The following is a 216153-nucleotide window of genomic DNA, read 5'->3' as shown; positions in this document are numbered from 1 at the left end:
GAGAGTATTAACAGGAAAAACTATTAACTAGAGAATTATCCCCACTTTGGACAAAGCTCAACAGCTTTTATTTCCCTCTCTGAGCTGTAACTTACAGTGGCAGGGGTAAAATATACACATTGCCAGCTATTTCTGATGTGCCACCTTATAATCTCTCCCTGTGAAAAATACAGTCTGACACCCTGGCTTTTGTGATTCCGCTTACAGTAAATGAGGCCTTATCACCTGTAATTACAAGCAAGCTGCCCCACCCACATCAGTTGAGTGGATCAGGGATATGATGCAGTTGCTTAAACTGGAGAAAATTGGATACAAGGCTGGTAAAAAGCAACTAAAATACTTGTCAAAAACCCCAAGTACTGCATGTCAGTTTGGGCAGAAATAGTCTTTACCTGCAGTGCTTTCAGGTATTCTTTTTTTTTCTGGAGCTCAGCAGAAGATCAGATAATGTGTTTCACATGTCACCAGTCCATATGAATGATCATCCCTGTGGCTTACAAGGCGTTCCATGGTTTGTAAAGCTATAAAACAGCATTAACCTTTCCTCCTGGGCTCCACAGAGACATCTGAAACGTTTTCCAAGTTAAGGGTATTTTAGAAATGTTAGGTCATGAGTAATGACAGTCAACATTTTAACACTTTTCTTAAAAGATTTAACCTGTCTTAAATTAGCTGAGCAGGGACTGAATAATGAGATATACTGTATAAAAAGAAGACAAATGATCTGAAGATGGCACAAACTGTGATTCTTGCAATAAATTATGAAATTACAAGATGGTACCAAAGTATGCACAGAAATGTAAAATTAATTAAAACCATTTTTAAAGAAAAGTTGATGTCTCATTTACTGTACAGTACATGAACATTTTGGAAACCTTTGTAGCATGTAATCCTGTCTGAGTTGCAGCTGATTTTCACCAGGTCTTTTTTTTTCATTCAGTTTTATTGAAAAAAAATCACCATAAACTCAATTATTTCTAAAAAGCAGGAATTAGTTGGAGTTGGATCCAAGCAGCTGGACTCCATACAACTGGTCCATTCACAACAATTGCAACATTTTGACCCTTGGAGACATTCTGGCCAGCATTCAGTCGATGAGATCTGGAGTAACCACCAAATGCCCTGTCAATCTCCAGAGCTCCTCTCTCAAATGTAGATAACAGCAATGTGTGAAGCACAACTTTCCACACCAGATGTAATAAAAAGACCAAATGATGCCAACATAAAATGTTAATTAAATATTAATACACACTCAGGAATATGAACACGGCTAAGACTACATAAGCCATCAATATTACATAAATAAATGTTAAAAAGGATATTTTGTGCTCATATTTCTCAGCTTTCTACTAAACTTTTCTTATCGAAAGTTCAGCAAAGTGTAAAGGTTCAATTTTGCCAATTTGACCATAGTGGTTTACGCAGGTTTATTTATGGCAGGTGTCTCCTTTTTATACTGTGCTTTGTTTTGCTTCCTGACAAGTTCATCTCATAGTGTTTTCATTTATTCTTTTTTCACTCTAAAGCAAATGGGTCGTAATCTGGCTGTGCGTTAAAGCTCATCATTAATGATGAAAAATAATCCATAACTACAAGTTTCCCCTGTGGTATTACCTGAATGCGGAATCACCAGAATGTGTTTTATATGCGTTAAATACCTGACTGGATAACATGTTTAATTTATTTATGCTCACAAAACTTCGGAAGAAAGAAACAAGTGTCACTTGCCACAATTCATTGATACAGTAGTAATAACAATAGTAGCAGTATTAAAATAGAAATAATCAGAATGAATGGTAAGCTCTTTCATACTGCCATTCCTAAACCGCTTGATGTAACAAGCGTTACCTGTTACAATATTGGAACAATTATTCTAAAGTTGTCAAGGTACAGATGCAGATGCATTAACAAACACTACTTTGTCAAGGCTTGCCACCATGTAACAGCTGCACTGCTAGAAGCAAAATTCCCTCACCATTCAGTATGAAATGAGATACAAGATCTGTGTTTTATTTTCAAAAAGACAAACCAAAATATTCGTTTTGTGAACAGATACTAGACAGAGTGCTGCTATAAAAGCTGATTTTTTTCCCAACATTTACATTTGCTTTACTTTCTGAAGATTTTATGAATGTACCCTACTTTAGCTAATGACCTGCGTTTTTTTAAATAAAATTCTTTCCAAAAAAATATCCTCACCAGGTGCTTTGCCAAAGGGTGATGAATGAATTTTATAATATTCTCAACACTTTTAGTTTTGAGCCTTCACTCCCCGGCTCTTGAAAGAGTGCAAAATGACAAATTCAGAATCGTAACTAGACAGCATCTCCTAACTATGACGAGACTCTCTTCTTTTTGGGAGGAAAAGTACTGAGTTTCCTGTGGACACCACAAAAGTAGAGTTTACTTCAGAATCCTCTCTAGAAGGTGATGTGCAGCCGTGCAACTTTCAGAATTCACACTCCCTGTTAGAAAATAATGTCTATGCACTTCTGACTAAATATTTTAAATGTCACCTAAATTTAACAAAAGAAAATATTTATAGTCGTGTGGGATAAGTATTTGGGAACAAAGGTCCAGAATATTTTTTCCCGTGGGACCACGGAATGTGTGATAGAGCAGACGGGGAATAGCAAGAGGACATGTTGAACACACAGGATCTTCAGAGACACGGGAGGCACTTCTCTACACAAAGGGTTGTGGGTGTATGGAACAAGCTACCCCAGGCAGGCAGGTGAAGGTGATACAGTGGCTTTTTTTCAAAAGCAACACAATTAAGTTCTCAAATGAATTAGCTACTAGCAACCTAATGAGATACATTGGCCTGGATCGTCTCTTTGATTTTAATCTTTTGTAGGGTTTATGCCAGCAACTTAAGTATCTTTATGTGCCTTGCCAGGATCGAGCTATTCCAAAATCAGAGAACTCTCGGAAACACTTAATTGCTACCACAGACACTTGGCTTTTGCTATTTTCCACCTCCTACTCCAAGACAGATCTGACAAATTGAAAAACTTTAACTTCCCACAAGAACAAATGACTAAAACTAGAATTTCGTACTAGGAAGCCCTTTTGTGCTTTGATATCTGTTATGCTCATACATCATGAACCCTCCCACCAGAAAAGCTGAAGTTAAAGAAAAAATAGATATAATTTGAAAAATTTCCAGAAGCCCTTTGAGAATTATCTTTCCAGATCTGAAAAAAACCCAGGATTTTTATAATGATGTTTTTATGTTGATTTCTAATATACATTACTTAAACATGTTTATCTGGATGTGCGTTAAAGGTCATTATTAATGTTGAAGAATATTCTGTAAGTAACAAAAATGCATCCCTCAAGAAAAGACCCCTGAATGGCATAAACAATAGAAAGGGAACATGAGAGGTTAAAATTGCTCTGAAAAAAGAAGTTGTGATGTCTATTTCTGATGAAAACATGACTTGTGTTCAGCGTTGTGTTTTTTTTCTATTTCAGCGTGGAGTTTACTTTCCCTTGTTCCTTCGCTTCTCCGAGCTCTAAGCTCCAAGCAACAGAAACATGCTTATTTTAAAACGAGACAAGGCACTGCGTCTGCATATCTTTCTACACGTCAAAAACAAGTATCCCATTGTAAACATGCGCCTAGATTCTTGTCTCTTGCATATCGTTAACTGAAATCACCCATGAAGAGGAGGATTGTCATAATTCTCTTAAAAACTGTGACGGGAGAACATTTTTGCTGGGGGAGTAATTCGAATCTAATAAAACAAGCCTTTAACACTTGGTGATGAGACACCCACTCCTACAAGTACACACTAGCTATTGCCAGCTCCCAGGAATTTGTGACACGTGATTATTCAAGTGTACACAGTACATGCTGCTTTTGCACAAATTACAGAGTCTAATGATACAGATCATTCAAAAATCTCTTACTACCGGAACAGTTTAACGGGAGGGTTTACTACAGTTGTGCTTTCAAGTGGAAATCACGTGTGTGTATTTTTCAATGAATCAAGTTTCCTATATCTATTATCATTACGCCAAATACGGGCTAAAGGAAGGATGTGACACAAACCTAAACTCTGGAATATGATTATAAAATAGACTAAAGATAAAAAAAAACTCTGTTTCAATATCTTCAGATTTTGATATGGCCAGCAGCCATATCACCCTGCAACTCACATCTGGCAACCCACTGAAGCTCAGCAGGTGTGATGCAGGATGGGAGGTAGGTAGGTCCCTTTTCGGGCCATAAAGGCCCATGGGGGGCAAGGGCTACCATTTTTCTCAAACATCTGACACTGGAGGTGGCAGCATCACACTCCAGCTGGCCTTTTACCCCCAGAAGGATTAACCCCCTGGTACTCATTTGGAAAGCAGGCTGAGTGGACCTGGGAACCATCTGGAAGGAATTAGAGCAAGCAAAATCACTTGCCCCTACCTGGGGTTGAACCCGAGACCTTCCAGTCAAGAACTAGACACCCTTGCTGCCTGAGCTACCACAGCTCACCGGGATGGGAGACCTCCAGGGAAAAACTCAGATTGCTGCTAGAAGAGGTATTAGAGAGTCCAGCAGGCGGCGCTCATCCCCGCGGTCTTCTTGAGTCCTAGTTGTGCCCTGAGTGACGGGGACACTATACTGTAAAAAGGCGCCGTCCTTCGGGTGAGACGTAAAACTGAGGTCCTGACTCTCCGTGGTCATTAAAAACACAGCGTGTGTCTTGGAAAGAGTGGAGGTGTCCCCCCGTGTCCCGGCCGAATTTGCCCCTGGCCTTTACCAGTCATGCCCTCCTAGTAATCCCCATCTCTGAACTGGCTTCATCACTCTGCTCTTCTCTCCACTGAGAGCTGGTGTGTGGGGAGAGGACTGGTGCATCATCCAGGTGGGGCTGCACACTGGTGGTGGTGGAGGGGATCCCCATTACCTGTAAAGCACTTTGAGTGGAGTATCCAGGAAAAACACTATAAGTTATAGCACAATATAATCATAATAATTAATATTACTCTCTCTTCTCTTTTCAACATGGATACTTGTTCCTTATTATTTTGATTATTAAAATTCGCCGACTTGTACAGTATTCCTTATAAGACACATCATGTGTAGAAGAATGCTAAACTACATATATTATTAACATTTTACGCTATTTGGTACTTCTTTTTCTTAGATTCACATAATGGGCGTACATTCAAGCGCGATGCGGTAAGCGGCGCTGTATAATTTAACTCGAGTCCTGCGCAAGAACTGCCTGCCACGTAACTTGTTTCCCGGGGAATCATTTTGGTGTAGGACTGTTTTGGTGCCCGATGCTACTTTAATGTAAGAAACAAAAACATCGTGAGTTGCAACTGTTACTTTGTGCGTTTCGCATTTTGTCGCGGTGGCTTATCGTTATGGTGCGCATATAGTTTTGTTAATGGAGAAAGGATTTGCTTTAATTGTGTATTAGCTTGAGCTGCCAGTAGCGTGTTTCAGAAGTTTGCAGATCATTTTGTGTTCACGTGAGAGGTTATGATTCTAGATAGAAACTTGGGTCATAACATGGTTTGATTCAGGTATTTCCTCCCTGCTTCGGTTTGTTCGGATTTCTTAAGAGTTAATATTTCGTGCACGATTCTTTGCAAGCGCGGTACATAGTAGCTGCCGTCCTTTGGTCACGTTCCCTTAATCCAGTCATAAAATATTAATAAAAGTTGGGAAAACACGTTACTTTTCCTAATTTTAGTTGTTGTATTTGTTTCCCCCAAGTGATCCAGTGATGCCTGGATCTTGAGCTCACTGGAGTAGCGGTGATTGTTACTCGCCCAGGAAGATGAGTGCCTCGAAGCCCGATATCCTGTGGTCTCCCCATCACGTTGATCGCTATGTCATCTGTGACTCGGAGCTCAGCTTGTATCGCATCGCGTCGCTGGGGAGCGCGGAGACCAAAGCCGGAGTTCTCCAGCTCTCGGGAGAGACGGCAGCGACGCTGCTGGCCATCAATTCGGACACCCCGTACATGAAATGTGTAGCCTGGTACCCCAGGCCTGAGCCCGAATGCCTGCTTGCGGTGGGGCAAGCGAACGGACGCGTTGTGCTGACCAGTCTTGGGCAGAGCCACAACACCAAGTGCAAGGAATTAATGGGCAAAGAGTTCGTCCCGAAGCACGCCAGGCAGTGCAACACTTTGGCTTGGAACCCTGTGGACAGCAACTGGCTGGCCGCCGGACTTGACAAGCACCGGGCCGACTTCTCTGTATTGATCTGGGACATCAGCAGCAAATTTGCCCCCGAAGCCTCTGTCCCCACCGAGAAACTGCGTCTCTCGGCCGGCGACACCGACGCGGGCCTCGTGGTGACAAAGCCCCTCTACGAGCTGGGTCAAAATGACGCTTGCCTGTCCCTCTGCTGGCTCCCCCGGGACCAGAAGCTGCTTCTGGCCGGCATGCACCGCAACCTGGCCATTTTCGACCTGCGAAACACGAGCCAGAAGATGTTTGTCAACACTAAGGCCATCCAGGGGGTCACTGTTGACCCCCACTTCCATGACCGAGTCGCTTCCTTTTTTGAAGGCCAGGTGGCCATTTGGGATCTCCGGAAATTCGAAAAGCCGGTGTTGACCTTAACCGAGCAGCCGAAACCACTGACCAAAGTGGCTTGGTGTCCCACCCGCACCGGACTTCTGGCCACCCTGACCAGAGACAGCAACGTCATCCGTCTGTACGACATGCAGCACACCCCGACCCCCCTCGGCGATGAGACGGAGCCCACCATCATCGAGAGGAGCGTGCAGCCGTGCGAGAACGTCATCGGCTCCTTTGCGTGGCACCCATCCAGCCAGAACCGCATGGTGGTGGTGTCGCCCAACCGCTGCATGACGGATTTCACGGTGTTCGAGCGCATCTCCCTGGCCTGGAGCTCCAGCACCTCCCTCATGTGGGCGTGTGGCAGGCACCTGTACGACTGCACGGAGGAGGCAGAGGCCGGCTCCCTCGAAATGGACATTGCCACTAAAATGAGGCAGCGAGCGCAGTCCAGATATGGCCATGACACTGAGCAGATCTGGAGGAACCACCTTTTAGCCGGTGGGGATGATCCTCAACTGAAATCTCTCTGGTACACTCTGTATTATATCCTTTATAGTAAAAAGGGTGATCTGTGACACGCCCGGTGATTCTGTCTGCATCTGAGTCCACATTGCTGTGAGCATCGCTCTGCACTTGAGCATCGCTTGCTTGTCCCTTCCTCTCTGTGTCACGGTTTTTAATGAAACAGCCAACATTCCCCAGATCACTGTCGAGAGACTGATTGATTGGCTGGAGCTCAGTAATATACCAACTCCCCCCTGCCAGAACCATCATAGTCTCCGATGTGTGGTTTTTCTGTAATATATCCTCTTAAATCCAAATTACAGAGACTGTAAAACAAAGCATAAAAAGTTATATATATATGTATAATGTGTTACTTTTCTTTTTGAATTGTATTTCTAGGTTCTATTTAATTGTATTTAAAGGTTCAGAGCACTTTTTATTTCAGTGTTAATTTCCTATGCATAAACCACTTATGAAACAGTACACTGAAGACCTGGAACAAAAGAACTTGGGGAACAGATTGCCTCTTGTCTATTCAGGCATAAAAAACATAGTGAAGTCAAGCTCAGGTAAGACATTTTTAACACACTTTTTCACTTCACACCGAATTGGCAGTGTCTTATGATTGAGTTGGTCTCCTCTTCCTTTCGATCTTTTTCTCTAATAGTGATTGCAATAGAACATACGGTTTCTTAGAAGTGCCCAAAAGCCCAATTTAAGTCATTGGCGTTTCATTAAAAGGTCCAGCAGTGTTTTAAAGACGTTACCACAGTGCAGAAACAGAAAAAAACGAAAGCAGTATGAACCTGTGCAGTGAAGTAGCTTAGCTGCCTGTAGATAAGCGTTAGGACCAGATTCTATGGGCAGCAAGTACAATATGATCAGTGTAAGTGTTGAGGAGCTACAATTAAAAAGGTGCATTTTATGTATTGCGTGTGAGATAGTGCTGTCCACATGAATGTTTTCTTTTTTAATTAATTTTATAATTTTTTGTAATCTCTTTCCCCATTATGCTCCGTGCACAGGAAATAGGCCTAGTCTTGCTCTCGGGAGGCTTTGGGGTGTCATAGCTGCTCATACTCTTCTTTAACACTTCTTTGAAACTCTTGGCAGACATTTGAGCTTCAGTCCCATCACACTGCTTTCTATCAAATTGTTGACCAGTGCTAACTGACAGATTCTGGTATCCGAAAGAAAGCTTGCAGGTTCTAGGTTAGAGTAACTGGACTTTTGAATGGTGTTAGTGTGTCTGAGCTAAAGATGTTTTTAATGAGCTTAGGTTCAGTAGCTGCGCGTCGGGTTGCCAGAAGTGTCCCGGCGCCGGCAGTGACGGGCGTCCTCTCCCACTGGGCCCGCAGGCACGCTGGAGAGCTGCCGCTGCTGGAACGGGTCTGACCGGCCGGCCGACGTCACCCAGTACCGCAGCGAGGAGAGGAGCCTGGCACTGCGGCTGTGCGGCTGGATTAAGAGGGGCCCGGAGATCGACGTGGAGCCCTTCCTCAAGTCGCTGGAGCAGGAGGGGGAATGGGAGCGAGCGGCTGCTGTTGCCCTCTTCAACCTGGACATCCGCAGGGCCATCCAGATACTCAACACAGGAGCTTCCTCCGGGAAAGGTGGGGGTCCGCTTGCTAACAGATTTAAACGACGTACATGCATTGGGTACTTGATAATTGGTGCTGATGTTAGGAACTGTGTCTGTTAGGAAGCATCTTTATTCAGAGTTGCTGTAATACACTTTTTTTTTTTTCCCCATAGAACCACGATTCGTATTTTTTTTAATTGTATATTTTCAAGCAGGAATTTTGAAAACCCTTCTTAAGCGTTATAAGCATTAAGTCTGCTTTAAAGTTGTCAGGGCTTGTCTGGCGCTGGGAAGGTGCCCTTTGTTTTGAAAAAGGCGCATTATTAACCTGTAAGAAAAAGTAAAGATTTTTCTTTCCCGTCCCAGGTGCAGTTTGGGTCATTCTCCTCCTCGGTTTGTTAACTGTAACACCGAGTCACAAAGCAGAGCTACAGTAGCCATGAAACAAGCTGGTGCAGTTGTGGTTTGAGGTGTCGTGTTATAGACATACCTCAGATAGAGCAGCAGATGGTCATTCCTTCTGATACCCTTTTGTGGTCTTTTGATGAATCTGTGTTTGATGAGCAAGAGCTGTCTGACAGCAGTCTGCTCTAACAGTAATGATATGGAAGTTGGCTAAGCACTCCTACAAGTATACTGATTAAGGATCCCAGGCCTGGTAACCCCAGTGTGTCTGCTGGTTTGCAATAATTGGATACTTAATTGAACTGATACTTGAGCAAATCATTTAATTATGCCGTTTTCATTGTTTTATGCTTACATCCCCAGGTATTTATGAACATTTTAGGTAAATTAAAATCTCTGGCAGTTCTAGAAATGGAGAACACCTCAGATATTAGGTCTGATTAGGAAATAATTTGTTTAAACAATCAAGAGCTCCTATGGAGCAAAAAAACAACAAAACGTCCTGTCATAAGCTTGTCGTAACTGTTTCCACTAATAACACTGTAGACAATGTGTATTGATAGTACAACTTAAAATGTGCTTAAAATTTTGTTACTTTCAGTAATGGAGGGCAAATGCCAGCTTGGTTTAGATCTTATGTCAGTGGTTTTATGGTATCTGAGAATATGAAGAATGAACGTGTAACTGAGGAGCATGTGATCAGAAAACGCTGGCCAGCCTAAAAGGGTGACTAGACGGTTGTTTTGATAGATGTGCTGGAGATTAAGATGTGTGTTTTTGTATTGCAGGGGATTTGAATCTCAATGTTGTAGCGATGGCCCTGTCTGGGTACACTGATGAGAAGAATTCGCTGTGGAGAGAGATGTGCAGTACGCTCAGGCTGCAGCTGAGCAACCCCTATCTCTGTGTGATGTTTGCCTTCCTAACCAGTGAACCAGGGGCGTATGATGGAGTGCTGGTATGTTGATATAACATAAATACACTTGTTGATGTCTGAGGCAAGACTGATCTTAACTTATCTTTTCTCTTCCTACCTGCAGTATGAGAGCAGAGTGGCTGTCCGAGACCGCGTGGCTTTTGCCTGTATGTTTTTAAGCGATGGGCAGGTGAGGTGTTTTGTATTCAAAAGTATATATGCTGACCTGATAAATTTCAACTCTTATTGTCTAAAGTTAAAAAGGACAGAGGTTAATTACACAATTCTGAGGAAATAAGAATTGGGTCTGTAATAAGAGTGATTTGCGGCTGTACTTTGATGTTCCTTTTACTGGGGCGTAAGCATTAAACTGAAGTGGACATTTGATGTTTAAGTAGTGTTCGGTATTTACTGTTGTGGTCGTCTTTGAGGATGGAATTTAATTGAATGAGTGTTTTCTTGCTGATGGCACTAATTGGGCTCTTGTGTTTTTTCAGCTGCCCCGATTCATTGAGAAGCTGACTAATGAGATGAAGGAGGCTGGGAATCTTGAAGGGATCCTCCTCACCGGCCTGACAAAGGATGGTGTGGATCTGATGGAAAGTTATGTTGACAGAACTGGGGATGTCCAGACAGCTAGCTTCTGCATGCTGAAGGTACTGTGGGTACTTTCTCAGGCCCAAGAGGAACACGAGAGTGCTGGCCAACAGGAGGGGGCCTTAAGGCCCATCTTCCTTGTTTGGTGACTGAGCAGCTAAGTGGCTGGTATAATTATGCCGCATCGTCTCTTAAAAAGTTCCTTTACTACTTAACTTCAACTCTTTGTGTAAAGAAGTCTTTTCCTAATCTCCGCCCTAAATGAATTTCCTTTTGGTTTTCATTGGTGTCTTTATTTCATTACCAGATATGAAATAGACATATCTGTATCCGTTAGGATTTTATATACTTGGATCAAATCTCCTTTTTTACAGACTGAGCAAGTTTCACTTCTTTAACCTGTATATGACAATCCTACAATACTAGGGGGAGTCATTCTTGTTGCTTTCCTCTGAGCTCTCAGTATCTGCAAAATGAGTGTAATATCTTTTTATGGTATGGTGACCGAAATGTAACACAGTGCTCTAAATTATGCCTTGCTAGCAAGTATTCCCATTACACCCACTAGTTGGTCGGTCTTTTAGAATTTCAGTAAGCTTAATCCATTGTGAAAAACCTGTTTATTAATGTTGAGCGCTGAGGCAGCCTAAGGGTTGTCCTAAAAGCACAGGGTTCAAGTCTGGACTACACCCTGGATGGGATGCCAGTCACATAGCATATTCCTTCATACAGTAGCTGATGTTCTAAATCAAAGGCTTAGCTGTGTGATGCATTGTGTACATTTTGCAGTTTTTCTTTTCCCGCAAAGGGTTCTCCTGAAGAAGTGGTCAAGGACAGGAGAGTCCAGTGCTGGATTGAGAGCTATCGCAACTTGTTGGACGCTTGGAGGTTCTGGCACAAAAGAGCAGAGTTTGATATTCATCGGAGCAAACTGGACCCTAGCTCTAAGCCCCTGGCACAGGTGAGGCGGGCTTCTGAATTCATGACCAGCCTTTAGACATATGCTGTCCACTGAATAGACAGTGCTGCAAAAAAATTCAAATGACAGAATCCATTAATTCACCCACCAACATCAAACAGCTTGTTTAATTAAGTTTTTTGGCTTTCTGCACAGTGAGATTGCAATATTAAATGCTCTTTTTAATGCATCACATCTTCAGTATAATGAAATGATTTGTGGAACTGCTTACTTATTTGATTTAGGGTATCGGTCTGTACTTGTTCTGTATGTAACTGAAAAGCTGTTTGTATAGACCGATGGTAGTATATTTCCTCTCAACCAGAGATATCTCCCTTATGGTTTTTAACAGAAAAAAAGGTGTGGCCCAGGTGTAAGCAGACATTAACATTCATCAACTAAAATATGACAAAAAGGTGATGACTTCAGTGCTGTTGTTGACTTTGTTGTAATCAAACCTGTGCCAGAAGGAACAAGGAACTTCAGTGTTATGTTTGACTCTGTTGTCATTCAAAGGTCATGTTACAAATATTACAAAGAATCTCAGTTGTTCACCTGCGTGTCATTGCTATGTTAAAACCATTTCTCAAATATCTGATACTGAAGTACTGATATATGGTTTTATTTAATCAAGATTAGATTACTGTAATACGTATTAAGGTACAAGATAAGCTTCATAATTTTGCAGTTCATGTACTAAAACTGCTCTGCATATGCATATAGATCCCTGCCTATGTAAGTTGCTCTGGCTCTCTGTGCAATTTAGAGATAGAAATATGTGTACCTTTGATGTTCTTCTGTTCACATGTTAAGCACAGAATAGTCTATCTCTAAATTATCTTAAGGATGTATGATTATACATGGTTATGCTCCAGTCTGAGACCTGCTGTTCAGACAGTCTTACTTCTGTGAAGACCAGGCTCCACACAGTGGGCAGTAGAGATGTCCATGGAGCTCTGTGATTGTGCATGCTTTTAAAGTGTATTTAAACACCTGTCATTTCAGTCTTTGTCAGGCCAATCTTTTAATGTGGAATTTAGTTTTAGTCTTACTTGGCAAAAGTGTTGTGTTTTATTTCCTTTCTCTTTACTTCTGCTGTCTATCTACTATTGCACAACTTGAGGTTTTTGAAAGTCCACTCCTAAATGAAATGTGTTATGTACTGTGATATGATAAAGAAAGCTTACTTCATCAGGTTTGTGGGTCAGGTGCCGCATGTCTTTTAAAAATCTGATGAAAAAATGTAATGTATTGCAAAGGTGGTTTGTGGAAGACATTTCAGTCATTTATATGCATAGATCTATGGATTTCTATTTTAACGTGATAGGTTTATGATTTCACCACATGATGGTGCTGTTAGCATAGCACTTTATATGGATGATTCAGAGAGCTACACAGTCTGTAGTATGTTCTTTAATTTAAAAAAAAAACATTTTCATATGAATTACTCTAAAACAATTTGCTGTTACCCGTTATATGTGAAAAGATCTGGTATTTTGGGAGCCATTTGGGATTCTCGTGTTTCCCAGGTATGAGTGAAAAGGGTGCAACAGCTCGGCATTTTGGGGTGTCATGTATACACAAGGGTGCCAGACTGGCAGCAGGGTGAGGAGAAGAGGTACAGTCTGCAGCGCACCTTAACGTGCTTCCTCCCTGTCCCCACAACGGCCGCACAGGTGTTTGTGAGCTGCAACTTCTGCGGGAAGTCCATCTCCTACAGCTGCTCGGCCATGCCTCACCAGGGCCGGGGCTTCAACCAGTACGGAGTGAGCAGCTCTCCCACCAAGTCGAAGGTGACCAGCTGTCCGGGCTGTCGCAAGCCCCTGCCCCGCTGTGCCCTGTGCCTCATGAACATGGGCACCCCAGTATCCAGCTGTCCAGGTACCTGGGGGGGTAGTTTTAGGGCATAGCGACACCTTTAGGAGGACGAATCCCTGTGCGCATAGTCTTAAGTAGGTTTTCGGACAAGCTTTTGACAGCTTGGAACTTTAGTGACAAACCATAAAAACTACCAAACAAACGACATTATTGGTCTCATGAAGGGATGGAGGCAGAAAGGGACAACACTGGTTGTTGAGATTATAATTAGTTCAAGTCAAAACTGCCAAACAGAGGACATTATCTGTTCAAGTAGGGAGCTGCGTCAGCATGCGCAGGCTGCAAAGGAACAAGTGCAGGTTTATCCCATGCTGAAAACAGAAGAAAAACACTTCTTTCGATTGTGGAGCCTTCGTCACACCCATTCACACCCGGAGAAGGCTCCACAACTGATACGTTATGTTTCTTTTCTTCTCTTTTCAGCGTGGAATAAACCTGTACCTGTTCCTTGACATCATCTTTTATCAGTCTTGTGTAGGGATGGAGGCAGAAAGACATGGCGCCCTGCTGGCTGCCAAGATGACCATGTTGTGGGCACGTTCTGATTTTTCCCCATCTGTGCTAGGAACCGGGAAGTCGGATGAAAAGGTAGACCTCAGTAAGGACAAGAAGCTGGCCCAGTTCAATAACTGGTTCACCTGGTGTCACAACTGTCGGCACGGAGGCCACGCGGGACACATGCTGAGCTGGTTCAGGTGAGACGGGGGGCCGTGGGGCCGGCTGCACTCTCCTCTGCCTCCAGCCCGCTGCCATGTCCGACCGTGCATATGAAATAGACACCTCGACTGCATTTCCACTTTCATCAAGGATTTAAGGGAATGAGCATTTGACAGTTTATAGAAGTTTAAGTAGGGGAGCTGCGTCGGCTTGCGTAGGCTGCAAAGGGACAAGTAAAGGTGTATTCCAGGCTGAAAAGAGAAGAAAAGAAACACAATGTTTCGGCTGTGGAGCCTTCTTTAGGTGTCTTCAGATGTCCACACCTGAAGAAGGCTCCACAGCCGAAACGTTGTTTCTTCTCTTCTCTACTTGTTCTTTTAAGGTTTATTATCTGAACTAGACTAATGCACATTGTAACATAACACCACAAATGCGTATAAAAGTGATTTTATTTCAGGCCTGAAAAGCAAATTAGAGTTCCACACTGCTTTGATTATATCCTCATGGAGTTTTTGGATTTTTAGGTTGCGTAATAATAAGCTTATTTCTCCTACGATGCTGAATGAAAACGAATTAAGTTTAGAGCATCTTGCTCAAAAGGAAACAAATGCAGTTGGAGGTGCTGAAACTGTGTACTTTCCTTCTGCAGGGATCACCATGAGTGCCCTGTCTCTGCTTGCACCTGTAAGTGCATGCAGCTGGATACTACGGGAAATTTAGCCCCGTCAGACACTGCCTAAACATGAAGGATGACACTCAACGCTTTGCTTCCTGCAAAGTGTCTTTCAGACGCCTTCGTATATACCTCTTTGACGAGAAGCACTCAAGGCTCTGGAGTAAAGCACAGAAGAAAATTTCCATCATCCATCCAAGCAGTTTGATGTGTGAAAGGTTCTGATGGGTTGACAGGCATGTGCTCCTGAAACCAGCCTGTCAAGAGTGTCAACTATGTCTTGTTCAGCAGATCGGGGCCATTCACTGTCATAGACCCCCTCCAGGATCTGAACTGATCTGTAGTTTCAGTTCTGAGCACCCTTCAGGGAAATTCCCCCGCTGACACTGAATAGTCCTTGAACCTATCATGTGAGACAAACCCAGAATTAAGTACTGGCACTGTCTGAAACGTGAGGCTGAAATAATGACATGCCTTTGAACAACAGACAGCTGAGTCGAACTGGCCATTAGTTGCTTTATTTAAACTGCCCATGCTAAAAAAAAGGAAAAAATAACCTTTTAATCCACAGAAGTCCGTAAAATCATAGTTATGTTTAAAAAATCTTAAATTATTAAAAAAACGTAGTACAAAATGACCATTATAAAAGAAGATGTAGATTATTGCTTGTTTGTGTTTTAAACATTTTGGGCTGATGTGTGTTTGGGAAAATGCAAGGGCTTACACTTTTGTGTTCCTGATTATATTGCTAATGAGTTAAATAGTATACTTGAATATTTGATTATGCATATTTTACATTTTGATAAAAACAAATGTTCTGTATAATCTTGTATATTTACATTTATTCCTTATAAAGGATTTCTATACACATGGAAGGGACAACAAAATAAATTTATGTTTGTATTTTCAGATCCTAAAGAATGTTTTCTAAAATTCAGTTTTTCTTTTTAAGTTTCTGCAACTGCATTTTCAGATCCTAAAGGATGTTTTCTAAAATTCAGTTTTTCTTTTTACGTTTCTGCAACTTAGTATGTCAAAAGCTCTGGGGCGGAGAATACAACTACATTTTTTGTGTTGAAGCTCGTAAATAAATTGAGATGACTGAAGTACAGTATTTCACAATGTGACCATTTGTGTACTTAAATTTTATTACTGATGTTCTTCCTTCTGGGCTTAGTATTAGCATTCCTAATTTAAAAACCTCAAGGCATATCTCAGCATGTTGTAGCCTGAGAATCCAGTAGAACTCCAGAGTACGAGTATTGTATGAAACTAATGCAGAACATAGATCAGGGAACTGTTTGAGTAATTTTGTTCTTCCTTTTCTTACTTTTCAGTTTGGAATTAAGTTGTTCTTGTTCAGATGCAGAGTATGTTGCTTTCATGAAATATTGAAATTTCATGCATAGCTTCAGGTGCCAAAACTCCACATGCTTGCACAAAACGAAAGGCAGCTCAATCTGGGACGCATTTGTGCTCCGTCTTGATTGAGTACTAAGTTTAATTTTAAAGTTAATTAAGCAGTTGTGCTGTCTGTCCTGCCTTGCTCCCTCCGGTTCTGGAACTGGTTTGGCACACCAGGAAAAGGGGCTCTCTGATGGTGGATGAATGATTTTGCCAGTTAACATATAACAAGATAGTCTTTAATACAAGGCAGAGTTCACTTATACTGTATAGATTTTGCAAGGAACAAGTCCAATTTTAAAATCCTCCCCCCTTAAAAGTACAAATCAAATCAAGTGTTGATGGTTTTTAGTATCAGTATTTTCATATTAATATGGGGTGGCATGGTGGTACAGCAGTTTGCATTGCTGCCTTGTAGCACTGGGATCCTGGGTTTGAATCTTGCTGTGCTATCTGTGTGGACTTTGTATGTTCTCCCTGTGCTTGTGTGGAGTTCCCTCAGGTGCCCCCGTTTCCTCCCACTAAGGACATCCTGGTACGATAATTGGCTTCTAGGAAAATTGGCCTCTGGGAAAATTGGCCCTGGACTGAGTGTGTGGGTGTTTGTGGGTGTCTATCCTGCGATGGACTGGAGTCCAATAGTATTATTATACTCCCTTGCATGGAATATGAAGGCATAATATATTAACTTTTTCAGAGGCGTCATGGAGAAAAAAAACCAAATCAGTTGGCATTACAGTGGCTTATGCTGCACTTGGAGGCTAACTGCAGTACAAAACAGCGGGCCCTTTTCTGATATCATTTGATTTGTGAAATGACTCCATGGTATTTAAAAAGAATAACTTCATATCTGTCCTTTTGTTTTTTGATGTCACAAACTTCTCGAATTCCTTAGATATAATGCATTTTAATTTTTTTCACTTCACATTAAGGAACGTCACACCAGGAAAATGAAATAGAACACTGGAAAGCTGAATTTAAAAATAAATCATAAAGAAAAAAAAAAGCTTTGGACTTCTAGACTGTATGACAGTAGTTTTAGGTATGAATTTCAGAATGAACATTTGTTGCCTTGTAGTGTCCAACTTTTATTGCCAAATCTGACTTCTCGGAGGTCATACTACTGTGTCCTTATCTGCTGCACAGAAAGAACAGGTATTTAAAATAAAAGAACCATTAACATTCTACTTGTTATTTAAATGAGTTACATAATGTACTTGAAACTTTAATGAAAATAAATAAACTTAATGCTGTTTTGATGTTTGTTTTGAAAACCCTTGTCTTGAAGAAAAAGAGAGGTCAACAAATAAATCTCAGATCCAATAAGTTTGTGAACTCATCTCTGAAAGTGCATACTTCTGTAAATTAAAAAAGGAACTGTTTGTCATTCTCATATTATGTCATTTGATAATGATGGGTCTAATTGTTGTACTGTATGTGAATGATCATATTCTGTTGGAATACAACTGAGAAACTTAGCCTCTAGAATTTTTTCTAAACCCAAGGACAGGACTAGACAAATGTAAAAAATATAATTCCTTATTTTACTGCACAACTGCTATGAAGCCCTCTTGTACATCCAACTAGACCGCTGACAGTAAATGTCACAAAAATCAAAAACAGTGCTCGATACTTCAACTGCAGCTGACATTTTAACTGCATACAGACTTTTTTATTTGATTTTGCTGTGCCAATAAAATTGCTTACATAGACAGTTTGAAGTTAAAATATATTTCAGGCGAGTATTCCCCTTTATGTAAAGGGCCCTTTTTTCTTAGAAAAAAAAATGGATGTAATGCCCTTTGGAAAGAAACTGTTCCATAAATATAGTGAGCTGTTTGTTTTGAGATTTGCATATTATATGCACCAAATGCAACCAAACATTTGTCATGGATGAAAAAGAGTGACTAAATTCCTTGAAATGTGCATGCGAAATGTAAACCCAGTTTAACTACAAAAATGTATAAGATCTGTGTAATATTTAACAAGACATGTCTTAAGGTCTTGTTCCCTACATGGTGATGCCACGATAAACTAGATGTTGAGTGTAACCAAGCATGGAGTGTGCTAAACTTGAATATCAAAGTCTGCTGTTACCAACTATTTTAGATGTCACACTCCATCAGTGCACACTACAATGATGAGCATAATATCCACGTCTGTATGCTGTGCACAAACGAGTTCTGGACAGGCTTGGTGGCAGTTCTGTTATGTTTTGGGGGAGGTGTCACCCATTCAGGAGATCACAGCCAGGGAGTGTGATGGCAGCCTAACACAGTATAGATTCAACATTGTCAGCTCGCTACTGACTGGTCAGGGTCTTGAACTTCGACGTGAAGTGAAATGGGTGCCAGTACCTCCCACCCCATGGTAAACCACTAAGAGAAGATGAACAAAAAGAATAAGTTATTCATGAGGATCAACCCATTCTTGTTTAGAATAACTGCTTACACTAATAAAGTGCTTTACAGGTAATGGGGATCCCCTCCACCACCACCAATGTGCAGCACCACCTTGCTGATACAATGGCAGCCATAGTGCGCCAGAACGCTCCCCACACCAGCTCTCAGTGGGGAGAACAGAGTGATGAAGCCAGTTCAGAGATGGGGATTATTAAAAGTCTATGATTGGTAAAGGCCAGGACGCCAGGATAACACCCCTACTCTTCAAGAAACGCCCTGGGGTTTTTAACAACCACAGTCAGGACCTCGTTTTTACGTCTCATCCGAAGGATGGCACCTTTTTTACAGTATAGTGTCTCCGTCACTATACTGGGGTCATTAGGACCCACACAGACTGCAGGGTGAGCGCCCCCTACTGACCTCACTAACACCTCTTCCAGAAATAACCTTAGTTTTTCCCAGGAGGTCTCTCATCCAGGTACTGGCCAGGCTCACACCTGCGGAGCTTCAGTGGGCTGTCAGTTGTGAGCTGCAGGGTGAGATGGCTGCTGGCCATCCTCTAAATAAGATGAGCAGCAGTTCTACATTTCAATCACTCAGTTGAACTTTTTGTCATTTTGACTTGACTAGACAAGTGCATGTCTAAAGTTCTCAAGCTTAAGGCTGTAAATGCTGAAGACATTGTTTGCAGGCAGCACTCCCATGTAATGATTACTAATTAATCTGACAGCTGTGTTCTTTTTTACACTGTATATAAAATTGTCAAAGATAATTAATGCAAGTTTGTAAGATCGAAGGAGGAATGTTTTCTTTCCATTTGTGCGTGTGAGGGGGGTTACAGATATACTTACGTGAACTGTAATACATCGGTTTGGAACATCACTTTTTGGGTCCTTTATTAGCGTCAGAATGACGCTTTGGGAATAAGTTTATGATTATGTGGACCCTAGACTTCGAGGGACTGCGAAAAATGCTTCTTTCAGAGTTTTCAGAACTGGAACTCGCAGTCAAAGATTGTGGGTACCCTTCAGGTGACTGGCATGTATATATACAGACAAAGGAACAAGTAATACTGTAGGTTTATTCCATGCTGAAAAGAGAAGAAAGAAAACACAACGTTTCAGCCATGGAGCCTTCTTCAGGCGTCACCTTGACCACCTCTGTGGTTGTCACCTTGACACCTGAAGAAGGCTCCATGGCTGAAATGTTGTGTTTTCTTTCTTCTCTTTTCAGCATGGAATAAACGTATTACTTGTTCCTTTGCAGCCTACGCATGCTGACGCAGCTCCCCACCTGAACTACATACAATTTGTTTCAAATAAACATTACAGAACCACAACTGTAAACTTAATCTATTAATAATACATAGATGCAGTAAGTCTTTACACCAATTATATTTTAATGATATGCTTGCTTTACATAGTATATTCTTTCACCAGAATAGTTTTAATAAACTGAAGCCCAACTTCAGAGGAAAAAAAAAAAAGTTGGACCGGGTCTTGACAGAAGGTGATAAACGTCTAAGAATGACCATGCCTGCCAAACACAGGGCTTATAGGAGTGTTGCAGGGTTATAAACCTGTCAAGAACTTTTCCATTTTTAAAAACCATGGAAAGAACATTAACCCATTATGAAAAATACTGCAGTTTTGTATTATATATTTCTAGTGGCACAATTGTTAAAGTAAAGAAGAATGAGTGCAATACTATTCAAATAGTTCATGTCTGAAAGTAAAATGGTAAAACTTATGGACTACAAAATAACACTGTGCTGGTGAAAAACTGAATTTCAATATTCCATAGTACTGAATACAATTAAGCTGCTGAAATACATGTTGCCCCCAAAAAACATTTCCATTAGTTTCAAACACCATAAAACTATGTCTAAAAACATAATCAGATCCAAACATTTATTGTATAATCCAATATCCTATAATTTCAAAGAAATGGTTTCAAACATTTTTTGCAAAAGAAGACAAACACTAAGAAAAATTCAAAACAATCTGCAGGTCATATAATTCAGTATCTTAAAATCAATTATCACAAAAACAGAACAATGCAAGAGCTCTAGTGATTAAAAAGCTTCACAGTCAGTCAATGGGTTAATGACATCTCATTTCTTACGGCAAGGGTCTCAAAACTAGAAGACATCAGGCCCTCTGGAAACTGAGCAGAACTATGTTCTGTTTTACAGAGCTTTTGACAGTTTGCTTCGACAGCCAAGAGCATCACTCAGTTGCTGAAATTTCAAAAGGATAATACTGGGGAAAATCATGAATTATTTTCAGGGCTTCATTATATAGCCCCATATCTGCAATAGAATCAGAAAAAAAAAGATATTAAACTTTCATTAAAAAACAGCTTTCTCCAAACAAATCACACATGAATTGTTCTTGGTTCTGTGAAGCACAGTAAGTAGAGCTCATACTGTCAAAATGAACGGCATGTTTCTTTATCTGGATACGAGGGCTGGGAAGAGACAATAAGAGAAGGGAAGTTTGTCTGCAGCAGTGAGGCAACCTGCTAAGTTTTTCATTGTGCCTCGTTGCTCATTTCAATGCACAAAACGTCTCGCGGACTGTGTGCTGAAGTTACTATTACTATTGGTACAATCTGGAATGGCTCTTCAACGTGCCCATTCCCAAGAACAACGTCGGTTCGTCCTGCAACACCTGGGCGGGAGCCCGGGCGCAACAGGGAACCAGCCGAGTGAGCTAAAGGAGACCCCCCCCAGCCCAGGCGGCTGAGGTCCCTGCTACACGCAGGGAGGGCGACGCCGTCACCGTGTCTGAACGAGCTCCGCTGCCAACGCGCCACAAGATCCGAGGCGGACTCTGGCAGAATGTGGCGAAGCAGACGTGCTTCTCACTCACCGAAGCTGTTCTTGTCCTCCCGGAGCGAGGTGTACGCGTTGGCCATTATGGTAGCTTTAGGTGTAACCCGGCCTATGACCTCTGCGACCCCGCTCAGCTCCTCTTCTAGCTAAGAGGAACAAGCAAGAAGCCGGAGTTTAGCCAATACAGATGATGTGTCCAGCGGTCCATCATAACAAAGCTCTTCATTCCTGGCGAGAGGTGCGACCACCTGCAAGCACTGGTGCATGGAAGAACGCCAGTCTTATGTCAGAAGTCACAATAACCTCAAATAACCTCTGCAATTCATACAGAACAAACATGTTTGTGAAATACACTAAACGAACGCCTTTGAGTCTACTTAATAAAGCAATAAAAGTACAAGGCATTACTTCCATACTGACCCTCTGGAGTACAGTCTGAACTGGCCCTATCTAACAAATCCAGCACAATCTTACAGTCTTAAAGGGCACCTCTCAAACACAAGGAACGAGCAGACATTTTTTTTGATGAGATTGATATCGGAGCGGTTTTAGAAACCTACGGGTTCGTGGAGCTCCACTGACACGGCCTTGCCTTCTCCGTCAGAAAGGGAAAAAGATTTCCCAGAGGGGTGAACCTGGGAAAGCAGAGATCGGATGAGACACGCGTGGCTGCAGGGGCTCTGTCCTGCTCTCAGCCACGACAGCGACAAGAGTCGCAGAGTCGCGGCACCTCGTGTTCGTCCACAAAGCAGGCACGGGCCGAGAGGTTACAATTCAAGGGTTAATTCGGGAAGAAAAAAAACATCTGTTCAGGGATTAACAGTCAAATAATACAATAGCTGAAATCACTGCGACGAGACTGATCGGAGCTCTCTTGATGCTTGATGTTTTGCTTCTATGGCCGATGACTAGTTTTTCTGCACCCAGGCGTCACACATCTCTCTCTCAGGTGCAACTAAGCCATTTTGTTTTCAAAACAAACTGACATCTGCACCCATTTATAGAGCGGTGTATTTTACTGGGGGGTAACTTTAAATGAAGAACCTAATTGGACCACAGCAGTGTCTCACCTCGGATTTGAGCTCACAACTTTCTGGTTATGTGTCCATAGCGCCAAACCAACGCCAGCATTAGACGTAAATGACATTACAAAGCCCGTCTAGATCGCTTGTAAAAAAAAAAAGAAGAAGTTGTAGAACACACTGCATCCTAGAAAAATATTTTCACATTTTTCATTTCAGCATAAACATGAGCTCACAGTTTTGTTTTCCCGACACAACCTCAACAACCCGATTTCAGCCCTAAGGCCTGAGGTTATGTCTTTCGCTGACAGGGTAATTAACAATAATTACGTGATACACAGTTTCTGAACAGACCCTTGCATTGTTAGAGAGATTACAAATCCACCCCGAGAACGGAGGGGGTAAATTTAACACTGTTCTACCAACTCCACATGCCTGATAATATTATTGAACAAGCAACACTTGTTCCTACTTTCCTACCTAGCCAAGAAACATACAAACCAATCACGCACCTTTTCGACGCGTCCCACGAAACACACCGGCTTATTTACATACTGAGATAGCATACTGGCATTAATGCGAACTTTAGGACCTGCAAATATATCTGCCATGATCACAATTTAACAGCGGCAACAGCCAGCGCGGGAAATCTCTCATTTCCGCCAAGGAGACGATTCCCCGCCTGCGTCATTTTTCCCTACCCGATTTCGTGAGGACGACACGCCCTACTCAACCACGGAAGGAGGGTGTGTGTGTGTGTGTGGGCGTGGCTTCGGTGAAAGTCTGCTTGTGATTGGATACAATCCAATAGTAACCCGCGAGCCTGCGCGCCATTGGTTACGCCCCCTCCCATAGCGAGAGAGACCTGGAAGCCTTACCTAGCTGTGGCGATAGAGATAGACGAATTTAAACTAGTTCCAAATCACAGCCCTTGGTAAACTGAAACTGAATGAAAAAAAAACCCTAGACCTTCAGGGAGAGTGATGCCTCCTGCGGTTTACGGGCCGTGTCGCTACACGAATTCGGGTATTGATGGTCCCCGCTTTGAGCCTGCGCAGCAGCGAATCCTAGAAAGCGCACATGTGCGGTGCTCTCCTGTTTACAAAGGACTAAGTGCGCATGTATTTGTATGGTGATCTCACTGGTTAGCTGGGATCTGGGGTGTTTTTTGAAAATGTATTTTAATTAGAGTTAACACAGATATGCGTTTGGCGCTCAGATTTTAACCTGTCTTACTCAGAAATGGTGTTTCAAAATAGTGAACAGCAGACAAGGGAAACTGGTATCTTGTTCCAAAGTTACAGTAGCTTAACAGATTTTTGTAAATAATATATTTTTTACACAGCACCCTGCCGGGGATATTATAATTGTGTTATGCAATTTCCCCCGCAAATTTACCAAGCAGATGTCCGTTTTATGTGGAGTAGATTTAATTGTGCACCAAGAAAGTTTATCAATTAGAAAACCGCAAGCTGGTGTTGAAGGCTTTGAAGCAAGCTCCCTAGCAGTTTAACAGGGCGAATAAACTACGAGGAAACGAGACGAGTGCTTAAATATTTCAAAAGTTGGTCTATGCCCATTGTGTGTGAGGTGTGTTGAATATGTACTTTAGCCGCTCCTAAAACAGCAGATATCTTACGTCTGAGAGCAGGATAGCGGCGAGACAGCCAATGTGATTTATGTACGAACCCATTTTTCCAGATAACTTTATTGGCACTAGGATGATGCCCATCATGTCTGGTGCTCATTGATCCGTCCTAGAACAGCAGTGTGCGTGAGAGCAGTTGATCACCCAGTGTCGGTGGGAAGATGACCTAAAAGCATTTGAAGCACAAACAGAAAGTAGCTTTGGTTCTGGAGTTCTGCTATTTTTCAATTCAGTCATATGGGCTTCATGGTAGGCTGCGCAGTTTCAGTGTAGTACTGCCACCTACTGTAGCGGAGTAGAAAGTGCACAGAGTAAACACCTGGTTTATCTTGATTTAATAAGCCGTTCACTCGTGTTCTCACGTTCATTCCAGCCTGGACTCTTAATTGGAAGAGTGACTGGAATCACGTATTCACTACCTGTCTTTACTCCTTAAAAACCTGGTAGATTACCCTCCAGGAAGACCAGGGGTGAATATTGCTGTATAAATTCTACAAAAACCAACACATTTCTTAGACACTTTGAGTAAAAAATGTCTTTATAAGAAAAACAAAATATCTGTTAAGACTTGCTACATCTTTCTGATATAAGTGAACTTGCATGAAACATTTCTTTTCTGTGGGATTTCTCCACTGAAATGAAGTCTACAGATTCCGATTCCTGATCCACTCTGACTAAAAAGTATTCATTCCCTTCTAATGATGTCCCACTTTGCTGAATTGGAAATGATGTTTATAGAACTTTATAAAAGCATGTGTTAATGGGCTGCTTCTCTGCTCAAACACTGGTTAGCTTGTCAAGAGGAAATCCTGGTTCAGTTTGTTCGAGACCTAACACTGGGATGAAAATTCACCTTTCAGAAGAACAATGATTCAAAGGACAGGCTTAAGCTACACTGGTGTGTCTCAGTAAGAAGAGAGCAATTGCCCTTAAGTGGTTCAATCCTGACTTGAATCTGGTATAAAAACTGTGAGAAGACTTGAAAATAGCTGCTCATCAGTGATTCCCCTACCAACGTGTCAGTTTGAGCACGTTTGCAAAGAAGATCTGGCAAAAAATGCGCCATCCCACTTTGAAAAGGTAGTAAAGAGTTATGTTCAGCCTAGAAATTGTCCTGTGCATCCTTCTCCTAGCGCGGTTTAAATGAGCGCTGCTCGTTCAAGCTGGAAATTTGCTGATCTCCCCTAGAAGGGGGGCGCATTACTGTGACGTCACAAGAGGAAGCTGACAGCTGACTGTAAACAGCACGCACGTACGTAGCTTCAGTAACGGTTTAAAGTATAATATTTTAAACTAAAAAAAAAACAATTACTATAACCCGAAACTGGCATTTATTTCTAACGTTAGATTAATCCCTTTTATTTTGGCTCTGTCGGCGTTAACCCGTAAACAACAGCGCTGTAAGTACCATTGGTGTGGACATGAACGGCGCGTCAGCTGTACTTGTCCCTGTGTTTCAGGGACCCGAGTTCGGCACCGATCTCCTCCCAGTGTAGAGCGATACCATGCCCGATAATAAGGGTCTGAGCTAAGGAAACTCGTTAAAACAAAGGATTATGAACTGTTTGCGATGGTATTTGCGAGGCATTTTATTCTTGACGTTTCCGTCAGAACAGTACAGCTCCAAATGTTTTTTGTTACACTTGGTGTGTCGAGTGTCTTAATTGCGTCTAAACTGTGTGCGTTAGGCAATGGTATTGTATGTAATATGTTATGCCAGTGGTGCACTTTTGCAAAATACGTTTTTCTCCCATGCATATCATTTTGATTGTCCCTGAATGGAGAGGAATGGACAGATGATCTGAATGAGCTGATGTGGAGTACCTTAGCAGTAGGTTTGAACGGAAGAGTGATGCTCTGTTAATGTTAATGTCAAAAACTGCAAAGATGATGGGACTTGGCTGTCCAGGGAAAGGCTAGGCAGCTCTTCCAGTGTGAAAAGATTGTCTTAGTTTGTGATATTGGGTTCCAGCCCTTGTTTTGAGGAAGTATAAGTCTCAGCAGCCACTTGCCAAAGTGTATGCATACTGTTTTTTTCCACACTGACTCTTTTACTATGGCCAAGAACTGCAGGACAGTTCTTTTTCTTAGTACATAAAACCTAGCTTACATTAACTACATGGACATACTGATCAGGACTGGTAACCCATTGCAATTGTATCACCGCTATGAATAGTTTGTTTAACAGATGCCCTAACTGAGGCGACATCACATTTGTACAAAGTTCACATTCCATGTGATGCGATAGATGTGGTAACATCAATGAAATAAAAATAATGAAAGGACATGCAACACAGCAGCTGTGCAAAGCTAAAACTAAGCCACAATGACGCCAAGTGTATACAGATTGAATAACTAAAAGGCAGTAATGGAACAACCCTTTTGGTACAGTATATGCTATGCTTCTGATGAATAAGGGGAATGTGGAGGGGACATTATCTGTTAGAATATTAAGAACCCATGTAATACTGTGTAAGAGTTGAAGGGTGTATTTGAGAGGTCATCGATGACAGGTGCTATTTTAACAGTGAGTCTTGAGCAGGAGATGAAAGTCTGGGGGGGGTTTCTGCTGGCCAGAATGGAGTTACAGAAAGTGGCAGAAGAGGAGGAGTACAGAGCAGGAGAGGCTTACGGAGAGACAAGGGATGGAAGATGGGGTGGGAGAAGCGGTTTTATATTGGAGATGTCATGAGAGAATTTTGTGATTGATTTCATGGCATTTAAACAACAAGAAACAGGTGCATGTTTTCAAGTTTTTTTTCCCTTGTATTCCTTTTGTAGAATCAACAAAAAAATTCAATATCTCATTTGTGGGAGGCTTGAGCTCGGTAGCTCAGTGACCTTGAGTGGCTTTTTCCACTCATCACTCAAAAGAAGGGTTCCCTCCGTAACAAAAACTATTCAGGACTGTCTGCCTTATCATGCACAGGGGATTCATGTTATGTTGAAATGAAGATTTCTTTCCTGGAATATAAAGATGAGTTTACGAAAAAGAAATTGTGTAACTTTACTTTATTTGACAGAGACTCAAATTTTCAGATCTTAGTGGTCACAGGCACCTAAATGTGTTGTCTGTGTACTTATAAAGTCCTGCAGTGTGGATCTTCTGTTCTGTTAAGATGGAGGGGCCCAATATTGGCTGCACTTTAATCAATAAGCAGTGGCTCTTACATTCAGATGCCAGGACCCAGCTGTTATACTATAGTATGTTGTCTTACACTGGTGAAGAATGTTGTCTTTAGATGAGGTAGTCTTCTTAAATCAAAGTTGTCAGGATGTAGAAAATATTTTTAATGAAAACATTTGAAAAGTTTCCGCTAGATTTGTGGTGTAGGCAAGTTGTGTCCCAATGAACTATACATGTGATGCTATCACATCTTTTCTTTATATATTTTACTTGGTCACTAATAGTGTGCATTTTCCTTTTGAGAAGTGCTCATTGTATTTTTTCAGTGGCGTTGGCGCAATAATTGTTTTTTTAATCTGTTATAAATATTTATCATAAAGCCATACGATTTTCGCATTATTTCGATGTGGTTTGTTTTACAGGCGTTAGGAATACACCAGAAGCAGAAATGTTGGGTTTTTTTGGAATCCGTAAAGAATCATCGAAGAAGCCAGTGTCTGAGAAGGAGTCCGATGGGTTTGTAATTGTAGGTAAGAGAATCTCTGTTGATAACGAGTCTTGCTCTGAATCCAGATAAATGAGGGCTCACACCATGTGCTATTAATAAATCATGGAACACATAACATGTCTTTCTGTTCATATGGTGTGCATATACATGAAATCAGAATATTAATTAAAGCATACAAATGAATTATTAGGTCTTCATATATTGCTGAGATATCCTAAAGGGAGGTTGTTCACTTATATCCTTTGTGCAGGACGTCATGATTTTTGGACAGTGATGATTTATTCTATTTTGGACAATAAGGAATTCATAACTTACATATGTTAAGATAGTTTTCAGATAGTTTATATTTGTCTGTTTTTTCTTTGATCACGTTTCTTGTAATGTATTTTTATTGTTTTTTTAGCATTTAAAATTTCTAGGCATAATATCTGGTAATGGCATAGCATAGGGTATCTATAATTTTTAAAAATATTTATTCAGTTTTGGGCCGTGATGTCTTTTTCAGATAAAACCATTTTCAGCGTTAGAGCTTGTCATGCCCTTTATATGTTGAATCTGTCCAGACCAGGCTCAACATTACAGGTTAAAGTAGTACTAAGAATAATTCTTGAGAACAGTGAATACGTTGTACAGCTGTGTGTGCAGTGTGCGGTGATCTGTGAAGTCTGTCATAAGCTGCAGAAAACAAGCCTGACGGTTTTGTCCTGCTTTTATGTTGCAGTGTGTTTGTAGGGGGACATTCTGAGAATCATTGATGGCTGTCTTTGCTGCATTTGTGTGAGTTGTTTGTCACAAATCAGTGAGAAGAAAAAAACATATTTTATGATTGTCTTACATATCAACACAGTTTGGAAGCTGTTGAGCAACAACCTGTTAAGTAGTCTTGTCACCATGTAACATTTACTGAAGCAAAACATATTTTTGTATAAGGAAGTGGAAAAAGGAATGTGGATTGTGTGGAAGAAACAATGTACTGAAGTATAATATATATGAAGATTTACAAAGAAAACGCAGCTCTACTGGGTAAACAACCGCTACATATGTAGAATCCAACCAAAAATGTGATTTTAAGATTTTCCTGTTGTACTGTTAATGAAATCATCTGACAATTGATCCCTCTCTAAAACGAGAATAAAAAGCTGTTGGAGGACAATATACGCAAATTCTTTTAAATGTCTTAAAAGGGTTCTAAAAAGCACAAATCAGAATGGGAAAGTCATTACCAGCACGAGGGTCCATCCATTTAAGACTTGCATCTACTATAAGTGATTTTAGCCAAGAATGCAACTTGATAAGTGGAAGGACAGATGGTCAGATATGGTTACTTGAGCAAATGCATTCAATTGAGAGGTGATCCTCTTACTGATCCATTAGAATTTCCTTGCTTCCAAGGTTAGGGCTGTGTAGTCTTGAAGGGAAACATAACATTCAACATTTAAAATAAATATAGTATCATGGAAATGCAGGACCCTATATCTGATGATAATGTACATTGCTCTTCCTGATATCTCCCTGCCTTGAGGGTAATTCTATTTTTGTATTTCTGAACCTTGTTTGTTAAAATAAGAGAAACGAAGGTTTGTGAATAATCCAATGAAAGTCAGTGGAGTGGAAATGCAATTGGCTGGCTGTTGTGTGCACATATTAAGGTCTTCTGTTCCACATTTGGTAATCCAGTCAGTGTAATCCCCTTGGGTAGTGTTTCTGAAGAAAAACAATCTGCAGATATCGGGATGAACACTAGATGGAGGGTTGGCTCTTGTATTTAGGCAGCCAACTGAGTCTTCTGATTTATATTGACTTGTGAAATGCTCTTGAATTTTCATGTATTTTACTTACTTGTGCATTTATTCATTCATTAAAGTGTTTTAGTTTAGATTTGATTTATATTCTTTTTAAAATTAATTCAGTATTTCCAGTTATCTTTTGTTATACCCACCAGATCTGGAATAGCCGGTGGTGTGTGATTTTTATATCTCAGTTCGCAGCGATTAAACCATGTGACTGTACACGGGAGATTGCGGAGGGGCACGCAGACTCCTCCATCTCGCCCACAACTGAGCCACTAGCCTTTTAACACGTCACAGGCTGCACAGCTCTGTATGGAGGGCTCAGCGGTGATTGGAGGAGAGCCCCTCACTGCGTGCAGGAGGCTGCAGTGGTCACTGCGTCTCAGAGATCTGAGAGAATCCTGTCTGACTAATCCCAGCCTGACCTCGAAGGCGCTCGGCTGATTGTGCAGCACCACTTGAGAATCTCAGTTACAGTCAGCTAGTGACACGACTGAGACTCGAACCCGTGAGCGTAGAACACAGCCTGCATTTACATTTCAAGCCACCCTGAAGGCCCTGACTTCATATTTCTTGTCCAAGGAAGCTTAGAGGACAGACAAGAAGAAATTGATGTGCAGGATGTGGTCTTCCATCAATCCGTTTTTTAAACCACTTCAGGGTCTCAGGGGAGCTGGAGACTATCCTGGCAAGCAGTGGGTGCAGGGCAGGGTACAACCAGAACAGGACGACAGTCCATGGCAGGGCAAACACAGACACAAATAGACACACACTCACACCAGGGCCAGTTTTCCCGGAAGCTAATTACCTTGCCAGTCCTTGGACTGGGGGAGGAAACCAAAGCTTTACTTGTTCTTTAAAAATTGTATTTCCTCCTTACTGTTCAAAGTCGTCTTTTAAAACAGTCATTAAGAGCCATTACCATTGAACCTTTGTACAGAACTGAATACCTTACCATGTAATAGAGTTAGCATTTATTTCATGCTAAAACTTACTTTCCTCAGGATGGTCTGTTGGCGTTTTGTAAATTTTGTATGTTTCAGATGAGACGTTGAGTCAACATCTGGACTCATGGGTCATTAAAGATCTCATGGCACTGTTTGTATGAGCAGGTCTGTAAACCCCAGTGTCCTGGCTAAATTCCCCTGGGTTTGCATTGTCTGCTCTGCTGACAGTTCCCCCCTAATTCGATCGGTGAGGTCATTTCTGCCATCCCCACCTGACCTGCTGTGTTGTGGATTGCCGTCACAGGTATCTGCCCGGTGCTATCCTTGTGGAAGTACTAGATACTATCATGTACTGTAAGTATTCTGAACACCTTGTTAACATGGTGTGGAATGCTATTGAGAATAGCATGTGTTCCAAATCCGAATCACAACATCAAAATATACTGAAGGAGGCCAGAACAGTTGCCTTAACTAATTCTCAAATGCACATGAAATTGATACTGTATACAGTAAGTTGTGATCTTTGTTTTGTGTTAATATATTGTCAGCTGGTAAGATTAAGTACAAACCGTACTGTTCTGTTGGATCTGTGCTAATCATCCTACTGGTAGTAGGTGGTGACAAGATTTACATGTTTCCAATGCAAATAAAAAAAATTATAGTTGCGGAATAATAAAATATCAGAAATGCTACAATATGCCCATCACGAGAACAAGGCAAGATGTATAACATTTGACTTGAATTTCAAATTGAGGCCTCTAGTGTCACAATTTAAATGTGTATGTCTTTGCTGAATCCACTGTGCCCAAAATGATCCAAATTAAAAATGAGAGTCATTGCATATTAACAGTAATATGCAAATGCAATGCAAAACATTGCAACCAAAAGAGATTACCATTCAGATTAAAAGCAGCTGTCCATGACATCACCATCTTGTTTTGATAGGAATCTCTTTTAGAAAATGTCAGCTGCAGATTTCTATCCCAAACCGTTGTACGTTTTCTGTTTATTTCATTCGAAATACAGTACCTTGAAGAATTAAGTTAAAATGTATCAGGCTATGATATTACATTGTTAAAGAGGAAAGGCAAATTGCATACACATTTTATTTACCTTGGGGTAACATGCACTTCAAAAATTGCCTCCACAGTAAGGATTTTTCTGATCATGCAGTATTTTCAATTTCAGAATTAGAGTATCAAAAAATGTTGAGAAAACCAAAAAAAGAGAGTCACAAACATTAAAATGGTGGATTGACATGAAAAGAGGAATTTCATAAGGTGATATATAAATGACTTGTTAGTCAGCATTTCAGTAATGATTATTGGAGAACTCAACAATGCAGGAAAAAGTTACTTTACATAGTTACAAATTCCGCTGTACTGAAGTAGAAGCAATTGTAGCTATAGACTGTTGGTATATGAAGTATAAATAAAAAAAAAAAATACAGCAGTGAGCCCATGTTCGCGAGATACAGTGAAACCCTTAACAAGCCAGGTTTATGTTAAATGTCATGGAAACCTGGGGACTCTTTAAACTGCTGCGCTTGAGGGACAGCAGGCTGGCCGTGTGGACGAGTTGTGGTGGTGAGGTGGTTAGCAGCCCTTGCTTGGTTCCAGCTCAGGTGGCCTGTCTGTGTGGAGCTGCCCTTCCGGTGGCGCTGGCAGGGTTTCGTTGGGGTTTCACAACTGCGTCTTGCTCCCAGCGTCGACGGTCCTGGTTAAGGGACAGAAATGATGGAATGGAGGATCGGAGGTGGAGTTGGTGAAGGGGCCCATGAGCAAAGCAGCAACCCTGAAGTCCGGTGCTGGTGCTGTAGTGTGCAGGTGATTGCCAGGAGTTATTGGACTGCTGTTGTTTGGGCTATTTTCTGTCTCCTTAATTTTCTGTGTGAACTCCGTGATGTGAAAAATAGCTTTTCTGTTCTTCTACTATTATTTCAAATGCTCAGATCTTCTTTCTTTCAAAGAGCAGTGTCTGTGTTTTTTGTGTGTGAATTAACTGTTTTTCCTTCTTTATTTTATACAGACAATACCACCAAACATGATAAACAGTTCTATTTTGGTATTTTGCGTCATTCAAAGTAGTTTTAAAAAATGGGTTTTCAGTTCTACATGTAGAGTTAACTGACAAGTAATCTAGTCAGTTGAACTCAATAAAAAGTGTAGTATTTCATCATATATTTTCCATTGTACCATCTTCTTGATAAAATTATAATTAGCTAAAGGTTAAATGTATGAGCTCTTTAATATCTTCCAAAGAGAGAATGGCATGAGAAAGTGAATTATTTTCTCCCTATGCTTGAGCAACATTTATGTTGTTTATATATTTGTTTAGCTATTTAACAAAGACAAGCTGTGGAGAACGAAGTGATATGTTCAGTGGTATCTTGGCAGAACCAGCAGCAACACAAACAATGCAATGAAACAGAAAGCATGTGCCACTGGCCTTAATTAGCTCTGGTCCTCGGAGTACTCTTGCTCTTTAAGGCCTTTCAGTTCTGTCTTCAGCACACATGCTCATGGATATGCAATTTAGCAGGGATGAGTGCTGTAAGCACTCCCTTACAGGTGAGTGCAGTTTTAATCATCCACAGAGGCAAACTTTTCCCCCCCTTAAATGTTAAATCCACTTCAGCAGCTGTTCAAATATTTTTAAACCAGCCCTTGTCTTAGTCATTGAACACTTTTGTGTATCAGATGCGGTTTCTATGGAGAGTAGCCTAGCCAGCCCTTTTGTGTGTGCAATACTAAGAGTTATTACACAAACACAAACCTGTGGTCAGAGTTCACCAAGGATGAATGCTCTGATACCACGGTTTGGATTATCTCCTGGTGTATGTATTGTATGCCCCAGTTCTATGATAGGTCATCCAGTTTAAATCAAGACCAAGCTCACATTTTCTTTCCATTTTCCCTTCTTTTTAAAAGGATAGATGCAGCTCTGCAGTGAGCTTCAAATAACTGCTGCTGTTTTTAAGAAGCAGTTGTGTTGCACTTATGGTTAGTGACCACAGCAGATGGTCCAGGTCCCAGATTGTATTTCAACCATGTACCTTGAATTTGTCAAACATATACACACAAGTGAAATGTAATTAATAATAGTCTTTTAGATGTAAAAAGGTAGGTTAGGCAAATTCATCTTAAATCTAATTTATTTCTGATGAGCGCGCTGGGAGAGATTGTTTTCTCCAGTCCTTCATTCTGTAGTAACCTGTGAATGTTAGTAATGTCTTGCAATTATCGGATACAGTATGCTTATGCTGGAGTCAATATTATTATGACCAGTATCTAGTAAAATTTCATTTTCTATCAGCTTTATGAAAAGTTACAGTTATGAAGAGACTGATTGTCTTATCTAACACTTCAGGTTGTGAGTCATTTGATTATTCAGGAGCTTCATCAAGACATTTTTGAGCACACACCCACTGATTCGGCATATTTAAGAAATATCTTAACTCTTTGGAAGTCTACAGATTAAAACCTACAGTGCATTTAGAACATTCATGCCTTTTTTCCCCACATCCCAAATCTGGAGTCCTTAATCTGACCCTGTGCATCGTGCTCTCTAGCAACAAACATTTCTCATCTGTAGCCATTGGCACACAAGTGCTGTTTCCATTCCATCTGAATGTCTTGAAATAAAAGCTACAAATGCCGGGGTCAAAATGTTATGCATGATGAAGATAAGCAGTGAGAGTTTTTTGCTTCTGATATGGGGTTGGATCAGCTGCACTAACCTGGCTGACTTCTATTCGCTGTTTGCAGCTGAAGAAGCTTTGGCAATTTCAAATGGTTATCACAGGGTACTTCTGCTTTAGAGCCAGCAGGACATGTTTTTCCAGTTCATAGTGTGTACCCCCTTGCGCCTCAGGTGTACACACACACAAGAAGTATAATGAAGTTAAGAAACCCGGGATTTCTTATGGAAGCTTAACCTGATTGTATGAACCTTGTAAAAATCTTTTTGAATAACTCTCAGTTTTCTTGTTGGAAGTTTTCCATAGTAGAAGGTGGACAGTTTCCATCTTAATGATTAATTCAGAACTGGCAGTTACGTTGGACACCCGGTCCTCAGTATATTTAGGATTGAGAAGTTCTTGGTAATCCTTTCAACGCGCTTTTATACATCCAGCATAATGTATTATACCTGTTACAACTTTTAGGATCAGTAATCCTAAACTTTGCATATAGGACTTGTCAGCCAGTGTGTTTGGACACAAGGGCAGCTGAAAGTTTCACGACATCTTTATTTTCACATGGCTCAGAATTAGTGACATGGCTAATGTTCTGTGGCCTGTATCCACTTACACTAATCAGGATTATACAGGAGCCACCTGAGCTTTTGTACGTGAGACCTGCAGAGAAGTCAGTTCAACATTGCCTGAATTTGTTTTTCTGGACTAGGTGCAGGCTTCACTCTGATTTTAAATCACTCTGTGCCATATTAAGACTCATTGTGTATCACTGTCACTTTTCCTTTTTACGTTTTGTTATATTTCAGATCATTGATTATTTTAGGTTCTATATAATCAGTCTAATTCAGGTCCAAAGCTTTTTAAATAGGTTAAAAAAATGTGCAATATGTAGGATAGAAAATTTGTAATTACAGATCCTGCTCCAGTGGGTCCCCTAAAAGCATCACAATCAGGGACACTCCAGTGCTGGTTTTGTGTTATTAAAAGTAGTGTTTATGCTGCTTAGGTTTCTGAGATGGTAGAAATTCTTTCTGGTTAAACTGATTAAAATACAGCCCCAATTAGAGTAGCCCCAGCCTTTAGTAGCCAGGTGAGTATTTGGGGAATTCAGAATTCAGAATGGTGAGCACAGTTTTCTTTTTTACTTTACAATGAGGAGGCTTGATACTGTTTGACTTATATTATTTTTGCTCCACACAAAATACCATAATAAAACATTGACATTGAAAGGGGGTTACTTTGTTTTAGCAGTTGTTGATGCCTGCTTATTGCTTTCACATTTTTTCAAGGGGTAGAGGATCTTCTCCATTTGAAGTGATGGCTGTAGATTGTCTTCTGGGCGTGCACCTGTGTAAATTAATTGCATAATTCAATTGCGTGAATTAGTGTTGAATCTCTAAATTTAACCACAGTGAGAAAGATGCTTTTTGAAAGCAAGATGAAAGTTAAGGCATGTTCACATTTTTAGAAGTAAGGACTTAACTAGCAAGCCTCAATACTTATAAAGCTGTTTTAATAGTTTTGAAAGGTGAAGATCAGTTTAAATTGCTTCCCCCTTGTAAATTGTATGTTAAATCTAATGCAAATCCATAAATTAAAAGTAGCAGGCTATTGGAATATATAGTATCTCTGTCCTGGTACTAGCACTACTAGGTTCTTAGTTGACTGTATTTTAAAATAAGTCTGCAAAACAACATTGTAAATGCTACCATGTCAGACTTGTAGTTTATAAATAATATTTTAACAGTTCTGAATAAAAATCCAAACAAATCATTATTGAGTCAGAATGTTGACTAAACAATTTTTGGAAAGAATGACTTCCATGTTGTCTTTAAATGATAACAGATGGAAACACAGGAGTTGTTACAGTTGTTCTCTATGATAGTTTTGTGTGTGCACTCATTATGAATGTGTATTTTGATTCTTTGTTACCTTGATAGCCCTACAGTGCTTGCATTAAATACAGGATAGCAAATAACTGGTTTAGGCAAAGTCTTGGTGGTGCCATATGCCTTCCACTTCTTAATAATGCTCTTGACTGTGTTCCAAGGGATATTCAAAACCTTTGAATATTTATATCCATCTCCTGCTCTGTGCTTTTATCCTGGAGGCCTTTTCATTGCTCCTTGTTGCCGATAGTTGACTCTTTATTTAGAGATGATCTACCCAGCAGAGGAGACCTACAGGGACAGCTGGTTTTAACACCTCATTAAAATGCATTACTTTGGCAAGGGTGTGTTGTAGATTTTCTATAGGTGTACAAATGTGTGTGCTATTAAGTTCCTATTCTCTTAATGCTTTTAGATCACTGAATCCTGAAATGAAGTGCAATTATGTAGAATGAGGATACATACATAGAGCCCTTACAGACAGAAAGGTTATATATATATAATAATGCCCACCTTGCACCATGGTGGTGCTGACTACTGCCTTGAGAAACTCAAATATGTAGTATGGTACAAAAAGAAAACTGGTGTACACATTACAGAAAGCTGCATCATTTTAAATCTAGCTAATATCATGGTGAACCGTGGTGAAAGGTGCTAACGTGCGATGACTGAACGGAGCTTTCAGCTGTCTTTCAGCAGACATTCACGGAATGTCTCAGAAACCAAAGTGCTTATGCTGGTCTAAATGGCTCATGTGAAGGAACCGAGGGAAATTGTTTTTGCTGTTTGGAGAGGGCCAACCTCATGGGCTGAGTGATGTCACTCCCCCAAAAATAACGCCTTGTATTTTGGAAGCGAAAGCGGCTCAAACGCTGTATTTTACGATGCAAACACAGCACAGGCGAATGAATTTGGAGACATGCTTGTGCTGTTTGCAGGGGGGCCATCTTCCCGGAGCTGATAAAGCCAACATTCTGTGATAGAAACGATTGAATTAACACATATTAGCGACCACCAAGTAATATGAAAATATTCTGTCATTGTGGAAGGTAACATTTGGTTGGCCTTAGGAGAATTACTCACCTTTCTTGGCCAAAACAATCTTCCAAACCCAATCCTATTGAGAACAGTAGGACCAGTGCATTGTGGGATTCAATCCCAAGCACCTGTCCTCGTGTGAACCTCAGCTGAAGGTGAGGTAATCCTGTTCAGACTGTCCTTGCTGCTCACAGAGGCCCGGCAGGTACTCAGTGAAGTGTCCTAATGTGTTGACAAGTGAGTGTTGTTGGGTTTGTAACTGGACTGAAAACATTACAGTCTCAGTTTGTCTACAAAATGTGAGCCTTTGTATGTTAAATCTGCAAACTGTTTTAAAGGGGGTTATCAGATATTATTATAAATGTAATATTAGATATTGAAGCATCTGTTAAAAAAATGCAGTAATAAAGTAAGCATTTAAAACATTTAATGATGCCACTAAGGACACATTTAGTGCAGAATTCATTGTTGCACATTAGGTTGTTGTTTTGTATTGTTCATCATTGCTACACTTGCAAGAATCTCATTAGGTTTTTGAGTTAATGTTATAATATGTTTTTGAGTTAGTAAATTTCAATTATCAAAGTTATTCTTCATTTAGATTGGATCAGGGCAAGTTTTAAAACTAGTCATTTATTACCAGATGTTTGAATTATGTTAGAGAGAAAGCTCTTTCAGCCTCTGATCATGGAACAAGCTGACAGCTATTTTGCAAAGGTTTTTGATTCAGGGACTGGTGGGGAGCATTTTTAAAGGTTTCTTCCACAGAACCTCATTCACACTGTAGAAAGATCTGAATCTTTGTTTGTGTTTTCTAAATGCTTTCCATTTTTTGCAGGCAAGTTTACATGTTTATATGTGATAGACATATAGCTAGAAATAACGGACTAGTAAAAACCAATATTTTAAACATATAATTTCAAAATGTAGGAAACATGTTATTATTGGTATAGGTGCAACCTTATAGCTGCTTTTAATTTCAATTTACTTAGTGTTATGCATGGTTTCACCCAGGGCTGTGCCTTTTTCATTCTGCTCAACATATGGAATTGCTAAATTTGTTTATTTTGATACATTTGTTTAATTTAAATTATCTTTCAGACTTCAAGCATGTTTTTTTTTATTCTGACTTTTCACTGACTTGCATTGTTAAATACGTCCAACTCAACATATGACAGGAAACACTAATGTATAGAAAAGGCTTAACTTTTTTTCTGGACTGTTTCTCTGTGTGCTGTAGAAACGTGATCTTCTGAAAGTCCTATCCATATATGGCATCTGCTTTTTATGTAGTAGTCTCACTGGCGATACTAGATAGAAACCACTTGGTGTTATATAGACATACAGTATAATAATATATAATTAGTACCTTTCATTTCTGTCCTAAAACTAACATGCCTAACACTCTTCAATTCATAATCTTCATTGAGTTTGTAATACAGAGGCTTCAAGCATAATTAGAGGCCATTACTAACACGAGAGGCCTGTTGTTATTTGATATGTTGTTTGTAACATATCAGCATGTACACGTTGCATAACATGTACACGACATAACAACGTGTTGTTATTTGAGTTCACACGTGCAAAAGAAATCTCATGGGGCTTCTTCACATCTATGTTGTTCCCTCCTGAATATCTGTGATTAAGTCGACGCTTCTTGATTCTTTAAGGTCTCCACCTTATGGCATTAGGATTTAAATCCATCAGCTCTTGAAGCACATGTAGGTATTATGAAAAGTGTTCAAAGATGATCAATATCCATAACTGGCCATGCCTCTCTTAAGAATGAGGAAAACGTGTAATTATTTTTAATTGAAGCTGAAACACAACACAGTGCTGTGTCGACATCTTCTCCTGTTTCCTTATATTAATATAAAACTACCATTTGTTGACATATTTATTCCCAGTACATTCAATATAATGCATCTATATTGGTTCCTGAATTCTTTCAACAAAGGAAAAGAAAAACTGAATTGTGAACAGGTGATGTGGCACGTGGCTTTGTAATATTTTTTAGTTTTTTCTTAACTTTCACAGGCACATTTTTTATGGTTTTTTTTTATTGCCCGTGCAAGAAATTAAATTAATTAGAACCACCAATTCACATGAAGAATGAACATATCTCTTTTATTTGCAGTCAGTTGGTGGCGAACGTGCTTGGTGAGATATCTAGGCCGATTTACAGTCAGTGCTTTCCTTTCATGGGTGAATGGCAGGCTGCATGGGCACTGAAAGCAACAGCTGTTCTGCTTTCAGGCCCTCGAAATTGTCCCCAATAATAAAGAAGTTCAGCTGCCTGCATACTATAGATCCTGAAAGTGAAAGGCCTTCTGTTTTCTTCCTCTGCCAAGTGTACTGGAGATTTAACAGACATATACAGTATTTCTGAACAGTATGTTTGTGCCAGACTGTAATTCTAAAGGTTGCAGTGTTGGTTTGGGGGGGATATTATTTGAGTTCTAAGTCTATCTCGTCCTTTAAGATTATTTTATAGGAAACTCCTCTACAATTCAAATTAGCTGCACCACAGTGGGCCATCCTGATACAAACTCAATAAGATATGTCATGGGTCATTCAGAAAAGCTTTTTTAAGGGAGCTGTTGTATGCTGGCTGTAGAAATACAATTTTCAATGTCATGTTTTGTGGTTTGGATTTGAATGTCCCATAAGATGCCAATAATATTGTGTGTTTTGTGCTGGTATTTGAGACTTTTGTGGTTGAATACCAGAAAGTTTATTAGCTTATATTTTTCAAAGTAAGGTTTAATGCAACTGTGATCTTCCAGTGACAGGCATTGCTGACACATCTCTATTGGCATTATAACATGTGTGCTTAGGTTTCTGAGAAAAGTCATGTTTTTACTGAAACAGTTGAGTCAAAAGCAGTACATATTATTTTGATTTATTTTTACTTAAGATGATTAATGGGTTGCATTTCAGAAGATGATTCCTTAAATGTTGGATGAACAAACTTCTCCATAAATAACAAAAGGCTGTGGGAGAAACATGTGGATTGTTGTTTTTGTTTGCTGTTTTACTGGTAATTCTGGGAATACTTATGGCTAAAAATCCCATGAATTAAAATCCCATGCTGGGGTGTCCAGACTGGCATACAGATTTGTGCTTTGCAGCACATGTTTCTACAAACAGTGCATCATCTGGTTTGAGCTTTTGTGTTTTATGTCACCTTATGTAATGCATGGATTAGTCTTTCACTATAACTGTGCTGCTCAACGTTTCTAGAGCTTAAGTTTTTTTTTTACAAAGATGTATTTAAATACTTTTTTTTCTGAATGGTTGATTGTATCAGTGCATATAAACAATGTCTGCAACGTCTTTAATTATTCTGACATTTCCAACAAAAAGATGACCCAGGAAGAGGTGTAGTGAATGGTCTGCTGTTACCCTCTAAGACTTGTCCTAAGAGCGCTTAGTAGGGATCAGTTCAGGAGATCCTGCTGGAATGCTGTCCTTCCGATGGCTTCTTGTCTAAGGGGCAGTTGTGATCACTGCAGATTATACTGTAAATGGGCTGAGTGCAGCATCAGACAGTCTCACAGCTGGATGACAGGCGTGATTTCTGTTATGAACATCCAGAGCCCCAGAGTTGAACCCACACCTGAACCCCCAAATCACGGAGCTTAGCCTGAGCCCAGGTACAGTACATGCCTTTACTGGTTACTAGGCTAGGTTTAATGTTAATTCCAACCACCTGGCAGTCTCTAACCCAAACCTTATAGTTTTTCTAAATTTAGGGTATTAGTCAAAATGTTATTCCATTTAATTTTAACAGCAACCAGGCATGGCTTTGGGATGAACTTGATCATCATTCCTGACTGCAGCCCAGTTGTAACTCTCTACATACAGTAGCTTCCCCCTCTGAATCTGACCTTTTTAGTGATACAGCAGTTCCAGCCTCATGGAGGCAAGAATGCCCTGTCTGGTGAATTCGTGATCCTTCATTCCCAGGCGGTATGTGATTCTAAAGCTATATTGTGGCTGATCCTCCTTAATGTCCACCGAGTTCTACTGGGTGTGTATCAGAAGTCACACTCACTAAAGCGTCTCCAGACATTAGCTTTCCTGTCTGTAAAATCGAGCTGGGGGTTGGATTTGTCATTTGCCTTTCATTCAGTGCTGCTTCATGTGTCCAACTCTGCATGTCAAATGTACATGAATCATGTCCCTTCTGGACAGTGCGACAGAGACACCTGTGAACCGTCTTTGCAGATATTGTCACCCTTCATTATGACATTTCTAAAGTTATTTCCTAACTGGCAAGTATTCACAAAAGGTAGCTGACGTGACTTGCCTAAATATGGCAATCTTCCAGAGGGGTTGTGACTGTTGTGTGCCCCTCTGTTGTGCTGTGGAGAGAGATAGCAGCCCATCCTGAGGCAGCAGGACTCTTCAGGGTGTCCTTATCCATGAAGAAGCTCAGCTCTTGCAACAGCATGCTGTGTCTGATTAGTGGGTATTACAGGCGTTGTCCAAATGTCATTGTTGTCATGTGGCAGATGTGTGATAGTGATCCAGAGAAATGGACTTGCTCATGACTTTGAATTTTCAAAAGGTTTTTTTTTGGAGTGGGGGTCTTTCTTTCAATATTAGTGTCTACAGTAATGAACAATTCACAACAATTTGTCTTAATGTGTTGTGTGTGATTTCACACAGGTTAAACTGCGTATGAGTGTGGCTGACATTGAGTATAAGAAATATAGTACAGTATAAAACCCAGATATATTTTTAAGATCAAGGAATGGCATGAATTGGGAAGACTGAAGTCCAGAAAATAAAAAAAGGTGAAATAAATCTCAGAGAAAAAAATGTTTATCACAGCAGCATCTGCCCTTAATTAGGTAACCTAAAACATTCCCTGGTCAAGCACATATGGTGAGTTGATATACTGTGTACAGGAAAGAAATATTAATGTTTTGTATTCTGTCTAGCAACTGCTAGGGTTGTGTTACAATGTTCCTGAGAGGCCTAATACTGTCTAATCCACTAATGTTATCAGAAAACCGCACATTAATCACAGTTAATCCACATTATTGACTCGTGGGCCCTAAAAAATGATTTAGTGCTTAAGCTTGTTGTGAACTTGTGGTAACTCTGGTAAAATATAAAAAGAGAGAGGACTGCAATTCGATGATCAGGAGATTAGCTGTTCTTTCTGGGTTTCCGAATTCAGGTTATTGAAAAACATTTTTTTTTAAAAACTAGGCTTGGCAATTTTTTTTGTTACACCCACCCAATTTTGGGAATCGCCAAACTGACCGTTTTTTTCAAGTATCAGCTACAATACCTGAGTCCATCATGGGGGGGAGGGTACGAGGACAGCTGAGAAACCCCTGATAGACTTATTCCCACCCTGCCCTGCTTTGAAATTCCAGTTTAAGGTTAGGGTGTGCACAGGCAGGCAACTTTACTGGATGTGCCGCTCAGAGGCCTCCATTTCTTAAGATTCCAGGTTCTTAAGCTCTTCTAAATCAAGTTTTTATTGTTTTTTTTTCTTGTAACATTTCATATGATGAATATAAGTCAGCTGTCAGTTTTCACACTTGTCTGTGCACCGCGGTTATGCACTGTGATAGGGACGATAAGGTTGTTATAACTTAAAACAGATCGTCCAGTATTGTTTTGAAACATTTCAGTCTTGCAAATAAAAATGTAAACAGATGTAAATGTTTATAAAGTGAGAAAATGCGATGCAATTCAACGTATGCCCTGTAATTGTCATGAATAACTACATTGCATTTCTATTTATGTGTTAAAGTTTGTTTTCAATTTGCCTGATTGTTTTTTGCTTTGTAGGGGAGACTGTGGAAGAACAGAAGCAGAAAACCCAAAGCAAGAATACTGTTCCAGAAGGAGTAAAAGTTTTTGTAGAGCCTTCATGGGTATGATTTGTCTTTAATTAATGCCTCCTATTAGCTGTATAATAGGAATATGATATTCAACAAAAAAGATAAACTGAATTTTAAATACAGAATGACAAAATACAGTTATTTTTTAGGTTGAATAGGAAGTACCTGCATTTGCATGCTGAGTTTGACTTCTTTTTAGTGCTGATAATCATTTAAGTGCATGAGCTTAAATAGGTGAGAAGCCTATGGATGAGACACTTGAAGTGATGAATTGTATTAATGATAAAGATTTAAGGGTAGCACGGTGGCACAGTGTGTAGCATTGAGCCTCGTGGTGTTGGGGAGCTGGGATCAATTTCAGACTCTCTAGATGAGAGTCAGAATAGTCAAATACTGAACCTTCTTGTTCATTCTTCTACTGTTATGCCCCAAGCTCTGGAACTCTCTGCCTAAGGATATCAGAGAGTCACCTTCTCTAAACTTGCCTTTACTTTACTGGTTCCATTCTTCACCCCTCTGCTTTTCCTCGTACCACCATCCATGGTCTCCTCTCTATATTGTAATTGTGTTTTATCTTGTGTTTTCTTTTTATTGTTGTTCTCATACTGTAAAGCGCTTTGAGAAGCCACCTTTAAAGGTGCTATATAAAATAAAGTTTATTATTATTATTATTCCAGAACAGGACCTTCAAACAGCCATCTGCTCAACTATACAACTGAATTAGCAATTAAGCAAACAGATAGGTGGGAGCAGCCAATGGAACATATTGATAGGGTGTAGCTGACGCAAGCAGTAGAGAAAGGAATTCGGAGGAGACGGTATCTCTGTGCTTGCAGAACTGACTGACATGCGTCTCAGTGCACAGGTATCACCGACTATATCCTCTGCATCACCACTCCTGGTGATGACCCTCTGTTCACTTTAAGGAGGGTATTCTGCCCATTTACGTCATGTGGTTTTTATTAGTTTATTGAGCCAAAGGTCTCGTCCAACTTCATCTTGAAAGCAGCCAGGATATCACGCATTGTGTGACTATTTTCTTATAAAAAAAATAGAAAAATTTTAAATGTGTTTACTTCATGTTGTCCAAATAACTAGACTGAAAGATGTCCGAATCAAAATTCTGGCACATTTTATTTTTCGAATTACAGTTATAATGAAAATGCAGACTGGGTCAGGTTTTTGTCAAGAAACTTGTCTGAGTAGGTATTTGATCTAGTCTAAACCCAAAACTCAAGTTCGAAGCATGAGGAGTGAATTTAAAGGTGGGTCACATTGTACTGCTTTTCTGTTTCAGAAAACGAATGCTAAAATGTTTGCTTCTCCTTGGAAGAAACTGTAGACTCACTAGAGTTTCACATCTACCCATTTCCTAACTTTTATTGAATGCAGGGTCGCATAGGAGCCAGAGCCTGTCCCAGCAAGCAATGGGCACAAGGCCGGATACACCAGTCCATCGCAGGGCACACACAGACACAGAAACACACACTCCAGGATCAGTTCTCCCAAAAGCCCATTAACCTAGCAGTATGTCTTTGGAATGTAGGAGGAAACACACGTGAACAAAGGGAGAACATACAAACTTCACACCGGTAACATACAGATAGATTATTTATGGTTTTGCATTGTGCCCTTTTTTCAGTATGATTTTAAAGTGTTTTGAGTAAGGGGACCAAATTCATTAATATATTAATATAAAACATTTTTTCATATTAGCTATTTTTATAGTTTTAATTAAAAAAGTGACATAGAAATTCTTATTTTATGGATCAGAATGAATACTTGTTGAGAATGGTCTACTTGCTGTTTTCTTTTGTGCGATATTGACGGAATCCATCCGATTTTTCTTTTATTAAATCATGTGGTTAGAACAGGAATGTCCAGAATCAAATGGCTTTTAAATTGTAAAATATTGCCGTGGCAGTTGTACGTTTTTCCATTAAAATGTTTGAAATTATTCTTCGAGCAATATGGTGCTGCAAGGCAGTCCTGTTTTCAATCTAATAATACATTTGTTCAGATGAAATTTAGTATCGCTCTTTCGCTTACGAATTCCAGGGGTAAAATAAAAAACAAGGGTTCTGCAACTATCCAGTCTTTGCATTCACAAGCACAGTGTCAGGAGCTATAATATAACAGGTTGAAAAACAATACTATTAATTCCTATTAAGTGAAGTAAAGGTGAATAAGCACTGGATTACACTGCTGATTATAATAATCCAGCAGAGATTTTAGAAAGGCTATGCTTTAATTAAGGTTTCATATCCCTTTCCATAAGGTTAACTTAATATTATCCTGAGTGGGGCCAAACAAGCACATAAAAATCAGAAATGAGAAATGTACATTTGTTCTTACAGATCTTGCAGATGAGATTCTTATGTGTTTTTATTTCAGTCCTTAAGTGTTTAGAGACATGATTACTGATTCATTCTCCTGTTTTGTGTGATGCAGTGTTTGCTGTTCAAAAATAATCTGAAGACGCAATATGAGGAATTCAGATGGTGGTGAAAAGCTTGGCTCTGACTTCAGACGGTCTTACTGATGAGTCTCAGGTTGACTTATACTTATGAATCTGTGGCACTGCCATGTATTATAAACAGTACTACTCCATACATTACTCCAGAGGATATATTTTCTGGAATAAAAAAAACACCCTTTTCACCAAGTGTTTAAAATAAGTAAAGCAGTAGAAAGACCAGCCCCTTTACCAATTTACCAATTACCATTTTTAATTAATATAAAGATTTGATTGTATCCGCTAATGGTTTCTGACAAAAGTTGACCTGCTTGGGATGTTTGTCTTTTTCCTCTGTGTATTTTCTGTGATTTTCTATCCTTCTGAAAAAGGGATACCGAACACAGATACCTTAGTGGCATTTTTGATTGGAATTTTAAGAAAGGTGAGAAAACAGTTTCCAGTTAAAAAGCCGGTTCCTGAATATTTTACAAATTAATCCTGTAAGCAAAATGTTTGTGTTTCTGTTGTGAATTGGCTTCATTTCTATATGTAGCATTATGCAATACACTTTTGATGCGTCTTGCACTGTTAAACATGTGGTTCTTGACACGCAATGCTGCACAGGTGTTCAAAACAGAAGCAAACGGTCACAACTGTAACAAAATAGTTGACTTTAAGTGCAGAAATTCACCTTGTGTTTGAATGTGCTGTCTCTGAAAATACAGTAAAAGTACTTTTAGGGGTGTGTTCCCAATAACTCAAAATATATATTTTTATTTGTGGAAAATCTTAAAATGTAAACGTGATGTTTTACAAATTAATATCTCACTCGTGAAAATGGCAAGAGTTTGTCAACTGCAGCAAATTAAATGCCATTCACAATATAATTTATCCTCTTTTTCAAAAAACGAATGTAAAAAATAACTAGACATTGGAAGTGTTAAAGATACTTGGTAATACCAGCTGAATGTATTTTGGTTACTTACGTTCCTTATTCTGAAAGGATAAGATTGATAGTTTTAGGTTTTAACTTTACAAAAAAATTATTGAATAATTTTAAACTTTATCTTGGGCTTATTTTATTAATAGCCGGATCCTAGAACATAGTCTATAATTGCATAAAAACTGACATGCCACTGAAGAGAAAAACAAGTAATTGAGAATCTAAAATAGCATATAATCCAAAAGCTTATAATTAAAATGACATCTCCCTACGTAAACTATTGTGTATTACCCATGGCAACATGTAGGGAAGGTTTAGAATAATGATTTTCTTGCAGTTGTTGAAAACATATCATTTTAATGCTTTATGTACATTATGTATACAACTACATAAATTTTAAAAGGCCCAAAGTAGTTTAATGTAAGACCTTTATCTGTGTTGGTGCACCCTTCCAGTTAAATCCCATAAATAAATCATCTGTAGGAGCCATTGATTTGTTGTGTGTGTATAATATAAGGAGGGCTCTGTACATCCCTGAGATGTGCTCATTAGGTATAAATAATGCAGGGCTAAACTTGATAGCTTTGGAGGTCATTTCACAGTTGCCTCCTGACCTTTGTTTAATAGCTGTTTTTGGAAATCACAACTAATTCACAGTCAACCCTACTGTAGGGAGCCCAGTTGTAACAGTAGAAAAGAGCAAATAAGGGTTATTTTATTTGTGCTTTCAAGTATAAGTGGTACCCTGGAAAGGTCAGGTGTTAATAACTGGTTGTCTCAAGATGCCATTTTTTAAAGAAATGGAGTGTGTATTATTGTAAGGCTTGTTTTTGTTTCTTGGCTCTCTTCCATGCTGTATTGCACCTGTCTTAAAGGGCCAGCAACAGTATTTATTATGAGTACAGAAATGAGTGTAGTATCTGTTTTGGTGCTGATGTTTACCCCCACATGCCTTATAGTCTTTTTTTAAAACAATGGCATTTGTTGTGTACATCCCCAGACACTATAGAGATGAAGGCTAAGGGAATTGTGACTCTACCTTTCTTCTTGTTCTCTTGTTGCACGTGACAAGTGAAATGTGAGTTGGGCCAGTGAAATAACACACTGTGTTTTCTGCCTTACCCAAGCAATCATATCTAGAGAAAGCCTGTACCCTGTTCAATATTTGTGCAGTTAGGCACAGGATTTTTTCAGTATTAAGAAAAAGCTTTATAAGGTGTAACTGCATGTCTGAAAATGACTAAATAAATTTTCCAATGAAAAGCGAATATTTAATCTGAAATTTTCATTATTTGTATAATGAAATTTCATATGGCATCAATACAATGGATGGAAGTGTTTTTCTGCACACATTGAAGAGGTTTATAAACAAGAATGACATATAACTATCATTTCTAATAAGAGAATTGCGGTTCTAGAGCAATAGTGTTAGATTTTGCAAATCTTTTGCAAATACTTAGAGTAAGTTCTATTTATGAGAATGAGATGCTTAAAAAAATGACAATATTTAAATTGTTTTTAAAAACGAATATTGAGTTAAGGAGATTGATTTTTTTTTTCAGAAACAAGCAATTGTACATTATTGCAGACAGTAGAGTTTTCCTTAGGATTTGTCTCACATAGTGCTGGTAGACCAGTAAGCGGTGCTATTCCCTGTAGACCTCAATTTCTAAACCAATACTGCTGTACAGTGACATGGGACATTGTGCTATAAGAGGTACTGTCCTTCGGATTAGACATTAAACCAGAATGTTTCATAAATCATGATCTACTGACCATGAAGCCCTGGCAAGTCAGCACTTCAAAAATAAGGCCTTATCAGGTGCACAAGCTAATGGAAGTTTCAAGGCAAGATTGCACAACTGGAAAAGAACATGCATTCATCAAGTTCATCAACAAGAAAGGGGGAGGGGGGTAACAGTTTTAAAATGAATTCCTTTTTATTTCATGACAGCCATATACTAATTACTACTACTTCTAATTTATTTGACTCATGCTTTCGTTTAAAACAACGTACATTTGCACCCCGTAAACTGTCCAGCTAGGTCTTTTAACAGGGGGGTTATTCTGGGCAAACTGCCACACTCACAGGTCAGGCAGCAGTGTCTCATCTTTGATTTGAACCCACAACCAGCTAAGGGTCCAGACATCCCAACCACTGCTCCACGCTACCGTCAACAGCAGATGAAATACCATCCAGCTAACCTGTGTCTGCAGATATGGTCACTTAGAAGTTGTTGCACGCAAAATTCTGTTGATTTATGTATTCTGTTAGTGAAAGCTCCGATAGCCCCATACACTGTGGCTTCGTAATAAATGGCCTGAGATGTTTGTGTTATGAATTTTATTTTTGTGTTTCAGCCAAGGCTGTTACACGGATGCTGTACTACCGCACATATGGTGTGAGTGCTGGAACTCACTGGGGTGTGCAGATTGATGAGGGGCTCTGCCGGTGTAAGGAGAGGGTGGGGAAGAGACGTTTTGTCAGAATATATCACAGTGCGTAGAAACAGTCATGCTACACTGAGGAATAAAGCTGACAGTCGCAGTGCAGCTGTTCAATAACTCAATCATTAGCCTTGATGACTCCTGGCTATTTCAGATAACGAGTAATTAGTTATATATTTTCCAATTGGTGATTTCATGCATCAATGACCGAGCGTTACTACGCACAACTATATTTTTAAACAATTTGCAATTAAATCAGGTATTTCTAGCATGTTGTACTGAAAAATCTTTGTAATACTTACCTTTTGTATTTTAGGCAATACGTGTGTGTGGAGTGGTATAATTGTATTTCATGTAACTTCAGTACAAATTTGTGTAACAGAGACTATGCAAACATATTTGTAGATTTCCTAATTTTCATAAATAGAAGTAAAATCAAAAAGTTGTCTGGTTTGTGTTTCATAGTACATTCAGAAGAGGTCATTGGGCTTTGAGAGTTTTAGAGTTCTTTTTAATAATTCAAGTCCAAAGCCTTTTTAAGTTTGTACTGATTTCTACAGATGGCAATTCTACTGGAACGACGGAAGTGAAGTGCCTTACTCAAGATACATCACTGCTCAAGCTCAGATTTGGTTTCCAACACTCCGGGTCTTATTGCATTTACAAGAAGTAAGAGAATACTCACGGATTAAAAAGTCCATGGAGCTGTGCTTTCACAAGTGCCCACTTCAGAATGGCTGGAAATGAGAGGCTGCCATACGGCCCATCCTGGTGCTTAGTAGTTTAGCGTCTAAGGGAATCTAATGTTAGAGTAGGACGGTGCTGCAGCATTTAGCATTGCTGCCTTGCAGTGCTGGGGCCTATGGTTCAATTCCGGACCTGGGGCGCTATCTGAGTTGACATGTTCTCCCTGCTTTCACCAGGTACTCTGGTTTCCTCCTATAGTCCAAAGGCAGACTAGTAGATTCACTGGGCTCTGCGAAAACTGGCCCTGGTGCGAGTGTGTGTGCGAGTGTGTGCGTGTTGTGTGTGCCCTGTGATGTACTGATGTCCCATCCAGAGTGTATTGCACCTTGCCCCTGGTTCTTGCTGGGCTGCTCCCCCGTGACCCTGTGTTGCTTAAAGCAGGTAGAAAATAGATGGAATCTAAAGTATCATCCATATGCTTTTTTGAAGGATCCCAGATATTTGGCCTCAACCACCTGGGTGTTACATCTACCCTCTCCTTGTATAAAGAAGTGTTTCCTATTTTCAGTCCTAAATGAATTTCTTTCTAGTTTCCATTTGTGTCCCTATGTCCTTGTTTCACTACTGAGCGTGAAACAGTTCCCTGGTTTGACCCTAGCGATGCCTCTTAGGATTTTAAACACTTGAATCAAATCTCCGCTCACTCTCATTTGTTCAGCTCTGAAAGACGATTTATCTCTTCTAACCCGCCTATATGTGAGAGAACTGAGACCAGGAATAATTTTTGTTGCTCCTCTTTGAACGTATTCAGGCTGTGACAGAACAAGTAGGCCTACAGGTTAATTACTTGCAAAACAGTAGAAAGGTGAGGTGAAACACAATGCTTCTGCTTTGAACCTCCTTCAGGTGGGTGAGGAAGGGGGGAGAGAACAGGAATATGAGGTTAAGAGAAGAAAAAGAAGAAGAATGAGAGAATTGATGGAGGTGAGCAAGTCAGTCCGGAGATACGGAAATCTGGGAGATGAACTACAGGAAAGGTGTGGAAGAGTAAAAGTCCAAAAATGAATGGAGAGCTTTAGAAAGACATAAACAGACCGTTGAACACTGGGAGAAGGTATGTCCCGTTTTAAGGATAATTTGTTTTCGGTTTTTCTGGAGTAGGAGTTTTTGAATCCCTGTGAAGGGACAAACAGAAGGGCCAGTGTAATCATGGCCAGAAGAGACGCAACAGTGATATATTGGCTTGGAGAGACTTTTGGTTCCCGCCACTGTGATATCTTCCTTGTAATGGTCAGCCAGCGTTTAATCACAGGGCACCCTGTGCAAAACGTAGAATAAATGAGATGGCTAGACTAACATGATACCCTTCAGGTGATCTCAAAATGTGTATGTGGGGCCCCTGAATATACAGTATACTGTATTTACAGATGGTGCAGTTTCTGCTGTGAGACAAATTGCGTGGTGTAGATGGGGACTGTGGGTAGTTAAGGGGGCTGTGGACATCTGTGTGGATTAGGTGATGGAAGTGGCAAGAGAAGATTGGTGGCTCTGAAAACAAGGTTCCAGATGAGTGGCCCTCCTGTAAAATGGAGGGTTTGTTTGACCTTGGGAATATAAAGGGCGTTGTGGTGGAAAAGAAGGACAAGTGAGATGTGGTTTTCCGTGTGGGAATTCCTCATGGCGTTGATTGCCTTGGGTTGTCCGCGTTCCACACTCCCCTCCCACATTTCCCCTGGATTTGGTCTCCCAACAAGTTCAGATCTTTGCCCCCTCTTTTTACCCCTCCATGTTTAGTCTTATGGGGACAGCGTAGTGTGTAGTGGCTTAGTCTCCGGATTCACAACCGGCTGGTTGTGGGGTTTGAGTCCTCGTTGCAGACAGTGCTGCTGTACCTTGAGTGAGGTACATAAACCCCAGTTGCTCCAGTCCAGCCAGCTGGATGAATGGGGACTAGAGTTTGCTGGGTGCAGGTTCTGCTGTGGACTGGAGTCTCGTCTGGAGAGGAGGTGGAAACCAGGAAAATCTCTAGACCGATGAGCCATTGTGTGTGGCTCCAATGGAAATACTGTACCTCTCCCTGTATCCATTCTCACATGATCTTTTTTTACCTTCATAGTTTCATCTTCTCTTATTTCACTTATTTCTCCTCAACTTCTGAAGAGGTTCCAGTGCTGAAATGTTTTTTTTTTTAATTCTACTTTTCAGCATGGAATTAAGTTTTGCTTGTCCTCTGTAGCTTGCACGTTAACACCCCCCTGTAATAGGGATTAGATATCAGCATTTGCTTTACAGCTCTGCATAATGGATATTGAAATTTGTGTTTTAAACACTCAGTTCACGTATTTATATGCCTGTTGTATCTACACACCTTATATTTCACCTCAGTTGTAAGTAATGGGACCACATCAGCTTACTCTTCATCAATGTGTGTGTGTCGGATATTTAAGAGTTACAGTATGGGGGTGAATTCCACGTGCTGTTATTTTAACTCGGAATTGCATTTTTTTTTGCTCAGAATTACATGGCGTTCTTTTTTTCTGTCGTCTTTATAGAAATCCTCCACAGCTCCAGCCCCGCCTGTCGACAGTGCTCAGCTCGCGCCGGTGACGAATCAAAGTGTGGAGAGTGCCCCGATGATGCCAGAGCTCCTGGGAGACGTGCCTTTCACCTTGGCTCCCCATATTCTTGCCCTGCAGACGGGCTTCGCTGATCTTCCAGATGCGCTCTTGTCTCGGGACTTCAATGATAATTTGGCCAGCTTCCGATACGACTTCACTCTGGAAAACTCTGTGCTGTGCGACTCCTAATAATTCAGCAGAACGCAGTTACTTGTCATCTTGTCACTTTTAAATGTTTTTGTTGCAAGTGGCTTAATATTTTTAATTTCTGTGATTAACTGGAAGTTGTATTGACTCGTTTGCAACAATTACAAGCTCTTAGAATGTTTCTTTGAACATAAAAAGTATCAAATTTTAGCTGGTGCAGAGAAAATCCGCGTCTACCACCAGCCACTGGTGAAATTGTTTACACAGTGTCACAGCTACATGTTAAGAGAAGTGTTGCATTCTTTCAAAAACTGTTCTAAATTTGTTTCTAAAGGAGAATATTGTTTCACTCCTTCTGCTCATCTGATTAGACTGAATGGCATCCTCTTGTTTTTAGCCTGTTTACAGACAGTTAATATAGAACATGGTCCTTTCTATTTAATTGAACTGTGTTTGATAACAAATACTGTACCTTGCAAAGAACATCTGCAGGGGGGGCAACATTTGACTTGATCACACCGAGTTCTCCCTTCAGTTTTCTTTACATTAACGAAAACATCATGAAAAGGGTTCTAGAGAGCATCAGGTTCTCATTCTTGTAAAACTATAAGTAAAGTAAAAAAAAAAACATAAAAATCTGCCAGCAGTAAGCAATAAGACAGTGAGGCACTGTCTAAAAACCTTTCACCTTGATAAATGTATCACATCCCTCAAGAGTTTTGAGATTTGCATTCCGTCTACTCTCTAAATACAGGGCTTATCCATGACCAAATGCAACTTTTGGGATATTAAAGGAATTATTTATCTTTAATTACCTATGAAATACTGTAGTGTTTCCTGAGGACTATAACTGTAACTGCTTGCATAGACCTTTTTCTGATTTATAGACACTTGAAGGCTGCGAGGACTGGCCAGCTCCTAACGTGCTTTAGAATACACAAAATAGCTGCTGCTAGCTAATACAAAAATGAGGAGTTAATTAAAACTTAATTTTTAAAAGGTTTGCGATGGATGGATGCACCTTGAACGCACCTTTCTCTGATTTAATGGTCTCATCTCTTTCCAAAAGGGTTTGGTGAATTGACCCCTAATTGTAGCTTGAGTGAGAAAGGGAAATTGCAGGATGATTTAAGGAGCCTGGCTGGGCTGAGCTCTGTTATCCTTACACAGCCTTGAGCGGGATCATTTTAGGAGCTGTATAGAGTAAAAAGAAGTCGAAGATGATGATGATGATAGTGATGATGGAATGACACCTGTTAATATTTCTTCATCTTTTGTGATTTGCAGCACAGGGGGGTGTTTCTCATGTATCCTAAATTGGAGAATGTACAATTAAGGGAAGAAATAAATGAAGGATTCTGCTTAAAATGATCATCATTAAAACATGAAAAGAAGGTACTGTATATCGAGGACACAGGCACATACAAACCTATCTACAAATCAAATGTTTTAACAAAGGCTGCAAATTGTCCACATTCAGAGCTTCACAAGTTTTTAATATGTATTATCTATCATGAAAATATGCAGTAAAAATTTGCACAATGAGGATGTATAATACATTTTCTCTTTTTTTTCTGTAGAGTCCAAGCCTTGCATGATTTATAGCTATACACTACATCTGTGGTCTATATTCTGAGTGCAAACATACAGCATGTTAAGTGGAAATATCTATATACATGTTACAATGTCAATGTGTGTTTCTTTTTGCAGTATTGTAGGTGCAAAAATACTTAACGTGGAATTGTAACTGTACCACATGTCTGTGTTAATTTGAAGTAGACTTTGACACCAGGGATAATGGCACAGAAAACTCTCAAAAGCTTTTTTGGGATGGCTCTCTCAGGAATCATTTACACATTCAAGACAACGAAAAGAAATTAAGACTATGTCTTAGCATGAGTTACAACTTTTTTTGAAAAACATTCAGTAGTGCCACCTTTCTTACCATGATCTAGTTTTGAATTAATATTATACATTACTAATATTGCCTTATTATATAAACTGATATTTCCTATCAGTTTATATAATAAGCATTTCTGAGGACAGAAATACAGTATTAATGTTTTGGGAAACATGGTTGTTTTTATTTTTAAAAACATTATGCTGTCCTTGTCTTGTGTATAGACAACCTAAACTGTGTGAATCGTGTTCACATAGTCCTGTGCCTTGTTTGATTAATGATAATATTAAACATGATGTATGAAATTTCTATAAATCTAAAACCGTTACATGTTGCTGTTACAAAAGTTAGAGTTTGTAGACAGACTGGCCTCTGTGGTTTTTTTGCTGCTCAAATTATTTTCCATTTCTGCTTTCCAAGAACTTGTTTTTCTTGCTACTTGAGATTTCATATTGTATCCTTGTTGGAAAGAATCACAGATTTACTAAATGATAAAGCAAACAAGATCCTTACCACCTTTTGCATGTGCTGCACAAATTGTTGTAGAAATGATTAATATTTTTATGTGTCAATAAAGAACTGTTGAAAAACTCCCTTCTTGCTGTTTTCTTGGTGGTTGTGGTATTAACAGAGGTCACTCGACTTTCTTTCATCAAAATCAGTTGGTTTGAAAAGGAATATCCATAATCGAACTGCTTTCAAATGGTAAATGGTAAGGTTGCTGAGTTAACATTAAAAAGTCTGAACTGATATGGTAAAACAAGACCGTAGTGTATATAGTGTAATTTAATCATAAAAATATTAAACGGCATATTTTAAGTTTCACAACCCTGCTTCTTGCACATTCCATGGAGAAACTAAAGTACATGATTTTCTGCAGCTCTTGTTGCAGGAACAAAAAGCTGGCCTGGCCGCAAGCAGGAATAAGTAGAGATTAATTCTGTGCTGAAAAGTAAAAAGAAGAAACTCAATCTTTTGACCACGGAGCCTTCTTTGGGAGTGAAATCTCCAATTGTCCTTGTTTAGCTGAGCAGATGTGCAAAACTCAAATTAGAGTTTCCTTAAATTTGCTGCCCTACTGTTGTACAGCCTGTATTCAGAGCATGTGAATTCGCATCAATGGCTCTCTGTGGTTCCACGATATTCAGGCGAATTTAATGTACCACGGGTGCAACTTTAACACGGTTTGGGAAAAGTATCATGCAAAACCCAGACAAAGAAAAAAAAACATTTTTAAGGCTTTCCTCTGAACAACTACACTTACCAAATAAATCCTAGCTCCACCCTTTTCTGAGGTACAGTCCTCTATAACGTTAAATATCACGAACAGTGAAGCTAAATACAGGATAAGGCGGTAAAGTAGCAAAGTGTCACATAAGGTAAAACATAGCTCAGGTTTGTAATGTTATCATTATCCTGTTTAGAATGAAACTCGAGCTACTGTACATTCAATTTCCAGTCTCCAACAACTAAGACACAGTATTGAACGTAATTTCGAGACACGAAGTCGCATCACGAATGAAAATAAGGCCGTGTGACATCATTAATACTATTTACTACGCAGATCTGTAACCGGGCTGGTCGGGGTTGGGTTCCGAGCACAACCTGTCATCCTCGATCCGCTGTTACGCGTTATTATTGTGAACACGCCTAGTTGTAATCGCCTATTGATCCGTATTACAAATCTCATTTATGTCGCAGGTCCGACTTTAATTAAATGCCCAAAGCAATAAACGTGGACTAATCCCATCCCACTCAACCTCTTAATCCCCGGCAGCATTACCGATTTTTTTTTTTTACGCACGCCGTACTATGGTGCAGCCTGCTTTACAAACGGGATCTGTCAATTTGTATCCCCCCCCCCCCCCCCCAGCCAATTGGCGTCTTAAGCATCGTCTGTGTTCCTCCTCGCCGAGACCTCAATGAACTTATTGGTTATGTGCAGCGTCAGTGCGGTTCTGCAGACCTATGGTTGCGCGCACGCCGCGCCGTGCGCCGCAAATCAGGCGGCCGGAGCCGGCGGGTGTAACCCGCCCCCGTGTGGCTGGGGCTCCCGGGGCCGTCCGCCGCTGTCAGTCGGAGTCAAGACCGGGGAAGGTGCGGGTCTGCGCGGACAGGCGGCCGGCTAAGAGGCACACTGCCCCTCCAGTTTCGGCCGGGGCTGGTATCCATTTCGACTGCTCTCCCCCCCCCGCCCCCTGCCCCCCGTCTCTTAAATGACCGCAAGCGGGCGAGCCCCCTGAAAGCAAGGAAAAGAAAATACAAACAAAAAAGGAGATGTTAGAGCCACTTCGGTCTGTGCGAGGGCCATCCGAACATTTCTGAATGTAGGTACGGTACATATAAAAAAAAAAAGGTGGTGGTGGTGGTGGGGGGCGGCTCTCTTTCAACTGTTATTTATCACTGCACGGTTTCCAAAAGAAGTTAGATGCCAGTCGCAAGCCATCGGGGTTTTTGTTTTCTCTTTTATTTCCAGGGCTGTGAGACCGATGCCTGCCAGTTAGCCGGACTGCGATAGCGAGAGTGTCTTGCACGGTCAGCGGGCATGTCCGCGTCAGCTACAAACCCGTCTCACCAGCAGCAGCAGCAGCAGCAGCAGAGAATGAGACGCGGCAATGCGGCGTCCCCCACCTCCGCCAACAACAGCAGCAACGGCAGCACCCGGCTGCAGCCCATCCGCGCCACCGTGCCCTACCAGCTGCTGCGGGCGAACCAGCAGAGCCCGACCCGCTCCCCCTCCTCCTTTTCGGTGGGCAGCAACACGGGACCGGCGTCCTCCCGCTGCCCCAGCCCGCCCAGCCCGACGCCACTGCTCTCCAACCCGGGGGCCGGCGGCTCCGCGGAGGGCAGGCTGATCGGGAGGCACCGGCGGTCCCCCGACAGCAAGAGCTCGCCCGAGAGGAGCCCGAACTCGCCCGTCTACAGAGGTAAAAAAAAACAACAAAACAACAAAATAAATAAAAATAAACTGGCGTGCCATCTCCTCCTCCTCCTCCCCCCCTCCTTCTTCGCCATCATTTATCAGAATTAAAGCCAATCCCGTGACGGAGGCGGATTGTATCGATGCTTGCCGAATTGAAATTTGTTTTTCGGTTTTTAGCGAGTCTAACGAATGCAAGAAAAAAAAAACGACGACGACAACAACAACACAAGAGTATTGCCGGGGATTTATGTGGTGGCTAATGCGGCTCTCGTCGGCTCACTGTGTCACCTGCACACAGCTGTGTGTTTGCTAGTGTCCTCCGTGGGCTGGCGTGGCCGGTGCCCGAGGAGACGGCGCCGGCGACCTTGGCATTGGGTATTGATCCTTCCGGAGGATGACTTGAGCTTTCTTGTGCTCCGGCGCTGGTGAGGCAGCTCACGCCGTGGTTTTAGAAAACAGAAACTCTCTCACGGATGTTTTTTTTTATCTCTCCCTCTCCCCCGACTCGTACGCTAGGGTCGGTGCTACAGTAGTACGGCCACGCCAGAAAACGTCGCTTTTGCATTTTCGTGGGTAAGCGCAGGTATTGGGGAGGGGGGGCCTTATTCGGGGTCCGCCGTAATCACGGGGTACTGGGCGCTGCACCGATGTCGGCAGGTTGAGCAGACGAAAGCGTTGCATTGTTCACCTGGGGCCTATCTGTGACATCTGTGAAGCCTAGAGGAGGCATGGTTATTTTCCCGTAAAAAAACAACAAGCAGTGTAACTTAGCCACTGAATATATAGAGATACATGCAGCCATTTAGCTTTCGCCTGTATGCATACGGCATATCTGTGGGTAATGATTTATAATGGATTACGTAGTGTGATATTTCACGAATGTAGAAATACGTATACAGTATCGGGATTGCTATGTAGAATGTCCTGAAGCTGCTGGATGTTGGAAATCTATGTCCGGGAGATATTGACTAGATATTGAAAGGCGTTCTGAAATCTGTCGTGAGGAAAGCTGTAGCCATCTAAATACTGCAGGCAAGGTTCACCCCTGAACGTCAGTGTAGGAGGTCCAGGAGAATCCCAGGATTTGGAAGGTGTTCCACAACCGGATTCTGAGTGAGAAATCCCCCACAGCATGAAGTATGTTACACTGTGGTATTCACTGTGTCAACTCAAACCTGCACCAGGACAGGCTGAATGTGTTGCTATCGGTAGCTCAACTATTGATGAGCTGTTGGGTATAGTTCCCTGGTACTCCTGGTTTAATGGGTGGTTGATATATTTAATGGTGCAGGAAGAGCAAAAAGTGGGATTTGAAGCTTGTAAACATCTGATAACACAAAAGTTGATTATCCGCTGTGGTGTTTTCCAGTTTGGTTTTGGATCCACACTGTGGCATTGAAGTGATCTGTACAAGAAGGATGTCTGTGAAGGCAGTGGTGGGGTTTGTCGGCACTGTATGCCCTCTCCGCATTGCTGCAGATTCGGTCTGTGGGTCCCGGGTCGCACTGCGGCATTCTTGACGTCAGAGATCCGCCCGTATCGAAAAAATATTTAATGGTGGCGCTGGCGGTTACCTTCTCCATACTAGGCAACGCCAATGTCCGTGTGCTGCAGGAATCTCAGATCCACGATTTTGTGGGGTGACAATAAGATGCCTAACATTCTTTGGCTGGCCCATGACCTCTACCCTATTGAAGCATTTCTGGATGTGTCCGGGTCCTGACTGCCTGCTACATACGAACAATCCTGATGTCCAGCAGGGGTAGAGGACCCCAGATGTGTCACAGGGGAAGCCCACTCCAAAGACATTTATCAAAAATACATTTAAGCCCCTAATTCATCTCTTGGTCCTCGAAAATTTGTTTAGGAAGTGTATGCTCATTATGATTCTATGTTGTCTGAGAAATAAAAAAAAAAAAACTTTTTAAAAGATAGTTGCAAAGCTTATTTAAACACCTGCTTTTTTATTGCTCAGTGTGAGGAATTTTGATGTTATTTTAGCCCTGTAACAAGACTAGCTGAAGGCACTGTGCCTTCATGAGCACACGTTGGGGGTAACAGAGCTCTTTCCTTGCACCCTGACCTTAGGATCCTGCCAAACCGGCATCTTCACAAAGGGTTCTGAGCTTTTATTAAATTTAATTTGATTTATTTCATTACCCTCTCCCTCCCTAGGAATAAAAACACATGGGGAAAAATAGTTAACCATCACAAGTTTGATTTGATCATCATAAAGTACTTTGTGATGAATTTCCTTGTTGTGCCGATACTGGTAGTAGACAAAAAAAACACAGGTAAATGGATACCAAAATATTGAAAACAAGGGCTTCTGCTTGGGTGTGACTGATTCATTAAGTAAGCAAATAACATTCCAGCGTGCTTAGGGCCATGTATATACATTCTGGACAGGCCTTATGCAAGAGGGGACTTTGTAAGACTCTGTAGCTTTGAAAGAGGGGTGATTGTTGGGGTGCATTTAGCAAGAGCTTTGCTGATGTTTCAGGATCGTGATGCGTTCATTCCAAGTGTGAGGCAAAACAAGCGAGGAAGTACAGATCAATGGACTGCAAATATCAAATATCTGGGGCGCTGGCGTCGGGTTTCACCAGAGATGGTCCAGTGAGAACTCCACACAGCAGGCTTCAGGAGTCGGACTGCATTGTACAAACTGCTCATCACAGGTGGCCGTTCACATGTGCGTGGTGCAAAGAGCACAGGGAATAGACTACTGAGCAGTGGAGAAATGTGATCTGGTCAGGTTAGATCCTCAGCAGACAGATGAGTACACGTGTGACAGTACCTTGAACAACTCCACAGCTTCCAGTGAAGGTTTCTGGAATGTTGTGGGCTGCATTGTCCTGGTGTACTTTGAGTGCACTCATGTCCTTAGTTGCCAGTCGCAACTTAAAGGAACCAGTCATCTTGACTCCATGTTGCAGTGTTTCCTACCTGCCGAGTGGATCACAAAGCGTCCATCCACAGAGCATGTGTGGTCGCACAGTAGTTTGACGATTGTGGTGCTAATGTCATCCATGTGCTAGTGCCTTCTTGGTAACAAGATCTGAACCCAACTGAGTGTTTACGGGGTGTTCTGGAACCATTCTGGATGGTATTTTCCATCTCCATCCATCTGATGTGAGCTGATTGACTTTCTTGTGGGTGAAAGGTGCCTGTTTTCTCCTCCAGCTGCAGAATTGCAGACGTTGGTAGACTCCATGCCACTGCACATACAGGCTGTAGTGGCTGTGCCTGGTAGCCCAGTGCTCTGACAAGTGACATGACTTGGTGTTTCTATTTTTGTCCACTATCCATCGATCAAGGGCATAAAGATGATGAAATTTGTGATTTATATATATGCTGTTCATAGTACAGGACATCGTAAAAAGAAAATATAGAATATATGCCAAATACTAAAAACAAAATAAATCTCTCCAATTTTATATGCAGCAGTTACATATAGACCTTAAGTCATAAAGACCATACTCATTTAGCAGCCCAGTGAGTAGTGTGGACTGAGTGGTCTCCTTTTGTTTGTAAGTTTTCTTATGTTTTGTTTTTGAAGTGATTTAACTGTTAAATGCGTATCCATGTTTAATTTAAGTTGTAATGAGGAACTAATGGGATTTCATTTAGCACCGAGGTCAGGAAGCACGTCTTTACACAAAGAGTTGTGGGTGTTGGGGCTGAAAGGTGCAGACCCAAACTTGATGAGAGCAGCCAGCTCACTGAGCTGCTCCCAGACAAAGCCTGAAGGATGAAATGTTCTCCGCTCATTTGCAGATTTTCTGATGTTATGTTCCTACAGTAAAGGAAATACATACAGTATTTATAGTTTTTGTAAGTGGGAATCCTGTAATGTATCAGCTTCCTTTTATAAATAGATGTAGATGCTAACTTGTGCCTATTATTGTATGTACTTTTAGCTGTAATAGTGCTAATTGTATTTTTAGCACATTGTGCTGATGCAGTACAGTGTAAAGGGTAGCTCAGTACTTGTGAATGTACAGTTTTATTTAGCTTGGAGTGTTGTCCTTGTTGGGTTTTCACCAGTCTTATGCTTTGCCATTATAGGAATCAAAGTTAATGACTTACTACCTTTCTGATGTTTAAAAATTGAGCCTTCTGGTCCTGAAGAAAGTTGCATCTCAAAGCTTTGGGAAAATCTTTAAAAAGTGCAGCACACAATGCAAGACCTACTTATTGTTAGGGCAGAGTAAACGTAGAAAAGTTTTAAAAAAATGCAAACACTAAGCCAGTAGAATGGCTTAAAAAGTTTACAGCTAAGCAACCAAATTCTCTTCCTGCTCAATTGAGGCATCCAATGTCTCATGTAGAACGCTTATAAATCTGGATTGTGCAATAGTGAATATGAGAATGTTTTGACACTTAAACCCAGCACCAGCTCCACAGTATTAGGCATGAATTTATTATCCTAATCATATTAGTAATGCTTATTGGAATTTTTGATTATCAGTTCTGCTGGTTTCCTAGTCGCTTCATTAAATTTAATGGCCACCTTGAGATAAGACGTGCCTTCAGCACGGTTTGCAAAGCACCGTACCTTTCATCTGGAGTTATTTTATTAAGATCACACAGTCCTTGCAAAGAAGGGAGCTCAGTAGGTTCACCCAGAAATGAAGTAATTTAACATTAATGACAGCTGTAATTACAGCTGTGTTCCACCTCCATTTCCTCACGTCTATTTTTGTATTTTTGCTTTTGTGTTCAGCTTATGCATGCAGTAATGTGTAAAAATTCATCTTTTCATATACAGTACATAGATTGGTTACATTTTGCTCTGCGGTTTATGTACTGTATAAATATTCATTTATAGCCGTAACTTTACGGCTATGTTCAAGTGTGAAATCTGTGTATACTACTATGAAGTCAGCATCTTACACATTTTTAAGAATTTCTGAGACTGTGTGAAGGAGTAGGGTGGATCACCATGTGGTGGGGAGGTCTTGGAAGGATGATCTTACTGTATACAGCAAAGTTACTACCTTGCGCCAAGGTCTTGTCAGATCTCAGAAGCTGAGCATCTTGGGTGTGGTTGCTAATGGGAAAGCAGGCCTCTTAGGAAACCCAGGTAGCTTCATTAAGTGGTGTTGGTGGACAAACCTCTTCCCTTGTAGGGTATCCAAGGGAACTCTGCTATAGGTGGTACCGTTCTTTGGGTGAAACTTTGAACCAAAGTCCTGACTACTTGGTCATTAAAGTTCCCACAGCAGTATCTACAGGAACAGGGGTGTTAACCCTTGGTGTCCTAATTCAGTTTCACTCGGGGCTTGAGCAGTCTGGCCTCCCTCAAAATTCCCCCTTAATTCAGCAGGTGAGGCCTCACTTCTCTGCCTGGTCTGTTGCCTAGTGGGCACTGGACTGCTGGTGCAGTATGGCTGCTGTGTGACACCCCAGAATGAAGCTGGTCCTTGCTTGCAGTTCGGCGAAACAGTATTTGCCCCCTTTGAGATTTTTTTTTTTCATATTTTCTGAATGTTATCAGATGAGGTTCCTGTGGGTCCTTGGGATAAATGAAGGAAGCCTGAGTGAACGAACGTCACCAAAGTCTGGTGCTTGTTTAATTTAATCTGATGTGCCCGTGTGAAACAGTAAATGTGTCCCCACCCCCTAGTTGAAGAGAAAAATAAAAAAATAAGAGAAACAAGGACCGAACTCTGGTGATATTTGTTAATTTAGACTCCCTTTTATAAATCGCCAGCGCTCATATGCAGCTTTAATATGAGGTGAAAATGCACCAAAATTCCAATAATCTGAAAGAGGACCTGTATTTGTAAAGGGCTTTGCATTTGCAAATGCAAATGAAATTAATTAAGAATTAATAGTGTATTGCAAAAGGAAGCATAATACTAGTCACTTTATAATTTGGACAAATCTACAGGTAAATGAGCACTGCAAGCACATGCGGGATACAGTGGTTAATGTACTGATGTTCTGGAGTGGTTTAAAAGAAAAGTACAGCCTGCAACTTTTATTGTTGTTATATGGTGTACTGTAAGCACACTTAAGTAAACCCTTAACTGTAGTTAGTTTCTGTATATTACTGATTTTAAATAAAGATAATTGTTTTTAGGTTTTCGTAGTTTCTATTTTTACTTTTTGTGATCTTAAAAGGTTAAAGGTTGTTCTTCCCAGAGGTGATCTAGTTTTGAATAGAAGCTCTGAATCTTTCAAAGTGAATTTCAAGTACTGGACCAGCGATCAAATGAAAACATTATTTTTTGTAAGGTTTAGAATTCTCTGGGATTTTCTTTTTATGCCAACCAGATTTGAGCTTGTTAATCGTTAATTAATTGTTTGCAAGTCTGAACATTGTTACACTGAGGACTGTGGAAGTGTAACTTCCAAAGGAAAGAACAAACATCTTGTACAGTGAAATCAGGAACATTTGTGTCTAGTCAGAAGGGGTGGTCATGGGAGATTTTGATTTTCCTTGCAAAGATTGGGAAGAGGGGTATGGTAGGAAAAATTCAGAGTTTTGCTGAATTGAGTCCTATGGTACACTAAGAAGGACAAAACAAATGATGTTCAGGAACGGACTGAACATGATATCTCAGCAAAACAAGGGGCAGTGTGCTTGTCTTTATTTATGCAAAAGGACTGTTATTTTCATGGATTTATTTGACTGACATTTTTGCCCAAAACATCTTATAATTACAGCAGCTGTGCCCCTTAAAGAGCTTGAGCTCATAGCCTTCTAGTTATAAGATCAAAACCCCAACACCTGCTCCACACTTTTGTGTCTTATTTTTGTCCGTACAAAAAGTAGTCTAGGACAAAGTACAAATGTTGGAGCAGTTCAAGGTAAAAGGTAAAACTCATTCCACTATTTGGAGGGAGAAAAGGGTTTTGTGCAGTGATACATAAGGATGGAGAAAACAAGGGTAGAAGAAGAAACAGCTTTATTGTCTGCATGTTCAGGAGCTGGCTGGTGTATGTTATGACCATGATTAAATGTTCAAGTAGTGGTTGGGAAAAGTTTGGTTTAAAAAATAATTTTTGGCCAATAGTGTTTTAGTAGTGCAGTATAGAAATGTATCTTGTCTTTCTCTGATGTTTGGTTGCAGAGTATCTTGGGAGTGACCTGCAAGCAGGTAGAAGAAGCTTGTACCTTCTGGAATTACGATTATAGACCTGAATGAATGAGGAACATGCATATGTGAAAGCCTAAAAACTTAAATGGATAAAGTAGTTATGAGAATTGCTGCAATCTGATATAATCTTATCTGTTATGCAGTCAAACCAACAATCTGGTACATTGCCTTTAATCTCTCCTCTTGTCAAGTTAAGAGAGAACAGGGCACTGTTATGTCAATTATGGGCTGACTTGTTGGAGGATTTTTGTGTTTGTGCCACAGAATTCTTCACCTGTTTCTGTACTGGAAGCAGCATTCTTCCATTGTTCAGAACACTGTATTTGCATTGTTCTGTACTTTGTCATGCTTAAAACAGTCTGTTGTAGCTTCCACTTAAGTGAAAGTTCACCAAGAGACTTGACCTTGGGCTCTGCCCAGAATGCTTTATCTCGTATTTATTTCCTCCATTGTTTCAGGGCTATTTATGGCAATCCTGGTTGGACATACTATAACCTGTATAATTGGGAGAAAAGCTGATAAAAATATCTAAAACCATTCATTAGTGTTGAACTTTCACTGTTCAGCTAAGAACTACAGCAGGTTTGACTATTTTTTATTTGTTAAAACTGTTAGTTTGACCTTGTTTGGTGTGCATATGCCATTGTCTTGAAAAACCCATTCAGGATGAATGAAATGTGCTATTTTTACACCAGTGTGTTTAGAGGGCGGGTGTACTGTTTTGTGTGTTTATCTAGAGGTTGATAATGTGTGACCATGAGAAAGAACTGGATGTTTGGCCCACCTAGCCTGTCTGGCAGCTAGTGGTTAATTTTTTCCAGTTCCTTCACCCTGTCAGTACAGGCCATTCCCTGCAACCCCCGAATTTGTCTGGTTTCTCTTTTCTGCAGTGGTTCCAGAGCAGAAACATCTTTACTGTAAGACAATGACCAAAATTGTAAACGATATTCTAACCAAGGCCTTACAAATGCATTATACAATTCTAGTATAGCATCCTTTTGGTTTAAAGTACTGTATGTGCATTTAACACAGTGCTCTTTAACACACATGTGTTCTAGATTTTGTTTGCCTTTAGATAGTCATATCCCTCAGGTATGAAATCAGGTTAAGATGTGAAAGCACCATTTCCACTCGCACAAGTGAGCCACAGTGGACTGTCCTAAGTCATCCATTTAGAAGAAATACATTGAAATAAATTTGAAATGCAGGATGCCGTTTTGGAATGTATCGCCTGAAACAAGTTGCCAAGTGTGTGGTATCTTGCTGTGGTACCTGAACCTCGGTTAATAGTTTCAGGTAGCCTGCTCCGAGGTTTTTTACATCTGGTTAAGAGTTAACATCCCAGAGGGGAGAGAAATGGTGCAGGAGAGAAAAAGAAGTGTGAAAAAAGAGGGCAGAACTGTCCTAGAGAAGTCTCAGATAAGAAAGCAATAAGAATGTGGAGATATAGGAAAACGGAAGACTGGTGGAACAGGAAGGGTGTTTAGAGAAATAAGACTATGTTGAATTGTGAAAGGGTGTTACTTTTTACGCAACAAAAGCAAATAAATTACATAAGCTTCCAAAAGCAAGTGTACACTTAAGTTGTAAAAATCTGGAATGCAGCAACTGTGCCATGCGGTTGATGTGCTTTTGAATTGAAGGAATTAGACATGCTTTAAAAAAAAAATCACTTTTGGTGAGCCAGAAAACGCAAGTTCAAGTCCTTACTTTCTCACAAATTTAAAAAAAAAACACATGAAGAGAATGAAATGATTAAAAGCATCTTGGACAGTGAGTTGACATTTTTGGTCGCTTCTCAAAGCTTATGTTATTACAATATAACATGCAGACATTCTAACATGGTTCTTAATACCTGACCAATTTGAAATAGGTACTGTTGTTCATTTCCAGTGTTCTGAGACTTGCCTATAGGAGGTTTGTAACATAAAAGATTGTGGGAGCATTTTCCCTTCTGCTGTTTGATAGTTTTACAACATCTTATTTGTCCCAGGTATTGTGGTTTAGTGAAATCTGTGCTTGTGGATGTGGTGTTGGGTTTTGAATTTTATTTAAAGGCTGTCCTATTTGTGGCATATGTTGGCAGTGTGTAGGAACTGACGCACCTGTCAGTACACGCACACAGACTGCTGGTGGGTATTAATTGTTTTTTTAGGGTGATGCAGGGTTGAAACAGAGGAAGACAAGTGGAGAAAAAAAGAACAGAAACGGATGCTGACCATTCAGTGTGAAAGCCGACAGTAAACAGCAGGAAGGCGGAATGACTTCAGATCATGGGTCTGAATTCACTTCTCTCTTTTAGCAGCTGTATGCAAAGATGCCAGTCTTTCATCAGCTCATTTCTCAAGAAAATTACTCGTTGGGGCATTCAGCTCTGAATCTAGCTGCAAGGTGTGGAGTGCGTGTTCACATTTTCTTAAAATCCAATTGATTCATCTAATTTCAATGGTCTGCTTTCAGGGTAGTCCTTGTATTTCAGGATTTCATTAATTATTCCTCATGTCTTGTCTATATACTGTCTATAACCATTTAATTTATTTTCAATTCCAGATGACATCACGGTAAAGTCACATTTCTCGTTACCTTTGGTGTAGTCCTGGAGCATTGCTGACTGGTCCTTGCTGTAACCTTATGTTCCATTACTGATAAAACGGTGTTCTTGCTATTAGCTGCTTTTTCAGCCTTAAAAAGGGTAAAGGACCTTAGGGAGCTGGACCCTGGTAGAAAGGAAACACTGAATTAAAGGTCATTTCATCTGTTCCATGTGCTCTTTGGTGGTGTCTTTTACTACACCATAAATTGGAAGGCATGTTTCAGCGTGGGCAAGAGCCCTGTGCTCAATGGAGCGAATGGCCTCCTCTCATTATGTGTGGCTGTTATGATGCTCTGAATAGTTGGCTTCTCTTGTTGTGTAGTTAATAAGTGCTTGGTTTCAAACCAATTGCCCATACAGCCACACAGGATTCCTTGGAAAACACTATTTGGAGGAGAAGGCCAAAGTTCAGCTTATTTTCTTCCTGCCATTCTGCGTGATCCTATACTGTTACAGAAGCTGACTAAATGGGACTGAAGACAGCCGTGCAGATATTAATGTGTGTTTTATAAAGTTGTATACCAGTAGCAAAGCAAATACAGTTTCAGAGGCTTGTATTCATGATTGTTGGTTTTCTCGGTAATCGTAGAATATTAATTTTGAGCTAAGAGTTAAGTTACTGTGTCCTGGTATTTAACTGATCGTAAAACCTATTGTCTAAACCAGGTCTAGATCATTTGGTGATGTCCAGCGCACACAAACTCCCATGTATAAGCAATGTCAGGTCATCTGAGGTTATGTTTTCACCTGAATGCAGCCTTGATTTTCCTCGAAAAAGAAATGCCAACATTAAAATAAGAAAACTGGACGGGTGACCAGTGGAGTGGAGGTGTGGGTTAGCACTGTCACTTGCAGTCTGGGGCTTGTGTTCTCCTCATGTGTGTGTGGCAGTTTTCTCTGGGGTCTTCGTTTCCTCTCGGTTTCCAAAGATAGGCTTGTGGTGCGCTGGTGTCTCTGTGTACTTCTGTGTATAAGTCTGACCTGCAGTGGACTTCCTGCCTTGGGCTTAGGTGGGGATGATTAGGAGGCCACGATTGGTAAAGGCCAGTGGGACGTTTGGCCATGGACACTGGGGTAACATCCCTACCCCACCCCTTTCTAGACATGAGGCTTTCTGATCTGGATAGCTTCATTGGTGAGAACACGGTGGTTTCTGCTGACCCAGGCCAGTAGCTAGGTCTTGAGCCGGGCTCTTCACTCGGATCGCTCCAGCAAGTGCTCGGCCGTGTGGACAGGGGCTCTCTCGGGTTGTCTCGTCTGATTCAGTAAAGGATTAAAAAAGGAGGTGAGGTCTTGTTGTTCTTTAGCCATCGAATTTGAAGGCCGGTCACCTGAGATGTCTGCGCTAAAGCAACACCACATGCCTGACGATAATTTGCGAAAGGAAGCTCACCCCCTTGCAGCTGTTAAAAAGGAACCGGCGTGCTACAGAATAAAATTCCGTTTTGAAAAACGAATATAACATTTTGTATCACTTTGCCTTTTCCCAAGGAAATAATGCCATAGTACGTATTATTGTCCCAGAAAAGACTTTTTCTCTGATTATGCTTTGTTGTGTTAAAATACTTGATTTTGTAGCGGAGCCCACAATCAAGTCCATAGAGATGGATTGGGTCTTACAGTACAGGAGTGTTAGTGTGCACCCAGCCTCCCACTAACACAGAGTGTGTAAATGCAGTTTTGGTGTTTGCAGCTCTTTGTTTTTGGGTCTAATGTGCAGCTGACTGATGTTTTTCGGGCTTTAGCAACTGCTATTATTATTCTTCGGCATGCCCAGTGCCTGATGACCAGCTTGCCTAATCCTGCCTTGCTCCCTGCTCAGCACAGAGACTCACCCTCATTAAATTTACACAAAGCTGCATGAGGAGAAGATGTAAATAAAAGGAGGAGGAAGGTATACTGTACTATTTTTTTTCCACAAAATAGAGCAGTGATGCTATAATATTTGAAGAGTCACTATTAATTGATTAAATGAAAGAGTTATGTGACAGGGTAGGACTACAACTGCAAATAGAAATGCTTTGTCATAGCATATATGTTTTTTCTTTTTTATTCAAATTTCTCATCCTCATTAATCTTACTGGGTACCTAGAGCACAAGAAAAGCTGCAAGCTCACAGAGGCCATTTGACCCATCATGCTCATTTGCTCCTCCAGTCTTTTGATAGATCTAAGAAAACGGCTTTGGTTTAGCTGGGTGGAAACCCATCCACCTTTTGTGTAAAAACGTTCCTGCTGCACTCATTCCTAAATACACTGCATTATTTCCATGTAATTCCGGTCCTTCCTTGCTGAGTATGTAGGAATCCATTAGGTTCCCTTTTTTATTTTCAGGATCTGTTTCCGGGCTTTTGAATCCTTTCCTCAAGTTCCATCGTCATTCCATCTGTGCTTGACTGAAAAGATTCTGTGCCTTTCCTAGACAGTAATGTCCTTTTCGGTCCTTGTCCAGTGCCCTACAGTATTTCCAATTCGCTAATTTGATGAAGTACAGCTCCATGCGCATCTTGGTGTCCTGAGAACCACATCACCCTAGAACACATGAGATCCTCATACTAATAGGTTGACTGCTCCTTCCAAAGGCTTTGGACATTTTCATAGTTCAAGTATGAACAAGTTCAAGTATATAGTTCAAGTAACTCTTTGCTTTATTAATTCGTTAACATTTTGGTCTAATTCTGAGTGAAGGCGAATAAAGGCTTCTTTGAAATTTCAGAACTGGAACTGGCGGTCTAAGCTTTTGAATGTTCCTGCCGAACGGCATTTTCGCTTCACCTGGAATACAAATTTAGGATGTCTTCCGCCATTTTGTATTTCTGCTGTCTAGCTCAACATCTCTTGCTGATGGTTATTTGCATTTTAAACAATTCACAGCTTACAAAAGGTTCTGCTGCATTTCTCTTGGTAATCTGCAAGTGAATGAAACAGACTGCTGTAGATAAATGGATTTGTTTTCATTGAAAGGTGTGTAGATGTATTTTGAATACGATTAGAGACACAACTGCCATCATTTTGAACAAGCCTGAATGTGTTTTCTAGGAAAATAAAATGTATGGTGTTTATAAGTAGTGTATCTTTTTTATGTGCAGTATATGCAACATGTTTTCTGTAGACAATTATTATTTCTTGCTCTTTTGTTGCTGAGATGCCTGTAAAAACCGCTGTCTATTCACGATAACATTTTTTTCGTTGGAAATCCAATTCAAATACCACGAGTGAATGTTAAGTTGAATACAGCACTTTTCTCGTCATATTCCAAATGTAGAGTGGCAGGTGTTTATTTCTTATAATGACTTGTGTCTTCTTATCACATGCTCTGTATTTTGCAAGTTTCCTGCAGTATCATGCACTGTATAGGGCTTTTCTCAGATAGCTCCACGACAAAAGAAAATATCTGATTTTCAAAGGGTCCTACAGGCCTTTTGTGTTCCCGTGTGAGTGTGCAGTAGCGATTGCACAAAGAATGATTTAAAAAATAAACGCTGTCGGGTATTTCCCTCGCAGTCACGAGAGCGCTAGTCATTATCGGTGAGTTTTCTCCATAGAATTGCCATTTTTAAGAATATTGCTGTATCATGTTCATTAAAGCTTTCTAGCCTGTAATCTCCCCTCTGTGCTCCTCGACTGTGCGCACTGTACAGCACAGCGCCGCAGAGCAGGCTCCACTAAACAGAAACACAGCTGTGAAAACCCCTTCCCTCTCTTCCTTCTGATCATTTATTGCTCTAAATGGTTTTTTTTTTGTGGTCATGTATTCCAGTCCTTTTGATTTTTGATATTTCTGTCTACTAATGGGTTCGCATGTCGGAGCCTCGAGAAGGGTAGTGTGCGATTCCGGCACGCCTTTCTGAGCGCTCGTTTCTTTGCGGTTGCAGCGAGGGAAGTAAGGCGCCCAGGCTGTTCAGTTTGATTGGTTCCTGCCTGTGTTCTCATCCTTTCGGGTGCTTGGAATGGACCTGCGTTTCCGAATCCTTTCGGGAACGGGGGAGTAGAGTGTTTGTTCCCTAGTCTGAATCTGGGGACACCGGACAGCACAGCAGTTCGCAGGGGCACTGGAATGAGCCAGCACTCTGCGGTTGTGCCGTGGTGGGGTCCCGTAGCACGACAGCCTGTAGGACGCCAGCCAGAAATGGTGTAGTTGGTGTCGACTCCGTTGTGTAGCCTCAGTGAAGGACTCCATTCAAGGTTCACTTTAGGCAAGCTGAATGCATGGCTAACAGATGGAGCAGTGGAATTGTAGGCTGGCCAGGGGTGTGTGTCAGAGCTGGTAGGACTGTAGGACAAGCGCTACCTGGGGAGAGCCTGTGCATTTTGGCGCGCTCAACAATTCTGCTTAAGTCTCCACCCCATCCATGCAAAGGAGACAGGATTTAGGAGAGGGGCACTTGAATTCAGAGAGCCCAGTTTCTCCTTTTGTTTAAATTTCACGGACAGAGGAAGTGATGTGCAAGAGAACTCCTTGTCCGTTACGTAAAGATTTTCCGGGACAGGTTTGTGGCTATCTGTGATGGTCGTCCAAAAGTGGCAGTATGTCCGTCTCCATTGCTCTCATTTTACTTCCTCACTTGCCTCACGAGGCTCTCCATACTATGGTGTGCTTCTGAATGAGCTGTGCTGTGCTGTGATGTGATTTTGTGCCTTTTAAGTGTGGAAATATATTATAGATGACTGAAGATCTTGTATTGCAGCTCTGACTGCAAGCGAGTACTTACTGTAAATATTCCTGTAAATCTGTCGAACTGTGGGTGGACAAAGTGTAGCGGGGCATGCAAAAAGTTCCACTATACTTTTTCACATGTTCAGTCCTTTTCAGAACTTGGCTTGTGTTACAAATGTCTCGTCAAGAATATAAATGAATAGAAATATCAATGGGAAGTGATCAGCAGGCGTCAGGGTGGGGCGGTGGTTGACATGATTGCCTGACATGAGTCCAGCTCCTGCCGTTTGTCTGATGTCCTCGTGTTTGCGGGGGTTTCCTCCCACCGTCCTTGAACAGCCACAAGTATGGAATCGCTCTGCCCGCAGTCTGCGAACCCCACTCCCTCACACGGGGACGAGCGCGGTGGCGGCGGCCGAGTCCTCAGACCTGCAGGGGACTTGCACGCCTGCGGGCGGCGGTCCGGTGCCTCTGGGGCTCAGGATCCGCGCCTGTGCCCGGAAGGTGGCCGGTCTGTATCCCGCGGCCGGCAGAGGAATCCTACTCCGTTTGGCCCCTGAGCCAAGGCCATTAATGCCAGCTGCTCCAGGGGCACCGTATAAATGTCTGACCCTGTGCTCTGACCCCAAGCTTCTCTCCCCGTCTGTGTGTCTCATGGAGAGCAAGCTGGGGTATGCGAAAAAGACAAATTCCTAATATACAAGAAATTGTATATGGCCAATAAAGTGATCTTATCTTATCTTACACAGGGGGCTGTAGGGGGCGCTGTTTTTCCTGAGAGCTAAAATGGGCCCCGGCCAATTAATCCCACCCCACTCAGCCAGTCACTGGAGATATCCCAGCTCACAGCTGGCTGGGAATCCAGGCTCGAACCCCTGACAGTCTAGATAAATAGATGTAACCTGAAGGGATTTTGGTATGAATTTGTATGTCTTGTGTATGTAGAACCATATAATGCATATTATGCACACCATCTGAAATAATAATATACAGTAAAATAGGTCCAATTTTTGTTTTCTGCTGTGGTGATATGCAAATTCCAGAAATCCGTTCTGACTCGTTACAAAAATTTGCAAGTGCTCACCCATTAAATAATAAATTACAGCTCTTGCAGCAGTATCAAGGATAATAAAAACACTTTTGTTTTTCTGTTACTTTGTTGTTTGTGGACGTTCTTACTCACGGACATGTTAAATTGTTCATTTGGTGAAATGCATAACTCCTCGGTAAATGCAGAAAAAACAAGCTACCAAAACTGTTGAGATTAGCTCAAAACCACAAGTTGTTTTTTTACTGATCTTAAGTGCAGAGAAAAGGACATTGCAAATCTGCATGAAAAATACCCCATTCTCCTGTGTAAACAGTATGGAACACAAGATCCATTATTGTCATCTCCTGCAGAAATGTGCCCTACTGTAAGTGCTATTATCATGTACTGGAGAGTGTTTTTAATTGCTGTTATGTTTTATTTCAGGATCAGGGATTAAAACTTTCTGTTTCTGTTCTGTGAAAGCTGTGATAGACTCAAGTTCTTATTTGAATTCTGTTCAGTTTCGAATTACTTCACTGTTTCCTTTTTAAATGACATGCTATTTTTTAATAAATACAACATTATAAATACAGCTTATTGAAAATATGCATTTCTTCTAATTGTCTTTCTAACTTGCAAACAAAAGTGGATTAAAATGTAGGCAATAAGGTCCTAACTGTACAGCATGTCTGCTGTTTCCTCTTCAGACTGATTATTCTTTTGACATGTACAGTAGGCTAAATAGCCAAGCTCGCCTTCAAAGTATAACTAGTAAATGCACATTTTTACTAACGTTTTACTTTTTTATCTGACCGGACAGCTTTCCTTCTCGGAATAAGTGTTTTAAACCGTGTGCTGAGCTGCAGTGAGTCATACGTGATCGCTGTCTCATGGCCCATCGGTCAGGCCTGGAATACTGAGAGTGCTTTTAGGCTTGAGTACACAATAATTCCCTGCGATGTGGAAACTGTTATTGTGTTGATGTCAGGCGCAACTGTTTGCTGTGAAAATTGTTTCTCAGCCACAGTGGGGGGGGGGGGGGGGCAGGTCAGAACGGCTGCCCGTGTCAGTGAATTTCCCTGAGTCGCATATTTGCTACTGTAGTCATCACATGCTTACCGGGGCTTGCTGAAAGTTCTCCTTTACAGTAACAGAAATACAGAAATGAAAAGAGTGATTTGGATTTCACTCTTGGCTTGTTGAAAGTTTTTGGCAACCTGTTACAATCGTCTGCTGTACCAGTGAGCTTTCGACTCCGTTATTTGGCATCAGGGCTTTGTGGATGCAGACCAACTGTTTCCATCTGTGCTGATACAGGCAAATTTGAAAAACAAAAAGAGAGCTGTGGTACCAAACGCCAAATGCTGCACTTATGAGGTGCCCAAAATCTGTTGAACATTTGGTTTCCTTCTGTTTTGTTATAAATATTCTATCTCAACCATAGTTAATGAGAAACAATCTTCACAGTGTTAAGGTTCATATGCCTTCAATTCTGTTTTTGCCATAACAAGGCAAAGAAACCGCCAAACCGTATTGTTTTAATATAGCCCAGCATTCTCAGCCAAAAGCCTAAAAAAACTATATGGTTCAACACCACTGGCTGATGAGTTAGCTTGTGTTGCACTTTGGGCCGGTCTAGCGTAAATTTGAAACGAAATACTACGTAAACACAGCACAGAACTTGATTAAAAGCCTTTGATATGGCCACTTCCAGATGTCACATGAACGAATCTCTTCCACCTTGAGGGAGTGCCTCTGCATTTGTCTCCCGGCAGAAGGCAGTTTAGATCCAGAAGGTTTCGGATTTGCAGTGAACCAGTGCAGTAGCGTCCGAGCGGGTCCTGAAGGGTCAGCAGCTCTCGGAGAATATAGACAGAAGCAGGCACAGGGCTTTTTTATTAAAGTGCTTGCGAACGGCACTTGTGTGATCTTTAGCACAGATAAAGAAGTTCAAAACAAAGACGATGCAAAGAAATTGAATGACGTTCAAATATTTAAGTGCTGGTTAAATTCACTTAAAAAAAATAGTGTTTTGTTGAAACTGGGTACATTTGTTTGTGAGCACTCAGACATGGTGTGTAGCACAGTGCAGTACTAAGGATCTGGCTCTTACGCGTCTTTTAATCACCCTCATGTTCTGGTTCTGCAGTCGGAAGAGGGTGGGAGGCACCAAGATGGTTTTGGACTATTTGTTTACAGTTGTCTTGGGGAAGCGTGCACAGGCCTTAAAGGAGAAGCTGTGGCATTGAATTATTAATGAGCATGGGGGTTACAGACTGTAGTGGGATCCACCCTGATGGTACAGCGGGCTGGCTTGGCCCGAAGAAGGAATGCAGCAAAGCAGCCAAGCCAGAAGGAAATGTATCTGGATTTTTGATGTTTTTTTTTGAATGTATTATGGGGGCTTTTATGAAATGTCTCTTCTCAGATGCTAATGAAATATCCAGTTCTTGTCTGTGGTCACAGCTCCCTCATTACTGCAGCTTAGAAAGGAAGTAACTGGGTTTGTTTCACAGTGCCTGTCCTATAGTCTTTTTCCATTATTTTTAAACACCTTATGTTAGATTTGTCTAAAACTTTACAATATGGAATATGGAATACGCTCATGCACTGAAGAACTGTAACCTTAGTCATCTTACTGCACTATACCGTATGCCTCTGAGAGACTGGTTTAGCATGTCATTCTGGGGCACAGTAGTATTCTATTCCCTTTTTGTTAGCGCTGCACCCATAATTATTTTTGCTTAATTTTCGTCCTTGAGTAGGAAGACCTCGAGTGCTGCTTCCATTGCGGTTTGCTCTGCTGTTTTTAGTGGCATTGTCATTTCCCAGGCTCGGTGCCAGCCAGGTCTTCAAAAAAGCTCTGTGGTTTGGGGCATTCGCAGTATTTGTCAGAGCATGTCGTCGGAGATACGGCGGACGAGATTATTTTACAGGGCGTCCGGTCCAGATCTGTCCCAGACATCTTCTAAAACTGTGGAAAAACTGTCCGTTTACAGATTCCACCTGTTTGATAGAATTGCAACATTTTACCATTGGGTGAACTGTGAAAATAAGATAAGATCACTTTATTGGCCATATACAGTTTCTTGTATTAGGAATTTGTCTCTTCGCATACCCCAACTTGCTCTCCATCAGACACACAGACAGGGAGAGAAGCTTGGTGTCGGAGCACAGGGTCAGCCAACTGCCTCTGGAGCAGTTGGGGTGAAGGGCCTTGCTCAGGGGCCCAACAGAGGAGGATTCCTCTGCCGGCCGCGGGATACAAACCGGCAACCTTCCGGCCACAGCCGCAGATCCTCAGCCACAGAGTTACCGCACCGAGATCTTGAATATCTTACGGTTTTCTTCAGTAATGACTAAATGGCTGCTTCCACAGCTACTAAGATACTGTGTATATACTGGATTTTAGAGCATCAAATTATTAATAGGTGTAATGCTGACTTCAACTAAGACCTAATGACAGTTCTCCCTGAGTAAAGAGAAGGATATGTTATACATACTTTCTGCTGAACGTGTTTTATTACTTTCTGTTTGCATGGAAACATTTTTGGCTTTCACATTCAAATTTAATTGGATGTTACCATTCATGTTTACTTGAGTGCCAAGTTAGTAGGGGCAGTTTCATGCATAAAAAGCTGGGTGTGTAAAACAAAATGAGATTGAAATGTGAACGCAGATGCAGAGTATGTTCAGAGAATTTTGCAAGGCTAATGCTGCTTAGGATCAGCCCATGGATTAGAGCAGACGCACAGTTTACAGAAAGCTTTTGTTAGTGTTGTTGTGGCGCAGTCTCTTTACGAGGCCAGAGGCTTGCTAATTACTGTGCGCTTTGTTTTCTTGTGTTGCTCTCTGTTCACGTTAACATGGCTACCTCAGCAGGAGTTGAACAGATCTGTTGCCATAAAGTGGCACATATTTAATCTGTGCTTTAGGATTTATTTCCAGCAGTTTGCCAGTAATATTAAACAGAGACATGGACTCGAGTATTAAGAGGGCTGAAAACTGCCACAGACATCATCTGCAGACTCAGTGTTATTATAATATATTGTAATTCAGGCAGCTACACTTGGGGATTCATGGGGGGGGGTTCAGCTCAGCACTGATATTCTTTGTTGTACTGTACATGCTGTATACTGTGAAACTGTGCTCAGGACAGATGTATGGGATTCCAAAGCAAGTCATGTTTCTTATTGTTTTCTAAGCAAGAGTATGTTTGTGTTTCTCTCTTGAATAATAAAACTTATTGAGGGATCCACAATCGGGGATACTTTCTGATCATTTTCAGTTGACTTTGCTGAATGTTATTGTTTTAAACTCTACAGTGTTACAGTAGATACATAGTTGAAAGGGCACTGTAGTACTGATAACTTTTTTTCTGCCATTTCTTTGAATATCTTTCTGTATTAACAAAAAATCTCTCTCGAGTTCCGTCTTGTTTGAACTTGCTTTATTGACAAGTAAAGGGATGGGAACCAAATGCACACAGTGTGACTGCTTTCAGTCTTTTTTTGCAATCTCACCTCCTGTGTTTACTGTACTGTTCGTAGAAACTCATCCTGTTTTCTCAACTCAGCCAGGCAACTGTATCTGAAGGGGCAGTTCTATTGGCCCTTTTAAACAAGGCAGTGCCAGGTTTTCACTTCGTCTTCACTTTAGAAAAAATAAAACAGTACTTTCCGTGGATAGCTTTGAAAAAATAAAATCGGAGTCAAAGCTCAAATGCATTACAGAGGAGAGCTGGGTTATATATGCAGCTTATATGAAGAACACGTATGTGTAAGAAGCGTATTATTTTAGTGATGGTACTGTGTCACTGTAACAATCCATGGATATTTTATAATGAATATTTCTGGTTCAGTGAATATTGAGGTCCTGATTTCTTAACTTAAGCTTTGTTACAGCAAAATCCTGTAAAGAATATGGCAAGTAGGGCACTCCTTTTAACACATATGGCTGTTTTACTGTCTGTTATGCATTTACTGCACTTACCCTTTGTACCTCTTAATTAAAAATGTAATATAAAATAATTAAAGGTGTCCCAAGTCCTTTGGGGTGACAAGTGCATTGTGTAAGAGAGCTGCAGAGCTGAAGAAAACTGTGATACCATGGTTACGCTTAAGAAATGTTTATTTTAGCTGGTTTGTAGGTTATCAGAGACTCACCTTGGCACCTGAAAATGAAGGTTGGCAGGGTTGGCTCAAAAAATGGTGTGGCTAAATTGGTTTGATGGGTCTGCTGTGTTTCACAGCTGTGTTTTCAGACTGGGCATAAGATTGTTGTGTGTTTTAACCGACATGCAAGCTTTTTTGGAAACAAAAAAAAAAAGTCAGGTTGAGTAGGCTTTCACTCGCATGTTAAAACATATTTGTGTACCTCCTTGTACATGTAATGAAGTAGTTGTATTGTGTTTCGGCTCTGAAGGGTAGGGAGAGCAGACTATGGCTTGTGCGGTGAGGGATCTGTGGAGTTGAGGAGCAGTACTGGCTAAGCTCAAGAGAGGCACAGACGTTCCAGAGAAACTGCAGTCCAGGCAGAGCCTCAGTGAAGAACCAGGCACATCTGAAGCTGCTGTTATTTGCAAGCTCTTCTGCACTCTAGCCTTTTTTCCACAGCAATTATTTTCATACTCATGGGTGTTGTAATTTTCCTTCTTGTGCTAGTTAAGAAAGGGAAATGAAACCTATTACACGGGATAAATGTGCTAATTCACAATGCACAATAGCAATTCAATTGCAGTCGTTTTCAAACCCGCCCCTGTTACTGCAGCGTGCCTACCTGAAAGGGCCAAAGGTTCTCTGTCTGTTTGGAGGCTCTGTGTGAGCAACAGCACAGGGTTAATCTGGCCCTGCTTAAGCCTGGGAAATAAATAAGAGGCTGTCGCTGATATGAAGTAGTAAGGACGTTGTTTCCTGTGGCTATTTTTAGCATGTGACATGATAAAAAAAAAACCCTCTGTTCCTGTTCTGATAAAGAACATGTGGTTAATTAAACATGGACGCTTTGGCAGGATTATTCCCTGCATCACACGTTTGTGATGTTCTTGTGCAACCTATGACCTAAATGAGAATTGTGATTTACGCACGTGCGTGTCGCACGTTCTCTCGTGTAATGCTGTGCATTTCTCTTTCTGATTTTTCTCTTTTTCGTTTTTGCAGTTGAGAGAGCAAAATCGCAGCAGATCAGAAGCTCCAGCTCCATCAGGCGGACTTCCTCTCTGGACACAATAACAGGACCTTACCTCACAGGACAGTGGCCTCGTGACCCCCATGTGCACTATCCTTCATGCATGAAAGACAAAGCCACACAGGTAAAATCAGATCTTCTCCGTGTCGACACTGCACTGGAGTCAGTTTTCAACCTGCTAATACAATATAAATTAAAGTGTGCTGTGTGACCCACATTCATCCAAGTTTTTAACTGATTAATCGCTGACAACCACCAGAGAATTAATACTGCTTGCTTATAGTTTTAACAGTGGTTCATACATCCCTCATTATTTGTAAAATGTACGTCAATTACGTTTGACTGTATTTAAAGAAAATATATGTTTCCCCCCCAAAAAAGTTTGGACCCCAGTAAAAAAAAGCATTGATCCCCGACACCTACATTACTATTTGTTTACATCTTATCTTTATCGCCTTCAGCTGTGATATGTCCTTCTCTAAATTGTGGCTCAGGACAGGTTCAGGACTTAGTCTTGCAAATAACAATCTGCAGATGCACTAGAAAAAGACAATTCTGTTCATCCGTTAAAGTTTAATATTCAATAATTGAAAAGTGTAAATTAAAGATAAAGCTGATTGCTCTTATCCAGTAGTAAAACCATAGAATTGATAAGTCCTCCTATTCCATTATACAGTATTTTTTTTTAATATTGACCTTTCACATTCCAGTTGCTGGATTCCAAGGTTTTGCCTTTCATACTGGGGATTTAGCCATTCTGTTCTCTCCTGCAGTTTAAATGCCAATATACCTCAGCAGGAGGTAGATATGGGTGGAATCTATTTTAAATTCGATGGCTTACGTTTATGTCACTAATATTCAAAAATAAATGTATTAAACTGGTCTCCCATTTTAATGAATGCAGCTGTTTGGCATATATAAACTGGGTTTGTTATTATTTTCTTTCACTCATTACTAAAAAGTGCCCATGACAGATACTTTACAATGGAATTGCAATCTTGTGAGAGTCATGACTGAACTGTTTTTTTTAACTGCTGCTCTGGTGGTTAACACACTTTTATACTTTATACCACAAAGGATAATGCAGGGTTGTGAATACCTTGACTTAAAATAATTTGCTTTTAAAAGTAAATTGCTTCAGAGAGCTGCCAGAATAAATTCTAGCATTAAGAGCAGAGCAAGACCAAAGGCAGTTTTTTCTTATAACTAGACCGTTCTATACAAAAGTGTTCACAGATATCGTGAGTCATAACAAAAGTCTTCAAACAATGGTTGAGTCTGGTGACGCAATTTATAAGCTGAAAATGAACACCATATCACTGTTTCATGTCTGTACCGTTGAGTCTCCTCCACAAAGAGGTTCAGAACGGTAGTGTTGAGCTAGGACCAGAGCAGCTGCCCACAGAATTATGAAGCAGGATGAGCCCCATGACTGGATTACCAGGGATAAACTGAGACCTTTTTTATGGTTTACAGTGGAGGAAGTCTTTTCTTGTGCAGGAAAGGTTACATAACCTTTGCAAAAAAACTTTACTGATTCTCGTAAAGTCATGCAGGGCTCTGGTTATCTGCAAACATCAACGAGCAGGTCACCAAAGTGAGCACCACCAACTGGAAATAGTTTTCAAAACATAGACTAACCCTCTCCCATTGGTAGCGTGTGAAATGAACTTCCCTCAAGCGCAGAGCTGCCTCAGAAAGCTGTAGATAAGAAAAGGCCCTGAGGGGAAAACCAGTGCAAGGATGCAGAGGGGGAAGACACTGAAACACCTGATGTCTCACAGGAAACTTCACAACAGAACGCGCGCCCGATAGAAATTGCAGAGCTTCGGAAATATTGGACAACATTAGCCAGAGTGAAACCAAAGTTTCCCTGGGGGCACACCGCTCAACCCGCCCACACAGACACGATGTTCCAGCTTGACTATCAAGTCTGCTTCTCCGCCTGGCCCTTGTTTGTTGTTTTTCTATTAGAAGAAGAGCTGCCGGTAGGCAAATACCATGTCTATGCAAAACAACTGATAGGACCCGCCCTTGTCGGTCAGCTCCGTGCAGCAATGTGTAAGTGCATACCAGTTGGCTGGGAATGAGGTTTGAATCCTGGAAGGCAACTTTAATAATAATATTTCCTTACACTTGTATGGCACTTTTCTGGACACTCCACTCAAAGTGCTGTACTGGTAATGGTACTGGTAAGCCCCACCTGGGTGATGCGCCATAGTACAGTGGATATGAAAAGTCTGCACACCCTTATTGAAACTGCAGGGTTTTGTGATGTAAAGCCAGAAATCAAGGTAAGCCGTGACCTTGCAACCAATAAAATTAAAGAGAAAAATAAATAGATAATTAGGAAAAATAATTTAAATTAAAAAAACCTACAACACCCTGGTTGCACATGTGTACACACCCCTCCCCCCAACTAACACTTTGTGGAAGCACTTTTTGCATTTAATACATCATTAGGTCTTTGTGAATAAGTCACGATCAACTTTGCACACTTGGGCTCTGCAAATTTATCCCACTCTTCCTTGCAAAAAAGTTCAAGCTCCTTCAAACTGCCAGGGGATTATTAAGAGGCCAGTGATTGTTCCCCTATCTCATAGAGCTTAAAAAAAAGCTAAGTTAAATAAGGCACCTCTGTTGTTGTGCATATATTGTATTCATGTATGTCTGTACTAAACTGCCCTTAGTGATGGGGCTGGAAAGAGTCTTCTATAATTTGAGTGCATTCACCAAAAAAATGCAAAAATGGGGTGTGCAGATTAAGTGAGCAGTGATGCAGTGCAGTGCTGAATGTCAGACAATATAGCAATACTCATACTATACTTTAGTACAATATGTATATATTCCAATATAATAACACTACATTAACTACAAAAACCTAGTTAGAAACTAAGAAACCTTTTCCGTGTTACACTGGAACATTTCTTAATCACGTTTATATCTGAGTAAGAAGTCTTTGTTCTTCCTTTAACACGTTTTCCATCTGGAGCTAATACAGACCCATTAGGAAGTTTATAAACTACCATCGATTATTCTTGTGTTGATGATACTAGGAAATCTTTCTTTGGTGGAGCAAAGGTTATTTGTCTGTAGAAACGGATCTCCTATATGCAGAATTCAGAAGCTTTTTGTAATTTTTTTTTAGAGTTGATCACTGCCTGACTGCATTTCATGGTATATAGTTGCAAGTCCGCATTTCTCCTCGGTGACTAGTGAATCCACGAAAGCTGTCAGAAAACCAGGGCTGTGCCAGTTTTAAGTCACTTGAGAAAATACTTGCTAGGACGACCTATGAACCTGTAGTTAGACCACTTAAAGAGTGGCATGTCTTAAAATTGCTGTTTGGAAAGTTACATTAAATGACACATGCATGTTGCTTGTAATCTGCTGATCTGTGTTATAAGCCAAACTAGCCTGTGTTAAACACACTCGTTATTGTGCAGTTCAAGGATCAGTGCTGTTGAAAACATAGGCCTCTTGTGGATCAACAGCCCATCCTTATGTCATCAGAGATTGCAGCTTGTAGCTTTACAGCTCGACAGCCACTGCATTAGTTGCCTAGGTTGCCTTTATAGAAGGTACTCCCTTACCTTGATGCAAAGGGCTCAGCTAATCTTGGACAGCAGTGCTGCTGTCCTTGATCACGTTTACAGTGTTATCCACAGTTGAACACTCGAGAAAGGGGCTTACAGTACTTGGTTGTCCCAGTATTTTAGAAGTCTTAAAACCTAAAAAGATTTGTCTTAGATTTTTAAAAAATCTGTTATTCTATTAGTTTTGTTGGCAGTGTTGGTTTGCATGGGCAAAAGGATTGTATCCGTAAGAGCTCAGTGAGCAGATGAGCCTGGACAGTATTGCTCTCGGCCTTGCTGTATTGAGTTTAATAGAGTGGTAAAGAGATCTAATAATGTTCAGCAGCTTGTAAAGTTTGACAGCGGCAGCTTTTTCCTTCTTTATTTAACTGAGTTGTCATTGTTATCAGTTCCGGTTGTGTGTTGGCAATAGCGAGGACTGGGGTCAGATGAAGGTCTATAGTTTAACCACCCATGGCATTTAGCAAAAATACTGCTTGCAGTGCCTTCATCCTGTGCATACATCGTTCTTACAATAGTTAAGTCTGTTTTTCTCTCTCTCAAAATAGCATGCACATACTGCTTCAATAACGCAGCTTGCTGAGGCCGAACACAAGATTTGAAGAGCTGAGCGTACAATTGGTATTCTGTAAAAGCCTGGGCGTTTTCCCCTCCAGAAAAACAAGAGCTGATTGATCATTTCATGAGCATGTTGGTTAATCCTTAAATAGTATCTTACTGTAACTGAGGCAACCAAAGAGGCAGATGTGCTATTTATTGAAATACTCGAGGTTTAGACATTTCTCTTCCGTCAGAAGCAGTTCTGCTTTAAATTTCTTTATCTCGATTAGAGTTTCTGTAAGAGCACTATTGATGGTCTTAATTAAACCCATCAGATCCTTTATTCCAGTGGTGCATGCTGGTTTTGTGTTAGCCCATTTTAACTTAAATCCTAAAATATGTGTTGTGTAATAATACAAGAAGACAAGCTATCCGTTTTTTAAAGGTGCAGTTAATTTGACCAAACCACTCTTCATTACTTGGGAAATTAATCATAGGCCAACATTGCAGGATATGCTTTTGGGAATTCTGATTGGCTTATTGAAAAATGTGTTTTTGCAACTTTGCTGTAGACTAAAAATAGAGGTTATACTTTTGACAGTACTTTCGGGACATCTTTACAAAGGACCAAGGAATACTTATGGATGGCTATATAGCCATTTTTGTTCTTTCAAGAGGATGTCCTGTTATCGAGACACTTAGTTTTGAAAAAAACATTTTTTTGTTTGATCATTTGAAAGGTTGGTATCCAGGAACATGTTTTCACCAAGTTACATTATTCACCCCTCCATGCATCTGTCCATGCTTCTATTATCAGAAAGTCGCCAATTCTTGGTGTGGGTTGTGGCAGTCTGGATGCTGTTCCGGAGGTGCATGGGAGCAAGGCAGGACACACACAGCCCCACACACCCAGCAGTTAGCACTGCCTGCATGGCACAGGAGGAGAACCAAGAGCTGCGAGGTGTCATACTGTACAACCGTTTCATTCTAGGGGTTGCTTCATTGCTTTTAGTTTTAAATGCTCTTTAATGCAAAACAAAGCCCCGGGTATATCGAAAGCTCTTGTCTACTACGACTCGAGGGGAAACAGTCAGATTGCATTTTTGAATATGCCAGTATCGGCGTATTTTTTTTCTTCTCTTGAACTTTGGGCTTCGGTGCTGCCAATTAAGGCTCATTAACTCTGGTAACAATATCTGTCAGAAATGACATAAGACATTATTGAGCCGACCACAAACATCCTGTTTTCAGTGTGAGCTCTACACCAGTCTCCTTCATTTCTAAATTTGTACTCTAGAAGTTACAGTACAATCACTTCTCTTTACTTTGAACAAGGTCTATCAGCAGTTTTGTTCTGAACACCAGTGGACAAGTACAAAATGAAAATAGTTTAACAAGGCTATGGAGCTTAACACATATCGATAGATATAACATATATGAGATTGTATCTCATTGAGTAATGGGGAGGGGGGGGTCCTGATGTGCATATACTGTATTCATACACATTCCAAACTTTAGATTTTAATAACTACTTCTGGATACACATATTGTCCCCAATTACTGATACTGTTCAGTAATTTTGTTTCTGCAGTTCAGGATTCTAACATTATTCATGTAAAGCATAGCATTTTCACCTGAGCCTCGTATAGGATTCATACACTGGCCTAAATCTTTACTGTGGTTTTCGATCTTTATTCTCCAGCCATGAAGTAAAATGCAGTAAAACCCCTTGTTTCAGACTTGGTTTCTCAAAAAGCATGAAATAAGAGGATTGCACAGCCACTGTTCTGAAGTTCTGGCTGTTGTGCAGGGGGTGTGGTAGAGCTGTGCATTGCGTTTTTTTTAATAGATGTCTGTTTGCCCAGGTTAAAAAGAGCCAGCTCAAATGAGTTAAGAATAATAGCTGGGGGTGAATGCTCAGTGGAGATACTTAAGGACTAGAGTGACACTTTCCAGTACCAGACGGCTGTTTTCTGTTTGTCTTTTTCTGGTTTGCAGCTGTTAAGCCTTTGAAATCTGAAAAAAAATATATATATATTTTATGACGGTTCAGAAATCCCATCAATTTCTGTGCAAAGCTGCATGTCCTCAGTAGCTCTGGTTTATTTTGAATAACAACTGCCAAAGTCAAGTTACCCATGGGCTCAGTAGATATTGACAGTGGTTATTATCTGTATTGTTCTTTTATCTTACCATTTGTATTTTCCTGCTGAGTCTCATGTCTTGTTTTTTGAAAAGGGGAAACATGGGATTTCAACCTATAATAGTAAACTAAACAAATGTCATGATAGAAAGCATCATTCTTCTGAAAGATGTGTAGTGCACTTGCCTGTCATTAAGGGAGAGAAATGGCCAGGGGCAGTAATTATTTTTACTTATCACGCTCATAATTCAGTTTAGTTTAACTTAAAATAATTTCTTCAGTGTTTGATGATCTTGTCACGCCAATACAATCCCTGCCTGTGTTCCTAAGGGCTGATCTTCATACTTTGCTCAGATAAAGTCCTGTTTTGCTGTCTATCTTGCTCAAGTGGAAAGGATGTGGCATGTGGCCCAGGGGAACAGAGAAGTCACATGACTCTGAAACAAGGGGGAATGTGATCTTCAAGAGTTGAGACAATTAAATAACCAACAATATATGGATTTTAAAAAATGTCATTGGGATTGCCTTGTAAGCTACATATTACTACCATGGGGGTATGGACATTTTGTGTTTTTAAAATGATATTGTGCTTTTTAAGAGAACCGAGGATCAGTCAATTTGCTCTCATCTTAAAACTGAACCCAGATCTTAGCCTGGGTCCCACTTAAAAGAGCATTTAACAGTATATGCATGAGGTGCACAAAGGTGATCTGTTTGAATTGCAGTGTTGCCTGAGATTCTGGCCATGCTTTCAGGAAGAGGCATGGCTGTAGACCCTTTTGTCCTGAAGCCCAGATAAGGGAAGTTGAGTGTTTTCAGTGGCTAACAATATTGGTTCATAAGGATAACATTACAATAAATATGAAAAAAACAATCAAATAGTTTGTATGTCAACTTGATCGTTTGAATGTAGAGGGGTGTGCTTACAGTACATGGTAACTGGTATCCTGTCTCGTAGATACGTAGACCGCAAACAGTGACCTGCACACTGGTGGAAAGTTTGAAAAGCTAGAGACTTGCTGCTGTTGTGCAGAGCTTTGTTTTAAGGCTCTAACAGTGAATATGTTTTAGTGTGAAATGAGTACTAATTTTGCAGTTACAGAAGAAATAGTACCACAGTGCAAAATAAGTTATTTTTCAGTCTGACTGGTACTTCTTTCATTGGTTTAGCTTCTTCCACAAGCTAATTTGTAGATCGTGACCATTTTAAATCTAATGTTGTTCCACTTACACAAGGTGTTCCACAGGGTTCTGTGTTGGGACCTTTACTGTTTGGTATGTGTTACCTTTTGGTTAGCTCATCATGGACTTGGGTTTCCTTACTGTGCTGCTGAAGCTCGGCTTTACTTGCAGACAAAATCAAACAGTAATGCTTTGGTTTCTGCACTTTTCAGGTGTCTGTCTGAAATTAAGATAGGGAAGCAAAGAATAACTCTTTGAATAAGCTAAAATAGAAAACTGACTCTGTGAAGCTGATGTTCAGAGCCTGTGACATACGGTGTTGACAGTCTTGAAATAAAAACATTTGATATACCCTGGAAAACTATCTGTTGACCCTATGTTGTGATTTGAAGCTCATGTTGGGAACACATGTGTGTCTTCCACCTGTATAGCCATTCTTGGATATGACCCTTGCTCTGTCATTTCTGTTGCTGAAATAGATACATGCCTTTATTTGCTCAATATTAGACTGCTGTACTGGGGTTTCTTATAAGGTACTAAACGGACTCCAGTATGTGTAGGATACTGTGGCGTGTATGCTAACTAACACTACTTTGCATCATTCCTAGTGAAATATAGAGTTTAAGGTTCCTCCGTTTACAATTCAGGAACAGGATGGTCTAACTCTAGCTGTGTTAAGTACTTATTGACTCAGTATTGTCCACCTCAGCTATTAATCTGAGATTTTATCATTCTGGCCTTCTGTGCAACTCACTGCCTAAGTCCATTGCTCTGCAACCTTCAAAACTCACTTAAAAACCTTTTTCTTTTTGAATTGCTTTGTTCTTTTCATTTCAGGTATGTATATTATGCCTGTGGTATTGTACATTACTTTGAGTTTCTTAAAGTCTACATTAATAAGGTATTATCATTATCAAAATTATTAATTATTTTGATTAGCATCATGCTAATATGCAGACTTGATTTTTTTTTGCTAAAGGAGCTTTTCAATCTGACAATTGGACAGCAAACACAAATGTAAACCAGTTTTTTTGGCATTTCGAAACGTTCTGGCTACTTTATACTGTGTGTACAGCTCTGTTTTTTAACCACTTTTTTCCAGTAATGATGATAAAATCTTTGGTTTCAGCTGTTTTTAAAGTTCTTTTAAGTGATGGAGATGTACAGTATGACTGAAGTTCTTTTTGTTTTTGTAAATGGTTGTGTGCTGTTAGATTTCTTCTTTTCATATTGTTACAACTGTATTATTACAGTTACAGTAGATGACTGGTCATCAGCTCACAGCCTTGATGGTGACCTTTGTACAGAACATGCCAGTAATCCTGGCTGCTGTTCACCTTCACAGAAGAACTTGTTTTCCTTTCTTGTTAAAATAGAAAGTGCACTTCCAATAACAGTTCAAAATGAGTTCAAAATCATTTTTTGTAAGAAAATATACATATAACAGTAGACAGTTTTTTATTCCAATGTTTGGGTGGCTCACATTAAAAATAATTTTACAATATTAGATGTTATTACAGATATCCGATGTTATCAAAATAGCTGCACATTGTAACATAGTATTGTTTGTGCAACATTATGGGTAAACCAAAATGAAACCTTTCTGGCAAAATGTGCATTATTCAATAGTTATTTTTCTTGTTAGAAAAGTTTTGCCGTTTAAGACATTTCCTGTTTGCTAACAGAAGACAATCATTTTTCCAGTAATATTAGTATAGCAGCCACAAGCCTCTCTCCTCTGTGGTCGTTACCATACAGATGCTATGTTGTTTCTGATGTTTTTTTTTCCTTTTATCAAAATTGTGTTTGGGCTTTCTCTTGTGGAAGTGGCAGGCCTTTTGCCACTCAGACACTCAGATTAAAAATGAAGAAACCTAACATGTGGTCCCTGCAGTGAAATGTGTATATTTCTAGAAAAATGAGACTTTTATTTTTTTAATAGAACAAAATAGGAGGTTATGTGCGTAAGATAACTGTAATCAGAAACTCTTATTTGCATATTGCAAATGTTTTGCCATGAACTTGTACTGGAATTGCAGTACAGTTCAACATACATTAGCATTAGTGCCACAGTCGGCTCCTACATATTGGAGTTTTTTAATTTAACTTTTCATTAATGAGCTGCACAGAAAAAACAAAAAGTATGTTGCGCTCTCTCATGGAAGTTAAATGTTGGCCCAGATGTGTACACATTTACGTTTTGAGATCTGTAATATTGCTGTCATATTGATCTTAATCACGATAATGTAATGAGTACATAATGTACAGTTCAGACTGATTTTTTTAACCTCTGTATCTTAAGAAAATCTTAAGAGCCTATTTACTGTGAGCTTACATCGGTTGTTTTCACTATTCAGTGTTAATTTCACACAGATTTATATTGAATACTTTGCACCCTGCCTTTAATTTAACACCAAACATAGCGATGATACTGTAGTCTGTCAGCATATTTCAGGAGAGAGATATTCAGAGATGCTGCTTGCAGATTTGCTGTTTACTGATAATGTGAATTGGTTAATGTACTGTAGTCTTTAATCTCTCACATCTTTCTTAATGACTTTAATGATGCACCGGATGACTCAAATTCAGAAAAGCAGCAGCAAGAATACAAGGTTGGTGTTAAGGATGTTGTGAGAGCAACTGCAATCAATAATACCTGAAAAAAAGTGTTAATAAACCATTTTTCCTAAAAATTGCATCTGTTGTTCTCAGTGGAGGTTGGTAGAAACAGGGTGTGCTATCTTTTAATAAGAAGTAAAGTACATAAGAACCTAGGAAAGCTTACAAATGAGAGACGGTCTTGCAGCCCATATTGCTCATTAGGGAGTTGGTAACCCAAGGATCTCATTGAGCTGTTTTTGGGGAAAGAAAGCCACGATAAAAGAAATTGTTTAGAAATTGTACACAGTACGGTTTAAATTCTTTAATCTAACGTTTTTTGCAATTTTTATTGCTTCCTTGCCTCTGTCTAAGAGTTGTAAGTGACGTGTCAATATAAACACGTATGTCTTTTTTTGTAAACAGCCTCAGACTGTCACGCTCTGTATTTAAAATTCAGGACTTTTTTTTTTTTAGTGCTCCGCACTTGTCTGCATTGAATGTCATCCACCAGGTGTTTGCCCAGGTGTTTTATCTTCACGTGTTTTGGTGCCGTCTACAAACATTTTTAGATTACTAACCATACCAGAATCTAGATCACTGATAGAAACCAGGAAGCAGAGTGGTCCTTGTCCGGATCCCTGTAGTACTCTTCCAATTACTGCTCATCGCAAAAATATTCAGCACCGCTTTTCATAGATACCGGTAGTTCTTGGTTTACATCCCTTCTGAAAGATGGCACAGAACTTAAAATGTGTCGATTAAAAGCTATTTCCCCATTAGAATGGAAGTCAATAGGGGGGATGCATTCTGGGTCCATTCTCAACCAGAGTGTTAGACACCCCGGTAAGAACAGTTCCACATGTTCATTCAAGACTGGCGATAAGCTCAAAGGTGGGGACGGCTGACCTTTGCCCATTTCCATTCTCGGTGAAGGCTGAGCAGGTGGTGGCTAGGTACAGTAGGTCCCTCAGGACCACGCTTGTACCCCGACCAGCGGTTTCTGAACTTAACCACCTGAAAGACAGCTGGTAGCCTTCTATCAGGGGACCTTGAAGACTGATGTCACCGGGCTCTCTTTGTGTATATCTTTCCATGCCTGTTGGTCTCTCTCCAGAGCTATTCAGGAGACCCACTAATGACTGCCAGCAGCAGCAGCAGAAGGATGGTGCTGCTCCTGACTGTGAATGCCTGCACTTCGCCTGCGAGCACACACTTGCACCGATCTTTTTAAAACCGTTTTGCCACCACCGTTAAACCACCACCGTTAAACCTTAATATTGCTTTCCTGGTGCACAGACCGACCTAAGCTCCCCCTCCAGCAGCAGCTGCCCTGCTCCACCAGCCAGGTTGAAAAAGCAGCGCATGGGCACAGTGAGCTCCTCTTGCAGAACCAGTCCTCTCCGGCACCCCGCCAGCTCCACGGGGGCCTACAGGAGAGCGCCGGGCCCTGCTGGAGGAGTGGCACATCTCTCGCCCATGTCACGGCCTGCCTGCGGGCGGCCAGAAAGGCTCAGGAGTTGCTGCACTAGGAAGCTGAGAAGAACCTGGCCCGCCCTGCCCCTGTGTCGCTGCCGGTCAGCACAGCGATGAATCAGGCTTGAGCTGGGCGAGATGAGGCCACAGGGCTCCACCTGGGCGCTGAACAGGCACTTCTTCTGCTTGAACTACTTAGGAATCTATTTATGCATGAAATTAATTAAATTATGTCTAATTACATTTGGACCCTTTTTATTGATTTTTTTTTCTTGTGCAGAAATTAAAAATGATCAGAAACCAGAATGTCTCTCTTTTCAGCCCCTTTCCTCGACAAGGCATACAAAATGAGTCGAGCAGAGAAGAATACATCCCCTACAAAAGAGGCCCCCCCCCCCCCCCAAACTTTAAACTGGAAGGCTGCGGATCTGCTCAAAACGTCCAATTCTAACTCTTTAGACTAGGCAATAAATGGCGGGTTAAATCGAGCTGAAATTTGAAAACCTGGATTTGATCCCAGTTTTTAATGAAACATCTCCCAGGGTTTTCATTAAAGGATACGATGATGTATTGAATTGACTGGAATTATTTGTCATGGAACGGACAGCCCCATTAAAATGACACCAGAGAAGATATGCGCGTGGCCTGGCAGCAGGCATGGCTGGAGTGGTTGCAGGCACTGTGGTGTCCGTCAGGGTTTTTCCAGGGTCAGGTGTGGATTCTGATGCAGGACGGAGTGTGTTTTTCCCAGGGTGTGGTAAAAATCGAATTCCCTTATCTGCTTGCACTTGCCCAGAACGCTAGTGCCTGCTCCCGGGATTTTCCCCCAGTATCTCCATGGCAGATGTGGCGGGAGTTGTTTAAGAAAATTGTCTGGCTCGAATCTGTCATGCCTCAAATCAACAACGCCCAAGCCTTGACTGCAGGCTTAGTGTGGCCTGCCCAAAACCCTAAACCACTTTGAGCTAATGTCTATCTGACCTAATTTCAACAGACGAAGAATCTGTGGCCTTTCTGCAAAGATTGTGCTTCTCTCTTTCCTGTATTATATACGACCATTTTTTTTTTAAGACCTGCATTTTTTGGTATTTTTATTGAAAGCTCCGAGCTCTGTATATCACTGGCTATTTGTTCTTGTGAATAGAAAAAAAATAAAATAGTTGATCTAATAAGTATTTGGGTTTTCTCGTTTCAGCAGAGCTCTGCAGTTACACCGATGGTGTCAGGTGCCTCACTGCACTAATAATTCCATCGCATGAAGCCGTGCCACTCAGGAAACCTTTTATTTGTTGCAGAACCTTTTTTTTTTCACTTTAATGCCATGGTGCAGCATCAGGCCTGGTTTCCTGTGCTTTTCTTTTCATGTTCCTATTTCACTCGTGAAGTGTAGAGACAACATGAGTGATATGCCACAGCATAACAAGTCATGAAGCGAAAGGCATCTTTGGATTTTCTGACTTCAAGGCAAACTGAAAATGAAGGCTGTAGAATTTCCCTGTGGGTAATCTTCACAAGATATTGCCTGCCCGTTCTGCTGACCTTCGCAATATAGAGAGACACGATTTACAATGTCAGATGTTCTGTAAATCTGGCAGTGAACAGTGTCATCCACGTTGTTTCTGAAGCATCGCATTGCCTGTTTAAAACAGTTATCATTAGAAAAACAAAAAAAATGGTTTTAAATGGTTTCAGCATGCAGTCTATCTGAAAATCTGCTCTGATGCTGAAGAAGGCAGAAGATTTAGTACATGTCAGAAGTATAGTTTTTTAGGGTATTGCAATTTTTGAAGTTACAGTAGTGTAAAATCTGCCACTGTCTTTCACTTAAAACTAGGATAATGGGATTTTTAACCTCAAATAAATTTGAGCTTGATTCCAGATAAAGCTTGCGTTTTCACATGGGGAGAAAACAATGAAGGGAATGAATACATGAATGACTATTCAGTTAAAAACTGGCTTGGTGAGAATGTTAGGCAAATGTAAACCTGTAAAATTCCTGAATGACCTTGTCTAGGTTGCATTTTCTAGTTTGAGAAACTTGTGCTTTGCTTAAAAACAGTATCACACATGGAATCTGCTTTGCTTCGTTTTGATTGTAATTATCAAACTGTTTCACTGTCCACATGTCATTATACTGACTTAAAAATGTTCCATTCGTTAATATTGCGGGAGAATTTTTCTCTGCCTCAAAAAAAAATCCTCTTCAAAGTCTGCGGAAATTTCACGGTACATAGAAGGTTTGCTTACAAAAAGACCCTTTAATTTCATATGCTTTATGCTGCCTGAATAGGGGATTTCAGCATTTAAGTTAAGCTGTTGGCAGTGTTGTTACTTCTATTTCTACAGTTGCCTCTAAAGATAGCTTTATGCTATAGTAATGGCATTACCCTTTTCCAAAGTACAATAATTTCTTTATTAGACTGATCTTTTTAGCCCCAGCCCTCTCCAAAACATCTGTACCTTTAAATTAAATTATTCAGTGCCGTTTCAGATTCAGATCTTTCCAGGAGGTCAGCCAGAGGTTAGTTAAAGGTTGCTAGTGTGATTTTCCTTCCTTGTGTGTGCTGTAACCATCTACCACACAGAGGAATCCTGTCCGCTTGCTTGTTCGGCATGCTCAACACGGTGGCACTTGATTCTGTGAAATCTGGGCAAGACCCCTTCTGATGGGATGTGAGATCAGTACATACATTGAAGTCAGTCTTGCGGATCTTTTGTCTCTGCCCTTCCGCAGGCATATCAGTACTGAACTTGAAAACAAATCCACTTTCTGTAAGAAAAACCCATTCACGTAGGCCAATGTGTTGCAAACATGATGATAACAATGATAATAATTTTCTTAAGTCTCAAATGATTTGGCTTTGCTTAATGTGTTTAGCACAGTGATGCGGAGGGCCAGTAATTCTGGCGTCCTCCCAGGACCATTTCACTGGAAAGATGCATTTTTGCAATCGATTCCAAAGGATCCAGTATGCTGTAGCACAGGAAGATGCTGCAGAAACTTCAGTATTACAGCCTACAGTGAGCTAGTTAAATAAAAAAGGAATCCACTATCATCTGCCTGTTTGACAAGCAAGCTTGACATCAGTTAAGCAGTGCATTTGCTGCAGTCAGATTCATGTGGCCAGTGTGCTATTCTGTGATAAATCAGCGACGGGCTCCTGGATGCCATTGATCATTAGGGTTAATGACAACCCCAAAGCAGAGCTTCAGTGGGATCGGAGTAAGGGATGCTGTTCCCCAAAACCAGACTTGGACCTTGATTCTGACAGTGATGAATTAACATACCTGGTATTGGCATTTTCAGTTGACTTTTGACTAAGCATAAGAAATATTACACATAGGAAGCCATCTGGCTAATTCAGCCCTTTTGGGTCATTAGGAGCTAATTAATCTAATAATTAATTAAGCTGGCCGGAGCGGAGCGGAGCCACAAGATCCTTGTGGCTAAGGATCTGCGCCTGTGGCTGGAAGGTTGCCAGTTCAAATCCCGTGGCGGGTAGAGGAATCCTGCTCCAGGGGTGCTGTATAAATGTCTGACCCTGCGCTCTGACCCCAAGCTTCTCTCCCTGTCTGCGTGTCTGTGTCTCATGGACAGCAATCTGGGGTCTGTGAAAAGACAAATTCCTAATGCAAGAAATTGTACATGGCTAATAAAGTGATCTGATCTTATCCAATCCAAGGATCTCATACAGCATCTCTTGAAGGTATCGGCTTTAACAGCGTGTCTGAGTAGCTTGTTCCATATTTCCACAACCCTTTTCATAAAGAAATGCCTTCCAGTCTATCTGCACTTCCATGTTGTTTCCAGACATTGGGTTGACTTTGTCAGTGTCTTTGAGGGTCTTGGATACTTGGACCAGGTGTGTGGGACATTCCCTTAAGCCCAAGAGTATAGCTGGTTGATCGTCTCATAACTGATTCCAGTGCAGGAATATGTTTTTGTAATATGGTGACCAATCTTTTGCACAATATTAATAATCAATAATGGTACACAGTATTCTAAAGGATGACTTATTAAATTTTAACATTCCTTGCTTTACATTCTACACTTTTATTTATCTTGACATTTTATTTTACTGCTTTTCCCACGTTGCCTATAAGATGTACAGTAAATGATGTGTTAACATAAAAAGCTTAGCCTTTTTCAGATGTAGCTTCATCAAGCTCTGTGTTAATATTTTTTATGGATTTTTTTTTTACTACCTGTATGCAAAACTCTTTTCACTATTTCATTTTAAATTTAATAACTTAATTGGAATTCATTGGGTGCTTCTGCAATGTTTGCTAGTCCTCCTATTTTGATATTTACTGCAAACCTGACTAGTTTACTTAACTATACGAAAATCCAGATCATTAATGTAAGGTAAGAAGAGAATTTATTCGGGAACACATCCTTGTGGTTCTCCCACTAATTAGATCACCCCATTCTGAGCATCCATTTGAATGGATGAAATTTGAAAATTTTCTTTAACAAATTTATTTTTTTGTTAAATGTTTATACATTCAGTTACTGACGTCCTTTGAGAAGAAAAGCAATTTAATATATTGCATTTTGCATGATCTTTCTAGCACAATAATACAATGCTTCTACACCAAAGGTTATGCTTATGTTTGCTTTTAGAATTCTTGTTTTCCCTATGCATTTAGCATAAGAAAGGCTTACATTTTTAGACCCTTTTTTATACTAAAGGCCTTCCAACTGCTTAGCACATACTGCCTGCATTTTTTAAGGTCTTATCGTGTTGCAACCTGTGTGCTGTGATACGGTTTGCATTCACCTTTAAGCAGCATGTTTTGTGCCTAATTAAATCCACAACTGGTATATTTTTGTTTCTATAGAAACAATTTTGTACAAAATCTGTTTTGACATCCGAGCGATTCAACAGACCTTTTTGCATGTACTGTATCTTGGATGTATATTTTCACATCAATATTAATTTTAAATTATGCTACCATAAGTATAATTCATATATGAGATTTTTGTACGTTTTTGTTTTAATCTGTAGCAAAGTCTAAGAGAGAGGTGAAGTGTGGCTTTGTTAGGACTGTCCTGGTACCATAGTACTAGGAGAAAATAAAACAGTTATTGCTTTTACAAGCCAAAGAATACTGCTCCTCTCACAGAAAAAGTCTGATTAAGAAAAAGAAAAAAAAATCAGTCTTAATTCCTGCAGGGCTGTACATACAGTAAATGCCTTGTCTTTGTTTTTTTTTGCCACTCGGCAAAATTGGCTTCACTGTGTGTGATGACGGTTTGTTGCTGACTTAAGAAACTGAAGACTTCTGCTGCCGATTGTACTGTAGTAGTAAGTATGGCTGTTCCTTCGATTTAATCGAGTTTGCTTACTGCATATCAAAGATCCGGAAAGAGAACTAATGAGACAATATGAGGTTTGGTGTGCTGTAGTTATTGAAATTGAAAGATGAAGCAGACACTGCTCTTGGTCTCGTTTGTGGCCCCTCTAGAAATGAATAACTGGTATATTGTGCGCACGCAACCATAACACCTGTTAACATTGCAGTTCAGTCATAAACTGAGCAATGCCTTTTCTAATTTGTGCCATTTGCATGATAGTCATGTGTATACAAGTTTTGTGTCTTTCAGCTAATGAATAATTATAATTTGTAATTTGTATTGGACTTAATGCTGACTTTTTAATATTTAGTTAGCATTGAATATTACTTTAATGTAATCATTGACATTGCAAAACAGACAATGGCAAATGGAATTTAGGTAATCTTTTAAAATCTGAAGTCCGAGTTACTAACTCCAATTACAGACAAAGATATGATCTTCACACTGTCATCAAAGAATCAATGACAAGCATCTAGCTTCCTCTTTTCATCAGCAACCACTAACAGAGAGAGCAGAATGTAAGAGCAAGTTGAATAACAGCTCCTCTTGCTAGGAGCCTCTAGTGGTTTCACACCAACACAGACTGTAGACTATAGAGTCAAAGAGCGAACCAAGGGAAAGAAATCTGAGTGAAGTGAGAATAAGATCTCAACTTTTTTGCAGATAACATTCCTGGTGTGCTCAGATAGTAGAAGGGTGCAAGAACCTCTGTTGCCTGTCATGCTTTTTGTTTGGTTTCCCCTCTGGTCTATTTCTGTGTGGGTGGTTCGTATAAGATGGCTGGGAAGCAGAAAAAGGCCGATCCTCTGCCTGTTCTTTCTCCAGTTAAGATGAAGCTAAAAGAATGTGAAGATCTTTAAGAGGCTAGGGTGGCCCACTCGGCTTGAACAGACAATGGATCTACAGGAGCTGCTTGTAATGTCTGAAATGGTGGCAGTGAGCTCATTTCAGCTGTATCGGCTTCAGACTTAAATGCTCAGATGTCCGTGTAGTTGCTCAGCAAATGATCTCAAAACTGGACTTGATAGTGGAAGAACAAAGGGAATCAATAGAAATGCTGGATGATTATGCAGAGAACCTGAGGAGTCCGGAACTCAAGGTGGTAGAGCTGGAGGGCGTTTTTTAGAAGGAAATCAGCATATCGGTCCAGTTGGATTCCCGATGAAGGCAATCCCTGTATAGTTTCCAGAATTGATTGGCACAGACTGGGTCCAGAGAGAGGACACGTGGAATTTGTGAAGAAACCGCTCTTCTGGTGGCTGCGACAAGCCCCAAGTGTCAGACTTTCCTTCTCAAAGAACACCCAGTCTTTCCTGCTGTATCCTGCTGTCCACGCCTGTTTGTTTTGGCTCAGAAGAGTTTTTCAAATCTGAAGGTTTATTGGATTGGATGGAGTGATACATTTGCTCAAACTTGCTTATATTCATTGTGACATTTCATTTATTGTGTCTGTGTATTCAATAAGTAAGCATCTTGCCCTTTTTGTGTAATGCATCCCTCTAAAACTGATTTGTAGGTATGCAGAGTTGTATTATTGAAGTATTTTCATTCTTTAGTCATTCTCATTCTCATTGGGAACTGAAATCTCTGTGATTTAAACATTTGTTTGCTTATTTTGTTTATCATAGTGACACTTAATCCTCTTGTTTTTGTTCCAATGGTTTTTGGGTCTAGCCATGTTCTAGTAGATTGGGAAAAAATGGAATTAAAACATAGAAGAAGATAGAACAAAAGAAGGGTCACAGACCTTTTCAGACCTTTTTATTTTTCATTATCATTTTGTTTCTATCTGGGTTATTTCCTATGCCCCCTGTTCCATATATCTGTTAACACTCCTTGCTCACTTCAGGTTTTTCCTCTAGAAAACAGAAAAGAACATCTCACTAGTGGCTATCTGACCTGCTCCACATTGTGTGATACTTGGCGTACTGTCAATAAAAGAGACAGGAGGATGAGGGTTCTACCTTGTGTGCTTGGTTCTTGCCAGCTACGTGTTTGTAACCTGAAATGCCCCTTCTAAAGAAATTGGAGAAGGGCTTAAGGTCTTAACTTGGTGCACCTTTTGCTGTCAGCTCCACCCCTAATGTTGATTGTACACTGTTTTTATTTTATTGCCATGCGTATTAAAGAGAAAAATACTAAAAGCCTGGTTTCAGGTGATGATTCCCCAGCCGTCTGCATTGTGATTAACACTTGAGAAAGACGTTCCCCCCTGTGGATGGGATGATTCTTGTATCATGTGCCTGCAGCCTTTTTAATGGGCTGAAGGGACAACATTTTTTGTATCTTTTAAGCTGCCTTTCAGCACAGGGTTAATGTTGAAAAGTAGCACGTTGTGTGCTATGTGTTCGGCCTGTCAGACGATGGGTTTGTCAACTCACACTGGTCTTGAGGGCCTGGTCCTGAGACTGCTGCGAATTCTGGATCCTTCTATTAGAAAAATCCCCTGGTTTCCCCCATTTTAAATTCCACTAAGACTTGTTCAAAAACTTGTTTTTTTTAATCTTTTAACATTGCTAGAAAAGTCAAGTGCATTAAAGAGGTTTATTAAATTAACTTAAATGACCTCTTTCTTAAGATTGGGAATACTTCTAAGTAAATTCTTGCATTACACAAGTGTTTTACTTAATTAGGACAAAATGTTCTTGTGAGCAGAGTTCAGACTTGTGTTCCAAATACTGTAATCTGTCAGTTACACGATTTAACCAGTCATCTGCCTAATTAACCCTGCCCTTTGTGACCAGGGATGGAGACCCCTACATTAACCACTACATACTCTTTTCTTCCCCGTGCTGTGTGCTTTTGCGGAGCTTATGCAAGCCACAGAATGGTACAGTAGGTCACCGATTGGGTTACTGGCATTCAGTTGTTCTGACCTCTCCCTTTGTGCTGTAACAATTTAGTAATTTAGTTTGCGCATGTTGTTTTTTTTTCCCCTGTAACGCCACTGTTCGGTTACTTTGTTTTTTTTTGTTTTGTTCTCCGTGCGAAAATGTTAAGAACGAATGGGTAATGCAGTCTTGGTTCATTACTGATGAAGGCAGCTATTGAACCACATGACACTAGGGATTCACTGGCTTATTAAAGCCATACTTGAAGTGTTGGGATGGGTTATGTAATCTTATTCAGCCTTTCAGATAATAATTGCACACTGAAATGCTGCCGTGTTGAAGGTGGGGGGTGGGGGTCAAAATGTATTTTTGCTTGACATGTAATGTGGAGGAGTTCTTGTGAAGCAATCAAAATAAAAACTTGCTTAAATGCCACTGTTCATGGGCATCTTTTATGGCGCTTGACTTGCCTTTTCTTTCATTTATAACATTGTTTGCTCTTTAGCAATAAACATTCCTCAGTCAGGTAACCCCCTGATCAAATAATTTCTTATTTCTCTATCTGCACCTGTGTTTGTTTGAGTCAGCTGCACAATTTTTGAAATAGGCAAACACTATATGAAGGCTCTGTTCTCTCACTGGATGCTGTTGTGAAACATTATGGAATGCATCTTTTTTTTAAAGAAAAATATTTTTCAGAATATTAATCACCCTTTAATCTGGATTAGAAAGGGCAAGAACTACCAATGTAAGGGGAAAAATAGCACCTTAACTGTTTTGTTTTCTTATTTTAGACTCCCAGTTGCTGGGCTGAAGAAGGAGCTGAAAAGAAGGGCACACATCAGCGGTCAGCATCGTGGGGAAGTGCTGACCAGTTGAAAGAGGTAAATAAATTCGAAAGAAAATCGGTTCTTTAGAAGACTGTTGAGTGGTCCATGACGAACTGTATGAGTTTTGGTGCTTATTTTATCCCGAGCAGAAGATTATCTTCTACTATATGTGACAAAAACTTGCGAACTGCAGATTGTACAGTATGATACAGGATATGCATGTGTTTTCAGAATTATGGCATTTTTCTCACTAGTTGTTATGGCAATACAGGAAATGTGAAAGATAAAATAAAAGAGGGGAGTGGTTTTGCCAGCACAGAAAATAGTTTTCTGCTGTTTTAACAGGACTGAAAACACCCCTAGAAATTATGCAGGACGGGCAGATTTTATATTTGGTTTGTGCTCTCATTGAAATAATACTGAAGGCCTTCATCTCTGCTTTGTCTTTGATCTGTGTTGACTGTGTCCTAGTAGATTATCTGAATGGGTCTTTATTTTTGCTGAATGCAACAATGTCAGCAGCCATATTGCCCTGCAACTCACAACTGGCAACCCACAGAAGCTAAACAGGTGTGAGCCTGGTCAGTACCTGGATGGGAGACTCCTGGGAAAAACTCCTTGGTCTCTGCTGGAAGAGGTGTTAGTGGGGCCAGCAGGGGGCACTCACCCTACGGTCCATGTGGGTCCTAATGCCCCAGTATAGTGACGGGGACACTAGACTGTAAACAGGCGCCGTCCTTCGGATGAGATGGAAAACCGAGGTCCTGACTCTCTGTGGTCATTAAAAATCCCAGGGTGTTTCTCGAAAAGAGTAGGGGTGGACAAATTTCCCCCTTGCCCTTACCAATCATGGCCTCCTAATAATCCCCCTCTATGAATTGGCTTCATTACTCTGCTCTCCTCCCCACTGAGAGCTGATGTGTGGTGAGCGTTCTGACGCACTATGGCTGCCGTCGCATCATCCAGGTGGATGCTGCACATTGGTAGTGGTGGAGGGGAGTCCCCATTACCTTACAAAGCGCTTTGAGTGGACTGTCCAGAAAAGCGCTATATAAGTGTAAGCAATTATTATTATTAGATAGTAATCAAATTATAATGCTTAAATACAAGGTGTACTATTATTTTAAATCGGGGAGGGGTGTTCCTTGGCTATTCATGGGAAGAAAAACGCAGATGACTGTATTGAACTTGTATTTGTATTTGAACTCTATTGCTCTGTATTTCTGAAAAGCTGAAAGACACAACAACCTTCCTTGTAATACAGCTAATTTAAAGTTGTGATCAACTTTTTTAAAACATGCAGGCAGTTACATGAATTATCAATAGACAAACTGGAAACTTTGGTAAAAAACCCTAAAATGAGACCCCCCAGTGTTTGCTACAGAAATGACACCTCATCTCTGGAGGTGAAGTTTAAATTGGCTAAGAATAGTATCACAATCAATTTAGCATATTGCTAAATTTAGATCCTGACTTTTGTAGCCTGAAGTTTCTGTTGTTAAAAACTGTGTGCAGGCAGCTTTCGACTACATTGCACTTGCAGTTTTGAAGTACCTGAAACAATTTCTATATTTGACTTCCTGTGTGACCTCGAATTTCTTTGTGAGCCAGTGTTTTGTATCAGCAGCAGAGCAGGACATGCCCACCGTGAAAAGTTTGCTTATCTGCTTCTGCTTTCTTCAGTTCTGTAGCAGCAGCAGCAACAGGGTACACTGAATATACCACATTATCTCCTTTGACACTGCACTTCATCTTAGATTAACATCAAAAACCTGATCAATCATCCCCCCTTTTCAGTTCAGTTTAAAAAAAAGATAGGTGCACATTTCATGCACAAAGTGTGCTGTCTTATGTTATCTGTGTGATGAGGTATACAGTCAAGTCCATTGCCGAAGTTCTCATGGGGAAAATGAACTTTTCAGTAAATAAATTGTACTGGGTGTGTTTTGACATCTTCCCAGTATTCACAGCACTGAAAGTGTGAGATTCCTCTCCTGTTCTGAAAGGGTTTTTCAGTAAAATGTATTTTTGGCAGCTTGTATAACTGACAGGCTTGTTTTATGTTGAATATTAGTTAACATATGCAGCAAAGATGTCTCAGTACTGTATGGAAGGGGCCTCAGCACAGATGCTTTGCAGTCATACTGCAGCTCTTCATTTAAAGATGCTAGAAAGTAGATATGAAAAGTGAGGTGTTATAGCAGAACTTTCATTGTTAGTTCCACCCCATTACCTCATTATATATATATAGTATATTCTTTTATTAGTATTGGGGAATTGTTTCCTCCTCTTAAGAGTTAGATGTGTACTAAGCTTCAAAATTACATGTGCTGTTGAAAGGGATTAAATACGAAGGTAATGCAATACATTCAATTGTTTTTTTTTTTCGAAATAATAAGTTACATTTAAGTTAAAGCTACACATGACAAAATTCATTGTAAAAGGTTTATTGTTATTTTAAGTCGGGGAGGGGTGTTCGTTGGCTGTTTATGGGGAGAGAAACGCAGCAGACTGTCTTGAACTTTCTGTATATTTGAAAAATAGAAAAAGACACAACAACACTCCTTGTAATCCAGCTAAGAATATAAAGTCGTGCACAACCATTAGAGGATTTTCAGTGTCTTCAATTAAAATATGTAGTGAATATGATTAAAACTGAACATTATGCATTAGAAAAACATGCAATTAGTTATACAAGTAAGATAATGATATATTTAGTACTTCTTAGTTTTTTTGTCTTTTGACATCACAGTCTTGGATCTTGATTTGTACCTGTCTTTCATTTTCTAAATCTGTTTTCAGTTGCAGTCTATCAAGAGTATGATGTGCAGATACTCCTGTATTTGTCCACAGTAATGCAGATACCATTTACATTTTGCATTACTCTGATCTGATAATTGAGAAGAGTACATTTTTGTCCTTAGTGCAGATCCCCCAAGTAGCATTTGTACACCATACAGCAATCTAATTGTGTGAATGTCCCTTGGCCCTTTTTTCTTCAAAACCAGTTACATTTGTCTAGGGATCCTGTTATATACTTTTTCTATTAACTGTGGAGGAATTGTTTTTCATACTCCTTAGAAGATCTTCCGAGTTTCTAGGACTCTTTCTGCTTGTCCATGTCCACATAGTCTCGTACAGCATCAGTGTCACTGGGGTCTGGGATCTGAGGGGGGGGCCGTCTGGTTTAATTGTTCCAGTTGGAGTGTTTGGGATATTTATCTTGCTGTACAATAAGGAGCTAAATCACCTGATAATTTAAGATACACATTAGTTATAATTCAGATACAAGTTATAGTTATAAGGATGGAAGTCAGAAGCTTCAGGGTCGGGGAGGGAATATAGGGCAGGGTTATAGAGGAAGTCTACTTGGGACCTGGAGTCTTTTTGTTTGGAAAGACCTGCAAGACTGTTAGTTTTGTTGTTCTGTTTTTTTCCTGGGTTTTTGGAAGAGTTCATATAGTAGTACTAGGAATTTATAGTGCTCTTAAGGTTTGCACGCATAGTTTAAGGAGATAGGTTTTATATTGTTTTGGTTAACCTAAATTTTTTTTTGATGGCCTTACACTGTGGCTGTGGCGTTAAGCTTCTGTCTGGTTGTGACCTGGCAATCCTTAAAACGTCACACTAGTAAAATTATTTTTTTACTGTTGACACTTTTCATGGTCCTTGAAAGAAATGCCAAAAAAACCTGCCAGAGTGCTAGGTCTTGAAAAAGAAGCACTTTCATAACATTTCAAAGACAAAGCAGAGCTGTTTAGCTTTAGTAAAGCGTGTTTCTCTTTACTACCTTCACTGCAAACTGCTCAACACTAATTATGGCCAACAGAATTGACAATGGTGCAAAATGTAAGTTTTATTATTATAGAAAAGCAGTATAGAACCAGGCTTATGATTTTCTGTTGATGCCGTTTTTCTGTGTTAAAATTCAATTGATCCCCTCAATGAGTGACTCATGATTCATGTTATATTACTTAGTCATTTAGAAAGCATTTAAAATGTGCATATTGTACAGCTATAGAAAGATAATGTTAAATAGACAAATATTATGAAATTAAAGGCCCTGTAATAACAGTGGTATTGCTTTGATTGTGCTTTGAACATGTCGTACAAATACAGTGTGTAGCGCACAAGTCCATATATACAAAGCAGTAGTTTCATTGCTGTGCATTAGAGCGCTTTACATATGCACATATATCAGGAATCCTTAAAATGTTGCCTAAAATGAGCATTGCTCTGTGGTGGTGTGTGCTAATTACTTGGATTTCAAAGGTTGTTCACAGTGTATCTAGATGAGGACACTCTGGTCATCAGTGTTAGTACCAGCCAATCTGAATTAGGGAGGGTGAGTATTGAGGATACTATCACTACTCCAGAAGGTCTTGTGAGTTGATGGTAATTTTTGTGCGGGATTATCCATTATGGTCCTAGGATTCCCATCTGGGACTTTCAGCAAAGCAGAATCCCAAAATGGAGTATTTCTAAACATAAGCACTCTCTTCTTCACTAAATTGAGTCATTGTTTCTGTGAAACCTAAGCTTCTGTGCATTGTAAAAATGCTGTTATTGTGTATTCTATTTTTGGACTGTCAGTATCTTTAGAGATCTCTTTTATCTACAATACTTAAGATGGGAAATCAGATTATTAATTAAACATTAAAAATTATTAATTAATTATTAAACATTTTAAAAATTGGGCATACAGCATTAATGACCGTTTTTGTCACAGATGAAATTGTCTGAACTTTTAATGAATTTCCTCTAAATAGATATATGCTAATTTTCAGTTCAGCACCTGGTGTGTGTATTCATTTGTTTTCAGTGGAAATACATGTGCATAAAAGTAGAGAGGCTTCATTTATCTCTGCTTTTGATCTCAATTGATTACGTTGTTTAAGATCATGATGAGCCTCAAATTGCAAACATTTTCACAGAAGAAGACTTTTTTAAAAACAAATCATCTGTACCCTTGCCTCTGTGACTCGAAAGATGTTGGAGCCCTCTGAATGTACCTGTGTGCAGTTACTCTGTTCGTCCTTTTCTCACTGTAGTACCGTATGTTATTTAAGTCTTGTATATCACAGGGTTATGCAAGTTTCCACTTCAAGTGCTGCCATCTCTCAAGCCCATACTTTTTAAGTAAGCACATGCTTCGTGTTAAAATCTTTTGTATCGGAGTCTTCTTTTTATCAGGAATTTGCACTAAAGGCTTTTCTTTGCCTGGCAAGGTGAGGATTGCAGTCTGTTACTGGAGTTGTAGAATTTGTAACAAAATCACAGCAGACTACAAGGATTTAGCAAGCATATGGGCCAAATGGCAATCCCTCCTGTTTAATCTTACAGGCATATTTTTATAAAACGTTATTTAAAATAACCGATTTTCAGAGGCATGTTTTATTTGCATTTTTGGGCATATTATTCATTACCATGGTACAAAGAGTCAGGCTGATTACTGATTCTTTTTCTTCTTGCTCCTCAGAATGTCCATTTAAAGCTTGCCTGGGCATGTCTTTGTTGATCTGAAAAAGCACCGAAAGCCTGCTGCACAGTCTGAGCAGACCATACTGTAGTATACCACTGTTTGTGGCAGTAATGCAAGACAGATAAGACGTTGCCTTAACAATATCTCTTTGTTTCGAACGTGCAGAATTACATCTGTGTTACCTGCGGGAGGCCAGAGTTACACTGGAATGTAAATCTGCAGGTTAGAGGGCTTTTTAACTGAACTACATAAAGGATGTTATTCAATTGCCATTATTCCAAAAGCACATTATAAAAGTGTCTATGCTTTTGTTATCTCAGAGGTTTATCCAAGATCGTCATGTGGAAGGTCCGATTCAGAAGCTTGTTGTTTTTTCCCTGCAAACCCATCTGTCTGTTTTCTGTAACCACTTAGTCCCAAGAGGTGTGGGGTGAGAGGCGATGCCTAGCCCGACACGCACAAGGTGTGAGCAGAGACTGCTCCCTGGTGGGACACCTGTCTGCTGCGGACACTTGCACACTGCTGCAAAGTGGAGAAGCCACTTAGCCTGGCTGGGATGTTTTTGTGACTGTGGGTGGACTCAAGAGTCCTGCTGCATTAACACAGGCAGAACACTCTCCACAGAAGATTCCCCGACCCAGAGTTGCACCCATAACAGCTAATCCTAAAGCCTGGGGTCACTGTGCCCCCCTATAAATGAGCAAACTTTATAAAAGTGGAGCTTTATGCATCAGATAATAGGAAACAAATCTTGACTCCTTCATCTTGTCACCTCCCATATCATGATGGCAACCTAGACAACTTAGGCAAGACGTAGACAAGATCTTGTGAAGCAAGATGACCTTCTGGTGCACTTTTACAAGAAAATCTGAATTTAATCTTAACTGTGTTTTTGTTATGCTTCACAGATTTCAATTACTGCACCTGCTTTCACTCCATTGCTGTTTATATTGTTAATTCATCACTCATAGCGTTGTGTGCTTCATCTTTGACTCTTTTTGCATCACTTTTATGTATTGAGCTTTTTTCTAGGGAAAAAAATAAGTTTATATGCGTTTACGTACTCCATGTGTGTAAAAAGCAAAATAATTGGTCAAGAGACAAATTAATTTGGGCCACTAAGCCCGATAGATTTTATACAAAAACACCCTGTGAAATAGTGATGGCTTTTTAAGTTTGTCCTTCAGGGGATGTTTAAGATTAACATTTGCACTCTAGCTAAATTATAAAATAATAATTTAATATAATTAATAAATTATAAAAGACATTGTGAGTCATCTCCTCCTCAAGATCTTTGGCTTCATCAAATCAAATATTTGAAAACCGAGAAAATGCAGTAAAATGACATTCATGCAGAGAGGGGAAGGTGTGAATGACATGGCAGAAAAGTTATTTTCACCATTGAGAGCACGCCTTTTGTTTCATCTCTGTCGATGTCAAGCATTTATTTCTGTTACAGCTCCCGATGGTGACTCATAATGATTAACTGTTCTTTAGTTAGTGGGCCATTATTGTAACCGTTGTGCTTGTGTAAAATGTTAATTACAACTTAAAGGCATCATTTGGTTGCATAATGTAAAAGGTTTGGCTGGACAAAAAATTCAGACTTTTTAAAAAATAAAGCTAAGTTGAACTGTAATGAAGTAAATAGCTGCCATCTGTTGTACGTAACCTAAGTTGTATCATTGTTTACTTCATGATTAATGTGAGATACAAAAGTGCTGGCCATAGGGGCTTTTATTGTGGTCATTTTAGTATCCTGTATGCTTTATAGGTCTTCAAAACCCTCTGATTCAGAACATTGCTTGGGGATTTTGATAATAGTCCTGCATTGTTTCAGTTAAGACCTGCAAAAAGAAGGACATGCACCGATAACACAGTATTATTTGTTTCTAGGGATATACAGTACTGAAGCTAAATATTATCACATGAAAATATTTTCTCACCTGCATTCACTACCTCCCAATGTTATAAAATATAGAGCTCTAGAATACAACATTCATGATGCCCTTTCAGATAAAAAAGTGACCTTGTTGTCCCACTGCATTTTAAATTAAGCATTTGGTACGAGAATATTTTTAGAGCTTTCTCTTTAAAATGTTTTTTTTTCACCCCCTACTCTCGCTTTGTCAGAAGGTTACCATTCCCCGTTTAGTAGACGAGATGACACCTTATTTCCTTGCGGGTAGTAGCATTACAAGTTCTGTCTGTACTCAAAGAGATGCTTTGCAGAGATCATAGCACCCCCTGGTGGCGAAAAGCAGCACTGTAAAAAGGGGTGTGTGATCCCTGTGTTAGACAGGGACAGGTGACCATCTAAGGCAAGACTGTGCGATCCACAGTCCTGGAGGGCCAGTGTGTCTGCAAGCTTTCACTCTAGGTCAGTTCTCAATGACTTCAACTCATTATTGCCCCAGTTGCGCCCCCCATTAACATCTTTAAAGAAACCATGGAAACCTACAGACACACCAGCTCTCCGGGACCGGGACCAGGACAGGACAGCCCTGCTGTGCGGAAAGTGACATTTCTAGCCCTCGGAGCTGCGGGCTGTCGCCCGGAGTTTCGCTCAGCGGGCCCCCTTTGCCTCTCTTTCCAGCAGATCGCGAAGCTGCGGCACCAGCTGCACCGCAGCAAGCAGAGCGGGCGTCACGGCAAGGAGAAGGACCGCCACTCCCCGCTCCCCGGCAACCACGCGGCCGCCAGCCAGACTCAGGTGGGTCCCCGCTCCCCGGCAACCTAGGAACAGAGGGGGTTCACCCCCAGCGTTCCTCTCCTTCGCCGGAGCGGCTCGGACGCGAGCAGTGCCCACAGGGCAGCGCCGGGTCTGTGTGCTTCTGAACGCTAAGCCACGCCGAGAGATTTCACTGGAGTCTGGCAAAGCAGGTGGTCAGGAAAGGGCCTATGCAGAGCGTCCCAAAAACAAGCCTTGTGTCCTGCAGGCCCATGATTCAGTGTCACTGCGGTCCTCAGACTGTTTTCTAGTCTTGTTGACGTCTTTTTTAACAGTAATGCAAATATATCGTACATCACATAAAGGTACATGGTGTGACTGTGGGATCCAAGAGCACAAAGTTATCACATTTGTTTGTGTTAAAGTGAGCTAGAGTGGACTTTGTATTTATATTGAATAAAATATATTTATATTTTTTTGAAAATATATTTAGTTATATATCTTATGTTAAGCTCACTGGGCTTTATTGAACATTTAAATTTCATTGCACCTGCTGCTCTCTCTGCTATGAACAACACCTACGCTGTTACTCAGATGCAGAAAGCTATTTGTTATTCTCCTGTTGGTGTGCTTTCTGAATGAACTTCTCTTTTGGAAAACACAGTGTAAACCAATTAAAGGCCATTTCTAGCAGGTAACTCTCTCACATTGGTGACATTGCACTTTAATTACATGTTGCCTTCCATTGTATCACAGCAGTTAGCCAAAAGCCTCAACATAATGCAATAATTAATTGTATCTTTGTCAGTTATTATTTGTATAGGAGTGTCTGAGCACTGTGTCGCATATTTCTTACTAGCAGTCTATTCCATGTGATTATTTTGAAAGCTAAAAGATGATTTTTTGCTTGCAAAGGAAAAAAAAACACCCTTGATAAAAACACTTTAATACATTAGTCTATTGGCTATCTAGTTTATTGTTTTGATGGTGCTGTTCATGTGCCTGTTAACTTGTGTCTTGTGTCATGAGAAAATAAGTGGTTACAATTGAGAGGTGACCCTTAGGCATATCTTGCACATGTGGTTCCTAGTAGTTAAGTGGTTGGAGTATTTCAGCTTCTTGTTAGGGGTACTTGGGGAATCTGCTTTTTGACAGACTGATGTACTGTATTGGAGTACTTTGTTCTAGACCCCCACATCCCTTTGAGTAAAAACATGCCTTTATTAATGCATTACTTTCCTCTGTTTAGCTAATATCACTATTTTCGTCATTTACTGTACAGTATACTGCACATGTGATATTGAGTGTGTTAGCATCTTTCACAAAAAGATGGTTTCTGGGGGGAAAAAGCATGTCTGCACATGCCCTGAGTCTTTTAACAAAATCTCATTCGAATTTTTACACTTTGTTAAAAAGAGTCAGAGGTCAATAGTACACAGAGGAAACGTCTGGGGAAAAATTGGGAGCAGCACTTTTCACTGACTAATTCTATTTTAAGGTACTTCAGATTAAATAATGTCCATAGTTACTGCTTGAATAAATGAATCACTCAACAAGTAATTAAGTGAAACTTCTTGTACATTTTCTGTATCCACAAATAGAGCAGCTTATAGAAAATGTATCTTATGGATGCTTATTACGTGTGTGTGAGCTGTGAATCTTCTTTAGAAAATATGAAGAGAAATCTTCTTTTTCTGCATTGTTTCTGTTGATATAGCACTTAGCATTTCCTATAGGTCACTACATTTACTGGAACATTAAATAAATGATTTATCAGCACAGACTGATTTTACTCACATCATTATAGCTTGTGCATGTATACATTTGCTTTAAAAGGACAGAGGTGAGTTGCTTCTGCTCATCTTTTCAATGGTCCTTCATGTTAAGCACCTCTGAAAAGACAGTTTATTTATTCTGGGAGACTTTTAATATGTGCTTTCTGAAAATCGGCTTGGAACATCTCGTTATCTGCTTTATTCTAACATAATTATGTTGAAATGGTTTATAATATTAGTATTAAAGGTTTTCATTTTTTCATTACAAGATAAAATATCCTTTACTTGCTCCCCAGTTCTGTGGGATAATCTCTAAAACCTTATTTCTATTCATCATCACTTATGCTTTCTAATTGCAGTTTGCAAACATCATGCAGTGCACTTAAATATTTGATTAATGAGAATCTAGACAGAATGAATCCGTTACTTCATTTCTTAATACATGTTGACGTACTGTAGGCCTTTTGCTAATCTGAATACAGGCTGTTCCCTGGAACATTTTGTACATTCTGTGCCTTACCTATTGTAAATGGACGAGCTAGATGACGTTTATCATCCTAGTGTACAATAAATCACTTAAAGTAAAATGTGTCCTGGGTTAAAAAAAATCATTTTAGGAAGAGCTTCTCTGCACGAAAAACGGTCTAATAAAACGCTCCAACGCCTTTTAATCACAAAGTGGTATTTATATATTCATGTTTAAATTTAAACTCCAGCTCATATCCAGCTTTATAATTTTTATACAAGATCTACACTGTTTTAAGTAAACAAGCAGGATAGAGCAGCACACTGCAGTGCAGAACTTGCATTCAGTGTAAAAGCTGTTGTGAAGGACTGTTCTGGCTTCATCAAGGCTTGGAGAAAGTCATGTGGTTTCAGGCCTGTCGGTCCAGGTCTTATTCTTGTGTGTTTGCTGAGCTTGGCTGTGGACCTGCATGAGCACTGCAGTGGCCCTTATGTTCCAATAGTTGAGGAACAAACCCTATTGACCAGATGGCCAGTGAGACCTGGCGCAGAGAGTGGGAATTGAGCTCTGCCTCTGACATGTAGATCCCTAACTGTTCAGTGTCCTTGCACACAAAATAGAATTATTCAAGATCTCCTTGGGGCTGAACACAATGTCTTCATTTGCAGTTAGTGTTTGAAGCTAGGTAACACTCAAAATTGCAGTCGATCAAGCCCATTGAATGTTACCCTTGCACACTGTATTTTATTTGTTGGGTCCAGTTTGATTGAATCAATACCCAGATGGTCAAATGTTTTTGTTTTTTAATACTGACCTGCATGCAGTTCCAAAAGAGGACAATCACCAAGATGTTCATGTGTTTACGCATAGTTTGAGAATTAAAAGTGTTAATTTGAGAAAATTTTAACCATACTCTGCATTATGTATACTTCTGTAGGCAGCTGTGCCCAGGTCTGTCCCGATGCCATTGTCAAACATTCCAGTGCCAAAGTCAGCCATTTCCAGGGTCCCGAGCAGCATGGAGGGCATAAATCATGAGCTGGAGAAGGTCTTCATCAGAGACAGTGGAGAGAAGGAGGTGGGTATAAAGGTATGTTTGCAGGACAGGTTATCAGAACAGTTCATCACGTCAGAGAAACCGAGGGCTGTCTTTTTACAAATGTCAAGAGCTGATAAAATGCACAAATGCTCTTTGTGAAAACTCTCAAAAGCTAACATGGAAAATGCTTTCGAACCCAGAAATGGTCTTGATCTTCTGTGGCACCAAAGAACAGGGGCAAATCAGCCCAGTTCCTTTTTTAGTTACCTGTAGTTTCTCATTAATCACCTTCTTCAAAACTGCCACTGCAGTGTTACAGATGAAGATCCTGTGTGAGGAGTGCTGGCCAGATGCCGTCCTTGGACATGAAAGATTAGTTAGAAAAGATCTAACTGATGGATGTGATGGAGAAAGTCACCTGCTAATGCAATATCTTATTTTATATCGCTGTCTACAGTCTCTATTATGGAATACACTCACTTGCAAAAGTACTCCGAACCTTGCACAGTTCTCACATTTTGTCATTGTAAAGTTGGTAGTCATAACACTTTGAAGTAGCTATTAATATTTCTTATGTATGATTTTGCAAACCATTCTTTTGCATGGCACTATATATGTAATGTGCTGGTTTGCATTTCGGATTGGATGCTGTGCAAATTACATCACTGGGTGGTTTTCAGTACTGGCTGAAATGGTTAAACTGGTCCAGAGGAATTTAAACAGCCGTTTTCAGGGGTGATTTAAGTCAAGTGGCAGAGCAGTACAAAGACGGCTATGTAATACTCCTACCGCTGTAAAATATGGTGTTGGCAGTTCCCTATCACGGAGGTGCATGGGTGCCTGAGGCCTTGCCAGTCTGTAATGACATTGTGGACAGAGAATTTATTGTAAAATACTTGGTGGGAGGGAGTGCTTCATGCCAAGTGCACTGAAATTGATTTCCGGGACATCCGATTTGTGGTTGAGATATGAAGACAATAACGCATGTAACAAATCTAGTGACTTCCTTTCGGGAGAACAAGACGGGCTCATCCCAGCCAGTCTAGGTGATAGTGCTGCTAACCATCCCAGTGGGTGCTGTGAAGCAGCAATTGCAGCGTCTGGTGCATTCATGAGCAAAGTGGGAGAATTTCAGATTTTATCAAGAAGGAGAAAAAACCAACGGAGTTAGCCTATGAGATCAATATACTGAACGGTTTGGGTTTTTTTTCTGAACATCTCAATGAGATCTGTGTATGAGCAGGGATTCTGACACTAAAGTGTGGTGTGTTTCATTGAATTGAAACATGACTGAAAGAGATGGATTATTTACTTTTAAAGAATAAGGGCTCTTTTTATATATAGTTCAATAAATTGTATCAAAATTTAGAAACGCACAGCAATCAAAGAAGCTGAGGAGTCCACAACAGTAATTGTCTACAGAGGAAACTAGCAATCTTGAAAATACGCAGGCTACAATGAGAACTGTGTCCCATTTATAGTCTGCGTATTTTCCTGGAAAAATGTACGTACTTTGCATTATTGTAAAATCTTGTTAAAATGATATCCCAAAGATGAGATGCATTGTATGCAATATTCAAATTACACCATATAAGTATTGCTGCATTATTTTTACTTGAGGTAATGTTTTGTCATTATTAGAAATCCAGTTTTCTAATGTAAATTTAAATCTGGATGTTAGTTTTCTTTGCCTGGTTTTTAGGAACAGATTTTTAATTAAAAACATGCAGTATATATTGTAAAATATACTGTATGAGTGTGGTAGTGTGGGGAATTGAGCTTATTTGCAGGAAGTAATTGTTCAAAAACACACATGAAACATTACCTTCTTTCCAGCTTAGCTGTTAGTTATCTCTTAAACAATTGAGAAATGAGATTTATAAACTTATCAATGTTCAGTCACTGTGCTGATCTTTCAGAGGGAATTTTTACATTTAACATCAGTCACTTTGTCTGGAATATCAGTATCGCTGCCGTCATTTCCTGTCAATGAAAGATGGAGGTGCTCCAATGAACTTGTTGCAGAGTTGCTCTTAAACTTGACAGGATGATGAAAAGCATAATATGGTTCAACAAATAGCTTTTTTTGTGGGCCAACACTTGGGTCATTTTCAAATTATTCATAGGCTTTGTGAGCTCCAAATGAGAAAATCGGTTTTGTACCATTATTATTCAGAACATGTCAGTTCTTTGCCTTGTGGTAACTAAATCTTTTCTTGTGCCTTTTCCAATCAGCCCAAAGCTACAGTGCCTCTCTGTTGCTTCAGAATAAGTTGCATCTACATTAATAATATTTAGCTAATCTTCATTACCTTTATGACGATTGCTCTTTAGAAAACTCTACCACAAATCTAAATCTTCTTGTCAAAAAAGTAGAATATCTAACTGTGTACTATAGGTGTAATGTTTATATGTGCACAAGAGAAGGTAACACATTATGCACAGTGGCAGTATTTAGGCTTTACAGCTCAGTAGTTAATAATCTACGACACATTCACTACACTGCTGAGGAATTATGAATATAGAACTCCCATCACACCAGCTGATTGAGGTTGAGGTTATTCAACTTATAAAATATCGATGGTTTTACATTTGTTGTTTATCTGGCTTCTTGTTGTAGTACTAAGACACAGAGAGGAAAATATTCTGTGAAAGTGTCTTTATGTTCATTTTTGGTTTGTAATAGACATTATCTCTTTAGTTGCTTGAAGTCCTTTTCTGTTGACCTAGTGATGTATAATGCTATACATGTGTAAAATACAATATTGTTTTATATATGAAATCCTGTTATCAGTTTTCGTAAGAAATCAAACTGTCGACGTACTACAAAAGCCATAAATCCAGGATAATGATTTGGATTCAGCAGGAATGCATTTTGAACTGCAGTACAGCCCTCTGGACTTTCTTTGGATAAACAGCCTCCCCATTGTGACATACAACCCACTTTAGAATCCAGGACAGATTCCACAGGCTTTTTATCTTCGCCTTTCCTTTGCACAAAGGTCAAAGCAAGAACAAGGAGTATTTCTGATTCCCTTGTGCATTGATAAAACACCTTTTAAATGCTCATCATATGTCCTGCTTAATACTAGGTTTAGTTTCTTTGTAAGGAACCTAAATGTTTTATATTCGTTTTCTTAATTGAAATGAGCGGTACTGTATACCGAGTGAATATTTTTAAATATCACAGGGCTGCTCACACATACATGACAAAAGCTAAAATGTTGCTTCTTACCAAGTCTGAAAAGGGCAGTTCATTTTGAGGAGTCTTAATCATAGGTGAGTGTTTTCTGTACTGATCTAGCTGGTCAGTTTCAGAATCGGCATTTCCCAGCCACTGAGTCGGCGTGAGAGGCCTGAACAGGCAGTGCTCTGGTGGCTGGAGCAGTACCAGAACCTGAAGCCTAAAGCCTGGTCAGGCCTGTACCTCAGGTGTTTCCAGGACAACGGGGCAACAGCCCTACTCTTTCGAAAATCACCAAGTAGTCGGGTCATTGCTTTAATCATCTCGCCTGCAACACAGAGTCCCCAGTCCCCTTTCCGGGTCATTGGAGTGTGCCACCTACCGGCTCACCCAGACCAGTTGGAGGTCCGTGGTGCTGGTACTGACCCGTCCCAGGTTTAATCACACTACTGTCGAATGGGATCTCTCTACAAACCAGGATGCCCGCCATGTGGTTCAAGTTGTCAGCTTTCATCATGCACTGCTGACTGCTCCTGTACAAGAACCGTCCGACAGCTGACTCCCAATGCAAAATCATTTCTGTATCCCACAAAAACAACACATAGATGCATTCACTCTCACAGATCTCTCAATATAAATATCGTTGTATTTTTCGTCATGTGCCAAAGAAGAAAGGTATTGCGATGCGGGGTTTCTCTACTCATCAAGACTGCAGTTTCACCGCCATTTTTGTCTTTCTGGAAACTCAAACTGTCTTGGGTATGGCTGTGCCACTTGAGTTAAAACATGGGAGCCTGCTTCAGATTTGTTCCTTATGTGTTGCAGCAATACTTGTGCTCAAGTGTATCACCCAACTGGCAAAATATGTCCCATAACACAAACTGGTCCCACAAGCTCTATCACCATCTAGATTGGATTTTACCTCAAGCATTATGTTGCGTGGCTGGGGACTTTATTGGACTCCTATCAAACTGCAGTCTGTTTTTTTTCCTTTTGAAGACATTAAAACTAATTATGAAAGGGATTCAAAACCACAGCCTCTCTGCCAGCAAGTACCAAATGCGTAACTGATTACGACCTTCATTACAGACTTGAGAACGTGTAATCTTATGAAATAAACGGATAAGAGCACCGTTTTAGCTTCAAGTGGTATTACGTACGGTAGATGGCCAAAGAGTGGTTTTTCAATATTGCTCGAGTCATTAACCGGCTTAAAAAGTCTGCTCGTCGTGAGTATTATGCACTCTTTGTCCACCACAAAGCTGTGATGTCAGAACCGAGATTTTATTTCAGTGGATTTGCAATCAAGTATAAGATTTTCCAGCTCTGGAAGAGATGATGGTTTTGTCAGATGCATCGAGATCTTCCTTCTACCGGTAGCTAAATGTCTCCAGAGGAGTTTGTTTTTTCAGGTCCGATTCTTGGTATTTATGCTGTTATTTCTGGTTGGCAACCTGGTGCTCCGGCGGTACTGAAGCTTCAAGTTCAAGTTTATTGTCATTTAACTCGTATACAGGTATATGGTAGAATGAAATGCTATTTAGCTAGCTCTCAGACGGTAAGAAGTACAAGAAAAACAACAACGATACAATTGTATAAGAAAAGAAAGACAGAGACAACAGGCAATGTGCAAAACAACAACAGGTAACAGGTAATGTGCAAAACATCAGATGTGCAAAATCATACATCAACAGAATGAAATAAAGGATGGAAAATGATGGGGAGTGAGCTTCTTGACATGTGAGGTGGAGGTCGATTTCAGTGTGTGTTTCAGTTTTGGTAAGAGAGAAGGTACTGGGAGGTTCAGATCGTAGGCGAGAGAGGCTGGGAGTTTAATAGTTTGATAGTGTGGGGGTAAAACCTGTCTCGGCGTCTGGTAGTCCGGGCCCGCATGCTCCGGTACCGTTTTCCAGCTCGCGGGCGCTGTCCAAAGCCACGGGCCCTGGCCGTGGGGAGGGGTAGTCGCGCACATTGCAAAGCGGCGAGCGTCCCCCGAGGACGGGAGTGACTGGAGTGTCCCCCTCTCGCCCCTCCCGCCGCAGCCCCTGGACGTGCCCGACGGCCGGCGGGCGCCGTTCCCGCCCCAGTGCCGCAGCAGCAGCAGCAGCACCCGCAGCGTGGACACGCAGACGCCCTCCGTGCAGGAGCGCAGCAGCAGCAGCCGCAGCAGCAGCCACTCGCCCTGCTGCCCGCCGGGGTCCCAGGACGGAAGCCCGTGCTCGGCGGAGGACCTCCTGTACGACCGGGACAAAGGTGAGGCCCGGCGGACGCGGGGCGGCCCTTGCGGTCCTGCTCGCAGCCCCCTGCAGACGGAGCCCTGTCGGGGCCCTCTCCGCGTACACGTGGCTCACAGAAGAAGCCTAAGCCGTTATACCAGTTCTTTTTGCACAGAATCGACTTGTGCAGCTGGGCGTAGACATTTTAGCTCGTGTCTCGAACCTTGCTGGGTGAGTCCAAGGTGTCGCCGAAGTAAAACCTTGCCGGATGCCGGATGCATTTCCTGTAGTTTGGGGTGGAGTATTGTGAGGAGAAGAAGAATCATAATTCGTTACACTTATATACTGTAGGGCTTTTCTGGGCACTCCACTCAAAGCGCCTTACAAGTCATGGGCATCCCCTCCACCACCAGTGTGCATCATCCAGGTGGGGCTGCAGCAGCAGCCATAGTGTGCCAGAACACTCCCCACACACCAGCTCTCAGAGGGGAGGAGAGCAGAGGGATGAAGCCAGTTCACAGATGGGGATTATTAGGAGGCCATTATTTTAGTAAAGACCAGGGGGAAATTTGAGGGTAAGCCAAACCAGCAAATGAAAACCTCTTCCTTGTTCTATCCAGGACTAGGGAGAGGAAAGGGAGAAAGAACACTGCCGCATCTGTGCTGTTTTCCAGCTCTTGTATAACTGTGCTCGGAAAGCAGGTCATTGTGGTGGTGTCACAGACTAAAGAGCTTTTAGAGGTTGGGTGTTGCTGTGTTTTCAGACTCGAGAAAAGAACACATCCAGACTGGCATGTGGAGAAGCAAAGTGTAGGTCTGGAGAATATCTGAGGAGTAAAGCTAGCCTGAATTTGTTCAGCTCTAAATTAAACCATATATATAAATAATGTAATGTCTTGTAATACATTAAGTAAGGTGTTATACAGTAAGTAGGTGTATTATTGTTTTGCTTTTTGGTATTTAAAATATTTTAGTTAAACTAGATAGGCTACTTAGCGAACGTCTTTTTCTTTTACAGAAAAGTTTATTTTGCATTGTATTGCATCAGTGATATGAACAGAATTTATTTAGGCATTCCTGATGTGTCAACATGACCACTATCCCAGTCAAATTAATTGTGAGTTTAAACTTAATACAGAAAGTAATTTGTTTCATACCATAAAAATCTTTTAACCTCCTAGCAGGATTAGGAATGTTTTTTATATATTCTACTAACTTTTTTCCCTAAATATGACTTTAATGAAGAATTGTACTATTTCACATCTGTAAATGTAAGTACATTTTTAGTAGCCTTAAGGTTGTTGGTGTGGACTTTCTTGAGACACTACACATTTTCTTAATGTAGTTCTGAAGTGTGTTCTTTAACCTTATCGCATAAAACCTGATTTAACAAGACAAAAATTATTTCACTCCTCCTCCTCTGTTTGTGTCTCTCTGTTTTATGAAGCACTGAAGACAAGATATCCAAATTTAAGACAGTCTTCAGCACTTCTAGAAAAGTATGCTCCTTTCTTTGCACTGTAAAAGTGTTGTGGACTATTCTGTTCAATGGGAATGGTGATTTTAATATGAGGCAGATAGACAAAGAAAAACTGTAGTTATATTTACATTTAATTTTTAAATGCACCAGCTGGTATTTCTATTCCCCTTTATTTAGCTAAATAAAGGTCAATTGTATTTGCAGAAGTTGAGGTCTGAAGCATTTCCTTATATATTCTGTGTGTTATATGTAGAAGAAACGCCACATCCTTCTTCATTAAGTGTGTACGAGTCTTTAAATTACTGTAATCAGGGATTACAAAATGGATGTGTAGATGGTGCATTTTCATTCAAGAACTGCATCTTCAAGTGCCTCAGTGCGGTAAATAAGTGCTGAAAAGAAAAAAACACTTTGACAAGTGTCATACTTGATTTACTTACAAAATAAGTATTCTGATCTGTTCCTATTATAGTACTTACTGTGTTTGAGGTTGTTATCCTCTCAGATAAAAGCAATTAAAGCAAATGTGATGTGTAATCTTTTTATAGATTATACAAATCAGTGCCTCTGCAATTAAAATAGTTGGATCCATAGGAGCTTAAAAATCAAATTTTTAGAAAATTTGACAATAGCATTGTTTACCGTCACCACCTACAAAATAATTTAAAGTACAGTAGTACTTAAAATGATTCTGAAGTAAATTAGAAAAAACTACATACTTACATTTATCTGTTCAATTTAAGGCATTCATTAAAACTGCTTTACATTAGATATGCAGATACAAAGATATGAAGAGGAATGTGTCCTGAACAATGACTTTTGGCTGGAAAGAGTCCAATTTCCTGGAGCAAATAAAATGATTGATGTTTTACTGCTTGTCCTGCAACAGGGTTCAAGAGGCTGTGATCACGGTGATTAAAATATTTTTTTTGCAGTTATGTGGCAGTACTCAGTGCTGTGCTTTAGGGATCATTCCCACCAAAGCCAGTTTGCTCTCTGTAAGAGGTGCACTGCTGGCAAATTGATAACGCAAAGAAAAGAATTTAGCTGAACTGGAATCCTTGCTCACCTGCGCTGGGTGTTTCACCACAGTGGAAAAGGGGCTTTTACCTTTTCTGACGTGGTCTTCAAGACCCCTCTCTGTGGCCATTTTGTTCTGTAAATGACAGTTTACACTTGAAAATCAATATCTAGCATTTTCTAACCACAGTAGAGAATAAGTGAACATCGAGTGGGTTGTAATTATGTTTTTTGCTTTTCTGTCATCAGATGTTTGGCCCATCAAGTTCATCTGGTAGATTTTTATTAAAATCATATGACAAATACTAAGGACAAACCCCCCTAATGTGTGATCATGAACAAGCCCAACCTGCCAAACACATGCAGACATCACACACTGGCATTCCAGCCTGTGATCGAACCCGGCACCCTAGGACTGTGAGGTAGAAGCGCTAGCCACCTCACCTCACTTGCGCCAGTCGTGTTACTGCACTGATCAAAGTTGTGGATTTTTTTAAAAATAATTTATGATTCTTTGCAAATAAGTATTTCAGTTCTGTTTTCTTTGTCATGAAATAAGCATCTTAGGTTAATTTTGAATGAAAGTATTCCTTTAAATCAAACATCTGTGCTGGGAGGAACTGTGTGCAAGCAAATAACACTCTAGACTTAAACACGCCAACTAAAAGAGCTGGACTTTATCAGGGATGCAGTTAGACAAAAGCACGTTCTTTTGCCAGTTGAGAAGAATTGGAAAACCTTTAAGCTTTTGGACAGCTGTTATTCCCATTTTTGCTCTTTATTTAGTGCAAATGGAAGACACTGAAAGCATAATCTTCCACAGTTTTTGAGTATAAATGTGCCTTGAGGTAGGTTTGTGTCCGAATAAAATTGTAAATTGATTTCTTTTTTATAGATGATAGGAAATAAAAGCAACAAGCAAAAGCATGTCAACTTTTTCTTTCAATAGAGCTCAATAGGTCTAAATTTCCAATAGATCTAAACTCTTACATAACAAAAAGCTGAAATTAAGTCAAGTGCTTCCAGATGTAATATCCCTTAGATAAACATTCATTTTCAGGTCAGTCAGGGGTTTGTTTTAATAGACTAGTCTTAAACAACATTACAGACTGTCAAATTCCGGTGTCATTTTTATCTGTCTCTTTTTTGCGTGATCCTTATTGATCTTTGAAATCATTGTCTCATTTGTGTCCATTTTGTTGTTTCCTTAATAAAGATGCTGTCTTTTCAGCAGCTTTGAAACGATTCCAAGTACTTAGGTAGAAAAGATTCAGCAGTGTATCTCTTCTTAACTGAATGTACTGTGTGATCAGATATCTTAATGTAACAATCAGAAGTGTGTATTCTAACAAACTGCTGATTGTGTATTAGCATGATGACATAGTTATTGACATCCAGGTCTTACCAGTTAATATGATAAATCTGATACTTCCTGGAAAACACCAGGAAGCATTAATTTTGTGTTAATTGTAAAAGGTGTCACATTAAGTTATTGCATTTTTTTAACACTTGAGGGCTTTATATTGCTTTTTAAGTTAATTTCATTTTAGCCTACAGTAGGTTGTTGATATGCTACAATCCCATGTGTAAAACACAATTATAGTTAAAAACGTGACATTTGTTCATCCCTTTCAAAAAGTTTATAAAGAATACTGTATATAAATGGCTGTTTTCCAACAGTAACTTACATGGTTTACAGCATATAGCTTATGTTTGGATTGTACAAGCAGACATGGTTAAGTTAGAAAGATTGTACTCTGTTCCGCAAATAATCCAACTCTGAAGATATATTTACAGTATGGACAGCTTTTGGGGGATCATGTTAAGGCATACTGGTTTTAGTGGTTTATGTGAAAAATACCTGGGGAGATTACCGATTGCTTGGTTTTGTCTGATTGTTTTTTTTTGCTTTCCAATTTATATGATTTCCTTTTACAGATCAACCATTTAATCCCAAGAAACAACCCAAGCATTTATATAAGATTCATGTGTACTAGATTTGTTCTTTTTCTTAATGAACTCCATGTTTTGGTTAGAAACATTTGCTGTGTGTTTCTATCCTTGTACAGCTTGTCACTATTTGATTTTTAAGAAGGGTTATGTTCACAGTGAATTATTATCAGACAAGTGTATTTTAATGACATCCTCTTTCAGTCTCATTAAAGTTGTATATGTATAATATAGTCATCTGTAAACGTTTGCTGTAGTTATACTTCATTACGTATTCCTGAGGCCTTATTTTATGTAATATATATACAGGTATATATAGAGAGAGTATATGTATAATGATGTTTTCATAATTTCATTGGTGATTTACAAATTGTTGATTTTGGAAAGGCAGCTGGAATATAACGTTTAGAAAGGTCTGTTCATCTTAAGCTTTTCGCATAAAGCAATGCAATACTTGGAAATCTATTCTAATAATACAGTATGTACTGTATATGAAAACCTCTGTATCTGAAGGAGCACTACTAAAACATGACAAAATACTGAGAAGTAAACAAAGTTTAAAAATACAGAGAAAAGGTTAGAAACGAGAGGAGGTCATTTGGCCTATTTGGTAGTTCGTAGTTACAGTAATTAATGTGAGGATCTCATCCAGACGTTTCTTGAAAGAAGCCAGGGTATCGGCTTCAGCAGCTTGTTCCACACTCCCAAGACCCTCTGGATAGAGAAGTGCCTCCTATTTTCAGTTTTAAATGCACTTCCATGTAGTTTCCACTTGTGCCCCCTGCTTCATGTATATATTATATTGGACGTATTGAAAATGTGTATTGGAAAGTTCAGTCTGGGGTTTGAATCTGCAGAGCAGTTGATGGTCATAAGACTGTCCTGTATTTTGCAGAGCTGCAAAGCATAATGGCTCTCCCACTGAAATGTGCTCCTTTCCATTTTCAGACAGTGGGAGTATTTCACCCCTGCCTAAGTTTGCCTCCTCTCCTAAACCAAACAACAGCTACATGTTCAAACGAGAACCCCCAGAGGGATGTGAGAGAGTCAAGGTCTTTGAGGAAATGGCGTAAGTAATACTTTTTATGTCAGCTGATTTGTGCAAACGATAAATGCTAACGTCTTTTATCAAGGGCAGGAAGTAGCTATTTTGAAATGCCTCTCTTCTGTTGGCAAGTACATTTGCTCTGAAGAGAGAGAAAAAGAAAAAGTAAAAATCATGCTTATTTTGTTGCTGGCACAAATTTTCCCTTAAATACTTGCGATTCTTTTCCATCTAAGCAGAATGCTTAATGATATACAGGGGGGTCTTGAAGGGTTCTTTTAGAACTACCATTACCAAAACACAGACATGGTGTTTGATGTACAGTACAAAGTGTATTCGTTTGATCCTTTCAGGAGCTGACTGATAAATCATGCTTTTGTTTACAGTACTGTTAGCGGCAAAGTAGTTTAAATTTTAAATGGTAAGGATTTAATATTAATTTTAAATGGTGACGAACCTAAAGCTGTTTTTGTTGGACTGATTTATATTGCTTGCAGCAGTTCACTTGTTGCTTGTAGTCTCCAGGGAGTTTAGTTTTATTTTGTTTTTGTTTTTTTGCACTGACTAGATGCCCACTGTGGCTAATAACAGACATAGATATTGGTCTTTTCTGTAACAATCAAAACACTTTTGCCTGGTTATTGTAGCTTTTCCTCTTATCCTATATCTTATCTTATAGGAAATGCAAAGATAAAGGTGTTATCAGCATGCACAAACTATATACAGTACAAAAAAATAATTCCTTACACTTACCGTACAAAGCGCTTATCTGGACACTCCACTCAAAGCACTTTACAGGTAATGGGGATCCCCTCCACCACCACCAATGATGTGACAACAGACATTGTGCACCATTACGCTCACCACACACCAGCTCTCAGTGAGGAGGAGAACAGAGTGATAAGTAGAGAACAGATAAGCAGTGATAAAGCCAATTCACTGATAGGGATTATTAGGAGGCCGTGATTGGTATTATGATTATTAGGAGGCCATGATTGGAGGCCATTAGGAGGGCCAATGGGAAATTTGGCCAGGACGCTGGGGCTGACACCCCTGCTCTTTTTGAGACACACACTGGGATTTTTAATGACCACAGAGAGTCAGGACCTTGGTTTTACATCTCATCTGAAGGAAGGCGCATTTTTACAGTATAGTGTCCCTGTCACTGTACTGGGGCATTAGGACCCAAACAATACTGTATGTTGTGCAAAACAAAGACATTAGTGCAGTATTATTAATTTATTGAACTCAGCGAAGCATAGTAATCATATTGTATAAGAAGCTATCTTCTGCAGCCAGAAATAATGTTAGTTTGAGCAACTGATAAAAAAAAACACAGATTTAATAGAGATTCGAGGAGCTACTATCTCAGGATATGAAGCAAGATGATTTGTTTTCACCCTTTGAAAATGTGACTTTAAAAAAAGTTTTGACCAGGGTTTGGGGATTCAAGAGGTTCATTAGTGATCACCTGGTCTGACTTAAAATGATTTTGACCCCATTTGTTTCAAATTTGGAAAAGACTAGTGATTGGCAGTGCACAGGTAAGAGAGAGCAGACTGTCTCTTTGTTAATTGTGCATCAAATCTGAGGCCCAAATTCAAGTATTCATTATCAAGTCACAATCAGCAAATTCTTAAGTTGTCACTGAGTTAGTTTTAAATTCATTATTTGCTTTGGCTAAATGGTTGACAAGTTATGGATTTTGAAATCAATTTATAATTATAAATGTAATTACTTTAATTATAATTTTTAAATATAGTTCTCTTTGTAACTAACCTCGTACTACACATTGTGATGTAGTTCATAATTATGTTCCTTGAAAGAAGGTCAAATTACACTCGTCGTTGTCAGAATAGTTTCTGACAAAAAAAGCGTTTGCTTGATGTCAAGTGTTTTCAGACTGCTACCTGAGAAGGTCATGATTTTGAACCCCAAAACATACAAATTTGTCTTCCTTTAAATTTATTATATGGTTATGGCCTCTTTTTAATTATTTTTTATTTTTTAAGAGACTTAATGTCTTTAGTTTTTCATGGGTTTTGCATTCAATAACTGCAAAGCTGCTCCCCTCTCATGAGACATGATGTATGCGAGAAATGCATCAATGTTCTTGTTAAAGCCATTCTCAATTACATGTCCTTTTGGAACTGATCATTGTATTAAACAATTAAATAAGAATGTTTGCCATCCTTTTCATTAAAATATTGATATATTTATATATTGTAAAAAGTGCAGTATATAAGAAAATTAATTGCATACGAATAGCACTTTTCATCCCAAAGAATCCTGACTCCATTTACATATTGGAGGGAGCCCAACACATCGATACACGCAAGTAGGCTGAATGTTAACTTAGCTTCTGAGATCTGACAAGATTAAGCTGGAAGATAGTTATGCTTCTGTCCTCCATGATATGAACACTGTTCATAACCAGCGTGTTTATCTCTTACATGTGTTTTAACCTGCAGGTGTTCAGGAAGCTTAGTACTGTTAAGGTCCTGGCACGATGTTTATGGTGACTTGGCAATACTCTCAATACACTCGTACTTCCTTGTTTTCCACAGGACATTTCTGGGCACGGTTCTCTGGAGTTTGTGTGACTGCACATTTTTTCTGCACCAATTAGTTTTAATCAGCTGTGTTATTTAGAAAACAACAGTCCTGTGATTGCAATGTAATGCTTTGAAATTTTAGCTTGCACAGAGTTTGTAGGTATGGGTATATAATATACAAGCAACACATTAATATATGCAAGTCAGGTGTAAACCAGTGGCATTTAAAACTAACCGCCAAAATTACATTATCTTACTGTAGGTCAGAAATTTGTTTAATTTCTCAAGTTGGCTTTGTGAAGGATTCATTGTTGTTTAAAATGTTTAAGAGTTGTATATATTAGCAAATAATACCATTTTTAAATCTTTTATACATAGGGTATATATATATACTGTATTTGGTGCAATTGCAAATGCCAAAATTCATTTTCATAATGAATGAAAGACCATTCCATCGATTGAGATGCCAATCAGAGTATGAAAAAACGTGTTGGAAATCTGTTTTTACTGCTTACTAATAATTAGAAGCACAACACTGTTTATACAGTCCAAATCTGAAGTGAAGAAACATCTTCAAGGAAACAATCAATTACAGCTTTTTTACGTATTAGATTTGGGTAGTTTAGGTGAAGTGCTTCCATGTCATTCTCTATTATAAACACTTCACAAATGGGCACTGGTCATTGTAAAAATCTTACATTAAGCATGAAAATGGGTGTAGTGGCTTTGTTACGAAAAGATCCAGTAGATATATACATAGTAGTAGAGTATCCGTAGCAGAACGTATAGAAAAGAAAATATTGACATTTGGGGTTGCCGAATACTTTTATAGATTCATTATAACCTGTAATAGATTAACATGAATCGATGGTTAATTACTTAATAGTAGTAGCTAATGATTACTAACAAAACTCAGATTGTTCTCATACTGTATATGAATGTTTTATTAATTGGCAGTTTAGTGTGCAAGTGTGATTTGCAACCTCTGAACTAAAGTGGGTAACACTATTTTAGAAAGCCATGTGTTTGCTGTATAAATAGCATGCTAGCACTTAAATAGGAATGCATTAATCATTTACTAGCACACAAAAAGCTGTTAATACAACAGTTATATCTGCTTTAAAGTTGATGTTTCCCTAAAAAAAAGTACTGAAAAACTACGAAACAGGGTAATTTATGAACCATATGGAATTACTATAGCAGATCTGACAAGTAGACTATTCATCTGTTGGTAAAAAAAGCCAAGCCTGCTAAATCTACTTCTCCTAATTTACAGATATTGTCGGCTACAATTATAATGTTAATTCTCCATTTTTGTTTTTGTAGCTTTTAATTGCCAGTTTTCCACATATCAAGCCATAAATAAGGTCTTAACTTATTCTGAGTCTTGGAAACCTTGCATTCTTTGATTTAACAAGAATGTTTCAGCCGGTTTATTTTAAATAGCTGGTCTTTTGTGTTTTTCCTTCTTGGAAATCGTTCCTTTTAGATTAGCTGGGCAGTAAATCAGCCTTTAGCATGAGAACACATTATTTTGTGTATGGGAGTAGCTGAAGTAGAGAGTACTGCATGCAGAGTTTCTTCAGTCAAAACAGCTGAATTTATTTTTTTGTTCTGTTCCCCCCCCCCACAGGTCTCGTCCATCGAGCTCAGTCCCACTGTTTTCATGTCCCGACAAAAACAAGGTAAACTTCATCCCCACGGGCTCGGCGTTCTGTCCCGTGAGACTGCCCGGCTCCTCGCTCCTCGTGACCCCTCCTGGCCCCGCGTTCACGGGGCCCCCCGGCCCGGCCCCCACGCCCGGCGCCGGCCATAGCGCAGCCCCGAGCACTGTGACTGTCGGGCAGGTCTCCTCTCAGGTCTCGGTCCACACCAGCACGGCGGACTCCCCCGAAGGCCTCGCCCAGCCTCCGGCGCGACGGCTCTCCCCGGCACTTCAGGAGTCGACGCCAGACGAGCTCTCGGCCTCTCAGAGCTACGCGGCCCTTTAGTCCCCGGCAGAGCGGGGCCTCTGCCTCCTCTGAGGCCGTCTTGCTAAATTTAACATCTGCATGGAGTAGCGACAATGTCCAGAACAAAACCTTTTAGTGTTCTTAGCATATCGGTAAACACTGTTCTTGGCAGGGATAGAATTCATCTCCTTTAACTCTGTAATAAGCAGTAACGCTTGCATAAAACAAGAAACAAAGACATGCTACATGCTTCATTAAATGTTTTAATTGGAATTGGAGGGAGGGGGGGAGGGTTGTTGGGGGTGAGTAATGCATCTCATATCAGTAGTACGTTTTAATATATAAGTTCTGTGTCCTGTGTTCTGTTTCCACATCCACAGTCTGAATAAGCTCTATATCAAAAAAAAAAAAATGCCTGTCTAAATTGAAACTGTGTATTGCTGTGTCAGTTATGTAATGGGGGGAAAAAAAATGCTGTACTTTTCAGGATTATGTTTACACTCAATCCAGGTTATGTTTCTAAACTTCTCTAGACATACAATGCAAAAAAAAGAAAACGAAAAAAGAAAAAAAATGGCCACAACCGTTGCACAGTGCCCTCTTCAGGCTTAGCTTCAGGTATTTCTTTCGAAGTCTTAACTCAGGTAATTTGGAATGTATCTGTGTAGAGATGTATTGAATCTGTGGCTTTCAAAGCTTAAGGAGTTAACAATAAGCATCACTCTCTTGCCTTTCCTTTTTGTACATCGGTCTTTTCTCATGACATTCCATGTTCTTGGAATAAGTGCTTTCTGATCTAAGGGCCAATTCTTGGGTTGGGCAACGCTACCATAACCAGCAGAAACTGTGATGTCTGACATCACAAATTACACGTTGAACGCTTTTTGAAAAACAAAAATGTGGCATTTCGGAATATTCAGGTGTTTCTCATTCTATGACTGTTAAGATGTTGCAAGCGCGTGTTCAGTGCTCCAGGATGTACATAGTAAACATTCCATGTGTGTTCATCAAATCAGTGAAACTGAAGAGAGAAGGACATCAAAAAAATCTGGGGGACAGGAGAGGCTCAGTCTGCTTCCTTGACAGCTTAAGATGTTAAAATTATATTTTTCTTGAACAGGATTATCACTTAGTTTATTCCTTGGCCTTTAACCCAACTCGCTTCTCAGTCTGTGAGGGAGAGGAGATAGGAGGAGGTCCTATATTTCATTAACTAGAAAATTTAGTCGTTCTTTTTTGGCCATACTTTTTAATAATTGATTTTCAGCTAATGAGATGGCACCAGAACTCTTGCACAATTATATGATGTTTAACACACTTTATTACCTTAAATTCTTCCCAGGCACAGTAAAGCTGAACAAACTGACAGTCGTTCATTTTTATTTGTATGTGGCTTTACTGTTGTTTCCAAGCTCTTCTCCTCCCTTTGCCAGGTTAGACATGGCTTTAAAACGGCTCAAGCTGATGTTAATTTATCAAGCACCTTTCTGTTTGTGATTTAGTGTGGTGTTCCGGTAGCAAACATTCACATTATTTTTTTGATGAGCTAGATAAGTGTGCAATAAAGGTTATGTTCATCTACATTTTGAAAGTAACTTTAAATGTTACTGTAAATTGAGAAAAGATTACAGTCTACTGGATTGACGAAACCTGAGAGACCTAATTATTGGTTTTATTACACCCTTTCATGCTTTTTCAAGTCTACCATCACTTTTTCCTCACATCTGTGGTTATACCCTTTTAATTATACATAGTAAGCTATTCATTTTCCTAACACTGGGGGACTGATACATATCATACCTCTGTAACTGTACTATATATTAGCTATAGAAACATTTTCGCTTGGTATATAGTATAGTATATTCCTAGGCCTCTTAGATTCAGTAAAACAGGAGAGACTGCTTAACAAGACCGACTGCTGGTACACAATGAACAATTTTATTCACAGTGATATGTTCCTAATACAGGGATCTCCAACCCTGGTCCCTGTTCAGTCTTGCAGGTCACCTATTTACCAATTATGGAAGTTATATGTTCAGCTAAGGGAACTAAGGACTTTGATGATATTCTGATTTTGGTTCCAAATGATCTCTAATTGAATTAACGTACCAAAAAAGTAATTTTTCATTAAAAGGCTTAAGTACTCCAAGCCTTTAGAAATTGATGATTAAAACGGGGGTCTCAAGTTCAGTTCCCGGAATTGTCTTCTCGTTTTTGGTCAAATCACATTCTCAGTTACAGAAGTGGGCTAATTATTAATTGGCTGTAGGAATGTAACTTCTTACCTGGCTCTGAGGTGTTTTGGGGTAACAGTACCTTTAAAGAAGTGAATGTCTTTGTGCAATCAACGTTAAAGGGCCTTAAGAGCACACCTAAAAGTCTAATTAAGAAAATATTTGGGTTAATTGTTTAATTGATAACTTGGGTTGAAACAAAAAAAACAGAAGAGCCAAGATCCTCAAGGATCTGAGTTTGAGACTACTGATTGGTTACCTATAAAACCTGCCAGCTAGGGTCAAGAACAGACACTCAAGGACCAGGGTCAGAGTGACCTGCAGGCCCAGGAAATACCCATGTACTGTAAATGCCTTTTTTCAGTTGTTTGATACCAAATCAAATTATGTTCAGATAATAGGAACATGTAAACATAAAGCTGCAATATGGTATAGACACATTCCTTCAATGCTTACAGTGCTCTTTAAAGTCCTCTTGCTGTCCGGAAATTCTGCGCACAATGGCAATAACAATCCCCACGTTTTCCCCAGACAAAGGGGATATGCACTTTCCCCACTTGCACAAAAAAAGGGTGAAATAAAACAGATGAATCTCTGTTTGCGAGGGTTGTGCTAACAAGATTTCAAAACGAAATTCCTTAATGAATGTGGTAGAAGCCTTGTAGAATACAACACAGTTCCCGTATCTTCTGCCAGTCAGGGTGAGAAATGTTCCCGTCCTCCAAACCAGTGTGTTTATGGGGATTAAAATCACTATTGCAAAATCAGTATATTACTATTGTCAAAAAATCCAGGTTAAGGTTTCCCCGTCCCTACTAGTATGTCCTGTTATTAGCTATTTTCCAGTGTCTCCTACACCCACGGTATAGGAATTTAAAATTGTTTAAAAGCTTGTTTGAAGTTTGTATATAGTTCCACTGTAGTATCAAGCCACTGTGCTAAACAGTATTTATGAGCTGCCACACCACACTTTAATTTATGCAGTGTGTGGCTTTTGTTTTGTATTTTTCAATATAGAGCTCTTGTGTCTTATTTAAATAAAGTTATTAGCAGAACCAAAACAACACTATTGGTAATTGAATTAATATTACACCTTCTTATATTTGTTTTTTTTACTTTGATTTTGGGTTTAACAGCATAGGAGGAGCAGGCTCAGTGACATTTACAACAGATAACCCTTGGGTACACCTGAGAATATCCATCCTGGTCTTTATATAAAGTAGAATTGTGAATTATGCTGAGGCAATGTGTCATTTTGGGAACATCATGCTTCAGACTCCAATGTACATGGAATTCTGGTCTCGGTAATTGAGCTGTAAGATGTAATCTGATCATGACAAATGCCATCAGAAGAAAGCTCTGATCTAACATGAATTATAAGATAGACTACTAAACGTGAAATATGAAAAGCGCCACAAAGCTGCTTTGACACAAACTTGCATTGCTTTTGCTTTTAAGCAGTACATTCGAGGTGCAGGAACCTCAAATTTTGAACACATTTTGCTTTGCGATACTGTAGGTCACTGTAGATCACACAATGAAATGCTTAAAATGGAGCTATAAGTGCCGAACATTTTAATGTAACATTAAAACACTGTGTAAACGTATTCAACATTCAAATTCAAACATTTCATTTTTTTTGCTCCCTTATTGAATGCTTACAAAAAAGGTAAATGAAAACATTACATTCTACCTGTTTCTCAGAAGCACCCTGTCCTCTGCTTTCAATTCCATACAAGTGTTCATTTGCTTAATTGAGCCCTTGTAATTTGCGTAATTACTACCTGATGACTTTAAGCTCCTTAAGCAATTACAACTGTTTTGACAATTGCTAAATGACAGTTTTCAGCTCCTGAAATGTCGCAGATTTCAAGGTAACAGATGACGGATGTTGCAGGAATCTCCAGCTGTAGCCCGGAGTCGGGAGACACCATGGGAAAAGCTGTTTTTATTGCAGAATGGAAAGGGATCCCTCATGGTACAAACTGGAACCGCAAAGTGTGCGGATTAGGAAGAGCCGTCGCACCACCATGTGTCATTCTGCAATGTACAGAATGTACCACCCTGCTGTAGTGGGTTTCCAACTTTTATAAGCGTTTATGCTCTTCACAGAGCTAAACTTAGTGCCAGCCCAATTCGAAAACCTGTCGAAGTGCAATACCAAAGCATTTTTTTTAAATAATGAATAGCTGACAATGACTGCTTAAATTCTGCATTGGAGAATTCTGCATTAGTTGTATTCGCTACACTGGCAGACAAATACTGATGGATATGATCTACGACTTGATGCATAAAAAAAAAACAGGTTACATTTTGCCACCTGTAGTTAACAAAAATAGTTTGGTTTATTTACTGGTATAGGATTAGTGTTAGGGTAACATTTGAAACGGGATAGTCAGAGTTGGAGATAGGGCTAGGGTCTGCTTAGGGTTAAGGATGGATCTAGGATTAGAGTTAGGCCACACTGTCACGTTTAGGATTAGGTAGGGTTAGGGCTGTGGCTAGTGTTGGATTTATAGGCCTATAGTTCAAGCTTCAGTTCTGGTTGAGCGTAGGTTTAGGACAAACACAGGGTTTAGGTGGAAGTTAGGGTTGGTCTTCATTTAAGTTTAAGACCAGGGGAGCTCTTAGTGTTTCTAGCTGTCCGTCCCGAGGGCGGGGACCTCAGTTTTCTTCATCTCTGTGTGTTTTTATCTGCTAAAAGCTCCGGAATTTCAGGTCGAGTGTTTGGCCAAAGGTTAGGAAAAGAAGCGCTATCCCCGGCAATGTGATACAGTATTTCTCCAGTTCCTAAATCCTTCACTTAAGAGATTTCTCTTGCTCTCAAATGAGGTTGTAAAGATCTGTCGCACCCGTGACGTTACTGCTCCACAGCGACCGCTGACATTTACAACCAGTTCCCCACAGGTGCCGCTGAAATCCTGGACCGTAAGAGATGCTCATTGCCACTGCTCTCGCCTCTGAATGGCGCGCCGGCCCTGGCGGTCTCACCTGGCCTTGTCACTCTACATTCGTCACAATAAACAAATCTGGTTAACGCAGTTCACTGGAAGATATTTATTGACGTAAGGTATTATTTTACTCTGCAGTATTCTAATAACATTTCAATATGCACGTTACAAAGTGCATTTAAAAAAAGAAATTAAAAGTTTAGTTACAGGCCAATTCTATTCAAGTGTATTACAGCGGTTTTAAAAAAGGCAACTGAAAATATACAAGGTAAGTACAATGCATTTTCTGGTGTTGTTTACATGATTAAAAACTTTGAAATATCTTGCGGCTCATTAAAATTAAATGTAATATTCTTTCATGAATAGAGACTTAAAATGCATGTGTGTGATTAAGTCAGAAACCCTTAATAATCACAATTACTGGCAATCAGAGCAATACAGACAACGTTAATAGCAACTTAATTTGTCATTAACATACGGGCAACATCAGACATTCATTTTTCTCAGGAAAATACAACTTTTCAGAAATGTAAGTGGTCTAAAAATCCTAATTAGCAACAGATGCTACTATGCTGATTTTTAGCACTGTACATGTTGAGATTATACATGCCTATAGGCATACAGCCCAGTTCTGTATGGCCCATGTCAAGGACAGTCAAATTCAAGCAGGCTTTCAGGTTTAAAATAATCCATATTCATTTTCTTCATGAATCATATGGTAGTCATATGGTATTCTTTAATTCAATATTTTTAAACTACAGGATCCTGATAATAATCCACATATCATCTATGAAATTTCCTTTGCTATAATCTTTACTGCTTTACTGCTAGAAGCTCAGCAAATAACCTTTAACAGAAACATTCAGTCATGAGTTTTCATAATCACAGCAATACAACCTACAACTACAAAATAAATATTTTACAATTGATAAAAGGCCCCTTATGCCCTGCAAATTTAAAGAATACATTTTTTTAAATTATTATAACAATTTTTAAAACTGAAAAAAATGAAAACTGAAAAAACTTTGAAAGTGAAAGTATTAATTAACGGCACTTAGTTGTACGGTTTTTCAGTACAGAAACATTCCAATTAAATTAATATCATTTATTAAAAAATACCCACATTTTCATAATATACATCCAGAATACAAACAATACCTTGACAAGAAAGACCCAATAGCATACCTGCCTAATTCATCCTAAAAGGGAGATTTAAATATGTTAAAGCTTTGAGCTCACTTATACATTTATTTATATAGGGATAAGAACATACATTATTCTAGCCAGGATATTTTTATGATGGTACAATCTTGGAAACAATATTTAGAAAAGTTTCAATGGTCAGAAGCTTTGAGAGATTATGTGTCATGAGCTAACACATAGGTAAAAATGTTAAACCCAGGAATGCTTGAGTTTATCGGTCTTTAGAAGCAGCAGAACGGAGAAGGATAGTAATGGTGACTGCTCATTTTCCTTCACTCTGGATTACCTTGAAGAGAACAGTGTCATCATTCAAAATATATAAAAGATTGACAAAAAGTTCTCAAGTACAGTGTCGGTGCTCTGAAAAGGTCATATTTTATTGATTTTTTTGGGTGAGGTTGTGTCTTTAAAATGACCATACTGTAGAACAATTTGAGCATCAAGTATTACAGTTTTTTTAAGAGCACCTTGCAAAAGTATTAATCCTTGCTAATAATGTCCCAATTAGTTGGATTACAAACCTTTTACACTTTTTTAATCAAAACTTGAATTCTCAAACTGAATACGTATACAGTATGGGCGAACGTTAAATGACATCAAGAAATGAAAAGATAAATCCAAAATGAAAATGTTGCCCATGTATTCACCCCATTTGCTAAAGCGTACCTAAATTCACAGAATTACTTTGAGAAAACACTTTTATTACTTGGATGGCCTTCATCTCTGACTCATGTTATTTCATAATTATTATACCAGGTCCCACAAATTAGGTAATGACTTGCAAAGATTCAATCCCAAAAAAAAAGCTTGGGGTTAAAAGTCGCAGAAAGGCACAGATCAGGAGAAGTGTATACACATTTTCAAAGACAATGAATGTGCCTTCGGACATGGTAGTGTCAATCATTAATACATAGTAACTTGGTGGTAAGATGTGTCATCAACTTTAGTCAGGCTGTCCCTCCAAACTGAACAGCTGGGTAAACAGGAAGCTGGTTGCACTACAGAGTTTGGTGGGACAAAATGTGCACGAGTCAATAACATCACATGGCTAGACTCCATCTCAAATCCCATGTGCGGTTTGCAATAAAGCATTTAGGTAACACTGCTATTACGTGATAAAGGTTTTTATGATCAGTAAAGGTGAAATTGGTCTTACATCCACACCAGACTCAGTATAGCACATCAATACTGTCCTTACTGTCAAACATACTGGCGGCAGCATTATGTTATGGGACTACCTCTTATTTGCAGGGCTTGGGAATTTTGTCAAGACTAAAGGGAATAAAGATGGAACATCTTAGAGTAAAACCTGCTTAAGTGTGCTAATGGAAAGAAAGTTAATTTTGCAGCTGGACAATTACACAAAGCTATATTAGAATGGTTAACAGGAAAAAAGTGAATGTCACTGAGTGTCACAGTCACAATCCGGACTTGAGTTCAATAGAAAATTTATATCTAGGCTTGAAAACCACTGTTTATCAATGACCCTCAAGTCTGCAAAGAAGAATGGGTGAAAACTGCACCATCCCTGTGTGCAAAATTGGCAGACATACTGTATCCAAAAGGATTTGCAGCTGTTATTGCTGCCAAAGGTGCTTCCACAAATATTAACCAATGGGAGAAATACTTATTCATTCAAAATATTATAGTTTTTGATTTTTCTTTGCATTTTTCTGTTAACATTTAACTTCTTTCACCTAATTATTCAGTTTGAGTTTTGATTAAAAATATTCACTTTAATGATGTGAGTACATCATCTGTAACTGAACAAAACAGACTTCCACATGGACACTGCAAATGTGTATTATAAAATTCTGAAAGCTTCTAATTATAATCATTCTCATCACTGTATATATTCTGATATTATGCGAATACAATGAATGAAATAAGCCAGTTTATTTTCCATGTGAACTATTCATGCAGTGATGGATTGTCAAAGATAGCACACTCAGTTTTGCAACACTAGTACAAATGTGCATGTGGCAGGAAACAACGTTTAGAGACACTGCAGAGAAGATTCATACAGTAACACCCAGTCATTCTGGAATGGTGATTAAAATATTTTGAGACTGGGGTACTGTAAAACATTTTTGAGAAGGGAAGATCATTTAAAATGTTCAGAGGAGTCAGTTCACTCTTCAGGAACAACAATGGATATGGATACTGAAGTGAATAAAAATTGGCAATCATTCATTTCTTCCAGGATGTTTGTCCCAGAGTGTGACATTTACAGTACAAACATTCTGGATACGTTTGCTTATACTTTACATTCTTTTATTTTAAACCTAATACTACAGAAATTAAAATGGTCTAATTATCTGAGGTAGGCAACTATTCATTGACATATTTCAACCAATTTCTATCAAGCAAGATTTGTTAAGATGCAATATTATGAAATCAACACAGGGAAATGATCACCTCTGGGTAACTTTGAAATGTAATGTTAGGGTGTTAAATTGATGTTTACAATAAGAAGCATTATTCTTGATCAGAAAAAAGGCCATATTTCCCATTTAGCAAGTAAATATTCTTAAATGGAGCGTACAAATCTGCCCTTTTGTTCTCAAAATATTTACAGTTTATATAACAAGTTGAACAAATAATGTGAACAAAAGATACAGTAACACACGTTTTAGCTATAGCAGTATTTTTAGTGGCAAGGCAAAAATGGAGACTCTCACCATCTACTTGTCGCATGTGGGGAAAAAAGACTGAAACAGCAAGTGAAATAATTGCAGGGTCAAGCATTGAGCAGTTCATGCTCTTTATCCGTTTTTCCAACGGCGTCTGGGTTGGATAACGGATCCAAATCAGCAAACAAGTTGAACCAAGCTGACAGGTCCTTAGCTGGCTGTGGGGTGTCTATAAACAGAGAAGGAAGGAAAGGGTGGTTTTTACATTACAGTACATCGATTACAGAACCTACAGCTGTTAATTCCAGGATGAAAATACTCAGAAGGTGCCATAGTGAAGTAGACAGGCAGTGCAGCAGTGCCCCCCTGAAGGACTCAGGTACAGTTCTGGTGTTCATACTTGTCCATACAAGGAGAGGAGCCGAAAGCAGGCCCATAAGTTCTTGGGCTAAGAGAAATGATCTCAGGACAGCCTTTGATCGTGTAGAGATGTAATACTCCTCGAGATTGTTGCAATGTCAAACAATGGATGATACAAAAATAAAAAAAATGATATAGTCTATAAAGAGTGTTAGGTGACTCACCTTGATGTACCATTCTGCAGAGGAATTTAACAATTATCAAAAAAAACGTCTTCTATTAAGTAAATTTAGTAAGTTGGTTTTATGAAATGGAAATACAATTCAGGCTTGTGTTAATCTAGCTGTTCAAAGTTAGTGTACAATTTTTTTATATAGTTTTCAGGTTTGTATGCACGTGCAGTCAAGTTAGTAAGCGGTGGCTGTTTCTTTAATTTATTTAGATGAAAGATGAAAATAAATTCAGCACTCTTACACAATAGAAGGATTGTGTTTATTCAATTGTTTGATTTTTTTTTATCAGAACGCAAAGTTCACAAGCGAGAGGAGGCCTCTCTGTCCACCTAGCCCACTTGGTGATGAGCAGCTGATTGATTCAGTGATCTAGCTGCTTCTTGAAAGAAGCCAGGGTACCACCTTCAACCACAACGCTGACAGCCTGTTCCAGACTCCCACAGCCCCCTTTTATTGCACCTTTATTGCACTTTCCCTTTAAATCTATGATATGCCACCCATTTAACAGTGGTTCAGCCACTCACGACAGAGCACATGGATATTGAAATTTAAACTGCTACGTTGCTAAACACTCCTTCAAGTATCATACGACATGTTCCCAATCAGATCAAGTCTGGAGAAGTGTTCAGACTGAAAGTACATAACTGGAGTACCTTTCACCGAGGGCCTGCTAATGTTCTGGTCAGATCCAGACTGTTCCAATGCTTGGGTTGCCGGCTGGCGGTTACTCATGGCCCAATCTGAAACCAAGTTAAAAATGTACTTCCATAATGCTAAAATATACATTTCTGCTACAGCAAGGTCAAGGATACTGTTAAATGACTTAGATGTTAAATGTATTCTACTTTTTGTGCTTGGATAATATGAAATGCTTGAAATGCTCCTAAATAGGATGTTAATATTTTATTACTTTATCATGTTAATACAGTGGAATCTGGTTTTCAAATGACTTTTAACTAATTGAAAATTTTTTTAACAAAGATTTTGCAACATAGTCAAAAGATTACTTCACACCGTCTTCACTGTACGCCCCGGGCGAACAGTTTCAGAATGTCGGGAAAATAAACTCTGAAAGAGTTTTCTAGAGGAGAAATTGGAACCGGAGAGCGATACGGCATCCTCAGATTCCTCGTCAACCTACCAGCAAAGGAAGACTGGAGATTGTTCAGATTCTGGTCCAGGAGCTGAGAAGGAAGGAAGCCCGATGAAGACGCCTCCTGCACTGGCTCTCCAGCGGCTGGCTGAGCACCACTGTTCGCAAGGGTCTCCTCTCCAAAGGCCGCCTGCCACTCCTGGCTGAAACCCCCCTCTTCCAGAGAAGTGCTGTTCAGGATCTCGCTCAGTAAGGCCATTTCGTCCTTCTCACTTCCCTCCTGCTCGGGAAGGCTTGAGAGCAGATCGTGCTGGGCTGAAACGACAATACGGACTGCTTTAAACACACAGCACTTTTTGAAGGCTGTTTGGCCGGACATGTCTGACTAGCAGAAATAAAATACAGGCCAATTTGTGCGTACTTCACTCGATATACAGTATATACTGTAACCCCTTTAGCACAGCACAGTCCATAAAGATGATCCCTATCACTGAGAGATACTCATGTCTGCTGGAGGACCTTAGGACGTAAGCAAAAAAACACCTCAGGGAAACACCTCAAACCGTCAAACCAATCCATATAAATGACAAGGTACTACTATGTTACTCCGCATATTCTGGAGATTCACATATAACTTGGCACATACTGTAGCACAGAAAGCTGTGATCTACAAGGATATACTGTATAGGGACACAACACTAAGAGTCAATGGAGTTCTTCCCAGATTCACAGAAAGAGAATCCGTTTGCCTTGATTTCACAAATCAATGGGTTGGCAAAAAGGAACAAAACACAAAACAGAACAAAAATAAAAGGGTGCTTTGTCCTGTTTATTAAATCTATCCAGTTTAATTTCACACAGTAAAGTACATTTTATAGGGGACCTACTTACCTAAGCTACGTAAGCAAGTGAGCAGACTCTGTCAATGCATTCATATTAACCAAGACATTCTAACCTAGCTAAAGAAGGATTGGAGTGGTCACGTGCCATTATAATCAAGTTGAAAGGAATTATTCAGGGAGTGAATTATCATGTATATTGTCTTACAATTACATTCCACATAAAAGCTGTAAAAACCTGAGAATGTCTTTAATTATTTAACAATCCACAGATCAGATAACAAGGTTGTATGACCTACCTAATTCATGTTGCAGCCTCCACATTGCGTTTTTATGTGGGAAGTACTGTATGTGGCAGGGAATTCCTTATAATCTCTTATAGATACCTCACTAACTGCACTTTAAAGACTCCCAGGAAACAGGAGGTGTATGCTGAAATAAATCGGACTGAATTGCTATTTACAGATATATCGTTAATTTAGCAAATAGCATTATGTGTTGTTGTGGGGCTCTTTTTGAAGCTTAATACAATACATGTTTCAAAAGGAATGTCTTATTGAAAACTACGCACCCCACAATATCTACTGCTACTGCGACTTGCTACTGCAGATCTTTATAATAAAGAAAAGTGTTCACTCACCTGTATTTTGGTTTCCACTTAAATTCACCTCTTCAAAGCCTGGTGAGAAGCCTTCCCCACTGTGGTGTAGAGATGCAGAATGTACTGTAATGTAAAAAGAGCACAAACAAATACTCCACCACCCAATAGCAGCTCTATCGAGTAGAAATAAAAAATTACAAATGAGCAATGAAAATCGTTAGATCTGGCAATATTGTTAGTATTGGCTTTCATTGGAATTTATACGAAACAAAATGTCTCTTTGTGAAGACGTGCAGTGATTTGGTTTGGGGAACATTACTCTGTGGTAAGATAAAGATTCTAGTCTGGATCACATTTCCCAGAATGCTGTGGAATGAGCTGGTGCCCTCAGTCACCTGACCAGTTGCTGCAAGATAATTGATCAGGTGACATTTAAAAAAGCAGGAAGCTCAGGCTTCCACCTGTTGGTCAGTCTGCCATCTGGGAACAGAGGACAGATTCTCGGTAGTGCAATCCGCCACAGGGAAGGGAGAAGGTAGTGACCAATTGTGGGGCCCGGACAACATTTGAAACAGAGAGGCTGTGAGTTGTTTGAAAGAGTTTTGTGGAGGAAATCCAGGGAGAGACTGGATTTCGAGAGATGTTTGTTTTGAGATTGGTAAACCATTAAGCTCCCTAGCTGTGATAGGGCTCTTGTCAATCTTGCCTTTGTCTGTTTTACTCTGACCCCACCTATCACACATCCTATTTTATGATACCCTGCACCAAGGTGCTTCACAAACTCAGAGAATTTCAGCCTTGAAACCCCAAAAACATTTGATGTTAAAAAACAGTTAACAAACACGCATATTTTTTTATTTTACTTAAAGGGGAAACAGTGTTTTAATAAGTGGAATTACCTGTATGGCTTGATTCCTCTTTGTGCTTTTCACTGTCTAATGAAATGAGCCTGAAGAAACAATAAAATAGTTATATAAACATCATTCAAAAACGATTATGGAAAAAGGAGATAAATATGCAATATAATGTGAATGACATATTGTACTAATAAAACGGTTTCTGCAAAATTGTAATGTTTCCTAACATACAGGCTCCGAGTATACTTTAAGCTCAGCAAGGAAATGCTACAATATCACAGAGTGTCTGATAACCAGATAAGATCCACAGTTGCTCCAGGCCTATATGACAGCATTTCACACAGTGCTGCATGCCAGACTCTAAGGGGAGGAGGGTTTGTTTACTACCTACAACACTACTTACAGCAGCACCCTGGTCTTCCGAGAAGGTCTGCCATTCCAGTACTGTCTAGGCCCATGTTTCTATATTTCAAGTACTGTAATGAAGACAAGTACTTTTTTTGTTTTAATGTTCAAAATATACAAAGAGAATACTGTAAAAGCCATAAACCATCCCAAGTGGGTGAAAAGGTATTAAAATACCTACAGTAGTTCTGGGACAGGAGAGTATGAACGAAAACCTCCAGGATTTACTTGAGATTGAAAACTGAAAATGAAGCACCTTCACCACGCTGGGACATTTTTTGTCTTTGGCCGTGGTTGTTGCCAACTAAGCTGCTAAAGTCGAACCAGAGTTTCTCTTAAGCAGAGACTGTGTAAGTCTTAGCTCACAGGGGGGATACAAGCACCAGTAAAACAGCAAGTGAAAGAAAAAAACCCTCAGACACAGGGGTGATTTCATATCAGTAGTTGTACTCTTAAAAAAGCAACACATTTTAATGTTTGTCCTCAATGGTCAGTTTCAGTAGGCCTAACACTGGAAGTGTAATGGGTGTAAAATGAATCATTTTTTAACATACAAAATACTGTACACGGTGCTCATATTTTGTTAATTGTGGTGTAAAACCTGACAGTAATGACTGGCTTCTTTATCCAGGTACTTCATGAGAAGCCAATGCAATATTCATGTCAGACACACGCTTAGAAGGGAAGAGCAGCCCTGCTGGACTCACTGCTCATCCACGTCAGGTGACCTCTCCCTGCTGTCCTTCTTCCCCTTGATCCTCCTCCTGCTCTTCTTCTTCGCCCCCTGATCCGTCAGTTTGTTCGCGGGGTCTTGCAGGCTCTTACAGTCATAAAGGCAGAAAAGGATGAGTCACACGGAATGCATTTCCACTTCGCCTCTTTTATTTTACCCATTAAAAGGCGCAAAGGTCACACTTTGGTCAGACGGTTTCCAGAGAGAGCCAGCTGCTTCCCTTCCCTGTTCAGCAGCATTCTGTCCAAATTGAATGCGAAAATTGTCACCCTCCCAATAGCAACTATGACAATTCTTTCAAAACACACTTGTGCTTTGTTTTTCACTTTAGTGAGTCTTTAGTGGTGATGGATGGCCTCAGGAACACAATACAATAATACATCGATTAAGTACAAAAATATAAACTGTTTTGGGGATCCGGAGCCGTATTATCTATGATCTAGATAATATGGCTTCAAGCCTACACCATGTCAATAGCTGTCTGTATCCTCCAGGCTGCACATACATTATCTTCCAATTTGTGCTGAACCTCCTCTATGTCACTGCTAAGCTTACATAACAAAGATGAGTGTGTTAGCAATAATAACTGCATAATTTTACAATACCTAAATGCATATTATAATTTTACTATACCTAAATGTATAATTATAGTACAATGTAAGAGTTGCACCAATAAAAGAATAATAAATAGGTAGACAGAAGGTAAACATTTACTGTATGTACAATATAAGTGAATTATTTTAACTTATTTAGGATATTTTTAAAGATTTTTTCAAATATCTTTAGCCTTACAGGTATAATGGTTGTATTTGTTAAGGACGTTTACTAAATACAATTTCCTGTCATTGTTATATTAAATATCTAAAATACATTAGGTCATACACACATCCATCAGTTGGTTAGACCTCTTCATCTTGGTAACATACAGTACATAAAGCTTCATTCTACATTTAATGCAGTTTCCTTTCCTCCAAATGCCCTCCCTTTGAGCTCACTGAATGCATCTGGCACAGAGTCCAGGTACTGTACCTAAAACCTGGTTTGTGAAACTCGGGTTAATATCTTTCAGGATTCTCCCTCTGTCAAATCCCAGAGGAGGATAACCGAAAAACATTCAATGCTTGAGGTCATGCATATTTTATATCCCCGGTTTACCACAGCAACAGATGCCCATTATTTCAAAGTACTTCAGCCCTTTGGCATGGCTTTTTAACACAATGCAACGATTCATGTGATGGGCGGGGGGAGTATTCCGTTGTGTGGTTTTTTATTTCAAGCTTCTTTCTCATCCTCATCTCAGAGCAACAGAATATTCCGCACAGGAGGAAGCAGAAAAACTGCCAACATCCTGTGTGCAGCACAGACCTGATTTCAGGAATGGGTGCAACACACAGGCTGTGTACTGTATATTACTCTGGAGAAAGCGCTGCAGTCTATGAGTCAAAACAAGAGCTCCCGCTGAGTCACAGTATTCATCATGAGCTCACAAGTGCCTTGCAATATTCATGGCTCCTGTGTGGAAGCTAGTTGCAGTTATACAATAGATGAAAGCTTTTACAGTGTGGAGGCAGATACAAACAAAACACATTTTTTTATTTGGTGCTAAACAGGTTTCTTTTAGAAACAACTGATTGCCTGATTTAATTTTCCTGGCCATCTTAATACATTAAATCTCTTCTTTCAACGGCGAAAGCATATCGCATCACCTTTAACACATAAAAATGTGGTTAAATGACTATTCATAATAACGCTTTATTCTTCCCATTTGTGTCTTCACACAAGTGACAATGAAATACTGCCTAATGTATACTTTATTTTTTAACATATCAGACAAATGTCAAATTGCACAGGAGTTCAATAATTAATTGTGTGATTTGGTGGAACCGAGACCAGAAGGTGTGCTGGTTCCCTGGAGCAGGATCCTCTAAGGTAGACTTAATTTTCATTTAATCACCTTCTCCAGTGATAGTGGAACTGCACAGAGAGAGGCTGAGCGTTTGGAACAAGTGCAGTATACATTCACTGAACATTGCAAGACTTTTAGTTTGTAATTCTTCAATAACATTAGAATGATTTCAGTCAGTCAGCTTCACTAATAAAGATTCATTTCTAATCAAGAGTTTTATTTATATATTCCTGTCAGAAAAATATTAAAATGCCGATTATAAATTTGAAATAAATTTCTTCTTTAAGTTGGACAAAAACCGTCTGCATGCGTAGGCTGCAAAGGAACAAGTAATAGGTTTATTCCATGCTGAAAAGAGAAGAAAACACAACGTTTTGGCTGTGGAGCCTTCTTCGGGTCAGCTGAAACGTTGTGTTTTCTTTCTTCTCTTTTCAGCATGAAGTAAACCTATGACTTGTTTCATTAATTAATGTCCAGATGTGATAAATGCAGCTCTGCCTGTGCCTACTAGGATTCAGTCCCAGGTGTTTATGGGCTCTGAGCACAGCACTGATCCCCAGACAACAGATCAGGTCACCACTTGAAAAGACTGGGTCCCCACCTATGACAGAGATTTACAGTACACTGTCTAGATTTCATAGGAGGGTAACATCACTTTTGTCACTGGTGCAGTGCACTTAATGCACTGTTACAGATCATTCTGTGATGATAGACATGACAAAACCAGTCTATGTTTGGAAAATGTTTCTTCATCTATTGAAAAAATCCAAAGCAAACTATTAGGTTATTCAATACCTGATACAGTATTTACAGCAGCCAAACAATCAATGCAGTGATATACTCATCGATGCAGCTATTTACTTCCTTCAGGTTTTTAAAGACATTTCTTCTTTGCAGTTCTTCATGAAACTTGATGTTTAAACGGAAGATACAATTACGTACTGTTGGTTGTCATGCTTCTGCCTCACCTGGTGCTCTGTAACTGATTTCCGATGCATCCGCTGTGCTTGTACACAAACCAGGTAGCTAACAGAAGTTAGTGTAATTACACTAACACAGTATGCCGTAATCTCATTTTGTGACTGTTTGCAATCATTACACAAACCATGCTTGACGGACTACCACACTTTAATATGGTTTATTTTTATATTAACTACCAACAAAGAGTTCTCACTGCGTTCCATATCCTTGCTTAATCAAGGAAACAGATTTTCTCAGCATGGGAGTTATGCACAGCAAATAATGACAACCATTGCTTTCAGCATATGGGGTATGGTTACCATGTTTAATCGAGACTTTTCCCAGGTCAAAGAGGCATGCATTGGAATCTGCTCAAACAGAATCAGCCAAATTTTACTTCTAAAATACCAGGATATATTTATGGCTTATAAGAACAATATTAACCGATTTAGAAAAGTCCACAAACTGACAGTCACCTACATAGTCTCTTTAAATGCTATTGTGTTTGGCAGCCAGTGCATCTCACTAAAACCTGCCTTATGCCTTATTGGAGAACTCAGGAAGCGCAAACTCTCTAAATGTGCTTCCAAAATTTGTATCCTGTCATAGGTAAAAAGGTTATATCAATAAACTGTAATGATAAAAATGTTTTCCCTTTCACAATGGGCATCAATAATGTTTGGAAATCTTTAACTTGAGAAATCCATTCATTAATTATTTTATTGGATGGGACGTATTAAATGTTATAAAAGCTAATAAAAATGCACTCTGAAAATATTACAGAGGTTTTCATATTGCCAATTTAAATTACTTTATACAGTACATAAATTAAAAATAAGGTAAAAGACAAATGAGTTTTTGTGTACAGAATGTAGGGCAAGAGACTGCTGCCACATATTAACACTAAAACATATGGTCACATACGAGTTTCAAGCCTTAGGCTACATCTCTCAGATACTGTGGACACTCCTTCCCCCATTAGTTCACTGAAATGTAGAAGTAAAATAACCACATTACAACTTAGATATATATTTGCAAGGGCTATAAAGAGTAAATAAATGCCTAGAATTTCTAAAATGAATTCTGTTCCTTAATCAACTACTATAATGCAATAATGTGACAATGAATTCAACAAATGGTAAAAAAATAAAATGAACAAAGCTCATGTCTTGTCAAAAGAGCGCACAAGGACAGGGGACCTGGAAACTCTAAAGACTTAAAAGTGGAAGGTTTAAGTCACAGACTAAGCCTGTTGAAAACAGGAAGAAATAGTTACACTGAAAATTCAATAGACTAGTCTCTCACAGGCACACAGACCACTTCGACATACCTGTTCAGTTCTTACTAAATAGAAGCTTACCTTCAGCGTTGAGAATTCATAAGGCTGATAGCCCTTGAAACTTTCATGGATGGCTGCCATGGTGTGGGACGTTTTCTCCCAGAAGTGAAGAAGTGTGGTCTGCAAAAGGGGGGAAAAAAATTCAAAATGGATACAAATGTTATTTTAAAGATTTAAAATGCAAGATTTACATTAACTAGAAGCAACATGGAAGAATGGAATCTATAAAGCATAATTTTTATATAACAGCAACAATTGAAAAACACGCCGATACCTCTGCCAATACTGGGGTTGCAATCCAGTGAAGCAGAGTATTCTAAGAAATGTTGTACAGGTACAGTAGGTCTCAAATCGGTCATTGTATTCTGTATGACTGACATACTGTACTGTATGAGGGCATCTTTTGATTACTGGCAAGATTGATCCTTTTTACACAAAAATCATTTTAAATCGTTATGTAAAGAAAAAGAGAATGGCTGCAATCGACATCAAGCAGGCACTCACTGGTCTCACACCACCTTATAATCTACATTATAATATCCATAGGCTTCTTTGCCTTGACATTTTGTCACTTTTAATCACAGCTCTCCAGGACATTTTAATCTGACTAAAGACTTAATTTTTTTTATTTTTACAGTTTTTTAGTTTTGTTTCTTTCCTTCTTAAAAAATATAAAGTATTCTAAGAGCCTGTATGCCTGTACTTTGATTCTACTAACACGGAACAGTAGGGACAAAAGTCTCTCATGATCCACTGTCATGATGAAATCACAGTGTAAAGGCTGTCAGACATGATGACTATAAACCTTGTCAGAGATGAGGACACTCTTGAACTGCTATGACAAAGCAATAGACATTTATACTTTATTAGTAGCAATTAAATACTATAGCAGGTTGTAGATATGAATATTACATTTTTCAATATTGAGGTCTTCTTTTATGGTTTGAATGCAATTTAAGAAGTTATTTCATTTGTTCGTGGAGGTATCCGTAGGGACAAAAATGAAAGCAATGTCTTAAGATTTTCTCTTGTGTACCTGATACATTGTTAGCACGTGAGAAAGGAGGTTACAGCGACTTGCACCCAGGAGATCCACCTTCTGGCACACATCATTCTTTAACTTGTCAAAGCTTGTTTTAGAGAGTCGGACCTGAGCTTGAACCTTAAAGACAAAAATAACTGATGTTACAGAAACATATGTAAAATAGAATCGATAGATTAAATGTGTGAGCAAAGCGACAAGAACAACGAACTTTCATTTGTAAGAACATAAAAAGGTGTCAAATGACGGGAGGCCATTTTTGCTGTAACTCATTTAGTCAGTAGATCTGTGGTTTAGATCCAGGTATCACTTTTATGTGAATTCTTGAAGGATCCTTGTTCAAGATGCACCCAATCCTTTGTACGAATAAGTGGTTGCTCTTTTCATTCTTCAATGAACATTCTCTGTCGAATTCCTCTTCTGTTCTTATTTCGTTATTGGTCTGAAGTTAGTCCACAGGGTGGACTTCATCAATACCTTTCAGGATTTAAAATATTTGTATCCTCTAAAAATTGAAAGTACTATTTATTTATACAATCTCCACAGAGGCCAGCTCTTAAGGTATGAAATATTCTGAAGAGTCATAAAAACTGCCTGTTTCGCACATCCATGACACCTCCAGTTGTTCCACAGTCTGGAAACAGAAATGCTTGAATCAGTGCTGAAATGGTCTTATTCAAAGAAAGGTTAAAATGCCATGAAGAATTCAACTCTGTCCAGAGTTACATGTATTTAAAACACATTGCATGAAAGTGGTTTCTTATACGTATCCTTCTACAATTAGCTCCAGGAGAATTATATACTGTACATGCCACTTACACTTGTTAAGCTAAATCAGAGAATTTAAGTGCTTGAATTAAAGACAATGCATTAGTTACAAATAGCATAAGTAAAGCTTCTCACTAATGTAACCATTCCATAAACGTGTTATGATTAATAATAACTATTAGTCATATTTTTAATGTGCCATGTTTAACTGAAACAATTCTGAGTGAGACTAAATTGTGCCTATTTCCTTTCTTCTCTGAAATAGCAAGGAATACACCAGAATCTCCTCCCAAAAACATCTGGAATACAGGACTGGCTGTGGTTCAATGCAGCTGAAAACTGTTAGAAGTGTATCCAGAGCTCTCTCCTACATATATTCTAAAATGCCTAAATCTCTTAAAACAGTGCATCAGGCATCCCATAACCTAATAAACAATTGTCTCATACACATAAAGATAGACCGGGCCATCACAACGTGAACAATGTGCTCATCTCCACAACAGCCATCTCATTACGTGGCCTTTCAACGGTAATATTCTAAACTGATGATGATGAATAGAAATCAGCTGGTTCTTACACAACCATATACGACACTCTGTGCTTATGGATCTATTAAAAATAAAAAGCAAAGAAAAGACCTGTTTAAACATCAAGGTCTCATTCAGATGAAGCTTAGAGCCTCATGCATATTTAATAAATAATAACCTTTATTGTAGGACAATGAATGCAATCCTTGGAATGAAAGGTTACCGTGTACATTATGTTAGGATTGATGGGGGGGCCCTTATTCTCCAATAGCACAGTCTGATAGTGAATCTCTCACACATTAAAATGATAATTTCATTTGTCTGATGTACAGCTTGCACCCTCTTGTGGGAAGAAGAAACAACAGCAACACATCACTGGTAGAGTGAATGCTTGTAGTATAGAGACCGTACCTCTCAGTTTTTCCCAGAATCAATAATACCAAGACGCGACGGACCTCTGATGATGTAGGGAACAGACTTTGCATGGACACAATCACCAAGAAAGGGTATGGAACGGACGGCAAACTTTTTAACCACCCACATAACATACAGTGTGCATACCTTGCGGAACTTTTCCATCTGCTTGAATGTATCTGGATCGAGCTCCTGGGAAACATCTTTCATCCAAAGCAGAGCCCCACGGTACTCTGTCCTCGATTGCTCCATCCTGTTCACGGTCAGCCAAGTGTCAGAGATGGCTCTGTACCTGAATGTCTCCACTTCCTGGTACAGTCGGCACAAGGGGGTACGCAAAGCCAGCCTTTAGGGGACATATATAAAGAATACAAATATAATTGGACACGCGCTGCCGTGGCTGACATGTTCAGGAAACTACTTTGATAATTCAAGCGGGTAACAGCGACAGCAAAATATAAAGCATGTCTCAGCAAGTCAAGAGGGCTATGTGCACTCTGGGATGTTCAGGGAGAGCTCTCCAACAGAGGAGCGGGACAATGACGGACCTTCATGAATAACTATTCTGTAACTATTTCCAACACAGTTTGAGTGCCACTTAAAACCTTCCTGAAAACGGCATCAGAATTTGAATTATTAATTGCCCACATTTGCAACCTTAAGGTCTGAACAGTTACCACCAATGAAAACAATGAGCCTGTTGGACACTCCTGATTAGTTCCCGAGTAAAGGCAGAAACCCCAAACATTCCTGAGTCTTAATTAATAATAATAATAATAATTAATAATTGCTTACACTTATATAGTGTAAGCAATATATAAGTGGACATACATTCTGGACACTCCAGTCAAAGCGCTTTAAAGGTAATGGGGATCCCCTCCACCACCACCAATGTGCAGCCCCACCTGGATGATGCGACAGCAGCCATAGTGCACCAGAACGCTCACCACACACCAGCTATCAGTGGAATTCTCAGAGCATTTCAGAGATGGGGATTATTAGGAGGCCATGATTGGTAAGGGCCAATGGGAAATTTTTCCAGGATACCGGGGTTATACCCTTACTCTTTTCGAGAAACGCCCTGAGATTTTTAATGACCACAGAGAGTCAGGACCTCGGTTTTACGTCTCATCTGAAGGATGGCGCCTGTTTACAGTATAGTGTCCCCGTCACTATACTGGGGCTTTAGGACCCACATGGACCGCAGGGTGAGCGCCCCCTGCTGGCCCCACTAACACCTCTTCCAGTAGCAACCTTAGTTTTTCCCAGCAGGTCTCCCATCCAGGTACTGACCAGGCTCACACCTGCTGAGCTTCAGTGGGCTGCCAGCTGTGAGTTGCAGAGTGAGAGGGCTGCTGGTCTTATGGTGAGAAGGTAGAACACTAAAACTGCAGTTATGCTTGGTTATCTTCTTAACATAATTAAAAGACATGTCAGCATTACATTTTTTTATTTAAGGCAGTCATAATGATATAAGAAACATACTATACTTTATATTGTTTTTTAAGTTTTTTTAACAAAGACTATTCAGAATAAATAGACAGGTCTGCACTTGAAACCAGGAACTCACCTCTGCTGAGAGGAGAAACAGAGTGCCTTTCCAGTAGCCTGCATGATTTTACCTGCTCGGGTTTTGTCTTGTGAACCCTGTGATCTAAGAAAACGTCCCAGTTCATTCTCTTCCTGAGATAAAACTGGCAAAAAAAATACGAGATGGTCAGTCTTCATTTTCATTGCACTTAAAAATCAAACAAGCAAGTGCACATCACTTATAGTCTTAACTAGCAACTTGAAAAATGTACAGATTTTTTTTTTCCAACAGCTGTAAAGAATAAACAGATTTTGCAATCTTTGCTGTTGCTTGGAAATACCAAATACACTGAAGCTGGTGTACTGTGACAAAAATGTGAGTGTCTTTTTTCAATTCTAACTGCAAAATAGACACCACTGAAATTCATTCTGTATTTCCAGACAATGGCTGCACAGTGGTGCAGTAGTTAGTTCCGGACCCTGGGTTAGTCTCTGTGTGGAGTGTGTAGCATGGGTTTCCTCCCACAGTCCAAAAATATACTGGTAGGTTAACTGGCTTCTGGGAAAATTGGTCCTGGTGTGAGTGAGTGTGTCTGCCCTGTGATGGACTGACATCCCATCCAGGGTGTGTCCTGCCTTGGGCCCGTTGCTTGCTGGGATAGGCTCCAGCTCTCCCGTGACCCTGAATGTGAAGAAGCGGTCAGAAAATGGATGGGTGGATCAAAACCTTCAAGTTGTTGCGAAGCGAAAAGCTGATATTACTCAGGCTCCTGGGTATGAATGCTCATTACTCCCAGAAACAGCTGCTTTCGCTGATCTGTTTGCCAAAAATGGCACCTTCCGTGATTCTGAGCAACAAGTAAAAATATTCAGAGTAAGGACAGCTAAATATTTCATTCAAGGTGTGATCAATCAAACACCTCTATACCTTTCCTGTAACATATTCTTTCACTTTCACTGACGTTGGTAGCCTCAGAGGATTGTGTTGAGCTAGAGCCCTGCCTGGCAGGCAAGGACACATGGCAGAGGGCAGAACTGCACCCTGGATGGAATGCCAGTCTATCACGGGGCACACACAATGGCCTGAGTACTGTAGGTGGCAATGCAGATACACCAGTTAACCTGGACAGCATGTCATTGGCTCCTGGGAGGAACCTGAAACAGCAGAAGAAACCCATGTGCAAATGGGGAGAAACCGCCCACTCACACAGGAGCTGCTCCAGGACACAGGAGCTGTGAGGCACATCTGTCACATGTCCATGAAAACTGGCTGATCAAAAGGTTTCATGCGTTCATGAAAACGTTTCAATCTTACGCCTTCCTGGAGCCAAAATGGGAAGCACCTGTAAAATACTTACAGCAAATTCTCCTCTGATATTGCTCTATGACTTTCAATAATTCCATACACGTTCTTTGGATTGAGTGAAACACCTATCAAAAAATACAAAACCCTTTAGCTCTTATATACCTGCACAAGGACTCAAGCCAGATATCATACTGAGGGAGGAACCAAGACCTTAATGCTTGGTGCTTCTTTTGTATCGATAACCAAGATTTGACTGGCTTTAAAAGCCTTACAGCAGAACATTGGAAAGTCAGGAAGTTCAGCTGCATGTGAATGGATAAAAAACACCATATGAACTCCTGCTGAACCAGCAGCAAAACATGAAACAGTGGTCAAGAGGAATGTGTGGAGGTGAATTTAAAAGCCTCATACAGGACTTTTCGAATGCCCTCCCCTCATGTTCTTATGGATTGTATCATGTTTATTAGTACAAGAACTATTTTAACAAAGAAACTGAAATAGATCTTGATGGTAAATAAATCAAAACATTTTAATGTTGTTCAGTTACATATAAAACTATTTTGTTCTGAAAATTTTGAAGGGGACCTCTGTGAACCATTATTTCAATTTGACTACCTACTCAAACACAGGCCATCTACTTTGACGGTAAAAGATGAACAAAAAAAATATAACAAACATATTAAGAACATTAAGTATCACATAGCTAATTGTCCTGTGCAGCAATTACTGTTTTGTTTTCTGAACATTCTCTTTTTCCCTATTATGAATTTATTACATTTAAATTATATTTTAGTATATCTTTTCAATTACATTTTAAAATTGACAGTGTTTATGGGGTTTTTCTACATAGCTTGTATTAAAAATCTGTGAATGAATAGTTCAATATCACAAGCAAAACAAGTGAAGAACATTTAATCTCAAATTATTCCGTGGGAGAACAGGCTCCTGCTGCGGACTCACCTCCAGTTTAGCATCAAGGTCTGCATCAGAGGCAACAACATGTTCGTCTTCCTTTTTCCCCGTCACTTTAATCAGCGTCTGCTTAGTCCTCCAGTATTTCTGCTGGAACTTGTTCACAACGGAGCTATCTTGGCTTTGTATGAACCGGTCGTACTGCTCACGGGAATACCCACTACAATGGCGCAGGTGAAAAGATATCAGTAACACGCTGGATCAATTCCAGTTCAGCGGAATTTGAAAAAATAAAACTTTTTATTTTATTTATTGGATTTATTTTCCAAACCCTCTCTTCTCATTTTACAGGAGAAATACAACATCTTTCATCAAATGTTTTTTTAACGTTCGTTCAAACAACATTTTAAAGCGAATCCGTTGATCAGTTTCACTTAACAACATGATGCATTTTACACTGCTGAAAACGGCAACGAATGTGTTCAAATACAAATAGAAAATGATTGTGAAATTAGTACCTCTTTAGGGACTGCATACATGTAGAGCACATTGTAAAAATACAATACAATTAAGAAATATAAATGTAAATATGACATGGGGGCACATTAACTGCACCAATACCTCATACCCAAGTGATCTGAATACACTGGAGCTTTCCTAACCCAGACTGTAATTTTGAAAAGCTTTTTTTTGTCTTTTGAATTTTCCATTTTATTCTCCTCTCAAACTTTTTAAATTGGTCTTCACTAAGACTTCAGCGAGCATACTTACTAATTTCGGCCATCCATATTTTCAAAACTTCACTTCCAACCTGCAATTAAAATTGGTAAAAATCACTTTTTTAAAACATATAAGTATACAAGGCTATAAAATAAAGAAAAGAGAAAAACTTAAATAATGAAACTATTACTATTTTTTTGTGATAAGGAATCACGGTTTGCAAACAATTTCAGTCAGAACTTAGTAGCCTGCCTGAAGGCCAATTTACCCTAGTTGCCTAGACATGCAGTTTAACCATTATAAATTAGGTTAAGAGAATTGGCTGGTATTTGTCAGTGGGAAACAGAACCATTGCTGTGATGAACTACACTTCCCATAAGCCCACTGAGCTACTTCCTGTGTTCCTTCTACCCTTGGAATGGCTAACATGCTTGGCAGCTTGGCAGTTACATCAATCAAATCAAACCTGGGGTTTTATGGGATGGAGAGACACTAGTCATGCAGGATTGCAGACAATTTCTTTCTGCAAATAAAACACAATGAGAGGGTTTCCCAGTGTGGTCTTCTCTCACAGTGGCTCAGCACACGCAGACAGCCACTCCCTTCAGCGTAATCTACGAGCCCATGCGAGAACGCCTCTCACCCTGCTGGAATAACCCATCCTGTGAAATGATTCTGGTGTTGAAAATTCACATAAAAATGAGATGCTGAAGACATGTCATAATATTCATAATAGTAAGAAATAAACATGAAGCAAAATGTTATGTTGGATGACATCATGCACAAAATCTGGCAGATGTGATAAATCACACCACAGATTGCCAAGGGTAAATGGAGCAGCGTCAGTCTCTTAACTCCTCCACTAATAGAGACGTGCAAACAGTGTTAAAGTAGTTCATCTAAGCAAATGGTTATTTCTAATTACATTTATAGACACAGGCAGAGTTAAAACACGAAAAACCTTGACCCTTCAGGGCCAGGACTGTATATCCAAGAATTAGATCAGCAGTTTCCAGCTCTTCTCCTGGGAAGCCCTGATCCAGAAGGTTTTATACAGTAGGTATACTTTAAAATCGGTGTCTCAGATGACTTGGAAAAATGTAAGCAACCATTCTGATTTAAGTGATCAATTAAGAATGGATTTTTTTAGATCAAGTAATGTAAAGATAACCTGGTAAAAAAATCCTTCAATTCTCATTGACCACGGTTTCTTTTCGTATTTGATGTCTTTCAGATCTTTTAAGTCACAGATCTCCAAACCTGGTCTGGGAGGTTTTCACCCTTGATCCTGGACAGGGTTTGGAGACCTGCAGCTTAGAGTAAAAAAAAACATCTCCACATTGTCTAGAGTGTAAAGAACAGGAGATGAAGCAGACCTAGGAATACAGCACAGAAGTGCAACCTGCAGCAGCCTCTCCCTTCAGATTCACGTTATGATTAAAAATGTATCACAGTAAACCAGCACAGAAGCCCATTGGACACACAGAGCGGTCACAGTTGACACTCATGTGGTCATCACAATACTGTAAGAAGACATTTTGGCCAAAATGGTCAATTACATCATCTGATCTCGCCTACTAAGCCTTCCTGTGAGATACAATGCCTTTTTAGGAAGCATTCATTTTTAATAAAGACAAACTAGTAATAAGTTAAAGTTTAACTAAGTTAAAGTTAATATCTGGATGCAGAGCAAATATTTTTGGAATTTTCTATGTCAATGTTAAACTCCCCCCCAACACTTAAACCTCATGATCTGTAGAACAGTAGTTTTCCAAACCTCCTGTGATCCCCACTGTGTTTTCCACTAGGGCATTAACAAAAATTAAAATACTCCTACAGTAGGTAAGATGTTTTTAAAATATTTCAACCCTTTTTAGACCACATATAAACATTAATGTTCTATTTTAGTATTTGTGCAGGTCTTCTGATCCCCAAAGCCATTTTGTTCTGAAGTGTTACTACAGTATATGTAAACAAAACATAAAATGGTATCCTGTGTAATTGTACAACCTTCAGTATTAACAGGTTTGCAGGATTTCAGCTGTTTAATTAGAGAAGGTTGGATCTGTAGCAGACACAGTAAAGGGCTAATGGATTCTTACCAGGCTAGTATTATCAATAATACTGGGAAATATGGATAAATTCATCTTGAAAAGTAGGAAAAGACAGATGATGAAAAAGAAGTTGGGTTTAAGAATACTCCCTCCCCTTCTAAAAACAAACACACTCAGGAAAAAAAGAAATTTTCACAAAAAATTACCTTGACTATTTCAATGAAACACTGGTAGACAAGGCTTTGATCTCAAATTCAATTTGAAGAAAATCCACAAATTCAGTGAAACAGACAACTTCAGAAAATTGATTCACAGCACAAGTAGTAAAGAAACTGTACAGATGGCAAGAAAACAAGAAAACCTGAGTACTGGTCTAGTAAATAAGCAAGTATTTCGAACGTAAAGTAAATGATAAATATTTCCAAATACATGAGCATACTGAACAATAAGAAGCAAAAACAACTGATCTCCTCTGGTCTCTGATTGTGTTCCTTACCTGGTCATTTTCTGGTCTCTCAAAAGGAAAAGGTTTGACTCACTTTCAATAGCAATCAATTCCAACTAACAGAGCAGTGTTCCCCATCTTGCTTTGAGCAAAAGGACTTCACAGGACTATCTTTATCCTGTCCCCTGGTTCTGTGACTGAAACCCATTGAAGCAATCCAACAGGCTTACTTTCCTATTTAGAATGAGTCCTATTCTTTCTAAATACTATTCATCGGCCTGTATCTTTGGCATATTGCACTTTCCTTGACCTGCTTCCAGATTTCACTAAGAACTGGTGGCCACCGAGCTACAGTACCTCCAGGATCCACAGGTGGGTCTCTGCACTTCACATCTGACCCCCTGAAGGGCTGCTGTGGTGACAGTACAAGAAGACTGATCTCAAAAGAGATCTGACACAACCTACGGCACTGGTCCAGGAATTTCCAAACGTGTTATATCATAATATGTGACATTCAGAGAGTTAGGCCTTTTTTTCAGAGTATACACCCTAAAGCTCGAGTGACCTACAGAAAAGGCATGATAAGATAACTTGGGGACAAAACCAGAACTGAAGAATACACAGTGAGTCTCCCAACCTTGATATCCATTATTCACCTTAGAATAATGTGTCGTAACATACACAGCAACATACCTGACTATAACCACAACTGTTGGCAAAAACAGCCAAGGTCTGAATCACAGACCAACAAAATACAGATGGGGCATCAGTCCAATGGACAAAGACAGACAAAGAGATGTGCTGAACTAAAATAGTAAAAAATGAAGGATAATTTGGCTTCCTTTCATTTAAAAATCCCAACACAGCAGAAAAGCACGTTAAAGAATAAAAACATGTTCTATACATTTACGGTAGTTCCAGTGCTAGACCTGCCTTTATTCAAACCATTTTCACTGGAGGTAATGGATACAGGTACAGAGCAAGCATGGAAAATTTGAATTCATCTAGGGAGAACAAAGACCTTAGTTATGCTCTGTCCTCTATAACAAATACATTATTAAGCAGTTCATTACATAGAAATGCACCCAGAGCACTGATCACCGCTGTTGTGAATGACCAAATTATAAAAATGACATTTTGCAGAATACGTCACAGTGGGAAATAAAAACTGAAAGCACTTCCTCGCCAAGCGCAGTAACCCTGTTCCAGCTGTGGAGAGCACAGTCCTGCCCTACAGTCACTTCCCCTGCACTGCAGCTGGGAACCTCAACAGAGGAGCTCCAGGGCCAGCACGTGCCTCATCCCGAAATCCTTCACAGCCAGCTTTCCAACTGAGATTAACTTAAACACATAAGAAAAGTTCTTGCTTGTTCAATCCTGAAGGTGAAATACTTCCCTGGGTTCACTTATCTGCACACCTTAGGATCTTATAATTCAACCCATTTGGTAGTTTATATACAACTATATATACTATATACAAATCATACATCAGTTCTCCTGTCAATCTCTTCTGTTCTCCATTTAAGATATTTATGTCCTTTAGTCTGTCCATATACTGGGATGACAGTCCTCTGAAACGGTAAAAACTAAATTTCCTTCTGAAATTATTCTTGTTGGCACTCTTTGAACTCTTTCTAAAGCTTCAATATACTTTTACGGTATGATAACAATATCTGAACATAATATTCTCTTTGTATAGTTTTGATTCAAATTCCACACTTTTTATACCCATATGCAGTAATCTTTTTTATTTCCCTGTCAGTATTGTCTTAATAGAAAGACACAGGACACAAAGCCCAGATCTCTTTCATGCACAGCTACCTGAAGCTCAGAATCAACCATTTATGGTGTGTTCTACTTCCTGCACGAATCATTTTGCACTCATCAGCATTACATTTTTAATTTGAAAAATGTTGACAGAAGACAAGCCTTTGTCCAGACCTTTTTGGATCACTCCTCTAATTCTTGTATTATCTGCATTTTTGGTTGGTATCCCAAACATGAACAAGGTCCAGATACTGTACATAAAGCCACAGAGCCACAGTTTAGGAAGAGGGAAAGACCTCGGACACATCCCTGGTGAACTCCACTGCTTACGTCTGTCCAGTTAAAGCTTATGCCCTTTACGATGACATGATTTGACATTTTCTTGAAAATATCCTCAGATCCTAGCAGTTTATTAGTTTCAAGCTGACCTAGGCTAAGTGGCAACTCAGTGGAAATTATAACCACCCAATACAGATGATGAAGTACATTTTAAACATGCAAGAAAACGTCAGCCACTGTCACTTTTATATTGACCTTGATAAGTTTAACTGTTTATCACAATCAAAATAAGGAATGTTCAGTAAACTGGAATGATTTATTCACATTCCTGCATGAGATTATATATATATATAAAGTACATGATTGTGCAATTCCTGTCTTCTGTTACTTAGTCTAATCAACCAGAAAATAATAACCTGTAAAACAGTATCCATTTAATGTACCATTAATAATACCACTATCACCAAAATACATGGGTTTTACAGAGGTTTCAAATTAGTAGGTACATACAGCAATCATCAGTACTACAGTATTAATGTACAGTACAATACTGTACATACTGTATACCAATACGAAAACTGCCTAAAATAGTACTATAATTTAACATACCATTTTTATATATTCATATTAGCGGCACGATTCACAGCACCGTGCATTTGATAGCTCGTACACATTCTTGAAACCTTTGATATTTTTATTATATATATTTGACCAAATCTAAAGCAAGGCCCCCGGAAGATGAGCTAGTCAAAGCCTAGCAGGTACCCCAGTTAAAGCCCTCGTCCTGCTGCTTAAGCGCGCAAGCAGCCAAGGCCGGGCGCAGCAGCAGCAAGAGAAGCAGACCTGCGAGGCTGTTTTTCATTTCGGCCGCACCAAAATCAACAGAACCTGCTCCTCTGTTAACACGTTAACACGTCCGCTGAAGAGAGGCTGAAACAGGCTGCGGCTGCAGTTGCTTTCATACAGTAAAAAAAAAAAAAAGCACCAGCATACAGCAGCTGCCTCTCCGCGTAACGAGATGATACAGTTACCAAAGCCTTTCTCATGTTCATAAAACATGAAAACCAAGCTTACCAAATAATGGTTATATCCCGAGAACGCCTTCGAAACGCTGCTTATCGTTTTTCCTCCATTTTTACATCAGCCTCCCCCAGGTGGCTCAGTGCCTCTCCGGCTAAGGCATCAGCTGCTGACGTCATCCCCTGGACTCCTGTCAGACCAGGTCTCCCTGCGAGGGTGTCGCCGCACCTGCGCTCATACTGTACAAACACTGCGGGTACCTGATACCCGGCTGACAAAACAAATACAGTACGAAGTAGGGAGGTGCAGAAGAAGTCATTTGTAGACTGTTGTTTTCACAGTGTACGGAGACACCTGTTTTAAGTGTGGGTGACTAAAAATGATATATCCTTTTTGCTCTGAATTTAATATCTACAACGCGGAATCAACCGATGTTTTTTTTTTCTACCGTGGAATAGCTATCCTGAACTTTCAGGATCCTTCAAACGCTTTGAATCTATATATTACTGAATTATTATTACATCAACTTCATAATTACATCGACAACCTTTATTGTCTAAAAGACACCCGATTCGCAGCTTAGTTTCTTAGGAAAATCCTTACTTCCTAAACAAAATGCAAGGATATAGAGTTAAAAGTATATTATCAGGGCCTTTTCAGCTGTCTGTTCTTTTCTGCTTTTCTGCTTGATGTTAACACAACCTCATCCTGTTACAGTATGTCATGCCAAGTTGTATTACACATTGACTGTTCTTATATTTCTTAGCCTTGTTTTCTGTGCAATAAAAGTGTAGGCTTCTTGGTCAGGTCATCTTTGTAAGTGGTTCTAGGGCAAGTTATCTGGTTAAATAAAGGATTATTGATGTTAAACACGTCAGTAGAAAAAATATCTACACCTCCCACTGCATACACACACTTGCTTAAAGGGAAGATAACATTAGCTCCAGGGGCTTTTCAATGATAACCACAGTTTACTTGAAATATTAACCTTTTTAGTCTTGAACAGCAGAGGCTACCACCAGATGTAACTCAACTACTCAAAATCCTTAAAGCCAAAGATAAGCTGATGGGCTTGTTTCAAATTTTTAATTTTAGTCCATCTTTAGCCTATTAGTTCAGGACATTTTGTTTTAGCTCCTGAGTGTTTCTGGTTGCTTTTCTCTGGCCTGATTCCAGAGCAACAATATGTTTTTCATAACCTGGTAACCACAATTGTACATATCAATCTATTAGTCACTACTACAGTGTTCAACTACCAATCTTTCTAGTATATTGTACTAGATTATATACTGTAGTTATGCAAGAGAAAATGCATCATTTTGAATAACTTTCATTGTCACTTTGGGAAACATTACATTACTGACAACATGAAATTGGTTCAACCGATACTGAAAATGAGTTACATTCCTGGGCTTGAAGAAATGGGCTTGATAGGACCTTCAGATCAACTGGGCATCCAGACCGCAGCAGTAACACACTTACAGTGACTGTGTAAATGGGTACAGATGCAAGTATTTTGAATAAAGTTAGAAAATAAATAAATCAAGAAAATAATTAGACCGTAACACAAAATGGACTGAATGGTCTATTCCTATTTACGGCCAATTTTAAGATCATTAATGGTACTCCTCAAGGTTCATATACTGCACTAGCTTTTGACAAGCTTCAAAAACTATATTTGATTCCAGACCTACTGAAACACAAACTGAACCATATGAAATGAGAATAATACAGTTCTTAGCATCATAGATGATAGCCTATTATTTTATAATGGTCACCATCTACACAACGAAAACCCTGCTGTAGCAGACTAAACTTATAGCCTGTCAGTGTGGATTTCAGCCCCCGATCGCAGCTGGGCGATCACCCACTCCCCGCCTTTCATTTAACCTGCCAGAAAGAAAAAAGAGTTTCGATCTCCTCCGAAAGAACACAACTTGCAATACAGTGCATCTGAACTTCTCTGGGCATTGGATTCTGACATGTTCCCCAAACCACAAAGTACGAGTGGCAAAGAATCACAACCATTGATCTAACCCATGGAAGTGAATGAGATTCAATAATGCTTGGTTAAAACTTTAGATCCGACCGACTCAGTTTTGGGATGCAATTGCTGCGCCTTGCACCGCGACATCCAGGTCCCTGAGAGCTTCAAAAAAAAAATTCAGATAGGAGGTAAAAACTAATTGTTCTAAACCCGACTTGGGACCCAAAATCCAGCCCTGAGATTAAAAAATGTCTAAGTAACGTGTGAATGCTAACCCTAACCCTACCTGGGGTGTCAACTGAGCATTTCCGCAGTATACATCAGAACTTCTCTGGGCATAGGATTTTGACATGTTCCCCAAACCAAAAGAATGAATGGGAAACAAAGAAGACCACTGATAGAAGCACTTGCATTTGAATGACATTCAGTAATGCTAGGTTACAACTTTTGATCCGACTTTTGATTCAGTTTTCGGTTAAAATTGCTGTGCGTTGCACCGGGACATCCAGGCCCCTGGGAGTTTCTGAAAAAAAAAATTCAGATAGGAGGTAAAAATCACTCGTCCTTAACCTGACGTGGGTCCCAATATCCAGCGCTGTGTTTAGAAATTGTCTAATTAGAGTGTGAATCCTAAACCCAAGCCTTCCTGGGGTGTCCAGTGAGCATTTCCGCGATCTATATCTGAACTTCTCTGGGCGTAGGATTTTGACATGTTCCCCAAACCAAAATATATGAGTGGGAAACAATCAAGACCACTGATTAAAGCTCTTGCAAGTGCATGAGATTCAATGATGCTTGGTTACGGCTTTTGATCCGACCTGCACAGTTTCGGGATACAATTACTGCGCGTTGCACCACGCCACCAGGCCCCAGAAAAAAATTCACAATAGGGGCATAGAAACACTTGTTCTACACAGCCAGCAGCCATATCACCTTGCAACTCACAACTGGCAACCCACTGAAGCTAAGCAGGTGTGAGCCTGGTCAGTACCTGGATGGGAGACCTCCTGGGAAAAACTAAGGTTGCTGCTGGAAGAGGTGTTAGTGGGGCCAGCAGGGGGCGCTCACCCTGTGGTCCATGTGGGTCCTAATGCCCCAGTATAGTGATGGGGACACTATACTGTAAACAGGCGCCGTCCTTCGGATGAGATGTAAAACCGAGGTCCTGACTCTCTGTGGTCACTAAAAATCCCAGGGCTCTTCTCGAAAAGAGTAGGGGTGTACCCCGGTGTCCTGGCCAAATTTCCAATTGGCCCTTACCAATCATGGCCTCCTAATAATCCCCCTCTATGAATTGGCTACATTACTCTGCTCTCCTCCCCACTGATAGCTGATGTGTGGTGAGCGTTCTGGCGCACTATGGCTGCCGTCGCATCATCCAGGTGGATGCTGCACATTAGTGGTGGTGGAGGGGAGTTCCCATTACCTGTAAAGCGCTTTGAGTGGAGTGTCCAGAAAAGCGCTATATAAGTGTAAGCAATTATTATTATTATTACACCTGACGTTTGCCCCAAAAACCAGCGCTGATCTTAAAAATGGTCTAAGTAGTGTGTGAATGCTAAACCTAATCCTACCTGGGGTGTCAACTGAGCTTTTCCGCGATCTACAGTAGTTTCCATAAAGGCTGAAAAACTGAATTTTTGTTAAACTCACGATGGAAACGCAGCTTATTGAAAAAACTCATGAGTGGCAGCATAGGCTTCTATGGGGAACCAGGGCTGTGTTCTGGCCATGGAAGGAGTGGCCTATTAGCCTGAGCTTGAGCAGACCAGCCAGGGGTGGAGCTTGACGTGACAGGGAACATTGTCCTAGGTAGAGCGATTGTTTGGTTGAGTGCAAGAAAATCGGCTCTGCTACGGCCTCAGTCATGTATTCCTTTGTGATGAACTGGTAATCAGCTGTTATTCTGCCCTTTTCATGAGCCACCTTTACAGACACATCCAGCCTTGGGTACAGGACAGCTGCTAGAAGGATCTACAGAAGAACAGAGCTGTGGCGCAGACACCAAGGGAGGCCTTTGCTGAAAACAGACCAGCTCAGATTGTTGGGTATACTGACAAACGCAAAAATCTCAGTTAACTGGGGTGTCTCTCTGAACTTGCTTTTATAAAACAAGCATGACGGCAAATCTTAATTATGCGTCAAGGCATTCAAAGTCCTTTAAATATCCATACCTCTTGGAGAAATATACATATGCATATGCACTTATAAACCTTAAGTATAATATTTCCCAAAATACACATGACAATATTAACACTATTTACAGTATTCGCCCTTTATTTTATGCTACTAATGCTACTAATACTGTACAACTAAGCCTTAGTCTTCATTGTCTACTTCCCTCTGCGGCCCAGAATTCCACACCTTTGTTACAATGTTCTGCGTTGATAAATGCCTGTCCATTGTTTTTCTTCAAATGAAAGCTGTTAAACAAACTATAAGTCATAAATTTCATATTGTGATTTGTAAACTCGTTTATTGTATATATTGTGCAATGAATATTGCTTGTAAATGTTTAAACGCTGTATTGTGGATATTTCTTTCGACAGTATACCTCCTATAGATTTGTGCACAGCTGCAGACACAAATATTGACACTGTGTGTCTAAAAAGGGTTAATTCAAGAGGTGTCTTAATTACAGCTTTCTATTAATACTGTTTCATAGGTTTATCGAGTAAATAATCAGAAAAAAATACAGGTTTTTAATATTTAGCGGCTACCTTGCATTACAGATGTGAATGCCGATTATCTTAAAATCCACTAGGTGGAGCTAAAAGACAGCACTTTCTTTTTTTCCGGGTACAATACCAGATATTGCTGATTTTGTAACCATATTCTTTTATAAGGAAGGGAAAAAAAACATTGTAACCAGTAAGAGTAAAAGAAAATTATTTTATAGCACGGTGACATCCATGTAAAATGTCTGCTTAAGTATAAAGCAATACCAAAACCCCTTAATATTCCACATCAGAAAATGCTATTGGAAAAGCTGTAGAACAAGAGCAGTACAGTAGTTAATATGTCCACAATACCACCAAATAGTCATCCAGCTCTAGTATCCTCTATGCATATATTTACAACATATGCTGTATTTCATATTTAAGCTTTCACGTGTGACATTTATATATATTTGTTTATTTATTTTTATTTAAGCTATAATATACACAAGGAAGCACACGAGACCCAGTCCACAAAGGAATAATGTGATGAATGTTCAGGCCCGACAGACACGTTTTAATGGTCAAAGCTCAAGTCCGAGTAGACACGAGCCCATGAAGCAAACTGAGATATTTGGCGCCAGCTTCAGCGGTTTCGATGAGTAAAGCAGAAAGAGCAAAGAGTAATAGATGTGGAAATCTGCAGTCCTCTCGGACTGAGGTCAGGTTAGAGGGGAGAGGCTGCAGGAGGCTGTCAGTTATATAATACTGTACATCAAAACTTTTCTGTCTGCTCATCACAGCCAGTACTTTTTATAACAGCATCTGGAACGACTACTGCACTGACAGTCAAAAAAACATTATTGGTGTTTTGATTGCCCACATCAACTTTAACCAGTAGAGGCTAAACGACTTGTGATGCTCAATAACTGCATAGAAAAACATCCAGTGAGTGGCAGCGAGATATTTGAATATGTGCTGTTTTCTCATGGGGAATGTATACTAAACTTACAGATTCACAGGGTTTGCAAGCCATCACTGGGATGTAACTCAGTATCAGAATGCAAAACACTTTGAGAAATATTAGGATCATGTCATTCAACTGTATGATATTACACGCACAATTTCTTGTAACCATTTAATGAACATCATTAATACAGCATATTAAACTACCATATTATTACTTTTCATGTTTACACATTAGCCACCCTATACTCCAGTTTCAAGACTGATGTCTTGAAAGCCCTCAAGAAGAACCCCTCACAAAAAAACGTATTGTGAATATATTATATAAAATCCATCCATCCATTTTCACTCTGCTTTTCCTGTTGATGGTCATGGTTGTAGCAGGCATATTATATATAATATATTATATAATAATAACTGGTGAATGTATAATACCAGCACTGCTGGCTCTGATTTCCAATGAGGTGAAAAGTTTTTTTTAGTAATACTTATTTTAATACTGTACATATAATATATATTTTTATCAGTGAAAACATAATCAATTGATGTTAATTTATCTGGTCAGTAATCTGCATGTACTCAGATGGCTCAATCTTGCATAAAAAGAAAAAATAATAGATTCTTAGTACCCATCTACAGTAAGTAAGAATAGCACAAGTTATTTTTAAAAATGTAACAAAAAAGTTATGTCATTCTGCAGCATCAATTTCACTGTGAACTTCCACACATACAGTGCCACAATGTAATGTCATGTGCATGGAATAGCAGAACTGTTATTTCTGTGTTTTACAATTGCTTTGTCTGCCCATTTCTTGTACTGCAAATAACCAATATTATTACTAGTCTTGTCAACCATAATCTAAGATGAGAACCTGATATAGTATTATTTACAGTAGCTACAGTAAATACAGTTTATGTGTCTGCCAGAAACTCTCAAGCTATATCAGTAATAAAAATAAGGAATTTAAAACATCTAAAGTAAAGAAGACTTGCTGTAGACTTGTGTACTGCAATCATATTGTACTGTACACTTCTAAAACCAACGCTGTTACTATTCTACATCTACAGTATGTGTCTCTGAACAGGTGAAGTAGTTTTGAAATTATGTTGAGGTACTGTAAGTGTAAAGCCATTTAACTACAATGTCGTCTAACCAGCTGCATAATGCTTGCTGAATACTGGAGGGATTCCACTATTCATTACTATTAATAATTCAGTATGATTATTACTAGTAAAAAGCTGTTAAAAATTCACCCATGTACAGACATGCTAAGGAACCTACAGGTAAATTACCTGTGGAGAACCCATTCCCTTTTTCAGTATGACACCTTGCCACGTTCTCCTGTGGACACCTGCAGTACAGCATATGTGTTTTAACTGTGTAATAAATCTAGTGTTATACTGAGAATATAATGGTTCAAATAAGGCTGCAGGATTGATTACATTACATCTTTCACTACCTTTCATTGGAGCCTTTCTATGTTTTGTCTGCAAAATACGGCAAGTTCATTAAAAACAATATCACAATGCCTTAGAGCAGCACGTTTGTTTTAAAATAAAGGGAGCTATTATTTGTCTTTTTAAACCATGGCTTTTCACTCCAGCCATCCATTTTCTAAGGCTTTATCCAGTACAGGGTTGCAGGGGAGCCGGAGCCTATCCCAGCAAGCGACTGGCACAAGGCAGGGTACACCCTGGATGGGATGCCAGTCCATCGCAGGACACATGCACAGACACAGCCACGCACCTCCTGTACTTAATTAATTAATAATCAAATTAATGTTAACTTATCTGTGCCGTATCTAAGGTAAAAAGGTATAGTTCATACCGGGGCCCTGGCAGCTCATGAGGCCAGAACTCATCCTGGTTTCTGTAGTGTTAAGCAGACTAGAGAAATTGTACAAATAAAACCTACTGTATACAGGTTCATTTTTGCTGAGGAAGAAAGGTGGTCCAGTCTCCTTCACAGAATAAAGCACAGGAAGGTTCTTTGTTGTCAAGAATGTGATGAGGACTTGTGAAAAAGTGAAGTCTACTTAATGAATGCGCATTACATCTTCCCTTCTTAACCATTAATAACGTAATATGTCAGTTACTGGGCGAACACGAGCTGTGCCCAGAGCCACCTGTCGAAGCAGAGGCTGGATTTACATCTTTGTATCTCACAGCCGAAAGATTTAATGGCTTGAAATCCAAACAGAGGTCCTTTGGCATAACCTGTAAGGGTCTTAGTGTCTTCAATCAACAAGCATTACAATTCTACACATGAGGGGTGTTTAGATGCTTCTTTATTCAAGAAAAGCTTTATTAGACACAATACGTTAGAGAAAAGGCTTAATAAGCCTCTTAGAAGACTACTGAAACACCATAAGAGGACTCATTTTAACACATTAGAACATTATGGCTTGTGCTACAGAATTACATACAGTGCTGTACATATTCACACCAAGGTCCTGAATTAGAAGTTATTTTAATATGGCCAAACAATATAATCTGTAGAAACCTTAAATAAACATAGCATGTAACTAGTGCACAATCTTAAATACTGTAAAAAACCTGTCGACACCGAACTTTTATCTTACAGCAGACATAACCAAACTTCAACAAATGAAAGGCTACAAACCTGATGATTATTAATAGGTTGGAAATATAATATTCCCGGGCTAGACCCATTTCTTGGACATCTTGACGTCTTGACAGAATTGCTGAAAAGAAACCCCCTCCAGATGAACGGAGCACTGAAATGATAAAAAGATTTAACACCTAGGGAGCTGTGCCACCCACAATCACTTAAGGGCACTAAGTGTTCCCGGTGAGTCTCAGCTCCATGGGTTATCAGACAGCAGGTGCACTTGGAACACGATTGAATCATCATCAGGTGCCAGGGAGCCACATGCTTTTCGAGCTTTTCAATTTTTTGAAAAATTGAGTAGCCATTTGGAGCCGAGACCCATCAGACTCCTATCTGAATGATGGCTTTGCAGACTGCTGCGGCGCTGAGAGTGAATTTATTGAGCAGTACTGGTAGCGCTGCCTGTTTTCACTGTTCTCTTCCTGGATAATCCGGCGGAGTGAGGCTACAAGAGAATGAGGTAAAAACAGATGATCTACGAAACACACTGAGGGGCATGGAATCGTTCCTAAGAGAGGTCTTGCTCCAAAGTCTCTTTATCATCACTACAATTATTCAATTCATCTGTGTGCTGTGAGACACTTTGACAGATGTTTTTGTTTGAATCCGCTCATTAGATACCGAACACTGTTCGCACCTGGACACTCACTAATACATCTCAGGTGCTGCTCCTGGGAAGATTTGGATTTATAGTGATAATCAATATAATCAATATATTTTATGCACATACTGTGCAGGTTCATCCAAATTTGGTAAAATAAGGAGAAAAAGAAGAAAAGACACACAGCTCCTCAATCAGAGTGTCTCAAACCCATCCTTGGAAAGAAAGAACAGTTAAAAACAAACCAGGGGACACAACTGGATTTAGGTGGAAATGTATTAAAATCTGAAACAGGATGTACTTCTTACCCAGAAGGTTGTAGGAGCAATCTACCCAGGCATGTGGTTGAAGCCAATATTTTCCTTCAGGAAACGGCTGGATGAGATCCTTGGATCAATTATCTACTAACCACCACACTAGGGCTCGATGACCTCCTCCATACGAACCTTTCCTATGTTCTTTAGCTTCAGCTCATCGGTTCAGTGACACACTGTATGTATAGTACCAATGCCACACTCTTCTTTCTTCACTTGCCCCACATTGTTGTACTGCACACATGATCATAGATTTTACTCCTAAAAATATTTTAAACACTATAACTTAATCTTACAGAAACACTGAAAGAGATTCAATATTAAGCTGTAGAATTCCTGAATCTACCTTATTTAATGGGGTCTAACAAACATTTAAACAAAACATAGCATAACAAAACATTTCAAATTCATTTAGGGGAAATATAATACATTAACTGTAAGATACAGTTGCATTTATTCATTTGTGAACAATATGTGTAAACAATCTTATAAAAGATTATGCAGGGCATCCTAGACATATCACCATACTTAGAAATTCAGTGACATTTTATCCCGGTTTTTATCCATCCTTTATCTTATTTAATCAAGTCTTATTATTGCAAGATTGAACACATCCTTTCAGGGAAATGTGTTGAAAAACAGATACAACGGAATTACAATAACTCATTTTAATAAGACAGATGTACTGTACATAAGCATTATTTAAAAGTATTTTGATCTTAATTGTACCAACATTTATTTAAGTGATTTCACAGTCAGTTCAGGGGTTTGTAATCTACTGCAATCAATGAAGAGTAATAATACAACAACCTTCATTTCGCGAGTATTTTACCATTATTTGGTAACTAAAGCTTCAGCAGTTTTGCCAAAGTCATTCAAAGTCGTTCTGGCAGTAATCCCTTGAAGTCTTTTCGAGCAATTTTGTTTTCGTACGATTGCTAGTTTTTCAGTTACAATAGATTGTAAGACACCGAGTGACGGCTTGACTTATCGGTACTTGATCACTAAAAAATCAACATTTTGGTCGTTTGCATAATAAATAGAGCGATTTAGCAAAATATTGTATATTTTTTTAACGAGATAAATGTGATACAACAATAACTGGAGTTGACCCCTCTCGGCTCAGTACATCATTCATTTATCGGTGTTAGCAGGAACATTGTACTTTCAGATACACGAAGCTTGTCTTCACGCATTAATGTACCTTGCAGGTCTCCTTCGGTCTCTGATCTCTGCGTCTTGAACAAGTCTCATCCTGTTCCTTAATCCTCTCTCTCTTTCTGTCTCTCCCTCCCTCCCTCTTTCTCTGCCCCTCTCGCTCTCTCTGTAATGCCGCGGTTTATCAGGATGTGTTGTAGCAGTGTGTTTGAGAGAGTCTGATATAAAACACTAAGGCAGTGGTAGCATTCAGTGCCACTAAAGCTTTGTCCCTCTGAAAGGACTGCACCTCGAACTCTGCACGCAACAGCAAGAGATTAGGACTGATCGCAAATGATCCTTCTGAACTGAATCTGAGCAGTCACTGAATTATGAGATTGCTTCACTCTTTGTCTGGATTAATTCGTGTTTAATCGTAGTTTGCTTTTCCTTCCTTTTCCTTTGTCTTCAAATATAAGCTTGCTCTCTGGTCATGGGGTCTATAATTTCATTTTTGCATAGGCTGGTGAGGGGTTTCCCTGTATTGTAAAGCGGATGCCAGGTGGATCTATGGTCTCAAACGACAAAATACCAAGCGAAGGGAAAACAGTGGAACTTTAAGATCAAGGAGAATGCAGGCTACGTGTTGGTGCGCTGTCCTTCTCCTTATACCTGCCATCTACCTGGTAAGTTTATATACATGTGCAACTTTTTTATTTTAATCTAAACACACTTACTGTATACTGTACGTTACATTTTCACCTCCTGCTAGGGTTAGCTAAAATTCAGTTATGATAAAAAAAAGTGATACGTCTTTTGGGATGTAAATGCTAAAGTTAAAAACATGCATGCACAAACGTACGCACTTAACACTTGATAGCAAGAATTTTTCTCAAAACGGACCGACATTTACTGTAGAAGCGTTAGAACTCAGTAGCGACACTTATTCAAACGCCAGATGCTAGAAACTTCATTAGTTGGTACCTACAGTAACGCACTACAGTGGTGAGGCAAAACGTTGTGGCAACTTAGGTAATATAGTCACAAACATGTGGTATAACACTCACAGGACCACATCAACAATACCGAGCGCATTTCGTATCAGGCAGTAGCTGGTATATACTGTAGAGTAGGGTTCCTTCCCGGCCTGGGCGACAGTGCATCAGACTACAGACGGCTACCTGTTCGGTCATTAAAGGTACCGATGCTGAAAAGAGTGTTAGTCCGCTTCGACTAGTGTTAAACACATTCATTTCTTATTATTTGGCATTTTTTTTGGAGAATACATAGCAAACTAAACAACAACAACAACAACAACAACAACAACAACAACAACAACAACAACAACAACAACAACAACAAAACTATCTTTCAAACAAATAGCGCCTTTAGGTATTGCAAAACGGTAAAGGTTACTCAATGTAATAAATGCTGCCTAATTGCTTCGTGTTGATCAACGAGCTGTGCTAACACAGCTAACGTACATTTCAAATACTTTTGCATTTTAAATGACCTTTCCGTAATTAATATTACTAAAACAGCCTTGCACTACACATATGAAGTTATGCTCTATCGGTTTATGTGACAGGTCATTTGGTGCGTGAGGAAACCCAGCGGCTGGTACCAGTTGCAGTGAAAAAATATTTCCTCTAGAGGGCATCCACGATTGCTTTTTTTGTGAACAAAAGACGCGAATGTTGCGTCTTTGTTGGATAGCACAGCTATAGGGCACCATTAAGTACTTTCTTTCATACGTTTATGGGAAAAAATTTCAAAGCAACACTCCTTTCCAACTTTCTTTTCCAAAAAACCAAACCTATTTTACCACGGAAGAGAATAAAACAGCTATTCCTCTAGCACTAATAACTCACCATGTACTAAGTCTACGTCTTTAACAGGAACGGGGTGGGAAATACGAACTGCAGAATTCTGCGTTTTAGGCTGAATTACTGTTATTTTGGAAGCAAAGGAAAACACGGGGATACTCGTTCTTCTTTAATAGCAATTCAAATGCAGATAATTAATTTGTTTTAAAATAAAGCAGTGACAACATATAATTAAAATTTAAAAACCCTTCGAGAACTTTTAAATGTTAAATTCACGCTTGCTCAGTATAATGCCAAGTTAAGCGTGCTAACCCAATATACAGTAGTTTGAAATTCGATTTCAGCATTTGCGTTGGAACTCATCAATTAAAACAAGGCTTAACGAGATTTTCATCTTCTGTTATGTTGATATAGAAGCAGTTGCATACAGGTTAGAAGACCCAACTGAAAATGAATATTGTTTGAAATCTTCCCTTATTCTCAGATCATGAAACCTAGGAGATAAAACAGTACACAATTCGCGGTATTTTAAAGGTGACTGGATTTCAACATTTAAGGTAAACTTAGAAGTACTGCGTATGACATAGAAACGTATAAGGTTATAAAAATGGTACTTATTTGGGGGGTTCAGTTTATTCTACGCGGAGGTGAATAATGCAGTCGTTTATTGGGATGTTTAAATATTGGATACCGTAAATCTAAATAAAATGCTATCATAACAGTACACCATTTTCACTAACAGAAAATTACATTCTTAGCGTAAAGAGTATCGCTATTTGCTTGGGCCTTTGAATGCAAAATAATTAAATACACCACAAGTATTTTATGCTGTATCTCTCCCATATATGTCAGGCGTTGGCAGAGGTGGAACAAAACGTTTATGTGTTTTTACATAAACATGTAACGCGGAGACTCCGTCTTAACTAAGCGGCCCCATCCTGCAGAAGACAACATTCATCTCCTTAAAACTGCTCTCGTCTACTTGCGGACTACTTGCGCGTTGAACACGGTCTTTAAAAAAGTAAGAGAGCAAACCTTTTAAGTAAACAACCATTGGATTAAACTTAATGTTCTCCAGAAAGTAAAAAAAGCTTAGTGTGGAGTCTCTCGGTTACATTTTTAGTTTTTTAAAGCAACATAAAATATAAATTTAGCTGGTAACAATTAATGTAGGTACCACTATTGTGAAGTTCACACAGGAAAGGAAAAGCAAACCAGTTCATATCCATAAAAACAGCGTGACATTTCACTTATCGTTAACAAATTAGTACCTCGATATAATAATGTCAAAGATTAATATAGCTCTTATTCAGACAACACGTTTACACTGAAAAGTGGTAGTGTATTTCTGAGAAACAATAGCAGATAATATATACTGTAGAACTACAGTATGCAAGTAACATTTTCTTTTCTCGTAAAAAAGGTGCGTGATGGTTTCTTGAATACATTGGTAAAGTGAAGCAAAAACCGAACTTTTTTTTTTGTGACTAAACCAAAACATAGGACATTTCCCAAAGTGAAACACTGATGTGAATTATTGAAGATAATACATATTCGAAAAAAAGAGTTGACAATATAGGCTCTCGTGTTATGTATACTGTACACTTTAAATTACCACTTAAACGAAGTTAAATTGAAGATTGAATAAATACGTTAAATGAAGATACACAAATGAATAACACTGCGTTACGTTATTGCTTTAGAAAACATTACCTGGCACATTGAACACATTGAATTATTAGTTGAAACTGTATTGTATTTGCTTTGTTAGTATTTGTGATGTAAGTAAACGGATTGCTTTACGTATTGCGTAACACATAGAAAAGCTAGGATGTTCAAGAGGATACCAGCAATTAAGACAAATGTGCTAAATAATCAATGATAAAATGTTGTTTGTTTAAGGTAAACTAATTAGCAAGAGTTCAATGAACACTGACAATCAACACTACAAACAGAAGACAGAACACAGAAACATTACTAAGCTTTAACTCAGTTTGACTGTCCATACACCTACTGTAGGTATAGTATGATGAAAGTGAAGTCACGATTTACATACACATGCCCCCATCTGAAATACGGGGAGCGTTCAGAAAATAGAAATGCCAAGAAGTACAAAAAAAAAAAAAAACAGCTCAGATGTAGTCTTTGAAAATCTTTTCCAACCAAAGTTCGCGCTTTTACACGCACATTTGAATTCTCAGGGTGCTGAATTTGGGAATGTGCTATAGTCGTAACAATAATGAAGGACTACAGTATAAAGAATCAGTTAAAATCTGACATGAATGTAGTATTTGACCAAGGATTCGGGATTTTCTCAAACGTTTCTCCTATTCGTAGTGATACTCCTGTGCACAACACGTCTGCAAACTCTTAAAACGTGTCTTTGTCTCAGAGTAGCAATGTAGAACAAAGGTATCGGAATATTTATTCGACCGGAACACTTCAGTTTAGGAAGCAAAGCTTTCTGTAATCATAAGGGGAGTTTTTATTCATATATTCATTTTATAGCGTGGCCAATTATTATCTCCTAACAATCTTTTTATATATATATACGGTAGATGGACAAGGTACTTTAGGAGAAGTGACAGGATTACAGGAAACGCGAAGAACTCATCTAGCATAAAAAGAATGCACTCTTAGAATGGCGCTCAATTTACTGTTAAAATCCCATGAATAACAGTTAACAGAACGGCTCCCCAGATGAATATTACCTGCTACTCTCTCAGCTTTGCTGCTTTGGCATCACAATGTGGCAACACATGCAGAATCAATGAAGATTCACAATCTAATGTACCCCGCTTTTTATATATCTTGGCAGTTAATGTTAACATATTTTCTCTTCGTCCCTGAATATCAGGAACTTACAGTACGCGCATTTACATAACAAAACACCAACGATATTATGAATAATAATCACCCTTTGTGTTGTATTTTGAATAACAGCTAATCGTCGTCGTACTGTGGAGAGGAAAGTATTTTTTTTTTATTTCCATTGACTGGTTTATGCACAGAAATTATTTTAAAATTAAAGACTATGAAATAAAAGACATTACATAAACGTCTGATCTTCCAAATCCAGAAAGACACTAATTTTTCACTAAGATTTTTCAGTTCAGGTACTGCGTCCCACATAAGACTTACAAAAGCCTGTCTTCTGATCGACCGAAAGTCAAGCGCAACCGATGAAAACGAAACCGTGACTGTTTTCTTTCAACAAATCAACAATGTGACACTAAAGAAAATGCGTGAATTGAGATACCTTTCTCATAAAGGTTTCCCAATATTACATATACAAATCACTGTATACATATACATAATAATTTAGAGCAGAATATGAACAGTTATCTATACATCTTGGGGAATGTGCGATGTAGGCCTACACAGTTGCCATTTATTTGTATCGCTTCGTTCGTATTGAAAAAACAGTCTATTGTGAAATATTGTTCCTTTTATTATACAAGAACTGGATAAGCTTATTATTTGTACCAATGCATGAAAAATGCGTCTTTGTTAAATACGCTTAAACCATTAATCATAAGACGGCAATAGCAACGACACCTCAGTCTAATATCGAAACTTGAAAAGTATTCATCATGATCTGTGAGCCTGAAGTTAACTTTTGTAGAAAAGAACGAAAGTCGTGCAATTCGAATGAACTACGGGAGGTTTTGAGAGCCGCATTCTGTATATTTCTGTGTTCACACAGAAATACTGTATATAGTAATCAGCGGAGAGCAGAGTATAACCTACAGTACTGAAGGTTGAAGACGTACTTTTTTCAGACGTTTCACTACCAGAAGTAAAATAATAATAATAATAATAATAATAATAATAATAATAATAATAATAATAATAATAATAATAGGAAAGCAGGACTGTTGTATTGTCGGAAAAGCAGCAAGGAAGAGCCACAGAGCAGTTTCAGCACCACGGACAGCTCACGATGTGTGCAGTTAAAAGGCATCCGCCACTACTGTATGTCGTCCTTTGAATTCAATCATGACTGGATGAACGGCGAAATGTTGATGACATTTTTGAAAATCCACTGCATTCTGTTTTTCTCTGCACCCGAAGTCTTTGCAAATCTGCCCAATTTCAGTATAAGACTGCAACAACGTAAGTATGGTACGATTAATACGATATTTACCGATGTGACACAGGGGCACCACGAAGCTGTAAAGTTACAGCTGTAGCTTGTCTGAACGTCAACGCGACGCAAAAAGTCCGACGTTTTCCCTGAAAGATTCCAGTTTACTAGCGTAAGAGTAGTGTCGTTAAACATTTAAGGAAGACTAGAACTTATGCTTTATCAAGCAGTGTGTTCTGTTAACATCGGATGTAAAGTTTCGTTTGCAGCCACTAACCTCACGGTGTAACGTTTCAGACTTGTATAGAAACATTTTTGGAGTTTTCCGTTTAAGTCCTTTAAAAAGAATGTAACAGTTCACGAAACGTAAAAATAAGCTCGTAAAAGACAAACATGGAACGTTAGGACAATACATTCCTGACACATACCTGTACAGTATTAATCAAAGATGAAGGTAAAGTTAAAATTACGAACGAATGTGCATTTCAAGTATTTCGGTGAAAAATATGCTTTATGTTTAACATAATTTTTATATTCACTTAAACATGCTGATTAAGACTTTGTAGACTTTAGACTTTTGTAGACTGTGAAGTTTACAAGAATAATATACTTTACTGTATATAGTTCATTTGGAATTAAATGGAATTATCACTGGGTTGAGTTTTTATCGTCAGCAAGTGCATATTATTCTTTTGTACTGTAATCTTTGCTGCACTTACAATCGTTTTGTGTTTTGACCATGAAAAGCAAAAGACCTGTATCAATAAACATATTAGTATTGACAATGAGGATGTAAATACAGGAATGATAGACATCTATCAATAAGCAAATGTAGTGAAAATTGATCAATTTGTGAATGCACAACAGCTTGTTTAGTCTTATTAAGAATGGTTGCAACCAAAACAGTGTAAGTGGCTATTGATTAAATACTTCTCTTAATACCCCACTACTTCACAGCATACAATCAAAAGGAAACCATCATTACTGACAAAATAGCTTGCTGTATTGGAACGATCATTACTTATCCCCTGCAATTGATTAGGGACATTATCACATACCTTATTCACAGCCTGTTAAAAAACCTTTTTATGTGGAGTTAATATCCTTTAGGAATAAAAGTGATTGAATTTTGGAAGTTAACAATATCATCTGCCAATGGCTTACTCTGTATCCCGTCTCTTATCAAGCTACTTACATAAAATGTGAAGTAGCAAATCACACTATGAAAATAGCCAAATGACCCCATCTTTCAACGATGAACCAAACATTTGATTTGCTCAAAATATTTTTTTTGCTGTCTACACTTGCAAACATTGGATGACATATTTTCCTGATAGGGCCAAGACTTCTGCCATCTTTAATTAACACTTAACTGTATAGAGTATATTGTACATGAGGGTTTTTAACAGTGTCTCTGTTTTACAGTGTGTCTGTGCCATAGTACTCTTAAAAGGCAGTTCTAACAGTTTTAAAAGTCCAAGTCTACCTGACAGTAAATCTTCATAAAGAATGAATTTATACTGTATATGGTATACAGTACATTACATATGTTATGATTTATATATTAAAAATACCCAAAATATTAACGGTTTATCTTAGAGTTCTATGATTGTAGTTACAGATAAAAAAAACAAAGTACTGCATTACCATAAAAATTTAAAGTTTATGGGTACAAAGGTAAGATCAACAATTGCAAACCTGATGAATAAGATTTATATCTTTAATTCTTCATGTGTACTTGCATAATTAAAGATTATAACATTTTACTTTCAGTAAATATTATTATATTTGAAACATTTATCACATGTAACATGAAAAAACTATTTTAAATTTGATTTATCAAAATTGTATTGATAACACACATAAATACACTAAATATTATGTTCATATCATTCATGCTCCCTTGAGATGAGGAAAGCCAAAATTCTGGAAAAACGCACTGTGCTAATATGATGTACTTAAAAATAAATACAGCATGACTAAAGATTGTTTTGTCTTTTGATTTGACTGAAGACAGAATATTTAATAGTACAGCAGAATAAATATGTTGATTAATACATGAGCTGTCTGAAACAGTGCTAATATTGAGAAAATTAGTGGACTGATTACTCATGGTAATTTACTATATCTTGAAGAAGCTGGCTCTTTTTGCTCTTTTGTTGTCTTTGAATCATCTCTAGTCACATTTCAATATTAGATATCACTAGACAGGATATACAGTAATAATCACACAGAAAACAATTTAAACAGTTTAATGTATACAAACCTGTACCCAAGGAACGAGCATATTATAACAAAAGTATGTCATAACTTTGAAGATTTTTTTCAAAGAAAAAAAAATGAAGAATTTATGCATACTTGGTAATTTCTATATAATTACTTTTTATTGAACACAAAAGGGCAGTGAGAGGAACATGATTCAGTAACTTCATGGATAATACTGTACCTTAATGGGATTTTCAATACAGTATGTACTGTATCTTTTCCAATCTAATGGATTACTCAGCTCATCTGGAAAGTGATTTCCATTCTTCTCAGCGATTTTAGATGTCTGTAATCCACTGTATCAAAGAGAAAGACAGTATTACAGTATTTATTTTCAGTGGTATTAAAATGTTAACCATTGTGAGGTTCATGCTTATATACAGTAGTACATACAAAAATCTGGGAAGTCTATACATTCGTCTTTTATACAGTATACACAGTACATAACCTTACACACATTATCTAAACTGTGCCTCTCAGCAGTTACATTGTACCTCCTGTGAAGCTATATTTCTGCAACTTTTACAAAGGAACCCCCTGAAATAAATTTTTAAGTTTTAAAAGAGAAAGCCATTTCTGGTTATTTCAGAAAAGACTTTATTGCCACTTAATCAGTTTGTTCAGAATTTCACCAGCAGTCTTAGATAGTGAGCCAAGAATGAGACATTGATTTTTAAATTCTTTTGTTACCATTTTACATTCTTAATTAAAATGACTTTTATTATCTAAACCTTAAGTGCTTACGCTGATGTTTTTAAAAGATTTTTTAACAAAAATCTCTACAGAGATTGAAATCTCCGAAGCCCTTCTCTTTCCGTTTTCTCTTTTCATTATCCTGAGAACTGCTGCTTTAGTACATAAGACTTAACAGGATATTTAACGTTTTTACTGTCAGGTTTTTTGTTGAGGCACACAGTAATTGTTATTACTGTCCAGCCTTTGCTCAATAGCCAACCTCTGGTTTTCTATGTCCATCCTAAGAGTATCTTTCTGTTAAAGCTCAAAGTTCATTATGTGAATGATACTTGCACTGATAGTCATGTGACATATCCTGCTGCATTATGGGATTACTGTAGAGTGATGGCACTGTGTATCAACCTTACAAGTCTACTATGTCTCTGAAACTATACAGTATCTCCTCACAAAGAGTTTGAGGAAATACAGCAATAACCTTCGTCTGTGGTCTTTGAATGACCAATGGTCAAGGTAATCAATCACTAGTATGATCAATAACCTTTACTATTTATACTCACCTATTTGACAGGAATAAGGAATAATAGTGGAATTGATTTTTGATAATCAGGGTTATTGAAACATCACAAACTGAATCTAACCTACCCTGTGTCTGTTATTTACAGGGAACTGTGGCATCTGGTTAAGAGAGACATTTTTACTCCTGTACAATTGACTAAAAATAGCTTGGCAGTGTGTAAATGTAACATTTAAACTTTGTAATAAAAACTAATTAATTTCTATCTAATGAAAATTCCACTCACTTAATCCATTAAGGTAATTTCATGGTTGATTAACTGTTTTAATCCTTTTTAAAATGTTGCAACAGTACTGAAACTTCCAAATTTACAACTCGTGGCAAGACAGTGCAGGTTGTGTATACTGTACATGTATGAGATGGAAAAAAAGTCATACATCTGAAATCATGTTCTGAATTCTGAAGATGAGTTTCTACTCTTTAAAGCTTCTTGCTCAAATCCCGGACAGTTCGTTGGATTTCTCTCATCTCTGTCTGTCACTATTTATGTTCGCTGTTTGTGTGGGTGTGTGGCTGGATGCTTGCACTTTCTCTAAATTGTAAACTTGTATGTTATTTTTAATGCTTGTCGAGTTTGTTTCATAAGGCCTCAAACTAAATTAGATTTGAAAATCGGAGGTTGGTTGTTGGTTGAAGGAGTTGTACCTCTTTATTAGAGTCTATCTGAAATCCAAAGGCTGTTTCACAAAGAATGAAAAAAAAAAATATTTCAGACAATCCAGGCAAATGAACAGAGCAGCTCTGCAGGAAGCGATCTCTCAGTAAGCCCAGTCACTGAATCTGTAACCCCCATGAGGCCCACTTGACTGCCACTTTTGGATATTTCGAAACTTACTGGGTTTCTTTGTATATGAGGCTATTTTCTGATGAAGAGTCTTTATTTCATCTTATTTTGTTGATCTTTAATCATCTGGGGTTACTACTTTCCCACCATGGCCCTCATTATCAAGCAATACCGGGAACCAGAGTCCCTGGATAAATCCCACATGATCACAGGTGGGACTATGCAAGTTCCAAACAAATTTTGGAAGAATTATTATTTATCCTTTCAAAGGGAAATAAAAGTGTAAAAATACTATTTTCTGAAAGTCAGTTGCTTTATTTAGTCTTGAAATTAATGCACATGTCTATGTCAAATGCTCTGAATATGGGGAGTTAACTAATGATGTTGAAAGTTATGCTCAAAAAAACATTTTCAAGTACTCGTACCTGAGGAGTGAATCATGATACAGTATATAACTGAAGATTTAATTTGGTCACTGAATCTGACCAAAGTTCATGCAAATATCAAAAGAAATAAGCATATCTTGAATTAATTCAACATATAACAAAAAATAAAAGCGGCTCTTGGTGAGACATACTGTATTATCGTCTTCACCTGCCATATGTCACACTATTTACAGTATGTATTAGGAATTTGACAAAGGATTTGAGTAAAATAGGGTATGAAATGTATATCTCTCCTTTCAGAACCTTCTTGGTTTCATGGTCCAGGACATTATTGTTGTAACTCTGAATCAAGCAGGATATTTTAAAGTATTGTAAACATTCTATTTAATCAGTTTGTAGTTCCCAATGTTTTCAACATGATCAAATAAGAGGGGCCCTTTCTGAAGACAGCGTGCTGTAGACGAACATGTGAGGCATGAACTGTATGTACAAACTTCCACATACTGTATGTAACCTGTCTGATGTTATAACAATCACAGGTACTTAAACAAGCTTTTTTTCCTTCTGGTAATTCATTTACTTCTCAGCAATTTAAAATCATTTAACAGGTGCTCGTGTGATCACTTTATTTCTTTTAACTACTTAGAAATAGCATACAACATACTGTTTAGACTAGTGTGCGCTCCTGTACTGGCACATACTGTAAGTGTCAGATGTTGAAGGATAATAAGATTTCCATAAGCACAAAGCCACTACTTCAGAGACCATCTAGTTCCAGTACAGTATATACAGTACAGTACATACAGGTACTGTACCTAAAATACATCTGGATCTCTGTACATTAAATACTAAAATGAGGCAAAAGGAAGAATGATCACTTAATAATCTAACTAAATAATCCTGCCAACAGATAAATACAAATACACACTGTACTGTATTACTCCAGTTTCAAGGTGCTGCATGGAAAAGCTGAAATATTGTGCTGAATAAACACGTATACAGTACAGTATCCATCTCCAAGTGTTTGCCAAAAATATTGCATGAAATCAATTAAATGGTTAAACAGTGACCAAACCAATGTTATGATTTTAGTTAGTTAGAATGTTTAAGTTGTTGTTAAGGCATTTCATTGGCAAAATCCTTAATGTTGAAAACCCACGCTTTATATTTAAAAACAATCTCAGATTTTTGTGTACAGTACTTAGTGAATCACCTTTTGACTCCCCGTGACCTCTAGAATTCTCTCTGGCATTCAATGTGCAGTGTTTCTGATGGGATGTCATTCTGCAGTTGGGTGATTAATTTCTCCAGCTTTCATTTTCTCTTCTAGGTAGGTCCAGAGATTTTCAATTGGATTTAGGTCAGGGCTTGGGCAGGCCATAGAAGGGCATTGATTTTTTTTAAAATAGAAAAATGCAAGGCCTGGCTTGTGTTTGTATTGTTATTTTCAGTTTTTGCTAGCTTGTGGGCTCTTGAATACTTGAGCATGTAATGCATTTGTCAATCATTTCCATAAATGGCTTCATTTACAGTTTATGATTAACTAAACCAGACAAGGGTCCCCTTCCTGGCTTCATCCAATCTGTCTTTTCTCATTCCCACTCACATGATAAGTAAGCACAGCGAATATATAAAACTGGACTGTATAACCAGGCTTTGCAATTTGGAGCACCATCCCTAATTGTACTGTAATATATGCAGACCCCCCATGTCCTCTTTTAATTGCCTCATAAATTTTCTTTGTAACGGTAATAATATAAATGTATGATTATACAATAAGGCACAGCATGGTACAATGCCGGGACTATAACAGTGGAACAGATCGAACTTTCTCAGAAGAGGAGTTATTTATAAATCAGGTGAATCATAAGCACACCATTTAAATCAGAATACAATAGGAACTCATGAACAGTCCAGACTGGTGTGAGCAATGAAGTGCGTGATATAACATCTGTGTCCTGGGAAAACCCTGTCTAGACCACAAAAGAATGGAATTCCATCAGATTGAAAAGTGTTTCAAGATATTGTTAAAATGAAGAAAATTATCTCATTTAAAGCTCCAAAGCTAAATTCTAAACTAACTAATTCTTAACTAAATTCACACTGAGTCAAAAACAATAGCAGAGCCTAACTCAAACATATCCAATATTCCTGCAGCAAACCAATTATTCCCAGACATGTTCCCACTGCAACCCTTAATTCCTTAAAATTGCACTTATCAGTCACTTTTTTGAGTTTATATGTATTTGGTAAATACTCTTTTTCGTATTCATTTCGAGTTATTTACTTTTCATACTGAATAATAGTACGGTAGCACTGCAAATGTACTGTACTGTATATGGAGGTAACCGCAACTCAACTCTTAAAAAGGTATATGGTGATATAAGGGTTAATAGTGTTTTTTCTGCCTTCATATACCATCACATTTCAAGTCATTGTATTTTTTTTTAAAAGCCAAAAAAAGAGCATGTCATTTTTTTACATGTTTAAATGCCTTTCTTCTTGGCAATACAAAGGGCCTTGGAGTATGAAGGCTACCTTCATTCATTTCCCCCTTGTGTGAGATTTTTTTTTAAATAATACAAAAGAACACAAAGCCATGCCTTAGCATGCTTTTGAAGTTACCTTGTTGGTTTTATATAACAGAATGTTACTTCGACAATGAAAATAAGAGCTTTATGTCCTGTGATATCAATATTTAAGTAACCTGGAGCTTTCTTTCTTGTATTGAATGATTCATTGCAGTCTGTTTGTCTGGTGGTTGCATTGACTGTGAGTGACCAGTGAAACAAAGAGAGAAGGGAGATTCTTGTATGCTTGAGTGAGTCCAGGGCCTCAGTAAAAAGCATGTCAGCTCATCAGTAATGATTGATTGGGTGGTGCCTCATGCGGCATCAGTGCTACACCTGATGTGATTGGGAATTACTTCTGACACCACTGGCTGAAGATCCTTCAATCTTTGTATGTAACTATGATGACCTAGGAGAGTCTTTTAGTCTGGAATGAAAACGAGTTTGAAGAGATTTATTGTGGAATTCGAAGTCATAAAAGGCAACCCCAGTCAGCCACAGCCTCTACACTACTTCATACTTAACATGGTAACAAACACTGAAGGACAGAAACAGAAACTGAAGTACAGGAAACTTCAGGATCGACAATAGAAGGAATTTCTTTACTTGAGTATTTTGAAAATGATACCTAGACATGTTTTGGAGAATAACTCTGCAAGGTTTTTCATGAAAGTATAATGAAGTCCTAAGATCAATAGTTCACCAGAAACTGGATAGGCAAGATGGGCTCAAAAATATGTCATTCAAAATCTCGTATTTTTAGAAAAGTATACTGTATCTTTTCAGAAGCAGGGGACAGTAGGTTTTTAAAGCTTTTCTTTCAGAGACCCTGATCCTTTATTTTTAGGAATCAAGTTTTAAAGAAACATGAAAGAAGTGGGAAACTGAAGGTACTGCAAGGATCCACTGTCTCTGTGGGAAGACAGTGCTCTGTGGTGCCTTGATGACTGACACTGGTGTCTGGGGATATAAACAGGCCGCAGGGAGAGAATGACTCATTCTGAGAAACTCTTTGCAGAGGTTGGAATGCATGCTGAAAGTCCTAGGAGAAGAGGTCCATTTAATTAGATTGATTTTGGGTATCTTGGCCTGTTGTACCAGCTTAATGACAATGAAGGCGCCCTGATAATTTGCACAGTTTAGGTAGTAAGATTTATGGAAAAATATCCCCCAAAATGAACAGCAGTGAACTACTGTACATACTGAACAATAATGATTTAAAAGTGCAGCTGAAAATTCTTCATTAATTTAATACCAAGATAGAAATGCAATAACAGAGGTACTATTGTATCATATTGCATTATTAAGCAATAGGAACTGATTTTTAATCTGTAATCAACACATCTGGGCAAAACGTTAAAACACTGATACTTCCAGTAGTTTTAAGCATGTACAAAACAAGTACAGAATTCAAATTGCTGTTTACTTGGTCCCTAATCTGTCTTGATGTTTACTCTTCCTATGTTTGATGCTTCCCTCTGCATCATGGGATGGTTTACATTGTCAAAGCTGGGAGCTCATCAAATAGTAAGGCAGTATCAAAAAACAGGCCGCCCTGAAATGCTGTCTTTAAAAAAGTCTGTGCAAGGTCGTTTGGAGCAAGGAGATTATCCATCATCATAAAATACATATGGGTTTACAGATATGCTGCATACTGTATCTGAGATCACATGTGCATAACTGCTCCAATATTAAATTCATTTTTTAAAATTAGAATGGACCTTGTTGAATAAAAAGAAACCTTCTTGCACATTGGGGCGCTTTTGGTGTATTATTATGCCACTCAGGTTGTCACAGCTTCCCACTTAGTAATAGCTTGTAGGCTATTTTTATATAATCCATTAGATCCATTAGAATACGCCTATATAAAAGACGCCTATGCCACAACTCAGGATGTATTTAATAAGTGACATTTTTATTCTTGAGAAGTGACAGCTTCAATTTTCAAAGTGTTGATATAAGTAGCCGCCTTTCATGGAGTGTTTTAAGAGTGGAGACTGTTTGACATCTTTAATGGTATCAATATAAATAGAATTATTACTATTACAGATCACTTCCAGTGTTTTCCCAGCTTTAGACAATTCAAATAATTGGTGTTTTTTAACTTTAAGATGCCACTGCTACACAGTTTTTAACGACTTCACTTAATTGCTTTGTGTGGTGTAATTCTGATTCATTGTGGCACAGTAAGTTGTTTTAGTTGAAAGGTAAGAAACAGATCATGCATTATTTTGAAAACAAAATGTTTGTCAATGCGCTTTTGTGCTATAAAGGTTGCACCAAATGATAAATGCAGATATAAAATTATACAAACACATTCAATGGGGAAAATGTTAAATATTCGAGAGGAACATACTGTAAGATTCAAATAGCAAAAGTCCATAGAAACCCTTCTGACAGTTTACTGTCAGTTTACCACTGGAGGAGCTGCACACTTACCATGTGAAGATTAGGTTTTGCCATTGGATTTACTGTGGTTTCCTATGCCTTTGGTATACAATAGTAAAAATTTCTTCTGACAACATTCCAATGGTTCAATGTAGTAAAGCACAGTAAAACAATAGTTTATCTTTAATTTGACAAATATCAGAGTTATTTTTTTTAGGTTTTATCAGTGCTGTTGAATCAAAATAGCACAATGGACATCATGGGACATCATAATCAATAAGAAAAGAGTAGTTTATAGGAAATATCATGGCATGTGACGGTCAACACTCCTTGCATGTTTACTGAGGTATTTCCTTGTTTCAGTATAGCAAAGCACAGCATTAACACGAGAAAAGTGAACATCCTTTGGTAGATTTACTGTACTACAGTAAACTGTATTAAGAAAAAAAGTGCATTTACTCCCATTTATGGCTACAATATGTTACTGAATCAATTTAGTAGAATTCCATCATTGGTGCGACTACTTGAAATACAAAGACTATGCTGAAAAACTCTCCTTTGATGTACTGTACAAGAACATCACAGCTTCACGTTGGTTAATAATCCAGATCTGCTGATCTGCTCGAAGTACGTCTGAACTCTTTCAACCCATTTTAAGGGCTGACCTTTTCTCTACAGGCGAGGAAGCTAGACGGAGAGTTGTAACTGTGGCAGCCATTGCCCATACAGTACAATAATTTATTTAAATCATTAGGACTACTGAGCAGCACCGAGGGCAGTGGGAACTGAGCTTTGCAATGCCACAGGTTGGCTTCTTGACACCTGATGTTTTTTCCCCAGGGCTGTGTGTATTGGCACCAATTATAATTGGGAAAATATCTGAAAGTACAGCAGGCATAGGAGAACATGATAGGGTGCTCATCATATGGGGAGATTGTTAAGTCAAAAGGGTTGAATGTATTTTTACTTAAATAATTGTATTTTTTCATAGTGTCATTTGATTCTTTTGCACAAGCCAAATTTGACAGCCTTCAAAAGATGATCCTTTTGCTCTTTCTCATTTGATCTGTTTACAATGATACACTGAGCAGCTGGTACTGTACGTATTATAAAAGTGATGTGATTTCCAAGATAAGCACTGAAGGACTGAATTTTAAAATTTTGCTCCCACAATTTTTGAGGTTATGTGAAAAAAGAGGATATCTCGGTTATGTCAGTGATAGGAAACCTTGTACATTCCAGGTCACTATTTTAGTGTGCAAGCAAATGCATGCGAGAGTATACAATTTGTATAGCCCCTTGAAATTGTTGGTCTAGTTGATTTGGACAGTGGTGACTGTAGTAAGCAGATCAGTAAAGGGCTACAGAAATTCTAAGTGGTAGACTATTACTGTAGCTAGGGGGCTTGGGAGAATATCACACTGTTGTATATTACAAAAGTGATAGCAATTCCCATGGTATTTAGGGGAGTACGAAGGCTTAAAAGTGTCTATCTATACTTTGTAGCATACTAGTGTGTATTTTAACATAGGTTGTAGAATCGTTTTTCAGGTGACAAGAGAGTTCTTCCAAGATGATATTACACCTGCCCATGTCGCTAGTGTATACGGTACTTACACTATGGTAGGCAAGGAAGGCTTGCTAGTACACGTGATTGATTTAGCTCACTAGTACACATTATTGAACACTTCATCTTTAGATCCTATTTTTTGTGTCAATCATTTCTTGTAAATGTGTGATGGGTTATTAAAGGTGCGGTCTGTCAAATGGAATCGTAACAACACTTATAATATATATTTGTGAGGAAGGTTAGATCCTAATCTCACAAACGTCTACTTCCTGTACTTCTCACACCCCTCCAGCCACCCCGTCTGCACTCCTTCAGCAGCTCCCTGGCTCATTCCTCACAATACTTAGGGGGGTCTGGGCAGCCTCGCCCCTTCTGGAATACCAAATACCATCTATACCATATACTGTAGTTTTTTTATGACAGTTAGTCTGTGTAGTAATGCCAGTAATGAGTAGCACAGTAAGCACAGTAAGGAAATATAAAGTAAAATAAAAGACAGTTGTTAGGAAATATTAAGGGAAGTAGTAATGTGATTACGTACTAATTAAACTTAACATATAACATTAACATAACTAATATATAACAATACTGTGCTTTGATGTGTTTATAAAGATGGGTCTTGCAGATACTGCAAATATCATGTGAAGAGTGGTCTTTTTTTCCAGTTGTAGTGGGTCAAATTAACTATTTCCATACTGCCATATTTAATTCAGCATGTTGAATATGCAGTAATAGAGCTTGTCAGAAGGAAACAATGTGATAAAGAGCTGAGCAAACAAGTCTTGCTGTTATTTATACTTCATACAAGCCAATTCAATGTCAGGAGAGGGAAAAACTTACAATAGAGAGAGTAAAAATAAGCATATTCTATTAAACCGAAACATGTTGTGTATGCACACGATGTCCTACTGGGATAAATGTACTAAAAACTTTTAGCTTGGTAAGTTTGGAGTCATAATATTTACCTAAGGTCAGCACTTTTGCTCTGTGCACTTATCAGTCTAGTGCATTTATTTTCCGATTAGATCTCTCCACTTCTCTGCTTCTGTGTAATAAATTATTGTATTGCGCTTGCGTTTGGAAGTGCATTACTCATATTGTGAAGGCAGAAGTCCACCTCTGACACTATACTCTTCATACAAACACAATTTACTTCCACATCCAAAAAGTACAATCTGCACAGTTGTAATGATATTCCATAACTTAACCTGAATATTGAGCTTGTGTGATATGAAGTACTGCAGTTCTGGACATCTGTGCATTCAGGCAAGGAATGAGTTTCCTTTTTAGGTTTAATTTCTATGTTTGTCTTTTCTTGAATTCTGAACCAAACATTTTAGAGTAAACAAATAAACTGTACACAATTTGTTTATTTTAATCAATGACATATTTTACCCATGCTTTATGAGTCTGAGTTAATCAGTACAGCTAATATGGGTATTTTCATAAAAATGCATCCTTTACAATTTGTATTCAAACGAGAATGTTCTTGTTTACATCTAAAGATATATAAAAATAACCTGAAACATTTTTGTATGTATAATTTGTATCCCTTTCACAAACAGCACACTCATAATATCCAAAGGGAAAACCAATTTAAAAAATAACATTACATGCATTATCGTTTATGGTACTTATTCTTAAGATATGCTCAACCGTTTGATAATCATCTAAAAAATAACCTACACTTAATTTAAAATGTCAAATTCAAAAATTAAATGAAATGAAAAAAATGCCAAGTGACAAAAACATTTCATCACTGCAGTGGTAAAGCAAAACCAAAACTAAGTGAGCAAAACCAAACTAAAATCAAGCACCATCCCATCCTGTCCCTATGGACAATGATAAAGTGTGTTTCTAACCTCAGAGAAATTGAGGCCTGGTTATTTATTTCACCAGACAATAGGAGCATTGGAGAAATAGGAGAAGTGTTCTTTGTCAAAACTTGATGTGTTTATACATGAGTACAGGAGATCATAATTAGTAGCACAGTTTCAGTGCATTTTGAGAACATGTTTAATTTCAAGGAGAACTTGCACTTTATTATCTAGAATGGTAACAAATAGAGATTCTGTATTGAAATAAAGAGCAGTGAGCCTGTTCCAGAGGCAGTCATGTATGCCCAGGCCATGACATTATCACCACCGTGGCAGAAATCTGCTGCTTTCATCACACTAACTATTCTCTCATGTTACTGAAGGATCAGCCTCGTCTCGTCTGTCCTTGATTCTTCAGAATCTTCTGGCTCGGGAACGATACTTACTGTACGAGCAAATTCTAACATGGTTTCTTTGTTCTTGGTAGTGATGAGCCTTTGTATTTTTGTTGCCTAAGTCTTCAGCAAACTGTGTATTTTGACACCTTCACCGCTGTACTCTGGAGGTTATTGATAAGTTCGTTGACAGTTGTCTTAGGGTTTTCCATGACAGTTCTTCATTTTCTGTTATAAACTTCAGATATTTGAATTGAATAACCTAGTTTTCAGTGATAGGTTTCTTTCTCCTTTAGTATATTCTAATTTGTTGATTCTGGTATGCCTGAGTTCTGTGCTATGGTTTTGGCCGAGTTTTCTTTCCTTTCCCAGCTTTACATTTCTTTCAAGTGTTTTGGTCAAGATTGTGACTTTTGACTATGGGCTCCAAACACTAAAGCAAAGTAAGACAGCTGCATGGGATGGTCATTGCTCTTTTCAGACGAAGACAGTGAACTGGCTCATAAATTCATATTTCACTAAGTTGTTTACCTAGGAAGAAATGGAGTATATGACTGAAGCAGGTACAATTTTCCATATTAAAAAGTATTAAGATAAAAGAGCCAGAATTATTGCAGGCACTAGGGTCACTTAAGACACATGTAATACCCACTGACTGGAAAATAGCTTATGTACAGTAGTACTCATCTATAAGAAATGGTGACAAAACAAATATCAAGCAATTACAGACCAATATGTTTAACTTCTATTCTATCACGTTTACAGAACAATAATTAGATCCAAACTATGACAATGGGATTCTGATGGATAATCCACACGGATTGAGAGAAGGTACTTCTTGCTTATGTAACGTGCAGGGATTCTTTGAAAAAGCAACAGCAGCCATGGCTGCAAACAGAACACATGATGAAGTACTTTTAGATATTTAGAAGGCTTTTTTTATAAGATAAAGTTCTCAAATTGTTGGCAGGAAACACCGTGCATCTCGACATTTTTTTTGAATTGGCTAACTGATGTAAAACGAAGCGCACACATAAAAATATTATGGATCTTACAGGCAGCAATGTGGAGCAGGGGTTAGGGATCTGGACACGTAACTGGATGGCTGCGAGTGAGAATTCAAGGAGCAATACTACCAAGTCATGTTTTTGAAACTACTACACAGGCTTCATTCAAAAATTAGCTGGATGAGATTGGTTAATTGCTCATTTAAATCTGCTGTCATCTAAATGAGCTAGATAGGCCAGATGGCTTTTATTTGATGTCCTCAGACCAAAAGGGACTGTGACTACTGTGAAAAGGAGCTGTACATTGAAAACATTATCAGACTACAAATTAGAAATCAAAATCAGAACAACAAATATAAATAATAAAATTCCAAATTTTGTTCAGTAACATTTTGATTTGCTCACAACTAATCAGCATTACACATGATTAAATCACTGTAAATATGTCCTGCTAAGTACAATCACTCTGTTAGTTGGTCCTTTTTTTGCTAAAGTTTACAAAGCGAAAGAGCAAAATGTTTACAAAGATAGCATAATTTGATTCCCTCACAATTTGATTTCCAGCAACACTGAATTCCAAAGATGTGACAATTGCTTAATCTCCTTGGCCACAATTTTGTAACCCAATGAATAACCAGCTTTATTTATTTGAAGGATAAACAACAATTTCCAAAAATTAAGCAGTCCAACATCACAGAGGGGAACTACGTTTTTGTGCTAATTTCCCATTTAGCTTCAGTTTTCTGTATGTATGTGTTTATAATCACTGGTACTACAGCAACACAGCTGTTTAAAAAAGCAGGTAATTTCTTTGTGCTTTGACAACCCTAACTCCAAACATTAACATGTTTTTAGAAAAAAAACTTTCATTTCAAAGCAAAGAAAATTGCCTGGCCGCTCAGTCCAGAGCAAGATTGTTGTGATTACCAAATGTTGTACTTCCCAATAATCATTAACGTTAATGAATAAATTAATTTACATTGCTCATTTAGGGTACAAATGTTATACAGTTCCTTAAGTAATAGAGGTCAACAGCAGGAACTAATGATAAGGTTCTTGGACTTATACAGTAGCTAAATGGTTGTGGATTTAAATTCAAGGTGAAACAATTCTGTTGTGCCCTTGAACAAAGACTAGTTATACGATACTCAGCTGTGTAAATGGCTGCAAATACAGGGTTGTTTTAGATAAATGTATAAGCCAAATAAATTAGTAATACATATAGTAATCTCTGATATAATTTATTAATTATAACTGCTTAATATAAAAAACACAGATTTAAATATTTGTTTTAAATATTTGAGAATAGTCCTCTTTACTACAGTTTCCTGGAAGTAGGAACGTGGGTGGAAAATTCAATCGTTTTTGAAGTTAGCATCCTTTAGACAGTAACACTTTGTATAAAAAGAAACTTTTCTCTACATTGCCACAGTACTCATGGGATTTTCTCCACAGTAGTGTTTTTATTGACTCTAATTAATATCTTCCTTAAGGAAACTTTATAGCTCTGTTTTGGTTTGAGCCTTTATAGCATTTTAAAGCATTTCTGTTTAATGTCCCATGAAAAATAATTCAGGTGCAAGGACTATTCAATGAAACCTCATTAACAGTTTAGATGGCTTTTGAATATTTTGAGAAACGGTGAGACAGAGGCATAAAAAGTTGCTCCAAGGTTCTCCACTTAAGTTCTTTAAGTGTCACCAATAAGTCACTATATAAATAGTTTACATACATTTCTCACATCTTTGTTCATAAAAAGAAATACTCAAGAACTGTAAAAGCTTAAAAGTAAATTCTTTACAAGAACAAGGTATTAAAGAAAAAGTATTCTGAAAAATACGTAATAAGTTAACAATATCTACATTACGTTCAGTGCTCTCACCAATAATGTCTGTAATTGAACAGGAGTTGTCTTTACTCAAAATTGAATCCTCACACAAATTTAGAGGCACAGCATGCATTGCTTTTAAGATCAGTAATAGTTGGTTCTCAGAAAGATAAATTACTACTTGTCATCCTAAAGTGGGCTAGTTTAATGTACTCAAATTATGCCAGGAGTGAAAGATTGTGTTTTCAGTCATATAAAAATAAAAGCATGCTGCTGTTGCTCTGAGTACTTACCCAAACTTCTCTACAGTCTTTTAAAATGTGAACTGTGTCATTTAAGATCAAGAGAGGAAAGCTTGAATTTCCTTTACTGGAGTTCTCATACAAAATAAGATGCATTTACAGTTCCTTTTGAATTCTTTTTCTCACAGTATAGAAAAGCAAGAACATTTTTTTTTGTATCATGATTCAATAATGAGAATGTAAGAAAGTCTGTAAGTGAGAGGAGGCTATTCAGCCCATCCACTCTGTTTGGCAGTTAGTAGCTAATTGATCCCAAGATCTTGTTTTTCGAAAGACGCCAGGGTATCATCTTCAACAACATGGCTGGGTAGCCTGTTCTATACTCTCACAACCCTTTGGATAAAAATGTACGTCCTGCAATACATTCTGGAATTCCTGGATTAAACAGACGTTCAGGAGGAATGTAAGACCTAATTCCTTCCACTCTCCTACACATGCATATCTTGCCTCCTGAACTTGCCTTTGTGCATCTTTCTCACTCCTCTCCCATTGCCTTATCTACACTCTTGCAGCAGCTCCCTGGCTCATTCCTCACCCTTGCTGTCAGGCTGCTATTAGCTTGCTCAGCTAGGGAAGTTACTCCAAATAACCTCTAATGCAAGTGTCCCTCTATCACATTCATTAGAATGTAACAAAAGTACTTAGTTATTATTACAGTACGTGTTGTTTTTGATGTTGCTGTGGTTTTTATTATTTATCTATTTCGCATTACTCATGGAAATACAGATAGTCCACAATACTGAAAACACTGAAGTGGGGTTGCTGGTGGAGAATGGCTGTCAAGTGTCTCTCAAGGGCATGTCAGTGGTGGATAAAGTGTTTTTCCTTCTGCATGCTATAACAGCTTCAAGATTATTTTTGCGATGAAACGCTCTACAGTATATAACTGCAAGATATTATCAGGAACTGTAGATGGTACTGTGTGTATAAGGAATCCTTCAGGTGGCCCCTCCTGGATCATTACATTGACTAGATCTGGCTGTTGGTAGCACTGCTGGGGTCCAGGGATAGTGACTGCATGGACTCTGAATGACCAAGTGATGCAGAATTTTCTGTGCATATTCTTGCTCTCTCGTACATCGAGTCCAGTTTCATCATTCCAGTGCGTACTCACATCACGTTTTTTAATGCACAAGTTATTGATCAAATCAAGATGCACAAGTTATTGATTCTTCCCACATGCATTAAGTCATATTGTTAATAGCTCATAACTCACTTGATTTTTTAATTAATAATTTACAAACACTAGAACACAAAGGTTTCCACTGAACACAAGACACAATTAGCTACATGTTTGTTTGTTTTTCAACTGGTGTTTACTAACCTGTTTGCTAATTGGTTTACAGACAATTCTATACATTTCTGACAGGACCCAATCTGAAGAACAATTATCCACTTATACACAAACCATGTAGGTACCACAGGAGAATCACAGAGCTCATAAGAAATAACTGAATTTCAATAATGCATCTTATTGTAGTGCCCATACCACACATATTCTACACACCCAGGCACTGCATTTGTTCTTTATGCTCTCAGTAATCAAATTCAGAATGTGAAAGAATACAGGGCTCCTCCATATTCAAAGTGGTGCATGGGGCAATTTAAGTAATAAGCAGCAGACTCTGACACTCCTGAGGGAATATAAAATACATACGTGAATGGGCAGATGTAATGCACTGAGAATTTTTTTTTTCCTGACTGTTAATAGTTCTTTGAGACGTTGGTTTGAAATGAACAGCCTCAATCAAAAGTGTCTTAATTTCCCCCAATACCCGCATGTGAATTTTAACAAATTAAGCTGCACCACCCTGCCCACATGTTCTTTGTTATAAAAAGTATATATGTTATATATAAAATATATGACTGAATGACTCAGTTCAGTACGTGGAGGACTTTATGACATCGATACTGGGTACTGAAATACAAAGCTTGTTATGTGTAATAACAGTGTTTACTGTAATATGTATCTAACTGTATGCAATACTAATGGCTTTAAAATATGATATGATATAAATATGTTATACTTTATATTGCATGAATTAATTGATTGACATTGAGGAATTCTGTATAGTATACACTGTAAGCTGCAGTTTATTTCAGTCAGAATCTCGTAGAAGGCAACTGGAATGTCTGATTTTTACAATATTTTTACATACTGTATACTGCTGAGTTCATTGGTTTTCAATATATTCTTTAGCATCACAATAATATTGCTGTATACAGCTACTGTATGTACACATTGCAATCCATTTTTTGATATATAGAATGTGCTTTATGCCTGAAAGGATTATGCAATGTATTAATTTTTCTCAGCACTAAAATCACTGTAGTTCATTAACAACCCTGATTTAACCTTCATCAAGTTAGTTAATGCTCTTAAAGTGTGGGTACACAGAACAATTTTTCAGCTAATTGGTTTTATGTGAAGGTACTGGTATTCTCCAGTCCTCCTGTGCTGCTCAAAATGCAGTAAACATAGTCACAAAAAATAAAGTGCTACAGTAATACTTACACAAGTGAGATTTTGTTAAGCTCTGCATTATCTGTCAGCTTTTATTTTTTTCAGCAGACAATTCTTTCAGAAATCCATTCTTAAATTTATAAATAATCTGTAAATCAAACTAATCTTGAGAAACATGGCAATGCTGGAAACAGGTATAAAGTACTTTTTGTGAATGCCATAGCAAGTTATTGCTTTGGAAATTTGCAGTTTTGTGACAGCACTGGGTTTTGTCTTTGTATTGCCTTTTGTCTTGTCGATTGTGCTTATGCAATACAGCTCCTGGCTGTTGGCATGCTATTTCTGTGCTGAATTAGACTTGCAGCATTGAGATAGATCCTATTCTTACCCTCACATGCTACTACTGGAATTGTATTCAATTCAAAATATGTCTCCGCAGTGCAATGTGATTAGTTATGGCCACAGCACTTAAGCTTGTAAGGAGTCCAAGAATAAAAATGTTACCTGTTCTGTAGCATTTGTTAAGTGTTTGTTCAGGTCATATCCTTCATGAAAGTAGGACTTAATTCATCTTTGAGAGAGAAAGCTTGGGGTTCAGCCCTCTCTGCAGTTATATGGGATGATACTAGAGTGTGGCAAAGCCTTTTAAAGTTAATTCCAGCGTATAAAATCCAGTTTCTCTTATAATACTACAGCATTTCTGTACATTGAATGGATGCTGCTATAATTTTAATGAGCAGCTGAAATAAGCCATTAGGAGCATTTTAGCTTTTCAGCTTGAAATATTTTTGGTTAGCTTATGAATCCTATTGTATGTATCTATACTGCAATATTGTTGGAGTGTGACTGCAAGTGCAATGCTGAATACAAACATTACAGATTCATATATTACAAATATAAATGTAATAAAATATTAATTATACACTTACACGGTATGTAGTGTATTTTCTTTTAATAGTCTGTGCTTCTTGATTTAAATGATTTTAAAATAATTAATTTAGCACATTTTCAGACTATATACTATTGTAAACATTAAATATTGTAAAAAACTAGAATGACCATATTTTGGAAATGCCTGTGACCCACAGATTATTTGAACGTGGTGCAATTCAGATTCAGACAGATTGTAGGGTCTATTTGAGAAATATGCTGGAATGATTATTTGTTGGAAATGATTATTTGTTTATTTTGTTATTAAATATATTTTAACAAAAATATTTTGTTTCTGTTTTGTAAATTTATGTTCTTGGTCAGTATGTCAGAACCACGCTTTTGAGGTTTCCTTTTCATGACATTTAACATTTCATTTGCAACCTGTTTTGAAAATGTAAGTTTAAATATTAGAAAATATGGATTTAAAGCATAAATCTGCACCTGAGTGTCAAGAATTTGTTCACTGATCTGGCATCTATAATAGCTTAGGTCTCTGAAATTAATGTATATTTATATATTTTTGAGTGTGAGTTTTCAGAGACTGATAATATAGTTCCTCTGTGGGGACTAAACATCTAAAACAGGATTAGATTCTAAAGCACAATAACCCCAAGACATATTTCCTTTATCATGTCCTTAGGTGAAGAAAAGAATCTGATCCATACCGAAACAGCAGAGACTTGCAGGGCTTCAGTACAGTATGTGCCATGTGATAGAAACTATAATTTGGCTCTAGGGTCTGTTCAGAAGCACTTAGAAGTGTGAAAGTGGGAATTAAATATCCTAATTAAATTGTCATGCAGTCAGAATTCTTTCTGTTTTCATTGGGAACGAAACAGAATATTAATAACATCTTCATATTAATGATGTTCTCTGGACTGAGACTGTTGTTATCTCTTGATTTTCATTTGAAAACCAAATGTCAGACAACCATTGTTTAAAACCTGCTGTTTTGTCCTAATCCTTCAAATGTTACATTTGTGAAATCATGTCAACACCAAAGTAGAAACGAGTACCAACTAAAATCCACTAACTTAAACTAAAAATGTTGTTTCCAACATTTCATCAGTGTTACAGTAGAGTTTTGTAGTCACCCAACCTTCTCCTGGAATAAAGATATAGTATGTTAATGAGTTATGACTTGCAGATTCTACTTCTGAAATGATTACCACCAGGCTGCTAGGCCTTTAAAAGATGTAATCGTTTTAGTTTCAGATAATTCTGGGGATGATGATTTAGAACCACTCTCAGTCAGATAACAATCATAAAAGATTCTTCTAAAAAACAAAATCTTGTTCGATATTCCTGTGGTGAGCCATGTGAAATGAAAGCTATGAATCCTCTACAGCAGCAGTTGTCAGCACAGAAGATACTGTATGTACTGTAAATAACAGTTGGTCAGATCCTAACAGATGGAATTAGAGATTCAAATTATTAGAGGCTATTTGAAATAACTCACCTGGTTGAGGAAATGGTAGTCTTAGAGTAAGGATGAGGCTAACCAAAACCCCCTCACTTTTGCGAGGAATGAGCCAGGGAGCTGCTGTAAGGGTGTAGACGGGATGAAGGGAGAAATGTGAGAGAGACGTGCAAAGGGAAGCTCAGGAGGTGGGATGTATATATACTTAGGGGAGAGAATGTAGGTGAGATTAGGATCTGACCTTCCTCCAAAATTTCTGGTTTAAAATCCACCTAGGATGCTAACAATGTGAAATAATAGTAACTTGTTCAGTGCAGTAGAGCAGGTCTTCTTGACCCCCATGTTTTTCCTCAAGTTGATATAAGGTTCCCTGCCCCAGTATGCTCTCTCACTATCAGCATAAACTGTGAATCATGGGCTGGGAGCTTTTTTTTTTCCTGTCAGGACAGTGAAATGTTCTCCTGCCCTCCAGTAGGTAGAGTTTGCTTCTTATTAGCAATGATCACTAATGCTTTCATTGTCAGCCTTACCCTTTTATATCCAGGAAACAAAAGCTTTTGTGCAAGCTCTAAGTGAGATACATCAGAAGTGCAGTTTTCCTGGGCTTTTTTATGGCATCTGCCACACTCTTTTTTGTTTTTGTTGATTCACACCATCCACACAAGGGTAGCTCTTTGAGTTCCTTCAGACCCACACTAGGCAGTTAATAAGTGTTTTAATTGACTTCCCAACTGCTCACAAGAGATTAACATGCCAACCCAATTTTAATTAGCTATGGAAAGCTATCGAACTTCTACAGCAGCAGTTGTCAGTATATATACAGTATAGTAAAATGAAATGAAGCATAGCAGGATGGCACAAGGTATAAAACACCTTTCCTCAAGACTGATGGGAGCCGAGGTCTTGCCATAAAAATCAAGAGTATTTTTTTTTTCAAAAGATTAATAACAATTACTTAGCAGATGTTCTGAACAGACTTTGTTCATTTACAAAACAAAAAAAAAAGACAAACCAAAAACTGCTTTAAATGAGAGAGTGGGACAAGTGTCTTAAACAGATGGCTTGAACAGACAAACAATTTGTATGAGGCATCATTTCTATCAGAGGTGAAGTCAGAGAAAGACCATTACTTTCCTCTTTGTGTATCTCCGTGATATAAGAAATCTCTATCAGTGTTAAGTAGACTTTAAATTAGGCAATCTTTAAATCTGTTTTAAATTATGATACTAATTTCCTTTATTAGAAATAGAATTATTTTATTCCTTTGCCTTTTTAGTGTTCTCTTTATAATGTAATGAATTTCCTTGGAAATCAATGCCTTCTGTTGGCCAGAAGTTAACAATGCACTTAGCGTTTAATTCAATTAATTTTTATGCCCATTTAACTGTTTCCTCTACTTCCCACTGTACAATGCTTATTTGTTAAGGAAGAACAAGCAGTTTTAATGCATAGGAATAATTCATAAAACAACATATTATTTATAAATTCATGTGATTTAATTTTTACAGATTTCTGAAATTGAACAAAGTGATATTATTATTATTATTATAAAAACTATAATAGTTCAGATTATGAAGTAAAAGTATCAGATTTGATCACCACAGGTTGGTTACTTAAGATATAATTTCATGTGCATGAGGTTTTTAAAATGGAAAGTAGCTGGTTCTAAGAACTAAGTTGAATTATATATCTGATTGTGCGGCTAGCATTTATATAATATCAGACTGTAAATGCATTCCATTGATTCTCTTCTTCCTTTATGTGTTCTGCGTTAGAAAAATGACTGTCCCTGATTCTTTACTGCAGGGAAAGGATGTCTTATTTAGCAGAACCATGCTGCTAGACTTATACATACATATCCCTTCTTTATATTTTCTTTGGATGACAGCAAACCACTCTGTGAATGAAGAGCACACTTTCAATCCAATATCATGCTTTGCGTTGAATCAAAAAATTGAATACTCTGATATTAAACTTTTAACTGAACCATTTCTCACTTCTAACACAGTTGCAGAAGGAAAAAAAAGCTTGCTCAAAAAAAAAATGTTTTATGACATAAATAAAATAAAACTCTACAGGTTCAATGCTTAGGCTTTTCAAAGGCCCTGTGCAAGATTAATCAGCATAAATTGGCTGGAGCATCACTGAACCACTACACAATGAGACCACGCTTAGTCATCAACATCCATCCATCTATTTTCAATAACTTCTTAGCCCAATAAAGGATTGCAGGCAGCTGCAATGGGTGCATGGTTGATTACATCCTGGACAGGATACCCATCACTTGGGCCATACACACCAAGAGGGACAACGTAGAGACTCCAAGGAATCTAAAACATATGTTTTGGGATTGTGGGAGGAAGTTGGAGCACCTGGGAAAAACTGTGACTGTGACAATGCAGACATGTCAAAACCAAAGCAAGGATCCCGAGCTCAGATGCCATAGGACTAATCACCATGTCACCTGCTACACTTTACATTAGGTTTCATTTTTTTTAATTAGAAAGGTTGGAAGAAATTCTAATTGCTTTACACATTTCTCAAAGGGGAAAAAAATATCTCCTTTTGATTAGAATTTGTCTGTCTCGATTCTGAAAATGTTTTGATCTGTGAAGAGCATAATGAAGAGAGCATTTATTTTTTTTTCAATTGTATAGCACTCCTCAGTTGTTCTTTATACATTTTTGATTATATGGAAGATGAATATGACGAAGATTGATAATTTCTCAGCCCTTTCATTTTAAAGCCTGTTTTGAGAGCTCAAAGGAGTCTAAAAGCCATCTTAAATTCAACATCAATCAACTTGCAGCAGAGCGTTAAAATGAGTATTTAACTGATGTGCTAATTGGTTGCTTGTCATAAACAGATTAGTTAACTTATAATTTAGAATACAACAAAGTCAAACACACTAATTTGCTTGAATCAAATCATTTGTATCCTATGCATTTTATATAATAATCAATTTAGAACATAACATTTGAAGAAAAAACTAATATACTGTATTAATGTTAAATTTGTAAGTTGTGAGACTGGGGGATTGGACTTACAGTATTTGAATTGATTTTGCAAAGGCTGCAATAACAAACAATGGCTGATTGATTGATAGACAGATTGATTGACTGGGAATTATTGAGTTTGATTGTCCGGCTCTGGTCCACAAGAGCCGCTCCCCAGCAGGTTTTATTAGGCCTCTTTAAATCTTGGTCTTCAGCTTGTTCAATTAAGCAAGAAATGAGTCAAATTAGGCAAATAACCGCCCAGGTGGCAAGAAAACCAGAAACCTGGCTCTCCAGGATAGGAGTTGTTCACCCCTCATGCAAGCACATCATTTTCTTCTTCCACACCGGTGGTTACCAGCCCAGGACTTGAGGAACCACTGCGTCTCCTGAGGTTTGCTCCTGCCGAGTTACTTACACAGGGTATAGCAGGCAGTTCTCAATCTCAGTTTTTCTGTTTTTCTACGGTATGTTTAAATTTGCTTTCAGCTCTTAAAACGCCTGAATGGGATTTGTAATTAGAATCATCCCTGTACCTGTTTTTGAGCTCCAGAACTGGAACTAACTGGAGTGTAACCAAGTGGAGCACAGCAGAAAGAAAAGAATTGTGAGAGTGTCTGATATGTTGTCATTCCCACCTGCCTCTGTTCCTCCTTAATCAGTCACTTATTAATAGCTTAGTCGGAAAGAAGGACAAGCAATTTAGGTGCTTTATGCTTGAGACTGGGTATTTCTGAAATTCAAGAAGTATGCCAAAATTCTAAAGAAGAAAGCAGATAAATTAAAAGAAATAACTAAAGAACTAAAGAAACCCCTAGAATTGGGTTTGGGAAAAAATGCCCTAAACAGCATACTGTAGGAACGTAATCAGAAAGCAGACAAAGTCTACAATTTTGTTCACCACAATACAAAAAATATTTTTTACTCTTTCTTTGTGTTGTGCTGCTGTGTAATGCGTCCATAGACGAGTATCCAGGTACCTTGATGGGTTACAGTAACAGAACTGATTCTTTTAAGGGAACAGACTGTTTTACAAAAAAGTGGGAGTATGGGACAGCTACTCAGCCATACTGTTGAAGCTGAAGCCCTGGCTTCTTTCAAGAAACGTTTGGCTGATTTTGGATGAATTGGCTACAGAAAACTAAGAATCGAGATGGACCCAACGGTTTCCTCTCTCACCTGTAACATTTCTTATGTTCTCACACATTCCCACTGTATGTTTGACAAGAGTGCATGAATTTTCACTTGAGCAGTTGAGTGATTCCTTCATAAAAACCTGATTTCTTTTTGTCTCTATTGTACTTCAAGATCACAATCAATGGAAATTGAAACTAGCGGAAGCGATTTATTAGATGAAGTAAACCCGAGAAGAAATCTGTATGAAACATACTGTACAGGGAAGATTTGCAGTGTACTTTCAAAGAAATAATTTATGCTGCCTGCTATTAAGTCATATTGATTAACCAAGACACACACTTCAAATGAGGTCTTCTGGGTCAGCTAAGCAGAAATGCAAGTTTATTGAATTAAAGGTGTAATTTGATTAAGAGTGAGTCAGCGTCTTGATCTAAGCTTCAAAAGAGGATCTCACTCTGGCTTCTCCTGACGTATAAACTTTCAGATACTTCAGAATGGTTCACTTGTACGTAGGTACAGAATACAAATAGTTGGATAGTTTGGCTGAACCGAGTGTGGAACAAACTCAATGAAAACAACAGTAAATGAATAATAATAATTTCTTCATTTCCCATTTTCATTATTTTAGTTTCTTATTTTAGTTTTTTCAGCTGTGGACTCTGCTGACTATAACTTGCACTTGCAAAGGCTTTTCCATCTGATATATTACACACATTCCTATAAAAAGGATGAGTAAATGAACACTAGGTCAGCCAGCTGGTGTTTCCTGAATCTGAGTCACGTGGGAACGAGACTCCAGTTAAAAGATGTAGAGGAGAAGAATGAGAAATAACTAAAGACTAACTCGTGGGTTTATCGAGAGGAGAAATTATCAAGGTGACAGGGAAATCCCTGTGTGTAACAACTTTATGGAGTGGATAAAAATCTGAAGAACCATGTCTAGGAAGAAGATTAATGATGCAGGAAGGTGTGTGCCATGGGGCTCTATTCAAAAGCTGTTTGCTCTTATAACACTAGTGAGATTGGACTGTGGCCACAACAGCACGGGTGTCTTGAGAGCTGGAAGTTGTTTAGCGCTGCTCTTATCGTGTTAATGTGCGAGACAGTCATGCCACCGAAGAAGCCCTTATCTTCTGATTCTATTAAATATAATGTGATGATTAGAATAGAAGTCCAGTATTTTGCTTCACAAATAACAGCATCAGGGAGGCAGCCATGCATTATTGGCATAATGAGGTCACTTAATCAGCGTGAGGCTTCAAGAATTAGTGTTGTGATTCAGCCCCCCCTTCACTTTTCTGTGAGTTTCCTTTTCAGGGCAGCGTCAAAACATTGCATCCTGGAGAGCATCTCACAACACGAGGCAAAGGAATTCATGTCCTCCGTTTTAAGGTTCAGATTTAGCAGATTATAATGAGACGAAGACAAAACAAATTGAAGAGTAAGTCTCAATTTTAAGAAAACTGCTTTCCCGATGCAGTTTCTGAAAGTCATAACAAAGAAAATCACCTGATATCAAATTGAAAAGATGCAAAATCACATCAAGCAATCAAAAATAGAGATTTTTTAGTAATCCATCCATCTGTCCATTAACAGAAAATGGCCGATTCCTGCTAGGAATTGTTTTTAGCCCAAAGCCTCTCCCAGAAACACAGAATAGATGATGAGCAGTTGCTACCTTTCTGCATTTTACACAATTCAGAAAAATATGTGTAATTTCAGGTGTCAGGATTCATAACTCAGTAAAGTGGCTCGGGTCAATTGTGAACATTACAAACAAAATCCCTCCTCATTTGGCAGAAATGTGAATGTTGCGTCTATATGGTTACTGGAATAAGGTTCACTTTATTAAAATGCTAAGGAGCCTTCTTCAAGTCACTGATTGGAAAATGTGCAGATATGACAGTAGAACAGGTGCCTTCTCTAGCTTGAAATAATTTCCTTTAGTTCCACTAGGTTTAGAAAGGGGTGCTTTGACATTTAGGACATCACCATCTGTGTCTGGATCATACAGACCTCTATTTGATTTATGATAGCTCAGGACAAATTAATTTCAGGACTTAAAATATGGCTAAGCAAAAAAAACATTTGGCTGGAAAAATTAAAAAAGAGTAGCACTCTTTGGAAAGGAAATCACTTTTTTACCTACAGTATGATTCAACCACACTTCAGAGCAATTTGAATAATGCCTTATGGTTTCAGTCTTCTCATTTATATAACAGTAAACATGTTATTGGTTGGTGCATTCTCACGTTTGTACTTAGAATAAAGTAGTAGAACTAAAATACTTCTACTAGTAGTGGAGAAACTGCACTGTACCATCAAACTGTACCATCAAATAAGGTACAGTGTCTTGCTGAAGTACTTTATTTCTTATTAAAGCATCATATAATAATAATAATAATAATAATAATAATAATAATAATAATAATAATAATAATAATAATAATAATTGCTTACACTTATATAGCGCTTTTCTGGACACTCCACTCAAAGCGCTTTACAGGTAATGGGGTCTCCCCTCCACCACCACCACCATATCATACAGTATATGTATAGAGCATATTTTGCTCTGAGGCATTATAATAACATCTGCTGTTGGACTATTCTACTTTAGGTAGTGATTTAAAGATAATTTCCAAAAATCTGTAGAGAAGTTCCAACATCTGGGCAACAAGAAGTAAACCATATCGGCGGATACTATTAACCAGGCCATGATTTACAAACGAAGAGATATCAATGATGTCAGGATACTGTTTACACCTTAAGGAGAAAACATTTTCTTTCTGAAAAAAGATTGTAAAGTCAAAGGTTATTATGAAACTACCTTGTAGAGAATTCTTCACCATGTCAAGTAAATTACATACTGTGTCAGTCGTTGTTTAGGCCAGGAGAGCCAACTCATTGCAATTCTGTGCGCCTGGGAGAGGGGAAAATATTTCAGAATTAAATTGCTTTGTAATCTGAAACAGTTTCGGTCTAACTGGTTTGTCCTATTACAATAGCTGTCACGTTACCATGACGACATTGATTTGATTACAGATTCTCCAACAGAATTCTGCATATTAGAGTGTAAATTACATTAACTCAACATGAATTAATCTTTTGTACACATCACCAACACTTTCTAACCTTTTCTCAATGTAAAACATTTTGTATGCTTGATTCTAAATTGTATACAGTACATTATGAATCCTGGAAAAGGCTGGCATCTAGATTTCATTGATGAAATTACAATTAATTAGATGTTAGATAATTAAATGTACATACAGTATTTTAATGTTGTGGAATTTTATTTCCATATGCATATCACAGTTTTACATTATTAACTGGCTTTCAACAGTGATAGGAATTTTCTTAAGCAATGACTGTTATCTTTAAATCTTGCATTATATTTCAAGTCCACTATCAAGCATACTGCAGGTCAAAGGAGTTCAGGAACTCAGGGAAAACAGTTTCACCTGTAAGAGATGTACTGTCTTCAGAGCTTTTAGTTGAAAACTACAGCACTTCCATGCTGAAAAGCAAGGATATCTAACCTTTTTTCTATGATGTCAACATTCCTTTATTGAAACAGTGTGAAGGATTCTGCTCTGGTTGTTTTCTCAAGTAATTTGCAAACAGTACATTTCAGATAGATATTTCAAGGAAAGGAACAACAATATATTCTAATTAAATGACTTTCAAAGAATCAATCCTTACTGGAGGGCACCCAGGTTTCACAAATGAGTTTTATTATCCATTTAACAGCATGAATTGGTCTCTTTTATTTCCTTTGCGTTGTGTGTTCCTCTCTGGGTGAAAACATGTTTGTTTTGGCTCATCTATCATAGAAGGCTTGGAACTTTCTCTCAAAAGAGATTTTTTTTTTGCCAAACGGAGACAAATCACCTTTTTGTGCTGAGGTCAGAATGTCTTGATTTATCCAAATGAGCAACACTGAACCTCTTCATCAAACCCACACACAACATCTTTAAATCAGACATTGATATGAAATAAATTCTCCACCACCAGAAAAGGTAAAACTGAAACAGAATAAACGTTATTTGAGCATGAAAAAATAAATATTTTCGTAATTTACCCAAGTTACATGATTAATGAGTAGCAATTTTTGGTAACCTGTTGTTTAGAGAATTTTCTTATTTCATCTTCCCTATCAGTAAATACAGCTCTCTTCTAATGAGGTAATGCACAAAGCACTGGATTGATTTTTTCTAGCACACACTGTCCTTATACCATTTCTTTGCAGTCTAAAACTGGTAATGGTGCATAAAGACCCTGTAAGTCCATATTAATGGTGCATCTAACAGCTCTGTAGCAAAACCATTAAGACGTTCTACTGCTTGGCCATGATGTCAGACACAGTGCTCATTCCAACCAGAGGAGATTTTGGCCTCCTTTTGTCTGATGCTAAATGATCAATTGATATCAACTATTTGATTCATTGGTGCATACTGATTTTTAAGAATGCTTTATACATAAAATGGTATTATAATATAAAACAAGTGGCAGAAACAAATGGTCTCTTTTAGCATTGTTCTTTAAAACTGTGTCACTATACCAAATAATGACTCTGCTGTTGTATCATGTTTATTGTATTATTCCAATTTGGGAACTGAAATTCTTAATCCGCAATTGAAAACCTTTCCATTAAATTGTTAATGCTAAATAAATAATAAAATGCCATGAAAATGGTTTTAATGGTTCATGATCCAGGCGGCTCTTTCCTTATACAGTAAATATACAGTATGCAGGTTGATATTTGGAATTTTATTTCTTCACAAAATATATGGTTGCAATAATGGTTAACAGTAAGAAACTGCAATATTCAGCATCTTTTGTCATTGCTGAAGGACAGCAAGCTCATACAGTATTATCTAGGCAGCAGGATTAGGAGTCACACTTAGCTGGGTTACTGATGGGCTCATTGCCTTGACAAAAAAGCTCTCAGGGGACACTCAAGAGAAACTCCACTGTTTTGCTATAGGCATTTTTTGTAAAGGTAAAAGGGACCTTTTTTAATGTTTATTCTGCAGCTGATTCAGCTGAAGATGTGGAAAATGGTCAAGACCTTTGTAATGGCTCCTGTTTTGAAGGTTAATTCAAGAATTTGTGATAGGTGTGGTTGGTGTTATCGAGAAGGCCGATAAACAAAGTGTCTGTCTACTTCAGCAAATGCTTATGAAATCACGCCGTGTTTGACAAATTGGCCTCTGTGTTCCACTCACTCTGGTGCCTTTTAAGGAGACAAGATGAATTAATTGTATCTGCTCCGGTGTGAGTTCTTGAACTTGAACTTGAACTTTATTGCCATATGTAACCGGTACTGGTACAATGGAATTCTTACTTACAGAAAGTCTCTCGATTGTAAAACAAGTGTAAAAAACAAAACAAAGTGCAAACAGTGCATTAAGACAATGTACAAACAAACAATAGACAATGTGCAAGTAAACATGTAGACAGTTTGAATGTAAACAATACAGACGTGTAAACAATGACTGGAGATGTGCAATAGATAAGAATCATAAAGAGGTAGATGGTGATGGTGTAGGTGTGGTCCGAGGGGGATGGCTAAATGTGTTCGCCAGTCTCACTGCTTGTGGATAGAAGCTATTGAAGAATCTAGTGGTAAGTGTCCGTATGCTCTTATATCTCTTGCCTGAGGGCAGTGGAGTGAAGAGCTCATGCCCGGGGTGGTGACTGTCCTCTGTGATGGCCAGAATTCTACCACGGCAGCGGTCCTCATAGAGCTGTTTAATCTCGGTGAGACCGCAGCCAATGATCTTCTGGGCCATATTGACCATTCTCTGCAGTGCCTTTCTTTCTCGCGAAGAGGTGTTGCCATACCACACGGTGATCCCGTTGGTGAGGACGCTCTCGATGGTGCAGCGGTAGAAGTTCACCAACACATGTATTGGCATCCCCCATCGCTTGAAGCACCTCAAGAAATAAAGGCGCTGCTGAGCCTTCTTCATGATAGAGTCAGTGTTCACAGTCCAGGTTAGATCTTTAGAGATGTGAATTCCCAAAAACCTAAAGCTGGTGACTGTTTCCACTTCCGTTCCATCAATACTGAGTGGGCTGTGAGTGTATGGCCTGTGTCTCCAAAAGTCCACTATTAGCTCTTTCATTTTCTTTATGTTCAAGTCCAGATTATTGCTATGACACCACCTAAGCAGCTGTACAACTTCATACCTGTAAGTGGACTCATCATCATCACTGATCAGTCCTATTATAGTGGTGTCATCTGCAAACTTAATGATGCGGTTGTTGCTGTGTCTTGCTGTGCAGTCGTGAGTAAATAGGGAGTACAACCTTGGGCTCAGACAGCAGCCTTGTGGGGTTCCAGTGCTCAGGGTGAGTGGTGTTGATGTTTTATTGCCTATCCGCAGCACATGTGGTCTCTCGATAAGAAAGTCCAGCAGCCAGTTGCAGACAGAGTTGCACAGACCTAATCCCCTGAGCTTTGTCACCAGTTGACTGGGTATGATGGAATTGAATGCTGAACTGTAGTCCACAAACAGCATTCTCACATACAGTACGAGTTCTTAGTGTCCAGGTGTTCCAAGGCTGTATGCAGAGCCAGGGAGACAGCATCATCCACTGATCTGTTGTTCTGGTAGGCGAACTGCAAGGGGTCCAGGGACTCTGTGATGGAGATGTTGATGTGTGACAACACCAGCTTCTCCAGGCATTTCATCACCACAGATGTTAATGCTACTGGGCGGTAATCATTCAGGCATGTCACTTTTGTCTTTTTGGGGGTTGGAACAATAGTGTTTTTTTTAAAGCAGGTGGGGACCATGGACTGTGACAGGGAGGAGTTAAAGATGTCCGTAAACACTGTGGTCAGCTGGGCTGCACATGTCCTCAGGACGCGAGGTGGTATCCCATCAGGCCCTGCAGCCCTGCAGCCCATTTCCATCTGTTCTTGGGACAAAAGATGGAAACCCTGAGCTGGAAAAGGACCATTATAAAAACAATTACAACCATTGTGTTTTAAAAATTCTCTGATGTTTCAGATCGAAAGGCTGAAATCTACTTATTTGTCTTCCCCCCTGAACACAGCTCAAAGGAGGTGATTTAAAAGATGATTGGGTCAAGAAAAGCAATGATAGGAAGGCAGCATTGCATGGAAGAAACATACCTAAGTGTTGTCACACATTGCCTAGTTTACAATTCTCTCTAGAATGTGGGTCACTGTGTGCCAGAACACACAAGGTACTGTATGACTATGCAAACCAGGAGGTAATTCCATGAGAAGCTCTGAAAACATGATACAACATTTGCTTAACAGCTGATAGTAATGTTTTGAAAGTGTAACTTTTTCTTAAACTCACATTTGCAGTGTGTGGAATACTTTAATATATATTTAATATTTGGCTTCCAATTCATAATGAGCTCTGAATGTGCATCGCAGGAGAGGCACCTAAATGTCTCAGGCACTCCTTCTCATTTCAAGTGCAGAAATGACGTTGATCAGGTGAAGATCACTGGCAGCCTTGGATTCTCAGTTAACATTGAAAAGCGTGCTCATTATATTTAAATTGTGATGTATTTTGTATTCATCAAGACAGCAAATGCAAACTGTAGATTAAAGACTTGAAATCTCTTCTGAATAGGGAACTCCTTTTTTCACCCACTGTTTATAACTGAGCTCACTCCTGTCATCTTAACAGTAAGTATAGCGATTATGGGGTGTCTTTTAATTCACAACTTTCCAAAAGCCATAGGACCACAACAGGTTCTGGATAAGACAGGCTCTAGTACAACACTACTTTTGTACCCTTGAAGGAGGCACTTTACATGAATCCTTCCAGCGAACAAAATGCCACCCAGCTTCAGTAAATACATGTGTGCAAATGTAAGATGCTTAGGATAAAATTGTTTAAAAATAAATTAGGAATTCTAGAGACACTTTAGGACTCACTTTAATTAAATTCACATTTCATAAATGAGCCTATATTAAAATGTACGGTTATTCTCATACACACATATCGACCTACTGTATTTGACAGGTGGTTGTAATAACACAGGCAGCAGTAGCCTTTAATACATTTTGATCTGCTCAGCTGTACTGATGGCACCCTGGTTCCAAATGTTTCTGCAAAACAATATACAGTATCAGTCTATCCTGACAATTTCCTACAGATGCATGTTTATTGTTTGATTATCTCATTGCCCAGACAAGAGGTTCAATAATGGTATGGCAATATTGTAACTGCCCTTTTAATTACTTTGATATATTCCAGTTCTGTTGTGTTTTTCACTTAAGTCAAATAGGATGACACAAACAGGTTTTCAAATATTCAGTCAGGAACTCGGAAAAGGGGTTCAAATCTGACATCCTAAAAATGAAAACTGCGTTATTTTTTTTTCTCCTAATATTACGGAAATAACAACGTGACCTGTAGTCGCACAATAAGAGCATTTCAGTGTTTTCGGATTTAGGCAGTTTACACGTGACCGAAGATACAATGTTAACGCAACATCATTGTTAAAAGTAAAAAAAAAACAACGTTTATAGAACACCCGGTAATTAAACGGTTACTTCAGGGAAAGTATCTGTTTTTCTGCATTCAATGTTTCAATTGCAGTTTTCTAGGTGTTTGACGATTCTTCTCAAAACCTACCATATTTTTTGACGAAGGCTACAACAGCTGTTTCGGTGTTGTGTTTTGTTTCAGATTCATAATTAATTAATTCATAAACAGCTTACTGGCATGGTAGATGCTTTAGTTGCAATGCTACAGCCAAACGACTATTTCCCCTCATTTGCATTCATTGAAAGCGATTCATAAAAATCGATAATGGTAAGTGCCTTACAGACATAGAAAATACCACACACTCAAATATCTAAACAGGCTTGTCAAGGGAAAAAAAATAATGTTGCCGTTTCCCATTTTCATAGATTGATGTGCTAATGTTTGACATTATAATTTTATCAATGTTAATTTATTTCATACCGGTATATGTGTTGCATTATAGTGAAAGCCCAGAGTCATTTTAATTTCTGTCTGTAAATTGGATACAAATCACCTTGTGTCCAATTAACTGCCTTGACCGAGATAGTTAAGGTTGTTATAAGGAGAAACTGATTTATCAACCGGTTTAACGCGGTTTCGCCGGCCCCTGTCTTTAAACTTCAAAATGGTAATTTCGCTGTTTTCGATAACGACGCAAGACAAGGTCTACAGCTAACAGACAAAACACCTTTAAATCTTTGTCGTGACCTGGATGCAAAAATCAAGAAAGTCTTGCGGAACTGTGTAGTTCCTGTGTTTGAAAATCGTTTTTTATTTCCTCGGTACATGCGGAAAAATGCAGGATTACTGTACATACTAGGATATGTCTGTTGCCCTTATAGTAGATTTTACGTTTCCGTTGCTATCATTGACGGCGTTGGTATTTGTTACTAAATGGGATATTCCAAGCTGGCTAATGTCAATATTATTGATCTGTTTAATAATATCACCTGTAATCGTAACTCGAGAATCCCTCCTTTATTTGCCTTTCATACTGTAGCGAGCTTCATGTCTTCCGTTTCACAAAAGCACTTCGCTGCTGTTTTTTTTTTAAATGTATTGGTTTTGTTGTCCGTTTTATTTAACTGGTCACATTCCAGTTCAAGAGCTGAGCTGTCGGGGTGAAGTGTACTCTCCCCCCTATGTTTAACAGCGGATGTGGCTCTAATGGAGCAGCTTCATGATGCGGTGTAAAATACAACACCTGCATGCGTACAGTATGCAGTTCTTGTCCGTTTTTTTATAGGGTAGCTTACTCCTCAAATAGAAGGGACTGATGTTCTTTTTAAATACTTCCTGTACGGTCAATTTTAGTACTTTGTTTTACACAAAGGGATGTGGGAGTCGGTTTCAATTACTGTAGCTACTGTACTTGCAATCGAATGAGCTATTCTATATGAGCAGAAAGGCCTCCTCTTTTTTGCAACTAATCTTTATGTTCTCGTTCAAATTGTGGAAGAGTGGAGAGAATTCCTAGAAAACGCAACATAAATTCAAGTCTGTTCACAAATATACAGTACCATTTTTTTTCAGAGCAACCAGACAACAGGAAAATGTAACATGTCAGAACCACATGCCCATACAGTAACGTTATTCACCCTGACAGTGGTTTTATAGATGTATAAAACCGTACAAAACTATCTTGGTTTTACACATTTCTAACCTCCTGTTCTAATGAATTACCTCTTTTACAGACTACAGTACTAAAGGTTTATGTTTAAAAATACCCTTACTTTTACGGAAAAAATAAAAAGTAAAAATACAATGGCAAATGGGAATTTCTGTGACATTACCCTGTCAGTTTCTATGGAGTTGTTAATCTTGTTTTCTGATAATAGACTTAATGTACTGTATAGAAGCTTTAAGGATTGCAAGCCTAATGTTGTTGATTATCTGTCAAAACACACATTTGCCTTTTTTTTTAGTTTATCAAAAAATACAAACCATTAAGGCGCAGTTACTTTTCAGCAAATTTCCTTTAAAACCTCCATTTATCCAGGAGTGACTAGTACTCTAGTAATTACTGTAAATGCATATTTATAGTAATAACACTGTATAATGCTCATTTTGTATTTAAATGCCAAATGCAGACATAGGCTGGAGCACTTAGGAGTTGTAGTCACATTACAGAAAGGTTGTAGGTTCAATTATTATTTGGAAGACGCTGTTGTACTTCTGAACAAGGTGTTTCAGTACAATGCACAGCTCTATAAATTGTTGTGTAATGTACTGTAAGTTTATTTGGAAGTGTTAGCCCACCCCCCCCTCTCCCCCCAAACAAATAGTAATGGATGGGTTACTATTAGTTTTTAATGGTCTTTATAGATTTGACATTATAAAGTCAGAACAAACGTGGTTATAATAGGAATCAAAAAGTGAAAAATGAAATTGGTCCGGAAAGTTTTGAATGATGGAAGGAAAGAAATGCTCATTCGTGCACCTGTGAGAATTGGAGAGATTACTGAACTACAGGGCTAAACAAAGTCATTCTGAAACAAATTGGACTGTAAGACATTTTAAAACAAGGAGCAGACAGAGTGGGCTATATTTTACAGATCGCTTTCAGCATATAAGAGGAGGGTGATGTAAATGTCTTAACTGCAGGGAGCACACAAAGGCATCACAACCCTGCCACAGCCTGGTATCTCACAGAACAGGTGTCCCTTGAGTAACCAGACTGGGCTTTCCAGACCCTGTGAAGCACAGCTGTGTACCTGTCCTTGTGCTTCCCTAACACAGACACCTGTCAGGTACAGGCAGCTACAGGCCTTGAAATACACTAGTATGTTGTTACAGTAGCTTGCATAAAGAATGGCAAAGTGCTAGTGTGTATTTTGGTGTGTCAGGATTCCCAAATACAATGACAAGTCAGTAACATTTTATTCTGTATGCAGTATACCATTTTCTTCCATTTTTGACTGAACATGACTGGCCCGTTCCTTTATGATCAACTCCCAGTCTAAAAGTCATGCTAATTTTCTAGTACAGTACTTCTCTGAGCAATTATTTCAAAGTAATAACAATTAAAGGAAAATCAACAGGACTATAATTCAGTGTTTTCACTTACCCTTTTAATACCTTTGTAATTTGTCCTTGATGTGGAAATGCTTCATATTTCACGTAAAAATCTCTTTTTGCCCTTTTGTTAACAATTACTAAGAAACAGAACAGGAAAAAGAGCACTTCCCTATAATTGTAGAATCTGGCACTGTGGAACACAACTTGGCATGAGGCAAGACTGATACTTAACAGATGTCAGAGCCCTAAAACCCACAATAATGGCAGCAGTGATTGTTGTTACTGTCATTAGCTGACACACACAATAATGTTAAAGGTTTGAACTCCAAATCACTCCAAATTTACTTGAAAAGACCAGATGTACTCTATATAATAAAAATAATGAGAGTATCCTAGGCTGATTACCACGTCATTATAGTAGTAACCTAAATCTTTCAAATGCTGAAGACCAATGCAACATACTGTAGTGTCATGAATGACAAACTGTGGCTAGAATTTAATTTTTTGTTTGCAGTTATTAACAATTAAAATGCATATTTTGAATGTGTAAGCTGCCATTTGTTGTAAAACTGATTACGGAAATGTTTTAAGCATATTGTGGTTGTAATTACTGAGTCTATTGTCAGACCTGTCCTTGCACTGAGAAGACACCCAGGGATAATTGGTTTTTGTCAAAAGAGAATGCAGTCTGATCAAGGTATACTTTCCACAAAGGGTTGGCAGTGAAATAGCATTGATGTATGAAACTTCTGCCTGCAAGGTCATGTTCTCAAACAGCAAACTGTAAAAGTATGTTACAGGGTGTATCTCTTTAGTGTCAAAAACACAATTTATATCAGTTGTATTGTTTTATGTTTTTTATCACTGTTTTCCCAAACTATATAATTTATACAGATTTTCTGTTAAAATTATATGGTAAATAGTGCCCCTAAATGTTGTGTTTCTTTATTGCAGTATGCTACAAATTCTGTCATATATCTGCAGCTGTAGATATAACCAAAATTGTGTGAAATCAAGAAATACAATTGTTTTATTTTTGACTACAATGAAACACAGCAACAAAATAACATCTTCCATGTCACAATCTGGGTCTCTGTGATACCTCTATGTATTATATTTGCCATTTTATTAAAGTAATTGGTAAGCAAAAAAAAAGGTTTTTATTTATTATCATTTTTTCCCAAGATGACAATAAATACAATTGACCTTTCTCTCACTGAACTGTAGGGTATATCTATTTACATGATATAAAATGAATCTTACAGTCAAATTTTATCAATTCTGGATTTAAAAATGGAATGTTTCAAAATGTTTTTTTGAAAATGGTGTGTTTAGTGTGCTAACATAATGTAAATGTGAAATGATTTTGAATATTCAATGCTATTTATCCTGCTACAGTATATCCTTTTTCAAATGGTATTATTTTCCCTGGGAACTTTGTGATTGTGGTATAGTAAGGAGCACCGAAAAACTATTACAAAAGCTCTCAGATCAAATAAGCCCCTGCATCCCTTCACTTCATTTGGAAATCTAATATGCAAAACACCATAATATACAGTATATATACTGTACATGTGATATTTACACTTCTTCCATCACATGTACTGTAACTGTAGATACTCGATTGAGAAACGGAAAACAAAATGCAAAACTCAATGCAAAGCTGCTGTATAAAATAGACTGATGAGTGACTGAGAGTGAGTGTAGTTAGACTGACACCTATGGGGCCATTTCTGAATTTTAGCTGTTGTCTTGCACTACTGTTCAGTGAGAATACAGAAATACCTGTGATTTTTTTTCAAAAGGTTACGTAAGATAAGTGCAGCCACCCTGCACTTACACTGCATCAGTTAAGTAATTGCTCTCAGAATGGATTCCCACTTTAATGCACATTATTTCAATAAATCTGGGCATCTTTTATGAAAAGCACCTTGACCTTCTATATCAGACATAAAAATAATAACCTTAGCATTTGAGTAAAAAAGAGGAGGCAAAAGCAATATAACATATATAGCAATATTTTAAAGGTCTCACGCAGCAATTTCAATTTGCTGTCTGGAAATGTGTTATAGTCTTACATTGTATTTTATTAAACTGTAGTGATCCATCAGACACAATTATTTGAACATATTGTGCCATTTATGCCTACAGGCAAAATTTCCATAAGATATCCTGTTTGAATGATGTTACATTCCACACATCGACATGTCCTGTGAGGTACTGCTGTCCACAGACCTTTCTGATTGCTGGCAAAACCTTATTTTCTAAGTATTGATCTTGGGGCAACCTACAAAATGCAAAGCCTTACCATGATAGATCTGCTGTCATGTTTTACAGTAGGAATCAGGCAATCAATGTCAAATTTTTCCATTGAACGGTGTACAAATCTGAACTCATTTATCTGTATTAAACAGGGGGGAAAAATTGGGATTCATCAATCATCAATCCAGGGTACATTCTTCCATTGATTAATAGTCTGAGGGTTTCACTCATGGCTGTAATGAATAACTACTGCATTTGTCCACGCTTACGGGCCAAATTCCTTAAGACACAAGAAGAAATCTTGTTTGCATGGATTGGTATATTTGATATTGTTTTTACACCATCAAGCATATGCCTATTTTTGTATTTCAAAGTGATTAATTTATTACTGTGGTGCTGAAAAAGACATCCTCCAGTTTTGCCGAAGCTCATATTTATCTGGCTATTGACACTTGCTCTTAGCAATGCTATTAAAAATTGCATTTCTGCTCTATTTTTAATAAATATTGCACGATTTTTATCAATATCATCTTGCTGTATAAAAGAAATGAACAAAACATGCAAAGACTTAGCAATACGTATAAACTTTTTTTCCTTTTCCTGTATTGTGTCAGCTGCAATTTATTTTTGTCTTTTTTTTATCCTTACAGGTTACATGCACTCATGCTACCAGCGCAGGAAAATCAGAACTTCTTAAATCAGGAAGCCCTAAATCGACATTAAAACACATATGGACAGAAAGCAATAAAGACTTGTCCATCAGTCGACTGTTATCACAGACTCTACATGGCAAAGAAAATGCCACTGCTTTGGACCTGCGGTACGATACCCCAGAACCTTATTCTGAGCAGGACCTCTGGGACTGGCTGAGAAACTCTACAGAACTTCAGGAACCCCGGCCCAGAGCCAAAAGAAGACCGATTGTCAAAACGGGGAAGTTTAAGAAAATGTTCGGCTGGGGGGATTTTCATTCTAACATTAAAACTGTCAAGCTCAACCTGCTGATAACAGGGAAGATTGTGGATCACGGGAATGGGACTTTCAGCGTGTACTTTCGCCACAACTCCACCGGCCAGGGGAATGTATCTGTGAGCCTCGTGCCCCCGACCAAGATTGTTGAATTCGATCTGGCACAGCAGACTGTCATAGATGCCAAAGACTCCAAGTCTTTCAACTGCCGAATTGAGTACGAAAAGGTTGACAAGGCCACCAAGAACACACTTTGCAACTACGACCCATCCAAAACATGCTACCAGGAGCAGACCCAGAGCCATGTGTCATGGCTGTGCTCCAAGCCGTTCAAAGTGATCTGCATTTACATTTCCTTTTACAGCACTGATTACAAACTAGTGCAAAAAGTCTGCCCAGATTACAACTACCACAGTGACACTCCTTACTTCCCATCAGGCTGATGGCTCCACGATCTGCGTGCTACAAAAGTCACTCAAGAGGGCTGCTGCCCCCGGAGAATCGACTATTTGTACTGTCCTGAATGTGTCCACGATGGAATGGCGATGATAGAACACGCTATTATTTCAAATTCAGAATTCCTGCCAGAAAAAAAGCAAAACAGACAAATTGGTAGCAAGGCGTATTGCAAGAATGTCCATTATGAATGACAGGAACACTGGGAACCGAGGCTAATTATATTCCCAGTAATACATACTGGCCTGGCCATTAGTAACGTACAGTATGCTTCTCAACATAAAATAATCAGTGTCTCAGTTTCTCATATGAACAACAGTGCTAACAATATAACAGAATATGACACATGAGATATATATTCAAATGAAATACACTGCAAAGTATTTGTCTTTATTTCTTGTTCTTATTTGACATGATTCCTTTATATGTAGATCTTGTATCATTTATAGCTAGTGGATGTCCCACCCTTAGAACCCTAATTCTGCTTGTTTGAGATGTCTAGATATTTCATAATTACTGTATAATTTGGGGTTTTTTACAAGAGCACTTAGTCAACAGCAAGGTGCTAAATGCAATCCTAGAGTGCACTCACTCATGTTTTTCCTCGCGGCGCTCTCAGTGGGTTGTTGTTATCAGTGTCCTTAATACCACCATCACAGATTCATTGAGGATAAAGGCAGTCATTCACTCCTGCAAGTAAAGACCTCCAGTGTAGTTCTTATTTCTAAAAGTTTTGATCAAATGTGATAACGCGAAGTAAAACAGTATGCATTCCGCAGATAAGTAGACACATTCAAGGCATTGAGCGTGGCACCCTTTCCTGGAAAGTGCACATCTCTTGGTGAGCAAGCCTTTTCATTTGCCATGTTTTATAAACCATTTTCCATATCTCAGAAACACTCTCAGGCTGCTGACATTTTTGCTTTGAAACCCTGGCTTGACATTTTAGATGATGAGATTTTTAATTTCGTCTTAGTTTTGAACGTGGTCATTATTAAAGGTTTGCTCACCTTTACTATATAAATGTAATGACTTCTATATCCTAGGCTTAATTTGTATGAATGGTTTGTATTGTATATAGTTTATCCTGTGTTAATTGAGCTGCTTCTGAATATTCTCTTGTATCTGTCATTTCTCCCTTTCTCTTTCCTGTTCTTTCTGCTTGTTATTGGTTAACACTAACAAAGGAAATGACTGACATTTATCAATGTAGATGTGGGCTCTATGAAACAGACTTATGTACAAAGCAGTAAATCTGTCTAAAAATATAATTATAAAAATAATAGTCATCTGTATTAAGGCATTTTATTTCTGAGGGAAAAAGGAGATGTACATAATAATAAAATACTGAAACTTTTTCAGTTTAATGTCTGGGATGTGTGAGTTATTAATCAAACCCAAAGATTTTCTTTCTTGTAAAAGTACCATATTGAAAAGAACGGGACCCTGGTTTGTATCCAGTGAAATGACACTGCAAAACAGCGCAGAGCTGTTCAAACGAATAGCGTGTGAGTCTCAAAGAACTGTTTGATATAGGCAATATAAAAAACTACAAACCTGGATTTTGCGATTGCTTTATGAAATTCTACCATAAAAAATACTCAATGATATACAAAGTAAGCAGTAAACTACTTAATACATGGATGATGGATACATTCATCATCAGTCATTTTCCTGGGGTATTTTGAAACTTCACACTCTCTTCCAGGTAAGCCAATGCAGTCTAGAGGCTGATCAGAGCTTAACTTGTATCTTGAACAACTCCTGCACCACTGTTGCCCAGCTTTCTGAGCCATATTTAATTATAATGAATGCATGCAGCTTGTTAAAAAACACAGGGAAGAAAGCCAACAGAAATGAAAGATTTGCGGGCCTTTATGAGGGTATACCAGTATGTTATATTTCTACAAAGACTTTATGTAAGTTGCAGTGTAATATTAATTGAACATCACAAGAACGCCTTTTGAAGGCCAGAGTTAAAAAAAATGCCTAATTGCTTTACAGGTGTGTAAATCATTGTCAGGCCCTAAGCATGTGTGATCTAATAGTTTCTTTATCTATTGAATAAAGA

General features: G+C 38.9%; 6 protein-coding genes and 1 long non-coding RNA gene across 13 annotated transcripts; 4 read left to right on the top strand and 3 right to left on the bottom strand.

Moving 5' to 3' along the window:
- Window positions 1-5235: 5235 nt before the first annotated feature.
- Window positions 5236-15843, top strand: mios (missing oocyte, meiosis regulator, homolog (Drosophila)). 3 transcript variants are annotated; one of them, XM_088600476.1, is made up of 11 exons: window positions 5236-5299; window positions 5729-7089; window positions 7521-7619; window positions 8409-8663; window positions 9826-9995; window positions 10078-10143; window positions 10451-10609; window positions 11359-11511; window positions 13185-13389; window positions 13952-14081; window positions 14693-15843. In XM_088600476.1, the coding sequence occupies exons 2-11, from the start codon at window positions 5793-5795 to the stop codon at window positions 14781-14783; spliced, it is 2625 nt and encodes an 874-aa protein (XP_088456602.1). In that variant the 5' UTR covers window positions 5236-5299; window positions 5729-5792; the 3' UTR covers window positions 14784-15843. The 3 variants fall into 3 exon arrangements, with proteins under 3 accessions (XP_088456602.1, XP_088456603.1, XP_088456604.1); XM_088600477.1 differs by having other exon boundaries at window positions 5255-5317; XM_088600478.1 differs by having other exon boundaries at window positions 5283-5338.
- A 4058-nt stretch (window positions 15844-19901) lies between these two features.
- Window positions 19902-23093, bottom strand: rpa3 (replication protein A3). Its single transcript, XM_088600479.1, has 4 exons — window positions 22893-23093; window positions 21919-21993; window positions 21396-21504; window positions 19902-20833 (listed from the first exon to the last, which is right to left on the bottom strand). Exons 1-4 carry the CDS (start codon window positions 22989-22991, stop codon window positions 20751-20753), a joined length of 366 nt encoding a protein of 121 aa, XP_088456605.1. The 5' UTR covers window positions 22992-23093; the 3' UTR covers window positions 19902-20750.
- A 2046-nt stretch (window positions 23094-25139) lies between these two features.
- Window positions 25140-54685, top strand: umad1 (UBAP1-MVB12-associated (UMA) domain containing 1). Of its 2 annotated transcripts, none has more exons than XM_088600474.1 (4): window positions 25140-25280; window positions 27578-27685; window positions 42839-42924; window positions 51980-54685. In XM_088600474.1, exons 2-4 carry the CDS (start codon window positions 27604-27606, stop codon window positions 52232-52234), a joined length of 423 nt encoding a protein of 140 aa, XP_088456600.1. In that variant the 5' UTR covers window positions 25140-25280; window positions 27578-27603; the 3' UTR covers window positions 52235-54685. The 2 variants fall into 2 exon arrangements, with proteins under 2 accessions (XP_088456600.1, XP_088456601.1); XM_088600475.1 differs by lacking the exon at window positions 25140-25280 and adding an exon at window positions 25287-25428.
- A 1852-nt stretch (window positions 54686-56537) lies between these two features.
- On the bottom strand, window positions 56538-57747 carry LOC148650877 (uncharacterized). The gene is made up of 2 exons (XR_015925598.1): window positions 57304-57747; window positions 56538-57011 (listed from the first exon to the last, which is right to left on the bottom strand). It is a non-coding gene; the product is annotated as an uncharacterized LOC148650877 (long non-coding RNA).
- glcci1a (glucocorticoid induced 1a) lies at window positions 56638-129280 on the top strand. 3 transcript variants are annotated; one of them, XM_088600472.1, is made up of 8 exons: window positions 56638-57019; window positions 78565-78716; window positions 99112-99201; window positions 107229-107342; window positions 110479-110631; window positions 115807-116017; window positions 121379-121499; window positions 125664-129280. In XM_088600472.1, exons 1-8 carry the CDS (start codon window positions 56638-56640, stop codon window positions 126019-126021), a joined length of 1581 nt encoding a protein of 526 aa, XP_088456598.1. In that variant the 3' UTR covers window positions 126022-129280. The 3 variants fall into 3 exon arrangements, with proteins under 3 accessions (XP_088456598.1, XP_088456599.1, XP_088456597.1); XM_088600473.1 differs by having other exon boundaries at window positions 107226-107342; window positions 110479-110619; XM_088600471.1 differs by having other exon boundaries at window positions 107226-107342.
- Window positions 129281-131258: 1978 nt separating this feature from the next.
- Window positions 131259-157310, bottom strand: ica1 (islet cell autoantigen 1). 2 transcript variants are annotated; one of them, XM_088600470.1, is made up of 15 exons: window positions 157168-157283; window positions 152015-152071; window positions 151600-151639; window positions 150877-151048; window positions 149969-150041; window positions 148651-148774; window positions 147228-147426; window positions 145366-145491; window positions 144351-144449; window positions 140099-140211; window positions 139029-139078; window positions 138169-138252; window positions 136738-137004; window positions 136250-136336; window positions 131259-135232 (listed from the first exon to the last, which is right to left on the bottom strand). In XM_088600470.1, exons 3-15 carry the CDS (start codon window positions 151614-151616, stop codon window positions 135111-135113), a joined length of 1533 nt encoding a protein of 510 aa, XP_088456596.1. In that variant the 5' UTR covers window positions 151617-151639; window positions 152015-152071; window positions 157168-157283; the 3' UTR covers window positions 131259-135110. The 2 variants fall into 2 exon arrangements, with proteins under 2 accessions (XP_088456596.1, XP_088456595.1); XM_088600469.1 differs by lacking the exon at window positions 152015-152071 and having other exon boundaries at window positions 157168-157310.
- A 10199-nt stretch (window positions 157311-167509) lies between these two features.
- LOC148650874 (neurexophilin-1) lies at window positions 167510-215449 on the top strand. Its single transcript, XM_088600468.1, has 2 exons — window positions 167510-168093; window positions 213308-215449. The coding sequence occupies exons 1-2, from the start codon at window positions 168040-168042 to the stop codon at window positions 214067-214069; spliced, it is 816 nt and encodes a 271-aa protein (XP_088456594.1). The 5' UTR covers window positions 167510-168039; the 3' UTR covers window positions 214070-215449.
- The last annotated feature ends 704 nt before the right edge of the window (window positions 215450-216153 follow it).

Source organism: Lepisosteus platostomus, chromosome 12 (assembly GCF_059453375.1).
Source record: "Lepisosteus platostomus isolate fLepPlt1 chromosome 12, fLepPlt1.hap1, whole genome shotgun sequence".
NCBI lineage: Eukaryota > Metazoa > Chordata > Actinopteri > Semionotiformes > Lepisosteidae > Lepisosteus > Lepisosteus platostomus.
The sequence above is the reverse complement of the archived record's forward strand: the minus strand, read 5'-3'. Positions and strand labels throughout refer to the sequence as shown.

What these genes read in the sequence shown, in the direction of transcription:
- rpa3 (XM_088600479.1), bottom strand. Translation starts at nt 22,991, where the DNA reads ATGGCAGATATATTTGCAGGTCCTAAAGTTCGCATTAATGCCAGTATG. An exon ending in TCGTGGGACGCGTCGAAAAG is followed by an intron (nt 21,994 to 22,892) that starts GTGCGTGATTGG and finishes CTGCTTTCCCAG; the next exon opens with GTTCACCCCTCTGGGAAATC. An exon ending in CAGTGGAGCTCCACGAACCC is followed by an intron (nt 21,505 to 21,918) that starts GTAGGTTTCTAA and finishes TGTTCCTCTTAG; the next exon opens with CTAGAAGAGGAGCTGAGCGG.
- mios (XM_088600476.1), top strand. Translation starts at nt 5,793, where the DNA reads ATGAGTGCCTCGAAGCCCGATATCCTGTGGTCTCCCCATCACGTTGAT. An exon ending in CATAGTGAAGTCAAGCTCAG is followed by an intron (nt 7,620 to 8,408) that starts GTAAGACATTTT and finishes CTGGGCCCGCAG; the next exon opens with GCACGCTGGAGAGCTGCCGC. An exon ending in AGGAGCTTCCTCCGGGAAAG is followed by an intron (nt 8,664 to 9,825) that starts GTGGGGGTCCGC and finishes TTTGTATTGCAG; the next exon opens with GGGATTTGAATCTCAATGTT.
- glcci1a (XM_088600471.1), top strand. Translation starts at nt 56,638, where the DNA reads ATGTCCGCGTCAGCTACAAACCCGTCTCACCAGCAGCAGCAGCAGCAG. An exon ending in TGAAAGACAAAGCCACACAG is followed by an intron (nt 78,717 to 99,111) that starts GTAAAATCAGAT and finishes TTCTTATTTTAG; the next exon opens with ACTCCCAGTTGCTGGGCTGA. An exon ending in GTGCTGACCAGTTGAAAGAG is followed by an intron (nt 99,202 to 107,225) that starts GTAAATAAATTC and finishes CTCTCTTTCCAG; the next exon opens with CAGATCGCGAAGCTGCGGCA.
- umad1 (XM_088600474.1), top strand. Translation starts at nt 27,604, where the DNA reads ATGTTGGGTTTTTTTGGAATCCGTAAAGAATCATCGAAGAAGCCAGTG. An exon ending in CGATGGGTTTGTAATTGTAG is followed by an intron (nt 27,686 to 42,838) that starts GTAAGAGAATCT and finishes TTTGCTTTGTAG; the next exon opens with GGGAGACTGTGGAAGAACAG. An exon ending in TTTTTGTAGAGCCTTCATGG is followed by an intron (nt 42,925 to 51,979) that starts GTATGATTTGTC and finishes TCGTCTTTATAG; the next exon opens with AAATCCTCCACAGCTCCAGC.
- ica1 (XM_088600469.1), bottom strand. An exon ending in AGATGGAAAAGTTCCGCAAG is followed by an intron (nt 145,492 to 147,227) that starts GTATGCACACTG and finishes TTTGTCTTTAAG; the next exon opens with GTTCAAGCTCAGGTCCGACT. An exon ending in AGAGGAATCAAGCCATACAG is followed by an intron (nt 138,253 to 139,028) that starts GTAATTCCACTT and finishes TTTACATTACAG; the next exon opens with TACATTCTGCATCTCTACAC.
- LOC148650874 (XM_088600468.1), top strand. Translation starts at nt 168,040, where the DNA reads ATGCAGGCTACGTGTTGGTGCGCTGTCCTTCTCCTTATACCTGCCATC. An exon ending in TTATACCTGCCATCTACCTG is followed by an intron (nt 168,094 to 213,307) that starts GTAAGTTTATAT and finishes TTATCCTTACAG; the next exon opens with GTTACATGCACTCATGCTAC.